Here is a 232,753-nt window from a genome sequence, read left to right as displayed (position 1 = left end):
TCGCGTCCCGACTTCTAGGTCACGCACCGCGTGGTTTGTATCAGATCACGTTTTGAATATCCAAAAACGAGCAATCCAATTTTGCACGTATCCGAGGTACGTACAGGTAAATAATTAATGGTGACTTTCTATGCGGAGCCTTCTGTACGGTAAGGACGTTGGAAATATGCGTACGTTCGGTCCGAATAATTGACTATCTCCAAGTTCCTGTTAGCTCTAACGTTCCGCATCGTTCTAATTTAATATCATGACACTAATTCCGATCCTCCGCGATCTATGTACACACGCTATGTATATTCCAATGGATATATAATACGGTGTCTATAAATCCTTCGGCAGTTCAGCTGTGCCATCGAATACGGAACCAGCTGCATTTGATGGGTTATATCGTATGCCGTTTCCAATTCTATTTACTGTACACAGTATACGGGGGGGGGGGGGCACACACCTACGGGACATCCGAGCCACTCGCGTGTGCGGGGTAGGTACATTCAGCAAGAAAATCTTGAAATATATACGCGAATTCCATCCGCAATTGACTGCTCCCATCAATACACCCTGCCGATAGTTTCTGCGATGTTGATGAAAAAGGAATATAAACGATCATTAACTAAGAAACGTAGTCCGGGATCGCTGCAGGTATACCGCTGCCGTATCGAATCCGTGGAACTGACGCGAAACGAGTGCTGATCCTGTAGGAATATACCGCGGCTTACGTACGTACACATTACTATTCCCAAGGGAAAATTAACAAAGGACGTGAAACGAGCAGTTGCACCGCATACGAGTGTACGATCGTTCGCAAAAGCACAGAAACGTCAGGCGCATTAAACGCTGTACGAGATGTTTCAGTCCGTTTCTAAATCATCATGTATGCCCACGTGCGTACGGGTTGTGAACATTTATTTCTTATGATATAGGTACGATTCATACCCGTACGATTGCATTCCGCTTTTCGATGTGGATTCCTTTATTCGGAGAAATCTGAATAAAAGCCACGCCCGAAATGGGTATATGTACATACATTTATGTACGTATACATGGAGCATTGTATGTGTGTACACTGTACGCACACTTATAAAGACTCCTTGCGGTAAATAGGTATAACCGGAAATTAAATTATTTCCTCCAAATTTCCCGCATTTACCATCCTCAGATCCCTCTCTCTCTATCTTATTTTATCTTCCTGTTAACAGATATTCACGTCGACGTTTAATCCGAGAACGTCTTGCCTCTTTTTAGGTACGTATCGTTTGTACGTAGGCTACCTATATACCTACGTAAATACGTGTACCTGTACGTATATATACTCACCCGATGGTAGAAAATAGCTTCGCCTACAGCAGCAGCTTTGACAAGGATATATTTTTTTTTTTTTCTCTCCACATCACATTCACCCCTGCTGCAGGACAATGAAAAGTATATAGGTATTCGAGAATTTTTATATACATATATATATATATATATATTTTCTTTCATTTCAAAGAGATTTTTCTTTCTGTCCGAAACAGAACCGGATCAACTTCGTCCTTACAATGAGATAGCCCACTTAAGTGAATTATTATTCCATCCCCCGTCCGATGGTAGAAGAGCAAAGAGGATAAATAAAGAGTAATATAATCAGACAAAAGATCGCAAGTATAAAAGTTAATTGAGAGTTTTTATACACTCGCTTGATCTTGACCTTCGTAATTTACCGAGACCTTGGAGATATTCCGTAACAATTGTGAACCACGTTACAAGCAAAAATATATGTTTAGAATAATTATACCGTGCTAATTCATTATACAAGCATCGTTATAAACGTATAGCGTAACGCGCTGCATTCGGGGTAGCATCAAGACCCGTGAAATTTATTGGTAGATTTATAGCAACAGTTTTTTCTCTCTCTCTTAATCATATTTTTTTCTATTTTCAAGTGTTTTCATTCATTAAAATGATATCACGAAATATTACGAGATCGTATCATAATTGTAAATTTTTTTAACCAATCTGAGGCTAGTGGTGACCGGTTTCAAATATTTTTTGTTTATTTAAAATTTTCTTTAAAAGAGTAGTAGTACGACACTTTTCCATAACAGCATATGGGAGGTGTGTTATATGTATAATGCGCATACAAAGGTAGAATGCGAATGTGCAGAAAAAGAGTAAAAGAGAAAAAGAAAAAGAGATAAAAAGTGATCTGAAGTAAGTGGAGAGCCATGTAACACCCTATACTTAGACACACCGACGAGACTGCAGAGATATGTGAAAGAATAACGTTGAGAAAAAAGTGAAATATATAAAAAATAATAAAAAAGAGAGTGTAAGATCGGCGCGGAGAGAAACGTAGGCGAATTGTGCGTGACACGAGTATCATATGCGACGATATTTTATCTTGTCCACTTACCATTCCCCGATTCACAATTCGCATCGTCATCATCATCCCTCTTTGCAGTGGACGGCGTTAAGCCAATGCGAGAGAACTGCGACCGCGGTACGTACGCAGCGAATGTTATTACACTGATTGTGAGACGAATGTGAAAAAATTCGCTACTTTTCTTCTAAGGTATGTCCATCAGCGCGTATAGAAAGTGGGCAAAGAAATGAAAAAAAAATCTAAAACAAAAAGCGTAAGAGCCAATCTTTTGTACGTACTTGAAAACTGGACCCGCAAAGGACTCCTCCTAGCAATTAACGAAGTCGAAAAAGTTCACCTCGGTCGAAACCATCGGCAAATGGTGTCTGATGGGAGATAAAGTTTCGTCAGGGTTCGTTCGAGCGTTCAACTATTTTATTCTCGTCTCGAAATGAACGCTACTTTTCGCTTTGCCCGCCGCGCGGGTCAAAGTGAAGTATCTTTTCTACCTTCTTGATCTTATTTCGTCAATACTAATTTTAATAATTATCGAAGAATATAAATTTTCTACATCTTTACGACTAATTAATTCTACGAAGGTATAATATATAGGCCTATAAATCAGAGGGGTACATAATTTTGGCACAATATATAATGCATGTACATAGTACATATGTATGTACACATTGTAGTAGAACCGAATCCAAGGTATATACTGGTTTTTTGATGTACCTATATAGCATACGTACATGTATAAAAGTGCTTACGGTATATATCTATGATATAGGGTGGTATTAAAATCTGAAAGCTGCATCAGACTGGGATTTGAAAAAGTGTCACGTGCCCGCTTAAGGTATAACGGAAATGTCTCGTGGTTTTTTTCCTCTCTTTTATTTTTTTCTTGCTTTTCGATCTGATTTGTTTGTTTTTTTTTTTTTTTTCTGTCGTTTTCTCCCGGTCAAAGAGGGTAACTTTAGCTACTCCGCATTCTCGACGCTGATCCGAATTACGATTTTAACCTACTAGTACCATATTGCTGGTACTTGGAAAATGTCTTCGACGTGCACAAACATTACTGTACACGCTGTTGGTGCACTGCGGGTTATCTGGTGATAAAAACTGATGAAAGGAAACAAGGAAATCAGAAAGAATATAAAAAGAGTCGACCGCAGATGGAATCAGTAGATTCTTTAGATTCTCAATCTAAATACGACGTGCGGCGAAATCTAGCTTCTCTCATTGTCTTAATTTCATGTGTCCCAATGTTTACATTATAGTATGTTTGGTTCTCTACGGTCAGGCGCCAGGCTTATGCTATAGCGCCACGCGTATTTACGGACCTCGATTTGACTCACCTCTATAGCGTAAGCCTGGCGCCTGACCGTAGAGAACTAAACATATTATGATGTAAACACTGGGACACTGGTACATGCACTGCGAAGAAAAATTAGCGGTCACCCTGTTTTAACCTCCGAAAAACGTCCAATTTCGAAGAGTCGTAACCGGTCGAAAAATTGGGGTAGGGGGTTGTAAAAAAAAGCATTTTGAAGCTTGAAGCTTCACCTATCAAATGTTTTCAATGAGGTGTGATTGCGTTGTTTTGTTCACTAGTTATACTCTTTTGATTCAACTCATGTGGAAAACGTGAAGTAAACTTTTGACTTTGAGAAGGTGCACCGGGTGCCTTAGTCGTCGGGTTTGAATTTTTTGGATGTTATTTTGAAGGTTGAAATGTCTCTTCAAGACACATTTTTCAAATTTTTTGTACGATTTTTTTTCCACGAGTTATGTAACTCTATAATTATTGTCCATAAATCTTCGATCGAAAACCCTGACCGACCCAGTTATTGTATCGAGGTTTATTGAAAACGATTTTGCAACTCAAACCTTCGACTATACGAAATTCCGTTGCAATATTCCCTCATCTGAATTTTCGAATAGGACAAGTAAAGGTGAAGCTTCAAGCTTAAAAATGCTTTTTTTTTACAACCCCCTACCCCAATTTTTCGACCAGTTACGACGCTTCGAAATTGGACGTTATTCGGAGTTGAAACAGGGTGACCTGCTAATTCAGAATTTTTCGTACCGTATAGCATATTTGGAACTGTAAAGATGTTGGGTGAATTAGTAATTAGATTCGATGATCCAGCTATTATAACGAAACGATGAAAGAAAAAATAAAAAGGAATAAGTAGGATATCTAATGTTAAATTTAAGATAGCTTGATGTTAATTGACTTCATTTATTTATTTTTTATTTATTAGGCAGCATTGGTGATTCGCTTTCACTGCGAGACCGCTGATACGTACGGTGGAGTACGCGAACCTATATTATAACCTTTCGCACTCGAGAGTAGAGGTAATATACGTACATTGGAAAAAAAAGATGATGATGATGATGATGATGATGACGAATAAAAATAAAATTAGTAGTAAAAAGAGAGTCGTGCCATTTCCAGGGTCCGTAGACCTCACACGTTTCGTATAGCATCGATACACCCATACGTTACACATGCATAAAAATAATCGAATCCAATCATCATAATTATTCTTGCAGTATAGATTATATTCTCCACCGACGTATCCGTGTGTCTACATTACACGTATACATTCGCCGAACACGTGTGCGAAAGTGAAAGAAAACAAAAGGAGACAAATTATTCGTCTATGATAATTGTGAGAGGAACGGACGATATTCCCGTTATATTATTCAACTAAATTGCAGTGAATAGTACGTAAAAAATGGCAAGATGACAACAATGCGGAATACAGGGTAAGTTCTTCCGAACTCCGAGATCGGGAGGAGCTTGTTTCAGCAGAAACGCGGTTGACCTCGACTCTACCCCCTCATTCGTTGAGCATGCTGTATCGGTGAGTCGACTTTCCTCATTCTTCCCATTTTCCTCGTGGGTAGCGCGTTGGCTGGGTAAGAAACCCGAATTCGAGGCTCCTCCCGTACCAGGAGTTTGGAATGAATCACCCTATACATTTCTAAATCAATATGTGCTATTTATTTATCACTTTCAAGAAGTAATTAGCGTACACACATAATGTTTAACACAGTACACTTTTATCATATCAATTGACAAGTTGTCTATCGCGTTCTAAGGAGATTGGCTCATTTCTAGATATCACGACGGAAATTATCAGGTTTCGATCATTTTTAAACCTCACGGGCTATACTTTCACCTAGTTGTAACAATTTCTCAGATATTGTTTGATGAGCAAAAAAAGAAAAAAAACTGAAAAACTTTTTTTTCCACTTCGATTGACATTTTAAAAATCACAGAATTTACATGTAAGAAATTATTAGAAACTTGATAAGCGAAAAAAATTTATTCGATTCACGGATCGACTGGATGACTAAAAATGCATCAACACATGACGTGAAAGTTTGCTTTTTTTTGCCTTCTTTTCTCGTCAACGTTGGTAGAGAAAAATTGGCTTAAATTGAACAGGCGTTGAAAATAATTTGACAAAACTGATCCAGATTTATATCATTTTGTCATCCACAGCATCCTAAAGAATATATCTGTAACCCATTCGATGAAATAACTTTTTTGTAAAATATGATTAAAATTTATAGTACGGGATATGCCTGCTGTAGATTTCGAGCGAATGAATCGTCGTACGTAAAATAAGAATCGCGGTTTGCTCTCACTTTCACGTATAGGTATGTACATACCTACTATACATACGTTATAAAAATACATATATGTACATACGTATGAAAATATAACAACCTACGTTTCTCCTGAACACGTCGTCGTCGTCGTCGTCGGTGTAATATAGTCGCGTCGATCCGAATTAGAAAGAAATAAAAATTCGATATTTCTCTCCGTCACTTTATTCATTCATTTATCCCGTTTTCATTTCACCGTCGTAAATCGCCGATGCAGTCGCTTATTTGACCTTATACTGCAGCGCTTGGTCTTGGCCGTAATAAAGACCGAACCGGTAGTCAGAAGTCGGAACGAAAGAATGGACCAGTTCAAGACTCAAGGTTTTCTCTGCGTCAAGCACGTCTGTATGTACCGCGTATTTACATATTTCCCTCCACGTATACAATAGCATGGAATACCATACAACGAACAATTGTCATTTTGTTTTTTATGTTAATAAAGCAAAAGCTCGAGTTTTTGGACCCGGGATGCAATTAACTTCCACACGTCCTGCAGCGCGGGATGAAACCAGGAAAATCTCACGATGCGAATTAAAGCTTTTGGAAATATAGGTTTGGGACGTTGTTCTTGATTTTCGCTGATAGAAGATTTTTGGCTACCAGAAGCAGAAGCGGAAATAAAAAGTGTCCCTCTTCCTCTACATATTCTCCCCTAATGTTGTCTCTTTTATTTCCTCGCTCTAATTACTGTAGCCCAATTCATAATTCCGTAATACTTACTATAACGTGAACTCGTTAGTAGGTGTATTACGTGTCATTACAGAAGCACTATAGAGGATAATATATAAGAAAACATAATCATGACAACGCAATTGCAGCGGCTGCATCAGCGGTATAAGTTAAAGATGGTCGTCTCCTCTGTGACTTCGTTGCATTTATACAGCCAACGTAGTTATTAAGTTACCACACAAAGCTCGTCGAGTCATCATGTAGTTACTCCACCGTGCAGCCAGTGCAGTAATATCGTGACTTGAAGTCCTGTGAGAAAACTTACTTCATGTTGCATGTATAAATATAATCTCGTTCAACCGGGGCAAGTTTTATTCTTTTTTTTTTTTGTTTTTTGGTTTTTTCCTTTTTTTCTAGGACATGCAGGGTCGCCAGTTTTGGTGCAACGTGTAAGTTCAGTTTTCAGCCGATCTTACCCTCGACTGAGAGATGAAAAATTATTCCTCGTTTTCAAAATCTGTTTTTCGCCGCACCGGACGTTCTTGATCGGGCGAAGATGTGCCTTCGGCCCCGCCAATAATCGGGGAAAAACGGTTGTGCTTCGGATTTGACGTGAATTATTTTTTTTTTTGTGCTACGTTTATTATCCGTGCATATTATCGTGGAAAAAAAAATTCACATAACGTATATATGTATAATATAAGAATATTAGATGTACGTTATTATGAAACTAATTATCCGTAACCTCTAATTAATCCGCTACTTGGCTATTCGAGGATTGTAATTTTACATTATACGCTCAAATTATCCCTCGGTGCACAATTATAGAAGAAGGAATGAAAAAAAAAACCGAAAAAAAAGTGAAAAGAAATTAAGTCACTTGTACCGTATATACATAGGTATATTATATTATGTGGTGTACAATTATACGATTTTCACGAAATGGAACACCATCATTTTTTTCTCATTCTTTTGAGGAAGAGATCATATTCGTTTTCTCTTTTTTTCTTCTATTAATAAGAAAAAGAAGAGAAGAAAAAAAAAGATAAACGAACGCACGACGCATAATCGCGAAGATACATCGGGGCTGCGTATAGGCATATAGGTACTCAATATATGTATAACTTAATATTCGCGGGGGTTCGTTGAACCCGCGTCGAAATTATCCCCACATAAATTATAACACATGTACGTATACGCGTATGTGTACGAGAGAGTTATACATATATGTACACGTACACGTACATGGGAGCCAAACGGTTGTAATGTGGGAATCGAAAGTGACTTTTTATTTCGGAGACGCGTCCCACGCAATATATTTCACATGTATATCATGCGTATATATAGGTATAAAGATTCTCTGTGTAGTACATGGTAAAACGTGGCGGCTTACCGCGAGTTGCACGTTATGGAAGAACCAACTCTTCGTCGTTCACTCCGCCCGGCGTGATGATGGAGAAATTGCCGGTCGAAAATTATACATAACGTAATACATACGTACGTATATAATATGCGTAAAAAGACACGTTTACATATATTCATATACATGTGAAAGTATATACACACAAACAGATTTGACGAGAGCGAGAGCGCTCGCGCGGGTCAGATAATTAGATAAACAATTAATTTCGGGGGTCAGATAGTCGACCGGACTATGTGGTTACGTAAGAAGAAATTCGAGTTTCCTATATTTGGAGGAATACAAAAAAAAAAAAAGATCGGCATGTTCATCTGCTTTTTTTTGTTAATTCGTCTGTCATTCGAATCGTCATTTTATTCTCTCTCCCGCATCCACTCGGATTTTACATCTAATCACTATTTTGCACATTTTCACATATCGCACCCGAATTAATTCCTCCAGATTAATGTACATTGCAGGACTTAACTATCGTAGTGGTATTGTATATACACAAAACTGCTGCATGCAACACACATATGTATTACATATATATATATACGAAGTACATACGTTTCATTCGTACACGGCCTATATGTGTGTACACGTATTGCTATGAACATGTAATGTATCTTGCTCTGATAATCACACGGCATTTTACACTACTCATCGTCATAAATACCAATAAAATTTTCTTCTTCACCTACGGAATTCACGCACGCCTCACCCATTAGATCAGATATAACATTTCTTCATTCATGGTGCCTCTCTCGGCAATTGTCGGATTGTCGAATTGGATAATAATGTTAAATATTTCTGGTCGCCCCCAAAAAAACGATTGCTTCGTTTTTTAAAAATGAAACTGTCATTTTATCTCGAAGATTTGAGAAAAAAACTTTCGTCAAACAAAAAATGTAAAACTTCTTCGAGTCACAACTGGTGAGTGTTTTTGTACGAAATGCCCCATATATTATGACACGTGTATATACGAGTCCCTAGTGCGGAATTATGTATAATACGTATACATACTTTTATACTCACAATTAGGTATGTCAGCGACCGTGACTAGTAGGCACGAAATTCATAGTTATCCCATGAAGCGGAATTCGATTATTTTCCTTCATTTGATTTCATTATTTCATCTTTTCATTAATTCAATCGTGTAAAAATCATAATTCCACATAACACTCACCTACGTTAGATACAGTCGCAACGCATTGAGCGATTTCGTGAACGCTGCAGGGTACGTCGTTTCGCTGTGGTCAGTTTTTTGTCACAAGACATGGGGGATGGTGTGGCAAAATGGGGTGGCAAAATTTTATCTATAACTAAATCAGGACGTGTTCGTTCTTCTCCAAAAATAAGATTCATGCGTCGAAATGCGAAGTTTTTTGATCTGTCACCCCTGAAAATCCCGCAAACTAGATGCACCCACGCAGGTATTCGGTAGCTGCTTGAATATCTGGGTGACCCTTCACAGTGGTCTGAGATAGATGCGATCGGCCTGAATCAAAAGATAGAAAAAAATGAAACCCAGAGTGAAAAAAACTGATTACAAAAAACGGTCAATAAAAAAGAGGAACTTTCCCCTCGTGTGAGCGATGAACTTTTATACCAAATATGAGGCTGTATGTATACCGAAATCGTAATACGAGTACGGATATACAAATCATGATGAAACGAATAATAAAAAACAACAACATTAAAAGGCAAATTTCTAAATCAGTATATATTTATTATATTATCTGACGATTTCAAAACCTTTCTTTTTGATTCTTTTTTCTATTTCATTCGATCAAACGGAGCGGCCGTGTAAATTTCCGTCCGTCTGCACGAGTTTTCTCCGCGGTATGTTCATATTGCAGTTGATTTCGGAGATCATAGCTATCCGATATTGGTAGAGTGAGAGGTTATTTTGTGCCGATATAATAACAAATTAAAACTTGATAACCTTGAGTCGTTTTGTTTAGTAGGTTTAACTTGTTTTTTTTTATAATTTTTTCTTCCAATAATTCATTAGTTTTATTCAACTTTTTTAATCTTTTTATTTTCTCTTAGCTTATCTTGTGTATCGGAATATTTGATAAAATTTTGTATATCAACTTTATGAATATTGCGAAACGTATACTGCACGTCTGTAGTTGTTTAAAATTTTGGAGATGCGAAATAAATATATTGTAAAAATACTTCTACACATATATACTATTTACAATTTACATATTCGCTATTCATATTTGATTATGTTGAATTATGCGGCAAAAAAAAAAAAAAAAAAATACGCGATACGCTGCGCCAGACCGACAACAAGATGAGCAGCAAATCTTTGTAATAATTCTGCAAGAACGTATCTAGCTTTGTGAATATGCATATGTGTGTAGCCTTAGGTACTACTTACTGAACTGAGGTATGTGTGAACAATAGTGCATGTATGTATTATAACTATGTACGTACGTACATACGTACAAAGATCTATCCAGAGGCGAATGATATTTAATACTTTCACTTGAACTCCTTGACCCGCACACAATCGCAAGTGAACGTGCGTGAGCCTCATACAAAAATTCACTATGTAAACGCACGTATTTATGTATTCATGTACGTATAGATGCACAAATTAGGAGTATTGTACAGCAAAAGGTCCTCTTACGTCTGTCAAGATTTTGGTTTTCAAAAATACAATTACTGACTATGAAACTTCTTCGTCAAAAACATGAAGATCTGACCGAAATTCAATTAAAATCATTCCGAAATAATTGTATATTTACAAACCCGTCCTAATCGACTTGGTTTTTTCTTCAAAATTTGATCACTAAATCACTAAGGAAGTGATCAAATTTTTTTTGGAAGAATATTCCAGGTGTATATATATTCGTATATTGCCTACGAGTGATGAAAAAAATCTCTCCTTTTCTTTTTCCTTTTTTTATGATTTTGATTATCGTGCGAGTTGTTTTGTTATCATCTCGCAGTATATATATGCTTTGCAATTAGACGAATGAGGTTGGAAACGTTTAACAGAATAATATTGCGTTTGCAGTTGCGGCCGGTGCGCGTTGTTATTTGTTCACTGATCCGCATACCTTTCCAGCCATGACAAAATAGAGAGTATAATACGGTAAGTCGTCGTTGTATCTTATTGCATTTACGGTTTGAAAAATGGATCAAGATCATCGTCACCTATCAGAAAAACTAAGAGAACCGAAGAAACTGCAACCATTCCAACTCTCCACGCGCATAACAATTGCAAATCTTGAAACACCGCAAATATTGCATTTTTTCTATTACCTATTCACTTATTATTTTTCGCATGAATATTTTATATCAGCTTGAACTCTATCGCTGCAACGGTTTGAATATTATAATGAGATAGCGTGAAGCTTCCCCCCTCCCCCTTCTCCTGAAAGTTGTTCTTAAAAATCTGCCGATGTATTTATTTTATTCATTTTCCTTCTACACACATACGCGTGTTACCTCCATCCTTTTCCTTCTCGCGAACGATCCTTGTGATATTAAAGAGCAGGGATCCTATGGAAGGAAGGTAAAAAGGTAAGAAGGTGTACGATACGAGAAGAGGATCGCGTGGTGGGACCAAACGAAGCTAGGTGGTCAACTCCCGGTTACTTTGAAAGGCAGTAATCAAGTAGCCTGCAACATGACGCGATCAGGACCACCCTTGGCCTCGTGCTCCTGCTGCTACCACCGCTCGTCAGAAAAAAATATAACTCAAAGTGCTCCGACTAACAAGTACAAATCGTCGAAGAAGTTTCTGAACCACGCTACAGTCGTTGCTTTTATCGTCATCTCGTTATCAAATTTACGTGAGTTTTTTCTTATTCCTTTTTTGAGTTTTCAACTCTTCACCGCTGAGAAATTGTTTCACACATCTGTACACCTCTGTGCGTTTCTAAACGTGACAAAATTTTCTTCCCACGTACACCATTTTTTCTTCCAATCAAATTTTCCTCTGCCATTTCTTCATTTTTTTTTCTCATAATTGGCATCTAGGCTTATTGGTAAAAAAAAATTCGAAAACTTCTTCAATCATATCATATTCATACGGAATATTAACTGTCGACTATACCTGTAATACATTATGAAATTGCGAAAACATGCATATGTATATGTTTGTAATATATTCGTAACAAATGATGATGTGAATCTTTTGTATACATACTGTGAATATGATATTTTATATATATAAATGTATATGTGTGTGTGTGTGCGTATTGTAGTTACTTACCTTATACACTCGACTCGTCGACAGCGACTACCTTTCACCTGAGCACGGTTTTCACTTACTATCTTCACTATGTATATAACATATCTATATAAATACACATCCGTGTCCATTATGTATATTTACATACGTATACATATAAGTTGCCAGCTGCTGCAGCAGCCGGGCGTTAAAATAAATAAGAAATTGTCCGGTCACTCTGTATATTATACGACATAAACGAAGGTGGCAAATGATTTGAACCCGCCATTATTTTCACTTCCATCTCAATCTTGTCATCATTTGTCGCTGAATCAGGTGGATGAGACGATTCTATAGTCAAATATGATGTACGGTTATTAATTTTTTTTTTTTTGTGTGACTTACACATCATACATAAAAATTTACATAGGAAATTGACTCGGAAAAAACGATAACTGATAGGGGACAAAAAAATTATCAACATTCCAATACCCATGCGTATCTTTTTCAATCGGGTTTTCTCGATTCAATGATATTATTCAAAAATTAGACTGCACGCTCTGAAAATTCAACGTGAAAAGTAGCTCGCGTTTTTGATAGGTAGATATATATATTTTTTATATTCTAAATAAAACTGATCATCTGCAACACGGGTATATATACGATATAGATATATATATACGTCTAGATCGCCGGGTGAAATGAACCGTAAAGGAAGTGAAATAAAATATCTAGAACATCATTTCTTTATACGTAGTACTTTGATACACTATAGCGGAACATGCAAGAGTGAAAACAGAAGTAGCTACATATATTTATACGATTGTGGTGGACATTCGATGGAATAATTTTTTTCATCTTTTCTTTAACGATCGAAATTATAATTATCACCTGCCAAGATTGACGGGAAAACTAGGTAGAATCCTTATTCTTTTTTATTTCGTATTGAATTTCTACTCTACTTATTCCAACCGCAAAATTATCAGCAATCGAACACGAGTCTTCTTCGTCTACGTGATTTTTAGTTTGATTCACGTATACCCGACGACCAAATCATGTATGTAACGAATATCGCCGCGGGTCGTGATGGTGGAGGAGAGTGGTAAAACTTGAGGAGAATGTAAATTAGAAATTTACGTTTGAATTTTTGACTATACATATGCGGTAGACGAAATATTTATGTTGTCAAAACGATCGAGCTGCTAAATATTATCAAAACCGAAAAGTATTCGGTTAATTCCGACTCTCACTCTCTTGATATGTCGTTTAGTTTTTGATATAAAAGTTTGTTTTTTTTCCCTCCCTTTTCCCCGAAAATTTCGAGTCCGTTATCTATTACTTCACGGAAAGGTCGATGGTCCGTGATCCCTGCGGGTATAAAATCAAAAAACACCGAGGCCGTGTTTTCTACGACAAGGATTTTGAAACGCTGGCGATGAATGACGTTTGATTTTTCTTGATTTGTTTGACTCTCTTTATTGCGATACGAGTAGAGTGACCAGGTAATTGAATATATATATATTTTTTGATCTTGAATCCCTGATCATTTCCTAAATACGAAATAGTCGATGAATGAATAAATAAAGTATACGTATTTCTGCGATTCCACTCAACCAAATTATATGTCATTGACACCGAGAGTATACCGGTATTCAAATTTTGTACAATCTTCCATATTTCGATTACCTATTTGAGTTTTCTTTTAATACAGAGCGAACAGATTTCTTGTAATTTTATAATCTCACAATCAATTCCGTTCGATTCTACTCACAATCAACGATTGAAAATATGAAAATTATAATTCGTTGGAATGTGATGTATTTCATAATGTTCGTTAATCTCAAATCAGACAAGATGAACCAAATAACATATATATTTATATGCTACAGATGATATGTATATCTCAATAATAATGCATAAAAAAAGAATCATTATTGTACCGTGAGTTTACTGGCCTGGTTATACAAGATGTGGATGTGATCTTAGGCATAAAAGAGTTTGGAAGTAGGCCACCATGTTGCAACAGCGATTAGTATGAGGAGTTAGCCTCTCAAAAATTCAAAGATGATTATAGAGGTACGCCGGTTCTAATGGCAGGCAGAGGACATTAAACTCCGTTGAGGTTTAATCCATTTTTGCTGTTCTGCAGTATTTGTCTTATTATTTTTATTATTCCAAATTCTTTCTTTTTTTCTTCACGCTTCAGCCGCTGAATTACTTTGGGTTCATGAATAGGTACACCTACTGTATACTCATAAAGGAGGGAGGATGGAAGGAGGGTATAATATTAAACTAACTCCTTGAAATTGCCGCGAATGATTTGCGCTTTTATAATATCGTTGCTTTTGCTTCTGATTTTATTTCATACCTCTGCCCAGTGGCAGAGAGCTGTTTACGTAGCATAAAACCGGCAAAAGCGATCTGCAACGCGCGCGGCTTAACAGCGTTTACCGGTCCAGAATTATAAAGGTTGTTCGACAGTTCGTCCTTATATACATACATTCATACATACATATATGTATGAATGTATATACGTTGTGTACATACCTTATATACCCAACTATATCTTGATATTCCATAGCACTCGTTATACAGACGTTGTTAAACCGCATTCCTTGCTGTCCGAACGAACGACCAACGAACGATTTTGCTCTCCTCGCGAGTCGATGTTTATTATCGACATTGCCTTTGAAAAATGAAACCAAAAAGAAGATCCGGAGAAACCGAACTGTATTTATGCAAACTTTAGATGAGACAGATAACTACGCCGTGATAAAAGTACACGGAATATATAAACTTCAGACTTGATCGTAAATTAGTTTGTTTTTTTTTTCAACTTTACGAGTAGCTGTCCCGTTTTTTCGTATCAACCGATAAAAAGATAATTTTTTATTACTGCAGGCCACGGCACTCTCGGCGAATTTTTTCAGATTTCTTATAAGTAGTTTTTTTTTGCTGTTTTCTTTTTTCATCAAAATCGAACGAGAGCGGAGAAAAAATGGCGATTATCCTGCAGTTGGCATAAAAATCCATATGTAATAATAAATGATATTTTCTCTTTTACCGTGTTATTATTTTTTTACAGAGCAACCATGCGAGGCAGCTTTCTACGGAAAATCGCTCGGGAAGCTTACGGAATATCATCACGGAGTTTCCGGTGAGGTGTTCGCTGTCGATGCAAGAACTCTTTACATCAAAGATCTCACATACGACGGTGAAGGGCCAGGTAAAGAGAGATCAAAGTTTTCGTTATTTGTTCGATTGTTCGAGTGGGTGATTCCGAATTGATTTCAGATACACAAAAAATGAATGAATGAATGAACAAAATTTCGCTTCCTTGTTCAGATCAAGTTACGAAAAATTCAATTTATACCTCACTGCCAAAATGACGACGTCTCAGGCACACGCTCGATTATTCGCAACCGAAAGTCCGCGTTAAATCATTTAAGCGAATATAAATCGTAATCGCACGTTGAAAAGTGCAAAACGCAGGAGTGAATTGTATATATGTGTGTGTGTATGGAAACGGTTGTCGTTACTACAGCAAAGATAGGTATAAACTTTAACTTTATCGGGGCACCCATAAATCTTCGAATGAACTTTTCGCGCACGGGTAGTGGGTATACCGCGTCTCGGTTGTATAGTGTAGAAAACTTTCTTTGGAAACGAAAAATACTTCCCATAGAAAATCGCCTGCGGCATCTACACGAGTATCTGCAGTTCACTCCCAGCTACATCGCGAATAAATAACGATAAACCCAAAGAGAATTTAATTTTTTTCACAGCTGACAGTTCTCGTTTTTTTTTTTATCCTTCCCGAAGGGATTTTTATTCTATTTCCATAGTTACGCATAACTTTATTTGAGTATATTTGCAATGTACACTGGCCGCCATATCACAAGAAAATTCAACACCTCTTTTTTTCAATTTTATCGTCCAGTTTTTTATCATTTATTTTTCTTCTTCTCTCACTTTATTACATCCCTGCTCTTTATATTTATAATTTTATTTCGTGGAAAATTGATATTAATAAGGGAGTCGATTCACACCGAAGGTTCTCGCTTCTAGACTTATATTTTACGACATTGATGCTTTTGGAGCGCGGTGTGGGAAGGGGGGAGGAAGGAAAATAATTAACTGGATCTCGTAATTGCTTTTTGAGCGCGGTATATGAAATTCCGTTCGACAACGGACAACTATATCAATTTGTCGAAAGGTAAAGTAAATGTTCTGTAACAGATTTCATTTATTTTATTTTGTTTAAATGGTTTAATTTACCTATTTTCACTTTCAAAATAAATTCAACAATGCTCTCGACGCTTCTCCGATGCCTCCTCAAAGGTATTTAGACGCTTAAAGTTGCAGGAAAATCTGAAAGATGAAAAGACTGTCAATTCCGTTCCGGTGAGCTTGTAAAGTATAAAGAGACAGTACAGAGACTCTTAATTGTAAGAGAAAAGGAACAAAAGCAGCCGGTATATACCTATATGTAGTTCATATTATGTACAGGTACCTATAAATAATATACCGTCCTTAAGCGAATTAAAAATATGAAAAGTAAAAAGTATTAAGAAATTGAATCCTTTTCTGCGATCGCGTCAAGGATACTTATGTACTTATAATTTATATACTTAGTCCTCGAAATACGAATCGAATGGAAATTAAAAAACAAAATCAACGCATTGGCGGAACACCTGTCCGATTCTTTTTTAATTAATGTATTTCTATTGTTTTATCTTTCTTATTACCTTTTTTGAGAATATCCGAAAGTAATGAGATCATGAATATTACCGTGAAAAAAGACCATAACAGTTATTATTATATTTAGCGAATCGAACAATCGTTTAATTTCGATATTTAATCGATGATTTATCTTTTTGCAGCCGCTTATTTCTACGCCGGGAATTCGAAAGCACCGATTATAAATGGATTCAGAGTACCGGACGAGAAAGGAAGGTGCGTTTTCTAAAATTTCTCACTCTAATTTTTACCATTTAGTTAATTACTTTCGTGCCCGCGATAAATACAAGATATATATCTGTGCTCGATGCTCATACGTATACGTATGCGCCTGTGGCAATTCGTTCTGAAAGGTGATTTGAAGATTTTTTTTTTTCTAAAAATCTTTCTATACTTTCAGAACTGGACTTCTAAGAAAATACAGAAAAGAGGATATTACTTTAACATTGCCGGAGGGAAAAACGCTCAACAATATAAGATGGTTCTCGCTCTGGTGCGACGATTTTTCTGTAAGATATTTTCATTATCCACCGCGGAGAAAATTTTTATACCGAGATTCGCAGAAATTTTAGCCAACCATTTGAATACAACCCTGAAACTTCCGTAAATTTCAGGTGAACTTCGGAGACGTTAAGATACCTCGTGGATTCGATTATCCAAGGCCTCAAAAACTGGGAACGCTAAGTGGCATTCACGGTGTCAGTTCGGAACCAATTGTTGTAGTCGACGCTCAAACCCTTCTCATCCCCGGTTTCAGTTACGACGGAGAAGCGCCTGGTGAGTTTTGAAATCTCCTGAGAAATCGTTGCGAAATAAATCAAGTCTCATTTTCGTTACCCCCATCTCAATTAGATGCCAAATTTTGGGCGGGTCCTGGTCCTAGTCCGACACCACAGGGTATAAAAATTCCCGATGAAAATGGAAAAACGGCACCCCTTCGCAGATACGTTCAAAAAACAATCGTTCTAACGTTACCTGGAGATCTGACGGTCCACCAGCTCGGACATTTCGGAGTCTGGTGCGAAGCTTTTACCGTTGATTTTGGCCACGTCAAAATTCCACAGAATTTGAACGTACCCCCTTCATTGAAAATGCTAGGAGTTTCACCACAGGTCAGTATTTAATCTGAATAATATTATCGTTACTTCTACTAATTTTAGTCACTTCGTGAACTTAGCGATAAATATTGTTCCGAATTGAAATAGAAAAAAAAAAACAAACGTCAGAGGCGAATTGAATTGCGAAAACGGTCACCGACAAGAATGCATACAAATCCTCTAACGAGGGCCGTTGGAATTGAAAGGAAAAAAAAACGCCTCGAATGAAACAGATTTGAATTATTTTGCGAATCGTCGATACAAGCTGCATTATTTTGATCCAGGTACTAAACAACGAATGTTTAGCTTTGGTATTGGGTTCTGATTGAGCGTGAGATCTCACACGATCGTAGTACACTGGTAATTTTTTTAACGTTGTATGAATTATATACCCCTGTCTCTGTCCTTGTGTTGCAGAATATGCGCGGAGGACAGGGACAGTTGGGACAATTAGGTAAAGAACGGTTTACTTTATCACCAGCATCAAATGTTGAGCATTCTTCATCTTCTTTATCTTCTCATGGTCAACAACAACAACATCAAGAACAGGATCTCCGCGTAACAACTTACAGGCCGATTATTCGTAGAAATGACCAAGTCCAAGTTATACAATCCGTCGATTACAGGATACCAAAAAGTTTAGAACAGCAAGAACCTATTCAGCAGGTCCCACAATTTCAACCGCAGATTTCAAATCATCAGGATTATTTTATTCGTAACGGGAATAGCCAACAATCGACCTACGATATTCAAAATTCTATTCCCCAACAACTCCAACAAATTGCTAACGTCAGAACAAGCTTCTCTACTCCTTTCAACAACCGTCAACAACTGCAACAACAACCTTATCCAAATCAATATTCTAACATTAATCGTCAACAACAATTGGAATATCCCCAACAATTGACTAATAACCATCACTTTTCGAATAACGGAGGTTACTTTGATCAAGCTTTGGCTGTTAGACAGCAACAAGAAGAGCAACAGCAACAGAATCAAGGGTCGTACGCAAGATTCTTGAGATACCCCGGAGATCAGAATCTGAATTCATACGTGCGTTATTAGGATTTGAGGTTGAGTTTTGACAGATATTGTGATCCGCAAATCGTATAATATAGAGAGGGTGCGATCGGAAGACTGCTGCGTGATTTCAATGGAATTGGTAGAGAATCTGAGGGATGAGATCGCGATTAACAGGGTAAAGATATGCGAAGGCTCGTGCTGTGTTAATTTTTGTTATGTGATATGAAAGTTATTTATTTAATGATAAGAGAAAGAGAAAAGTTCCAGCAAATTGGCGGATTACAAGCAAAACTGAACTATATAAATGAGATAGCTTTTCATTGAAAAATTGACGAGTGAATATTTTTTAAGTTACGATCCGTATGTATACACCTGCCTTATGATTCTATTAGAATTGTATCATCGATGTACGCACAATTCTAAGTTTTTTTTATACGTTTGTTTTTTGACAACAATTTCTAGCAATTTTTTGAAAATTTGTTTTACTTATACTTCCGAACTGTGATATATCGAACAGCTTTTCTCTCTATTATTAGTAATTTTTGTTTTTAATAACAAAAATGATAAAGAGGTTGATGTCTCTGATATGATTTTTTTCTCTTTTTTATACTTACATAATAATTATCCAAATCTAATCATTTTTAGTGGTAACTTCCGTGTGAAGTTTTATACAATTTTTTTATCATTGAGCCAGTGATTTTTGTACACATAATTTACACATATTTTTTATACTTTTTATACTTGAAAATATTGTACATCTATTCTCTAATAAATATGAATATTTTTTGAATATCTCATTTTATTTCCTTTATTTTAGTTTACAAATTTTCTACGGGAACAATCTACAATTTACAGCAATTCGTTATCACTCATATAATTCTAATACTCGTGTAATTTTCAGTCAAAATTGAACTGCGAAATCCTTCAAGATGACTTGGCCTTCGAAGTGAGATGGGCAGTAGCCGGAGACAGTGTTGTTTTTCAACTCGTTGCAAAACTCGGTGAGTGCATAAAAATTTGTGACCATTGAATTCTTTCAATTTGCCTTTCTTCATTGTATGCAAAAATAAGAAGGACTAAAATACGCTCCGACGATACAGTCGAATTGTCTCGCAGTGAGCGACTTCTTAATTTCACTTTTGTAATTATGACAACGCGCGAGGCGCCTTTTACGACATTCTCTGATGCCATTGAATGAATTGAGATTGCAAAATGTCAAGAGAAAGGCTGACTGCAGGGCCGCACCTTTATAACCCATACCGATCATCATTATATTTCTCGTCACGTAAAATGGTGAAATCGAATCGCGAATGTACAAAGCATATTATTACTCTCGTCGTCATTATTATCATCGTCATAATCCTCAGCCAAGAGTAATTCTTACCATTCGGTATGAAAACAAAACAAAACATCTAATCGCTAATTTCAATTTTTCAGACGACGGTCAGTACATGTCATTCGGTCTCTCACCCGACCCTAAAAAGACCGTAATGATCGGCGGTGACGTCGTCGTTGCTTGGGTCGACAAACAGACACTCCAAGGATACGCCGTCGACTACTTTTTGGATGCCAAATCTCAATGTTCAGGTCGAAGAGGCAGCTGCCCTGACGTACGCATACAGGTGAGAGGTGACCTTATTTCTCATTTCAATATCAAACAATCTGTAACCCTGGTTTTTTTCCACACTTTAAGGACGACACAAACTCCGTCAGCCTTTTAAACGCGGCTATGGTGAACGGCTACAGTATAGTGACCTACCAACGTCCTCTGAAGGCCTCAGATGAGCTGGACGTTTCCATAACAACGAACGGTAGCCAGGCGATAATATGGGCCATCGGACCTTTGAATGAAAGAAAAGAAGTCAGTTTTCACAGCGAATATCTAAAAAAAGATCAATTCATTGAATTCGGTCGACCGCCTCGCTGGAATTGCCCAATGCCAGATACTCTGGATAATGAAAAGGTCCTTGTGAACAAAGACAAGGACAGCACTTCTCAGGTAATTACCGTACCGTATCAGGCGCCGGTAAATAGAATGAACAATTGCCTATAGACTTCTAATCTCTTGACTCGCAATTTATTTAACATTTTTTTGTTTCCGTTTCCTCCAGCAAACCGCAATCACCACCCGAAGACCTTCTCATGGGCCCGCAACTCCCGCACCAGCATCGAAGAAAGGAGCTTGGGTGATCCCGCCTATTCAGTGCGATGAGCCTGAAGATGGTGTTTTTTATGCCCAGATGGGACCAACAGGTGGAAAACACGGATACTCGGCAATCACAGGTGAATACATCAAGGACACTTCTGTTGCCTATTTTCAATTAACTTGAAAATTGACGGACATTCTTTTATCCTCAGGACACGTCGGCTGGGGGGTTTCGTGGTACATAAACGGTCTTTTGATTCCTGAAATCAACGTGGTAAGAGGAAAAAAATACAGTTTCATTGTTGAGGCTGGCTCGGATTCCGAAGTACCGGCGAGGTACCATCCCTTCTACATTACGGACGATTCCGTCGGTGGATACCAGCATAAAACTCCAGAAGAAAAGGCGGTGAGTAATCGGCGACAGAATATATGTATAAGATGAACTGATATTAATGAAAATTTTGACGATTTTGTGCAATGCAGAACGTAACAATATACGCCGGAGTAGAACGAATACGTGGAAAAACAAAGTTGACGGGTGTAGGGAGGTTCTGTTACTGGACACCAGACCAGAATGTCGATTCCGACGACTTTTCATCGTTCGGAGCTTACCAGAGAACCTTGACGTTGAAATGTGACGCAGGCGAAGATCCTGGAGTCGTTCACTGGACTCCCGATAAAAATACACCTGACACTGTTTATTATCAGGTGATTGACAATGATGAAAAGTGAGAATAATTACTTGGGATTTTTAAATGATTGGATTTTGTTCATTGTTATTTACAGTGCTACACTCATCGTTATCTCGGCTGGAAGATCAACGTTCACGATGACTGTGACATCTCGCCCGAAGGAGCGGCCAGCGAAGTTCGTGAGGTTTACGCTAAGGCTCCCGAAGCATTGGATGAATTTTCTGACTTGGATTCAGAAAGTTCGGGAAGCGTCAGAGTGTCTAGCAAGGTAACACCAGGGCAAGAATTCTTCCAGGAGCATCGGGAATACACACGTAATCCCTCATTCATCGCTAACACCCTTCTGCCCGCATCTGGAAAACCAAATAATCATCATAATCATCATTATAATCTTCATCATCAGAGCAGCTCCCCGGCTAAAGCTTCAGCTTCTACCATAACGCAATTAATACGTTTTAACAACAACAATTCACCGTCATTTGAATCGTACGACGACCTCCGCGATTCCGAGACTAAAACCGTCATTATACATCCTCAATTCACGCAAAATTCGCATGGCAAAAATTCACCCCCCATCGGACGACTTCAGGGCCCATCGGGTAAACTGGTGAATAAAAAACCAAACCCTTCAACGCTTGTTGGCTACGAGGTAAGGGAACGCGAACAGGACACTCGACTTTCGAACAACCAAAAAATTATACCACTGGCGGCAACGTACGGTTTAAAATTTGCCTTCGCACATGGGGCGCCTGGACTTTTAGCTAGACCAAATTTGGCCAATCCAGACCCACAAATTTTATTAGTTCAGCGTAGACCGACACAGCAAACTCGAAGACCGATGCTACAGCAACTCCCTGGGAGAACTGGGCTGGTTTTCACCGGTATGCAAAATCAAAGACCTTCCAATGATCAATATCTACACGTTGTAGAAGGTAGAAAAAAAACGATTTACCGCGTTCCCTCGCCCCAGCAGCACGTACTTTCATCAATATCACCGTCATCGCCATCGTTGTTATCATCTACGCCAAGCAAAAGATACAACGTTCAATCATTGACAAAATTAACGAAAAACGATCTCAATCAGCTAAATACCATCGAGTCAAAGATGTCTCAGACCGACGTACAGCAGCAGACACCAAAACCAACTGTACCAACAGACCCGGCAAGAAATACAGGATTCAAGCCAGAGTCAGTAGTTGTCGAGGGTGGATTTAAACCAATCATCAGGATTACCGACGTTACAAAATTCGCGGAAGACAGACGGTTCGAGGGTGGATCATCGGAAATGGATGACGATATCCCTGAAAACGGTAAAGAGTATCGTCCATTGGATAGTTTCGAACCAATGTTCGTTCCTTCTCCTCCAGACCGAAACCAGAGCAAGAAGAGGAATCAAATGATGAGGAAAAAAGCTCAGTTATTAATAAACAAGCAAAGATTAAACGACGAATCGACGGACATGGAAACAGCAGCTGACCGATTAGAAGCTTATTACTTGCCAGCTGTACCTGCTGGCGCTGTGGAGAATCCTGCAGGATTGAAACCCACGAGACTCAACAAAGAAGTGAACGAAGGTCGGTTGGTTACAGCAGACGGTACTCAAGTTCAAGATCAAAATTTAGCTCGATCGATCCCTCGAGTTTCGTCAGAACGTTTAAGAAGCAGGATTTCATCCGATGCTTTGAGCAGAACGCCTCAGTTTGGACAATTCAGAGGTGAATTACCACCGCCCATTCCCGGAGATTTGAGAACCGACAATATACCGCAATTACAGCAACAAAATTTCAGAAAAATTTCCACAAGTTCATCGGGATCCTTGTACAAAGACAGAAACAATAATCATGCGGGATCCACAAGACTAACTGTTGTTCAAAGATCGAGAAGATCGGCGCATCACGTTCCTGGACACGATGATTCTAGTGACGGAATGAATAATACCGAGAGCGTTGTAACTCACGCGCAAGTTACTCCTACTATAAATCAAAAAAATAATCATGATATCCCGGGGGAGCATGATCACCATGATCATTCACAGCACGATCATTCGAAACATATACATCACAACGAAAATGGCGACACCGAATCGCCCAGTGCGGGGGAATTGATCATGGCAAATATCAAATGGATTATTCTTACCGTCATTTTATACTTTGTCATATAATCTATTAACTATTTCGGGTGGGGAAACGAACGCCTCCATTACTTCATCGTGTCAATAATAATCAGCAATCTGTTATCAATAGCCCGATAATTAAATATGGTTCTGATTAAAGTGCTTTAATATAGTAATAATATTCATGATGATGATTATAATAATGACATAATAATATTAATTATAACAGTAATAATATTTTAATTATAAACTTCACATTGTTTTAGGCGACACGGATGGGCGCGCGTTAACGTAGGAGCCTCTATTCTTACTAATCAATTATTAGATACATCGATCTTTACCGTTACTTCACCAATAAGTATTGCAATTGAGAACTTAATAATCATGTAATTCCATTAAAATCACCCACCGGGGTCGTTCTCACCTAAGTAGTTGAAAAAATGAAGAAATTATCACGACTTCGACCCCCAGACAGTTTTTTTCTTATTTTGTTCATTTATATACGCATGAAGATACATGTAATTACATAAATTTACATAAATGATTAGGGATTCATAATGAAATATAGATACATATACGATAGTATATTCATATTACTGATATCGATAAATTTGTATTATTAATTAGAAATTGTTAAGTTTGCAGAAATAGTTTGTAAATATATACCTAATTAATATAATAGAATTGCCGACTGTTTTAATAAATTTCAAGAAATGATCCTCATTATTAGGGTCTTCTCATTCTCTTCTTTTGAAGATTGTTGAGCCATCTGTATAAATTATAGACATAAGCAGAAACGTCGTCAAGCATACCCTTGTCTAAAACAACGCAATCGACGTTGGGTGGCGAGCCAGCATCATTGATATCAGGAGAACCTGAATCCTTGAGATCGGCATCGTCGTCAGCATCATCATCGTTATCCGGATCTCTTTCACATCCGGGAGGCAGACGAACGCCGTTGCGTTTTTGGTATGCAGTAAGCGTGCACGATTTTTTCCCATATTTCACCCTTTTTTTACCATCGGGTGACGCAGTTGCAGTAGCAGTAGCTTCGTCATCGTCTCCAGAATCATCGCGATAACGATTACGGTATCGTGACGAACTTCCTTCGGTTGTAGGTGTTTCTCCAACTTCATCGCGATAACGGTTACGGTATCTTGCAGAACTTCCTTCGGTTGTAGTTTCTCCAACTTCATCACGAGATGATGATCCACGACGTGATCCATAACGTCTTTTAGATTTTGCAGCACTTTGCGTCGTTGTAATTGAAAGTTCGGCATCGTCGTCGTCAACGTTTTGTCGAGACGAGGGGGTTGAACTTGGATCCGGAGCATCAGTGGCCGACGCTGTACGTCCTCGTCCTCTTTTAACGGCTCTTTTCACCGGAACACGATTAAGGTCGCTGGTAGCTGGAGTGCTGGTGGGTTCCTCTCTTTTAGTCCTTGAAGCGCTATTTTTTTTTGCTGACGAAGAACCTCTGGACTGCGAACCACCGGAAGTTGTAATTTTTTTTTTATTGCCATCGGAATTGTGATCGTCGCAAATAGATTTTTTCAACGACGCCGATCTACCCGGGGTAGTTTTACTGGACCTTTTCTTGACCACAGAAAGATCGGTCACGCGTTCAACGGCTGATCGGCGTTTTCTAATCAGGAGATTTTTTATATCTACATTTCTGAAGATCTCAGACAAGCTCAGAAGAACGTCGGATGTTGTAGAATTTATTTTTCTAACTTTTTTCAGATCTCTGAGAACCTCGCTGTTCGACATTGTCTCCAAATTATTTTTGTCGATATAATTTTTATTGTCATTATTAATGAATGAACTTATAGTTTGACGATTTATAAGATTCCTCAGAGCCGCGTTTGTCAAAACTTTTTTACCTTTATTACGGTGGAGACGTAATTGTAGTGCGGAAAACTCACTTTTGTCGATACAAAAAGCGGAATGTGCCAAATAAACGTCCCACTCGATTGTATGACGATAAATATCCTCCCAGTCTCGCGGTTCACATAACACTTGCAAGAAGCCATCGTATTCCGTATTTTTCAAAATCGCCGCTGACTTGATGCTATTCAAATATTTTGTTAGGTACGGTAGTTGCCCTAAAGAAGGTGACAGCAAAAAGATGTACTGGAGTCTAGAAAAATTAATAGAAGTCAAATTAGAAAGTGAATTGCTTTGAGGTTTTTAAAATTGCATGGAAAAATGAATCAAAAACCGTTGTACTTACGACCAGTCGCCGCAAACTGAAGGAACATTTGCATCGCAGATTATTGAAGTGAAAAACTGAGCAGCAGCCACTAAAAACAGGACTCTGCCCATGACGCTCATTTTGGCTTCGTTTTTGTCCCTCTTCGAAGATTGAAAGTGGACTACAATCTCCTATATATACCGTCTTATCGCCTGGTATCACATTATTCAATTGCTAATCAAGCAATAAAAATCAGAATTCCCAGTCTAAACATCTGTCAAATTATTTAAACGATTCGAATCGAACGCTTTGGAAATCTGAAGCTAACAATCACGATAATGAATTACATCCAAATGATTTTATTGTTTTTTTCTTTTTTTTTATTTATACCACCGCTTAATATCTCAGGCATAGAAGAAATTGTGAGCTGAAAAACATTTTCTTAATATTATTCATAATTGCATTATATAATATACGTTCAAATATTATATATGTATACATATATTTATAGCATCGGCAAAAGACATTTATTTATAGACAAAAAGGTAAAAGAGTAAAAGGAAACGAAGAGTAACGACAACAATTTTATAGGTATACATAGGTATGTATTACAAAAACCTTTTGGGCATTAAGAAGTAATTTACATGAATTCTTCCTTTTTCTTTTTTTTCCTTTTAGGGAGACGTGCAATTCATATAACTTGCGCGTAGTCTTTGTATCACCGATCCATCAGTACTTCATATACTATCAATCGATCGAACGACAGCAATCCTTCGTAGTATAATTGTCCTCGACATATTTAATATTCATATTTTGCGAATATGTAGGTACATCTATGATGTATGTATATATTGTGAATGTTCATTATGTACATGATGTAGGATAAATTGATGCGATATGCCCTCTTATAATAGGTACTGCACACCGATACCTATACTGTGCGACGTAGTCATGAACGTACCTTGATTAACATCTACAAACAGCTGTTTGTCATTTGAAAGATGATTTATGTACAATAATAATGTTTATCTGGGTTTAGGTATAATATCGACATTTGCAATCAATTATGGAATAATCACTTTATAATGAATTCAGATTTCACGTCGTGTGCACCTGATGCAAATAAATGCGGAAATCGCTGTACGTTTTCTGTTTTCTAACTATTTAAGTACTTTTTTTCATTATACTGTATTATGTAAGTTCAATAAAATTGTCCGAGTGTCATGTCATCGCACAATGATCTGAAGAATATCATTTCAGGATTCTTCAGTAACAAATTCGCGCTTTCTGTTTACTTTTTCTTTCAATTTATCAAAAAAAAAACGAATTTTTGTCTGTTTCTCCTGTCCAGAATTACTTTCTGTAAGATCCGCCTGCCCAATTACTTTTGTTATTTATGATTGAACTAAACTTGTAAATAAAAAATAATCATTTCCAGTTCAACATCTCGCAATTTAAATATTTATACACATGATTGAACTACCCATAGTATTATTTTATATTTTTACATATGTGTATACGGACAATAATGTTACTCTTTAACAATATGTTTTGGCTTGTTAGTTGATTCGTAACATGTTTCACTGGCTTCTTGTTTTTTGCTCATTTGATCGAGAATCTTACTATAAACGCATTGACGAAGATTGATTTGTTTTTTCATCCCACAAAATTTCAAGTTTAATACAGGTTTGTTTGGTTCGAAAATCTGCTTGAAATGGATACTTACGACACAAATTATCGAATAACTCGAGTCACATAATAATATACAACAAACAATACATATTATACAAATTAGACAATAAATTATTTACAAAATATTATTCAATATATTTTACAAAAAATTTTCGGCAATTTAATAACGAAGCAAACTAATATCATACGTGTATATTCACAGTGCTTGTGTACAAGTATATACAAGTGTATTTTTGTGTTTGTCTGTCATTATGTTTTTCTGTTAGCAAAATTAGACAACCAAATGTAACGAATCAAGTAAATCGAGTCGAATTCCGCGTAAAGTACAGGAGTCTGATTTTAAAAACTTAGAAACTACAAGATTTATTAATTCCATTTTTTTTAATTGTATACAGCCAAAAACAATCGCCAGAAACAATTTTCTAACGAGTGTATATTAACTAACTATCTATGTATATATTATAATTACATACGGCAAATTGCAACGTGAATATATTAGCAATGATTGTTGTACTTCAAAAACACTTAAAAAATCCTCTTTCTAAAAAACCCCTTATCTAGTCAGTTCAAGGATTGAATAAGCAACAAAAGTGACCAAAAATAATTATTTTTTCTTTTGCAAACAAACTAAAGTTTTGATTATCTGTTTTGATGTAGAAACTTGATAGCTATATCAGATCAAATTCTGAAACATACTGTTACGATCAAATTTTGATTCTCTTTTTATTACAAATAGAAAAAAAAAATGTACAATTCATTTATGTGAGTGAAAACAATAAATAAGGTTCTCAAGAATTGTATGGTTACAAGTAACTACAACAGTACCATAGAATACGAAACCAATGGTGGAGTTTGAAATTTATGGCTATCAGATTGTAACGAGCTAGGAAACTATGAAGGTGAATTTAATTTCATTGGAAAAAAGTTGAATCAAGTTTATTGACGGATTTGCAGGAAAAATAAAATTAAAAAAAAAATTATATATATCAAACTTCGTCTAATAATTGCTTTCTACAATTACATACGAAGAATGCCTAAATCGTAATGTCCAGATAAATTAATTAGTTAAACCACTGGTTGATGCCAGACGATTTTCCCACTTAAACAGCCCGACACAAGCAAACAATGTTTGGGAGAAAATTTGGTGCTAACAACGATGTCTGAATGACTGACGTTTGTCGCTAGCTCGTAAAGCTGTACCGCCTCATTGGCAGCAGGTACGCAGTTGGACAAGTCCTGACATTCACTTGAAAACGCAAGCAAACGTACACCGTAACCAAATGGAGAGCAGATCAACCTTCCATCAGAGGAGAAACACAGTTCCTTTATATAACCAGAGCCTACGTTTGGCTCCTCAATATAATGAGTTAGCCTAGGAGTGTTTTGGTGGATTTTGTGATTGCGAGGTATTGCATACATAGTTTGTAAGCCTTGCCTATTTTGACTCTGCACCCTTGCTCTGTCTCCAATTATAACAACTGTGTGAGAAGACCTAGGGATGTTTACGCTAACCCCATTGGTAGACCGGGGAAGCCAGTCCCTCCGTTCTCCTGAGGAATGAAATTCTCTCTCTCGTTCTCTCCTGAGCCTTGCTTCCCTAATAGCGACAAGAGCTTCCCATATATCTGTGCTACTTACGTGTAGCTGAACGCCGTCTATTACATTCCTTCGTCTGAAATCACTAAGCTGAGAATTTTGTCTAGGTAGTCTAAAATCTTCGAGGTTTTCCCGATTGTGTCCGTGATCGGTGATATTATTCGCACTGAAATTATTCCGCTGGGGGATTTCTCCTTCTTCATCATTATCTTCGCTTCCCTGAATGAGCCTATTTGCTCTAGCTTCATCCTCAGAGTTTGAGTTCAGTCTAGATTCTGAGGAATTTTCTGATGAGCTGACTTCAACCACTCCGAAATTAGTCCGCATTATGTTCCTCTCGAGCCTTGGGCTGCTACCACGAGTCTGGGACCTTGAGTTTCGCCTCGGAATCTCTTGCCAATTGTTAGTTCTCGATGGTCTAACAGGCTGTGCTGCATCCGTTGACACAAATGAATTAGTCATGATGTCTGTCACCTCCTGAACGATTCGGGCACGGCTGGCGCTATCTATTACAAAAGGAGAAGTCATTCCAGAACGTGATGGCTGTGGGTGTTGCTCCTCTTGAAAGTCTTCATCCGAAAGATCATTGAATTGCATCGACGAATCCTCGATGTCTTTTATCTGTTCCTCTGCTTCAGTTACGTCACGCTCTTGAATATCATGCACACAAGTCCACTGGAATAACACATACAAGTCTATAAAACTGACTTTTATCATTTTTATCTTCAATGTTAATATCAGCGACTAATTATTACCTCTGATTTTTCTCCACTACTGACATTTCTCGAGAGAGCGCACCAGCCCTGTGGATGTACTTGAAGACTCGAAATTACCTCGGCGTCATCACCTACAGGAAAATCAGTCAGGAACTCTAGCCGATTTTGAGTCCTGGAGTTTGCAAACAGGTGAGTGAAACTAGCTGCCACTGGTATCGTAGTTTGCGATAGTTGCATAAGCCGATACAAGTTTGGCTGTGGAAAAAAATTGGAAAAACTTAATCGAAATTCAGTAAATTTTCTTATCATGGTTTTTTTCTCGGTTAGTAGTATGTTTCAAACACTCCTCCTGTCAATGTATTTAGTATTTGTTTAACAAACATGCTCCAAAGTAATTAAGGACATGAGATCGGTGTTATCAGTTTTGATTACAGCTTAATCAGTAATATTTGCATTAAGTAGAAATTAAAAATGAGACAAAGTCATGGAGCTGATTCTGTTGTCTAAATGTATTTATAACCAAAGATTATTGAAGATTTGCAGGAAAGAGTTGTGAATAAGTGTGATTCTAAATTAATGGATGATAATATATCGATTACAATTTGTAAAATACCTTGAATCCTGCTAAGTCTTGCGACAATGTGCTAAGCTGCAGGTTGTGGATGATGATTAGATATCCAGAGGTTGTGCATATCAGCATTTTAGTGGCATCAGGGCTCAATCTAGTCCGCATTAGTCCATTGGTGTGAAATACTCGGTTATATAAAAAACTATTCTCTGTAAAACTGTCAACAGAAAAATCAATACATGTTTAAACAAGTGTTCCATTAGTCACCTAACAATCTCTCACTAAAGTGCCAATTAAAAAATATTCAAATTTTAAGGTCAGACCCCACTCCCACGAATGATGAATTCATTGTGTAATATTTTCTGTCTACCGGAGGATAATTTAATAAAATAATTATAAGAAAAAGTCAAGGTCATCACCATCCAAGTGTTCAGTGCTGCTACCTATATAGAGTTAAACTTTCATTGCCCATAAAAGGAATATAACTAAAAAAACTGTTTCTGTGCCCACATTAAACATTTTGTATTTACCTATTTATGTCCCATGTATAAATACTGCCATCAAATCCGCTTGTGAGTAATAGACCGTCGCTAGGACTATACTCGATGTTTTTGACCCAGTTTGAGTGACCTTGAAGAGTTCTGATGCGCTGTTTTAAATTTCTAGCATCCCAAAGTGCCACTGTGCTGTCATCCGAGCAAGTAGCAAACATCCGTTGGTCCAGAAACCTGAGACAATGGAACAGCAAAAAAGACATAAAAATCTATCAGAACTATTTGTAAGGTTGACTGTAATGAATCGAATTTAAGCTGTAAGGGCAAAAAAGGTACAAAGGGGAAATATAACATTGAATGCTCAATAGCAAACGAATCCTAAATTTGTGAGATAACCCAAAAGCGGTCTCAGTCTTCTCAAAGCTTAAACTCATTGCAGTACTTACCTTACACAATTGACGCAATCATTGTGAGCATTATCTATCGCATGTATGAGTTTTCTGCATAGTGGATCAAACATCAAAATACTCCGCTTTTCGCAGGCAGCAAGCAGTAGCGATCTGAAAATATGAAAACAGCAATTACTCCTCGATGTCCTAGCAGGGCACTTTAGCTGCTTGAAGACCAAATCTAAAACATTAGACATAATTGGGAAGGACATAGTTTTTGTCTCTTACCCATCAGGTGAGTATTCTAGATTAAAAACTCCTCCATGCATGGCACTCGCAAGATTTTCTCCGTGGTCCCATGAAGTGCATGGTTGTATAGCGGAGTAAAGTGTTTTGTAAAAGCGATCATTGTGGCCTAAAGGAAACTTGAATCCAATTTCTCGTTGTCTCAGCCATGAGCTGTTCGAAATTTGTTTAGTTCTTATTTTGGGCATTTTTAACTTAAGTCACTTTAGTTATCCGAATGTGAACCGAAGTTCAAGGCCTGAGCAAGGTTAGGTACAGCAACAGCTCAGATGTCACTTAAACAAATTTCAACGTTGTAATGTTATATTAATGCGAAATTATATTTTTCGCTGGGGGACCAGAAATTTTATGTAACATCGATGTTGATGGCCGTAAATTGCGCAAAATATCTCAACACCAGATAACAACTAATATACTACAAATTCGTGTGAACTTCTAGACTACTTTGCAAACTTAGGAAAATGTTGACCATATTTCCCGTATATATTTTCTCTGTGATTCTTCTCGCTCACTGCAGGAAATTATATAGCATACCGAAGTCGATCTATCTTCTGCGGTATTCGACTTATATCAAATCGCACTCGAGAGGATACATACTTGAAGTTTGAATCAAATGACCATCTAGATTCTAGAGCATGGAAGCACGGAGGAATGATGGAAGTATGAAATAATATTAATTGTAAGTCTACGAATAATATTTTATGCGTCCATGATCAAGAGAGAGCGCATCACTGGCTTATGCTCCATCTTTACGTTGTGTTCAACTCGGTCGGTTAAAGTGAGAACCCTGAGTAATATCGATATTATTAATAGATGATAATCGACATTGATGGAGGTTTGAATTTTGCGCTTGCTGGTGGTAAAAATCGTACTGACAATGAGTTCAAGGAACATTTTTCACAAAGAAAGTATCAGGGAACTTGTTGGTCCCAACACAGACGATAGCATGCCCAGCGTTTACGATGTCACCGCGAAAGAACCACAATGATTCTGATATTTTTCTTCTGGTTCATCAGCGGTTCTTTTTCATTCTGTGATATTTTTTAATACTCACAATCAGCATAGCTATTGAGCCATTCTCCATAAATTTGTATTGTATATGCGAGCTACATTGGCAACACACAGGCGCATAAGAATGCAGTACTGAACACTCTGAACTCTGTAATGCATAAATAAACATGAATAAATATCGCGATTCCAAATCACATTGAGAATAGAACAGAAAGCGAATGTATTCTGGTCGTACTTACGTTAAAAATTCACAGACGTTGTCAGATAAAAATTCTCATCCCGAATCGAAATATTAAGAAGGCGCGATAAAGAACAGTTTGAAACTTTCAACGAATCGTAACGAGTCGAGCCGGAGGTACCCGACCGCCAAACTACGAAATTCTGTGGAAGAAAGTTTTTTTTAAATGAATCAAATCTCATAACTCACCATTTCTTGCAGCATGAAATGCAAGGATCCGGTACAAATACTCCCAGATATCCATATGCACTAAGTATACACTTTAAAAGTGAGCAGAGATCCTGCAGCGAGTCTAACTGTAAAACACTATAAATTTGATGCATCACATCACCATTTTTAAGTTGTTTGATTAAGCCACATTATACATCCCGACGGGGTAGGATTCTCTGATTGATTATTCAGCTGATTATCACAAGCTTTAGAATCCCATATTATAAGGTGTAATTAAATTAGCAGCGAATTGCATGGAGACGACGTAGACGATTCGAAGGTTGGCGAGTAAATGGCGCCGCTGCACCAGCGCTCAAAATTACCTGTATAGCCAACTACGATTGTGTATGCAAACCGTTGATCATTGAAAGTAGTTATATTGTTGTCCCATTGCACTATTATACATACTAATTACTAATTGATGTGCTACTAATGTTAGTATAATACTATACAGTGAACCGAATCAATCGGGGTTGTTTCAGTAGAAGCATACTGAATCGAATTTATTTTAGTTATCCTGTCTACCCTACCGTAAGGTAGTGACATCTTTGGAAAAAAATAATTTTCATTATTCCTTTTTCAATCGGTAATCACAATATTGTTAGATTTCAAATGATTCAGATGGAAAGTGATTTTCCAGTATATTGCAAACCATTACAGTTCTTCTCATTTCTCACAGTGTAATTTTTTGAAACATGATTTTCGTAGAAGGCTTTATTTTTTGTGTTTTGGTGGATTGAAGCACAAGAAAAATTGGCCCTTGCCCAATGAATCGACTCCCAAATTACAGGTTGAATAGTTTTGCCGGGTAATCATTTGAAAAGCGGCAACATTTTTTAATTTTCATATTGGCCGGAGGATATCGCTAGTGCTGCCAAATCCTTCTGGAGGATAACCGAACATCCGAAGGGTGGCGGTACCATAGGGGTTTATTATTTCGTTGAGTATTAATCGTTTCTCGGTCTGTTCGTGTGAGCTACATTTCAAATGTTGAATCGTCGTCGCCCGATATTCCCAACCAACGTCGTGAGTTTGATCCAAAGTAGTTGACTAGTTGCAGGTTCCAAGAATAGCTTTGAGCAGCACCACTGCAGCACCGTGAACCACGAGTCTAGAGCCTCGGCGACGGGCGACCCGCGACCGCTCCCACCATCAGCTCCGCTCTGTTCACGGTGGGCATAAAGAATTTTCCCAAGTTTATCAATTCTGTATAATTGGTGTACAAGATCAAAAAGGTGTAACCCGATAACGAGGGAGTTATTGAAGAAGAAAGTATCAATACACAATAACCCGGATGGGGGTGAAAAAAACGATTTTTGATTGTGAAGTGAAGTGAACCGTGTGTATGCCTGTGCTAGTGATAGAAATTTCAACTTGTCAACAGTTTAATAAAATAGTAGAATAAATTAAATAAAATAATAATGTCCATAGAGACTCGATCAAGTTCGGCTCTTTTCAAGAGAGCCGAACAATTAAAACGTTGGGAAACATCGGAAACAAACCGTGAACCACCTCGGCCTAGGCAAATTGATCGGAAAATTAAATTTTCGGCCGAATGTGTCTATTTAGCGGCATGTGCAGCTGGCGACAAGGAAGATGTTGTGCGTTTATTGCAAAAAGGTGCAGACATCAACACCGGGAATGTTGACGGGTTGACAGCCCTACACCAGGTAATATCGGATCTCATTTCTTTTTTATGAATGATTATCGTTCCTTCAGAAGAATTAATTTTTGAGAACTTGTTATAATATGCTATTTAACTGTCGGAACTAGGCTGTATTTGATCATTGCAATTAGATTTTAGAAGTAGAACGAAGATCCTCGGTATATATATCCGTGTGCAGCAAGAATCAAGATGGCGGCCCATATTCCACTCCAGCTGTGGACTAAATTTTGTACAACGTTGTGATTAGTCAATGGATTCGATTTGATTCCACGGATATCTTCTCCTGGCCGATCGAATATTCTTCAAAAAAACGACTGTGGAATCAAAAAATTTCATCTTTAGAGATCGCTGCCTGCAGCAAAAATCCTCCGCTTCGCTCGCTCCTGTTTACATGTATGTCGTCGTCGTCGTGTCGTTGGCTCATTTAACATGTTGCTGTTTCTTTAGCAGAGTCAGACGTGATCGTAAATGCGTCAGCCTTCCTTATTAGTCTAAAACCATATCACATAATGTGTATACTAGCTGTAACGTAAATTTCACACGTGCTAGTGATGGGTATAATAATCATCATTTTCCTTTTGATTCAAAAATCACACTTTTCGAGATTTATAGTCATAAGCTCTAACGCAATCCCGCTAGGTATTTCGCGAAATGAGAGTACGCGCTAGTACATCGAGTTAGTCTGATTCTGGACACTGTAATAAGTGCACGACAATCACGCCACATTTTTTTCATGTATCTGACTTGAATTAAAGTATATATGATCTATTTCTTCGTTTACCTGATACATGCCTAATTCGATGTATGGTACACTCGGTGAGATAAAATCTGGCGTAAAGCATCATTACCGGATGTATAATTAAAATAGATCCAATGGTCTCAGGATTCGACTCCCTAAAATGGAACTTTAGTTACCATAACACAATTTGTCGTGTTTTTTTTTTAATTTCTTAATAATTTTTTTTTTCTCTGTCTAATTTTTTGTCCATAAAGTTATTTTTATCAGGATTCCAACTATTTCCAAAATCACCTCATCTTTATCAGCCCCGAAAACTGGTCATAAGTTTATATGTACTCTACAATATTCTTATCGAATAATCGCTATTAGGCTCGCTAATAGGTATACAAGCTTCCCACCTATTGATGAAAATTCGCTCACGCTAAAATCGCCGCGTCAAATACATCACGAACAAATAAAACTCCGAATTTTATTTCTTTCATAAATGATGGAAAAATAAAATTTGACAATAAAATGATAGCCCTGATAAGGAAGCCACTATGAGAGAACTGCAAGTTGCATTTGCAGACAGACTCGTGTTGACTGATAGAAGAAAGGCGAGGGATCACGTGGTTCTGATTACATGAAAGTGAAGTTGAAGACAGACAAGCTGCTTCTGGTCCTGCTGATGACGTTAATACTTTGAGAGTTTCTTCTCTAAAGACGCACTCGCCTTTTGTCTGGTCCAAAGTGAATGCCTAGAAGTCTGCACTTGTCACTGTCGTCGTGAAAAAGTACTACCCTTATATTCGATAATCACTCGTGCCACTTGAATGTAGACCGCACGATTTTTGACGGAAAGTTTTATATTTTCCAACTTCGGAGTTTTCAAATTAACTTCTAAATATTAATTTCAAGTTTGATCGTTATCTCTGAAAATTTTCCTACGAAAAAAACCTTCGTGAAGTCGGTTCCTCAATTTTCAAAGTGGATGTTCCAATGTCTAGAGTGACCCAGTTTTTATGAAATTGAATTCTGCAGAGTATGCGGATCGATAGTTTCCAAAAGTGCAATAATTTAAATACCAATATTGAGAGTAGGCATTTTGTAGTACGTTATGTTATAAATGTGCAGGCTGACGCATAGTTCGAAGGCACGTCAAACTGATAATGACTCAGCCCAAGAGTACGTTAGCCGTTATCTCTTCTCCAGTTTTCCCAGATCAGCTCAAAGGTTTTCCTGCGAAATTGCTCATTTTGGAGTGAGAAGATATAGCGTACACGAGTGAGAGGGAAACAGAGAAGAAATAAGAAGAAGAACTGAATATCCGTCGAATACTCTCTGCTACCACGCTAGAATTGTAAATGTTAAAAAAGAGCAGAAAAAAAAAGATAAGAAAAATCTACAACAAAACAGAACACCGTATTCTGAAACCTTAGAGATTTCCGTCATGCTGTACGGGTGCATACCGTGACGTAATCGTCGGCTTAGGCTGACTTTTTTTTTGCCACACAACAAAGTCATCTTGAAGTGGTTATTTCGTAATCGTAGCGTTATTCGCGTTTTTAGAGTGTAACAAATGCGATTTTCTCATCTTGAAATTGTTGCGGCAGAAACTCAATGTTAAAATTTTTTTCGTTTTCTTCATTCTTTTATCGCTGCAAAATTTTATGTAGCCAACCAATAACCACGCGTCAATTATATCGCTTCTTCTAACAATGCATTGCCGTGTCAAATGCAAAGTAATCAGCGTCTAGAAAAATTAAACACGCTCAAATTTTAAAACGTTCGTTCGATGCCGAAGTAGGCCTTGACCAATATCTCGACACTTTTCCCCCATTATGCCATGGACAATTTTTTGTCTTTCTTTTTTAACGTAGAAATCCACATAAAAAACGCATAAGTGCCGCTTTGGCCCCGCTTGAAGTGCCTTAAGATCGTCCGAATTCCACACTCTTCCTAACTTGGAATGTTTTTTCTTTGATCTACACAACCTGTGAGTCGTGATTGTAGTTTTGCCAATTGTTAAAATATTACAGAACGGAATGTCGCGTACGCCAAGACGCCACGCCACGTGCCGTGTTATGCACAATATACGCCCCTCCAAAGCTCTCGATTAACACCTATTTCTTGGCCCCAAGAACGATACACTTCAAAAGCTGGAATCTCAGTGAAAAATTCGCTCAAAATATCAAAATAGAGAATTTCAAAGTTTGAAGATTCCACTTTGAAATGATTTTGAAAAAATTATTCTCATTATCAGACATCCATAGGCGAACTTGTGAATTTCGAAACGTAGGCAAGCGGAATTGACCTAAGGAAGATCAATCCTATAGCTAAAAGTGCTCAGATGAAAACGCAAATCTTGTGAAAAAACTAAATTCTGATTGTTTTCCCCCACTATAACTCTTCACCCCAGTAAATACAATCTTCTCGTCAGATGATCGATGTTACAAAAAATATTATGCAACTGCTACCAATGATAGTAACTTGGTGTATTTGCAGCAGAAATCCAAGCGGGCGTTTCATGTGCGAACAAGTCTAAAGCTTTTCCTTTTACCAGCTTTTTCGTTGTTGAAATGTAATTTTTTTCGTACTTTATACCATGAAAGCTGCATCTATAATCCTACTACACATACCAGACCTGAGGAAAAGGTTAAAACGAGAATGAAACTCACTGCCGTCGAGATTTTCGTTTGGCAAGTTGACAGAAATGGCGGTAAAATACGTATACACAACGCACAGCGGCGGTCGAATCGTCCCGGTTGTATTTTGCAAGAATTTACCATGTGCTGATGTGCCGTACTTTTGTACTTAGTTAGCACACGAAGTATAGTTAGTTCAGGAGCAATATCACCCCTCTTTTATAAATTTGCAATAACAACAAAAAAAAATTGGGTAATCTTTTTTCTATACAGATTGACGGTTTATTTGAGACAGTGAAGTGTAGTATACCTACGTTAGGTGATTCTTAAGTTGTAATCTGGATTGTCTTATACTCGTCTACTTCATCTATTTCTTTTTTTTTGCTGTTGCAAACTCTTGCGAAGTTGCCAATTGGCATCATATCCTGGCGCTTGGACCGATACTAGAACCGAATCTATACCCAATAATCATGTGCCTTCGTATAGAAATTAGCTTTGCGTGATGGTAATTTCCGCATTTTAGATTCACCAATTAGATGATATCTTGCACGTATACGATCATTGACGTTCAAAGGTGTCATTAAAAAGAACTTGCAATTCCATTTCACGAAAAAATTATTATTAGTACAATGGCTCCCGCGCAATGAATGTCAAAGTCATTATACGTGTTTGCCTCTCCTTTTTTCTATGCGCATTCATTCGTGGTGACTTTTATTTTGCAAAAACTATGGGTAAAATTCCATTAATTTGATAAATTGTGCATAAATAATGGATGTAAAGAAAATAATGACAATAATAATGATGTATTCGTACGTAAAAACGTGACACAGAAAGTATATAGGTATGTATTTATATGCATGTGTAACATTTTAAACTTGCGCAACTCTGCGTACTACTGCTTCTGCTGCAGTGACGTCAAGCCTTCGATTTCAAATCGGTACGCGTTCGTTTGTTACGAAATCTAGTACGCTACAGAGAAAAAGTGTAAAAAAAAACTATATAAAAAATGACGCGCAAAATCGAAGCAACTACACATACGGTCCCTATTGAGATTTCGTCAGGTAGACGATATTGATGAATGTGATCTAGGCGTGCAAACGAAAAAATGATGAGAGAAAATCTGACTATGTGGCGTTTGTCAAAATTTAAACTATCGACATTTGCGTGTGCTTGTCAGCTCCACGAACTTCACTATATTCCTCGAGGGATGAAAAATTATTTATTCATCACACGGTATGATTCGGGGGAGTATCTCTTATCGGTGTGGATGAGAAAAAAATAGTTGACTTAATAAATAGAAAAATACTGGAAAGTTCACCTGCAGCATTCAATTATGTAGCGAGTGGAGAATAAAAGTATACATATAGTATAATAAATTCTACTACGCGAGGTTAGCTTGCGGTAAGTTTGTAGACCGGAACGAGTTGAACCAAGTTCGCTGGCTTCGAAGAAGCTGGTAATAATTGTCTTGAGCCGTGCAGGTACCCTGCAAGCCGTGAAAATTATCTTACACAGCTAGCTTAGTTTAACACCGTTGAAAAAACCCTTTAGGGCTTTCTATTTTTCACTGTCTCGAATTGTAGCAATGGCGAATGTTCAATATCGGATCAGAGCCGAAGAGTCAGAAGATAGCGAATAAAATGTACTCAATATAAACAATTTGAGTTCCTTGACTCAAATTCGAATTTGGTTAATATCACGAATAGTGAAACGCTCTCATAACTCATGCAAAGTTAAGTCCGGTATTAACGAGTTCGTTCGTTTGTGAAAAACTACCCCATCATGTATCATAGGGCAAATTAACGATTTGGTCATTTGTGATAAAGTGCAACACCCGAAATCACATTATAGACAGCACTTTAGGTTTCTGACTTCGCTCTTCAATTTTGTCGCGTTGTTTTAAGCAGAGAATTTTGGCTCGTTCATAAATAAGTTCGTATAGTCGAATGATGACCGTGGTGTTAAATATAGAAGTTTAGAATGTATATGAAACTTGGAAGCTTTGAACTATGGTCTGTACCGCGTCCCATATACATTTAAATCAAGAGTTATCCATAATAAACATGTCGATTGGAGACGTAGAAAAACAAAAGGGCTGCCAAAACTAATTCACTAATTTGAAAATGGTTTAGATCCCCCAAACCCTCGCCCATAAGTATCGCTGACTGAAGGTAGACCGCCAGCGACAAAATCAAATTTTTGCTGATTTCTCGATTTACCAACATGGCAAAATTGGTCTGTCGAGCTACCATAATTTGCTAGAGTAATAAGTCCTATAAGGCTAGGGCTGTCCTCCTAATCTTTGCAGTCACATATGCGTTTGAGGCCTTTAAATATAACGTGAAGTCTGTACCGTTTGGTTGATGTTAACCAAACTAAATCCGCTGAGATGGACATCAGGGCAATTTCTGACCGGCGTTCGTTCTAGACGAACGGATAGCAGCAATCCGAGTAGCTCAAAGCTATTTAAGAACGTATACGACATTTGACCAATAGGCCGAGCAATAGGCTAATACAATCTACATGATTTATACATAGACCAAGAGTGATTTGTATGTTTAAAGTACACAAATATGGTTTAAATTAATTTCGCGCTATTTTATACTGTATTATATAATGCAAATAAGCGACAAAAACTTTGATTCTTCTTGGGTTGATTTATTTGGGAGATAGACAAAGCTCGTGTATTTGATCGACGGCTTGCTGGGATACGAAAGTACAAGAGTCTCTTGAAGCTGGTTATTTTCCTATTCTTTGCCCAACAGTCAAGAAAAGAAGAGAATAGAGGAAACGTTAAGTACTCGAAATGAGGCACATAGCACGATGCGTGTGATAATTACGTGAAACACGCGTGGGAGCGTTGACATCACGCATTTAGAAACTAGGTAGAAAAGCAGCGGAGTTTAGTCGCGTAATAGAGACGCAGTACAGACTTATGCTAAGCCAGAAACACACGATTTATGATATACCTACTTACGTCACGAATTTTTTACATCTTATAGAAAATTCCATTGAAAAAATTTTTATCTTGCCGAAATTTGACGATTCATGTAATATATGTTGCGTGCATTCTCTGCAACGACCAGTCTGTTACAGCTGGCATTCCGATGCGGTGAAATTCGATTGTTCTCTTATCGATCGATAGATTAGCACAAGGTTCGTTATACCCTCCACATGTTGCGATACTTAATACAATGGCCATTAAAATTTCTGAGTAATCCAAATATTTACTAACAATGAGCAAACTTGAAACGTACGTCCACTGATGGAAATTGAATCAACCGTTGTACGTCTAGCGAATTTAATCTGACCCTATTTTCGACAATCTGGAATAGTTTTCCTCCAAATTATGCAAAACTCGCATTGAAGTTTATTAAGTTTCTTAAAGCAGAAATGAGTTGGGCAGATTGTCGATTAGGATGGAGAATATTTCCGATAACATGTTTACTATTCTAGGGAGCTAGGGCATTGGCTCAACTATAAACGAGTAGGTGTAGATAGGCATTCGTGTTTTTGCAAAAATAGAATTCAGGCGTAAATCACCCATCAGTCCCTATTAATAGTCTCTTCTTTTTCATACTATTTCTGTATCGAACACTGCAGATATTACAGGCATAGGAAAGACTAAAGCGGTCACTTCCGTAATCAGAATTTTCCACTGCTCGATTATAATAAAACTATTTATGGTTGACTTACTTTTGGTTTTGGGAGCCAGTCATATAACACTATATGTATGTACGTTCACATATAACTTGTAGTTACATGCATAGACTTGAAGAATAATCATGTTATATGCCCTGGCATTAGATTAGGTCTTTAATAGTCTGACAAATGTACTAACTTGGCGGAAAATCTCAATTATTTTCTCGATCTTTACATTTTTAATTTTTAAAATATTACGTTTTATCGTAGTAGGTATCTTGTCGGATGATATTACCAAAGGATGTAATCTCAGATGCAATGCTATGATAAGCATAGTATATCTGCAATTTGAAAATACTCGTTGACATGCCAAAATCTAGTGTCTTTGATTAGAGTCACAGAGCCCACCAGTCTCATATTTTACATATCTTGGCTCTTGTGTAATTTTTCATTAATTTCTGTTAATCTTGTTATTTCTGTTTGAAGTATTTCATGTTTTTCGAAGTATGTGCAAGAAGTGCGTAGACAAAGCTTGCAGATCCGATTCTATAGTCTCAGACCTCAAATATACTGAATATTGTTGCAGGCTTGCATAGGCGATGACTTGGATATGGTGGAATTTTTGGTGGAGCAGGGGGCGGATATCAATCGTGGAGATAATGAAGGCTGGACGCCTCTCCACGCTACAGCCTCCTGCGGATTCATATCAATTGCCAAGTATACCTTTTAACACTTAGCTGTGTTTTATTACCTATTCTCACATTATTGAGATGAAGATATGTGATAAACTGTCGACTCTTCATTAACAAAAATCAAACATGAATAACGACCAACCATCCCTTTCAGATACTTGATAGAACAAGGATGTAACCTTGGAGCTGTAAACAACGACGGCCAGTTGGCCCTTGATATCGCGGAAAGCGACGAAATGGAAGACATGCTTCAAAAATTCATCAATGAAGCTGGTACGTCTCGGAACAATATTCTCTACGTGTTCTTAGTTACCATGTTTAACTTCTCGTATTACGAGATTGCGTATTTATGAAGTATAATCGGTGAAAGATCTTGAGAAATAATTTTTTTAACTGCCATTTGATTTAACCACAGGCATAGATTGCAATCAAGCAAGGAGTGAAGAAGAAAGATTAATGATGAATGATGCGCGAGCTTGGCGTGGCGGTGCCCCAGGCAAAGATACTATACATCCTAGAACTGGGGCTACGGCCCTCCATGTTGCTGCTGCCAAAGGATATCTTAGAGTAATCAAGTAAGACCTTTGCTATTATTATATATTTCGGTTAGCCTTGTCGCAGCAGATCGCACAATGTTTATATTATGTTGAATTCGCAAAAACTCAATATGTTTGAATCTCTGGAGAGCTGCTGGTTCAGATTTTATTTCTTCCGTTTTAGCACCCTTCTACAAGCTTGCTGTGACGTAAATGCTCAAGATTTTGATGGTTGGACTCCTCTGCACGGAGCTGCGCACTGGGGTCAACTAGAAGCTTGTAAAATTCTTGTGGAAAATTACTGTGATATGGATATAAAAAATTATTCTGTGAGTGTAAATATCTGTTTTGTATTTTCGCTGCTACTTCCAACGGGTTGGTTTTGTTTCTTCTTGTATTTAGTAAGTAATGAACGAATCAGATTTTTTTAATCATAGTTTAATTGTCTGTTAAAGGGACAAACAGCGTTTGACGTTGCGGATCCAGACATTGTGAAGGAGTTGGAAGAATTGAGGATAAAACAACAAATACTATTGAAGGATCATCCACAGTTGATACAAAAAGCTTCTGTACCTTCAAAAAAACGGTATTCAGCAGCACTTAATCTATCTTGTCACTGTGTGAGAGTTGTTAAACTTATAAAATCAAGTTTTATCTATCTTTACATTGCACAAAATTTTTCAGTGTATCTACCAACAACGAAAATGTGGTAGCGGCACCCGAGGATTCAGACATCTTTGAAGAAGAAACTCCGAACAAGGTCAAGAAAGTTGAACTGGAAATTCAATCTGATAAAGAAGACTCAAGTTCTACTACAAACAGTGATGTTGGTCAGTTGATGTCTTTTTATTTTCACATACCGTCTACCCTCTCACATGTCTTAAATTTGGATGTCACCTACCCAATACTGCAGTTGAAAAGTGTCGCTTACCATTTTCGTTTAAACTGGTAAAAGAATCTAGACCCAGTTTCATACCGAATCATTTTTGGTCTATAGTTCAAAATTTGCTTTCAACTGAATTCAGTTCCCTAATAGTAATTGGGATTCCTTTTCAAAAATGCTGCGCGGAAAGAAGGTGAGGTCGAAACGGACATGGATGCGAGTGAGGGTGAGGGTGATGGTGATTCTGAGACTAGCTCTGACACCCACTCCTCAACCCATTCCGATCACTCTAACAGATCCGTCCAATCCAACCACTCTGCATGTTTGACAGATGACGGTGAGTCCATCAGTCACTGTGAAACCAATACGTTCTTAGCGGAAAACCGTTGTATTCTCAATCCTTAAAAATACGCGCATGCTGTATATACATCCTGGTTTTTTAAATTCTCCACCTTATATTTATTTGATTTTTTTTTTTACTTTATCAAAGTATCAAATAAAGCGCCTTGCATCATCCAAGGTTACGATAACTTTTGGTACAATTTTGTAGGCCATAATGATCATGTGAATAATTTATTAACTGCCCTCTTTACAATGATTCAAAAAAAAAAAATTGTTTCAATACCTGTCATTCTTATTTGCTGGCGCAAGTATTGCTTGCCTTTCATTACGATCTAATGTACCTCATCATTTCTATAAGCTGACTGTTCAATGCTTATTTACAAATGTTATTCTTTGATTGGGTTTCACAGAGACAGTATGTGTCGCATGAATGTGGTATAACCTACTCCTTTGATATTGTTGATCATTTTTTGCTGTTAATATTGTAAAGTCTGGACATGATTATAGAGAAAAAAAATAGAGCGAACAGGGATGAAACTGCATCACGGCTTCCGTCAACACCAGCGGAAACTAACCAAGTTCCTAATCAGGTGAGATTTTCTACAGTACTTTTCTATGAATTGTTCATGATTAATCATATTTCAACTGTGAATGATTGAATATCAAAAGGTTCGGAGTTATTGTACTTGGAATAAAATTTGTTTATTTAAAAAAAAATAGGCTCCAATAATGCCACCCAAACAACAGACTGAAAACAACGAAGATGGATCCATTCCATCCTGGCGACGTTCGGGTTCCTTCAGGAGTAGAAATACAGAAATTGAGTCTACAAACTCGATATCTACCAGTGAGTAATGATTAGCTTTTTATCAACTGGCAATGTCTCTTTATTTTTTGGCGAAATTTATTCATACTCTCGTCGACTTTGTTTATTTTTCTAATACCAATTGTCCTCGTTATTTACATCTGCAGGGATAGAAGACAAAGAGAAGTCATCTTCGAAGTCTCCAAGTTCGCCTAACAAAATCGCCCCAGAGTCAGAAGTGGTACTTAGAAGAACGCGAAGCTTTGAAGCTGATGAGAAGTAAGTGGCAGTTTTCTTAATCCTTTTCGATACTGATTTCGAATCTATTTTCATTAGACAAAGTTCTTTTCTTTGCTGATTTTTGACCTTGATTCCTAATATTTTTTTTTACATTCCACAACTGTACCGGCATGACAATCGCCGAGCTATAACTTGACTGTTTTCGAATTGTCAAATTAAGTATATTGATTGTAAACTATCTCAGAATTTTTCTCATGCTACCATTTTCCTAGCGTTTTTTTTTCTATTAATGTAACCTCGCATCATAGCTACACACCAATAATTAGTGACTATTCGTCTGTGAAGACTGAATTTATTAATTGTTTACCATATAACATCGCAGCTGATATTAACCAAAACACGGCACCAGCAGTAATAATTATTCTGAAATCGCAAAGTGGTGAATAATCTATCTATGTGATTAACAAAATACCTACCTGCCAAAATAAAAATTGGTGGACTTACGTTACTCCAGATCTCTAATTTTCGTGACTTGACTTCAGATTATTTTAAAGCCTATTTTGCATGTATCCGCAAGGAATATTACGTATTTTCATTTATTGAGGTCTGAAGTTATGAAAGTTACGCACCTCATTACGAGTCTGAAAACTATGCAGTGCTTTATGTACTATGAAATTCATATAGTATACTATAGGTGTGCATGGTGTGGTGCATGTTATGCAGGTTCTATGAGCGGTACAAGGCACTGCAAGCTCGCATCAAGGCATCCTCTTGCCCCACTCTCGATTGTTGCAATCCAGCTTCTCCTACTCACAGCAATACTGTGACAACTTGTTCTGCGTCCGTACGCAAAACTCAGAGGTATACATGCGCTTGATCCAATTTCGTTGTAGTTCTTTTTTCCATTTCTTTTTAATGTTACATTATTTAATGCGCCATCGATTCTTATCACCCTATCATAGCTGCGTAATCGTTTTGCCCTAACACTCCTGAATGGAAATATTAACAATCTGATATGAAATATTTCCTGTATGTTCGCTTTCCATATCACATTGCTTCATATTTAACAAAATATTGAAATTTTTTCACTGTTAGCAAAAATATACAGTGCTTTTGTATGAAAGGTCCTAACAGGAGAATCAGTGAGTTGGGGTGAGAACATTGTTGGCCGTTTAATTGTAAGTACCATGAACTGTTCTTCTCTACTTTCGGTCCAGGAACCTGAGCCTTCCTAGTTCTGTTATAAAGGTTCTTACCCTCTACATGTTATTCGAATGGCCAATAATGTTTTCACTTAACTCATTGATTCTCCTATGACAACTATCCACGCAAAAGCAAGTATAACAAGATATACAAAGCAAATATAGAATTTGTATTTATAAAAACTTTCGTTAAAACTTCGAGCTAATATATTCGACGTCATTAAGTTCGAAGGACAATTAATAGATAACGGTTGCCGAGTTTGCTTTAATTGATGTATATTTTTTTGTGTTTCTCCTATTCCAAAACATAGGAGAAGAGATGTTAAATTGAACTTGGAACTCACAAGGGATCTTGGAACAAGGGTTCAAACAGGGTCAATGACCTCCCCGACATCACCACCTAGCAAAGCTACAACACCTGTGTCTAACGCAACATTGGCTACGACTGTGACACCAACAACAAGTCCAGTTCCGGCGAACCAAATACGCAGGTGTGTATATTGTGTAATATTAAGTTGGGTAATGGATGTGAAAAATTAGCAATATTGCGATAGGACTTTGTCGACTCATCTTTGATGGATAATTTTGTCTACATAATTTATGTGGTTCTTATAGGATATTTATATAAGGGGGAGAATAATTTTCAAGTCTACAAATTAGTTTGCTGTATGCACATAAACAAATAATACGTTGATCTTCAATCTTGGGAAGAGAAATTGTTTTATGTAATCTTAACCGTTGCGTGATATGACCAAGTCTCCCAAATGGTGGTTTGTTTTGTATGATGTAACGTTGTTTGGTGTCACCTACTAGCAAGCAACAAGCGGACCGCACACCATCAAGTTTATCTTCTAATACGACAACAGCTACACCTGTAACCCCGACTACACCTGGTGGAAGCAAACTCAGTCCAGGAAATATCTTCAAAAATTTCTTCAAGTGCGTAGACAGTAACGACTTGGATCCAGAATTGAATATTTTCGACTATGTATCGTGATTGTGCTCATTATTTGTTTTGACTGAAATTCGCATGTTGTTTCAATGATTTTTATTACCCATTTCAGTTTTAATGAGTTTCCTTTAGATCAGCACATATCTAATTAAGCTTATTCTTCGTATTTTATGAATCATATTAACTATCGGACGCTGTTATGTATGATTTTGTATTTTGCATTGAAATATCCATGCCCAGAACAGGTTTTCAACTTATCGATTTCGTTGCAGTGTTTTTTTTTCTTTTCATTTTTCAGTGTATTGCAGTTGACGATTCTCAATTTTATTTAATAGCTTGATTGAAATTTTTCAGTGAATTTATTTTTTATTTGCTTATAAATTATGATCAAATTACTTACTAAAGATGTATTTTATTTCTGCGCAGATCGTTCGTGCCACCCGTTCGTGATGAGGAGAGTGAAACTCAAAGAAAAGCACACGCTAAGAGGGTTCGAGAGACAAGGCGTTCAACTCAGGGCGTGACGTTAGATGAAATCAAAAGTGCGGAGCAGCTAGTGAAAAAGAAGCAGCAGTTGAACAACGAGTCGTCATCACCTGTAACAGCACCCTCATCACAGGTAGAATTTCCTCCTCTTCACTTCACTAACAAATATTACAAAAACACAAGGAATTTTATCTCCCGCTATCAAACATCTCACTCTATTGAAACCATTCTCGATTCTTCGGAGGATGAGTTTCAGGATGCCTTTTCTGATTTAAACGATGAACATTCAGGTGTCAGAGAGTTGTTGGAGGACACTTATCCTCATGTCATAGAAAAAGTGGAATCTAGTAGAAGTCTTAGAGAATTGGATAATAAGTCAAATTGGGGTTTTCAAAATTCCAAGAAAATAAAAAGCAATGCGAAAAGACTGGTACAGGCTAAGATAGGGGAGCAAATTTTAGGAAACGGCAAACCTTGCGTGATAGTTAATCGGATGATAGGATTATTTATAGCTCTTGCTATACCTCATGTTGTCTTCCAAACGAATTAAAAATAAATGTGTCATATATGCAATATACACATAGGCTGTTAATAGGGAAATATTATAGAGATAAAAAGGTGCTGATAATATCATTCGTCTGAATGAACTGAATCTGAGTTGGATGTCTTTGATTCGTGATGAGTGTTTCACAAATCAATGATTAAATTACTTTTAACCATATTTTTTTTCTCTTAACTTGATATGCTTCCATTTTGAACCAAAACTACGTTCAAATCCCCACACAGCTTGAACTTTAACAGTATCATGTTGTGACTAATTCTATAAAATCGCGGTACCGGTTAGATAATGAATCCATTCATTTTTTATTTATGATAAGGAATTACACACTCTATCGGTTAGCTCTGTAAACGTGTGAAGTGTAACACTTCTAGTTGAAAAATAGAATACAATTGTTAGCAATTAAATGATTCCGCATCAGTATTACTTGCTTGTTGTTATCAGTTACAAGAAAATTCCGAATCAAAAATAGTAGAGATACAATTATACATGGTAATTCTAAGATTCCCCCAACGATAAATTTTTTTTGTATCACTATTGAACATTAACTAACAAATGATTCATGTATGAGAAAAAACGATAATGCAAAAGTTTATAAACAAAAACAGAAAATATAGAAAGAACTTGATATGTATGTAGTTTTTATTCTATTGCCATTTAACCTTGTAGAACTTTCCTTTTGTTTTAGTTGAAAAAAAAACTTTATCTGTGAACGTTCTTTCATACATATTTCCTGATGCTGTCCCAATTTGTTTTTGTTTTTTTTTCTTTATCGTATTTTTCGTTAACTATAGTTGATTAAATCTTTTGAAACAATTTCAAATTATATAAAATTTCGGTCACTATCTTGTCAAGTTATCAATGAAAAAAACAATGTAATGTAGAAGTTGACATCTTTCGAGGCATTTCCAAATTTGCTGCTTTCTTTGAAGTGTCGTGTAAACCGATTTGCGTAGAAAATATGTAAGATATCGGTGGATTCATAGAAAACAATATTTTTCTTCAAGAATATTGTCTTTTTTACACATTTTCCAAGACAAAACCAACTTCAGATTTCTCTCGTTCGACTTTTCATAATGATTTTATATTATTCGCGAGTAAATAATTATCCATATTCCGTCATCATAAATTTTATTTGATGCTGTTCGACTAATGACCTATACATTGCTTCTTTTTTTTTTAATAATTATGTATATTTGTTGTGGTTTATCTTGTGAGTAATGCACAAACTCCTAATTTTTCCTTGAATATAATCACCGGGGTATGAATATCTAATTTACCCAAAAGTCATACCCTGTCATTCTGACACAATTCTTTCAATTTAAAAGAATTAAATTTCATCTAATTTAAACCCAAGTAGAAATAATTTCTATTTGAGGGCCCTAAAAGGATATTTAGTTTGCATTCGAAAAGTTTCCTGCAACTACAGTTCCCGTTTAGAACTCTCAAATACCTTGAAACAAGCCATTAAATCAAAATCATCGTTCATAATTCACATATTTTTTTTAATAAACTCAGCCTGCAGCTTCTGTCAGCAACTCCACCTCAATCACAGCTACGATAACAACAGCTACTCCTACTACAGTGTCGGCAAACAAACCCTCCGAGGAAACTAATTTGCCTGAGAGACGGCCCTCTTGGAGGCTCAGGGTAGATAATGGAAGCAAGGTGTGTGATCCAGATATTAATTTTCATGTAGAATCTGTCGTACAACGACACCACACAAATTTGTGTTCATGGGTATTTCGCACTCTGGGATGGAACTATAACTGATATATATCATAAATTCGGCAAATTATTTGCATGTGAATGTTGCTCAAGATTAGAGCATACAGATGATAATGTCCAAGCCTGTAGTAAGGGTAATAACGTCAGGGAAAGAAAAAGTTTAGTTAGTAATTCCAATTACAAATAAATGTATTGTGAATATCGATAGAATTGAGATAGTCCAATGAAATTTCACAACATGAACACTTATTAGCAAGTTGTGATGTGCGGCAATAAAAGCTAAAAAATATATAGGTACTTCATGCCACAATGCTTAACGGGTTCCTCGCATCAGTAGTTTGAAGTTTCGTAGAATTTTCATATACATATCTAAACTTCTTCATTCTTCATATTTTGAGGATCGTTTTACATATCAATTTACATACATGATGATGATCCCATTTCATAGCAAATGATTGTATGTAAATTTGCAGAATCTATTCATTCCTTACCTTCGATAACTCTGTGGTTGTTTGTTTTTTTCTTTTTGTTTTGTTTTGTTTTTTTTTAAGTGAATAATTGATACTGATAATTGTTAGCAACTATAGGTTTAATCGTTTTCCTCCCTACTTCCACTTACTACGACTGTAGATCATCTACATATACATATTTCTAAGAACTCACGTCATATCAGCGACGTATTTCTAATCCATATTATAACACTATGTCTGCCCTGTTTTTTCAAAGGTTTTCAACATACATATTTTCTTCTTCCAACTACCCTGGAACATTTTATATTATGTCGTAGAACGTGTAAAAATTTGTATCACACTTACGTCATAAATTTAAGCTGATAATTATGTCAGTATAAAAAATATTCACGTATTTGTCGATTACAATCTTACATCTAAATTTCTATCAACCTATTGACGAGAATTTTGTTTTGCATTTTGATACAAGTACGAGCTAAGCAAAATTACGAATATACGATTAAACTTTTGATGATAAATGAATGTTCGTATACTGTAGATGTTTGCTAGAAACATTACCCAACAACAGGTTACTATTTATACTCTTATGTAGATTAGAATTTAGAAGACAAAAGAAATTACATTGCATTGATCGAAGTATAGGTACATAGTCTTATTGTAGTTTTAAAGATGCTCTTGTGGTTGTTAGAAACTGTCTGTTTTGGTAGTTATTTGTATGACAACAGATGTTATTACGTACACGTTTTTTAGGCCTCTGCATGATTTGGATTTTGGGACAGATTGTTATTACTAATATATTCTAGTTGATGTATGCTGTTGTCTTCGTCTGTTGCTTTTCTATTCCAACATTGAATTTCAATAAACGTCGACATCATTCTGTAATTTTTTTTTTCACCTACGTGCCTACTGCAAACATAATTATGGACGTTTTTGGTGAACCAAATTAAATTTATTGCATGGGATATGAATTGTACATAATGGCTAGCACATTGGCCTTATCAGAATTATCTGTTGTGAACACCTAACCAGCATCAAGTTGCTCACTGTCAAATTAGCCGGACACTCTCAAATGCGACACAGTATGTTAATTCCTACTATCATAAAATTATTATTATTCCTCTTTTCTTGAACATCTTGATGTAATATTTTCCACTATAATTTTTATTTATCGCATGACTTCTACTTTGTACTCTATGGAATATCTTTAGGAGTATATTAAATAAAATGGAATAAAATATTGAATGACTTTATTTGATCCATATTCGGAGGTGCAAGTTTTCAATTGCGGTGGGAGATCGGTTTTGCCTCAGTTACATTGGAATGAAATCCTCAGTTCCAGCTTGAAGATGCAAATAATAGAACAACCACTGATACTACAACTGCATATATCAGGAGGCCTTCTGGCGGAACTGGAGTTCCGAGACCAAGTTCAGCGCCCGTAGAAACTATTACAGCCAGTTCCGCCGATACTACAATCACCTTACCTTTAAGACGACCTCTCAAACCCCCAGAAGATAAAGGTTCGTGATTGACAAGTGATGATATTTCATCTCGATGCTCTGATATTAGTGGAACTTTAAAACAATTCATCATCTGTACTTAGCTCATTTTATTTCTGTTTTCACAGAACAAGACAAGGAAAACGACAGTAGAAATGCGCAAGCGACTCAAGCTGTGATTCAAAGAAGACGTAGGCCCAAGAGAAGATCCACAGGAGTTGTCCACGTGGATATGGATGTTAGTAATTTTTTTTCAAACCTCACAATCATTAGGTAACCCCCTCCTGTAATATTTGTTTTCGTTTCCGTATATAAACCAAAGCTTGATGAAATCGGTATTAATATCTGAGCATTGATGTTACTGTATTTAAGGTGAATGTTTATATTGGGTCATGTCCAAAGTAGTCCAGGAGATTTCTGTTGACTTCGTAAATCACTATTCTCATTTGACGTCAGAGTAAATATTCTATTTATAATAATCATGTGACCATTACAGATTTAGAATAGCACGAATTTCAGGATAATGTTAAGCCTGTAAGACCAACTTTCATTATTGCTAAATCAATAATCCTAAAATTCTTTGTTTTACTTTAGGAAATTGACCCAGATAGGCAGGACACATCTGCCAGCGGAGACTATGACGATTCCAAGGTTAACCATAATGAGGTGAGTATCTTTTCATAAGATCAACTTGAACTCAGTAGAGATACATAAACGTTTTCTATCTTCTATCTTTATACCTCCGTTGATAATAGGATTTTATACACAAAAATGTTGGGTCAGGATTTTAGTTAGACCATGAATTACATTTAAGAAAAAATCGGTTTGTTTGAAAAATGAAATGAATTAGAATATAGTCGAGTTCTTACTCAACTAGGCGACATTTGTCACAGCTGCTAATAGTGAACCACAGCGGGCCGCTAATGATAAGTTTGCTGTTGAAGCTTTCAAAGTATTGGCAGACACAAAGTCTCACTTTCGAGGTGGGACAAGTATATGGAACAGGCTAGTTAATGCCACAAAACCTCGGGATGTTCACACTCCGCTAGAAATTTGTGATATTTTTGGGCCACTTCTCAGCAGATTAACCCGATTCTTACATACTGTGTTAAAAATAGACTGGGAACTCTGCATTCAACTGAAACGGCGCATCAAGGATATCCTAAATCATTCAAATTGCTAGTTAATTGATAAGTGCTGACTGGTTGAAAACATTTTTTTTTTTTATTGCACTTTCGATTATTACTAGAAAAGAAAAATGAGTGAAGACGCAATTTTTGATTAGTTGATTTTATATAACACCTAAACAGCTGTGCGTGCACTTGACGTTTGTAGAAGGTCCCTAGTGAACGTCACTTTCCAGTAAAATATTTTGCAAGTATGGGAAATAAAAACATCTAAAAATATTGTCATGACGGCACGAGTAAACAAAGGAACTTTCACAGAGAGTGAGAAATTACAAAATCATGTTGCTAAAGATAGAGTTAAGCTCGGAATTAAGTTGAATCTACATAAAACAAGTTATATTTACATCGTATCGTTAGCACAATTCTGCCATGCTCAATGTTTTGCTATACTAATAATCCAGCTCTAGTTAGTAAATCGTTTGAGAACCCGATGGTTCATAAATGTTATCAAGCTTGAGTTCACATGAACAACCTATCGATTATTTTATTATTTCCTGGTAATCTGGTTTTTAGCATAAAAGTTTAAGCAAGCAAATATTGAACACTGATTCTATAAATAATCAGAGCTCTAAAGAACTCTAGACTGAGGATAAATCTTAGGACCTTGGAAGCAAAAATTGTGAACTGATTTCACTCCCCTTGACATCACAGCTATTTTTTCTACCGTATCCTTCAGTAGTAGAGAACCATGAATTGTCACACAATGGAATAGAAAAATAATGCTACGTTTTCATTTCCAAAATGCTTAATCCATTTGAAAATAACGTTAAATACTGGCTCACGTATTTTTAAAAAACATCCTTCCCACATTTTGTCTAGAAACAGTCTAAAAATAATCCCTCTGACATTTGAAGAGTCATGATCCTTTGACATTTGCTCCAAAACTGATGTTCATTGCCCCGTTAAGTGCATTGACACTGATCACACTGAATTCATTGGTTTTTATCGATGAATAGCTCCTGGAGCCAATTATTGTTACCTGAAAACCTGTTAAAAATGTTACCTCATCAACTAGTGGATCAATTTTTTGGGTTGATGGGTATTAGACTGTTATGGTCATAGCGACAATGTATACCTTATAGTACCCAGCTTTAGTTTGTGTGAGTTCTACGTATGCTCTATAAATAGATACAGGAGGCAACGCGATGTAGCGAACAGCTTGATGACTACTGTTGGCTGCTGCTTGCCGCCAGTCAAACATTTGCTGTCAGTAATAATTGTCTTCTCTCTGTCAATTGGTCAAGAGATATTTATTTATTATAAAGTGAGAAAGTAGTTTTTGTAATTACATCATACATCTATGGAACTCACAATATTTTCCTTAGTGCTAGAGGGTAGCATTGTCTAGTATTTAAGAAATTGAAAGATTAAGCAAACCACAAATAAAAAGTAAAATGTCTTCGTATAGAAAACGGACTCAATCGAAACCGACTACAGCTGCAGGCTTGCGAGCTCAAGCATCCGCTAATGGCAATTCGATTTTTGGAAATCGACCGACTAGTTTTACAGGCCTGTTTGGTGGAAACAACAACAGTTATTCCGCGTTGCTAGGGTTCAATTCATCCAATTGTTATAGTACGCCATCGTTTCTTAATAAAACTACAAAAAACAGTGTCCCCAGTTCTTTTCTAAAGAATTCATACTCAAACTCTACCAACAGTTTAAATTACACTAATCCATACACAACTTATGGCGGAACGACATCTGGATACGGTGGAGTAACTCTGCCCTCACACTCAACTGTTAATTCTCTGAATCTCGCTGCTCCTTTATCAACTTATAACTATTCCCAAGCTCGAACTCCTATTCACAGAGCTAGTAGCTTTAACCGAACAAAAGCTAGTCCAAGTTCAAACTTTGGCTCGAGGAGCTCAAGCCTGCAGAGCTTGGCTGCATCTGAAGGTTACATTGTGAGAGTTTAATGAATATCACCTTCATTCTATCAACACATTTTTCACCAATATATACTGATGTCGAGCTTTTCTTTTACAGAGTGGGAACGAACGCTCTGGACGTTCCAGCAGGCTTGGTTCGGTTTCATCGGTAACATCTGATACGCAAAATCCCCCTACCCGAACAAAACTTTCAGCTTCTGAGAATGGAGAGCTTGACTACAAGAAACTTTATGAAGAATCACAAGTTGAAAATGAAAGGCTCAAAGAAAAACTTCGCCAGTCTGATGAACAACTCAAAGAAGCCCAAAGCCTGTTGGACAAGGCACAAAATGTTCAAACTAAAAATTCTCTTTCGGAGGCCGAAAAGAGAGAGAGGAGGGCTATGGAAAGAAAACTTTCAGAAATGGAAGAGGAATTGAAGGTAAGATTCGTTATTTACTTGAGTCCTCTCTTCTACTATTCAATAAACCTTTATTGAGCTTTGACTAGAATAACAGTTGCTCAAATTTTTATATGCAATATTGATGCAAACTTTTTGGTTTTTGTTTTCTCCTTTTGTCGTATAATTATTTTGAAACTGGACTGGATTCAAATTATTTCTATTTTTATTCCCACAAGGAATTTTTCTATCGAGTATCTGTATCTCTCAAGTAAAACCATTCTGTGTTTACACATATGTACTCGGTATGAGACGATTCTGATCTTATTGTTAGGAATCGTTTAGTCTGGTCTAGGCGAAACGCTAGACACAAAAATCTCGTTTATAATGCTTCTACCATAATTAGTTAGAATGCACGTTGAGGTTTCCAATTCTGTTTTGTTTTTTTCTTATTTTTGTAACCGTGGTGGGTGAGTGCAACAGCAGAAATCCTATTTATTTGGACATTGAAATATAGTCTTCAATATTCCAGGCTTCGGCGCATTGCTTTTTTCTTTTTCATAGTTTGCCACCAGTTGGGCGCATCCTATGTCTTTATCTACTTTATATGCTTAATTTTCTTTTGCTTTGACAGTAAATAATTTTTGTCTATACATTCTTTTTTTCATCGTATTTAGATGCTGAATTTTGAAGAACGCTTTCATTTAATAAATAATCATGAAGATGTTTCATAATAATATGATGAAAATAATCACAACAAAGTTAAATTTATGTCTAATATATTTCATACATTATGGTTTGGTTCTATGGAGTTTGGAAAAACGGAGAATTTGGGCTAACCATTTCACTGTTTACAGCAATTACAAAAGCTCAAAGCTGAAAATGAGAGATTGAAAGCCGAAAATCGGGCACTTACCCGCGTCGTATCCAAACTCACCAATACTACTAAATAGGTAAAGGAAATAATGACAGCCTCTGCGTTTAACAATCTACACAAACATTTCATTTATTATGTTTATGAATAAATATTAATTAATTTCATTTAATTATCGTGATATGGTTCGCAAACGTCACAACTGAATACGGAAGTGCTGCACTTACTTACATTCGCTCAAGCTTCAAGAGACGGTTTACAAAATTCTATATCTAATTTTTCATTCACGACTTTTTGACTGGTGAGATCTTGTTACAGCTTCTTATCAATGTTGAGAAAAAAAAAATGTATTCAATTTTTGACCACATTTCGCTATCACAAGGATAATGAAATTAGGTGTCTTATCTAATTTCTTTCTAAAAACAGTTGGTTTTCTCATGTCAGTTCTTTTTATTCAAATATCACTTTTCGTTCTCACAACCCTAGTAAGTTTGTCCTGCAGAAATGATATTTAGTTCAGTAAAAATTTGTACTTGTTCAAAATCACTGTAGCAGCGCATGTTTAGAAGTATCATTATTATTTGTTACCAAAATTGAGATTTGAATTGCGCCTGCTTCCATTTATGTTTGTTTGTCACTTTTTTTCATTTTCTGAAATATACTTTCATATACTTCCATTACATTTTGTTTTGTACTGCTTGCTCTTTTGATTTCAATTCTTTATAATGCATGGGGTGCCAATTACACCGAACGGAAAATCTGCTGTGGATGTGTAGCAATAAGTATAACTTTGTTCAACATGCTTTGTACTTACAGTGTGAAATTTTTGTCCATCTCTATTATTGAAATTATCTGCCTCAAAGTTGCTACGAATTGTTTTAATTTCTAATTTTAATTATTCAATGATTCATTGCATTGATCAATATGACCAAACATAATTGAGATTATTTGATCTCTTGCAAGGGATTGGGCTTAGAAATTGGTATCATCGTGCAAAGACACTTTCAAATAATACTCAGGGAAAAATGTTTAAACTGAATGAAAGTATAAATTCACAGTAGTTTCTTTCATAGGATAGATTTGAAAGACCAGATTCAGATGTTTCTCAAGAGAAAGAATGAACTATTTCCTATCTGTCGTAGCTGCACATGTCACTTTGGTATTTCTGTTAGTGTTTGTCTGAAATTTGGTGATGGTTACACACTAGTTATTTTCAAATAGAGTTTATGAAACATCATAGACTTTTGTTGGGAAAGCGCCGCTCTGCGGACTTTATATGGTAATTTAATGACAATAGTTTTTTATCTCAAATTCACCATTGATTTCGGATACTTTATTAGCCTATTCTGATATTCATTCTGTAATGGTTTAAAAAAACGGCAGAAGGACGGTCCATGTGGTATTTGCATAGTTCCTATGTGCCTTATTGTCGAAAACATAATGTTTGCCTGATAACATTTATTTATTTTTTTAATATATTTTCAGATGATGGAGTATATGAAATGCGAAAATCAGAGGCTAAAAGACGAAAACGGTGCCTTGATTAGGGTGATCAGTAAGCTGTCCAAGTAATATTTTACATCAAAAAACAAACATAACTGTTCATTGTAATTTGTATTATTGTATTATTAATTATTATTTCAACTATACAGCATTATTGTGGTCTACTCTATCGTAATATATATGGATTGATATTTGTGTTAGTAATTTAATTTATTAGAACAGAATCAGTTACTCTTGTCGCTCTGCCTTACTAAAAATAGAAAGGAGAAATGAAAAAAAAATGAGGTAACTTTTCTGTTCCTCTGACTGTGAATATTTTAATTCGTTATCATTCTTTTTTTTGATAAACTACTCGACAAACAGTTTTACTAAAGATGACGCAGCGATTCTGAAAATTATTTTAGCTATCTGAAAATACAGCTGGTCGTGTTATAATGATATTTCTTCTAATATATCTTGTTCTAAATTAAATTTTTCTCTTTCGGATTCACTAACTTTTTTAAATATATATACGATACTTCTTGGCATACACACCGCTGATGTTCTTACAAAATCCTTGATAACAATCAAGGAAGCCAAACGTTTGATTATTGAAACATTTTTTAGGTGTAGCATCTACATCTTCACATACTGCCAATACGGTATTTCTATGATTATACAACCAACTTTCTGCCTGTGTGAGATACTAATATTGACAACAAAAGATTTTATATATGTATACAAAAGACGGCTTACTGGTCAAGCCAAATAACGAACATACATATGATTGTATATATTATCACTGACGAAATTCTAGATTTTGATTCAAGCTAAAAATTCATTAAACAGTTGGCAGAGAAAAACATTTTTATTACATAATTGTGGGAACAAAGCTTGTAAAGTAGTCTGAAAAGTTTATTGACGACAAAGCCTTCTTAACGTAAGAATTTGAAATGATCGCTCATTGTTTTAGAATTATTAAGACTCTGAAATAACTTTTGAACTATAAACATTCACAAGGATAAAGTTTTGCGTTCATAACAAAATGATTGAAATCTACTGCCGTTTTTTATTCACGAATCTACCGATCAGGTCACAGACATAATCTTGGTGGAACAAGATTTATTCAATTTCAAATGAAAAAATGAAATACACTGCTGTTCAAATATTTTTAGTGTCATTGTTATAAACAATTGTAAAAATGAAAACAAAAACCAAAATTATTAAACGAGTGTAGTTGTTTGTGATGAAATTTTGTTATGTAATAACATAAATAATGTAGTATAACTAATAAGGAAGACTAATAAAGTCGAATTACTCCGTTGTATTGTATTATAGTGATTACATACCTACTATGTGCTTATTGTACTATATTATCTTGTTTTAAAGTATTCAGGCTGAGGTGCGTCATGCATTCCTTGTAGATTCGAAGCAGCGAACCTCGAGCTTTTAACTGTATAGCTTTCATAAGAAAAAATAATGATATGGTCTACTCTACGCACTCATATTGCCTACGTACCTTTATGAAATTCTCATGATATATTTAAACATCGTATGAATTTTTTCACTCGCTAAGCGGATCGTTACTGTAATTACCTAATCAACTAAACCGACAAATGCTTTGTAAGCTACCGATGCTCACGTCACTTGTAGATATCGACGTTATTATCCCCCCTACCCTCTGAATATTTTTGTTTCTGACAAGCACAGTGATTAATAGTATTTAGTATAAAAATTTTAATGCCGATTTTATTGGTACATTTATTTATTTTATCGTGACCGGTCACTGACCTTAAATGTAAACTTTCATCATGATTTTGAGTTCAATCGGACAAGATAATATAAGTTAACGATGAGGCATTTGCTATGCAATGCACTATTGATATATTGAACAGTGGAAATCGTCAAAAAATGACTCAAAGTATTCTCATTTCATAACGCACTGATAACTGATTAGCCTACCATCTAGTTTAGGGTATGGATCGTTGTGCTTATTTAGAAACTGAATTAGGACAATTAAAAATTGCAATTCTATAGAGATACGTATGAATTATGTTTGCGATTTTCACCTGACTCTTGTAATTCTAGCACACATTAACATATCCCCGAAAAAGTGTTTGTGGATGAAAGTACTCTATAATTTGTTTCGTTTCATGACTACCAATAATAATTATTAAAATATATTATCATACAAATAACTATGTTTTGCAAGGGACATTTATTAATAGCTGCGCAGGGAGACTGATATTTCTAGTCTCCATTTTCATTGTACCACAAATATTTATTTCCTGATGAACGATTTCTTTTTTTTCCTACTTGTTCATTATGCAATCAAAATTTGGACGTGTGTTTTTCTATTACCGATGTTTTTAACGTGATACCACTCAAATATATTGCAAAAGAGAAATGTATGTTGTTTAATTATATTATATTGTAAACAACTCTGTCATTGACATCCTCGTAACCCTTATCATCATAATTTGGGTACGCTCAACATCCAATATCATAAATAACTCTAATACTTTTTTTTTCAGCATTCAAATAATTTATAATATTACAGGATAAAATATTCTGGAAAGGGAGCAATAAATCATCGTAGAACTCGGTTGTCTTCATATTACAAAGAACCATGTATTTACAGTTTGTTATTTTCATATATAATAAGGTTAAAACATATTGAGAAAATGACACTCATATTTGCAGACCCTAATCGTCCAATAGTTTGTATAGTATACGTTCAACAGCAGCCATATCAGCTCGACCTTGGGTCTGCTGAGCGACAGAGCCGATCAGGGATTTGAATACTTTCTTCTTTCCACTTTTATACTTCTTAACAACATCCGATTTTTCATGTAGAACATCTTTACATATTTGAATTAATTCATTTTCATCCGATATCCTGCCCAGTTTTTTATCTCTGACGATCTAGAATTTTGTGAAGCGCCAAAATTTAAAACAGAATTTTACTTATCGTTCGTTTTACTATTTACCTCGTATGGACTTAACAATGGATCTTTTATGCAAGATTCCAGTACTTGTTTGGCAATGATCAAATTGATTGATTTATTTTGCAGCATGTCAATTATTTCACCAAGATGCCGCTCGTTCAATTTGCTGAAACCCCAAACAGCCTTGATGAGCAACTCAAAACTCAACTAGGATCTGATAATTCCACATTAGATTAATTCAATGCCTTTACCAAGTTTCCAAATCCAGTAGCTCTTTATTAATCAGCGCAAGTAGGTGGTTGATCAATATGTTTGAAACCAACTTTGGGTCTCTCTTATTATTATCTCTGATAATGGCTCGAAATAAGTTCAGTAATTTACCCTCATTCTAAAAATAGGTGAATACAGATTGAGTACAAACCATTAGACAGTAAAAACCTTTATTGCCTACTTACCACGAGTATAGCAGCAGTCGTCAAGTCCAATCTGTATTCATTTTCAAGATGATCTCGCGTTTTTTGAGGAAGCTCGGGAAGACTGTCTCTCAGAAGTAAGACATCAACTAATCCGTACTTGTTTTCTTTTCCCTCATTTAAATGCACATACAGAGGAGGTAGATTTGGTTCTGGCATATAACGATAATCCTATCATGTGCATTTAAAATTAATGACTGAAACGATCCATTTTTCAACACACAAACGTCAATTACCTGTTTTTCTTCTTTGTCTCGCATTGGAACTGTTAGCTGATTTTCAGCATCCCAAGACCTCGTTTCATTGACTATAAAACCACCATTATCAATTACAGCGATTTGTCTGTCAATTTCATACTTCACAGCAGATGCGACTGACCGAATACTTCCGATATTTTTAACCTCTGTTCGAACACCTAATTGTTCTCCTGGCCGATTCACCGATATATTCGCATCAACCCGAAGAGCACCCTCTGCATCAGTGAATCAAAATTTCACAAAATTTGACACATTTACTCCTTAATGATAATCAGCTTGACTTACCCTCCATTTTGCAGGAGCATGTTCCCAATTTCTGAAAAATGAGCACAATTTCTTTGACTAACGCAGCAGCTTCCTCACCATCTGACAAATCTGGTTCAAATACCAATTCCATTAATGGTACACCAGCTCGGTTCAAATCTACCAAACTTCTGTCGTGGTTGCATAAGGAAAAACAACGGAATTATGGATTTTGTGACAAAATTTCAGATGATTTGATGGAGTAACTTAATTTTTAGCTACCTCCTATATGTTGGATCATGTAAACTTTTTCCACTATCTTGCTCAAGTTGCAGCTGTTTGATTCTAGAAACTTTTCTGTAAGGCTGTCGATGTATTGTAGACCCGATTACTTGAAAATTCAACATCCCATTGACGGCTAAAGCCTGACGTTGCTGAGTTATTTGATAGCCTGCCTGGGAGAAGTATTATTATGAAACCCTGGACAAAGTTTGATCAGTATGATACAAACTTACAGGTAAATCTGCATAGAAGTAATGTTTCCTATCGAATAACGACACTTCATTTATTTTGCAGGACAATGCTAGGGCTGTCAATATCCCTGCTTCTACGCATCTCCTATTCAATACCTGAAAATTGATTCCCATGAACTGGAATTGCCGATGATAACAGGGAAGCAGAATAAATTGTTTGGTTTCTCGTACCGGTAGCGTGCCAGGTGTTCCACAGTCAAAGAACGAAACATTCGAGTTTATTGGACTAGCATATTCAGTACTAGCCCCTGAAAATAACTTTGAATTGGACTGAATTTGAGCATGAATTTCCAGCCCGACAACACTGATCCATTTTTCACTGTAACATTCATTCAGATCATTGTTGTAAAATTCAATAAGAGAATGTCATATGCGATATAACTTCTTTATAATTACTCTTTTTTAGCCTTGACATTGGGCTTTGAAGCAAAACATCTATTTCTTCCAGGCCATCGTTTGATATGGTTGATCAATCTCTGACTCGTGTGATAATTCATTGCCTTGGAAAAACGTATTATCTTCTTGTGAATAAGTTCTGTATATTTCATCAATTCAAATTGGATCTCACTCTCAGCATCCCATGTATCTGCTTTTGAAGAGTATTATTTATTGATGTTTATTGGTTCTTGTTTACGTAAGAGCTTCCATTATTGACTCCTTCAATCGTGTGTCCGGCTTTGGCGCTGCACGTCCCTGGACAGATCATGAATTTTCCATCTTTTCACGCAAGCGCGCGGCCATATTGTTGATGTATCACGTGACCAGAGGGATCAGTGAGGTGAATGCGCCGGGTCAAAATCGCTAGGCATTTAATATAAAATTCACGCGTGTTGGGGTACAAAAAGTCGCATTAATAAATCCCATTCGGAATAATGGATCCACGGAAACTGACAGATTTGCTGCGCGCAACGATTGACCCAGCCCAGCAAAAGCAAGCTGAAGAACAACTTGCCCAGGTGAGAAATATCCGATAAAGTAATACACATCCCGGTGGACCGGACACGGCCTGGGCACGAAAACATGTGGCTTTACTCCTAACAACGTCGTCTTCCTCCGCTTTTTTTTCGCTTTCATTTATCCAAATAATAGGCGATTTCGTCATTTAGAATGTCAAATTTTCACCTCGATTCCTTATTCATTCATTTGCTTTGTCACTGCTAAAGTATCCGAAATGCCATGCGCGTTGGATAATATAATGCTACATTTCTAACGTTCCTTGCAAGAACCACATGCTCCGTTCATACACTATTATCTTGTCTACCATATCCCCGAAAATTGTCATTCGCCCTCTTTTAGTTCCTGTCGATATCAAAGTATGTATGTTAAGAAGTATTTGTTAACAATGAGCTTCAATTACAGATCCACAAAATCATTGGATTTGCTCCAAGTCTTCTTCAAGTGGTTATGACAGCTGAGGTTGATATGCCCGTTAGACAGGCTGGTACGTATATTTATTCAGTAGGCCGTTCCTGTGGCAAATGTTTAGAATATAGCGAGATCAGCTTTGTCGGCGATGGTTCTCTGACTTTATTTGTCTTTACTTCTCATTGTTTTTTAGTTATATTTAAATATAACTAATCAAATATAACTAAGTCGTCAGTTGATAGTCGAGTTATGAGTTGGAGATTTCACAGATCAACGTCTTTGTGTTTTCAAAAAAGGTTGAGATTTACTCGTGAATCAGTACAGAAAGTAAAAGGCTTGAAAATGTAGAAGTCCTCCGTCCTTTTAATCAACCATTCACGTTTCATATTATGGAGATTCATAATATCTGTATAACAGGAAATCTTGTTTTGTATTTGTGTGCATGTTTTTTTCTCATTAAAAAATTCAAATTACTGAGCTAGAATATTAATTATATTGATTTTATAGGTGTAATATATTTGAAAAATTTAATTACAACAAATTGGGCGGAACGAGAAGTTGAAGTTGGGGTACCTGTACCATTCAGTATACATGAACAAGATCGTGCAATGATTAGAGATGCGATTGTAGATGCTGTAGTCCATGCACCAGACCTTATAAGGTGAATAATTCAGTTTTTTAAGTACTTCCAACTGAGAAATTTTATTCATTAATATGGAACCGTGAAATATTATGAAACCGTTAAACATTATAAAAAATTTCACAGAGTTCAGCTAGCTGTATGTATAAGCAACATTGTGAAACATGATTTCCCTGGGCGATGGACACAAATAGTAGATAAAATCACCATATACCTTCAAAATCCAGATGCTGCGTGTTGGCCTGGCGTACTCCTTGCACTTTACCAACTTGTGAAAATTTTTGAGTAAGTTCCTTTATACATCACATAACTCCTATACATGTAACATCAATTTTAATTCATAAAAAAACACTCTCACTACTTGTCCTGTACAGATATAAGAAGGCAGAAGATAGAGGTCCACTTAATGAGGCAATGAACCTTTTATTCCCAATGATTTACCAACTGATATTACGTCTTTTACCTGATCCCTCTGAGCAATCAGTACTTTTACAAAAACAAATACTCAAAATATATTTTGCGCTTACGCAGGTGAGTCACGGTTTATCGCTTACTGAATTCTAAATTGTGCAACTTGACAAGGTGTCACGTGCCTGAATTTAATCTTGCAGTATTCGTTACCATTGGACCTTATTTCTAAAGAAGTATTTTCTCAATGGATGGACGTTGTTCGACAAGTGGCTGATAGGCCTGTTCCTCTAGAAGATGAGCATCTTGAATTATTTGACGACGAGCGTGCTGAGTTACCCTGGTGGAAATGTAAAAAGTGGGCGCTGCATATACTTCACAGGATGTTTGAAAGGTGCAAGAGAAATTGGGGTGAATTCAGCTTCCAAATAACTACGAGTTTAGTACTGACAGATATCATCTGTTCCCAGGTACGGCAGCCCAGGGAATGTAACCAAAGAATACCAGGAGTTCTCGGAATGGTACTTGCAGACTTTCAGTGGAGGAATCTTGGAGGTTTTGCTCAAAATTTTAGATCAATATCGAAGGAAGGTTTGGGTTTCACCCCGAGTTTTGCAACAGTCTATCAATTATATAAATCAAGGGTGAGGGTCTAGATTTCTTCTTAAATCCTGCAGCTTAAGTAGTGAATCATCAACGTTTTTCTTTTATACAGAGTGAGTCATGCATATTCATGGAAATTTTTGAAGCCGCACATGTTTGAAATAATCCACGATGTCCTGTTTCCAATTCTGTCACATTCTGCGGCTGACGAAGACCTTTGGAAAAACGATCCTTACGAATATATTAGAGTTAAATTTGGTAAGTAAAGTTGTCATGATCGAAAACCGTATAAATATAACTGATTTAACTAAAATTTACCCTTATCTGCAGATATATTTGAAGATTTCGTCTCACCGGTTACTGCTGCACAAACGTTATTACACTCAGCATGTAAAAAAAGGAAAAACATGTTGCCAAAGACTATGCAATTCATAATGGAGGTATTGACAAGCCCTAACGCAGACCCTAGACAAAAAAATGGAGCGCTTCACATGGTATGTCCATTTCAATATTCCTCATTTATTTGTTAATGCACGATATTTATCAATATTGGGTTCCAGGTTGGAGCTTTGGCTGATGTTCTGTTGAAAAAAAAAATATTCAAAGAAGAAATGGACAAAATGTTACTGCAGTATGTATTTCCAGAATTCTCGAGTCCCCATGGCCACATGAGAGCGAGGGTAAGATTGATATTATACGCGGGCGGGAATTTTGTTTTTTAGTCATTAAATTTTATAACAACCCATACAATTTTCATTCACAGGCTTGCTGGGTTTTGCACTATTTTTCCGAGATCAAATTTAAACAGGAGGCAATTTTGGTGGAAGCCATCAGGTTGACCACACACGCGCTTTTGCACGATCAAGACTTGCCCGTCAAAATGGAGGCTGCCATCGCGTTGCAGATGCTACTTTCGGCCCAAGACAAAGCACAGAAATATGTTGAACCTATGATTAAGCAGATAACTTTGGAACTCCTAACGATTATCAGGGAAACTGAAAATGACGACCTCACAAGCGTCATGCAAAAGATAGTTTACACTTACACAGAACAGCTAATGCCAATCGCTGTAGAGATTTGTCAACATTTGGTGCGTAGGAATGAGAGTTGAGTTTACTTGAAATCTGGCAGACTTCGTATTAATTCGAACAAATCATTCTAGGCCACCACATTCAGTCAGGTACTTGAAACCGACGAAGGTAGCGACGAAAAAGCTATAACGGCGATGGGTCTTCTAAACACAATAGAAACACTACTAACGGTTATGGAGAATCAACCCACCATAATGGCACAGGTCGAGCCAACTGTACTTCAAGTAGTTGCTCATATTTTCGGACAAAGTGTTATGGGTAAGTCAATAATTGTTTTGTCGTATTCTTTGGTCTGTGTATTGTAGCATATATAGCATCTGATTTTGGTTTATAGAATTTTACGAAGAAGCCTTGTCGTTGGTGTATGACTTGACTGGAAAGACAATCTCCGAAGATATGTGGAAAGTTCTGGAACTAATGTATCAGCTATTCCAGAAAGACGGCTTCGATTATTTCACAGATATGATGCCAGCTCTTCACAATTACATCACTGTCGACACGCCGGCCTTCCTTTCTAACGAAAATCACATCCTAGCTATGTTCAACATGTGCAAAGCCGTATGTACCAAAAAGCAATAATAATATTTATAAAAATAATTACTAGCTGATCCTTGCTTACGTTTTTCTGAAAGGTCCTCACTGGAGATGCAGGTGAAGATCCTGAATGCCATGCTGCAAAATTGTTAGAAGTCATTATTCTACAGTGCAAAGGTCATATCGACCAGGTACGTATAATTTGATTTCAAAGACAAATTGCTATACACATCACTGTACTGAGGAAAAAAAATAGAAGATAAATGTACAGCATTTTAAAACTGAATATTTTTATAGTGCATACCTTCACTAGTACAGTTGGTTTTGGAACGTTTAACAAGAGAAGTAAAAACTTCGGAGTTGCGCACAATGTGTCTTCAGGTAGTAATAGCTGCGCTTTATTATAACCCAGCACTATGCATTGATGTGATGGATAGGCTTCAAAGTAGCCTAGGACAGTCTGCAGAGCCAATAGCGTCGCATTTTATCAAGCAATGGATACATGATACAGATTGTTTCCTTGGGTATGTAGAATTTCCATTATACTTTGGATGACTAGATTAATGATCTATAGGCATATCAACTTATTTGATTATTGTTTTCGTTTTCATCAGACTCCATGACCGCAAGCTTTGTGTCCTCGGATTGTGCACTCTAATTAGTATGGGTCCTGCAAGACCTCCCGCGGTCAATGAGTGTGCCCAGCAAATTATTCCCTCGTTGATACTTTTATTCGATGGACTGAAAAGAGCCTATGCCGCCAAAGCTGCCGAGGGTGATGACGAAGATAACGACGATGAAGAAAGTGATATAGAAGAAGGTAAAACGTTTTTTCTCATAAATCATGCACAGAGAAGCCTTGAAGAGAAAGTAGTGAACAGTGAGAGGAGAACGAGGTCAATAAGTTGGGTTTGTATGTGAAATGCAATGTTCTTTTTTCAGAGGTGTTATCATCTGACGAGGATGAAATTGATGACAGTGGTCAGCAATACCTTGAAAATTTACAAGACAAAGTTAGTCGAGCCTCCGGTCAACATGGATTTAATGTTTCTGCCACGATACAAGATGGACATGGGGATCACAGATCTGATGATGACGAAGATGACGATTCTGACTTTGAGGCAAACGAGGAAACAGCTTTAGAAAGTTATACCACTCCTCTAGATTCTGACGACACAAATCAAGACGAATATGTTTTCTTCAAAGAAATTATGCAGAGTTAGTATCTTATCAAGAAAGCAAATCTTTCACTATCTTTGAATGCTTGTCAATCAGATAGTATTTTGAGGTAAAAATCAATAACAATTACAATGTGGTATTGATTACTTTAAGATATTGAAGCAGCGGATCAACCCTGGTATCTAGCGTTGACCTGTCAGTTGACATCTGAACAACAAAAAGCACTTCAAGAAATAATAGTTCTTGCTGATCAGCGAAAGGCAGCACTTGAAAGCAAACGAATTGAACAAAGCGGTGGTGAGTAAATTGAATAAAAGTATCGCTGACTAAAATTTTATAACGTTCTAAACGCCATTTGTTTATTACAGGTTATGCATTCCATCAGCAAACTGTACCGACCTCGTTCAATTTTGGAGGTACCCCATTAAGCCGATAAGAAATTTTAACACTTTTATTTTAGAGTAAGTAATGAGAAATGAGAACACAAAAACAAATGCAAAAAAAAATATTTCCTAAGTATTGAAATTGGACACCATCTATATGAAGCACGCGACTGTAAGCATGACCACTCTGAGGACATTATGCATTTCCTATTTACTATTTTTATGTAAAACCTAAATGTAATTTGTAAACAAGAGGCAATCAACTCTCGTACTAAATTTAATATTATTATTATTGTTATTATTTCTAATACCTTTAGTTTTATCAAAACTTTGATATTGCTATGTCGTATTGTTGTTGATAGACTATGAATTTTTTGCCACTGCTGTCTTGTTGTCACCATCATTAAATCTGATAAATGCGTTATTTAAACTCAAACCAAAATTTCGGCTGTTGATGAATTCTCCAGACTCGTAGGTTATTCTATCAACTATGATCACAAATTAACGTAAGAGTACGCTGTCTTGGTCAGCAATTTGTACAGAGATCATCGAGTTATTTCGATTTTTATAATATTGTAAGACTCTAAAGATAGAAACAAAATGAATTTTCACAGTGATTTATGGAATAAATCATCGTAATATCCAACAATTAAACAGTACTTACTGCGTTAGCGCAGTCAATAATAATTTGAAATATTTTTTGTTGTCCACAGTTGTTTCTCATTGTAGATCTCTACAATTAAAACGGAAAGTATACGTGGTACATCTCAGTACCACATGAAAATGATAACAGCTTGTTAGCAAAACAAATTTACTGTATGCATGCGCGATACGTTTGTCGGGAAAAAAATTAATTTTTGTTGAATTGTTGGTATAAATATACTTAGACAAAAAGCTTCTTGTTTACTACATAAATACCAAAAAAAAAAACAAAAAAATCAAGGGGAAAAATGAGTGAAAATATTTTTCTTATCGATGTTGATAATTATTTTTTTGTATTTAAATATTTACTAATTTTGTTTTCTTTTGATTATCGATGTGAATTGTAATTTTTGAAACGGCGTACCATCCAAATGCTCACATAGTTTTTTTTCCAACATTGCCACGACTATTTACCCTTCCCATCATCCGCCAGCATAACTGTTAAGAATAATGACATCAATTAACACAATTTAAAATTTTATTATAGACTTGTGGTTGTCCCCAACGTAAATTACAGTATAATTGATGAAAAAAAATATTAATTATAATAATATCAGAGCCCAATACGATAATGGCGTACAAAAATAAGGGGTGTTCTGTGCTGTGGTTAGCGAAATGGATCGATGTGATGTAAAAAAGTGCTATCATGATCACGCACCTATAGAAATAATCTTCGGGTGAATTTATAACTGTATGCGTTATTGCAGAGAATTTGTAAATAATCACGCTTCTGACAAGATGAAATATTCTTGTCCTTTTTCTTTATTCCTCTGGTTTATTCTCCTTCGATTCTATCTTAGAACTTAGGTCGATCAGTGAATACATTTTTATTTTTGATCGTTCATTATCGTCAGATGAATGAAGTGCGATTCAAACTAGTAAAATCTTTACCCGAACATTTAATGAGGCAGAATATTCATCAGAAGAATGTTGTCAGTTTCCAAGAGGTTGAAAGTATTAGATTTTATTATTGAAGACACAACAATCAGTCGAATTTTCCGAGTAAACTGATATGGTTTTTTTCCTTACTTCTTTTTTGGTATTGAGTTTCTGAAAAAAGTGCCTTGAAACGAGGAAGAAGACGGGGACCTAAATTAAAGAATACAGCAGCGTTAATTGCTGTAGGTCGGACTGAGGCCAGGACACTTCCCTAGTTTATAAGTTCAATAGGTACTACTATTACTACTACTATACTAAAATAAATGAAGAAAAAAAAATCATGCAATGGAAAAGTGAATTTGTTACTTTGCTTTTTCTATATACATAATATTGTCTAGAAGTTCATTTTCTATAATAGTGAGAGAGAAAAAAAACTTGCTGGTTTTTTTTTTTAAATAGTTTTCTATATAAATAGGTATTTAAATTATACATGGATTAAATAAATAATCATAGCGATGGTAAGCCGAACGATATGAAAGAACAAAAGAAAAAACTTATTAATTAGGTATACTGCAAAAAACATCTACATACATCTTTATATGTACATACATATACATATAAAATTACACATATTCACTGGAGTCCTTTACGTCTTATATAAGGAAACTAAAAAATGGCTATGTTGGTGCTTTAACATATTACAGGAGTTTTTATAACATCTTCTGTGTAACTAGATATTCGAAATGCAGCTGATAATAAATAACACTTGTCATTTATTCATCCAAAATTCCTCTGACAAGATGCAATTTGTTGAATTCCACATCAGCTATGACACTCTACATTGCCCCACAGGGACGCAGTTTCAAAGTTATAAGCAGCCGCAGATTATCTCTTGATCGATTGTTTTCCTTGATTTTCGTATGATAACGGCATGCATTTAAATTGTATAAAGTTTTTACTGTAAATATGTATCCGTCGTATAATAAAAAAATTACCCAAGTCTTTTAAATTTTTTTTTTAATTGGACGACTTTATAAATTTTTGCTAGCCATGATTAATTTGTTTTTTCTTTGGCTTCATACTATCATCTCCTGATGGTGTGGTCTCTGGTAATTAAATTCAAAGCAACATGAAAATTTTCCCAATTTTGCACTCCAGAACAGTAGCAATATTGGTTATTTTTTTTCATCTTCAATTTGAAATAATCTCTGGGAGTTTTCCAAGATCAACATTTACTGATGCACTGATTAACGGATGATCTCACGTAGTCATTTGTTCTACCGTTAAGTCCTTAGAGCGAAAAATTGAATGTCTAGGATAGAATAGATACGTCAACAGGTATTTTCACCATTTCCAAACATAGTTTAATCCAATTTATTACTTATACAATAGTTTACATCGTCAACTTTTTTGTGTTATATATATCTTTTGTATGAAGGCAGAGATTAAATTTGTTAGTAGATAAGTAAAAAAAATTTCACCTGCATCTAGGGAGGAAAAAACGGCTAAACTTTTGTGTTTCTCAAAGTGCGGGAACATGATTAGCGCACATTTCTACCTAGATTCGGAAGATGTATAATCGTCAATTCATTTTTTATTTTTACTTACTATTAATTTTTTTCTTCAAACAAACGCAACTCAATTAACGCGTGTAGTTACCAAACCACTCTATTAAATTCATCATAGAATTCCCTTAGCGTAATAAATTCACGAGGGGTACATAGAAATGGATAAATATCCTTCAGTAGCTCAGCTAGCCTTTGCTCCATAACACGTTACATTATTTCAAGTAGCGAATGAATTTTTAAATATCTATCAATATACTCCCATCACAGTCAACCAGCCAACATCAGCTTTTTAAAATGGAGCTCTGTGTAACTAAATGTGTTGCTTAGTCTTCAAGTACATGATATTAAAGGTACAGTTTGGAAATAACATTGTTTCAAACTCCAACAAACCCGATAGTGGACATTACTGTAAGATTTTGAAACAGCTCACAATCAGGCGAATAACTTTTTTAAGATGCATGAGTATGACCAGGTTCCAAATAAAGACAAAATGGATATGGAAAATAGAACAGAGGATTATTTTTCCAGCATAATTTGATTTAAAAAAATTATTGGACAGATTCAAGTGGGAGAATAATTTGCGATTTAGATGGAGATTATTGGAAACGATCCTTTTTTACATTGATAAATGAATGTTGGTGGTAAGGAAATTGAATACGACACAGAACAAAAATACTACACGTCGAGAAAAATCTTACACCGAATTCTGTCTATGAAATATTTCACATTTGCATTCATTGATATTTCATTCATCTTTCACCGATTCTGTGATTATTGAGGGTACTTATAGCACGATCTTGCACCTAATTTTTTTTAATTACAGTCAACGCTCTATGTTCTTGTCTCATATTTGTTAAAATAGGCAGCGTTCCTCTTGAGGGCTTTTTTTCCACAATGTATCAAGAACAATACACGGTCTAAGATCGGTAGTTTACACCATATTGCATCTACCCGCTCAAAAGTTCTGAAGTTGTTTGTTTCTTCCTCAATGAAAGATAAAACCACTATAAAGGAAATTTTTGGTTTCTTCTATATTTAGTGAACTATGCAATGTAATAATTTTAGTAAGTTTTATTTAGCCAAAAGCATAAAATACTTGATGGATTAAATGTTTGGAGGCTTGGCAAGACGTGAAGAACGTGAATATGTATAAAGCGGAGATACAGGTAACTGTTAGTGCACCGTGTAGCCCTCCGTTTCTCCAGTCTCTCGGTATTTCCCCTCTAATTGTGAGTCTTTGCAGGATTGTATACAGCGCTGGTTTTGAGGCGCTGTATCACTTGAGACACCGCTCAAAATAGAATGACCCTACGTATCCACCCCGCATTGCTTTTACTACGTTTTGTTCAAAAACCCTTCGATTATTTTGTAAAACCTCAGCCGCATCTTTGTTCAAAGGATCTTCAGGGTTCGGCTCCTAGGAGGGAATAAAAAAAACCAACCAATGCATAACAATGAGCTGATTGCATTGAATATACAATGTAACCTGCTCATTAATGATTATGCAGTAAATTGTTGCCAAGAAAAATTCTACTTGAGATTTCTAGATTGGTTTTACCATGACGCTATTCACTGGTTAAGCGAAGGGTTGAAGTTTTTAATATGAAGGATTATCAATACTCACCAAAAATAGGTACTGAAGTCCATAAACAATCGAGTTTATTGTAAGTACAGGTTTCCAATCTTCTCTAAGAATATTCAAGCAGACGTTACCTTCCAAGTCTATGTTTGGGTGATAAACTTGCGTTTCGCACTTTACTTTGGGTGGTTCATGTGGGTAATTTGGCCCAACTTTAAAACTAAATACAAATCTTCCGCCCCTGTAGAATCCCTGCAAAGAAAGTTTACAAAGTCAGACTACGGCAAAATATATCAGCTGCTTTTATTTTGTTGACCATAGAGAACTTTTACGCTGGATTTTGACAGGTAAAATTCGAGTAGCACTGATAGTCGTAGGTATTCTAATTGTAGCTGTAAAGACGAGAGCAGAGAAACGTAAGAGAAGAATAAGTCTTGCAGTACACACCTCATCTGGACAAATAATTAGTTTAAAAGTCAATAGGTCATCTGGATCTGGAAATTCTGTGCCGCATGTTTTGGGCAGGTTAAGCTCATTAATGTCTGTAAGAAGAAGAAATTGTGTGGAGTTAATCATGGAATTCTTTACATACCATCTTAACCTTATAAGAGCATAAAATAAAACCTTTCGTAATCCTTAACTGCGCTGCAGAGGCCTTTTTCTGGGTTCCAGCCTTGGGAGATTCGCCATCTTTTTTAGCTTGTTTCAATGAAAATAATTTAATCATGTTAGGTTCTAAATTAAACTGCTACCGTACAGCGAGGCATACAATCACTTTTACAGGTATATGATGCGAAGTACCACGATTTCAGATAACAAAATATTGGAAACCTACAAATTTTTTTGACAAGGGATTGATGTACTTGCTTTGCGACCGTATACTCTGACTAAAGTAACGTCCATTTCCCGCCGTCCACGATATTTAGACACTATAGATATTTACACGTCTCCTGTTTCAGGCCGCCTCACATTCGTCATTTTTTCAGCTTTGGTTGTAATTTATTCGGAATTTCACGATTAAAGGTACTCTTTCGAGCTTCCAAAGAATACAGACTTATTTTGAATTATCCGATCATCTAGAATAGTTCCGATAATCATTTTGATCGTACAGTCTGTCAGTTTCCTCAGTTCAAACCCACCGGCAATCCTCTTCAATCGCGATTGGCCAAACGAGAAAAAACTAATAATCAGACGTCGATTAACGACGTGATTTTAGGGGGAGCACCTCGAATGACGCGTGTGATGGGAAAGGTTGGAGAATCAGTGGTCGAAATATGCATTGGCGTTCAGAATTGAATTAGTGTGGATGTCGTATGAAATACAAACATGTGACGTATAGTTTTGGCACGTCAAATAACCGATCGAAATTTGTGTTAGGTAACAAACTCGCGTCTCAAAAAATTTCAAATTACATACCTTGTGTGTTGAGAATACCTGGACACGTTTGAAATTTGAGTGTTAAATTTAGCAGAGGTTAAGTTTTTGAGATTGAAGAATCAGGCTAAGAAAATTGATTACAATTTAGGAGTTGCCAACAGATATATAACTTTTGAATCAAGTTGCAAGTGGCAAGTGGCAGGCAGTCACATGTTTTGAATTAAGTTTTGAGAATTGAGTAGTTTGAGATTGCAGGAATCCTTGATCTTGGCTTAGCGTAGTACACTCTAGGAAAATGAGCTTATAGCTTTTGCTTTGTAACAAGAAAACCTATTGACATTATCAGAAATACATTTTATAGATTAAAGTGATGTGCTTAAGATTATATTGGCTGTTGGTGTCAGAGCCTGTGATGTATGATTTAATATTATTAGGAACCTAAAATTTTAACCAAATCAGATAGAGCAGTTGCTTTAGAATAGAAGCAAACATTTATTCATTTTACTTTATTACAATGTTTTACAAGGCATTGTTTAAACTTGGCGTTTGATAAGGTTTTAGAGCAGTATAAAACAGACTCAAGATTATCTTGGTTGGCTCTTTAATCTTGATACTCGCACAGCCCTCCAGTTTTATCTCAAACTCTTGTAAGTATTCACTTTGAACCATTATTCTAAATTTATCCAATTGCCATCGCTAATTTTGAGCATGGCAAATATAGCACATTGTCGCAAACTTTCAATAAACAGTGAGACATATTTATCCAATAATAGCCATGTATTTGCCGTCCTGTCATTGTCACTTTTTCTTTTCTGTTTTTTATTGTTTGACTTTTCTTTGTGTTCACAGCAAGCGACAACTCTTTTAATTCATTACGTCATCAGATCCTATAACTTATGAATGATTCTAAATATGACAATCCACTATCATTAAAGCTTTGATCGATCACATTCTTGCCTTTTGCATATATTTAGCTATGCGTCATCATGAAATGGTTATAGAATATTTCGTGAAGACTCAGGTCAATTAATTCAAACATAAGTTTTCTTTGCCTAGTTCAATCAATTGATGGTTAGTTGACTCTAATCTCAATAAACAACCCTGGCACAAAGAAAAAGACAGCCCAAACTCAGAGTGGAAAAATTCAAATACTCTGATCATAAAATTTGACATCCAGCGGTTTTTCTGTTTATCTTCGAACAATTTTTTAATTAGTACACAACTTTAATTTGATTTGCCGCTATCTTATGCTAACCACTTGGCACTTCATGTTTACATAGATAATCTTGTTAAATACCAGATAAAATAGAACCTTAGAAACGTATTATTCATTCTCCTTCCACCATATGCAAATATTCTGCTTATCGTACTCTTCTTTATAAACTAGATTGCGAAGTATTCGAGAATAATTTGCTTCATAATTTTCTAGGTATTTTTAACAGATATTGGAGTTCATTTTCCTCCTTTTTGTTTCAGTATCTGTTTGTGAGATTGTACTTAATTAAAAATGAAATTTGCTGAGCATTTATCGGCTCACATTACGCCTGAATGGCGTAAGCAATACATCAGTTATGAGGTAAAGTTTGAATCAATTCAAAAATTCTCTTCACATTTATGTTATGCAAATTTTTGTATTCTGTAATTTTTCTACAAATTCTGCATTCATCTTCTCAGGAAATGAAGGCCATGCTGTATACGGCAGTAGAAGAGGCTCCTTCCGTCGAAAGTGTTGAACAAGAAATCATTTCTCGACATTTTGCATCATTTGATGAGGTCTTCTTCACATTTTGTGATCATGAGTTGAAGAAAATCAATACATTCTACTCTGGTGAGCTACAATTATCTGATTAATATCTATTATTTTGGTTATCAGAGTTTCTATTTTGCCACTTCAAGTTGTTTTTTTTTTAATATTTCCTTACCCTAGATCAGATAATAATGATAAAATACGTGTTAAAGTTATTATAAATAATATAAGAATGACATTTTGTGTAGAGAAGCTGGCAGAGGCGACTCGAAAATATGCTGGTCTGCAAAGCGAACTGAAAATAGCTTCAGAAGCACAGACTGGTGGAGGAAAAAATCGTGGTCGAGCTGCTGCCAAGGCTCCTTTACCTACCCGGAAACTTAGGGAGCTAAAACTTGCATTCTCGGAATTCTATCTATCGCTTATTCTCCTACAGAATTATCAGAATCTGAATCATACCGGATTTCGGAAGATTCTTAAAAAGCATGACAAGGTACAGTTTATAGCCTCATTGACAATCAAAAATGAACTGTTCAATTTTGAAATATGAACTTATTTGCTCAGTTATTATCAGTTGATACTGGTTCCAAATGGCGAACAGAATTTGTCGAAACTTCCCACTTCCATACATCCAAGGATATCGACAAACTTATACAAGAAACAGAGGCAGCTGTCACCGCTGGTCTAGAAGGTGGTGATAGGCAACGGGCTATGAAACGACTCCGCGTCCCACCTCTCGGTGAACACCAGAGTCCATGGACAACATTCAAAGTAGGATTATTCTCTGGAAGTTTTGTTGTTCTGTTTGTAGCTGTTGTATTGTCAGGTAAGATATTTGAAATGTCACGCTGAAACTCATAGCATACCGTTTGGTAAAAGTATTCACGTGTTTCAGCAATATTTCATGATGGTGGTGACAACCTGAAAGTAGCATTTCGACTGTATCGAGGACCACTGCTCATAGTCCAGTTCTTGTTTCTTATTGGTGTTAACGTTTATGGGTGGAGATCATCAGGTGTGAACCATGTGTTGATATTTGAACTTGATCCGAGGAATCATCTGTCGGAGCAACATCTTATGGAGTTGGCCGCTGTGTTGGGAGTAGTCTGGACTCTTAGTTTGCTCAGTTTTTTGTACAGCGCAAGTTTGAGCATTCCTCCTTACGTAAATCCTCTCGCACTTGTAGGGATAAGTGTTATGTTCTTCCTCAATCCATTCAAGATGTTTAGACACGAGGCAAGATTTTGGCTACTAAGAATAATGGTGAGAGTTTGTCGAAATGATTTTTAATGCTCTTTGGATTGAGAAATCGAGCTTAAAGGAAATTTTGTACTATTTTCTAGTGGCGTATGATCATTGCACCATTCATGTTCGTCAACTTTGCCGATTTTTGGCTTGCTGATCAACTCAATAGCCTCGCAACCGTTTTATTGGACTTTCACTTCTTAGTATGTTTCTATGTAACTAATGGAAACTGGCTTGAGGCTGGTGATACCGATCGGTGTATGAGTGGATCATATATTGTTCGACCAATTGTCAACTGTCTTCCTGCTTGGTTTCGGTTTGCGCAATGTATTCGTCGATATCGAGACTCAAAGGAGGCCTTTCCGCATTTGGCCAATGCTGGAAAATATTCCACAACTTTTCTCGTTGTTATCACAACTACGTTACGAGGTTTGCATGAAGGTAAGATCCGAGACAATGACGTTCCATCGTTTCAGTTGTTGAACTTACACTGCCTTTACAGCAAGATGAGAGTTGTTGACGTTCATAGTTTGATAATTAGGATTTGACTTCCACACAGGTGATTATGATAATCATTGGGATAGCCCTTGGCTTTGGTTATGGGTAGCAGCGAGCCTGATAAATTCGATTTACTCTTACACATGGGATATTAAAATGGATTGGGGACTTCTTGACAGTAATGCCGGAGAAAACAGATTCTTGCGGGAAGAAGTTGTATATTCTTCTACGGTTAGTTAAAAAATTCTTTGTCCTTTGAAGTAATTAGTTGACACGAAAAAATTTGTTGTTTCAGGGATTCTATTATTTTGCTATAATTGAAGACTTTGTATTGAGGTTTGCTTGGGTTCCAAGTTATATTTTAACGGAATACAATTATGTATCAGGTGATCTCATGACCTCTATCACAGCTCCACTAGAAGTTTTCAGGTAAATATTTGCATAAGTGATGATTTAGATTGTAATCCTGTGAGTGAATACACCAGTTGATTCTCATTTCTTTAATTATTCGATATTACAGACGATTTATCTGGAACTTTTTTCGGCTTGAGAACGAGCATTTAAATAATTGTGGTAAGTTTCGTGCAGTTAGAGACATTTCCGTTGCACCTATAGAGAGTTCAGATCAAACGCATATCCTACGGATGATGGATGAAGAGAATGGAGTAATAAATAGAGGAAAACGTAAGGGTGTTGGCAAAAAGCAGAGCACTGTTAAAGAGGATAAACGTGCGTTGCTGAAAGAGGAAACTATCGATATTGACGTATCTAATGCTAGCTGAATTTAAATTTTCCATTAAAAATCCGCGTCGTATTACTTTAAACACTAAAGACAGTGTCACATACTTCCCTAATTTGTTGTGTTCAATTTTTTCCCCTTACAATCTAATTGGACATCATCGGTTAACGAAACGTTATCGTCGAGCGTGCAAAAGAAAGCGAAGTTGTCATATGAAACAATATGATCTATACATAGCATACATATCTGTACGCCAACATTCCACTATAGTTTTGTTGATATTTTGAGATAAGCTTTGTAAAGTGTGATTTATATTTTTGAATATTTACATGAGAACCTTATTCCAAGAATTTCTTAGTGTCTTACTTTAACTTGTACCCTCCAATACTTCATTTTAGCTTCATTGTTTTATCTTTTACCATCCCAATGATATTTCATGAAATTATGGGTTCTGAGATCTCGATTTCTGCCGTAACTGATACCGACCTAACGAAAAGACATTTTAATATCTCACCAATAATAGTTAGTAATGAAATCCACACAAATTGAGTAATCGTGTATGAAATAAAATCACACTAATAATGCTAATAATATTGAAAAAAAATGAAATAAATCATCACGGAAGTACAACTAAATTGTATGATCTAGATTCGTTCTAGATTATGAGATTTATCATCTCATCGTGTTAATATATTGTAATATGAATCCCTAAGATGTTTGTTCGAAAGATGATTGTAAGATTTTCCCCCATTGAAAGCAATTGGGTTGGATATTTTTGTAAACTATTATATAATAATTATATGAATAAGCAATTCGTGGTCATTGTCTAGTGAGGATCTATTGAATTTTTTATTATTATAATTACCATTGTTATTAATTGGTATTTACTTCTCGCGAGATCAGGTACCGGAATACATTGTTGTAAAATATACACATACCTACTATACATTACATACACATAATATCGTTGAAAATTATATCTTTTTCTACATAATTATTTTTTCCGTCGATATCATTATTCCTTTTGTATGAACTCCATTCCCTCGCATAGAATCGCATGAATTAACCGAATGCACAATTATTGATCAAAATTTATTTGCGAACTCTTGCGTTTCAATATCGTTATTAGATCGTAAAAGCGTTTGCGGCAAAGTTAGTTCACCATTATTCCGATCACAGCGCTAGTAGAGTGTGGTTGATAAGGGTAGGTTTGGGTGGGGTGGTGGGATAAGAAACCACCGGCCTATTTTAGGTCATTTGTTTCACGGGCTACGCATCCCGAAAATTTTGAAAAAATGGTTGACCTCGCACTCCTGCAGGATAACTCTAAATAATTTAAACAACGTGCCATGAATAAGAATTCAATTGAATTTATATTACAGTTATTCTTTCAGCACTTTATTCATTTTATTAATCATTATTTAATTCTTAGTATCATAACATTATCAGATGACCAAGGTATATTTTGTAATTATTTACATATTTCATATAATCTCGGGGTGTAATAATAGTGGAATTTAAAATATACTTATCATGCCTAAATTAATGTATATATGTATAATTATGCCAAATTTTCATATGGTATTACTATGGGTATAGCGCTATTCATTTAGTTTTTTTTCTTCATAAAATTAGTTCTCAATCAATCGTTCTTTCCATGCCCGTATATGTATGTATACTACGCTTTAGACAGATGATACTTGATAATAAATAAACAAAAAGCATCCACAAAAATATAACTGTAATTGAAAATGCTGCGAGTCATGTAGTTATTCACACCTGCTACCTATAATACGTATAACAATCATTAACGATACATTAGATAATTCATAATCATGTATTTAAATACTACATTATACATATATGTATATGATGATTCATGTTTACATATATCATTAGTGTATTCCGGGTGATATAGGATTATTTTATGTACAGTAACATAAAATATAATTCCATCTAACTAGCATCTCTATTATTATTATTATTATTATTATTATTATTATTATTGTTGTTGTTATTATTATTATTATTATTATTATTATTATTATTATTATTATTATTATTATTATTATTATTACTACTACTACTATTTAATAATAATATCATTATCACTGTCGTGGATGATCTTATTATTATTGTTGTTCTCATTATTTTGCGAATGTTGATTTAGGTATAGTAATAATATATTTCTCATTTCCGATTATAACAGGTGTAAAACCGCCAGGATGATAAGTATAAATATATACATACATATATGTATAACAGATACTAATGAAAGGGTTAATCAATCGATCAATCAGTTAATCAATCAATCAATTAATATCGACGATATACTTATTAGAAGATATGAACGTACATACAACTGGTTCTGTCGCTTCATTCGATTGGTTCAGTTTAAAACCCTTTTCAAATGTTATATTAGTAGTGTAATGAAGAGATTATAAAATTAAATGATGTGTACATACGTATGAAATATGAAAGTGAATGATAAAAATAATTAATGAATAACCATGAGAGATGAAAACAATTAATTAATAATCATGTTTATTGTCAATTGATTATTTGATTAATTGATTGGTCAAACATGCGAAGATTGTTTCTTTTTTTTCTGTCAATATATATTGATCGATCAAGATTTAGGATATGCAGATCATCATCGGAAATTGGCGGTGGAATTCACTATGATATCGATATTTTGATCTAATATCGGATTACAGCTTTGATCAAACTATAGATCCTTCCAGATCAATCGGTTAGTTTGTAGATCCAACTGGATCGACTGGATCCAACTGTTTTCAACTTCTAAATTTGATTCTAGATCTGGTCAGATATGAAAGTCTCATGATTATATGCATCTAATTGGATCCAATTTATACACCTAAAGAAATTACAAGATAGGCGTGATCAAGGTAATTGTGACAAATTTGAACGTGCAATGATTTTTCTTCAAGTTTTTTTTTCCGTACACCTAATAGGGATTTGACATTTTTTAAGTTATTATGATAATATTAAGGGTATACATTATTCTAAATGACCAAAAATTGAATTGACAGATTGGTGCCAACTTATCGTTAGTGCTTTTTATATTCCATCTTGCATTTGGCTTTCAATTGTTTTTCTAATAATGTTAATACTTCTGATTGTGTTTGAAAACACATACCGCCAATTAAATTTGAAAACCCTCGCTTTCAATGCGTAGGCTTTATAATATGCTTATCTATTTTTGTCTCTGATAAGTTTTCATAAAAATATCCTATAGTATATTCAATCAAGCATCAGTGAAAACAACGTGGAACTTTATACAATAAACGTGATTTATTGAAAATTCATGTAGAATGTGGCGTGAATTAGATAAACGTAATTTATTATAATACTTCGTATTCTTTCCATCATTTAAATAGAAATAACAGCACAATCATTGTATATATAGATAAGAATAATAGACACATACCTTAAATTCACGTCCCGACGACGATGAATAAGAAGAATAAGGACAAGTAGAAGAAGAAGAACAAGAAGATGGCGATCATTCAGTGGGAATTATAATATGCTAATATTATTTATATAATTTCTCACGGTCTATATGTATACGATTTAGTTTCATTTTTTTCTGTCTTCGTTTTCGTCGTTGGATTCAGAAAACCCGTTCGAATCATATAAAAAAAATGAATCTAAGTGGCTATAGTAATGTCCGATCTGACCCCTACTGGATATATTTTTGATGCAACAAAAGTAAGTATTATTATTGATTATTATTCTTGTTATGGTTATTCTTAGTATTATTATTATTGTTACTGTACACTTTTGAATCGTCCATTTATTTATTGTAATTTTCATACCCTACAGGTATCTATGTAATATTATAATACACGTATCAATTATTTTCACTTTATAGTTTTTCTTTTCTTTGTTGTCTTTTCTCAGTCACAGTGTCTTCATTATGATAAGCATAATTATAATTATTATTATTGTTGTTATTAACATTATTTTTATTATTTTTCTAGTTACTTCAGCGAAAGACATAGCGGACCTGAAGAGAAGGATCCGCAAGTTTCATTTTCGCATCGCGCGAATTCTTGGACATTGTTTGATTCTGGTTTTCACATGAAACTTTCAAAAAGCTAGAATAATTCGACATATAGTTGAAAATCACTTCTGCACTTTTGCTCAATGCACAGAGCCGTTTCATTGGCGATTTTGCGCAGAAGAAAAGCATTTTTGTGTTGGATGTTCATTTTTTCGTTTGATCAATTTTTTATAGAACGTTAACAATGTGATTACAGTATTTCGAAGATTAGGATATCTATTTTAAAGTAATGATAATTATGGATGTAAATGAAAACAACTCTCAAGTCGGCAATTCAACTTATTTTAAAAAAAATGCAGTGAGCGTGGCTTGTTGTCGTTCAGCGGTTAAAAATCTGATGAGCAATATTACTTTTACACCTAAATATTGTTGGTTAACTGTTGAAAATTTCAACGTTATAGGATTACAGTCAAGTTCAATGGAATGCCTGAAATCAAGGCGGATTATTAACACTCTGCTATACACCACTTTTATGAATTACATAAAGTTTATTCTTATTTTGTGCATAATTTAATAACGATTATTGAAACCGAGGTTCATAATTAGCTTCAACTTTGAAATAACGCATTTATATGTATGTATGATTTTTCCTGTTTTCTTTCGTTCCATTTCTTAAATATATTGCGGCAATACTGCAGTCACACCCTGTGTATAATATAATATTATCGTTATTCATATATATATCGGATTTATACATACTTGTAAATAATATCTATATGTATAACAAGCATATTGCATGCTACTGCAGGTTGATTTATTTATTTAAAGTTTCATAAGTTTTTCGGGTGCTGTATTAATTAATTAAAATTTTATTCTCTTAATTTTTATTCATTATTAACTATGTAATCTTATATTTCATATGTTTGCTTGTTATTATCTTTATTATTGAATCTTTTTTTCAATGACTTAGTAATAATATTAATACTCGCGATTCTGATTCTTGAAACCTATTATTATTATTATTATTATTATTATTATTATTATTATTATTATTATTACTTTTATTGTTATTAGTGTTATTATTAGTATTATTATCATTATTACTTTTATTATTATTATGCAATTATTATTCCTATGTAGTGTAATTAATAATAATTTAATAAACAATTTACATTTATAACACAATTGATATATATCTATATGTTCATATGTAATTATCTAATGTACAATGATATATCTATACATATATTTATATCTTGATTAATTTTTTTTTGAAATATACGTATAGGTATACTACATTGCAGATCATATATATATAAACGGTATTTTTGGTTTGTTTTTTTTTACTATACAACAATACGTGGATATATAATAATTATCAAAGATCACTATATGCAGAAAAAAATCAGTCCTATTCAAAAGCCCGCGGGTAATGTGAGTTCAGCAGTGTTGTTTTCTGTTCCTTCCTTTCAAGTATCATTGATGAAATCATTATTTAATAGTAACAACAATGACTAGGAAAATTCAAAATTTTGCTATAAATAATTATTGAACAACTCGTAAGCTTTTTTTTCTTTTCTTTTGAGCGCTTACATCGCTAGAAATAGAAAAGAAAAAAAAAGAGAAATGTCGAGCGAACATCTATAGCAGAACCTGCGTCTAGATTCTGTAATTTATTTTTATATTTTATTCATGATTTGTTATCTATAACATAGGAAAAATTGTTGACTAATAATTAATATCTTTACACGGGTTTTCTATATTTTAATGTAGGAGCATATTGTTATTAATAGTATTTGTATCATTAATGTTGTAATCATTATTTTCATTATCATTATTATTTAGTGGATATACCATTAGTATACATAATTGTTACGCCAATAAGATGATGCGATGACTCGGTGATAACATTTTTCTTTTTCGCCGTCGGTTTTAACTTCTTTCTACTTAATTCGTACGTTTTCAGCGTATTTCATAAATCGATTCGTTAAGTCACAGATACAAATTCACGCATTCATACATCTCTGACATAATTTCTTGTAGTTCTTGCGCCTAAAGTTCCCATTTTATCAGGGCAGAAGGAGCGAAGGGGAAAGGGGGAGGGGGTTTGCCCGGATCTAGGCGTAATTTTCAAAAGTTATAATTTCAATTTTTTTGTAACACAATCAGTCTTGGATCGCTGCATATTATATTTTTTTTTTGTCTCTATCGTTAAAGAAGATGGCGGCATATTTTAATTTATTTCACGATAATAATTTGAAAAATTAAGAACACCCTGTATCATCCGTTAATCTACAATAGTATTTAGATGTTCAGATATCATATGAAAGGGTAAGCGAAATGACAAAATTTCATTAGGATAACATTTTATTAGTGAATAAATAAAATTTTTGATCTGAAAAAAAATCATAGTTTATGATGTTGAGTATAAGGGATTTCATTTTCACAGTTTTAGTGGCCAGAATTTATCCGACGATATAAGGGAATCGATGACAAATTTCACGAGTTGACTGACTTTTTTTTCTCTCTGAATATGAAAAGACTGTAAAATCTGTCTCTCCAATTGCATATTCTACAGAAGATGGTATTTTTACTCGATCGAGGGTTTTAGCTTCGATATTCATAACAATTGCTAAATCATTTCAATTGGAATACCAGCTGACATTTGTTACTAACAGGTAGAAGTCAGTGAAATCGTGACATCAATGTACACACTATTGAAATATTCTTGGTGTATAAATTATAATAAATATCCTTGAAAATCCCCATGCATCCTTGCGGAAATCCAGTGAAAAATTGTTTGGAAATTTTTCATGGGCTTCAGAAATCAATTGAAATCAAAAAAAATATTGTTAAGTTAAGAAACATTTTTAAGTACAATCGAAAAATCATGACGATTACTGAATTAACTCTGGATTAAGATTCGATATAGAAGTGATAATGAAAAATTGAGAGAACAACATTGTAGCATGCCCATCATAAAAAAATAAGTGAGCCGAGTGCGTAGTCGCCATCTTCATTAATTTTGTCCAACCGTCGAACCTTTAAACATTCTTTACCTAATAATAAATTAACCGTAATAATAACATTCCCTCTTAGACGTACCATTCCTTAATATCTTTGAGTTCTTGTTTCCTGCCGTTTTTACTAGCCCCACCAGCGCCATTTTTAAGAGCACCATTAAACGCTTGTTCGGAACCAGCAGCTCCCAAAAGCGCGGCGTTTGGATCTTGGCAAAAGTTTTTGGTCTCGTCAACTTTGTAGCTAGTTTCCGGTCGGTTTTTGAACTTGAGGATTATCAGTATTATCAGTACAATCGCTATCAAAGCTCCGGCTATTATTCCGATAATGAGTGCAGCGTTTTCAGCCGCTTCTGAAGTTATCCTTTTGTTATTATTGTTGTTAGTAGTCGTCCTCGGGGGCGTAGAAATTGGCGGATATATCGGTGGCGGAGGCGGTGGTGGTGGCTCCATCATGTCAGTTGTTGTTGCCTCAGACGTTGTTCCCACTGTACTAGTCACTCTATGGGTCACGGTACTGCTACTGTAATCGATCAAATCAATATCATCCCGTCATGTTGGATCACAGTAAACAATATTGACAGCTGTCGTTAGTTTTTCAAAATTATTCATGTAATAACAACAATCAATATCCGAGATCTTCATTCAATATTCCAAGAATTCAAAAGTTCATTTGTTTTTTTTTTTTTTTATATGTTTGTACAGATACAAATTTTCCTAGCAGAATTTTCTGGGTGATCAAAACACCCCTGGCAACTTTCAGTGCCATTTTTGCATACAAAAAATATATACAATGAAATTAAAGCAGCGAAACGGCACATCGTTTCTTCCTAAAATCGAGCGATTGGAAGCATTAAATGGTAAAGCATGACGAAAGAAAAAAAAATATATGATCCAAATAAGCTCGTCGCGCTCACCTGTCATGGCTGGAGTCAGCGCCGGTTGAAGAAGCGTTGAATTGTGTCGTACCAGCGTGTTGCGTGGAAACCACAAAGACTCCTCCACGGGATGGCGTTGAAGCAGAACCTGGCAGCGTCTGCGTCGTCGAATGACTCGTTGAACTACCCCGTAATGTTGTGTACGAAACTGCGCTCGAATCTAAAAGTACAAAAGTATTTAATGGAACTGAGAATATCAAGCTTTCGATTGCCCTTTCAGCTTTCAAATTTTTTATCAATGTACTACCATGTATTACTCTCTTCTATACTGATGCATTAGCTGAAGAGTATACAATGATTTGCATGCACGATACCATGCGTTTGGTATAAATAGAAACGAACACATTTCATTTCATTTGTCAGATTTCAGTATGATCGATGTTATCGGTTCAGAGAAATCAGTAGTAGGGTAATTAGAACCGATAAATAATTCAAGCGTAATTATTCAGGTTTTGGAAGTACGCGGGTTAATCGTCGGAGACTCGGGGACAATATGCCCGTAGCACGTTGCGACTCTCCGACAGACGACGAAGAAAGGGAGGAGTGTAGATTGGATCAATACGAGTAATGTAGGACGAAAAAGAGGACGAAGAGGGCGACGAAGGGCACGCATTAGCGTCAAGCAATAATTAAGAAGGGTAAGTGGTCCGATTACGAGGAACATAAAAACTCAACTTACGAGACTGTATAGAGGTCATACCCTTCGTACAGCCCGTAGAAACGAAATAATATCGATTCGAACGAATGCTCAACCATGAAAAAACTTCTGCGACTCCCGAAAATTATCAAAAAACATAGATGGAAAAAAAAAAAAAGGAAAATCACGCCGTCATTGTGTGAAAATTAATTATCAGCACCTGTAGCTGCAGTGACGAATATTTCTTCTGTGGTCCCAGGGTCTCCAGATCCAACTTCACAGTCCTCCTCATCATCACAGGATGGTCTTTCTTGAATATTTTCTTTATAACCCTTGGGCTTGAAGGTAACCGGTGACCGGGTGGGTGCGACATACACCGGTGTTATCAAATCATCTGGAAAGTTTAAAATTCAATACCTTGTTTAAAATAGCTTCAGAGCGGCATACGATATTATACGTCTACGATGTATATGGATTGTTGTATGCGAGTATATATATATGTACATAACAATCGGAAAGAGTTATAATTAGGATTGTGTTACCCCCTTCAGAGATGACGTCAACAGAGTAAATTGATCCAACGAATATAATAATAAGTGTCTAGAATATAGCGTGCGCAGTTAATTAGAAACGCGTTATCCTAATATTAGAATAAGATAATTGATTATTAATCCGTATTCACCACCAGTACACAATCTAGATTTACAATAAAATACCACCTATAATTAGGTAGAATAAGAAACGGGGAAAAAAAAAATTCTGAAGAATCAAGAAACATTGAACCGACGTTGAAATTTTATCGTCTCACTGAAGTTATTGATTGATCGCAGGAATGATCAGAATCCAGTTTTTAGTCAGTTGGAGAAGATTTCGTATCAGGAGGTCATCTCAGTCGAGAAGGTGATCCGGTAGCTTTGAAATACGAAGAGAAGGAGAGGAGCGACGAGGGAAGTGGGAAGTAGGTGGGTAAATGACGATCGAAAGGACGAACGGTGTGGATACGAACGAATGATTAGTACAAAGCCCAAGGACAAACAAAGACTATCGAATCACTCTGAATTATCCCGACGATCCGAAATATGCAAATGAATTGAAGATACAACCAGGAAAGCAGGAACGATGCGGGGTGGCGCGAACGCTTCGACGAACGTGAACGCAAACGTTGGGCTGGGTTGAGTTTGGTTTTATTTCCTTCGGTTAGACCGTCCGAAGAAGTATTTAGAGATAAGTTTTTTCTTCACATTACGCGTGTGACTTTGTTTTTTTAATTTTCGTGTACTACACGTATGATTTTTTTTATATTAACAATTTCCGAATGATTTTTACCGGACTGGCTTCAATTAATTGAATTGAAACTGTAAGCCGTTATAAATGCTTAAATTCCCTATTTTCCGTTTAAGGAGTCGGATTGTTAAATGCAATGTAATATAAACCCATTTTTTTTTCAATCTTTTGTCATATTGATTGAAGAAATGTTTTGTATGATATTCCAATTTTTGAAAATTTACGACAGAAAGAGAAATGTTGGCTGTAAAACTCCGAACTAAAGATATTTCCAGGCAGATCATTCATTCAGATTTATGGTATTGATATTTACTTGGTACGGAATGATTTATTTCGGGTGACTGACAAATATCAAGAACAGAAATAACGTATGATCGAGTGCCATCGATGTCAGAAACAAAACGATTTGGAGGAAATTTAGAAAACGAAAATGGAAGGCAGGAAATAATAAAAAAATGAGAAATGAAGATGATTTCGCGAAAAAAAATGTGGTAAGAGCCACCTTGGTGGCAGTGCCTTACCAGTTTATATGTGTTCCATCCTTGTCTAGGGGAGTGCTAAACGTCTCTCCTTTCATACTACACAGTTGTACGTACATTGCGCTGGGCTTATATACTAACCAACAGCTAAAACCAGCGCTAGCGAGAAAGTTCACCCTCAACAATATTGCGAATAACTCAAAAACGATTGAATTTATAGAAAAAGTTATTTTGACAATATCGGAGGAGTGACTCGTGTCCATTTTTCAGAGTGGTCAAAAACGGTTTTTGACAAAAATTTTTATTAAACAAAAAAATTCTTATTTTAAAGTATTAAAAAATATCCGTATTCGTTTCTTCAATTTATATAATATCAGTCTCTTGATATACTTATTATCCGTTATTTAGATGGATAAATATCTAGTTGTAATGTTATTACAAAAAGAGACCAAACAGCAACAAGTCTCGAACGAAGTGAGAGTTCTTCGGTCGAAATTTTACTTACACTTACCGGAACCAGATACAATTATTGGTGAACATTCTTCGTCTTCGTCGTCACCGGCACATCCACTTCCGGCTCCAGAAAAAATAAGGTCATCAACCACTCCGGGCAAACCAGATGCCGGAGTCTGAAAAAAAATCATTTTAGTTTAGAACAACCGAATCTCAATTGCATATGTTTTTCAAACTAATCACCTGTTGCATCCTTTGCAACGGAGCTGCTCTATCCAGAAGACTTCCCACGGGGAGAAGTTGCACGTCACCTCTCGTGGAGGTTCTTGGATCCCTGGCGGCCGTCAAGTCAAGAATTCGAGCACCGTTTACGACCACTCCAGCTATGACACCGAGGAAAGGTCGTTCCACTCTACCCTTACTGCGATTCCAACGTCCTCCGATCTGGATCGTTGACTGGCTGTTGAAAACCATCAGCTGATGACCTATTGACAAAGTTAAACAGTTTGTTATTTTCGCTTCGATTACGGAATCCACGTAAGATACAGGGAATAGAAGTATGAATACAAAAATGTATAATGTGTTTAGAAATTCAATTCCATGTGACACCTTTATATAAATTGAAAAATATCAATTTTTTTACAATTCGAAGGTGAAATCAAAAAGATTCTTGAAATGGTTTCAACGGTTGGAAGAACATTAACAAAAAATCTCCGTCTTAATTAATGATTGTGGATGTTTTTTTTCTTCGTAAGATGCTCGTCTTCGACAAAAAGAGAGAGGGTTGTGCTTGGAAGGGTTCTGAATCTATCCACAAGTCTTTGTTTGACGGATGTTTCAGTTTGACCAGATATCAGGCTCGCATACGAGTGGATTGGTTGTCCGTTCCTACGCTCGAGTCGGTCTTCGTAGTTAACTGACCAACGGTCAGTGCTCCCCCATCTCTCAGAATGCAGCATAGGGAGATCCCATACGGTCTTGAGACTGTTAATTCAAGGGGCCCTTATTCTTGTCTCTGCCCTTCCGAGGGTCTGAGTTTCGTTGGTTTTGGGAACAGGCGATCATACAAGTCCCGAAGTCTCACGTAGACGAGCGTAATCTCTAGTTCGGACCTTAACTGAGACCTTAATTGATATGGCCCTTCGCGTTGCATATTGCAACATCGATAACGTCACGCCAAACTCATTGTCAATTGGTTCGGACTTATACGCGTGTCGTAACAAGTATACGTTTCGAAACAAGGTCGTTCACACGTTCGGCCGACTTGGGTTTATAAATAAATGGCATACGCGGAGGCTTCTTTCCGGCAGGAAGGTAAAAGAAAAAAAATATGCAAAAGTAAGAATTTTTTGTACAATATGTCTGTGGACAGAGTGCGAAAGCATTTCGGAATTGCTGGTGAGAAATTCTCAGCTTTGAAGTTCAACCAACTTTATTCATCATTCCATTCTTCGGTCGTTACACCTCATTCCAGATATGTAAATTAATCCGAAACATAAACCAGGACGCCATACCAGTCCCGGAGGTCATGCACGTCGGTCAAAGAAGATCGTGATTAGAAAAAATCGATAATACGGCTATTTTTCTACTAGGCAACTAGGATAGTGACGGCGGGTGGAGGATGGAACCACAATTCAATGGAACAAACCATTCCATTCCATTCCGTCTATCTGTTCTAGAGGATGATGCTGGCGGCGAGACCCAAGTCGAATTAGTACTAGGATAGTAACAGGTTTGGCAGGTTTTCCGTTCTCGCTTACGAAGAGTGTCTAATTTTAGGGACTGGATGGAAAAAATGGGCCTGGCCGGCTGCCTCATCAGGAAAGTAGAAGCCACAGGAGGACTTTTGGATATTGTATGGATGTCCGATGCTTGTTTGCCGCAACGGACGATTTTTTGTTTATTGTTATACTTTGGTATTGTCGGCAGGTGTCCTGTGGTCAGCGTAATCAAGAAGATTCGAAGTCATTGGAATTTTAATTACTCGGAATCGTCGAACAAACGACGTATGACCGACGCAGGTGAGAAACTGGTAAAAAAATTTTCGGCCGCTAAATAATACTCAACGACGAGTAAATAGCATAGAAATTGTCTTCTTTGAATAGCGGAGGCCATGGAGGACACAGGAAACCTGTTATGTCCGTCCATCGCGGTCTTTGAGCGCTTCCCTTCCTAACAGGATACCAGGAATTGTGAAGAGACGTGGCCGAATGCTTCGGTTACAACGACGTTATACCATAATAACCAGAAATCGTTCGACTTGAATCTACACCGTCGGTCTTTTTTCGAATTTATTTTTCACACTTGCCAAGACCTTGAAACACTTGAAGAAATTTGTTGGGATATCCGAAGAACTTACTGTTTAATCGATGAGTAAAAATTGCTGACAATGGTCTGAGCGACACTTGGCAGTTGAGCATAGTCAAACTAACAGAGTTTCATGAAATGCGAGTTGGTTAGTCGTCATTTTATAATTTGCCAAGTTCCCGGTCTACTTCGTCCAGGGACAAGGTCAGCGGCGCGTGTTTTCACATCTTTTACTGACGAGTTGGATCATTTTTGGTAACAGGATTTTATGATTCCATATCTGTTCTGACCGCTTCTTAAAGTCTCTTGTAAATTCGAGCGAGCCAACCACCGGAAGTAGAGATTAAAGGTGGCAGGGGGTTTACTCTGTAATTTATGCTACATTCCAATCTGAAGAAGTCCAATAAACTGTATCACTTTACTAGGAGAACATGACGACCATGGGTGTGGTCGGAACGGAAACAAGTTCACGCTCTTGAGAAACAGGCACCTGAACAAACGTAGGGGAGGATGTAGTCACTTGAGAATAACGCGACCATTTTCTTACGTATACGCTTCATCGTTGAATTAAAATAATATTCTGTAATTGCGCTGAGCGATAAATTCCACCGTTCCGTTGCTTGTTTTCTCGTCATCGATGATCTCGATGATACGTCGGGAATCCGCGTACATATTTACGACGTGTGGAATTCCGTTATAGCTACCCTATATATTCATCGAATTCAACGGAACCAAGCGAGTTTACTGATATCGTAAATTCAGCCCGAGATTTCTCCGAGAAGTGTCAGGTGACCGAAGATCACGAGGCAATTAGCTCTTACACGACATAATCTAAATTAATAAGTAACTTGCTAGGAGATTATGGCCTTGCAGGAGGCGCCGCTATGCCCGAAAGTAGGTTGAGGTTGCGGGACCGGCTATTGGGCGTCTGGACAAGTGGCGCATTTGGTTAGATACTAACAGGAAAACAGCGAGGTAGAAAGTAGCGGAGGATTGGGCAAGGAACTGCCTAATCTCATTGAACCGGTAAGCCTATCCCACGCCTAAGTACTGACCTATCACTACAGCGATCTTACGTCACGCCTGCTGACTCGCATTGGTAGTCGCAGCGGACCGAATTCCCGAAGGATTTTCCGTGTCAGACGATTCGAATTACGGAACGGAAGAAACGTTCTTTTCGCACGGAAGGAACGCTCAATCAAAAATGATGGTTTACAACTAGCGAAATATTGACGAGAAGAGAAAAGAAACTCAACTCGCCACTGAAATCAGATACGTCGTTTTCCTGGCGAGAGAAAAGGGCGAAGAGCGTGATTAACGGCATTTTTTTTCTTACTCGGTCGCTCAACGTGGTTCGTATAACGCGTCTGCGGCGTTTTCAGATCGAACGGTCGTACTGGAATATAAAAGCAGCTACTCCATAATATCGACCTTCGCAGCTGGTGAAGGTTGAGAATACCTTCTACTCTCGTGTTACCCTGGCAAGACTAAACACGTTTTCATCGGCAAAATGATTGATTGTCTTTAGGTCCAGCGCGGGCGCAGTTTGGTCACACTTGTATATCACAGAAGCTTTACTCGTCAGAACCAGTTGAATTGGATTATGAAAATTATTCACCGAATCGGAGTCGGATTGCATTGAACACTATGAATTACTGTATCAATTGTATATGGTGAGGACTGAATTTCGTACGTTTTTTTTTTTTTGTCACGAATCTCGCGTATGAAAAAAGACGGAAGGGTCCGAGTAGGTTTGCTTCACGTGACCGCTTCAATGTGTTCGACTCGAGAAATTCCAGACAACGATAACGACTAGGACCGTTGAACCCCACGGTAAATGATTCTCACGATCGGTTTGGGAATATTTCAGTTCGCGCGCTGTTCCGATGTGAAACAGAAGGTCCGCATTATTATAAAACGTTGGGTGTGGGAAACAGACGTGATTCCCAGGCACCGAATGTAATACTCTTACTTTTACGTTTGTATGTATCTTGTCGAAAATTCCGCTCCCAGTTTGTCGCTCAGAGAAAGAGAACGAAAATAAGAAGAATCGAAAAAATTACATCGAGCGAATATATATGTACGTATGCGATCATATATTTTTTGTCTGACCGTGATACGGACTATGAGGATCGGATATTTTCGATCATTCAAAAATTGACAACAGGGAATAAATAATAACTATAAGGTATCACAACTATATAGGTTGTTTAACGTCATGTTTACAGGCAACGCTATAAGGGAAGCATCCGGCGTGCGCGTTAAGCACGTTTTCTTGCTCGTATCTGGAGAACTTGTCTTTGCCTAGTTCATGAATGTGTAACTCTATATAGTGGTGAGAGATCTCTGATCTTGGCGCGTGTTTAGATCATCCGTTCGCTATTCATGGTCGCCTGATGCTTCTAAACACTCGGTTTAGTTGGGCCCTAACCTTTTTGACGTTTGCTATCTTCTGTTTTAGGGGATATTCGTTCTAATTCGTATTGCTACGATTACATTTAATCGCGTCACGTTATTTAGTCAGAAGAAAAAAAAAAAACCAACAAGATATACTAATAATCAGATAGACTCGTCAATGAGAGTTCCAAATATGATTATTTAATTTTCTCATATATCTGTTCTTGAGCTTGCGTATTTATTTATTTGAAGAAAATGCGACTAACGAGATTTTCAATATCGTTATCATTAAAATGAAATTTCGAATGACGTTAAAACGAGCTTGAATAAAAGTATGATCATCGCAACACACCAAAAGAAGCGTATACCATTGCAAATGACAAGACTAATAATTGGTTGAACGTGATTAGTCTACACATGCATTGAGTCAATTTATCCCGACGCAAAACGAGATTTTAACCCTGCGCCCGATTGTGAGAATAAAGTCCGGTCGGGTTAGGTGAGGTCGGGTTTATTCGTGAACCGTGTGATATACGTGGGTTGTATGGGATGAAAAAAAAAAAGTTTCTCACGAGGATGAAGCCTGTGAGATTTTTTTTCGGCTTCGAATGTGGGAGTTTGAAATTCATGAGAAAGCGGTTGAGGGGGTGTGCCCGTGACTGGTGACCCTGACGTAACCCCTGCAGGGTTAACGTAGAAGAGGCAGAGCGCTGTGTATCGCCTTGCGCATCTCAAGATTCTAAAACGTGGGAAGAGGCCGAAAATCTTTACGGGGTTCATCAGAAAGTAAAAAAAAGAAAGGATTCTTATTTTTGAGACGGTGCCGACGAAGGAACGAAAACCATTATCAAATCCCACGAATTATTTTGAAACGAAAAATTCAATTTTGTTTTATTTTTTTTTCATAATAGACCCAGCGCTGTAAATAATATCGAGTTTGGGGCAGGCTATTCCAAATTATAACAAAATTCTTCGCGTCTAGACTGCATCGGATTCTAAGTTTTGAATCTCTTAATAGGTGTGCGCAACGTGTTTCTCAGAATATTTTCTCACGCCGCACCGCCTGGTATGGGAGAAAAAAAAAAAAACAACCAACGATGGAGTAGGAAAAGACCGGATAGAAAAAATAACGAGATTGGGTCTCAGGAATGCGACAGTCACTCAGTGGATATGATGATGGGGTTCTTGAGGCGCACCAGACGGTACGCTGCAAGCGTGAGAAGCCCCAGAGCTTTGGGGCAGAATATGTCCTCTGAGATACCAGGGTTACATCGAACTGAAGGTGCTATTAGAAGTAGGGTGGGCAGGTTATTCGAAAAAAACTGCCCTTTACAAACGGTCGCAGAATGGTTCTCAATTTTATGTCATTCATAAAATACTAAGACCTTGAAATTACGAGTGCAGATTATCTTGTGACGCCAAATGATATATTGAACGAAGATTAGCTAGAAGCCTTTTTTTCATTTTTTATTATTTCAAGGCATGTGGCAATAATTATTGACCGTGTAAGATTAAGATTAAGACAATTCAAACTTCACTCGTCGAGTGGGATGGGCACCTGATATTTTTAATTCAATTGCCCAAAAATGAAGTAGAGTACATATTTCTCAAGTTTGTGAGTAAAAACTGACGCCGGACAACGATAACGACGCGTCTCATTGTCAGTTGAATTATCTCAATATATATACATAAGGTGCTCGCTGCGATGTATAATCACGTATAATCTCTACGTAATGATAATATAAAATACATATGATCCATAATAATATATATTTACCTGCTTATCGTATACAACTACGCAAGTGCGGTATATTAACGTGATGCAAGGACGCCGGCGTTTGCACTGCGGTACTTTATTATGTAGTATATACACATATGGTAAACGTAATTATAAGCCTACGATAAGATTAAACGAAGGTCGGTTAATCGCTCGTCTACCAACCTTTACAATCTTTACATAATTTCTATACGTTAATTCATGGTTACCATGTTGAATCGAGTATGAAATCCGCAGAAGTTATACGTATACGTAGTTGTATGTAACGTAAAAAACAGGTGTTAAAAATAAATTGACCTTCTTCATAAATGGGCGAGAAAAAAAAAACAAAAAAAAAAAACAGAATTTCAACTTTATACAGAATCGCAAATTTCAGTTGAAGTCGGGAAATCCGGTAGAGTAACATTCGAAAAGTTCGAAGGCGAGCGTACGTAACGAGTATAACATGAGTTGTATTGTATAAGTGAAACCGACGATACCATTGAACTTGGTATAGGTATACCGTAGTCTATAAGCGGTAGGATCCAATCCCGTGGGAACGAAAAACGCTCCTTGAATACGTCGTACACCGGATCGGAGGTAAAACTCCTCCTCGGGATCTCTGGACGCCTGCTACGAAACCAGATCAATTTTTGCCCCCTTAGAGAAATTCTCCCACGCCATTCGCGTACAATAATGTGTACGTATGTAGTTATTCGATGGTGTGCTTCGTTACGCGTGTAACGAAATTCAGGAATCTCATCTAATTTCCCGCAATATGGTTTTTGAGCTTCGTATTTCTCATCCGATAGCGTATTGGTGATGAAAAAATTTCTGCTATAATTTTCCGATCCGGTGTGAGAAACGGGGATTCATCTATATATAAGTAGTAAGAAAATTGTTTGAGATAACATCTAGAACCGGCGGCGTCAAATTTGTAAAAGAAAAAGTGAACGCATAAAATCGGGAGAAAAAAAAAAGAACCGGTAAATGGATAAAATAAAATTAAATGAAACGAGAAATTCCAAGAGTCTCCCCCGATTGATTTTTCGAGCGTGAAAAATATTCCCAAGGGGTTCCCACGGGATCTTATCTCGTTACGACGACGGTGGGCATCGGCAGCAACAGCCAGCGAGCCACGAACCGTGGGAGAGTCCTTTTGGGATAGGAGAGAAGAGTACTGATCGATTGGTCAGGACCTCATGCTGCCTTAAGAAGTCAGTCCGTGCTGCACCATAGAATTCAGTTTCGAGGATGAGGAGGAGCGGGAGGAGGAGGACGTCATTGATGCCAATAAACAATATCCCTAACCGCCAGCCCCCCCCCCCCCCCGCCCCCTTTTCCTCCCCCTCGCTAACAACATAACCATTAATCGTGGGACTCCTGGGACAATTTTTTCTCACGCGGCGGGGCAACGTGGACTTAATACATGTACGCGTGGTACGTATGACTATAGGACAGGCGGATGCGCGTGAGAACTGAACGACGGCGCGTGGGAAACCGGTGGAGGTACGTGGCGCTTCGAGTCACGGGAGAACATCGTTGATAAGGAGTTTCAAGGAATGCGCGAAGGTCTTCCGCTCCTTCTTATTCTTTTTTTGGTTCGTCGACACCGTAAGCATCCCCTCACCACCCACCCTGGATTCGATTCGATCCTCGTACCGCGAGCAGACTCGGAAATGAATTCAGACGTTTGTGAAATTGATGATTTCTTTATAGAGGGTGTAGAATTTTTATCGATCCTCAAGGCCGTTCTGTATGCATCCTGAGGGATGGAAGAGGTGCAACGGATTTACCGCACGTGGAGGAACCGGCGACAGTTGTTCGTAAATTTTTCGGAACTGCAGATACAAGTCTGCGTATAGCTGGCTATTGGCGGGAAGCCAACAACGTGAGAAACAATACGATCTCAGACGGTTTGACCTTCGACCTCCGACCCTGCCATACTGCGGGTTCTCTCCGAGAATGTATTTGTTTCCTGTTAACGAATTTCCGATAGGATAAAAGAGGAGTTGGTGGTGGAAAAAAATCGACACAAAAAATCGGGGGGAAGGTCGGTTAGGTGATCCATCCCAGCACCGTGAGCATCCGCTGAGAAAACTTTTTACATTAGTGTAAAGCGTTTACATCGGCCATCTTTGATTTGTTGTTCAAAGTTCAACTTGGTTCAAGAGTCTCGATCTCGCCGGGTGCCTAAACGTAGAATACGTTTCTTAACCGTGAGAAATCAAGCTCCGAGGGGCTTTCGTAGAGGATACAGAAAACAGAGGTTCATACACGCTGAGAAGGTCGTCCGAAAGCCTTCCTCAAGGGCTCGAGTAGCGATAGGGTTGCGATGAAATTCAAAACTCCTTAGGAGAGAAAAATAAAAATTGAGTTCACCCCAAACTTTGGACCTTGACATTGAGTTAATGTTGTCTCGGATAATCGGTTGAGAAACAACCGTGCAACGCATGCTTGAAAATTGATTTCTCTTCTCTTCAAACATTTGCAAGGTCGCACCGTTGCAATTCCATGGTTAAATTTCGTTATTGACCGTGAAATTGAACATCAGGACTTTAAGAAAATCAAGAGGTATGGCACCAAGTCTGCGAAAGAATTTCCAAAGCAAATGAATTTTGAAACCTTGAAATAAATTGAAATGTTCTGATCCGTTTGGTGACAGAAATTTAAATCCATTTCCCACTTTATACTTGAGACTCGTATTGAAAAGGAGATTCAGGTAAGTTAATCGTTTGGAAGTAGTTGCCCCATATTTTTAACAGGGTATTATACCAGAATGGGGTTATACATTACGGAAAACAACCTTATTGCGTTTATAAAGAAACTCCAAATCTATAAAACCGTTGACGGTGAAAGACGATCAACTCACAATCAGTGTATTACGTCTGAAACGGTAAGTTCAATGGGGTTTCCAAAAATATCTTCCACGCGCAGTTATCGTAGGATCAAACGAAGCGTTGAGGGTATTTTAAAAATCAATCAACTCCTGAGTTCATTATTCAAGTGCCCAGAGAGATTATGCACCAAAATGGTGGTCGAGTGAAGAGTACCCCTACTCTTCGAACTAGAATTCACCAATAAGCATTATCTCATTATCGTGTGACAAATAATTTTTATCTCACTTAATCGTAGGAAATGTCACGGCACAGATGTGCGACAAAAGCACGCCCGAAGCACGTTCGGAAACAAACTTTAGCGATCGACAGAAACGAACGGTATCTCATACTCGTTAACGGCCTAATTTTCACAAAGAGGTTTGGCCGCAGTTAGTCGTTGCCGAACCAGATTCGTAGCAGGGCAGTATGAGGACTCGATCAGAACAGTCGTTCAAGTGGTTCAAGGACGTTGGGATGACCCTTAGTTAGCCTAAAGTCCGTTGCAGATTGCTCTGCTTTGAATACGCAGCAAAAATAGAAAGAAAAAAAAGCAATCTATCTCGTTAGACGGTGATTCGATGAGAGCAAAAACTTATGTGACTACCGCGTCCGACATCACCGTAGGTAGAATACGACCAGAGTCAAGGTGGAACCTTTTGCTTTTCTGCGATAACAGGAATGATGCAGAATCCAATTCGAATTCGGGAGAATTCCGTGTACAGTTGATCTACGACGCGTTTTCTACAAACAATCATTCCAAATCTTCGATTATTTCTAACTCGCAAACGATTGATTGAATTTCGAAGGACGGAAGCCATGAATAATCGTGTATTAGTTTTTTTTTATCAGCGGTTTTGGTTTCATTGAACGGACGTTAATAGTTTTAGAACAATGTGCGACGTAAAAAGATGCCGCTATTCAGTTCTGTAGCGTGTGAAAGATCGAAACGTGGAAGAAACGGGAGAAAAAAGTGCTAGCCTATCGATTTTCATCCAGTTCGGGACATTCAAAGGTATTCCAACGGAAATTTGATGTCCCCAAAGTAGCAGGACGGCATGAGAACGAAGAGTGCGTTAGCCACGTGACAGTGATAATTCAAACCTAAAATATATAGTAATTTGTCAAAGATACACGTGTTTAACATTTTTATTGATAGTTGATTGCCTCTTTAATAGGCCATTAAAATTTGTTAAGAGGCGTGAAGAACGTTGTAAACACGAATTAGTTGAAGATTTTATACCAGGGATGTAGAACTTTGGTAGAAGCAGTCGCACGGGTAGCCGAAAAGGTTAGCGGGAACATACTTTGGAATGTAAAGGTTGGATACAAGTGGATATAACACGATTACATCGGACATCGACGCCAAGGAAAAAGGGTTCGTCGTTCTCCGTTCCGAAAATCATTCAAAAAAATATTTAAAAAAAGCCTTGTAATTTAAGGAAAAAAAGAACATTGACGCTCTTGTAAAAATAATCAAACCACCCGATCCGTGAAGCGTTGCTTCCATAAGAAATCGTAATCATTGTTAAACAAAATTGGTAAATAAACCAAGCAGAAGATAGAAAAACGCTGAGTCAAATAAAACCGCGCGACAAACGAAATAAAACGTTCGAACGATCGTGTGTTTTCTTTTCAATAATGACCTTGACTCTGATGTTTTGAAACTTGTTATGCGCGCATGGAATGCCGCAACTGTCGTACGTGTTCCAGCTTCCTTCGTCGACAGGAAAGAGCATTCGAAAGTATTTCAACGGAAATTTTCAGTCCCCAGGGTAACAGGGGACCATATCGGGACAGGAGTAGGAACGAACCCGTGAGAAGAATTGGCACACGCCAAAATTTTGAGAAATTCGTATCGTTCCTCCGTTGGTGGATTTATAAAAGCAGGTAGGCGTACATTATCCGATGATTGCGTTGATTTATTTACCTTCGCATTATATTGAGAGAGGAAATTAAATAAAAGTTGGAAATTATATAGGGAATGTTAATCTGACGGAAGGGAGTGCGAAAAAGTATCGTGAACACGAATTAATTGAAGTCGTTCTATCAGGATTTTAGAAACGAGTTGGAACGCGTTCGGAAATCGAATCGAACTTTTTACATCGTTGTCATGGAAACCGGGCAGACGACTCAGGCTGATTTATGAATCGCAATTCATTTTTGGTAAACCACGCGGGAACTTCGAATCATGCTCACGAAAAATACGTTGGTATTCGACTGATTGTGCAGTTGTGATAACGCATCAATTCGACACATCGATCGTCGCTGTATCTCGTACTTTGGATTTACACGCAGGGCAAATTATCGCACTACATATTAGTTATGTAAATCCTGTCATATACTTAAGACAACCCCAATAAAAACCTATGACGATGATCGTTAATTTTTACAATGAAACGCGTTCATTCATTTTTCGACGATTTTTCAGAACGCAGGTAAAAAAATACCTTGTATATTCCGATGAACGAAAATTCTCATATGTTCCGTAGAATAAAAATGACTCCGTATGTTAATACATAGTAGAACCAGGAGCTCAGAACTTTCAGCTACCACACACGATGTGAATTTCAAAAACACATATCTCCCAAGTCGAAGTTGTGATAAATAATCGCATCAATTTTCAGCAGAATGTACGTCGGAGCAAACGTCCAATATTATAGTCACATTACATCAGACTCCAACGGAGAAGGTTCTGCTATATTTTCATTTTAAAAACCGAGATGCGTTTTTACACTAGACGCAGCGCATGTATAGCGTAATTGAGCAGAAAAATATTTCTTCGCATTTTCATCCGTTCCTCTGTGAACTTCATCGGAAAAAAACGGATACAAAGTGAAAAGGTAGCAGTGTTTTATGACGAGTGAAGAACATCCTTAATTTCAAACAGAGAAATAGGAGATCATGAACACGTCGTTGTAACAAAAATCTGCAACCAATCGGTAAACATTTTCCTTCTCGTTTTCAGGAATTTTCATGAAAAGCCAAGTTTTCCGTGCACAGGAAATCAGGTAAGCGCAAGGAGTTCGTACGGCAAATACAAACCGACGATAATAACGATGATGACGATGATAATCATTATCGGCTGTAATTATGTCACGTGGAATAAGTTTTTCTATTTCCACTTCGTATCTACTGTGAAAAGATCCGTCGAACTGTTCTACGTGCGTCGATAACCGCGCAGCCCCGATTTTTCTTTATGTGAAAAAGTCCAAATTTTTGTATCCCGCGGAACTAGGAAGTGAAAACGCGTGAGGAAGTGACCGGAAATTCTAGCCTCAGTAATCCCGAGATCCAAGAGTTTGCGGAAAATTCGCGGGGAGAAAATCCCAGAAGCTTACCGGAAGAGACGCAGGAATCTACATGTATATCGTGATACGTTTACGAATATTGCGTACGTCGTCATTCGATTATAATCGAATGTGGGGATTTCAAATTTTCCTACAGGAAAACCTGAAGGTTATAATTGATGGCGATTATTGGATTTTAATTGCGGTGATTTAGGAATGCCTCCATCCCTCTTCGTTCTTTTGTACCGAAAGATTTTAGTTCCTCGAGCCGCATGCTACCCTCGTAATAAACTCGTTAATTTTGACCGTTGGGATAATATTTTCTCACGGTAGAAGGATCGTATACCCTTAAGCTGCAGCCACCAGCCACGGACTTTACGAGTTATTCGTGAGATTAAGTTCACGACAAACGAACTTTTTTTTTTCCTGTTTTCTTTCTTCAAATATGACGCGACACCCTCTGTTCGGTTTTAAATGTTAGCGGGAAGTTGAGAATTAACGAGTTCCTATTACAGGTGACGGTCGAACGTAATACCTTCGGGTCCAGAAATAACCGCGGGATAGGCGACGGCTTTGAATTCCCGCGACTGCGGCATATGGCGTCCCGGAATTTGGTGTACGGGTAGGTAGGTGCCTGCCTATGGGAACCGAGAAGGTGGTGCAGTCTGGAAGGGTATAAAAGTATTTTACCTTCCCATGGGAACCGAGATTCCAGAAATGACTTTTCCTTCCCAGGGACACCAAGGGATCAGGGAGCGCGAGGAGATGGCTGCAACAAGGGTTGAGAATTTCCAGACATCGCTCCCGATGATCGCTACTTTCGTAGGCTTTAGAACTCGAAAAACGCTCAGGTACCTCTCGACTTTTGTCCGTATACGGAATTTCATTGAGACCCAGCGGGTGTACGAAATTCGTTCGAAATCGAGAGGCGTGTACGTGGTATAATTCATTTCTTTCTATTTCTTTTTTCGCTCAATTTCGTCGGTATTTTCTAAACTCTGTCATATTCGTGAAGCTGCAATATTTTTAGGGACGTTATTATACGGTACATGTACCCCAAGGCGTTCTTGGAGGACGAGATTTGCAGGTATAAAACATTCTCGATCACCAAAACCATTTCAACGACTCAAAAAAATCTTCTGGAAAAAAAAAAACTGAAAAATACCCCTCCTACCAAGTTATAGTCCTCTAATGGTTATGGGAAAAAATCAAACTGGTGGAGTTCTCGTAAGTTTTTTGTTTTTTTTTTAAATTCTTTCTCTTCTGGCTTTGGTCCGCGATCGTTACAACCTGCAGTTCTGTATATACATGTTACGCGTTTAAATTGTCAATGATAATAATTTGTTCCCGACGGGCGCCGGATGGTTTCATTAGATACCTATATATGATATTCCTCGAAATTTTTTTTCATTTCGATTTTACTTTCGACTGTTTCGTGTTCTCCTGATCACCCTGGGAAGACGCCGTAGCTAATGGAATTCCGGTTCTCACGGTGATGGAGACTGTTTCTGATCCTTTTCAGACGAACTTCGTGCGATACGATCCCGTAGGTACCTTTTTCCTTTTTTCTTTTCTTTTTTTTTCTCTTTGCACCTACGTTGTAGTCATTTTACAGTTTATGTTCCTCTAATATTTGTGGGAGCGCGTTTAACCCGATGGAAACTCGATTCCCACGGGCTATGTTTGTAGGTGTAGGTATTACGACCGATACGGCCCCATGGGATTCCTCATTCCTCTTCCAATACACTTGAATAACACACTTCTCATGTACAATCCACACAAATGCCAGGCTCTTCTATGGTATACGATTCTAGGAATTTTCGGACTCCATGGATATCAGGAGGTAATTATTATTATTATATTTCTACCATTGGCTGTGGAAGTACTTGGCTTCTGATTCTTCGGTGGTATCGAATGCATCTACCTATACCTTATGACGTAACGAAGTTTCTAAATTTTATGTTTCTCTAATATTCGTGAGAATGTTACCCCTCTGTGCAGGGTAGGTAGAAATAATTTTGACCGTCTGATTCACGCTCTCACAGAACACTTGGCGAAGAATTTGAAAAATTTTCAAAGGTCTTATACCTGCACGAATATTCATCGTTGAAAAGGAAAAATGTATCGCGAGATGATGGTGTATGGCCTGTCACAATCGCTTGTCAAGTTTAGCAATAAAAAGCGGATTTCCCGACGAAATAGTGAATAGGTAAATACAAAACGACGAGTCGTAAAACTTCTAGTATATTTGGAAGTGAACGAAGAATGTGAAAAATAAAACGAAGGTCGCGGTCTTTTCTTACACGATGATTTGTTAACGTCCCGGACTCGCAGCGTGAGAAAATTCCACCGCCAACGGTCAAATTTGTGGTATCTCGTATTAGGGTTGCAGGGCTAAGAAGGAATCGTTAGGATCTATACGTGGTTGTAAAGGCTTATATGATCTTGATGAAAAAATGATCTCAGATAAAGGGCTACTAGCCGGATTTCGGAGTTGAGTCAAGGTTGTTCGTTATCTTCATCTTCGATTTATTTCTATCGCTTTCGATGCGATAACACGGGGATTCATTTTTTCTCACTCTCCGATTCGTCAAAATGGCGTTGATGGGGTCTGGTCACGAGAATGAAAAAAAAAAAGGAATGCCGTAAGTTTGTGTATTGAAGCCAAAATTCTCACGCTACCACACCGAAGGGAGAGGATTTCGTTCTCACGATCTTCAAAAAAAAAAGTCCGCCCGAAAGGTAATTCCATTTTTTCACATTTGGTGATAGTTTTTTTTTTTTGTAAGGACGAGAGACGAGCAATTTCCTTTAATTTTTTTTTCACATTCCTTGTACCCCGATCGCCTTCTGCTTTCAAATTCCCGAATATATTGCATATTCGACCTATCTTGTATTCATGTGGAGTAAAATGCATTGTGGGAAAGTTTCGGGTAGAGGAGAAACTATCTCATGAAGTTATTTGGATAGACCACGATTCTGTAACGCATCCGAGTGAGAAAATGAATTTTTTTTTCTCCCCCGTCGTAAGATTATTTGAATTCCGACCGTTATATTGGAACTTCGTGAGAACCTCGGTGTCCGACGGAGATTTTAGAATTCTAACGTACTAGGGTGGCATACCCCGTGAGGAAGCTGAGTAAAGTTGGGAATGTGGTGGAAAAAATTTTTCGAGAAAAGAGCGCGCGCGATTCGAGTTCAACGGAAATTCTCTCTCCTTTTCATGCCCGCTCCGAGAGGGCAGGCGTTGAGAAATTTCCAACAAGCGATTATCGATTTTCAACCCCGTTTAGATGAGGGAATTTGGTATTACGGTGTGACTTTTAAACTAGGAAAACAGGAGATTCGGGATCGGTGTAGCGGGAAAATTTACGTACGGGAATAATGGCGCTAAAAAATTGTGGTGGCCTTCCAAAGCTCCCCGAATGAAATTTGATCTCAGAGCGTGACCCGGGGAGCAGTAGAACAGGATGGGGAGCTGTAATCCTGAGATGTACCACCCCTACGCCGGTCAAGTGCGTTCCAAAAATGGCGGCGATCGAAAATTAAATAAAACATTTTCCCTGTGGGAATCGGAATACGGTAATTATCTCGCGCGATCCAATGATGATACTAAGTTTTGGCGTTTCGTATCTTTGACAAAAAGGTATCGTACGTAAAATTTGCAACAAGTTAAAAACCAATCGAATTGCGATGGAAAAAATTACTGTCAGAAAGTTTCATTTTATTTAAGAATATTCGTCATTTTGAACTATGAAATTCCGACATCGGACAAACGTTACGAAATAACTTCGTTAACACGGGCGCTTTGAGAACAAAATTTATTCAATTATCTCGTTCATATAACATACAAGGCTAAAGGGGTTAAATGCGCTGAATAGAAACCCCTAATTAGTGACTAGGGGAATATGCTTCTCCAAGAAGTGCCTCTACTTCTCTATAATAATAAGTCGTCATTGTAATTTGAGAGACTTTAATAAACTCCGCCTCTAGGTCTACCCTTCTTCCTCGAAATCTTCGCTCGTTTTGTCTACCTGCCATGGAGTATTTGCGGTTACAAATTGTTCGTCGCGATGAATAAACGTTTGAAAAGGTCCTCCGGCCACATGAATAGGAATATCCTATTTAGATATTAGGATAACAGGGTTGGAGACAAGGTGGTGGCGTCGTACGAAAAAAAAAAAATAGAAAATATCAATGATTACCATCATATAGCAACACCCCGCCGAGTGATATTAAAAATCGCGATTCGGACAACAATAACCTAAACCTCTTGAAAATCACCTCATCGTGTCAAGAACGATACGATTTCATTCGAAAGGGTTAAAATTCTTCGAAACATTGATCCCCATGAGTATCAGGCAGCCATACCGATCGAGAAAGCGCGAAACCGAACACTGGGGTAGGTCGTACCCCGGAGTTAATATAATCCAACCCAAACCCCGAAGGCGCTTTTTCGTATACTGCAGGCGAGAGCCGATGGCTACTTTGTTCCATCGTCAAATTTCACATGCAGGAATCCAATCCTTCGTTGTTTTCACAAATTTTCAAAATATCGAGATATCGTAGCCCACTTTCTAGTCGCGAGGTTTGGTCTTTACGGAAGATCTCAGGTCTGCGGTTGAACAATAATCTTCGAACATCCGCAATGTTCGCGTAATGCAATGTATCGAAATTCGCTGCACTCGTGTTACGATGTTATAACGCATAAACTAGACGAAATAAAAGCGTGGCGAAAGCACATCGCTAGGGATACGTCACCCTCCACATATGAGCTAGGGAAGCAGAAATACCGAGGAGTAGCGTGCTCTACGAGCTTCAAACATGGCGCGAGAACTGGGGTGAGTGTAAGAAGTACGTATATCCATGTGTTACGAAGATCAGTATATTATCGCGTGTCAAAATATCCGCCAAACTTGACAGTTTTGCTGTTTCGAATCTTTTTCAGACCGAATATCTCCAACGGATCAACATTCGATCTTTGGCGTTTGCGGAAGAATAACGTCCATTTTTAATATATCGAATCGTGTCTGTTCTCTAATTGCCGTTGAGTCAGCCCAAGTCGAACCCGAGTAAGACACACTTACGCGTTATCGATTTCCGAAATTTATTCATGTCCCCCAATGTGAAACTCTTAGGAAAATTCTCTCAACGGTACGACGTCTTGCGAGACAGGGGTTAAGTTGGTCAGGTGTTCTACTAGGGTAGCAAGTTACCACAGAGGTTGCATCGCGTACTCTGCAATTTTGACTACGAAAGCGTTGAATAACTTTACGCAATAAAAGCTTCTCCCGCATAGCCGTTACGCTGTAGAAAACCGTAATTCCACCGAAATTCAGCCGTACGAACTAAACGAAGAAAGGGTTGAGATTTGAACAAAACTTTGTGACTATAACCACCGGGGTAGCATAAAACTCGAGAGGGTGTTCGCCCCGGGATCGTTAGCGGGCTCCATTTTGGCTCGTTCATACGCCGCCGCGCATATGCTACGCTGCAGGAGTGTTAAAAAGTCGGACGTTAGCTTCGTAACAAGTTCCTCCTCGGCTGCTTTTAATTGCCTCAGTCGTCCCGGTCGTTGTTAACGTTCAAAAAATCATCGGACTAATTATCACTAGTTCGGAAGGGTTAAGCTCTGAGTAACTTTGAGCTACTTAGAAGCCCGGGGAATATGAAGTGCGAAGAACTAGCGGGGCAGCTTGCGGTTCGGTGACTAGAAAGAAAAAAAAAAAAAAAAAGAAAAAAAGGAAGAAATATAATCAACGTACTAACCCTTAGGGGGTTTAGGGACGGATCGGGAACGCCCTTCACACCCCAACGACTACGACTACGCCCTCCGACTAATATATTTTACTCGACTCGCCGCAGCGTTCCGAACGTTCTACGCATAATTTCATGAATTTAGTTATCAGGCTGATATGCCACCGTAGAGCTCTGTAGAGTCGAAGCTACAATCCGCAGCATGTAAACTATATACGTACGTATAAGCAAATTTATTCCAATTAAATCAAATTAGTTATTCACCCCTGCAACTGCCGCTTGCTGCCCGTGCTGAAACGCATGGTGTAGAGTTTTAAAAGACGCCATCGGCACGCGTGCGGTAGGTACACAGCAGCGGTGTGACGTGTACGATCATCTCTTGAGTTGGACTTTCTATTCGATGAAACGAGAAGCAAAATTCACTTTCGCAAGTAATTTTTTTGTTTAATCGTCTGGCGTCTCGACGGGTTTCTTATTAGTAGTTCGGAGTTCGGAGGGTCGCCATTTTGGCTTGTTTGCGTTACGGGGCGTACCTATAGTGAACCGTTACTAATTGGGTGGATTAGCGTCTTCAAGGGTATTAGGGAGGTAGCAAAATTTCGGAGGTTCCAAGGAAGTTCGAATTCGAGACTGGTGAGTAGACGAAAAACAGCTGCAGAGAATTCTGAAGGTTCCCCATCCGTGCAAAAAAGGGACGAAGAGTCAGAAACAAAGTATAAACCGTTACAATTAAGTTCGATGGAAATTTGATTTTACCGGTAAAGATTTCGCATATTTTTGACGGAATATATTTTGGAAAGGCCAGGTTATCAGGATGCAATAATGAGATTGCTGCATCTTTTTAGAATAATGTTTACCTGCACCGGAATGACCGGTTTAAAAATCGAATAATCGAGAATTCAAGCGGGTCTATAGAATTATTCCACTAGGAATATTGATATAGGTTTTAGAATCCGTGGAAGGAGATTCGAGGTATTCGTGGATACAAATAGCAAGAAACTGGAAGGTTGAAAAAAACCAATTATGTTTGACCTCAAGGACGGGGATCCAGGAGATCCCTAGAGCTAGTTTTCTTTTGACATTTTCGAAATCACCTCCTGCCAAGGGCTGCGTACGACGCGAAGGCTGAAAGTCTTTGTGAACGAGGGCGGAGCTGGGACCTTCTCGAGTTTTATGAGGGTGGGAAGCCCACTGGGGCAAAATAATCTTGACAATCCCTTACCAAACTTATCTTTTGAAAATCAGAAGTCAAGATATTAGGAGACTAGGAAGATGCGGTGGGCGAATTTTTCGAGTCAACTATACAGTCTATTGTTGGTCAGCAAAAACAGCGATATTCAAGGTCGGAATTCCAGGACTCCATGCGCAGCACAGAAGCGTTTTATCCATCACTTTTTGGACTTGGATAGAGTCGTTTATGTGCCGCTTGTGTCAACTGTGAGTTCGTTGAATGGAGACGAAAAAAATATGTCTTATGAATTTTCCACTTCGATTATTCTTCGTGTATCGCTGGAACAGGATTTGAGAACGAAGTGGAGTATGCGACGTTAAGAATTCGAAATTTCGAAGACGAATTGTCCTTGACGCCGAAAGTCTGATTCGTTTCGATGCTGCAGCTTGCGCTCTTTTTTTTTTCTGTCAAGTGAAACTCACCGAAGCGGAACACTGCTACTTTCAAGGTCAGGAAAGTAGGAAGACGTGGCGGGATACCGCCTTAAAAATGCCCGACCTTTTTCAGGACCTTCCAGAAGTATGACAAGGAGAAGGTGCGAGTCCTTAATTCCTTAAAAGTTCAAGCGAGATGGAACGAAAGTTCTATTCCAAGGATCTCGACGTAATAATTTACTGGAGCGACCCAGCTTGATTGCCGGAGAATTTATACATCCCTGGAGCAAAAAATCGCTTGAAAAATCAATTATCTCTGATTTTGTGAACAGGGAAACATAAAGTCTCAGGAGAGATACGTATAGCTATGGTATTTTTCCTTGAAATTGAATCCTTAAATTTAAGTGGCGATTTATCTTCTCCAGGCGTGTTACTGCATGCGGGTTATTCGACGACGCCTTCCACGCCCCACTTTTTTCGGTTCACACAGTTATATTCCCAGAGAACGTTCTTCATAGGCTTCAAAAGGGGCCCGAAACGACCAATGAGAGCTCTCGGCTGACCTCGAGCAGCAACCAGAAAGGCTATATAAGGGCCACATAGTTTGGCCGCGAAGGCAATCGAACGTTGTCCCTTCCGCAGTGTCAATGATCTTACAGTGTTTGGTTTTTTACATCGAAATGTGTTTTACTGTAAACGAGCTATCCGGAGTTGATCAATTGTTCAATTCTCTTATGGTTAAAAGAGACAAAAAAATCAATGTGTCACGGTTTTTGTCAACAACTTATTATGGAAGAAATTCAAAAGCGAGATAATTATTTTATAGAGAGATATTCTTCCGGTTTTCATAATTAATCTTGCAGTTGTGAAATTTGATAATTTCGAGAAAACAATTTTCGCAGTGTGAAAAGGTAAAACAGGTACATAATCCGTGTGAATTATTTCACCCAGATGCTGGAAATTTTGGGGTATTCGAATGGTGAACAATTTTAGTGTCTATTACCGCAGTCAATAGAATGTAATATCGAAATATGTGTATCAATAAAGTGAATGAAGTATAACTCGATCAATTATACGAAAATTTGTCGGAGCTCGGTAAATTTCAAATTCTAATTTCGCGCCCCAATTCGAATTTGCTTTACCCTCGCACGATTCCTGACCTACATTTGTCACCGACGGTGGGTAAAGCCGAATCGAAGAAGGGGTGGCTGTAACCTCCGGCATTTGTCGATTGTTTCTAGTTAATGGTGTACGTACCGCTGATCGCATACCTTTCGATAATTCTTATGCATTTGGCGACAATTATCTTGCGGAAAATTGAATTTCGACTCACCGGAGGGATGATTTGACTGCACATTGTAGTCGTCAACTTGTAGACTGCTGTTTGCACCAGTTCTCGATAATCTGACAACGTGATATTGATTGTCGTTTACTTTAACGCCAACATCACCGATCGGATGATCGTTCGTTCCCATATTGTAAACAGCGAACACGTTCCCTTCCACCTGAAAATTTAGATTCAATTTTATCAGGTCATCGGGAATAAAGGCGAAACGAAGTTGAAAAATACTTGTCAAGTTTAAATATTCGATCAGCTAAACTTCGGGAGGGTTGCTTTTGACATTAATCATAATCTAAGTCATGTCAAAGTACTTTCTTTCACGCGGAAAGGGAATTTGATTCTTCGGTGCAGAACTAAAAATTTCTCTCAAACAACGATCGTATTCAACTGCACACGGTGAAACATTCGGGCCGAAATACGAATGCTCGATCGAGTTTTATTCCAGTTTTCAAATGAAATTTGAATAATCGCTTCTGGAAATGTTGTGTAGAGACCATGAGGCATATTCAAACGGTAAAGTAGGTATTGGTCGATATCCGGAGGAAGTTCGTTAATTTGTATTCCAAGATGTACTCTAACGAGTGAGCAAATGTCACGATAACGATGACAACGAAAGCTAGAGTCAAAGCGATCGTACCGTTTTCAAGAGCCGTTGGTCAGTTTTCATTCTGACACCAGAAATTCGCTATTCAATTTCTACGATACCAATAATAATTATATGTTTGACCAGTTGTCCGATTGCAATTTGTCGGTAAAATTAATATTTGTATTTCAACTTTGACGATTGATTATTATCGCACATCATATTCTCTCAACGTGTATAATCAGCGCCAGCGGATATCGTAGTTCGTTCGTATATGTTTGCTGTGTATAAATTGACTTATTTAAATCAACACAATCGAATTTAGAACATAGCAACGAATAGTAATTACAATAAACCATATTATCGTTATATTCGCGATGGAGAAAGTGAAAATTTTCGTATGCACCGATCCGCAAATTACATCTGCGTTCGAATCGTTATGCAACGTATTACAATGTATTCATCTCGCAAATAACCGATTTCTGTACAGAATGTTGAAGCCGAACGCAGTAGCCATATGTATAATTCAAAGAACTCAGTTTTGCAACAGTCGATTCCAAACTAATCGAAAATGCATGACGCGTCGAACGAAAAATTTCATCTGAACTTACAAATTAGTATGAGAACATACGTGTGCGAATAAGTTTGTGTCGCAGATAATAATTGATGAGAAAATTCGGTTACATGATGGCGGATAATGACAAGAGCGTTATATTTGAATATTGGCCGCAGACGATGATCAGGATTTCATGAAATCGTTGGATGTGTTTACGAAAGCGTGGGGATCACGTTGTACGCTCTTCTGAAATACCATTAACAGTGGCAATTTATAATTAACAGGAATTCAGAACGTCGGGAATTATCGACGTGAGCCTTTCGGGAGTAGCGAATAGAATTCGGTAGAATGAGGAGCAGAAGCAAGCAAGAAATCAATTGTGTCAAGTGTTTCACTAGGATAACATGCACGTGTGGAGGTCGATCAATTGGAACGCGTTAATTACGTCATTAACAGTGTGCAGCGTTTCTCTGAATTGTAAAAGTAAGTTAAACCGGGAGATTGTGGGAGAAAGAAAAGCGAAAGAAAATTATTATCAACGAAAGTATGAAATTTTTTGTTATTCGAGGTAAAAGGATTGCAGGACAACGAAAGGTAGGAATACCGAAGCGGCTTGTGGTTTCGAATCGAAGAATTATCACGAGTTATAATTACACGTTGAGCCAGCCTAAGACCGCACGGTCGATAATTCAGCGGATAATTATTTCACTATTTTTATGTAAACTACCGAAGAATAACTTTGACAATGCACAAATAGGGTATGTACAGGTCACAGGACAGCATGAAAATCGAAGAACTTTGTTCAATTGTTGTTGTTGTGTACATACGACTGATAGTGGTACTAATCCATATGATAACGCGAAAGACGTCACGGGCTTTATCTTTTCAAGGTTGTAAGCTGTGTAAGCGCATTCGTACGATGTACACACTCGAAATTTCTACAATTGTTATTGGGCAGGGGAGATGACGTGTTAATTGTAACGGAAACGTAAAATAAATAAAGACTCGCGCGAAGCACCTGCGTCCAGGTCGGTCAAGGTCAATATATTCGACCAGAGAAGAGGTTTCCTGATCATTAATCACACGAATATCGAATGTTTGAAATACATTCCGGTTGAAATACAGAACGTGTGTGATATTGTAGATGTGTTCAAGTTCTGACCCACGGTTTTTGAATAGCCTACTTCTTATCTAAGGCATTTTCAAGTCTGAGCCATTTTTTTGTCTTTGTCTCGGTGCGGGTGTAGCCTTCGAAACTGAAGAAGGAAAATAAGAACTTTTTCTACCGGCGAAAACTAACAATTTCAATCTCGAGGTAGTCGTTGCTGGACGCCGATTCTATCCTCAATAAAACGGCGTCACTTATCCCGGTGGCAAATCCCAGCGCGACGGTGTCTCTCTTCATTTCCGGTCTTCGGTCTGCCGCGAACGTATACGTTATGAGGCCCCTCGCCGAGCCAAATTCATAGGCTGTTGCTTCTGCGGGTAAAAAAGTAACGCAGGAAACGATTAGATCAGATAAACGGAGAAACGAATGGTTACCACAGGCGTAATCATCTCATTGTCATACCGTCGCTGCATGTTGGCCCCGTAAAACTGGTCATGTCGCAATCGCAGGTGTAGCTGTTCCATTGTTGAACGCATAATCCGTGATTAGCGCAGACGTCGTGGGTGCATCGTTTTCCCGAATGTCCTGCGGACGTGTCGCATCCCGATTCGACCGAGGAGGAAGGGACGACTGCATCCGACAGGAGATCTGGACTTTCTCCGCTCAGGTCGAGAGAGGCTAAGCAACCCTCGAAACCGTGACGACTTAATATCTGTTTCGGTAGCTGGGCGTACTGCGATTTTTCAACGCCACCTGCGAATTTTCGGACAAATGTATCGTTGAGATTTTTGCGGAGGATTTCGGATTACCGTAGTCTGATGGATTTTCGAAAACAATTCGGAATTGCGTTATTTTTGAAGTGTTTGAATTTCAAGAAGCATTCGGATTAGGTTTGTGTATACGCGGAGTCTAGAGAGGATTCGCATGGGATTTTAGTTTGACAGGATTCCCGGCGGAAAATCTGAACTTAAGTCGTTTGAATTTCAGACCGAATTTGGATTTAGGTTGTTTGCATTCCGCGATGTATTCGTATTCGCTTCGCTTGCATTTCAGCAAAATTCTATTACGCATTGTTTGGCTCTCGCGGCATACCTACATTTTTGATGTTCGGATCATTTATGTAATTGAAATGAGAATAATTTTGATTTTGGTGGGGTTTCTCTGTAGAATGTAATTCGGGAATCGTAATGCACAGAAAAAAAACAAAACAAAAATCAAACACACGTCTGTAGCGGATAGACAAATAGGTAAATGTAATAGCAGTAAAAAAGTTATATTTGTTATTCCAAACGAAACGAATGATTTCGGGAACGTATTTGCTAAGTTCCTCGTTGAATGCGGAGCAGAGTTATCCACTTAGTTTTGGATCGGATTAAAATATATGTATATATACGACGTCCTGAGGTCGGATTAATTAATACCGAGGAGAACGCAAGTTCGTTGGTAAAGGAGGATGAAGCTATACCCTGTTCGATACCATATACCTATATAATTAACGAGTTTTTGGCTTTTAAATCCCGAAGGACACGAAGGCGAGTCTAAATTTCCGCGGGATGGTAATTTCAGCGGATTGATGGATAAATTATAGGTAGCAGCGAAATAAGATAAAGGAGAATTAGTGGGACGAGGGAATATTTGGCACGAAAACAATCCCGCCAATCCGATTTCCTTTTCGGGACTTGTCTCGGGGCGTCTCCTACAGGAATTACGGAGGCCTTTCTCTCTTGATCCCAAAGCAATATTTCCAACTGTCATTGGCCGCGAATTGGTTCGGGAAGAAGCGAGGGAGGGTCGGAGGACGAGGCAAGCGAATAAGGGGGAATTCCGCGAAGTAGCTCAGTAGGAGAAATATACGTAACGATGGATATCCTGCGGGAGGCTACGATAACCACTTCCCAAATCACGTATATAGGTATACGTATACTATGAGGGGATACTAACAATGTAAGGAAAAGAAAACGATTCACCTTCTTACGAGATCCGAGAGAATATAACAACAATAGAAAAGCAAAAAAAAAGGAATCCCAATATGAGATCGCACATTCCAACAACCAAATGGTTCTGAATCAGTCTACGAATTTTCATAAATTTCTACAACAATGCGAAGCTGTATAACGTAGCGCACGAAGATGTTTACGATTTCTTCACTCTCCTCGGATCCTCGGAAAAAGGATTCGTTCTACTGTCGGTCGATTCCTTCGAGTGCTTCGCATATGGATTAGGAAAAGATCAACGAATACTTAAGGATTGTGGAAGAGAGGGAATCTCGTATAGATTTCAAGGAATTCAAAACTTCTTCGGCAGTTCTGTAATTCTTCAGAAATCTCTCGAACGATTCGAAACGCTTCGAATCAAGAGCCTAGATTCCATCGTATCGAGTCGACGTTCTGTTTCTCATTGTTTGGTCAACAATGCTACTTGCTATTTTCCCACAATAGGAGATTTTTATTTCCTTGATCAGGTGTACATTCTCATTTATCACGTCCCAACTTTTACTGGGAAATCCTCACCAATGTAAAGGATCCCGTCCAAGTCCAAATTTTCGTTGCTTCCAGGGCTATTGACGATGGCAACGTGGTCGTCGACGGCTAAAGTATGTCTTCTGGGCGCTGGACGGCCGATGCTGACGGCGTGCCATTTTCCATCGTTAAGCCGAGACCTCGAGTTGTCCCGAATTCGTACCGGACCGTCCCCAAGGTCGAACACGTAATGTACGTGACCATTGACCAACTCGACGGCAATAAAGTCACGCTCACGACCCGCGTTGTAGAGCAGAAGACCGTTCGCCTCGCGGGTTTTGAACTGGAACGAGAAACAATCGCGTCGATTAGAGACATGATTTTTTTTCAGCGCCCGCTGAAAAATAACTGATTCGTGAAACGGACCAATGACCGGTTTCAACGGAAACAACCGTCTAACGAGTTTCGTGGCGTTTCCCATCTAAATACGTATAATGTATAGAGGTAGGTGTGTAATCTCAGTTCTGAATCTAGATCTGAATCGTTGAGTGACTCTGCTGTTGCAGAAGCAAAAGGAATACGCGCTACGTTCATATTCAAATAGAAGTCCCTTTATATTCAGCAGCTTATAGCGTCGTGTAGAACGTCTTCTATAATCTTAAAAGAAAAAGTATTTCATTTGTTTTATTCTATTCTATTCTTCGCTTCTCGCAGAGTCTTCCGTGAGACGCTCAGCTGCTTATTCCGCGATCTCCGTTACACTCAACCGCTCGGAATCCGTCATTGTTTAAATAATTTACTCGCTATAAAGATTATTTTAAGTTGAACAAAAGAAGGAAATTTTCATGCCGCTCAATATGACCATTCAGCTGAATAGGGACAGCCGAAGATTTGGCTGTGCAGTAAAGGTAGATATGGAAGGCTCTATATTATAATTCTCTTAGAATAAATTACTATCCCATCCCGCCGACGTTCATTATATTCCGCCGTTCGTGGTAGAAAATATTTTTAACCCCCCCCCCCCCCCCCCCCCCCCGAATCTCCCCGTTTCTGATGCAGACAGCTGAACGTAGTATATATATAACCCCGTGCAACGCGATGCGGCTGCACTTTTCCAGAGTTCAAAAACCCCGGAATTACACGAAGTATAGAGCTAAGCGTATACGGAGGTATCCTTAAGAAAAAGTCCGCACTTCGCGTGCAGATCGCGTCCAGATTTAATCCTGAGAATTATTTATGTGTGTATAACAATAGACGATCAATCTCGGTTGTGTCCGATGTCGTTACAAAAAAACTGAAAGAACGGTTCCACGATCGGAAAAAAATAAAACAAGAAAGAACATTATCTTGCGCAACCTGACACGTGAAGCATAATGTTATACATCGTGACCCGAAATCCGGCTTTTCCGTATTTTTCATTTGAGCTGATAGCCTTTACGTGCTCGAGTTTTAGTTTTCGTGGAGTGAGATTCGGAAACGAAAAATGTAATTTCGGGAAACTCTGTCAATTTATTTGAAATCATTGACGTATGATAGTCTACTGCAATTCCCGTGAAACATTATGCGGTACGAGATTTTAGAATCATTCGACAGAGTTTGGTATATTTTTTTTTTTCTAATCCGTCAAAATCCTAAAAAGTTTAGAATCGTGAAATCTAGTACCCAGGACACGCAAATTTATACGATTGTTCACCTTACAGTGAGATTTGAAAAAAAAAAAAAAATATGGTAATATAAGGTCAGAGTTTACCGAGTTCCTCCCCTTTCATCAAAGTGTTGATGGAATCCTATTTGAGGATGAAAGAAAAATCGTGATGAGTTGAGCAAAGTTTCTAGGTTTTACTATATCTATATACCTGTACCTACGCTAGATGGAAAACTTCCGATTTTTGCTGCAGCGTTAAAAATTATTCATTAGTAACAAATTAAATAGACGGAACGATTGAATGGAAACTGATTAAGCCGGGTGGGGGGTTTATAAACTGTGGTAAAGAAAAATAAGAAATAAAAACAATTTATTGGACTCCGCGACACATCGGAGGAGTTTTCAAGATATCAATATCAAAGTAATTTAGAATCAATTTCACCTGTAAATGTTTAAATAATATAGTAAAAACTTTATCCAATAGAGTTTTAATATAAAGTTCCGAATGATTCGTAAATACATTTCGAAAAACTGTTCGTTAATATGAAATGGAAAGAATCATACCTGCGTAATGGGGGATACGAAATTAGGTTTAATACTTCGCTTTCACTTTTTTATATTTCTCTCAATATACCTTCGTCACTCGCGACAGATGAGGATTTCGGTTGACGCGGCGTAACAAAAGAGATAAAAAAAAGAAAAAAAAAGGAAGAAAAAACGGTTTTACTACTCGCGCAATGAAGGTAGCCTACTTTTATAAAGTTTTTCGAAGAAAAATATGAAAACTTTTTATCCTCATTCTTTATTATAGCTCTCCAGAACCGTAAAGGTATTAAAGCTAAGTCACGTTTTTTTATTTCATTATAAATTTTTCGTTTTTTTTCTAGTTCTCAGAATTAATAAGGCAAAAAATGCCAACGGTTAGATTTTAGTTACGGCGCGTTTCGTTCCAAGTCATCGTCAAATTGTCAAAGTTTAAAAAAAAGTAAGATCGTCGGCACGTTTTCACGTCTGCTGTATCGAGGAATGCCTTCAACGGAAATTGAAAAAGTAGACGGAATTTCGAGAAATGAGGCTAGAACGCAAAACTACTGCTTTTTTTACTCACTTGAAAGTAGACGTTGGTTTCCACGTAGGCTTTGAGAACCGGGAGTCCGACGAATGTGTGTTTGGAAGTGAACGTGACGGGATGATGAACGGGGTGGTTTCTTTTCCCGAATTTCCCGGTGACCCTGATGATCGGAGTAACTCCTTGGTGAGATCCTTGATGAGATCCGGCACTCCGTGCTATTTCTAGATAAGGATAACCGTTGAACCAAACTTGTTGAAGTTGGCCAACGAAGTTCGGCGCGTCGTGTTCAGCGTGCAGGTAACCGCCGGCGTGTAGCGTTCGAAATTCAAGGATGCTTTGCTTCCCCAAAAGAGTTTCAGCTGTTGGAAAAACGAAAGATGGCTGTCAGGAGCGTCACTTGGATAATCGGCAGATCGATTGGAGAGCCTTCGAAAAAGACAATACGTATACACGTGCGCGGCGTGACCTATTTTTTAATTTTATACAGCCGAGGAACACGTAGGGATAGATTCGGTAAATTAAAATTTACCCTCAAATCTCGCGGGTTCTCGGAGGAAGAAAAAAAAAAAAGGGTTCGATATCACCATCGAACGTCTCTCTCGAAACGGTGAAACTTTTGTCGGAAGCATTTCATTATAGGTACACGACCTCATTTTTCCGTCCGATTTCGTTGTGTCATTGGAAATAGGACGTGCCGTAAAGTACAAGTTTTATGATCAATGATGTTTCTTTGATTTTTTAACCGATTTTCAATTCGAAGTACAGATTTGGAGATCCAAAATGGCATCGATGAATGTTCAAGTGGCGTAAGGAGATATGTGAGAAATGGCGTGTGTGGAATTTTCGATGTCGACAACGAGGTTTACCAATTTGGATTCGATTTTTCCAGTGCGGTATTTATTTCAACTCATCAGTCGATTGAAAGAAAAAAAATCGAATATGGGACACAAGCACTCATCATTCACAGTAAAAATCGGAGAGAGTCAATTATACAAACTTCAGATTTCAATGTATGGTACTCAGCTTGAAAAGCCGTATGTAATTTCGTTCAGATTTTGAAAAATTTACGGTACCGAAGAGGTCCTCAAATTCAGTGCCTGTAATTGCGTTCTATACTCACGCAACCCCTAGCTCTTTTTAGGGTACCGACTAGGAAGGGTGTTATATGCCCACGTGCGATCGTCAGTTGTTTGTTCTTTGTCAAGATTCGTTGGTCCGCGTAGGAATAACTCGTAATATTTGCTCGCAACTCCCTCTCGACGAATACGTTATTACACGGGATCGTGCAGAGGGACGTTCAAGGGCGGTTCGAGGAGTTTGCCACTCTGGTCGGTATAATATTTTCAACGGGTAGCGCGGTAAAGATATCAATAATTCTCACTGATAATGGAAACAATTGAACATGTTCGTCCATCAGAGTAAAATGCATCACGCATACAAACAAGCGATACGATTCCATCGCGTTTTCGGGACGTTGTACGGTCACCTCGTCTGATCGGATGATCAAAAACTGCTTCCGAAACTCTTGGGCACCACTTACGATAGTTTTGAGATTAAAGGTATGTAAATCGAATTTGGCTAGATGGAATTCGGAGTTCGGGGCGACGTGCTCTCTCGAAGCTTACGAGAAGCGTACGGAATTCCGGGCGTATACGTATACATACATATATATACACCTTCGACTTTGATGTTAATTTGCGGTTGAATTAAGCGCGGTTTGATTGCCTCGCGATTGAGCCTTCCTACGGACAGTTATCGAGGCTATATTCAAGGTCTGTTTCCCGCCATATCGTAGCCACAAAATTGCGATTCCCGCTAGACAACCCGAACATTAAGGTCTACCCACCCACCCACTCTCGACGGAGTTTGGGAAACTTGCGCGCCATGGATTTCCATCGGATATAGATATGACATTATACTCGCGTGTTACCAGCGAGAACTTCGACAATAAAAAAAAGGAGCGAACGTGTATACGTACGATCATTTCTACGTGTGATCGTATTCGCAGATCTATTCTTCGGAAATTTATCGTCAGCGCAAAAGCAACGAGGTACACCTATCCACTGTCAGAAGTATTTCTCTTGCAATTTCAAACTTTAAAATAACATTCATCGCTTCTAAATACGATAAGTCAAGCAACGTGATGTTCAACAACGCTGCGATGGTACGGGTGAATTTTAAGAGGCCTCCTCGCAAGTAGGAATGTTGTGCTTTGTAATTTATCGAGCAGCCGTCATTCACCCGAAAATTACTGACTACGAGTGGATGTGGCCGGTGAGGTGGAAGAGCCAGAGTATGCACGATTTGGTCGTACGTGCGCACACCCATGTATGCATGTAGGTATTCGTTCGATATCGCAGTTCGAAAATTGTTTTCTTTTTTTTTTTTTCTTCTTTTCTTTCAGTTTCAATCGTATGACTTCGTCGTGATTCGAACTATTGCAAAGAGAAAAGGCAGTCGGGTAACAAAGAACAGATTTGGCACGAGCCTAGGTTTCGCAATCTATATAGGGACGCGGAATGCTATCGATCGACGATTTCTTTGCGAATTTCGATGCAATCTTATCACGAGGAATTCTGGATAAAAAAAAAAATAAAATAAAATAAAAAAAACATTCAAAGTAATGTGCGTGAAATTTATTTGGGTAGTTTACTTTTACTACGGAAATTCAGGATCATGATCTTGAGGGATCGTCGCTTTGATATTAACCTTCGGATCCCATCGAGCGATGCGGAGGATGGTCGAGTAATTTAGGGTATCGCCGTCTAACTCAATACCGAAGGTATCGGTCGGTCGTTTATAGGGTGATTCGAGTCAGAAGAGAAAAAACCAGCCGAAGTTCGTACCGTTGGAAGAGGACGGGGTCGCGGGGTCTTCGATGACGATGTGCCGGGCGCCGTGTAATATGAGATGGGCAACGTCGATACGCGCTTGATTGGCGAACCGACCATCCTCCCGTATATATATGTACATCGATCATATTATCGTTATTGCGGAATCGAACGAGAAGTGGGATGCGAAGAGACCGAGGGGTGCGAACGTACCACGTACAGCTACAGGGGTCCGCCATAAACCACCGATATATGGGTAACACTCTGCATTATGATCTGCCCATGGTGGAAATAATTTTGTTAACGTAGGAAGTACGTGAATCCTGCAGGAAGGAAGAAGGGTGGATGGTTTGAACAATGAAAATTTTGCGGCGTCGCATCGACACCCATGCGGTATACCTTGAATTAATTTATCGATCGTCTCCTGAAAATCCTGCATCCGTCAGATAATTATTACGCGTCTCTGTAACGAACCTCGATGATGCTCGATTATACCGCGGCAAACCAATCGGATGAGCGATGCTCTCGATTGATGGGGATTAATCTTTCACGATATACGTATGGCAACGCTCTTCTGCCGCGTGTACAGACGTACGGATGTTGGAATTTCCGAAACTTGTCGTCTGCAAGTGCAGTGGCTGCGAAAGACTCCTCAACTTTTTTCAATTACGTATACGCAACCTGACCAGTTTGCAACGATTTGATGACTGAAAATTTTATAGGTATATGAGAGGACAAGGAGAACGGTAACAGATCAGAATTGGTACGTGCGAGTCACTCGACTGTGATTGATGAAAGCGTAAAGAAAAAAAACATAGTTAAATAAGAAGAGATTTTTTGAGAAAATTGACAGTTTTGTGCTCGTGTCAAAGTTCACGAGCTGAACGATGCGATGTTTGGCAAATGAACGACGTGGGGATGATTCTTCTTTTCGTGAACTTTTTTATTTCCATTAGCGGCGGGGAGTTCATCCTGCGGAACAGGTATGACCCTGCTGCAGGGCAGGGGTAAGGGAGGAGGAATGAAGGACTGGTATGTGGTGGCTGTGGGGTAGGTATATAGCTGATGGTATATATATATATATATAATGCAATTTATATGATAAATGGAGCTAAATCTAAAACCAATAAAGTGAGGTGGCGCTCCTGTAAACCTGCGGAATGAGGGTACCATTGTGCCGCGGTTATTTCTAGACTATAATATACGTGTCTATAGTAGTATAATATAGTAGTGAATAGGTATACGATGGTTATTGGTTGTTGGCTAGGTATTCAGAAAACAGAAATAAATAGATGAACTGAGCTATACAGTTTCGAATCCAAGGTATTATCAAATTGACAATGAGTATAAACTGTACAGCTATTAATACACATCGAGGCTTTTCAACTCGAAGTGTCTCGTACAACTTTAATCATTCTCCTTTTCAACATCCAACGCAGGTGATTTGAAACAATTTTTTTTAAAACTAAAATCTGACTGCATAGAGAACCGCACCGGTACCAGCTTTGTCGTACTTATTTTTAAATATTCGTCGAGACAGCGGCGCCCAAAATCAAAAAATATTCGCAACAATTGACGGCTGAGATTTTCTCACTCTGAAGTACTCTTTGTTGAAGAAAAAAATTCTCACCGGGGTAGGCATTCGCGTAGCAAGTTTATCTCTTACATTAACGAGCGAATACATTTTCTCCCCACCCCCCCTACGCTAGGTTTATATAGCATAGAGTAGACAAATGTACTTTCTTTGATATATCCTTAACGGTATGCGCTACACAATTCTGTTACATATCTTGAACGAGCTTGAATTCGAGAGTCATTCGAACAACGACCGAAGTCACGTCTTGGTACGTAAACTTCAAGGGTATAATACTTCACACCCCACACGTCAATAATCTATCGATTTTACGATTATTCGCCAGACGCTTCTCGTACTTTTTATTTTCTACCCACGTACGATATAAGCTGTAATACCTAATCTTCACTCAAATGTGTCTAAGCCAATAGCAATCATCATCAGTTCTAGCAATTTCGAGCAGACGATACGTTTTTTTTTTTTTCTACAATTCTTGAGTCGAGATTGTTTGTATTCAGTCGAGATACAAAAAGCAAAAAAAGACAAAAAATACAGAAAAAAAGAAGAACGTTCTTTACGGCACATGATGTATGAAGTGTTACAGATGATGTGTTGTAGGTCCGAATGGAAATAGCTAGACTTTGCCTTGGGGAACGGAATGGCTGTAGGCAATATCAATTTGCATCATATACCTATCGCCAGGTATACATGATACGATAGTATAAATCGTCCCCGGTGCGCTTTGAGCTGTAAAAAAGTAAAGGCGGGGGAGGGAGGGGGGGGGGGGGGAATCGACGGTAGCATAAATGGTAGAGGTGGGTTCATTCGAGTTGATGGAATCCGTATATTTGCATAAATGCAATTATTAGCGGTACCGATGGTGTACGGTGTAGTTCGACGGTTTTGTCGTATACACTTGCAGAATTAGCGGGGAAATTGAAACGATTCGAATGGTGCATTTTTTTTTTCACCTTTGGGACCGACGTGGAAAAAAAGTAGGGTCACCAGACGAATTGGAAATCCGACGAGACATCGGAGTTTTGAAAATGGAGTGGCAACCGGCTACTAGTTGGTACGTTCTTCGACTTGGGACCTGATTACTCTATCCCGTTGATATATGCCGCACACTCTAAGTTTTAAATGGAACCATTTGCATTCTGCGTACTGATTTCTCGAATTAAAGGTATGCATACTAATTACGTAACCGGTACCCAGCATTCAGTCCGGACTCGCGATGCCGACGCTAATACGAAAACTCGTTTCGGGCTGGAGAGAGAAAAAATGCGTCGAACTCGCGCACGCTTTACAGCTGCAAATTTTTCACCAAGTTTCAAGCAGTCTCACTCGATGAATGAAAATCGCTCGTACTCTTCAACGTATATGTTAAAAAATTCAGTAAAATTCAAACTGAACTTATTCATGATCAAAACGATCCGCGATTTTCTAGGATCTTTCAGACAAGACGTATATATCGTGATTTTAATTTGTTCTACGGGAATAGTCGGATCCTCGATTGAGTCTGGAACTCTCCGATTCTCGGTTGAAGTTGGATCGCCATGATTTTCATTGAAGATTGAATGTTCTTGTTTTTTTATTCGCGTGAGATTTCGGTGTTCTTATTTCGGAATGAGATACCACCGTCGTTACATCGTACGTTGGCTTTGGTAATTCCGGTTATTCGATACCGTTCGCAAAGTAGGTACAAACAAGGGCAAGAGATAATAGCCTAATATAATTCATCAGCTGGGGTCCTGGAGGAGTTGCAGTTTTATAATTCTAAACTTGGTGCATACTTTGCCCATTATGCGGCAAAGCGTATATAGGTATAAGTACCTATATACAGATATAGATACATAATACACAAAATGTAGTTAAGAACTTAAGAGGATTTCGAAAGTTGTGTGAAAAATTACGGACAGCCATACCATAACTATACCTATAGCGTATATTTGAGTAAAAATTTTTTAATTTAAACGAGGTATGCGAATCAAGGTATGGGACACCCTCAAGTCCGTTGGCCCCAATTTAAAGTTTGTTCAAAAATTTAGGATTTATTATATACCTAGTCGCGGTCGTAAGTTTTCATAAAGTTTAGTTTTCTCGTTCTAGCATCTGAAAAAAAAAAAAGTTACTCGCAACTATAGGGGGAGTCGAGGTGAGCGAGGGTCTCTCCCAGCCAGTTCACCCGGTTTCTCGTAAACTTGTTACGCAAAAAATATTCCTTTTTCATCCATTTTATTCAGTTTGAAAAATAATTCACCGAGGAACTGCCGCCACCCGGGGATCAAAACTTCTTAATCATCAACTTTCTAAAAGTCATCAGGAATTAGCCGATATACGACGCCATCTTATGCCATCGGTAACTTATCAGGCTCTTCGATATCGGAGATTATAACCGACGCGGTAATTTAGCGGGGCATCGCGCAGCGCTTCGTTAAACCTTACCGCCATCCTCACCCAATTTCGCCCTTCTGTTTTTTCACCAAAAACAGGTAAAAAACAAAAAAAATGTTTTCCTTTTAAATCAAGGAAGGAACGCCGGTAAGTGACCCGATACCTGACGCGATCGGTATTTGGGGCGCGGGGACCTTCGACTCATGAAATGTATTGCAGATAATCAGTACATTAGAAATAAATTATACAATTAGTGGATTATCCCGTTATTAATCGTAAACGATAATCGGCATCGTCAGCGATGTTAACAAACATTTTTTTTTTTTCAATTGTTTTTCAAGCCGTGATATAAAAGGAATCGCTCGCTTCCCGTTTCGAGGGTCGGAATCTTAATATAAGGCGTACGAAGAGAGGGCCTCTCTCCAATAAATATGCTAAACGTCTTTCCTCCGCAGAGGAAAGGTTTATAGGGTTGACAAGATGAATGCCGGATGGAATAGGGTATGGGTATTAGCGACGCGTTTTCAAATCAGAATAAGACGGGGAATGCGAATTCGAGATCGAATCGTATATATATATAATAGCGATCCCCGTGGGTACAGGGCGCTTTTTAACCTTTGGAGAGGTCGGGAGGGGGGGGGGGGAGGGTGTGTGCAGTCTCTAGAATAATCATCAAGATTTTACATCGGAGGACTTTTTCGTATACCGCGAGGCGTATGTCAAATTTTATTTATTTTTTTTTTTTTCATTCAAATTTGGCTCGACGCGTAATCCGTACTTCGAAATTCAGGACAGATAGCATTTTTTGCATTCAGTGGCTTCGAAAAACCATTTGGTTAATCCACGACTTCTGTAGGGAAAAAAAAATGAAAAAAATAAAAAGAAAAACCGGCTGATTTGTGAAGTAACCGGCGTGAGGTAAATGGAATTCATTCGTAGCACTTTTGCTGTCGATGTGAGCAACTGAACATGCGGTACGAAAAGAGAAATAAATGAAATGAAATGAAATTTTTCCGAAGAGAAGAGTAAACGCGGCGGGGGGGGGTATATGTCGTACGGTGAGACGTGCGCAAGTGGATCACGGGTGTGCACGAATTAGGCATAGATCGAACCGAAGCCCCGCGTGTTTGTGACCAACCATTAGCCAGCTCGGAATTGGGATAAGCGACAGACGAGGGAAACAGGGTGCAAAGTAGGGCAAATCGGCCGTCCGAACCAGATGCAAAACAGTTGATTGCTTCGAACGAGTTTTGGACGAGTCCTGCAGGCCGCACGATAGTTCGTGATGGGTTTGGATTGGTTTGTCAGTTGCGTTTTGTTCCCGAGACCGTTTTTACTTTTTCTTTTTTGCTTTCGCTTCATTGATTTATTCATTTTTTGTTTAACAATTTTATTTTACTTTTTTTTTTTTTTTGTTGGGTCAGCTTTTCTACCCTTTTCTCCTGATTCAATAAATTTCTGGCTGCGGATCCGAGTTGTGCAGCGGATTCTTTATTCTTTACACAATGTAATCGCAACTTCGTCGAACTGCCCTTCTACCTTGAGAGACCTTGAAAATTATTTGACGGAATGAAAAAACAATCGTACAAAATTGCAGTTCAGATTAATTCGTATCGTTTGCTTTTTTTTTTATTACTCACCGCGTACTGCAGGTTCGTCGTCTATTTGAAGTTTCAGAGAACTCGACCTCCGAGAAAATCTAAGCGTATGCCAAGTGTCGTCGTTGAGTCCTTGGCCCGCCGTTAGGATCTGGAAAAAAAAAAAAATCGACTAAATATTACGAAAATTATGTGAAGTTCAGGTTGGTACCGCGGTAACAAAGTTCGTTAGGCTTCCGATATCTTTTCGGAATTCACGGGGATTTCAGTTTAAGAAGCGTTTTGTTGGATTACGCGAGGGGGGTACCTCGAACACGAGACGCTCCGTTGCGAAATTCTCGAGGCATTTCTGGTGTGCGAATAGGAATTTTCGTGGCATTTTAGCCCGGGGGACGTCAGAGCATTTAATCGCGAGAGAAAATCACATCACGCTATCGCTCGATGGTAACGTATAGCTCTTTTATATCTCTGGGCTTCGAAATAAAATGTAAAAATTATGGGAGGGGAGGGAAAAAAGCGATGGAAACCGGCATTTCGAGTTCCGCGTACGGCGCATAAATGTGGGGTGATATTTTATTTACTTATCAGGTGATTCTAAGCCCCGCAGTCTTGTTATACACGTACGTATGGGTCCCGTGGAAGGGAAAGGCAAGCTATATCAGCAGCACCTAGTCGGAGGCACGGATGAAACGATGGAGATTAACGTTATGCAGGGTAGGATAGGAGAAAAAAAAAAAAAAAAAAAAGTGCCGTCGTTGGGCTCCGAGAGTCGCAGCGGGTGCGCCGAGCGCCGGAAACCGCGCGGAAAACTCTCGTCGAATGAAATGGAGATAAAAAGATTTCACTTCCAGTGGGAAATCGCGTTGAAAATCTATCAGATGGGCGGATATTACGGTCTCACGGTTCAATTTTTATAACTAGAGGAAGAAACCTCACCGTTATGACAATGAGATAAAGTTCCCTCTTTGAAATTCACGCCTCTCGAAGCAGTTGAAATAATTCCGGTCCTGTTTATTACAGCGAGGATTCCGAAGATGAGAAATTCGAGAACCTGAGTCAAAATCAAATTTCGAACAGTCTCGTCCAGAGATCTTTTCTCGTCTCGAAAATTTTCCGCGATTCTCGATCAATTTTTATTCACAGATTCGAAAAAACTTCAAACCGTGTGGACGCCAGCTATTATACCGCACTGCAGCGGCGAGCGGAGTAATTGACTCGTAAATAGATTATTTGATGACCACCCGGTGTCGCGCTTTTGGTATACGCTATAATCTCCTTATATCCAATAAATCTGCGATGCGGGGTCAATTCCCAAGCGAATTGGAGCACCCGCCTCATTAGTCCTAGTTGCATAATTTTGAAGCATTGCATGCCGGGCTTAGCAAAGTGAAATTAATTACGACCTGAAATTGATTAAGTTCAATCGACATGTTATTGCGCAACGATTTCTAATCGTACGATTATTTTTCGAATATCCAGCCGCCGGAAAATCGTTCGAATTCCTTGAGAATAACGGCCATCTATCGCGTACCGCGCCGTGCAGCCGTGGAGGTAGATCAAACATTTCGGTTGGAATTTATGGATGTTCTCACGTACGCAGTTGGAATATAAAAAAAAAGTGCGGAACATTGAGTCCGTTTAACAAATGGATCGCGACGTCAAAACTCTTCGGGAGCTAAAACGATGAATCTTTTTCCTCTCTTAATACCGCACGAAGGGATCACCCCGTATACCGTACCATATAAATAAGTATATCCTTGACGTGACGGAATGGCGGCGGTGACCCTTTCGCGAGTCGTAATTTACGATGGACGGACGTCAGCTGTCGCTTTCGAGAACTTGAAAATAATCGCGATTGTGTCAATAAAAATACAAACGACGTGCGAGTGTAAGATATAATCGTATGAAAGTAAAGGAGATTCGGAAGATCGAGATTTATGGTTTCATGTCGCGTGCATATTTTGCTCATAATTTCTGAGATTTGACTCGGCGATTCGATTCCTTGATTTCGAAATTTTTCAATCGAATTCCGAACAAGTTACGACTCGGTGAGCCGATTAATCCTACAGCGCTGTACGATTTTCTCGGCTCGAAATCTCGGTCCTCGCCCGAACCGCTAGGTACGACTTCGCGAATTGGAATTAACTTCCCTATAACTCGCACGATTCCGCTTACAGTATTGGAGGTAATCGATTTGCATTCATTTTATTCGCATACATCCAGAGTATTCGATGCAACGAATTCCGAGTCGGAATATTACGCCGGAGCGGGTCCAAGAGAAGAGACAAAAAAAAATATGGAAGTCGACGAATCGGAGGCATTTTTTTTTTTTTTTTGTTTTTTTTTTCAAGGCGGGGGAAAGCGAATTCTTCGCGAAATAAATGACGTCAGCGTATACAGCGTTGTTCTCCGTCGTCCGTAATATCTCCGTGTTTACCTACCGACAAGGGGTGAGTGGATAAGAGAACGAGGATAGGGTATTGCCTCCTGAAATATGCAGGCTCGTGTCTCCTGGCACTGGGTAATCCGTTTTCGGGTTCCGGGCACACACCGTCCCTTTAACGTGAACGGTGTGTGTCCGGGACGTCCCGGGAACGCCGGCCAACAACGACGACGACGACGACGACGATAACGAGTGAGTGACGGTGAACTGACCGGCGAAGGTGGTAAACGTAAACGCAACGAGGTGCCCCTCCTATCCCCCCCCGCGGTGTGCGATCACACGAATTAAACCGACCATAATTAATTATCCGGGCTACGAGGGTGGAGGGTGCGCGGGGTTCGAACAAAAGCGGGACGTGGAGGAGGGAAGGAATTAAGGTGGAAAACCGGAAAACAAAAATTGAATACCTACGGTGCGTATATTGCCTTATATTTCTGAACAGACGTACACGATGTGATTGGCTCCAACATCCGATCGAATCGATGGGACGTTTTTTTTTTCTATTTCAACACCCGTGCGACTCACCTTTTCACGGTCACCTATGTGAATGAGCATTTTCGCCTTGCCCTCCTCGAGGGAAAGCTGTAGTCGATCTGAACTATTTTCAAGGCTTGTCGCCAGTAGCAAACCGCGAGGTTGCGTCGTTTTGAAACGAACAACGACTTCTTCCGCCTGGGTTCTCGAATCCTCCGGCATCAGAGCGGTCATTTGTTGCGTACCGTTCAAGTGCAAGGTCGACGCATCTGCGAAACGAAGGAAAAAGAGGGAAACCAAATGAATTGCGAAAAAGTATGACGACGCAATTCGTGAGCTCTTCGGCCCCACGTGGACACTCACCTTTGCCGCAAGTTGGTCCCGTGAACGGCGTTCCCGTACAATCGCAGTGAAATCTGTTCCACCCTTCTAAGCAATGGCCGCCGTGCATGCACGGCTGTGAAGAGCAATGTGCGGATTGAACGTGGCAGGCAGGTCTGACAGCGCCTGAAAAAGAAGAAACAAGACGATTGGCTTGATCGAATCGACTTTTCAAGGACTATAATGTCGATATAGAAAAGCTCCATTGCTTCACACGAATCACGACCTAATTATAAAACCGTTGTCCAAGCCTCGTTCAGCCTATAGTCGAAAAAAAACCATGACACAAGCGACCTTTTTAAACTCGAATAACACTAAAAGATTTTGAAAAATATCTTGATCTGTACGTTCTCGAAGTTGTTCCGAAGCATCAATTTCATCGTGCTTTAGCGGAGTTCAAGTGACTGATAGATTAATTCGCGTGGATTGGTGTACGTATTCAATATTTATATCTGTATTTATATGTATATTCATACGTATACCCATGTAAATTAGATTTGGAGAGATCGTTACCGGAGCATGTCATCCGTCAAAGGCACGATTAAATGTTCGATCTACCATAGATATCTACGTGTACCTAATTTAATGGCGAATCAATGGAGGTTGTTCGTATGTACGTGTACAGTGTACTACGAAAGCCTATTCATCTATTCGATCGACACAAGGTTCGTTACCTCAATTATATTACACAGAAAGTAGAGAACCAGAAAGTCGTGACTAGAACATAATTTCGGTTAAGATCGGTTGCGTTTGTTCGAGTCCTCACTTCGAACGTGAATCGATTTTGAAAAAATATGGAAACGATGTTTGGCTTCTGCGAATATCTCCGCGGGTGAATTTAGCGAATTCAATCCGTTTGCGAAACTGTTGAAATTTTTTTTCTCGAAATGATTAATAAACATGTAATTCCTTCATCGACACAATCCTGTCAGGCATGAATAATAAAATCGTTTCGAGATTCCTCGACACATTCTGCTGCAAAAACTCGTTCCACCGATAGTCTGCACTCGCGACTAGGTATTTACAACTTTTATGTAAGAAATAACGGCGAGAATTCACGTTTATACGTGAAAGCCATCTGCCATTGACAGCTAACGATAAATCTATTTTCGCACTAGTTAAGCTCGTCTCTGGAACGGTCTGTCATTTTCAATCGTTGACCATCTTTTTTTTCTTGTTTTTTTTTTTAATATTGAACGCAAAACGAAATTGCTTTTACCATCATTCATTCACTTCTCCAAACGGTCGTTCGATCGATTGTAATTATCTGCTCCATATAAGACATAATTTTGATACTAGGTCCGTACAACGAACTGTCAGTAGCCGATAATATAGAGCGATATAATTTTTCGAAAATTGTTAAAAGGGTTCTCTTTGATTTTTTATTCAATCAATTTTTTTAATTAGTTGTTCCGTTTCTTTTCCTCGAATTCGCGAAGGTATCTCATTTACCGAAATGATGCGATTTCGAGTAAATAATTCGCAGGTGAAAGAAATGCGTATAAATGGAATATTGTGTAAATATTATTTTCGAAATGTTAACATTCAATTTATCGTTATGTTTAAACAAGTGTGATTATTCGCATCAACCAGACATTCTAAAGCTTGTAAACGTTCACTCTTTCCAAGAGCTGCGGTGTCCGAGTGGTTAAGGAGTCAGACTCGAAATCTGATGGGCTATGCCCGCACAGGTTCGAATCCTGTCCGCAGCGACCAAATTTTTTTTTCTCGAACTTTTGCTCTTTAAATTCACCGATTCTGTTGAGACATACGAATCCATTTTTTTTTACTTTTTCACGTAGTTACGTCACTCCAAAAATCATGACGAAAAACTTGGTCACAATGATGACGCAAACAGTGACTTTTGGGATACACTTTTATACGAGATATAGATTTTTTTTCGTGCATAATTGGGTACGTTGTAAAATAAAAATTTATTCATGTAACAATAAATGAAGATCTTCAACATTTTTTTTACTCATCGTTTCTAATCTGATCTAATTTTTCAAACGGGGCTAACGTTTAGTTCGGTTTCCTTCAGATCAGAACAGAAGATAGGTAAAAAAATTACCAGAATCTTGTTGTTGAGCGTATCCAGCGATATCGACGGGATTTCCATTGATCACAAGATCCCTCATGCAACCAACGTAGCCTTGTCTGAGAGCGCCGCTCCACAAAACCGGGGGTACCGTCAAAGGTGCGAAAGGCGCCCCGACGCCGCCAATGTACAGCAAACCGTCCAAATCCAGCTGCGTCGAATCACCTGAGGATTGAATAATTGAAAAAATTATGCACAACAAAATCGATAGAACAATCAATTTAGTTTTTGACGAACTTGGTTTTTTTTTTTTTGCTTATTTTTTCAAGTCACTTTTCTTTTTTTCATCGCGCCTACAAGTATAAAACATTCTGCGCTAGCTTTGTAACTTCTGTTACATATACCAAAAATGACGATCTACACAGCACTTCGTTATTATATTCGAACAGGGAGAGACAGCGGTGGCATTAACAAGAGAATATCGTCATCTAATTACGTATCGTACAATAATTGGTATTGCGGAAACTGTTGTACGTATATAGATGGATATAAACGTAGATATAGATGCAATTATTAATTGCGTGTACGGTGGCCGTTGATTATCACTGCTCACTTAATTCGCTACGTTTTCTGTACATATACAACGTATTAATTGCAGAATCCATGACAGTATAACACACATATACGTCTATACATATACATTTGTACAATTGCGCCGGTACCATCCCGCAGCCGCAAAGGCTAATTGTTACTAATGAAAACCAATTAATTAACAATTCAACGGGTAAGATAGGAGTCCGCTGACGAGTTTCAAATCACCGCTGCTTCCATCGAATTTCAATCATCTTTGAATAGTGCGATTCTATTTCATTTTATCTCATCGTTTCCCAGACTTCGAATAGGACTTCTGAATACTCGTTCGTCGGACTGCACGAACCACGTCGAGAAACAACTTTTTCAACCTCTCTGCATTCCAATTTTGATTTTGCCGTGGCCCACCAAATTGTTAAAAACCAAATATTCTGTAGTATGAACTTTTTTTCTCCGTATTCTATACTCGATGAAAACAGTTGTCTGTCAATAGCCCTTTGAAGAAGGAAATAATTAACAAAAAAAAAAAAGCGTTTCTGTGTGTTCGAAGAACGAAGAAGTTTCGTGCAGAAATAATTCATACTCAATCGACTTTGTCTCGCAACTTTTCAAAACGTTATCGAATGCGAGTAACGATAGAAAACCTGATCTAACTTTATTCTATTATTTATTATTATTGTAAATAAGATGGTACCCCGAGATCGTTATTTCAGTACTTGCAGTTACAATTACGTAATTTCTAAGAGAAAACTATTGCAGGGTGCTGAAAGATAAGATGTAAAATTCTAAAAAAAACGTGACTGCAGACGAGATGCATCATTGACGGATGATCTGACACGAGTAATCGTATACTTCACAAAACTATAGCAACTGAAACTCTCCGCATCAATGGAATAACGTAGTTCGAAACTTTGTACAATTATTTCAACCCCTGATAGAAAATAAACGGAAAAAATAACGACCCCGCTCTGTTCACCGCGTTAAATTGGACGTTTGCAGTGCCGCGACACTGACGCCTCTGTGTGCAATGACGATAAAAATTAATAGGATAAATAGATAATAAATAATAAAAAATAGAATAGAAAATTGTAGTAACAATAATACTATTGTCGCAAGAATACACTCGTATCTGACGATGTAAGGTTATAAAACAACAGGTATATTTTTCTTCTAATTGTCGGTTTGCATTTACAGAGTTTTACGAAAAACGGATACACCTTTTTAGGTTTCACTTCCGTTGTCATTTCCGAGCAAACTAAGTTCAGTTCGTGAAGTTGATGAGATGAAAATTTGAACAATAGCTTATAATTAAGAGGGGGAATTCTCATCGTGAACTTCATTTTGTACAACTTGAGATTTTCGGGATATTTACCCGCAAGAATCACTTTGTATGAATGGAACTTGAGTTAATATTTGAAAAAGGCAAAGCTTCAACGATTTCCTAATCTCTGAGACGTAAAAATAATAATAATACCTAATAACGATATCATTTATTATTATCATTCCCTCATTTGTGCAGAATAAATTTATACAAAGTATATTTTAGCGCGTCCATTCTTTTCCGTAGACCTGGATTCCTTTGTTTTCGGCATTCCTATAACGTGGATTTTTATTCTTACCACAATGGGAGAGAGGTAAAAAAATTGAAAAAAAAAGAAAAAAAAAACACGACCCAGAAGAAAATCGAAGGAACTGGGTAATGAATTGAAAATTCAACTGTACAAAGATTTTAGTAATTCATCATAAGGCAAAGCGATTCGTTAGGATCGAATTGCATGCAGTGTGTAAAGAAACAATTCCGTGTGCGAATACTAAGAATACGAGCTCAATATACACAGAGAAGAAAAGAGGGAAGAAGAATCTTTCTTGGTTCGCGAGAATTTAATTTCTGAAAAACTTGACCATTTTCGGTCATAATCCGAGAGTCGCGTGTCCTGAATTCGAAAGCATGGTCCAACGAGGAGGGGGTAAATCGGACGGAGCGAAATTCCTCGAAACTTGATAATCAGGTATATCCTGATTTCGGAATTTCGTCATCGTGTATTCGAATTCAGCGACCCCATATTATAATAAATGTGAAATCACCATGACAACGTTTATAACAACAAGAATGAGGCTACCTCCTGGGTGAATTATGCACGCGATTTTCTAGGTGGCGTTTCACGTTCGACAAGGTTGGATAAAGATTATACGACCACGAAATGAACATCTATACATATATGGGTATTTTGAGTTACATGAACACCTGAACAAATAGTTGATCTCACATGCTGAACATGCTGCATAAAAATACGTATTTGTATAGTATGTAAATATAAATATAAATGTGCACGGTGTGCATATGTGACGAATGCATTACAAGTGGTTGCATGATAACGGATCGAAGTCTAAAAATAACGTCGAATCAATATGCGTTATACGTAACAAGAAAATATGCGGAACTGGAAAATGGAATGGAATTTATAACGCGAATTATAACACCCCGGAACATTTAATAATTTTATCATCACGATGATCGCTAGGGAACTCTAGAATTTTTATTGAATATTCAATCAAGCTTTCATATCTCCCCTCCATCCCCTTCTCCGTCAATGGATTCATCGAAATACTACGGGTGAAATGATATTATGACGCTCTCATTTGCTCGTTCGGCACGACTGAGGACAACTGACGGCGACGGCGACGCGACGCTGGCATATTGGCAGTATTTGCATTTACGTCGTCGCCGGATTCCCGCTTCCCGAGTTGTGAAACATTGAAAAAAAGAAACTTTAAATTCGAACCGCTGGTACGGGGGTTATACATTTTATTCCGGTCATTATCGGCTGACGTTTCATTACGACTTGTCCATACATCCGGATCATGATCAAGGGGAGCCGAGTTTTTTTTGTTTTTGTTTCTCGAATTTTCTCTTATTTATAATATCAGAAATATCGAACCGCTGGAAATGAGAACTCGTCAAAGTTTCGCGATATCATTCGTCGCGAACGAGATATTGTAGGAGGCTGATTTTTATTCCGGGTATTTCATTGATTCGTGATAAAGGCTGCAGTAATAAAGACTTTCAAATGTCCAATTGATTTTCAATAATTTCTACAGATTCCTGAAGACGTTTATGTACTCCTCACCTTTCAGCTTCACTGGAAACCGTACAAATGATCTTCTATGCCATTTAAATAGTCACAAACAATTAAGGTTCAATTATTCACGTAATCAAGCATTTTAGCTAACAATTATCAATCAATTCGTGCTTTAGTTTTTGCAAGTTTTGCAGAGAAATGTTTCGAAAACGTCACCGGTGAACATTTATGCATGTCGAGGTCATCTTATCGATGATTCAGAGGTCGTTGGTGGCTGTTTTGAATGGATAGAAACATGTTCTTCTTCACCTTCACGTCGTAGACGGTTTTTTAAAAGATCAACTCGACGAATTTCGAACTGCAGAATTCTTTATTTCTCACAGCTTGGGAGTTTGAAAGCTTTTTACCAAGAGCCGATATTGTACTTGCCGATCACCTTAGATAATGAAGTGCGATAAATGGCAACGGATGATTGAATCAAAGTAGTTTGATCATTCCGTCTACAGGGTTGCACGAAATATTTAATGGATACTTGCAGTTTCTCCCCTTACCCGGTGTACGGAATTCGGCGGTAACCCCATCGACGGTTAATCGTCCATCACGTTCTACCCTACGCAATGCAACGTCATGCCATGTGCTGTCATCGACACGGCGTCGCGACGCTCTGACCTTGACAGGCCCACTGCCAAGGTCGGCGTGAAGGTAGAGGTGTCCACCTAGTATTTCGAAGGCGAATAGGTCCGTCTTGAAGAAAGAAAATAACAAAAAAAAAAAAAACAAATTGAAAATTAGTATCGGGATACCGAAAGTAATGATCTTTTGATTTTATAATTTGCAGTACACTTGTATACCATTGAAAGTTCGAAATTTGACTTTATCGTTCATCGTTCAATTCTCGTGACAAATTTTCATTCGATTTTCAGTTGAAACGAGATGAATAAATTTCTTGTTTCAGACGTTAAAAGTTATTTGATTTCAGTGAAACACCGCAGATTTGTGTTATATATAATTTATACGCGTCCTATATATCGTGTACGTGTGCGGGACGGAAATAATTACCCAGTACTGTTTTGTGCTGGGAGTTCCGTTTCCTACACGAGTCACCGAGCCAAACGGAAATTTATATATTTGTACGTACTCGAGGAAATTAATAATTATTTTACCGGGATTAACAGCGGTACAAGGTGGCTCATTAAAATAACTCCGACTGTACGATAATTATTACCTTTTATACAGGTGGTGAAACGTAAAAAACGGCGGTTAGGTAATTCAAAGTTGGAAAAATATGAACAAAAATCAAAGAAAGTTGTAACAGATGTGCGCTGTAGGTGAAATTTTTTCGATCGGGTTATTTTCCGTTCCGTCCATTCAATTATGTAGCATGTAAATTTTGAAAACGTACCCTGGTGTGACCACCGCTTTTACTGTACATGACTAAACCGTTGGGTTCATTTGTTCGAATTCTGAACGATATACTTCCAGATTTGGCAGCTTTCCACGGTGGGAGAACCTGTAACACAATAAAAAAAACGGGAAACATTTAAAAAATGAACGCTGCACCCGCTTACAAAGCACCATTTCAAAATCAATATTACACAGTCGTGTGTCCGATGGAAATCGATATGGCTTCCTGGAATGAAAACACTGAAAATCAAATGTAACGCAGCTCAATTTTTTCCCTTCTTATTTCCAAATTCCAGACTAGTTACACACGTCAGTTCGGACACAGGTATATTCACTGCCGGTGTCTGTGTGTGTAAATATCATATCGGATCCGACGAATTGCAATTCCAACCAAACCAGACTTTTCACAGTTGATTTTTGCATGTATTAAAGTTTAACCGTCGCTAGCGCCGGATATGGAAAGAATTTTATATTTCCTTAAATAAAATCCGCTTTCAAATATGCATTTCCTTTTCTAAAGTTGGCGGTGCGGGACGACGAGGTGCCGCTGCAACTATAAAAAGCTCGGAAGTTAAAAAATTGTAAAAAATCTCACAGAGTAGAGAAACGAGAATTTATAAGTCACAATTGTTCCAATTCGTCCTCCACCAGCTGTGTTATCTCACAGTTACTTCGTGGAATCCCAAGCCTGAAAAGCGCCGTGAGCGTTTCACATGAGCTTTTGCTGATTATCGTTCGTCGTTAAATAATCATCATTGTTTACGTTACGGATGACGAATCGACGGGTAAAAATTGGTGTCAATTTAAATCGAGCCTTTGATCTTCGCTCATCACGATCCGGTATATTCTCCGGGTACGCATAAGTGCGGAGCTTATGTATCATATACGTATGTATTTTTGACTGGAACAGGAAAATCCTGTAAACTCGGGGGGGAAACCTTTGAGGATTTATACGTACGCTTCCAGAATTATGAGAGAGAGATAGGAGGACTCCAAGACGGAGATGAAGATCGAGGGTGAAAATCCTCGCTCCTCGCTCCTCGCTCCTCGCCTCGCTCTCCCCTTTCCCCCGATTCATCACCGTTCGGTATCCCTCCTCGGTACCATGCTCTCATCCCTTAGTGGCGCGTCGAGTGGAGGGTAAGGGATCAATTAGAAAAGTTAAATTACTTTCCAAAAATAAATTATTTACTAATCCTAGAGATTCCTCGCTCAGATGCACACGTTGAGTATAGATGTTTATGTAGATCCGCGGTAGCAAATCGCGCCAAGCGTCCCGTAAGCCTTTCTTCCTCCTCTTTACTTTTATTTTTCCAATTTTTCTTCTCCCGGTCCTTCGATCCTTGGAAGTTTTTACTGATTTGTTTTTTTCTTTTTTTTTTCTTTTTTTTTTCATACGACCCCACTCGAGAAACCGGACGCGATAGCTCGGCTTTTCGATTTGGATTTCAGATTTTTCCCAAATTTTCCACCACCGACCTTGGCAGCCAGCCAAATTATTTTCATTCAAGTGCCGTCGAACGAAATGATGTGTTCAGAAATCGATGAAAAATAATACAAAACAGGGACTGGAAATAAGAAAAAGAGAAAATAAAACTCAATAAACAGAGAATTCAAATAAGGGTTTATATTTGATATTCTCGAAAAGCGCTACAATAGCAACGGGTTTGAGTCAGCTTGTTAAGATTCTCCGAAGGAGTCGTTAGACCGGAGAGTTCTTAAAAGGGATGAAAGATGCTGCTCGTGGTGTTCTCTGTAAGGTTTTTTTCTCCCTTTTTTTTTTTTTTTGTTCGATTTTTTTTATTTGTCGTCTCGTCCGTCTAGTATTACGTTCGACTGAAAACGCAGCGGAGCCGGTGAGGACGGATGAATGTGACTTTTACTCGCAGTAATTTGTACATTGCAAATTACTAGGCTTATCAAGTTTCTCAGGCTATAACTTCGATAGCTCGTACATACGTCTGTGAGCTTTTTGAGCTTGATTAGCTCGTTAAAAATACGAATTGAAAAACAAAATGGACGAATGCAATTCGAGACGAAAAATTCATGAGCGTGCCACGAAATCCGTGTATACCGTGATATTATCAGATTCGCGATTTTTAATATCAGCAGAGGATCGATGACCTCGAAAGCTTTTGAATGCCGACATATATGAAACGCTGTCGAATTTCCTTCCGAATATGCTATTTTGGCTATGGAACATCGTTGAAATATTTTCATAACTTCGGTTCAAAGAAATGTTTTAAAAGCATTTTTCCCGTTTCTCTTTGAACTTTGTTTTTTCATTTATTCGTCGATTTTTTTCTGTATCCGCGTACTAATCAAGATCCTATAGATCGTGGCGGTCTTCAAGTCAATTGAATTAGAAGGCTTAGGAGTATTAGTGGCATCCGCGGTATGTAAACCAAAGTACATATCGTGCATCCTATTTGTGAACTGTACATCTATTGATTTTAGTCAGACGTGTCAATGTCCTCCTCTCGCACCTCGTTCCACTCGGTAGTCGGCTGACTATGGGAAACCCGATTTCCGATTCGTGTTGCATTATTGTTATTCATTATACTGCCAGTTAAGCGAGAATTGACTGGAACCCTTGTTACTTCATGCTTGTCTACTTCCCTCTGACACTTTACTTCCTCGGATACAATAGACGCGGTCTACGCGTATTGCACGTCCAATTGAATCGCGAGGTTTTGCTATACGTTCGAAAACGAGTAGATTCAAACGGGTATTTCCCAACTGACAAAAGTCACGCTGCAGTGGCAATCGAATCCCGGTTGAAAAAAAAAAAAATGAAACTGTCAAATGTCATCCCAATTGTTTCGTTGCATGATCAAACGATTTATCGATTAATGGGCTTCGTCTCGTGTTACCGATGTTCTTTTTGCTCTTTTTCTCCGATAGTCGATGGAATTTCCAATTTTTTAATTATCGAGGATTTTAATTTTGCGAAATAAGGTCACGTCCGTTTCGAATATTCATACGTCAAAGGCAGAAGGAAAAAAATGAGATGCAGGAGATGAAACAGAACGCTGACCAAAAATATTCGAAAGAAACCCCGTTAGCCGTTCGGATTCGGATAAGCCTGGGATTTCGTAGGATGAGGTTCCACCTTATCTGAAGCTATACGCAGGGGGCGTGTATCGCCGTCTTTTCTCGCGTGAGTAAACCGATAGCCAGCCACTGGGGTAGGTCCGAGCAGCCAAAGATTTCGTATTTCGATTTCACAATTCTCTCAAGGCTCCGCGGTACAAATACCATTACGCATAGGTGTACCCGCGTTCATCCTATCTCATCTAGAACCCGTCAAGTGGTATAACAAAATCTCATCACGCCTCAATGTCACCCCGATTCTTCTACAGGCAAAACAGTTTCCATGGGTTTTTGGTAGATGGATCAACTTTTGGAAATACATATATTAGGTGCGAATTCTCGACGGTTTGTTCGACAAAGCATGAAGCGAAGATTTCCCGCAGACGAAGTGGAAATCATTGGCCAATTTCAAGGTCAAATCCAGGGTCTCGTTTCGTATAATATATCAGACTTTGAACGGTGATACCGGGAAATTTCAATTACTCGGCGAATCCTATTTTATAGATGTGTAGTGCCAGATGCGAATATACCAATGTCTGAGAAGTTTGATCGTGTTAAGGTGCGATACGATCCTCGGAACGAATCCCCAGTCGAATCTATTACTGTCCGCTTTTCTGACGTATAATATGTACACATTACCTATATCTACGTCCTACCAAGAAATTAATCTCGATTTTCCCAACCTTCTTCATTGAGGTTGATCAATTGCTTTCGATTGGCCAACTGCCAGAACTTGTGAGTAGGTGATATTGATTGACTTATACATTGCGACTCACTATACATTTTTTGATTGCTTCGGGATGCGACCTGTTACGTTATTGCTATTGCCTTATTTGTCATTTGTCAGTTTCGATCAATTTTTCTTTATTCCTCTTTGGGCGTGGAAAAAATCGTCTGAAGGTAAAAAATAATCGATATCAGCCGTGGCCACCCTTTCAGCAGACACCTGAGATTAGGTCACCGCTTCAATAAAGCACGAATATTCTCAACCCCCCATCAAAAAGCGGATGATTATCTTCGCTTCGGAATACAGTCGACGAACGAATTTAAGAAAACCTGTAATACCGTACAATCCGCCTGAAGTATTCTCCACTTTTTTTTACAGTTGTCAACGTTTTCAGCGATCTTGAAAACCTGTTTCAGGGTCTCCCAATGTTTCTCAAAATGACAGCTTCAACGGCCGATCACATTTGATTAACGGATCGTCAAATGTGTTGGCTGTCGCAATCGGTAAGCTATGAACAATATTGTGAAAAATCGAGAGCATAGAAATTGTACGATTTTGCAATGAACAGTCAAAGGATGGAACGATAAGGTGAATATCCAAAGGACGACGCCTCTCTGTTGGACGAGGTGGTTTGCGGTTCTTTCATTTTTTACCGATCGTGAGAAGCGGCCATTGGCAAAAATGTAACCTGTGGTGGCTGAAACTGGGATATTTCTCGACAACGCTGTGCGTTGTATTTCTCTGTCTCTCGATGTCTCCGTTTGTATTTACATGAATGAACTCCTCTAAATCGGCATGCAAAATTCTGATATCGTTCAGATTCAATTACGACAAGACTATATTCAAATAATAAATTACACAAAAAATCCAATAAGCTGAAATGTGTAATAATTGATTCAAAAATATTTCTTACCCAGAGTCCCACCTCTTGACAGCTGCGTTATAATTTTGGAACGTTTGTGATCGTGTCTGTTTTCATTCTCATTTATTACCATAATCTGAGACATTTCGAAAATAACGCCTGAATCGGAATGTCGCAATTAAATAAAAAAAAAAAAAAAACAATAAACCGTATGTATATGTAATATGTACACAATAAATGAAAAATAAACTTGAATCGAAAACTGGTGGCCTATAATAACCCTGACACATCTATTTCATGTTCACAGTTAGGTGTGTGTTACCTCGAACAAATTTAACGAATTACTTTTTTTTTTTCCTGGTCTTCGTAATGAGTTGTGATTCATATTAATCATGAGTTTATATTACAGCACATGATATTATGTAATAATTTTATATCCCTGAAAAATAATTTTATCCGTATTCGCAGTATAATTGCATGCAAACCAATTATTTTATGTGCTTCGTGAAAGACTTTATTATCATGCAGTCTCATTTGGTGCTGTTGCTAATTACTCAACTGAATGCGAATGATTCTTTGGCTTTTATTTATTCATTTTAATTAATTGTAAAAAAAAAAATATATATTTATTCTCTATTTTTTCAATGAGTAACAATAAACGCAATTCTGGTGTACGCTAAATTGATTCAGACTCCCAGAAAATTTTATTATTCGGTTGAGGCAAGTGATAGTTGAAGATAGAAAACGGTTGTCAAATCGCCAAAGAGTGCTTAGCCGATAGAGAATTGTAAATGTTAGGTAAATTTTGAGATTGATATATTTAGAGAAAAATTAATTTGTGTTCGAATGAAGCTTGCACTGCAGACTCAAGATATATTGTTTCGAGCAAAATATGCTTTACGGTGTAAGATAAATAATGAAATAAATATTGAAAAAATAGTAAAGCGTCATGATGATTCGTTATATATAAGTGATGACAGATAGATGATGATTATATCAAAGGTGATTAGATATCTCTGTCGAGTCTCGTGCAAATATTATGTGCAATTTATTAACTATATATTCAAAAAACGTACGTATAGTGTACACAGAATCGTAGTACAAGAGAAAGAAAATAAGAATAAATGAACAATTTAATAATTGCACCTGCGCGATCTTATGGAAAATTTTATCGGAGATTCGCGCGTGCGTAATTCAACCTTTGAATTTGGTACATTATACACACGCATAAATTGAATATAACGTATCGGTATATAGTACATCGTGAACCTACGACCTAACCATTCCCAAACACGGTGTCGGTGCTTTTATATGAAAATAATTTATATTCTCACATTTCATAGATATTTCGAAGGGATATATTGCCATGCCAACTCGGTAACGCCCTGCAAAGAGACGCTCGCCATCATTGATTTGATCGTGAAGTTTTTTTTTATCATTGATCAAGTTATTTTTCTTCAGGTTCTTCTTATGTTTCAGTGGTACGAAGGTTGTGCAGATTAAGAAGAAAACGTTTCTTAACGTCATCTGAATTGCATAATTTCCTTCTTTTTATTTTTGCCAAAAGCTAATCAAGTGCGGTAGATGGAAACAAGTCGCCGAATAAAGCGGAAACGATTAGAGACTGTGAGCTGGCGATGGCCACGTGAAAATCCCAGGAAATATATGTATGAAAATGCGGAGTAGACCGATTCGAAACAAATTGAATGAATTTAAAGAAATTGTGCGAGTTTTAAACTCTGTAGCTTGGATCGAGATTTTAGTATCTTTATTGAATGGAAAAAAAAATGATTCCCGCCAAGTACTGCCCTTAAAACTTCAAATATTTTAAAGATGGAACTTTATGGGAATTTCCCGGGCAAAAATCGCGTTATCTTGAAGTACATGTTCGATATATCTATCATAGCAGAGTAATTTCAGATTCACAGAAGATTTCGGCATTATGCGAATCTTGGAATTTCGGAAACTGAATTTTTTTTTCTATTCTAGAATCCAACTTTCCGAATCACGTAGCAGTAAAATAATCGTCTCGGGCCACGACACCTTTGATGATGTTGTACACCAGGATCTCGACCAGCTACAAAATCGAAAACTTGACGATTTAATTAAACCAATCAAATGTAATACGGTAATCGTGAAGTAAATTACGATAAAAAAAAAATACAAAAATGAATAATCAAAAAAACACAACAACGAAAAATTTTGAAAAAAGAAAATAGAACAGAAAAATAACGTCTTCTCTAATTGTAAGCTATAGGGTCGCGTGATTAGCCAATCAGGTGCGTGTCGTGAGCGATCGGGACAATTGTGCGCCACGGCCGGGCGGACCAGCTGAGCTTTCCTCGATATAAGGCTTAGACAGAGCTTACCAGGTGGGACTCTGGACTGGTGAAGGTGACCAGGGCTCCGTGTAACCGCCTGTTGATCACCGCCGAGGCCTTCTTCAAGGCAACGTCCAACGATTGGCACCCCAACAACCACAACCACACAGACAACATTTAGAGTCTTTTAGAAAATGTAATATGATTTACTTCATATCAGGTAAAAGTAATTAGGTAATTAGGCACATATTCATACTTATTAGGTGTTCAGTTTTTTCATGTTCTTGCTCTAAGATTTTTTCGCAGTGAAAATTTTATCAATTTTCGTTACGCGATCGCTCGAATAGGTCGCGAGTAACGTTGATCTGGTTTTTCGATCAAAAACTGTCTCTGCACTCCAAACGAAAAAGGACGAAATTTTTTCACTTCGAAAAGTGCGAAGAGCGTGTGGGTTTGATGTAATGTGATTGCTGAGTATAGGACATATGTTACATACATGATTAATTATTTGTGTGACGTATGAGTTGGGTGTACATTTTCAGGTAGCCATGATTTTGGGTTCGTACGATTTTTTCCCACTTCCGTCCCCTTCTGTCTAATATTCGCTGTAATTTTAATATTGTGAAGTTTTTTTAAAGATCTACAGTTTACGAAGAAATAAAATACTCCGAATGATTCTGAAAAATCAAAAATCCGATCAATCGTTACCTGCGGCACAGAAACCTTGAACTCATCTTACTTTTTAATGTCTCAAAATCACACTTTTTACCCTCAAATCATTGGACAGTAAAATAATCTATTTGTTTCTGATGACAAAACTCACCCCTCTGTACGTCGGGATGATTTAGAGTTTGGATAAAGAAGTGGAATTGTCTAAATTTCGTACGTTCACACCCCAAATGAGGACCACCCTATGATACACGTGAATAGTGGTGAATTTGTGTACGATTCTTTCATACAAATATACCAACTTACATTTCACATTGTTTAATATAAACCTGGTACTCACTATGATACTTTTTAGGTATAACTACTTAAATACACTTAACTACTTAAATTCGACTGCATACTCTATGTGATATTCGAAGGTCCAATACTACGAACTTACATTTAGAAAAGAGATTAGAGTCATTCGGTCGATCGATCATTGTTTGAAAATTCCTCATGTATTTTTAATCGATATTTCATTCTCTTTTACTAAACATGAATAGGTCGTAGCTAGGCATATTATATACAACGATCGATCGACGTGATTTCAGTTACAAACAAACCAGAAGAAAAATGAGAGAGAAGGAAAAAAAGTTATTAAAAATCAATGATATGAAGTAAAATTTGCGCAATCTTAAAATATAGGTAGCTCCTGCAATAATCGTTACTATATCTTACTATAATACAAATGCGGCGAAAGCTCATGTTAATTTTATGGCAAAAAAGAGAAGGAGAAACGCTGGAGTTCGAGTAAGAAATATAATACCGAATAGTAAAAAGGAATTCAGAAAAACCAAGCATCTACACACATATTATTCAAATATATATATATATAAATATTTATGTATGTACACTTGTAGAAAAATACATTCACGGTATGTGTGTATACATGTATATAGGCTTAAACTGAAAAGAGAAAAAATGTATCGGGGTAAGGTTTACATAATGTACATGTACATACTTGGGAAATGAATTTTCAATGGGGTATTCGTGTATCGATCCACACGGCGAAGAATCTAACAAATTTTCGAGTTCAAAAATCATTCCAAAAGCTCTACGTCGTAGTACGTTCTTAAATAAAGACGCACGATTTCCGGTTGCTCTACGATAGATTTAATTCGGCGATTCTTTCCAAAACTTTCAACTTTCAGGTACAAGAAAAGTCGGAAAATTATTTTATCAGTCCGGATAATGATCCCTTGAACACCGAAGCACAAATTGTTGAAATAAAAAAGAAAAATAGAATTCGCTCACAAGTCACAACCGTTCCCACCTCACAGCCCTCCTTTAAGCGAACCGTGGCCGACGGTGGAAGGAAAAATAATAGTTTGCATGTTTATTCGGATGAATCTACTTTTTTTTTTTTTTTTTTCTTTTTCAAATAATGCGACGTAATCCAGCTTGTCGGTTGCCGGCAGCTGCGTGGTACTATACTACGTTAGTTTATAGATTACAGTTACGTTATGGGTTACGCCGCGGTACAGCGAAGCTGCTTAGCGTTTTGCTTTGTTCGCAGTGAATTATGAAAACGCGAGAACCGTTCATTCGTGATTGTAAATTCTGGCAGGATGTTTACAGTGCAACGTTAATGCAGTTTTTATCAACCTGACTGCGTGTACAGCGCAGCGACAACGGCAACGGCAACGGCAATAATAGTTGGGAAATAAAACTGCGGCATGAATTATATCGATTAATAGAACAGCGCGCATCTATGCAGATATAACGTTAAACCGTGTCGTGCGGAGTACCGAGAATTTCTCTGTATTAGGAACGTCGTGGAAAAATCGCGGAGCTTGCGCGCCGACCGAAACCATTCAGCGAATTTTTAAACTTTAATTTATCTGCAGAGGAATTGCGATCGCATCGATACTCGGAATTTATTAGCCATTCCGTGGATGATAACCGTCGCAGTTTTTCTGTTTTTTTTTTTACTTTGTTTTTAAGAAATATCCCCAATAGTTTCGTATCCGCGAGAGCGTCGTCGTTTCGAAGGAAGTACGAATCGCGTTTTCGTAGTTGCCAGGTGAAGTAGGTATCGGGGGGGAGGGGGGGAAGTTGGGGAGTTGAAGAGTTCAGCTTTGCGAATATGAATTGCATACAAAGGACGGTAAGAACTTTCAGAGATAAGTCTGTTCTGTTTACTCGGAGATCGAAAAGTTGGAACTTTCGAGTCCCCATTGGACCGTACTTGAATATTCTTATATTATCTTTATCGGACGATTTAGTTTGAACTCGAAGCTCCTCTTCTTATATGCGCTTTTTGTTTTTCGAAAAATTTTATCCGACTTTCCAGCGACCGATTGCCGTTGATTTCACTTTTTCATTCGATCGCACAATCATGCACTTCGGTACGAAGATGTGAAATTTATTAAGAAAGAAATAACGTGTCCTACGCTAATTCGATTGAATTTCCCACATCTCGACATGCGCGTATACGAGATATATTCATTGATCACATCGGAATTCAATCTCTGCAATAAAATTATCAGTTTTGTCGGCAGAGTCATTCAACTGGAGAGTTATTCGAATCCATCTACGAAACCATTCGAAGTACATCGTATCAAGTAATTTCGAAAATTTTTCCTGTTCATTCTGAATTTGAATTCCACAATAAATGTTCCGTCATTTAATTTCCGTTGAAATCATAGGTTGGGTCGGACGAAACGGAATCAGGTAAGGTTGAGTTGCTCCTGAATTCATATTTGTATTCGCGATGCACCGTTGTCAGTTTCTGTGTATATATATATGTATAGGTATAACGCGTGTACAACGAGCCGACGTAAATTTTGATTAATGTTCAAAATATTTGCGTTGCTAATCTTCTAAAATTTCCGTGTTGAACCAGCGCGACGAACAGCTGTGTTGAAATATTATACAAGGTATCAAAATATATCTCCGCGTGCAAGTTTGTATTTCAGGTACATACATACGAAGGTATATACACAGTCGTGTACAAACAGATAACCGTAAATATAAATTAATAGTGTATATAATTATTATGAATTGACGTGGCTTTATAACGACCTTTGCTGCGCATTTACATATACACGTTATTCCAGAAACGAAATGCACGGGGCATATTTCTGAAACTTCAACTTTTGATCCCGTTTGAAGATCGGCCATTTATTTTCGCACACCCTGAGCCTGTGTTCCCGTACCCTGAATTTTTTCGAGCATTCAATTCCATTAGTTTTTCTTTCAATGCGGTAAACGTCGAAATCAAAAAAAAAAAGGATCTTCTCAACCTAGAATCATCCGACGTTTATTTTACCGCTCAACGTAATCGTCAGGAGAATCGGATTTTAATTAGAATGAACGCGTCGAGCAAAAGTAGCGCGTGTTAACCTTGAGGCATTTTTTTTCTCTTCGCGAAAGAAAAAGTATCTCTGCAACGACGCGTTCAACTTTAGCTTTTCATGCACACGCGTTTTTTACATTCCGTACGTAACGTACAGGCGATCAAAACGGTAAGTAAGAAAACGCACGAAACATGATTCAATTATGGCCATGTCCATGGCGGTGACAACCTGTGGGCTTGATTACTGGCAGCTGGCAGCCTGCCGGAAAACACACGAGGGCTCACTTTGAAATTCGAACAATTAACAACAATACGGACGGGTCTTGTTTGAAACCAAAGAAATTTTAATTGCGGAAATTCTCGAATCGCTCAAGGGTTTTCCGGGATTATATACACAGGTATATTCGTGGCGTCCTACGGGAAGTCGCATTGACAAGGAGCTTTTTGGACATCAAAGACCGTTAATTCGGTGACTCGCGTGAATTATCCCATGATAAACTCCGGATGAACTTTGAGGCTACTGGCTCCACGGTATATGGGGAATTCAATTTCTTTCTGCGTTCTTTATTTTTTTTTCTCTTGATTTCTTTTGCGATGTTTTTCGGTCTATCGTCGTGTCAAGGTTGGAATCCGATTTTAGAAACTCGATGAAACGTCAATTTTTTTTTACAAAATTGACAGATTGCATAAAATTCTGCCGTTATTTATAAAAAATTCCGCGTTTTTTCGTCACAGCTAGCGACACTCGTATATATACTTACATGTATAGGTATGCTCGTCTCTGGCAATTATGTGACACATTTTATGGGAAGGTATACGATGACTACGGTCATGTACGGTACGGTATATTACTAGAGCAATTGCGCGCTCGGACGTTTATGAAAATTGGAAAATATGGAGCACGATATTTCCCTACATGCATTGTTCCGGCTGCAACTGTGCAATACAAAAAGCCACGTGACACATATAACCGTGTCACTATAAATTTACTTCTAATTCCCGTTCATCCTTTACCCCATATCTAACTCCGTTCCAGGTATACCTGTAGCTGCATACAAACGCACGCATACCTCTTCATTATCTGCGATCGGATACGTCGACGAATACGTTCGGTAACAATGCAGCAAAATTCGTATTCGTTGACGTATGAAATATACAAGGAAATTAGCTAGAAAGTTGACACCATCGATTGGCCGCGTCTATTCGGTAGAACGGGAGATCGGATGTTGTCGGTGGTAGGAAATTGAAGAAACGGAAAAACGGTGTTGCAGTAGAATTTAGAATTTCACACGAGAGTAAGAATAGAAAACAAAATGAAAAACGCATGTATATACCGCATACCTGTATGTACACACATAGAGTAGGTAGTTACGTAACACTATAATCAACGTACTTACTTTCTTACACCGAGTTTTGTTTGGATCACATGACTCTTAAAATGGAGTTGAGCGTCGTCATTATTCCGTATGTATAATGTAATAAAATGAATGAAGGTCGTCGACATGCCATCTGACACGATGACCTACCGCCTAAAAGTGTCCTCAACGAATGACCATCGGAAGTAACGAAGGAAAAGAAAGAAAGGAAAGTAAAAAAAACTTGGTGAACTGAAAATAAAACAAAGGCCTCTCAAAATACTCACGAGATGAGAGTCTCTGGTGGTAAAAGTGACTGGGTCAGCTTTTGGGTCTTGGCAATGAAATTCTATTCTACCCCAAGCCGCCGCACCCGCAGCTCCACTTTTAGCAGCTTCGATCAATTCCATTCTGACGCCTTCGGCGGCGATCTCCACCTGAAAGAGAATCAGAAAAGTGACGAAGGTAGTTGGAGCACGATTACGTAAAATCCCGTGTCATTTAAAATTTGAACATCTTTGTTGCCCGATGTGAAGAAAAAAAAAAAAACATTTCGCGCGCTCCACCGACGCGATACACACAGTATGATTATATTTGGTATGTATAGAAAAAAAAAACAAACCCGTGCTGTATAAATTATATACAGGTATTCCGAAGGTATAACTAATTGACTGAATCGTAATTTTATCGGAAACCAATTTCCCACTAAAGAATGACTATTCCGTTCTGTTTTTCTTTATTTTTGTCAGCGCTCGCGTCGTTTGTTGGCGTACATCTTTCGCTCGTTCGTTCCCCCAGTCCTCGCCCTTTTTCTAAACTCGGTTGGCAATTTCCTTAAAAAGCAACAGCGAATCCAGCAGCAGGTTTAATTTATCGCGGAGATAATCACGTCACGTCTGCAATTCTGTACGGCTGGGAGGGTCGCGGGGAAAATACGGAGAATGGAAAGGGAAAAAGCTTTCGGTTTTCGAGTACAACGAGACCCGAGAAACGAACGAACGGATGAATCTCGACGACGACGACGACGACGACCCCGACTGTACTTAGGTATTATACAAAATGGAGACCGACTCAGGGATGAATTTCGATGATATAAAGCCCGCGAGGGATCAAAAGACAAAATACTTAGCAGTTCATAATTACTGCAATATCAGTTACTCGCACACTAATTAATGAAAGACGATCATTGTTATACCTATCGCGATAATAAACCTGCTTCGAAAATGTTTCATTCTACAATCGTGCAGCCGATAAACGGATGGAAAATTCTCCATGACTTGCTACGCTATATTCAATCAATATTTCGATAAATATTTCAGTAAATTTCGTTCACGTAATTAAATATCCTTTGAAACTAAGAAAAAAAAAAGATTGAACGAACGTTAAAATTTGACAGGCGAAATTTTTAGGTGAAGAAAAAAATGAATGAATAGAAATCGTTGAATACAATTGATCGCGAATTGCTCATATCATACATATGTCGTGAATCTAACCTTCCGTAGACATCCGACAAAATTGTTGATTCCTTTAGCCCCTTGAAGTGATCTTGCATCTGCACCCCCACCGACGAAAAGTCTGTCGCTAGCCAACCTCGTAAAAGCTCCAGCGGTGTGTCCGTGATCGGCAAAAACGGCGTCAACTACCGCCGATAACTGAAACGAGACAAAAAGTACACGATGTAAATTTACGAGATCACGGATTCGATGATTTTTTCGGTATGAAAGATTTTCGAAATTTTTTTATCCTTCAGTCACGCACCCTTCCCACACGGGACGGTGCGAAGGGCGGAAATTTTTATCGTTCGAACGATTGGAAGCCAATCAGAAAAAAAAAAAGAATAAGAATCATGGCAAACAAACATCGCGTCACCACCCTCGCTTTACTCCCGTGTAATATTTGTTTTCAATTTTTCAGTATATTTGGTGATTTGATTTGATTTCACAACGCCTGTGTACATTGAACTGAAAAAAGGTATAAGTATGGATCTAACGGAAATAAAAGAGACGGTAGACGCGCATGATTCTTCTTTTTAGTTTTTTGTTTCTCCTCTCTCATACCCTCCGAAGAAAGGGTGATGTGCTAGCGAAATCGTTCTTTCGCTTTGACGGTGCAGCTCGTACGGAGTCGAGTTAGGATAGCGATGAATGGCATCCAAAATGGCCGATACGAGGGGTGTATTTTCATCCATATAAATGTCGGTATCTCTTTAGGATTTTGATCAAAATTTCTCGTTCGTCAAGAGTATATGAGAGCGAAAAAAAATGAACTGAAAGTGAAGCAATGGAAAAAAAATAATGAACAAAATGCCAAAAGGAGTTTCGGAAATATACGATAACATTTGTTTGTTATGAGGGTTATACGTATATCTGCTCGAAGGTGCAGCGGTGGTAGCATTTTTTTCTTTTTGTTTTTTTTTTTTTTTCCAATTTTTTGTCCGATAATAGAACGATATAATGCTGGAGGGTATGTATGGAAAAGCGAGGATTTGGAAATGGGGAGTTTTGAATCGTTTACGTTGAATCGAAACGACCGAATCTCGATGAAATGTTTCACGTGAATATATTTGTGTACATCTGTAGCTGTACGCGTAGGACACTGTATACGATATATTGCTACTGCAGGTTATGTACAACAATGCATCTGCCTGTAAAACAATGAATGAGAATGCGCGGTCCTTTTGTTACAATGGTCAGTCCTCAAAAAGGACCATCGTATAACGAATTATAAAACGCGTAAATCAATATCGTTCATATAATAATGTGCGCTCATTAGATGGGCAGATTTTTATAGAAAGGTTTTATACACAGCTAAAATACACGAAATAAATAAAAATCAAATAACTACGTCGAGATAAAATAAGGAACAAAGAGCGCGTCGTCATCTGCACGAGTAAAAACTGATTGCTTGCGTTCCTCTTCCTTTTTTTTTTTTTCCCTTTTTCTTTCAAAGGGCAGAATATTATTTAGTTTTATCTCGCAAACGTTGTATATACGTATTGTGTATACACTATTATATAGAGGTATACCTATTTTGCATGGTGACAATGTGCTAATTTATTTTTATTTTTATTTTTACGCGTATTTTATTCCCCCGGGTTTTTTTCGTTTTATTTTATTTTCTCCTTTACCGTTTTATTTTTTTTTTGTCACTTTTATTCTCTTCGATAAAAACTTTACCCATCACACCCACAAGCTCGAATAGCTCCGAAGTAACGGTAAAGACTCACGATGGATTTCATTTTTATTTTTCTTTTACTTCATTTTATTTTTTTCACGTTTTATTTTCAGTCCTCGACGTCTCCCGGTGAGATGACTGACGCAACGATTAGTACTTTTATTTTTCAGCAATTTCAGATGTTGTGAGTCGTTCTTATTCGCAAATAAATTATACACCCACAGCCCTACCTACCATACCGTGCACGGACGATCAATTTAATTATACAATTTTTAGCAAACGGATGAATACGGCATCGTATAAAAAGTGATTGCCGTTAAGAGTACCGTATCCGGAATATAAATTGTGTTACTGATACACACCTTTTAATCGCGGGTTATTTGACCCCGATTAATTGTTTTTTCTCCCACGAAAAAGCTGCACACGTTCATCATTCAATTTGTGAAATCTCTTTTTTTCCTCCCCCTTCCTTTTTTCACGCAATCCGTTCTACTGCAGATAACGGACCGTAGATGCATAAAGCCTGTGGTATACCCACCTCGATATTCACTCGATGATCGATTGCCTGCAGCAGCCTATCTCCAGTGATTGTAGGCTACTTTTTTCTGTTTTTTCTTCCTCCTCTCCCCCGCAACCGGTTTACGCAAAACGGTGAAAATTTCACTGCTACGCTACACACATACCCTATGATTGCTCTGATGAATCGATCTATTATACATATATAAAGGCATACGTACGTATATATGGTTAACTTTCAGAATTGAATTTTCTGGCATTATACGTGCGATGTAGATTGGTGGGTCGCGTGTAGGTGTGAGAACCTATGATATTTCCACTACGTGGGCAGGTGTACACGCGATACATGTGGAACGCGCGGAGCGTGTATGATATATATATATATATATATATGTATAGCGCATGCCGCTGATACAACGACACGTTGAAATTTTATTGATTCGAGAATCACCTGGATTGCATGGCGAAGAATGTGAGACCATGGAGTTGAAGGTGAGAAAGTTTTGAACGAGCGTTTCAATTATACGATCAGCTGAATTGTTTACCGGGATCGGAGAATTTATGGAAAAGCTTCATGAAATTTTTCAGATTCCATATATTTAATCATGATTTCAATAGTTCCACGAGAACGGTGAGATTTTATGAGAATTGATGCTTGTTTTTCGTTAATCTTCTGATACTTCGTGAAAGTTGAATACGAGATTCTAAGAATTCCTCCCGATTATCAAAATATATTCCAGTTCTCCAGACTCATCGGGGATTTCGAAAAATTCGATGATTTCACAAAGGTTTCAATCATTTTCTGATTACCCATGAGATGCCAGTTTGTTGGAAAAATTTATATAACGCCATGTTCGAAAAATGACTCTAGTTTTAAAGCTCGCGAAACGGAATGCCCTGGAATTCAAGCTCATATACGTATAATCGGCTCGGCATAATACCTATAGGTACTTAATTTTTAACCTGATCGTGGACCAACTTACCTACGTCTGATTGGAAACGTGAAGCTGAGTTTGCATCAATTATAGCTGTAATATACGAGGTATTTAAAAAAAAAAAAAAAAATCCAAGTTTCAGTATCGGCACACACCAATGTACAGTTTGCGTTTTACGCGGCTTTGCCGCTCGCTAATTAGGCTGTTTGAAAGTTCATTCGGCAAACTATACGGAAAACTGGAGAGTAAGAAGAGAGAAATAGTAGAGGAGAGCTTATTGGAGTTAGTTTCGGCTGTTTGTGTTCGCGTTAATAGCAAAATTCAGGGCGGGAAACGGAGTACGAGGCACTCCTTGGTTTACAAGCTCCCTGAAAGTGCCAAATCTGGTCCAGCGTTCCGGCTAATCTTCTGCAAAACGTGGGAATTGCAAATTCGCGAGATTTAGTCAATCCCAACCCGTTTAGGGGATGCCGATGCGAAAATTCAACGAATACGTTGCGGATGGAAAAAGAAAAAGAAAGCGAAACGAGTTGTGTTATTTATTTTTGCTATTGTTATTGTTCTCATCAGAATTCGAAAAATGGAGCTTCTATTTCAATGTAATTGGAAACTGAAAAGACTCGCTGTACATCACATCCGTTACTATATGAGAAATTAAGCGAGTTTGGAAAAGGGTTTCAAAAAAGTCGATTACAGAATTCGCCGATGCTTGTTTTCAGCTTTTATTTCTGTTCCGGAATTGGTCGTTCTTTTAACCAACCCGTACGTTGAGGCTGGATAAAATTCTCGACAGTCTGTAGATTTTTTTCCCAAATTCCCCCACTCGATTCAAAAAAAATTTTTTCACGCGAAACGATCCGTTCAAATAATTGATGCAACTGATCTGTTCGAATTAAAAAATGTTTCTCGATATTCAAATACAGGTGGAGTAGCCCAGGTACGCAGGTAACGGTGAAAAAATTGCAGAATTCTAATAAAACGTGGTGAGAGGAGACGAATCCTATCGAAAAACGGTAGGTAAAATCAGCGTCTAACAGGGAAGAGAATACAAAGAAACGGAAGAAAAACATTCGGAAAATTTGCGGGATCGAGGAGGTATCGCAGCGAGGATACCGAAATTTGAACTTTCAAAAGCAACGGGAACTTTTTTCACCTCGCCCCATGTCATGTTCACTTTTAACTTTCGAGTAAAATATCTTTGCAGGTTTCATTCCTGAAATGTTATTTATGCCCACGCTGCTTTTAGATTCCTACATTCCGTTTGTTCTCCGCACACGCGCGTCTCATTCAAAGGGTCCTGTTCCTCTTCCTTTACCTTCTGCTCGGTCTTCTTCTTTTCACCTTTTAGTAGATTCGCTCTCGAAATCATCATCATATCAGATTCACAAAAGATCTTTTAGGAAAACGGAACAGTATTTCGAGAAACATAATCTGATGTACATATACTTCAACCTTGAGTTACTTGAATTTTGTTGGTTTATCCGCATTCGCGTGTATAGTATAATATATGTAAAACAAAAATGCGGGTCTTGCGCTTCAAACTCGAAACTCAACGCTCCCCGTATACTTTTTCGCTGTACAACATTCGTACACAGAATCCTTGTTTTTTTTTTCCTCCTTCATTTTACCCCCCGGTCAATAGTCGTTAGCTGGGAGATCTGCCGGTTTCGTTGTTCCTTTTCCAGTTCGCAAGTCTCGCTCATCCTTCCTCTTCGGTCCCGCGACGGCCTTCCTTCCTCGCTCCTGTATAAACTCTTAAGCCAACAATCGCCGAGCGAAATCCAAGTGGGATATCTTAAGTTTGCCGTTTTTCCGGGCTTTAATTATCCCCACCCGCACCTCTCCTCATTCTTTTTCCTCCGTTCTCTCTACGAAGCTGAGCATGGCGCGAAATGGCGTCCACCTTTCATCTCCTAGGCCATCGTTTTCCAACCTTCGTTTCAAACTCCCGCTGCTCCTTCATCCTTTTTCTGAATCAGGGAGGAGATGAGTTACAGCTCACCTCATACTCGGCTCCGCTCAAGTGCTATCTTTACTGTTTCTTCACGAACAAACAGCAACTACTACGATCACGGTAACTCCGAACCTTTTATCGCCCTCCCCTCCCTCTCCCTCTCCCTCCCCCCCCCCTCGCCGTCACCCCGTGGACCATTCCCGCCGCTCATTCGCTTCGCTAACTTTAACAATTTACTATTTGCTTTCACGTCATATAAATTAAACTTTCCTTTTTTCGGGCTTTTCTTCTATAGCGTTTCATTTTCATCGAGGAGAATGCGCGCAAAAGGCGGCCAAAATGGGCACGAAAACTGAAAATGGTAATTTCGTCAAAAGTTATACCTTTTTCTTTTTTTCCTCAATCTTACGTTTTTGCCAAGTTTTGCGTCGCACTGGTTTACTCATAGTTGGTTACCCGCCGAAGCAATTTTGATTTTTAATTCGTGCGACGACACACGTAAGTCGGGGTGTATCTGGTGCGATCCGGTGTTTACCGATCCTCGGAGCGGGATCATACTCTGCAGCGGATCCGGGCGTCTACCGAAGCGACGATCTGGCTTCATTTTCCAACTTGATCGGCGTAACCGAATCGCCGGAGGCGTCGAACCAATTATTCGTCCTTAATCATCAACTATGTACAACAGGCGACGACAGTTTCCAGTTCAATTTCTTCGCCGTTTCGCCGGATGTGACGGTTTTTGCGCAGAACGCCATACCGTTTCTTATTTGTAAAACACCGGTAATCCGCGCCAATTTCTCAAAGACAAAAGACGCCCGAGTACCTCGATCCTCAGCCATCCTCAAATAAATACAAAACATTCTCATTTGGCTTACAAGTAAGTCCGACGCGTCTCCTGATCGAGTCTCCCGATGAATTGTACCACATCCGTGTGGGACACACAAATCCTAACTTAAACAGCAAATAGAACAAAAGCGCGTGCGAACGAATAGATTCACCCCCGGAATATCCTCGCCCAGGGATCACCTCGGCAAGAACTGTTCACGAGTAAAAGAAATGTACGTGAACTAATTAAAGCAACGTTCGTTGCTGTTATTGACCGTGGAGGATTGAGAGAAAAAATACAGTTCGGATTCAAGGGACTATTCTCACTCGTGAAACTTGTCGAAAGCTGAAAACCAGAGGGGTTTACCTGACCTACCAAAAAATTGGGACGCTGCCTCGAGGGTGTACCCTTCAGAGTGAAAAGACTCGGAATGCGGAAACTATAAATAATGCCTAATTACACTCTATCCAAAAATGTTGTTCTATTTTCAAAGTTTTTTACCACTCTGCTCGATCTGCTTTAATATTTTATTTCACCTTTTTTTTTTCTTCTTCTTCTGCCGTCGAACGCGAAACATTTCAAGTTCCGTTTCTCTTCATAATGCGTAAGATGTCTTGTTACGCAATAATTGAATTGAAATTCGCCGAAATTCTGAATATCGCGTCTTCTCGAATGAAATCGTCATGTAAGAATTTCATGCGGTAGAATGCTTTTACGGTATTAAGATTAAAATTAAGAAAAGAAAAAAATGTATAATACACATCCGCATCGCTTGAGACGTAAATACGCGTACATCCGGTAAACGTATGGTATATCTGTATGTATACCGACGTTGCGCTCGTTTTATATTTCACCTCCGTATAATCTTGTAAATTTTGAGCGAATATTTTCCTCGGCGTTTGAAGACGACGCGGATGATAATGCGAGCACCGGAGCTCAGGTAGGTATACCCGTGTAAGCGTGTGCGCCGTGTAGATGATTCGTAGGTACCGTACGTGTTCGTATATATCGTTGCATAAAAATGTTATTTTCTGGCAAGCTCAGTCGCGAGATTAGTGGATCTCAAAAGATCTCTCTTGAGGCAAGTTGGGGTTCCGGTTGAAGTGCAGCAGCAACGTATGTATAATCCCCGGGAAAAAAAAGGTGAGGCTACACATGCAGGTAGTTCGTAGGGAGTTTGCGATGTAAAGGGGAAACGGTGTTCACCCGTCGTAACGTGAATACGTCGTAATTTTCAACCTCGAAACTCAAGACTCGCATTAGGTTGTACCCTTATATTCAACATGCGGGAAAACTCGTTATTGAGATTCAACTCATAATAACCGGTATTACGATTATAATGATGTTACTGTATATGGTGTGTACATGTATAATGCGCTTTTATATAATACGTCGGCGTTCGGAATATAATCATTATATAATATGAGTTGAAATTTTGTTCGCGTCGCAGCGCAGCCTTCTATGTAGGCAAAAATGAGCAATGAGAATACCGGGACTTCGAATGATTACGAGAATGCAAAGGTCCGGGAGATTCGAAGGATTTTTCATATTTCGGAAATTCCTTCAAAATTTGAATATTTTTCTTTCAGAGAAGAGAATAAGTTTTTACTTTGAACGATGAGTTTTTTCAAATTTTGGTCCACGATCAAATCGACCTCAATGCTAAAGTAGTGATGGTTGAGGGCCATGATAAGAGATAGTATACACTACAGTGAACATGAGATAGGTTTTTCGCTGCGAAGTTACGCTCATGAAATTTTCTTCTTTCTTTTGGTGATGCAGCTAGTTAACTGGAATAGAATAGCGCGAGATAAGCAAGCTGAGCTCTCAAGTTTTATAGATTAGCTAACCCAACCTAACTAGAACGGAGTTTGTCTTCATTGCGCATTATTTCTTGACTATGATAATTTTGTTTTTGCATCGCACCCTGCAGCATTTTCAAACTTCGAAACAAAAATCAGTTTCTACGGTTCGAACATCGTCGAAAATCGGTCAATTTATAACGAGACCAAATAGGATTTATGAAAAAAAGAAGAAAATTAAACGAGTAAAGAAAAAAAAAAAAAAAAAAAAACACGTAAGAGACTCCGCTAAACTTCCTTCGGCCGAAGCTAGGCAGAGGGTATTTTTCTTGCCACGATTCGAGCCCTCGTCTTATCTTTAAGTTTTGCCCCGAGCCTCAAGCCCGACTTTTCCCATCAGACAGTATAGCAGCAACAGCAGCGGCAGCAGAAGTAGCTCCTGAAGGATAGCGAGCGACAGGGTTATACTTATAGCGGGACAACCGTGCGGATCTTCTCCTCTAGTAGAAAGACGAAGGAGGGCTCCGGTGGAGAAAAATGACGATCATTTTTAACAAGATTCCTCCCATCTATCCGCTTATGTTCTTAAACTCCGCCGTTCTAGTTCCAGTTTCCGTGCCCGTCCCAAGCTTTCGTCGTTCCTCCGAGCTATACATATAACTTGTGAGTAAAGTTTAGAGGTTTGCCGCGGGTTTTTCTGACGTGTGTCTTTTTTAGGTCCCAAGGATTCCGCTAGATTTCTAATACCGGGATATCATCCTCGTTTCGGCCTCTTATAGTTCAGCTCTCTTCGCAGGCTCTCACATGTATCAAATCCATCTCAAAACGCTCGCGCAGAGAGCCTTTCCCATTACGCGGCCAACCACATAATCTTGAATTTTCAGAAGATCGCTTCCCACCGATTCCGCATTTTGACCGTCACGTTTTCGTTTTCTTCACTGAGCGATGAAAAAGAGACAAGCGGTCCACGTAATGGGACTTTATGACGCTAGAGCATCTGAATTAAAACTTGTTTATTTGACGGCATCCTGGGTGTCATTTTATCAATGGAGTTTAGTTTGTTTTTGATATAATTTCAGAATTTCAAATTCGAAGGGGGCGGATACAAAATAATCGAATTATCCGACCCGTGATTAGAGAATAGACCACGATCGCGAATGAAATAATTTTCAACTTTATTACCAGGTCGTTCATCGCCACGCGGTGTGCCGGAAGTTGAGGGTGTAAAAATATACGAGTAAGTTTAAATCGAGATTTGCCTCATTTGTTGAAGAATTATTATCCGCTGATTGCGGGTAAGTATACCTGTACAGGTATACGGGTAATCGACTTAAGATAGATTGTGTGTATATTCTTTCACCTTGATTTGGAAACTCAAGATTCTCAGTAGCGAATCACCGCCAAACACCCCGAGGATGCGCTCTGGTGTGCCTATAGACTTTCCATTATTTTTTCGAAAAAAAAATCCGCATTTCAAAACAAAAATCACGAACGTACCAGATATATCAAAATCATTCAATACTCACCCTGCAGAAGCTGGTGATCGATGAAATCTGCAACAGACAAAGAAAGGGACTCGTTACATACACCGATAAAAAGAATCATTGCCCAGAAATTATCTTGCTTAAAATTGTCCGTATAATCAAATTCAAATGCGGGTACATCGATACAATGTCCTACTCGATTTCCATCGAATTATTGCGTATGAATAATTGGCCCGTTTCCTCAGAAATAAGAAAAATTCAATAAACCATCGCAATGGCAGCTAGCTGAAATTATGTAAAAAAAAAAGGAAATCAGCGAACGCGTCAGCGGATTCATGAAGAAATTTTCGGCACCGTCCCTAATTTTGATGATGCAGAAAACGGCGTTTTTCACGTTCGTTATAATTCTCCGATATATCACATGTTTGATCAATGATGGTCAAGCTTGCAAAAAAGAAAAAAAAATGAAAAAAAGAGAAAAACCGGTGAAAAGTTGAAAAAACAAAAGTACATCGTTGGCAGTGTACATACGGTGTACGTGGTGGTGCAGATGCGTCTAATTAGATATCCGATTAATTATCCAGGGCATTTATTCGCCTAATTAAAATCCACCATCGTTGAGTATGTATATAAAAGTTAGCATGCGTATATAGGTACGCAGGTATATGGATTACACTTATTGCCATACATTTATGTGGGGTAATGCGCACTTCATCTGCTCGCAGAGCTCCATGTAGGCTGCACGTTAGTTATTCGATAGAAGGATCAAGTTCCTAATTGGTAATTAGTGCATTAATTATGCGTCATATTCAATGGCTGCAGCTATTCGAACGGCTCTATTCCTGAAATTTTACACTCGCAATGACGCATTTTTACGCGCGAACGATGTAACATGGTAAAATTTCCCAACGAATCGGACGTTGTCTTTTGTTAGACGTGAGCCAGCTTCGAAAGAATCCGTGAACCGGTTTCCGTACAATTGTGTCAGACGGACTTCTTCGTTACGTGTAAATTTTCGACTTCCTGTGACGAGGCGGAAATTTTATTTCAAAATACCAGCGTTATATAGGCGATTCGGTAGGTGGAGCGATCTCTCTCTCTCTCTCTCTCTCTCTCTCTCGGTGAACAGTGATCTATACGATTCGGGGAATAAATTCCTGCATGTATAATTTAAAATCAAATTTCAATATTCGCACCGTTATGATATTCCCCTCTTTTTATCTGTGTATACCCTTTCAAGGAATGGTCCTTTTGCGTCGGCATGAGTTACAGCAACCGTTTTCTGTTACACCGCGCCTTATTTCCCCTGCAACCGCCCTCTCCCCCCCCCCCCCCCCCCGTACCCCTAAAAACGTAGTATAACGATGAAAAATAAAACCAACCATTTATAAAAGTGTCAATTATAGGAGATTTACATCCATCGGGAGGGGCAAGGAGGCGCACGTATATCTGCGTATATACATATATATATATATATATATATATATATGTGTGTGTGTATGCCCAACCATTTTGCCGTATCTTACGAGGCATCCGACCCACCGATCTTTGCCCCGAGGAAAAGTTAGTGCCTTCGATATTCCGGAATTCTGAAGGGGGGTAAAATTTCAGTGTACGTACGGGGTAGGCCGAAAAAAAAACAACAAAAACCGGCCAATTTATCGAAGTAAGTAACACGTTGACGCGATTCGACGAGGAGAAAAAAAAAATAAATGAAAGGAAAATCGAAAGCATTCAAGCTTCCGTTCCGGTTGGGGTCTTATTCCGTAATGGCGCATCAAAGTTTTATTGAATTATTGTTGGGATTGTAAATTTCAGCGATGTTATTGGGCGGTTTAAGTAGACCGAGAGGGAATGGCCGATTATAGCGGTTGTAGAAGATTAAGCGAACCATTTCATTTAATTTTATTCTTACTTGTTTATTATTTGTTTATTTATTTTATTTTTTTTTTTTTACCTCTAAATCGAGTTCCGTGTAATGCGCTTACGAGAAAAGTAAGTATAACTAGCTCCACTGTATCCTCGAAACCCCCAAAAGCCGGAAATATAGGGTCGTTGAGAGTTTGAGACACTCGAGGTTCGTTAGTGACTCGAAAAATAAATAGCAGTAAATAGTAGGTGGGACCTGGCGATTTAACAAAATTTTCTTTTCTTCCTTCGTTCGTCTCTCGCTTCAGTACCGAAGTTTGTAAAAAAAACCCTACATCGACCGTTCTCTCGTCGGCGCTCGTTTTCATGGAAAATTCATTGAAATACGATCACTTGAATCCGTACGAGCAGCTATGACAACAACTCGCAGACCTACTATATTTCTCCAGAAATTTTATTTCAATTATCTTACTCGATTCTTTTCCCTCTACTTTTTCTTTTATATCACCCTCATCGGAATGTACGAGGAATCTCCAACGCGAAATACATTGACCACCTATGTAGCCAATTTTTTTTTTTTTTTCAACTCGTTTGAAATGTTATTTTGAATTCTGACTCATCCGAAGTACTTACTCAGTTAATGAGAAGCACGTATTCACCGCGATATGCGTTACAGTTAATGCATTTATATATTATATTATACGGTCGCGCCAAGATAACAACGTTCTGTTGCGTTGTCTGTTTAGCAGCAGCATTGTTTACTGCCGATGGTTATCCGTCTAATGGGCTTTGGATTTAATGCCTCCGTAAACCGGATAAAAACGGTCTCATAATTACGCGATATACTCGCGCCGATCGTCCGATGATCGTGAAGAAAAATCCGGACGATTTTCATTTCGATCACAAACAGATTACCAATCGGTGCGATTTCGGAGCCGATCGTGAATAACGTCGAGTTTCAATCGTCGTTTCAAAATCTTCCGTCTCAGCGTCGGAGGCTTCTAAATAAATTTATTTGTCTATCTTGAAATCCACGTGACGCCGGACTGTACGTGATCAAAGGTGGAGTGCATTGGGACTGCGCAAAGCAAGACAAAGCTTGACACAATTTCGTGACAGCGGCAGCTGCCGGTGCCGTTGCCGGGTGGTGTAAGGTGTAATACACGTCGGCCGGTGGTAGCTGCAGAGTTGAGAGGTTTATTTATTTTTAGCATTACTAGTGCTGCAGGTATAATATGTGACAATTGCAAGAAGTGCGGGACCGAGGAAAAAAAAATGGAAAAAAAAATCACGAAATACCTGTACCATAAATTGCTAAACCGCAAGTCGGAGAATACGGTAGTAAGAGTCTTGTCGCTAACAAGATTACTTTTTTCAATCCACACGTGACGTCGGCGACACATGATGTACGAGGAACGAAAATACAAAATCGTTATCTAACGGTTTTCGCGATTATGGGATCTAAATTTAAACTTGCCCTGTCGTCAATTGTCGCGAAAGTCTGAGTTGTTATTCGCGGCTCGCCATTTTGGAACATTGTTTCTCGAATTTCAAATAAAAGAAATGGAAAATTTCTTCGCAGTCAACGAATGCGAAGAATCGGAAGCGAGTCGATTATGTGACTCTGTTTTTTTCAGATCATTAGTCTGCCCGATAAAGAAAACAGCGGACATCAAATAAAGAAAAGATCTTACACAGGGCAGAATGAAACGAAAATACCCAGGGCATTTCCTTATTGGTTCCCGGGTAATTATCAGCTCTGTAAATATTTCTCCGCGGATGGGAGTCCTTCTGTAGGGATGTGTTGTGGTATTATCGGGTTGTCTTTCATCGTGTGGAGAGCCTGTTGGACCCTCACTGATTTCACCGTACCACTGCTGCTGCTGCTGCTGCTGCAACCGTATGTGATCTCAGCAAACGCAATCAGCGTTCGCAGGCAACTCGATCATGGCTACTGTTACAATAAGCTGCTGGATAATCAGAGGGCGCGAAAATACCCATGAAACGATCAAGGATCGCTCCAAATTACAGGGGGATATTTTGCTTAGCTCTTTCGCACGTAGAAACGAACGAAGGACGAAAGGAAGGAAGGAACGAACGAAAGAACGAACGAGCCGGCCAACGAGTCCAGCGACTGATTGAACGAGCGGATCGAACGACTCACCGGGATTTCGAGATAAAATTACAAATTGTTTTTTCAACCTCGGTGAAACAAAAACTTCGCCACGGAATTCCAGGGAATCAGTCGATCGGTTGGGAAGAATCGAATGCATCCGCGGTTCACGTGGAACGGTCTTGACCGCACCGACGTTGTTTTTTCATTTTTGATTTAAAAAAAAAAAAAAAGTGTGTACCGCGTGGCGAAAACAAACCTGTGAACTAACTTTTGGCAAGTTACGATTGGCTGTACGCCGCGATTCGATTAATCAAAAGGCTTGCGCGAAAGAAAGAAAAGTCGAACCGCCGCACAACTCGTTCGTGGAAGCAATTAACAGATTCGAGCTAAAGTTACGTTAGAAAAAAAGAAGAACTCGAGCTTACGAAAATCCTCGTAGCGTGTAAACCTAGGTACGTACAGACGCTACACAATGGAAGAAAAATCGGTACCGCCATAGATATGTTCAATATATCTATGGTACCGCGGTAAACTCGAAAAAGCGGTAAATCTGCGCGCCATTTTTACTCGCAATCCTTCGTGTTCTTCTGCCCGCCACTCCAGTGTTTCTGAGGCCATACACGAATGTCACGCTCCAGTTTCGTTCAAACTATGCGACTAACTTTCGAAACAAAGGATATACCGCCAGTTTTTTTTCGATATTCTCGGTGGTGCCCTTTCGGGGGTGCGCGGGTAACCAGTACGCCTGTGAAACGCGGAATAACTCGAATACAAGGCGTTTCAGGGGATGATGGTCTTTCGCAACGGGGATAGTAAGTTTCAAAAGAACCATCGATTCGCAGCACCAACCGTTAACCTTGACTGACGTCACAGTTTCGGTGAAATCGGAGCGTGACACTTGGGTAGCTTCGATGAGGGTACGTTGAAGAAAGAAAAAAAATAAAAATAAAAATAAAATAAAAATAAAACAAAGTAATGACAGAGGATGAAAACAGGCCACACGTGTTCTCGAATATCATTGATTCTGGAAACACGTAGAAAATCCTTGGCAGCGTATAACGAGACTCTAGGGGTAGCTTTGCCTGGTGGTTCAGCGGTTGGGTAGAAACCCGGTATATCGGGTTGAAAAGGAGATGGATCCATTCCGTAGAAGGTCACGTGCTACCGTCTCCCGAAGAGCAACCCTTTGATGTGTAACGCAGGGTAATTCGAATGTAGCAATTACTCGGTCGAGCCGTCGGTACAGGAGTCAGAATTCGGTCTACCCGTATCCACCCACTAGCCTTTGTCGACTTCGAACGCCTCGTTGTGTACCCGTTTATATAAAAGTACACGAGGTGTAATTGCTTCATACACAAGTGAACGGGAGCGGCCGTCGAGCTATCACAATTCGGATAAAGGTACATGTAATATGCCCGAGAATATCTCGACGACATTCTTCCGGGTTTCCACTTCTTTTTTTTTTTCTTCAATTCTTTCGCCAGCTTTTTTCCATCATCCGATGTCCCGAGCAATTACGTCTGCCGTATTGACTCGGGATCTTTGTTTTACTTTGAGTTTTCGCGAACGACTCGAACGTCGTTTCGCTCCCATAATTATCAACCGGTGCGCTGCGAGATTTTTCCAATTACAAGAAAGGGAAAAATTAGAAAGTAAGAAAAAAATTAGAGCGGAGGCAGCGTTGATTGGCGACCGGGAGACACGTGATATCGCCCGAAGGTTTCGGGCGTCTCTTGAGAAGTAGAAACGACTCCGGCTACCCCTGACACCCGGGGTCCTGTTGGAGCTCGGGACTTGGTATATTATCCGGCAATTTGGTTATAAAATATGGAGATTGGATTCTGGATGTTAGATAATGCAGTTCTAGCTATCTTGTAGTTTCCTAGTTTATGCTTTTGCTTTGCCCCGCTTCCGCTTCAAGAAGTTTTCGAGGTGCAGCGGTCTCCTGGAAGAGGAGACTCGCGGTGGTCGCTCCCGCAGTTATACATATACGTCTGTGCATAAGCAACGCCGCCGGAACGCCCCCTCCATAAATCTCATACTCGTACCTTAACGTGTACGTATACGACAGAAATATACATTCCATGCACGCGATCTATGCAGAATCTTATACAGGGATATATCACATATCGACAGATTCGGTAGGGAATTTTGGAGTTGGGAAGACCGACCCATTCCATTGTTCAAGTTCGCTCATGTAATATCGATATGTCGATATATAAGGATCTAATAACGGAGACTTCGCGTCTTGAATTATGTCCACAACTGATTTATATATCACGCCGTTGAACAAAATTTGAACTCTGTGAAAACTTGACTCAATAAAATGGCATAATTTTGCGGTAATTTTCTTGAAGAGTTTCTCGAAATTTCACGAGTTAGTTTCCAGGTATTTCTTCGTGACTAAGTTTGATTGCGTGAGATACATTTGATTTTTGATGACGTCATTTTCAATAAATATCGTTGCCTGTGATGGAAATTGTCTACATCGATGGAAAGAGAAATATTAGAAGAAAAAAAAAAAAAAAAAAACAGGACGAGTGAAGTTAATTAGAATAATTATAACAAACGTGATAATTACGACCGTCGTTTCAAGGGTTTGTCAACCTCCAACGTATTCGACTTTTCTTCCCTTCTTTCTTTCCTTTCCCTTTATTTTTCAATGCTCTCTGTTCATATAATTCCAGCTGCAAGTTTTCGTTGGAATTTCCTACAGATGTTGGGCCTGCGCCAGAAAATGATGAAGTAGAGATGAATCCGGTCGAAGAAGTTCCATGTACATAATATGCGAATACGTATGGCGCATTTTGTGTAAAATTTGCAACCGTTCCGATTCCGCATGTTATTCCTATTCAACGTCCCGTCGGACAATGACCGGAATTTTTTCCGGTCTGTAGAAATTTTTTTAGTATCCGCGCAGTAATTGATATAAAAGTTTTCATGGGAATTGGATATTACGTGGTTACGAGAGTCGTGGGATTTACGATGTTTGTAAATTAAATATTGAACGTAGTAAGAGTTAGCGACGAGGGTTGGTCGCGACGACGACGACGAGTTCTTGATTTTTAACGAATGCCACCTCCGCCGTCGTTTTCGCTGTTGCTGTTTAAGCTAATTTGCAAACTTTTCAGCGGCCCCACGCCGCACGCGGCGGCTGAAAAGCGGGACGAGGAGTCCTCAGTTTGTATCTTAAGCAGGGAACGAATGAAAGCGGAGATATTTAAACAGCGGGAGCTTCGAAACTCTCTCCGACCGTGCAGGTACGACGGACTCGGTAAATCTGGAAAGGTAAATTCGGAAAAGATGGAAATAAAATGACTGAAAATAAGAAAATAGACCAACGAATTTTATTCGTGAATAAATGAATCGACTACAACGATGCGTCGCGCACAACGGAGTTTAAAATATAATTTTCGTTCTCCCCATCATCTGTATGGTAACGCGGCAGACACGGAATGCAGATATTATTATAGTAAATGAATTGCATTAGACTTCAATAATTGAATGGGCAGCCGAGCTTCAGTTACGATATCGGAGTGTTCCAGGAATGTGTTCCTATATGTATCAGGTGGAAATGAAAGCGGAGCTGCAGAAGATTTCGAATTAATGATTATAACTGGAGGTACTTAGAACGCGGGTGAATGTGGAGGTACAGATGATAATTACTTGCAGGGGTTGTTAAAGAGAGGAACACGAAGAAGAAAAAAAAAAAAAAAAAAAAAAGCGAATGAATAAATAAAACAAGGTGGTGACGCAATTAACGAAGGAGCAACGGGGTATGTCGTTATCGCACATTCGCAAGTCGAATTCTTTAATTAGATCAATAAACATAGTTGGATTACTACGAATAATGAGGTGAAAACGAATCTAAGCCCGTCGGCTTGAGTCAATTTTTTTCAACTGATTCGAGCTAACGGAATTTCGGTATACCAATTTGTTGAATAAAAGGAGACAAGGAGCAAGCGAAACACCGAACTATCGATCGATCGTTGGCAAACAAAACAAGGTCGAGTGCGAGTCGAGGTGTGAAAATTCGAAAAGTGGACGATGGCAATCTTACCTCTTGGACTCGCCTGTGAACGACGATCCTGTGCCATTGGTTGTCGTCGAAACGCACCCCCGACGGTTTTATGTGAAGATCCAACCTTCCGTTAGCTAAAGTCATACCGACGGCCGCGCCGCCATCTTTCAAAGAAACCGTCAGATAGTCGCCTCCTTCACCTGAAAAATAGAAATTAATAGCGGGGCTTATTAATTATCCGATCTCCGCGGTCTCGGCGAAGTGTTTAAACGACGATTGTAGTTGTGGCTTTCAATTAAATATACATTAGGTTTTGATACGGTCGTCAGGGTGACCTCTATAGGTATACGAGCAACGCCGAATATCAGCTCAGGGTGGATATAATTTGGTGCAACCGGATTTCATGATTGCCAGGTTAATTACTCCCGAACATCCCGCGGCTGGGGGAGAGGGGGGGGGGAATATCGCCTAATTACGAGAGCGCCACAGGGGTGCAGTGTTAGAAATATACGCGTATATTTATCATAATAAATAGAGGCGCGTTCGCTGTCTATGGTGGTCCCTAATTGGGTCATATTTGAATTTTGGTGTTCCCACCGGTAACGATGTCTCCAAATATACAGTCTCAAAATGCAATTAAAGATCCGGTATCGTAACTCCAATCTCATTGTCGGACGAGTCTCGAAGCCTTGGAATTTTTTTATTCAATTAGCGCTCGATTCATTTATTATATTATCGTTGGTAAAAATCTGAGTGAAATGAAAAACCTTTACCGAATGCTCAGTTATCGCACGTTTTTTCGCATGTGAGACTTACAATAGATAATTACCATATTGTCTAACTACGAGAGAGAGAACAATCGAGCATGCAAAGATGTAATGTAAATCGCGTCGACGGTTCGAATCGTACAAGGTAAACGGTATCGTCAACTTTCGTCAAGTATCGTACATCTCCTTTTCCACAAGGTACAATTTCGAATTTCAGGGCTTCGTATACATATATACCTTCTAGGGTTGTGTACCGGATAGTTGCAGTTTGCAGTAAAGTCACGACCGGCAAAGTCTGTAGCGTGGTCGTAATTAGAGCTGTTTCTCCATCTCCCATACTTATATACACACACACACATATATAAATATACAGGTTCTCGCGAATCTCTAAAGTGCATACAGCATACTTCATACTGTTTCGCTTCTGCATGGTTCACCGCTCACCTTTCGCGCTATACTGGTGCCTTTATAAAGTATAGCTGCTGGACAATAACTGCTGCCACGAGGCTTTTACTAATTGCTGCGAGGTGCAGAGCGTATAGCTGGAGGCCATCAAGGGCCTAAAATATGCAAACGCTATTCGAGAACTAATTAGTCTGTTATATATATATATATATATGTATACGCGTACATGTGTATCAACGGGGCTCGGTAAGCGGCCGGAAGTAAAGAAGAGAATAGAGCGGAAGTCTTCGTCCCTCAGATGTCATTTTTATCGCACTAAATGTACCCGAAACGACGTCAAAATTATGATGACGTTCTACAAAACGAATTCAAAACATTTTTATTTATTCGGTCTGGGCCTAGGGCTCAACCGTTCCAAGATTTAGCGCGTCCTAAAAAGGAAAGCTCGGAAAGCTTCTCGAGTTCTAAAGTTCTCTGAAAACGCAGTGAAATATTTGTACACAAAAAGCCCCGTGAATTCCTCGAGATCCGTTTAGGTGGTTTACAATTTTTGTAAAATTTATTAAATCTTAAAAAAATTTTTGTTTTCTTAATTCTAATTGTAAAAAGACCTAAGTATTACACGCCGCCATATTTTCGTTATAAAAATCAAGCGGGTGCGATGTTCCGAGTAAGAAAAAAAAAAAAAAAAAGAATTGATTCAATACTTTCGGACGTATATTAGTATACTTTTCCTTCCGTCACTAGTGCTATTTCGGGGATTGAATGTTCTGCCGGCAGGTATTCGAGAAATCGTGAAAGCGGCATGATCAAAGCGTGCCCTCGGGACGTTAAACTTTAATAAAATTTTCTCCTCCGGATAGTCCGCCCCCGGTCGACACCGCGCCACACGATCGTCGAGGCAAAATAAATCACAACCCGCGAGAAATTTTCAGTTCCGTATTTTTTTTTTTTAAGTATAACGAAATCATCGATAGAATCGTAACTGAAATGACGAAACTCTTTCGAGTCATGCCTACTACGAGTCGCAGTCCCCATTTTACGAGACGCGGCGAAGATGATCCGAGTGCGGTGTACAGGTGTATAATTGTATTGTCTGCATTCGGTGCGCGTGTCAAAGTACGAAGAGAATCTAGCGAAAACAGCTTAGCTGCGGTACGAAATTACAAAGATAATCTTCACTCGCATTAGGGTACGGATATTCCCGTCGTCTTGCGAAGTGTACCGGGAGCATCAATTGCTCAAAGTACATACCCTCCTAAGGTTACACCCTTCTGTCATCGTGACTCAACTTCTAATCGAGCATCTCCTAGTTCATCGTCTGACTAAACCCCCGTGTAATTATGGACGAAGTGGGAAATTTCGCGAGCAAACTAATCGAAAAATTGCGTTAGGACGATCCATCCCGTCGGTGACTTCGAGTCCTGCGTGTAAGAGACCGGGATAGATAATTGTTGAGAATTTTTTTTCCAGAATTTAAGTCGAATGTAAATATAAATTGAGAGTTCCCGGTATGCTTTGACGGAGTTCATCGAGTTATTCTCAAACTCGATTCGCGACTAAATATGGCTTTTGAACATTTTCCACCATCAAATGATTTTGCTAATCTCATCAAACTCACCGGAGTAAAAGAGTAATCCGTTGGGTTGCCTGGTCTTGAAGAAGAGGCTGATGGATTCTTGTGTACTGAGAACCGGTTCGGTCTTGCTCAGATCAATGGTGAGGTACTCGGTACCTCTGAAAGTTGCTTCCGAGGGTGCCTTGTCTGTAACAACAATTACGAAATACAATTGTAAGTAAGTCACACAGTTAGAGTTCCTGCTAATTAATCATTTTACAGACAAAAGTTATACGGGGGTTCGAGTACAAATGCGATTACAAGTTTATAGTGACAAGCGTTGGCGATGGGGGGTGGGGGGTGGGTTACAACTTCCGAAAATTCAACAATGTCTTATTCATTGTCAACATTGTCTCATACTACGGCGGATTTATTTATCGAACCATCGACGGCGGAAGCCTTCCTTCCGCCCTATTACCGTACGGATCTCGGTTGTCAAGGTCAAGTTATTTGTTTTCTCTCGTCACTAATTTACCTTCATTCCGATTCTATACGGTCGAGTTTTTATCATCGTTCCCGCGCTCCTGCCGTTTCTGGGGCAAAAAAACAGACGACAAAAGTGCATCGACCGCTGACAAAAATAAAGGAATGATATGAGCAATCCCGAACTAGACGGTATAATGGCCTTGGCTCTGTGCCAAAACGAAGAAAGCGTTGATAACCGATGTGTGAAAGTCGTCGGACTCGTTCTCATTACTTCCGCAAACTACATCCGCCAAACAAAAATTCATATAAAGGCGGGGGAAATAAAAAAAAAAACAAATTCAACTTTTTTCTATCGATTTCAATCGATGCTTCTAGTTTCCGCTGAAACTATCCGATCGAAAAATGAAAATAATTAAGTTCGTCTGGTAGAGTGATAAAAATAACGCGGTAATAGTTTTCGACGTATCGTACCGCATGTAAGTACAGTGCCACATGACGTGTTACGTAAAGTCTTAGCGTTAGTGTTATCATGGAAGGTACTAAATCCCTAAAGAGACAAAGCACTCCTCCCCTCTCCCTCTCCCTCTACCGCTTCTTCATCTCTTCATCGCCCGCTTCTCTCGGCATCGGATTCACACGGTGAGCTTCTAAAGTGCGGCGTGTTAGGGAATTGGAGTAATAATTTAACCGTATTAATGGCCCAGTTATCTCCGAACGATATGCGTATGTGCATAGTGTACGTACGTACGTACGTACACGGGCGATTTCGTGTAACCGGAATCAGTTGGTTCGCAGATATTCCTGTACATTCTACATCGACGGTCTTCGGTGAGCTAAATTTATATCATATATTTAATTATAGACGATGCACGTTTTCTGAAAAGATAAAAACAAAAAAAAAAAAAAAATATGTGTCCACAACCTGGCAATTTTTACGATTGCGAGATCATAACTGGCGACCCTCATGCGATCTTTGAATGGCCTGCTCCAGATCCTTCGTTCGATCTTGCCTCCGGTAGTTCCTACTTCATGGAATGTTCCCGGTGGCTTTTATCACCTGTCTTTAATGTGGTCGCTGCATCGATGCATCGCGTGCGGCCGTAAAGCATCAAAGATGATGACGTGCGATGTGTGGCGGTAGCTGTATCGGCCATCGGGAAAGATGTGAAATTATTTCAATGGTCCGTTATGAAACATTCGTTTCTATACGGTGTACGTGTTATCGTATCGAGTTCAAACGTTTTCATCCGAGCAAAGTTGTACGGTGAAACCGGGTATACGCGTAGTGTGTTTGGCATCGAATTTAGCACGATTGTGTAACGCGTATACCTATACGACATTACCATGTGTTTCCTATAACCCTCGGCCCATTCATTAGGGGATCTACCCAGGCGGCTGTCATTGCCTTGCTTTTCATGTTCGGTCCCTTACGGTATACACAGGCGTCCGTTTCCCTCTCTCTATAATTATACGGTATGTCCAGCTATGCTTCCATTATATTCGATAACTGTGTACAGAATTGTAGCTCCTGACAGGATTTGCATATATCTGACAGAAGCGCCTCGCGTTAATATCTACCTTTCACTCACTCAAGCTCAGCTCTAAGCTCATCTCATCACCGCAACGGAAGCTTTCAAACCGGGAACACAGTCATCAATTCCTCTGTTATGAGGTTTATCTCACATATGCGAGTCATTAGTTTTCGTCAGGGGGGTGAAAGGCTCGGCAGACGATTCCTTGCTCGATTCGGAAAAGCTTTTTTGACCGCCGATGAACAAAGTTATCTATATCGACACGGCCGAATGATGCCGCTCGCCTATAATAGGATTTCGGCACATTGACGTCATATGCCGATAGCTGGCGTAAAACCGCACGGTGCTTTTTTCAAACTCGTATCATTTTTATGTTTTATAATCGCGATGACCGAGGTATGAATTTTTTTTACTCGATGTCCTCGCATAGAAATTTCGGTTGTTTGAAATTTCCATAAATTTTTCGGTCATCTTTCGAAATTTCCAAAGATGCGTACTTTCGATTCCCAAAAACATTTTACAATCGTGTGTTTCGGTTTCCTAGAAAAAAAAAAAACGCTTGGTTTTGAAAAAATAAGAGCGAATCGAAGACCGCCGCTATTTTTCAGTTCGGACCTCTATTAAGGTGGTAGGTATCGACTTCTCATTCGGTTGGTGGTGCAATCGGATGGTAAGAACTAGCCAAGAAGGCCATTTCCCGGTAGACTAGACGGTGAAATCGACTAAAAGCACCAGATACCGCGGTAGCTATATCACCTAGACACCTCCTTGCGGAAGTTGGAACGCAGATAGTCACCCTTTCTACTGCCGCCAGGAAGGGGAATTCTTCATGGTAGATAAGGGTTGCCCATCTATACTTATCTACCGTCGACATTATTGACGACGCAATAGCCTTCGAGTATTCTGACAGGTCTGTATGCATTAAAGTTTTCGTGCGTCGCCGTACGTTTAGAATAAACTTGACGATCATTATGAGAAGTTCGATCCATTGTGATGACTTCCGTAATGGCTACAGAAATTTTCGATCAACCTAACTCCGTTCCGGCTCAACGAATTCTAAACATCCTATCGCAATATTCTTCCTAATCGGTGACATATAAATATTTCCACGAATCATTGCAAAAGTAGTTACTTTGTGAGAATAGCTCTCAATAAAAGTCAGAATGGGAGGTGAAGGTAATGACGGTAAAATGATAACATGATGGTGTAGGTCAGGGATGGCGAACCAATGACACGCGACATAATATTTCGGGCACGACACTGATCAAAACGGTTTGCGTTCTAGTTAAAAATAACAAAGTTCGATCTAAACTATTACGAGTTTTGAGTTGTTAGTATTTAGTTTTGATATTTTTCTATAATAATCACTGGATTAAAATTATTTCACGGCACGTCGATCCCCATAAAGGTTCGCCATCCCTGGTGTGGGTATCAGACAGAAAAACAGAGGCGAACGCCAAAGAGAAAAAAATGGCGCTTTGATGGAAGAAAAAGCTCTAACACAAGCAATCGAAGAGATGAAAAAATAATTTAACTAAATGGCGTGCGCGATACGACCGCCAATCAACTGTCAATTTGCAAATGTCGCTGCGAGTTTTCGTTCGCGGTTTCCTACACCCGTTACGCGTTAGCTTTAAACGACTACAGTTTTCGAGTCGTGTACGGCATTAAAAATTTTCAACGATTTCCAAATAATAACAACAAATGGACGATTCACCGGTGGACACGTATTTGCTTCAGAGATGAACCAAGTTGAAAGTTTAAAAATGCCGATCGCGAGTATATGAACGAGCAGTATTTTTCACCCCCCCTCCCCCCCCGATGACCATGGATCGATAGATAAAAAATTAAACTCGACTGCGTTACGTGGGTCGAACCTTGAGATTGCGACAAGTCGGACGAAAATAAATTCGCATGTCCACGTCTCCGCAATTATGTGAGGAAAAATTAAATTCCGCTGATTATCCGAGTCCTTGAAGTGTAATTAGTTGATTAGAAGCGTGTGGAAAAAACGACGATATCGTAATCGATAGATTGGAAAATGACCAAAGTTGTTGTTAGTCCTGATACCATCTTCATTTTTTTGTTCAATACGGGTAAATATACGAAAACTTAGACTGTCGAACGTACGCTGCATTTTTCTGGAGTTCTAGATTCAAAGTTTGCAGGTAACGCCGTACTGGTACCGGACAGAAAAATTTACGTGGTTTGAAAAGGGAACTACGTATCACAAGCTCTTGAAAGACTCGGTTAGGATGTCACCGAATGGTGTATTTTATTGCGATGCAATTTTCTCTTTCTTAATTGTTCTTTGGCCGGAAAAAAGAGACGGAACGAAAAATTCACTCTCTACTCTCTTTTCTGGTCGTAGATAATTTTTCAATTTGCATTCATATCCCCCTTTCGCAATGTTTATATAATTTCAACTTTAATTATATATAACCTGACGAACGACGTTTTGTATTATATACTTCGGATGTCCACTCACGTTTATTGCACTGCGTTCGAGGAAATCGTTTGAACAAAAGAGCTTTTCATTTTCTCCATACGGAATTCACATTGCCGGGCTATGTTGGTCGTTATCTTTTTCAACGTTTTTTGCCCCTCTATGTAAACGATTTACATGTTGAAGCACGAAACGGGTCTCCCAATTCGCATCAAATCATGGATAGTCTCTCGCACGAGCATTGCATCTGCCTTGCAAATTTCCCTTGTAATTTGCACGCCAATTGGGAGACTAGATCAGCTGCAACGAGAACGACGACGACGCGGCAGGGCAGACTAAATGTAATAACTGATCGTGTATTTGCACCCACCAACGTATCAATTGCTCTTTGGACGATCCGAAATGTCACGTCGCCTGAAATGTTTGGATGCTAATCAGGCCTCTGTCAAAATTCGCAGCGTAACGAACAGTCCAGGTCATGGCATACTCAATGAGACTGCCAATTTTCATAGGGTTCACGTACGCGGGTGTATTCAAAATGTTCGGTTCCACGCGGAACGAAATCGCACCGGTCGAGGTAGCGACCGCGAAGAGTTTTCAGTTTTCCATTCCGCTCCGAGTTCATCGGTATCTTAAAAAGTTCACCGGGTGCGCCCGTTGCAGTTGTATTCATTCTATTCGGAGAAAAATGTTTTTTTTTTTTCACTTTATTCCCAACCTTATTTTAACCTCGAGTTTGAATTACGCCGGCAACTTAATTAGCGATCCATCCCTTCCTAGCGCGCCACTTTTCTCCCGTGTCCAAACCACGAGCAACATCTGTCCAAGCAACGGTACAAAATAACGGCTTATAATCTACGGTTTCACTCCCTTCTTCTCTTCCCGTGCCGCTTTTCTCACCAAAGGGAACGGGATGGCGGGCGGGTACGGGAACAGAGACGGGAATGGGAACGCCACTTTCACGAGCAGCCTGGCCGCATAAATCTCAGCGAACCACGAGCGCCAGGCGTTACAACATTCCCTGGATATCCAACCCCTGGCAAAGTGCCCCCGGTTCGCTTTTCAGGCTTTCACTCTGTATATCTATATCCAGAGCCGACGGCGAGATCCGCGAAACTCACCTGCAGGTCTACCCACTTCGACTTCACTGACGTTATAAACGTTATGCAGGCCGTTTCGCCGCTCGTTCGTTTCGCGCTAAGCTCTACGTAGTTACAATACGTGCCCAATTAACCGGGATCTTATGAAATATCCGGGGGATCGTTCGTTTTTTTCGCCCGAAAAATTTCGCGACGAGTACGTCGTACCCCCGCTATTCGGATTACCCGACGATCCGCATCCCGTACATCGGGGCGATAAAAAAATAAGAACGGGCGAGAAAATTTTCTAGTGGTTTTTTTCCCGTGGGGTCGGCCGAGGCTTTCCACTCGAGACACTCGTGTAAGAAAGGTCGCGACAAAGGTTGAGAGGATAGGCTGGCTATTTTCCTTCCGATGCGCGATATCGAAAAGTCGATCAACCATCGGGGCAACGAACCCCGCAGGGTAAATTGATGGAACGGTAAAAGTTCAACGGTCAGGTTAACCAATCTACGCGTTTTACTCGCCTGTAGAGTGACTGAGAAAATTTACAAAGTTAGCCATCTATTTCGTTCAATTTTTTCTGGTACTTCGCATTCGTCGTAAACTTTAAATTTGCTAGCTTATGAATCAAAGAAAAAAAAAAAAAAAAATTCAAATTCAAATAAGGGGAGGCGGAGCTAGTTTTGCAGTATTATATGATAATGCAATATAAATTAGTTTACGGGGGCCGTAAGGGGAGTTGATTTTTCAAACTCACTGTAATCCCATTCCCAGAATTCGTCGGTACCAGCTGTTGGTAGCACTGTGCTCCATGCCTCTGAACACACCATAAAAATAAAAAAAGTTATAAAATATAAACCAAACGATATAGTAAATCGAATAATTACTTATCATAATGCTTACTTATGGTTTTCGTGTGAGTCGATGTTTTGAAAAAAAATGACCTAAGCAGATTAGAAAAAATAAGATAATTCCTCGGTCTTTCAGTGTTCGATTTTTATCACCCCGAAAAACTTACATCGTTGTAAATGTAACGCCTATAATTACGCGTTGATCTATGCCAACTTGTAGGCAACATTCACATCGCCGAAGTTTTCAAGGCATCCGTAGTGCATTCATAATAAAAATTCATCACGTGCGTTAGGAATTTCGATGGGAATTTTCCGCATGGCGCTATAACAGCTGCCTTCTTCGGGGAATCGGGTATTGAATTTCCCACGCGAATTCCTGGATGCAGCGGTAGAACCAACATCAACGGTGGAAGCAGCCGAGAACTAGGTTGGCAATCAAATGCCTTTTGGGATTCCTTTAACCTTCGTACCTTCGTACCTCCAACGAGCTTCTATACATTGTATCGTAATAGTCGCCGTTCAACCAACGCGCTAAAAAAAATGTTTCCAAAAATTCACCCCCGTTGATTCATGCAACCGAATCGTCGAACGCTATACCTACAACGAACAACTCGACGAACGGGGCTACTCGGTTCAAGGAAAAAAAAATCTGATTCTATCGAAAAAAATTAGCAATCCACCATCTCAATTTTCGAAATGAATAGTTTGGATGTAACTACAGCTGTATACTGGTGGTTAATTACCCGTGTAATAAAGTATACGACACCGTAGCTTTTTTATATTGCATTAAAAATAACGACGATGACTTAAAAAACTGGAAATTCAAAACTCCGGACGATAAAATTCACGGAGAAGAAAAAAAAGCCGTAATTCTTTTCAATAAAATTCACGTCTCCCGCGACGGCGGCGTCGAGAACGCCTACTTATAATTTTCCCTGTCCCCCTCCACGGCGTAAGATCCTCCCTTCGAATTTCTCCCTCCGCGGGATGAGAGGATACCCACTTAGCGGGGTCGATCTATCACCGCCGAGACGACGACCGCAACGACGCGACGCCACCGAAGACGACCGTGTGTCAATCAAGTAGTGAACCGACCAAAGTACGGAATTTCGTAGCCGGCGTTCCTACCGAAACACAATTTTTTATTCCATACCCTATACGCCCACCGGGTGCACGACCTTTATGGAGCGACTCGGAGATTCGCAACCTCAAAGAAGAACCGAGTCGAATGGAAAGGAAGGGAAAAGCAGGTCGTCGGGCCTTGCAACTTCACTTTTAATATCCACCCGCAAAGGAATGAAGGCATTGACCGCTCGATACGCTGGTGTACGTACGTCTCTTGGAATTGAGACGAGTCGAAAATTTATCAGTCGAAAGTTTCGCCGACATTGTGGTTTACTCTCGGTCGAGACCGGATTTTAGGGGTTTTCTCGTTCGTGCGACGCGCACGTCACGGTCGAGTGGAATCGTGCCTTTTACGAATCGCTCTCCGGAATTCACGAAACCAAAACCAACTTCCGCGTTATCCAAAGCGTTGGTTACTCAGATACGCGATTGGTTGAGATAAATGTACATCTAGGTAAAATCCGGAACGCTTCAAAAACCAAATCACACGATGTTTGTAATTTTCCGCAATGCTCCTCTGTGAAAAAAACATGTCTTCCAAAAACCACGCGTATACTGTACGGCGAGGTAATGAGGTCGAAGCAAAGGTTTTCCCAATGAAAATGACGAAGGTAATCGGGCCAGGTGTTACATCAATGACTCGAGTCAACTCTCATTAGATTGATCTGGATATAGTTGGGGGTCGGGTAGGTTCAGGTTTGTGACGTTTTCCAGGGTTGGGTTTGTATCAAGTTGGATAAAGTCATCATGTAGGGTCAGGTCGGACTGGATGTTGAACCGGGTCGATAGATTGGACGAGTCGTATGAGGTATGAAATGGCAGAGGAGCTCACCTTTTTCGCAGTATACTCCCTCGTAGTCGCCGGTACGACATTCGCAGATTGGCCCACTGTCCGTCGAAATGCAAATACCGCCGTGTTGACAGGGATCGTGAACCTCGCACGCGTCCGTCGTGTTTGCCGGGCTGGTTGTCATGCTTCGCAAACTCTGAAATCAGAAATGAAATTACGCGTTGATTAGTTTTTTAAAATATAAATAAAATACGAGGTATTTTTTTGTTTTTTTTTTCTTACGAGAGACGGAGTGAGCGACCGGTGCGTCGAACTGTGTTAAATTTTTGAAAATAATATCTGGGTTGAGCTTGTAACATTTCGAGTCGGAATAGCTGCACCTTGTCGAGAAAAAGTATGCACCGCGGACCGACGACGAAAGGGTCGTCGTGACCGAGTGACCCAGTAGGAAAGTTTGTTTCACGGAGACTGTACCGTACAACGCGAAATTGGGTACTTTTATCTTTCCGACGTAACTTCTTCGAATCGTTGATTTTCTTTTTATTCTTCTTTCAATTTTTCGTATAAATTTACATATTCGCGTGCGTGCAATTCATTCGGCAGCTACACGCGGAATCAGCGGAAAGTAAGTCACAGCCGATCACCCGTGCGGGAATAATAAAGTTGAATAATTTAACGCGATTTCGTGCGGCGTTTTAGTAATATTTCATTATTATTTCGCATGAAATATTTCCTCCTCCTCTCTTCGCCTACCGCGCGCGGTGTACACATTTTCTCACACAGAGACCGAGACGGAATCCCACGCGCCCGCGAACAGGCTGCAGTGTGTTCGATAAGGAATTCCGCTCACACCTTGAGGGCCGTTCGCCAAAGTCACTCAGTATTCCCATCACGGCAAGACAATCAATAGCGACTGTCCGTGGAAATGTGTATTCACCTGCATACGTATATCTATACACACCGTACTACTCGGGTTACAGCTCTTACTGCACCAGATACTAGTGACGGATTCAAACGACGCGCAATAACTTTTTTCATATCCACCACTTTTTTTCCATTCATCTTTATTCCGCTCATTTTCTCGAGCGTGTCTCGTCGAATTATTTCGATTCGCTGGAGAATGGTCGTAAATCGTTCGATTCCAATTTCGAATGATTTCGAATCATCGTCAAGACGAGAGAAGAAAAACAAAAAAAGTCCTTCGAATTCGAAGCGATTCCTGGGCTAGCTTTTTTCCAGAGCTTTTCCCAACTGCGGGGATCGATTCGCTATTCGTGTTTCGGGAATGTCCTATAAATAGAAACTTCGCAGTGTCTCGAACGAGGAAACGAAAGTCTGAAATTTGTATGGAGGAGCTGGATCTTCCTACGTTTAAGCTGCGTATGATCCGGCAGATGTAGCGGGAGGCTCGCGGCAGCATCTGTGCCGGGGGGTTGTACGGGGGGTCCGAAAATCAAGGGGCTGTAGGTCGGTATTCGTGAGAGAAACTGCGTCGCCGAGGTTGAGCCTCATTTGACTCTCTAATATCGTCGGGATCTCCACAGCATACACGTATACCCAATGAGAGTGAATCACTTCCTTCGGGATACCTATATTATGGATATGTTCCTATACGTGTGTGTGTGTGTGTGTGTGTGCGCGCCGGAAAGTCTTCTGCCTCGTTTCTTGACTTCCCTCGTTTTTCTCAGTCCTCTCATGTACGTTCAAATGAAACTTTTCAAACGTGAAAACATTCGAGATCGGAGCGACTGTTTCCGATATTCTTCTCCTCCGGTTCGATAGCGTATACTCTATACACACGTATTATATTTGTATTGTATATATATATATATATATATATATATACGGTGCGTCGCGCAGTTTTCTTGTTTCCAAATAAAATACATTATTCATTTCACCGTGGGTATGTATGTATATTATCCTATATATATATATACCTATTCATATATGTACGCCTCGAAAGTCGAACTTGAAGAGTTTTAAATATTTATTCGACCCTAAGGAACTTTCCTATCGTCTGTAGAATAACGGTGAAATTTTTCAACCGTGTTATGCATTACCATGCAAACCACGTTGCTAGGTTTGGTTACCCAGCTGCAGCTGGACTCGGTCAACCAGCCATTCAAACTTCTTCTCAGTTTTCAAACAACAAAAGCTCGCCAACGAGCACACCAGGCCCTAGATATATCGAACTATATCTATGACCAGACTTGAATTTCAGATTACATCGTTCGGTCCAATATCTATATGGTTGCGCGAAGTTTCGTTCATATTTTGTTCTAAGACTTCCCACTTATCGTTGGTTGACTATCAGTAGTCATAGGTATTCGCATTACGAGTAACATCCCAACCATCTTTGGTTACTTTTTACCGTTTTTATTAGAATATAGGTAAGTAGGGTGACTTCATGCAATTTATAGATCAGAAAATTCGCAGGCTCATCTGTATGAATATTCAACTTTCCCCACTTTAAATTTTGCTACATATACACGTGATTCCAATTTAACGTCACATCCTCGCGATTGGAAAACTTATACATGGAAATTTTATTTCCAGTTTCCTTTGAAAGTCCGTCGTACAAATAATTAAGTAGAAATCAAAGTTCATGTGATATTGACGAGTCGAATTAAGTTGGGTTGAATGAGTTGAAAATGATGTTGGGTTTTTTCGATTAAACGAGTTGCACGTGGAGTAAAGTTGGATAAAATTCGTCGAGATGTTGCTTCTGTGTTGTACTTGAGTTGAAAAAGTTAAAAAGGTTTGGCGTTCGTCAAGTTGGAAAACGTATCGGGGCGAGAATCCGAGCTGATATATTCCTTCCAAATGGTTATAATCGAATTGACCTAAATTCGCGAAGATCAGATCTCTCAAATGATGTAGGGAAATTTTATCCTAGGTCAAAATCGCTTCGGTAGTCACACGACGCTGGGTATATCTACTCGAATGGGAATACCCCCTTCTTCTACTGCGTCTTTTCTGCCCTTTCCTCTTCCGTGTCGTACCTTTTATAAATCGAGGTATTCTCGACAGCTATGTATAAGGTGGTTTTCGCCGATATCTGAAATCGCTAGCACGCCATAACCTGAAATTTGGGTCACCTAGCACAGAGGATCCGATGGAGATTGGGTGTAAATATCAAATTCTCATACCGATGAGATCTATAAATATTTTTCATCTTTCATTGTGACCATTTTCACCGTTATGGCGTTACATTATTTATACTCGGCGATATCCGGAAAGGATATCGCCATGCGTCACAATGACCAAAATCTTGGAATAGAAAAAAGAAAAAGGACGCCTATTGATTCTGTAATTTTGAAAATGCCGACGCGAACGCCGATCGTTTCATTAAGTTGGTTTAACGTAGCCTTTGATATCGTGCGATTTAGTCTGCGCGTAATTTGGCTCGTGGAGTTGAAGTTTTGGATTCGGGATTGGAAGCCGTTGTACCTGATCTTCGTCGGACTGTAGATAACGCACGATCTCATGGTCATCGACTGGAACCAGGAGGCAGTCAATTATAAATCAACAATGGCGATTGGGTGATAACGGGAAACACCGAGAGCAATTTCCACCTCGATCAAAGGTGGATTAAAAGCAAAATTGAACTACGCTTCGGTAGAATCTATCTAACGAGCAGTCGCTGAGTTTAAAATATTGTATTTTTTCGAACCAATCTTACGAAAACGTTCGATCCTGTCGACATGGACATTCGATCGAAGTTGCGTTGCAATGTCATCGGTCTTTTTCCGTTTTTTGATCCACTTCGATCAGTAATCCTTCATTTCTGGGAGATCTAGCTGCTAAATTGAAGTTTAAGATTATATGATGTACGTATAAGAGATTAATTAACTCTTTTGAGCGATTTTAAAGAGCATAAAGTGACGGCGATTGTTCCATGAACGAAAACACAGATTCGGAGAGCTCAACGAGATACGAGACGTACACACCTAGTTGGGTATTCATAATGGAGAACGATATTTATACACAAAATTGAATGAAATTACCTCATAGACTACTTTACGATTCGGAGTCGTGTAATTAGAGGACATTTATCTTGACGTTGAAAACGAACCTGCTAATGACCTCATAATGGTGTTTTCAGACCGCTTTTCACCCGAGAAAAGGTCCGTCGTTCATCAGCATTGAAAATATACGAGGTCATCATCATTATCGTCATCATCATCATCATCATCATCATCATCTCGCAGTCTAGAAACTAATCCACAAATTCGTCGATTGTCTTTCAAGATCCGTCCAAATTTATGCACTCTGAGGGTTTTGACGAAACTCCATCAATTTCGAGACCCTTCAAGTAGTAACTAAAAACAAGCCTGATAAATATTATAAGTTTCGACCGATAATATCGATTTCACGATCGGGAGCTTTTTCGAGCAGGAACAGTAGAGCGAAAATAAAAGCGAAGGTCAAGTCCAATAGCGATCAGCTCGAAGGAGGTCAAGTTCTACGACTTTTGGCATTTTCCTCAGCGTCACGCGAGTCAGATTTTCAAGCGAACTGGAAAATGTGATTTCAGTTAATATTACTCCGGCGTACAATTATCGAAATCACCGTTAGAACACGATGTAATTGTCACTCGCGAAACGTGGAAGTCTCTCCCTACGTCCCATAAACGTCACGTTTCTAAGCCGTAGACTTGCCAGAGACTATAGTGCAGGTGGCCACAACTTCAATTACCGGAGATAGTTTACGACGGATACCCTTCTCAACCACAAGCCCAATTAAAGTCACGTCCTTCTACCCCGAAAATTCACATCTATAGCGAAACCAAGGAAGTCTTTATCGCGGCAACCTCTAGCTGACGTTGTTTCGTTTTCCGAATCGTTGTTACATGTGCGCGAAAACGGACGAAACGTCCGCGTCGTACCGGAGGGGGATCAAAAGTTGCCATTTTCATTCTACACATTCGTTCCGGTGCTTCCGGTTTTCGATAATTAAACGCAAGGGCGAAAGCAACGTTTTAATTAACAATGAAAGCTTGTATACGAGAAGTTCCATCCCTTCGAGTCCATCCAGTTCATCTTCCGTAGCTGGTTCTTCGCTCAGGTCTCCTAAAACCGTTTGCGCTTCCCCACTTTCGCGGTATATACATATATCTATCTATCTTCCCATTTTATTCCCTGGCATTGCTCCGCTGATGTTTTCTTTCTTTTCCTTCAGCTCCTCCATTCCTATAATCCCAAGCGCACCTCCCTTTTTCACACGTCCACAATTTTCGCAGCCAATTAGGAACCTCCTCCTTAATTAACGGAGTACCTTTCCCAACTCATCGTCATTATTATTATTATTAGTGTTACGTAGAATTGTTTCATGTGCCTCGTTAATTAGATCGGTTGAAAAACACGACGCGTTCTATGCGGGGCGTAGTGAGATTCAATTTCGTCAATTGATTTTGACGAAGTTCGCAAATATTACATCTTCGCCGTACCTCGAATTGTGCCGAAAAATCGACCCGTGCATTCGACGGAGGAGAACCTTGGAAGAAAGATTTCTTGGACAAAGTTTTCTAGCGATGAAAAAACTTTTACGCCCGGCTAAGTATGGCTTCCCAAAAATAGCGAATCATTACTTATAATACATAGATGTAGGGGATACCTATTAGTTTGTTTTTTTTTCATTCACGCACTGCCCTTGGTGCAGGTTGGGTGTATATCTCGACTCTGGCGAATGTATTATTAGCTCACCGCTGCGCTGCTCCACATTAGTCAGTTCTTTACGTACTATTATTTGTTTCTTACTTACAATTAGCGTTATTAGTTTTTACTGTCTCGAATGCTACGATATGCCCTCGAAAAAAAACCCCTTCTGGCGTTCCCAGCTGGCTTGTACCCATTACGATATTGTTTACGACTTACACCAGATCGTGTGATATAGCCACTTCAACATTCGTCTCATCGTTCAGAAAATTTTCTGCCGATGTTATACTTTGTATGTACCTACATTTTATAATTGCCAGTGTAATCAGTCCGTATAAGATTTCTCATTGTCAGAAACGGATCAAGGATAAATACCTATAGATAGATACCTTGGAAAGCTAGAAAGGTAAAATCAGTGGTGGTATTATTGTAATTTGCTGGGTGCGGAGGTTGTAGGGAAAAAAAGTAAAAAATTCAAGATGGCCGGATATCCTTCGGTGGTTGCTCAGCGCCGGTATGAGGGGTGGATAGAGGGGACGAGACCGCCTGAACGTTGTTGCATGAGACACGCTACTACCGTACGGATATACCATGCAACGTACGAAAGTCTCTTTTTAGACTATTAAAAGTCGTATTGCAAGTACACGTACAGCGTATTTAGATACGGATCGATTATTCGATATTAACGGCTGTTTATCTGTACGGATTTATAACGAAGCGTGCCGATCTCCCGTAATAATTACGTCGCCCAATTTGCGGAGTCCGTTACGTGGTTCGTAGCCCGCCGTCTACTGGCAAGTGATGAAGGGGTTATTAGGTAAATTGCATTTCTACGATATCATCGATTAGCCGGTACACCGGTGTATGATTTGTTCATTTAATGGACTGTGAAGAAGCAAACTATGACGTAACAATCTGCCGATGCGGTCGGAAATGGTGTGCGAGAATCTCATCGCGTCGCGAACTATTTATGAAATTATTCGGAATCGCTGAGTAAAAATCGTACACCGTTGGCAAAACGTTGAGCCAAAAAAAACCAAAAAAAAAAGCAACCGCATTGCGAGCTCGCCATTTTTTAGAGTGAAAAAATTGATTCGACATATTTTTCACCGATTAGCCAATTTAGTGTCAAAGCTTTCGGGCAAATGAAAACTCCACGGGCGAGTGCAGGTGGTTAGAGAGTGTTGTGCTACAGCAGCACATGGCATGTGGTTTTCATCGAATTAATATCGGCCAGGATTGTCGCACGTAAATACGTACACAGGAGATGCGAAGGGTAGATTGAATTGGGCACGAACAGCTAAGGCGGAATTGTGTTCGCAGTTATCCTTGGGGGACATCTGGACATGCCCTTCTACCTACCTATACCAAACCGCAAAGGAGACGAGAAGAAGCTTACCTCGGCAATGTCCTCGGCTAACTGGAGACACATGCCAACCAACAGAACCGACCCCTCAACATCCGACTTAATGGAACTCGCAGTCGCATTTCAGGAATTGGATTCCACGTGTCATGGGTAAACAAAGTCGAGTCTGCGAGTAGAATTGATATGACTTGAAGTTGCACGCCGACTCTATACCGACTATATTTCCGAATGCTCATTTTAATGAGCGGAGCTGAGACGATAAGCGGTGTGGAATGATCCCCACCCTTGCTAAACTAGACTACGCCGTTATCGGACGGCGTGGAGTCTATTCGTTAATTCGGCGGTGAGCGAAAGTTGGAACTTAATTAAATCCATTTGTTTAACGTTGCGACGCTAGCGATGGAACGGTCAGACGTCTGTCTGAACCGAACAGAAGAGCTCCGGAATTCGATCGAGCGAATTAATTACCAAAACTCAATTACGACTCATCTCTCGAAAATCATGGGTGAAGTTTTTGAAGACGAGATTTCAATGGTTCGCTGTTTCACGAGTAAACGTTGAAATTAGGAAATTAGAGAATTTTTCCCGATAAAAATATAGTCGAAGACGAAGAAACGTCTGCGGGCAGAATTTATCGTCGTTACGACAGGAAAAAGGAAACAAATGAAGAAATGAGAAAATGAAAAAATGAAAAAAAAAAAGTGTCCGCTGCACCGTCCAACGGTATAAAACGAGATTATTTTTCCGCGGCGTACCTCCTGCGCATTATAAACTCTATACAGCCTGTTGTATCTAGCTTACATTTCATCTTCATACAACGTTCGAGAAGAAAAGCTCTATAGACATACCTGTGGTGCAGAGGCTTTGCTATAAATAACACAAAACAAATACTGAAATGAAAACGTAAAACAAAATCACCATAGCGAATAGCCGTGACGTAAAAACAACGAAATCCCAAATAAAATATGGGTGGAATGTGCGGTACACTTTGTCAGGTGAACGACGACAAAAGGGGGTGTAAAGAGAACCGGTAAAAGGCTTGGATTTGAATGAAAAAGTTAAGATGAACCTCCTGCGTTATACCCGACACTCGCCAGCGAGAAGAGACTCACTTAAGAGTAAATTTTGTAGTTTTTTGTTCGCACGGACTATCGAAACTGTCGTACCATCGGGGTAGTCGTGGAAGGACGCGATATTTTTCCGCGCTCTACGTCGTGTATTGTTACAGGGAGTTTGATTATTATTTTCAACGTAAACGAAAAAAGTAATTCTCCCGGGCATCGAGAAGAGAATTTCATCGCAAGTAAATTAATCGAAGCTGTAGCGTTATTCCGATGAAACGAATTCATAAAGCTACGCGTACATACGTCGGAGAAATTTCCAGATGAGAAGAGACGAGAGAGAACGTGGGTAACCGATAATAAACGATCTAACCGGGTAAAGAAGAAACGAAAAAATGGTGGAAGGTTCGAACGGAATATATAAAAGTGCTCGGATTTAGCGAAACCATAAACGGGAAGAGGTGAGGGAGGGTCGGTAGGCGGGAAGGAGGCGAAAGTATAAACATGATATGCGATATCGTAAATATGGGATCTTTTTACGAGCAGCTGCTGGGCCAGCCATAGGCCGGGATGCTGCAGCAACGCGGTTGGGAGTAACGCGAGGCAAAAGGTAGTCGGGTAAGGTTGTCTTACGTTATGTTCTGTAAGGTTGGGTTATGCCGAGGTGAGATAGGGTTGAGACTGTTCGGAAGCTTGTTTGTGCAGGAGTTACAAATTCTGTATCGCGTAACGGTACATGCTAAAAAACAAAAAAAAAAAATTTTCAAGAAAACGCGGCCTTCGCTGGACGTTAATATTGTATTTGCTTCGGCTTTGGGATACAGCTTCTCGCGGCCTTGTACGCGTTTATAAAATATTGCAGCTAGGTGTTGGTACGGATACGTAATACTTTAAAGTTTCAAATACTTGCCCCCGTACCGTATAGAATCCGGAAATTTTCAGCATTGCCCGAAATCGGAAATCATTCTAATCGAACGATATAAGTTCTCGCAGAACAAATCAAAACGATTGAAGGTCATGTTTTTTTTTCACCTTCGAACTTCTTTAAAATGACGTAGATGAACGTGCATACCTACCTATATACACAGGATGCACGCGCATTTACCTATATACATAGCATGTACCAAGGTAGGTTGTGCGAACTAATTTTTTTTTCTTTCTATTTTTTTTTAGCTTTTCATGAGCGGGTATTATACGTGTATCTATCTAGCGTGGTACATACATGATATCAGGCTTTTCGCACAATAGATTCGTATACTAATTCCTAGTAGCAACCCCGCATTACAGCGTGCGCACAGTCCGTTCGCCTGGATAGGTATGTATGTACGTACGTATACACAGGGCTACTGTATTACAGCGCAAACTCTACACTGCACCGATAGAAAAAGAGAAGAGAAAAAATGAAAGGAAGAAAATATAGAGCAGGCAGTGGAGCACCGCTTTTTGTATCTTCCTATTTTTCTGCTTTTTGTTTTCACTCCTCCCATTTTCCAATATCAGTTCTACGCATTTAATATTAGTGTGTGCGGCAGTTATCCCGCGGTGGTCGTCGTGCAGCCGTTACGGGTTTTGCCAGCTCGCCCCGTTAGTACGATCCAATTACGAACGAGCGGCGAACAAACGTTTTCCGAAGAATTTTTTGCTATCTCCACATATGTTTTCACTCTTCTATTTTTCTTCTACACTTTCTGCACTTCTCTACTTACTTCTGTGAAATGACAAAAAAATTGTACACCGCCTCGAGGGTCGAAACGGGGGAAAAATCTAATAACGAATTATTTGCAAATGGGCGGTTCTGTAACTGGACAATTTATCTATCTGTCCGTTGATCGCTCGCGAGAAAACCGAAATTCGAGTGGAAGTAAACCGATAAGATGTTCTCTCGATATTCACGACGATTTAAACGGCAGGATGACAGTTGCTATGAAGCAATTCTTACGAATTATTTGAAATTATAGTTGACACAAATTGAAATTTCGTCAATCCGTTCCTATGGAGTCTCTTGTGATAGATAGATCCTAAAAAATTCTCTGATTCGTTTGATCTCCATCGATATCGTGTTGCTTATAACATTAGAAGCCCGTTATTATTATTTCCAGCAATAACGATTTCAATGATCCCTCGCTGTTCTGGGTTTCGGCCAAAATTTGGATAGAAATTCCACGGATATGTATGGTTGGGAATATACAATCAATATTTGAAGTTGCGTGACCCATTAAATCGGCCGCATACACACCACCTTCCGGAATCTCCGCTATGTGCATTCGACGTATAAATCCACATGTAGTGGAATCGCAGCTGTCAATTTCAGAAACTTCGAAGCTGCCACGTAGCTATTGACAGACACATACGGTACCCGCAACCGCATATATCCATGTCCATCGAGTTGGATAGAAATCAGTCGTTCTGACCGAACCGTACGCTATAGATTGGATAATCACTACCTATAGTTCAGTCGTGATTAGTTGAGCTAAAATTGGTCGTCCCGATCGAGGCGAATCGAGTAGGAATCATCAATCTTATTCATAGCGGTGAAGGTCGAGTAATCGATCCGCAATCAATATGAAAAAAATAGTTGCAAGGAAAATTTCCCTGAATACACGTAATACTATGTAGAGAGATCCACCTGGAACGGGAATGAATTACATCATGCGAACAAGCTGGCGGTGGAAGTTTGTAAAAATTTCAACGTCAAGTTCTACCTTGCATATATTACAATATTCGCTCGAAGTGATTTTCGAGTGAAAGGGGTATTTTCAAGCCTCGCCTGTCGCGGGTTTCATGCTGACTCGTTTCGTACCGCCGCCGCAGTAGACCGGGGAGCTAACCAACCGAATTGTTTTAATCTGTCTACGCAATTTAGAGACAATTAGTGAGTTTCTGGAGAAAATCCGCTGCCGGAAAGAGAAAGGTAGAGATAGATGGAATAATCCCATCCCGGCCAATCAACGGATTTGTTTGATTTGTTACACGCGCGGCATCGCCGCAAAATAAACTGCCGATAGACGGATCGAAATTGAAAGGATTTCGCTCGGTCTTTGCGGCAGCGATTAGTCGCGATCGTAATTATTTTTCACGTGTTTTTGAGGGATACAATGGTATGCGGGAAAACCGGTGCAAAGGTGGAAGCGTCGAGGAAAATTCGAAGGTCCGTTTCGAACGATTCCGCGAAGCGTGTAACTTTACTCGATCCGCATAGTAGTCGCCTAGCAGTCGGTATATCGAGTAATTAATATTCCATCTTGGTCCGGAGGATTGTCACGACTGGGAACTTAACCGATTTCATAACTCTCGTATAATAATTGTGCAGCGAAGTCAACTAGTTTCCGAAACACGGAACTTCCATAACATGTATATGTATTACACAAGAAGCATCTAGTTCTCCAGCATTTATAGAGAAAACGGATATTTGACTTTGAACCGCACGCAGTTGTTGTTCACCTCTCGGTAATGGCTCTTTCAAAAATTACGTCTCTCTCTCCGTCGGCGTAATAGATTTTCTCATAGAATACACTGTAACTCACTCGTACGAGCGCCGCACACAATCCAAAGAGACGCACCAGAATATTAAATCATAATGACTTAAGTTTTGCCCAGCTGCACGAACTTGTCGACGGATCGGATCACTTCGCTCTCTCTCTCTCTCTCTCTCTCTCTCTCTCTCTCTCTCTCTCTCTCTCTCTCTCTCTCTCTATCTTCCCTCGACTTCACTTCGAATTATTGTAAGGACGAGGGAAGAGACGATCGCTGCATAATATTGTAAATTCGCTTACACCGGCGAGAAAATTTATCGCGTGAAGTCATGAGCTGTGAATTACCGTGTAATAACGTGACCGGGACTCTGCGATGAGATTTTATGGTATTGTCAACTTCACCGAGCTTTGCCACCGGACTGGATAGTGTTTGGTAAATTCGATAATGATTATTTGGGCGCCTCGCACAACTCGTGTGAAGGAATAACCGTACTGTATATCAAGGGGTAGCAGTTTACAGGCGAGAAAAAAAAACCTCGAAGGATAAGAACCGTTCCAGACGCACTAATTGACTCGGAGATCAAAATAATTGCATGGCGTTCACAAGTACATGCGAGGAGGAACGTTTCGAATCCACAAAATATATTCGTACGACGTCCAAATCGACCGTAAGAATTGATGAACAGATTCGAAAGTTCAAGATATCTGTACATTGTACATACTTCACATACATGTGTCGATACCTCAAAAACATAAAGCTCCTTTTTGTTCCGTTTAATCTGAATAAGAAATTGAAACACGGGAAATCAAACGAAACTAAATTCAGACACGGCAACATCCCGGAGGTACAACAAGGGAGGAAAATCGTTCGCCTCACCAATTTTCCGCCCCTCCTTGTGACCCGCCCACCGTATTGTGGGAGTCACGCGTCGGTAGGGGAAAATTTAAATACACTATTATACATCATAATCTGCACGATGGTGAAACTCCTCAGCCTGTAGAACTTTGCTGACGAAACCCCCTCATCCAATTTTAACGGTAGTCTCAAGTACGTTAGGAGCTCCGCTGTATACCTACCTACTCCTCGCCGCACCTCTTTTCACAATTTCCTACTCCTCCTCACGGCATTTTGCTCCCTCCCCCTCCCCTCCCCTCCCCTCCCCACTCGCCAATCAGTAGGATCTTTGAGATTGATAGTCCGCGGCTTAGTTCGTGGCAATCAGACGACGACTACGAAGAAGCCCCTTGTCGAGGCATCTTCCCTAACCACTGGGATCGCATCTCCCCTTTTATCTCGCTACCTTTCTAAAATTCACTCTCTCTCTCTCTCTCTCGGTATCCACGGCACCGCGTTGTCCCGACTAATACTGGAAAGCTTACGGGGGAAAGAGAAATATGGGGTGTGAAACGAGTCTCCGACACCTCCTCGCGCTTTTCGACGACACATTTAAGTGGCGCAATAAGCGATTAACGAGTAACTAGACACCTTCCAGTTGTAAGACGTCCCTCGTAAGAGTGCCCAGCGTCGGGACGTCGGTGTTGCCGTAGCGACTCGTATTTTAATGAATTATGAAAGCGTGCAACGGTCTTTGTAGGTTGTATTTCTCATTTTTCTCACAGATTTATGGGCAATCTCTTCGTATATACATATAATATGCAGCGAAGGAGTAGCCGACTATACGATCGTTGTTGTATGAAAGAAATTCTTTGTAGTTGTATACCGGTGTGTAACTTGTGTCTGGCTAAAATGGCGAAAGTAGCGGCGCGTTGTGGCTAAAATTAAACCGACATTATACACCGTCCTGAGGGATGAGTGGAACTGGGGTAGGGAGGGAATGCGATACAATGGAAAACAAAATGCTATCGCGAATTCCGCAACCTACTCCATTGAAGCGCGTCTGAAAGACGCCGCGACTAGAGATGTAAGGTACGTTAGCTTATCAAACATTGCCAAAAGTGACTCTTCGTCACCCTTCCCTTTTTTTTCCCCCGTTATAGGTACACTTTTTTTTTCTTCTCCCCGCTTTATACCCTCGTGTTCGCGGGCTAAAGACTACCGTCATCACCGTCGTTCAATAGCCTGGTATTTATTTTGTTTTGTGTCCTCAAATACAAAGCTTTTATCCAGCGATGATTCTCGCATTCATTCCCGTCCGAGGGTCTTTCCATCTCACCTCCTCTTTTTGCAGACACCCTTTTCGTCATTTACTCCCGCCCTCGTCGCCGGCTGATCTTCGGCGCATACACCGTCACTCGAGAAAGACAAATTTCCAGCGATCCCGACCGGAAGTCGTTTTAGGATCAACGAATCCTGAAGGTACGTTTCATAACGAGCCCGCTTATTCAACGACACGATTCTCCGCCATTTTCCCCGTTCAGTTCGAGCGATCCCTTTTCCACGACGAAGGGACGAGAGAAAAAGGTAAACAAATTGGCAAACGTTTTCTTGCAGCTACGAACGGAATAAAATTGTCGTTAGATGGTCGTCGGTGGGGGTTTTCTTACCGCGCGTGGATACAACGTTAATTACATCCAACATTCGAGAGCGCGATAGGAGCTTTAAAAACCGTAGGGAAGTGATGTCGTTGAATGGGCGAGCATGAAGAGCATAAAAAGGAGTCGGTTCGGAGCAGCTTATCTTCGTCAAATGTCAAAATGTCTATCAATCATTCCTTCCGTCCACCGCGGGGTTGCGCGACATAAAGGGAAAAAAACCATGCGGAGGAAAAGAATGGATCGAGCAAAAAGTATCGAGCTACTGGTGTATTCGACAAAGCGACGCGGACTCGGTTCCCTAACGGAAATGTCATTTGAATCTATGGAAAAAAGAAAACGAAAAACATCGAAATCGACGAAAATTAAGCTCACTTTGTGCAATAGGTCAAGTGCGGCATTGACAGTTCCATATAGGTAGACCAGTCCGAAGGGGACGAGTTTTCAATATCTACTTCATGAGTTTCCGAAGTTAGTCGACCGGTAAAACGCCGTCGCCTTACCGGTAGCGGGTCGATTCCTTCCGTCCCTTTTTCCGTACCTTCTGCCCTGCGATATTATTTGGTCAGTTTTTTTTTCGCCCCGTCGCGTAACCGATAGGCCAACGCGCGTCCGCATCTACCCGATTTCCCTGGACCATAGCGCGATTAGCTCGGCGATGCAAATCTCCTGCTTGGGGCGACGGTGGTATATACGTCACGTTAGTCACGTGCACGATTTCCCTGTTTGTGACAGGTGAAAATTTCTCGCACCGCACGATTTTACTATAATATGCACACGCGACTGACGTTTCTCGAGTGATGTATTATTATAATCGCATGATATCGCTATTGAACGTCCGTCCGCTGCGTTAGACACCAGACGTTGGAGGTGAATATTCTTACGGACAAGAAAATTTCAGTGCCCGAGTAGCGCTGTATTCGAAAGGTGAAATAAAAAGAGAAGACTCCGATTCCAAAAGTTCAAGTTCGTCAAAGCTGGTTGTACGGTACGTCATCGCGAATGCGTCACAGGTGAGTTCGATTAAAACTTTGAAGAACCAAAGCGACACTCGTATTGCACTAGACAAAAAAAAAAAAAAAAAAAAAGGCAAATGCGTCCTGAAAGCTTCAGGTACATGTTTACGATTTGGCTCGTCGACTTTGAAGTTGAAATTCGAAATTTCGAACTCTTTTAACTTCATCCGGTAAGTTATTGGCTTTACGGTTTCGAAAAATCACCGTGCGGGTAGCATGAACAAGCGAGAAGGATATCGATGGATTGAATTTCTCCTGAAATACGTTCTTTCGTCTGAAAATTTTATGAAAACTCGAGCTATTTTTTCAACGTAAGATGTCAAAAACAAAATTTCCAAATCACGAAGTCGTTCAATTGCAAGTATAACTCAAATTTTTAGAAATAGAAATAGAAATTTCTTTCCGAACATTTATTGAATTTATCGCTGGACAGAAATATTTCCCGTATCCTTTCGCGAAAATTACTATCAAAATGAATAACAATTTTACAACTCGAGAACTTAGCTGATGCGCCATACAGAAGTATATATAGTTGCATATATATATATAAGTATACTTTTTCGAGTAATGATAACTTGGAGGGAACTTTTACCGTACGGAATAAGCCTCTATTATCTGTTATGGGAGGAAATTTCATAACTAGGGAACGACTCTTGTTGCGTTAACTGTGGGTATTTTAACTGAACTGCGAATGACTGCGACGTAAGCTTAAAATATGCGAAGGAAATTTGACTCTGAGGAGAAGAGGATAATTAACCGTCGGTTAAGTCCTTCAATTTATACGTACTCGAGAGCCTTGAGCGCATGGAAGAACTACGACAACTTGAGATAATATTAATAAACGTCCCGGCAGTCTGAAGACAAAATTTTTGTTACGTCAATTTATTTCCTCCGCTGGATGATATTCGTCTTTGTTAGCAGATATACCCTAGTTTCATTACCTTTCCTTTTCCTCTGACAAAAGACTTGGCAAACCATGCAAGTACAATAGGAAACTCTTGGAAATGAAATGGGAATGAAGATATATGTGAAGCAATTTATGAAATCGAAGTTTGCATCGATATTACTGAACTTAATTTTATCTTAATTTAACATTGTAAGTTGGACGTATCCTTAAAAGTCTTAAACCAAGTTGGGTGCAAACGTCAATTTGTTTGTAAGCGAATATTCTGGCGAAATTTGGATTAGAATCCATAACTCTGGCCTAAGTCGGCTCCGAATAAGTCTTCCGAGAGCTAATTGTAAGTAAGGTCCGAACTCGGTCATCTTATAACCTTGTTTATTCGGGATTATGGCCTAAATAATTCCCAACTACATTAGATTGGGTCATCAATGTGGTTGTAAGTTGGATCGAGATCGGCTCAAACTAAATCCGAACCGTGTGACGAACCCGGAAGGAAACGGGAGTCGAAATAGCGTAATTTCACAAAATCGGTACCAATGGACGACCGAATCTTTTTTTTTAGCGCTCGAAAAATCCTGGAACCAAATCGCTGGAGCCCTTCCGCCAGGACTGTTGAATGGCTAAACGAGGGGAGTGAAGTTAACGTTTCCGTGATTGAGGAGGGCTGGCTGCTTCTAACCTGAGATTCGTAGGTTAGATAACCAGCTGACGTTGTTCTATAAAGTAGAAAACTTAGAGTAGCTATCCTCCTGATTATGTTTTTATTGCGCAACGGGACTACTGATTTTCTTCAGTCCGGAAATTACTTCTATCTCGGAAGTTTTCCCCTCTCTTTCTCTTTCTTCCTCCCTCCTTTGATCCGCTAAAAGTGAACCCGTTTCGTATACATACCTATACCTCGCAAGCCCCAAGCTCCAGTTCCGTCCGCGCCTTTCCTGCACTCAACTTCGAAATAAAAGGAAAAGCTAATCGGGTTCAAAATAATGACAGATCGTATAATGCAACGGACGTTTTGTTCGAATTTTCAGCCACTTTAATTTTGCACGCTATTTTTAATCAGTCAATGAAGTTGCCAGCTTACAACAAACGACTTTGGTTAACGTCTGATTTTCTTGATAGCGTGTAACCAGTCGATTCAGATTTCGGACACGGCTTAATGAATAATTACCAAGCCCGAGTCATGAGACGTTTAGTTAATGGGGGTTTGGGGTGTCGCCGCATTACTCGCGATAACGGGTTGCTCGTTTGTTTCATAATTTCCATACTTCGTAAGGGTGTTCCGTGATTTAACGAGAGAGAGACTGTTCCCCGGTGAAACTCTAGCGAAGTTAGTAGTACCTACCCAACTTGAGATGAGTAAAGAGGAGCCGAGAGAAAGACCGTCCTATGAGAAAGAAGATTGCTTTTGTTTTCTGTCTTTTCACGAAAGGGTTGGTAATCATTTCAAACGTCATCGCAACTCCCTTGTTCCATTGTTCAAAACTGAACGACTGTTCAAACACGAACGATTACATAAACCAAGCTGACTAACGCTGCCACATTAATTCATTTTCGTATACTCGCTTCCAAAAAGGCTCGAATTTTGTACCAGGTTAAAAACAAGAGATGAAAATTGGTCCTGGAATCCCTAATCCTACACTTTTCTTTCTTCCTGTTTGTTCTGCTTTCGAAAAGCTGCAAGCTCTCCGTTCGTCGTGTTCAGTCAATCCGACGCTACCTACGAGCGGAAGTCGAGGAATTATCCTTCCGTGGTCGGAAACTGGAATCAGGTGAAGAGTCACTAGTCGTCAACCCCTGGAAGTACCTACCTACCTCTCTCGTACGATTCCTACGGAATCCCGTCTGCACCTCCGAACCGAATAGAAAGACCGATCGGGAAGCCTTCCAAAATTTGTTCTCACCATGTGGAGTATCTTCACATGTCTTGCCAATGTCACGTATTGCCATCGTTTTATTTCAGATTATTTTCATTTTTTTTTTTTTCAACTTGCAGCGCTCTATTCATATGTACAATAGTTATTGTTCTCCGGTATCACTGATCATAAAGGTTGGGAGTCACGAGCGGGTTGATTGGTCGCTTATTGTCAGTCCGGCCGGTACTCCTGGTCAGCAGGGTCGATCTGGACTACCAAACATTTGTTCATATATCCAGACTAACCGACTGACTGGCCTTCTTCTACTTTTACTAGGAGAAACCGGAGAAAAAGAGTAGGGTGGCTAGGAGGTATTCCTATGCGGGTCGCGCTCCCCGAATGATTACCGTCCATTTAACACCGGGGTACCGATGATTGCTCGGGGTTTCGGTCTCCTTTCTTTTTCCGACGGATAAATACCCTCTCCTTATTCTTTATTCAACGGTTACCCTGCAACTTTCTTCAATGCCAAGAAAAAATTTATCTCTCAACAGATTCAACCCATGCGCAACGGTAAAATCTGTTGATAAATTGCTATTGTCAAAAAATATTCGGGATTACTAATGTGACCTTTGGATCCCTTTCGACTGCAGCGCTTTCGAGATACCTAAGCCGGAGGATTTTAAAAATGAGCAGGTTACAAAACCGCGATGGCTAAGAAGGGTATCGGAGCTATAAAGAAATAAAAAAAACAAGTGAGCGTGAAGAATTCTATCGAAGCTAAGGGAGAAGAGATAAGGAAAAGATTATATGATGAGAAAGCTGGCGGACAGAGGGTGCGATAGGTGGATACCCCGAGGGTAACATGGCCGGAAGTCACATCGATCTTTGTATACGTCATCGATAGCTTACTTCCGGCTACATCAGCAAAGCTCTTTGCTTCGACGCTTCGTTGGTTCGGAAGTTTTCTATTTTCTACGGCATTTAAGGCGTCTTTCGGAACTAGCGGGCTCTGCATATTTTCACCGTCATCGCTAGTTACAACGTTATTATTCCATTGGCTACACATTGGACATCGTTTTACAGTGCATCGTTAAATAAATAGATAAATAAATAAAGCATGTCCACGTACTTTAATCCCATCTTACGGCGCCACGTGGAACTACCTAAACCTGTCGGTAATCTCTCTAGTGAAAGTTTTGTTTCATCCCTTAAGGGTTCAGACACGATCACGATACCACAAAACTTTTATGCCACAGGATCAATTTTTGTCAAACGATGTGAGAGGAAACAATTTTCAAAGGAGATGAATAACCCAGCTTCATACCCCCCCGCATTCTTGCTCGACAGCCACCCTCTAAAGAGTTTTCCTTCAAAGATTTTTAAGTTGTTTAATACGAATATTCAGATATGACGCCTCGCCATTTGCGCGATGAATATGTATCAACAAAAGTTGAATGATAAATTCCAACAATACGTATTCGCGATCTCGATGGAATAACTTTTAGATTTTGCTTCTTTTTTTTTTTCACGGATCTAATCACGAGTTCATATCTCACAAGAGGATTTCAATAACTACGAAAATCTTAAACACTATTCGTTCCGAAATTCATGTTGACGATAGCACTAAATCTCGATTGTTAGAGTTTACCGGCTGCAGTATGAGAAAGTTACTGACAGCCAAGAAATTTGTAGGATAAAAAAAAAAAAACTCCAGAAAAAAAAGCTCGTTTAAGGTGAGCCCACGAAGCGTACAGTAGATAAGCGGTTGTTGATAAGCTAAGAAAGATGACCTGCTTAAAAATCTTTTGATTCGAGAATCAGACGTGAGACGAAGCAGAACGATAGAGATAAGAAATTGATGGTGGGCTACGGCACCTCGGTGACTTCTTGTATTACATGTTGTACGATCTATACCTCCCCGTTTAATTTTCTTCCTAAGTAAGACCGGCGACGGTGTGATATCCTCTGAATATCGTGAGCCGGTGATTTTGACTTGGGGAAAAAAAAATGACTAGGCATTCCAGAACTCTTCGATGATTGGAAGATTCGTCGAGGTCAGACGATAAAAGATCGAATAATAGACCAAACTTCTGATTTTATAAAAAAAAACAAAGAGAAAAAACAAAACGGAACACCGCCCCCGGGTTTGTTTGTTTCAAGGTCATGCTGGAGGGATGGCATACTATCGTATCGTGCAGGTGTTACGATATCAGCCGCGACTGTACCATCCTGAGTTAAAACCACCCCCGCTACTTCTTCCCTATAGTTCTCCACCTCCCCTATTTCCCCTCTAGCATCCTCCGGCGGCCATATTGATCGAGTCTCCCTCCCTACTCCCTCTACGTCAACCTCCTCCCTGCGGCTGCCTCTTCGCAACGTTGCCACGTTTTTCGGTGTGCAGTCGTCTACTCTTCGTTTTTTTAGTGCACTCACATGTGAAACTTTTTGTAAGACATGCGGTAGTAAGTAATGTACTTTTCACGATGAAAAAATTTTGGTGTCCCGGACAGTTGAGCAAGAGGTGCAAGGCCAACGGATGTTTGTTCAGTGGAATTTTTCCCTTTGAATTTATTTAAAAAATCGTACTTTTATATAACCGTGACGTTTCCGGTCGCACTTCATCGATACCCTTCCAATTTAAATACCCCGGGCGTTTTTATTTCGAAGATACTTGATTCGGCAACATCGCCCCCTCGAATCGTTCCCTTCCCTGAAGTAGGTGAATATCACCGTTTGAAATTCCCGCCCTGGTCCTACGACGTCTCCGCTCGAATTCGACGTTGCCGTGTCTCTCTGAAAGTGCTACTTTGTGTGTGTATATATATAAATACTCGTATAGGTATGCGTATACCCCCGGCGATACGAACGACGACGACGACCATCGCCAGATCCTTTCCCCTCTTTTCTTATACTTTCCGCAGCACCTCCGCCTCTGCCGCACACTCCCTACAACCATTGGGTGGGAGGGGTGCCAACAACCCCCAAGATTTCGTTACCTTTTGCGATCTTCGCTTTCCCAATTGCGTTCCGCTTCAAAATCAATCTGGTTACTCCGAATTCCCTTTTCGCAAAAAAAGAAAAATGTACTTTACTTTACTACATCCGCATGCATTTTCACACGATTTGGCCTCGGCAATGGCGTATCGTCTTCGCATTCGTCACCCTATCTAATTTGTCCCATACCTGATGGGTGGGTACCGTCTTCGAAAACTTCCTGCACCGTTGAAATGGCGTCGGGTTCACTCCATTGCATTGAATAACGAGAACCCTCCATGGGAAGGACGAAAGCAAAATCCTGTCAGAGTATTTGTTTTGCGTTTTGATATAATTTTCAAGTCGCAGGGATTTAGCAGAGAATGGATGTTCTCCGATTATCGTGAAAGTCATCACGCGGATTATTCCGACCCTAAGTATTCCGATATCTTCTTTTCGTGTTCCAAGGAGGACGCTGATTGGTTTTTTCCCTTACACTCTTAAGGATCAGCTATTATGCCTACGCGGAGATGAGGAGTTGATCGACGTCGTCCTTATAGAAGTGATTACGATTCCGAAGGTCCTTTGATTTCGTCTTGAAACGGTCCGCGGAATATAAGGACGCTGGTACAAATCGACGATCATTACCTCAAGGTAGTTCGATTAGTTCCCGATTTGTCCAACGAAATGGTAGAAAATTTATCCACTCCAAGTCCTTCAAGAATTATATAGTATAATACTCAGAATCAAAATTGTGAAGCTTGGCGGTTTTTTTTTTTTTTTTCATTCTTTTCGCTTATGCTTCTTTCAACTTTTCGGTGGCCTCTAATAACTGGTTGACTATGATGTAATCGAGAAAACGATAATTCTCTCTCCAAGGGTCGGTGGCAGGCACGGTGTAGACGATGCGCTCACGGCAATCAGTCTTTTGTTTCTCAACCCCTCCGTGTAAAAGCACGCGCGTGGGCAACTTTGAAGTGCAGGCTCCAACCTATTCATCTATACGTATACCTACACCTGTTATAATGAAGGTATCCTTTTCTCTCGTTCGTTTATTCATTTCTTCGTTTGTTGAAAGCTTAACGCCTTTGTACTTCGAGTCACTTTAAATTCAACGATTGGCTTGTCTGATTAAATTGTTTACACAAGCACGGACTTTGCCATGGGTGGTTTCGTTGGTTTTTTCACTCGGGTCTTTTATGTTTTTTTTTTACTTTTTGCTTTTTGCTTTTCAACACTTACCGAATCGCTCTGGCCACCGAACCGGTTTATTTTCTCACTGGGGAGATTAATTCCGACGATGTCGGTCGCTCCGTCGGCGATTGACCGATTTCACTATTTTGCTAAGGCATAAGTCTCGTTTACCCCACGTTATCCCGATATTACTCCGCACTTGCATTATCGAAGGCTTCGAACACGTATAGTGTACTTAACGACGTGTTCCATTAGCTCTCTGAGAAAAGGATGAAAGACAAAAGAAGAAAGTGTATACGACAAGCCCTTCTTATGGGCCATTAGCTGAAATTGACGTAATTCCATCGTTCCCCTTCCATTCGTTGACATTGGAAAACGTCATATTCACCGGAGTGACGAATACAGTAGGTGGATTATCGTTGAGTACACCTTTCAACTTTTTTCCCTCCTCTTTATCATCGGAGTTCAGAACGATAATGATCCGTCTTATTCTCAGACAGCGTTGAAATATTTCAGCAAAAAATGGCGAAAGTTTAACATAAATTACGGCTCGGTATATATCGATTGGATCATTCACAAGTAGCAAGTATAGTTGGCCGATGGATCGTTGGATTCGAACTCTGAACGAAAAGCCAGACCAAATCTGATATTTGACGAATGTAAAACGATCGACTATAGGTAGAACAGTTGAAGAAATTCGACAGCGATTTGTTCGGATCGATTCAATGAGAAAAAAATTGTAACCCAATCTGAATCCGAGATTTTGAAAACCAAACTGCAATAGATGCTTTCACCCGATGTAACGGAATCGTATATCTTTTCTATCGCACGTCACTATTATTTGTTTCAAAATTTTCTCGCAGTGATCTCGATCGATTTGCATACGATTGAAGTATCGGTAAGGTTACAGGTTCGGAACTGTTGAAGTTTCAAGTTCGATCGAAAGTTGCGAGTCGAAGGAAGAAGGAAGCCCGGCACCGCAATTTCCATGTGCATCACACGGAAAGGTAGTATGATGAGGAATTCAAATGCGAAATGTAATGCAAAGTGGCATCATTGCGCCTGAATTGATCTCCATATATCTCGCTCCTTTGAAAGGCGAAGAAAATTTTCAGTTGAACAGAAAAGAGGGGGAAAAAAGAAAAAAGGTAAGAAAAATAGAAAAAAAAAACAGGCGTAGCGATCTATCCGTGCCTCTGTGACAGGCCAAGGTTATTTTTAAGTTATCTGCAAAACGGAATTACGGTGAAAATTCTTCATTTTTTTTTTTTTTTAAGGGAATATACCACGGTATACATATACCGTCAATGCGGCTTATTCCCTTCTGGCAACTCCGTCCTCTAAATTTCCAAGCTGTCAACCTGTCCGTCGGTTCTCCTTTTTCATTTTCATTTTCATTTTTTTTTCCCTCTTCTATTTTGTGCGCAATCTTTTCTCATATATAAGGTTTACGCGTGTCATCGAAGCACTCAAGCTCTTTTGGACACCCCAGAAAATTGCAAAACGCCACGTCCTCACTACGCCCTCGTGATTGGATCAACTTCGAGATGTGGTTCGGTAGAAGACGTAAATTGAGCAGGGAGAAATAACCGACGCATTGCACGTGGAACGGATGCCGATAATTAATTGTTAATCTCTCGAAGACAAAAAGGCGGTTAATGAATGCAGATTTCAAGGGATAATTGAACCGACACAGATCCCGCGTTGTTGGGAGACTAGATTGTTCGATCCTTTCAACACTAGAACCCGTTTGCCTTTGGCCTAAACTCTCTACTATCTCTCCATCTATTTTATCCAGATTCTATGGTAATAAGTACCGTACCTGAAACAGTGGTGAAAAAGGCTTGGAAATATAATTCATCTCCCTCATTCTTCGCTTCTCTTTCGTATTCATGCGAAAATCGAAGGGTTTCTGACGTGGGTGGGATATATCTTATTCAGTTCTTGAATCTTAAATTCTACAGTCATTTGACAGTATTCGAAAGCATACATCGAAACTGTCCGTTTGAAAATCTGAGAGGAAAACTGGCCCCGTTTTCTGTGTTCCTTGCCCGTTTTTTTCCCGATTATCACACGATATTCGCCTTCTGGAGTCCCTAACGAATTGAATTATTGATCGTAAACTAGAAGGCGGAGGAGCCGAGCTTGCATAATTGCAAAGTTGTAGGTGTAATATACGTCAATAAGCCCCTACCTAGTCTCGAGGACTTTCGCAGTAGCAGGCCACTTGTCTGCTGCATGAGTAAGGGGTAAACTTCGCAGGAAAATTGAATAGATTTCAATGAACATTCATGCCAAGATTTACCTTCTTCATTTTAAAAGCCCTTCGAGTTATATCGAACGTCAAACAATTTCCAGTTATGATTTCTTTTCATACTCCCACAAACGCGAACTATTTCATCGTTCGCATCGGTGGGATATCGCGTAAGCCCTTTCGATTGGGACCTTCGTCCGGTTTTTTTCCGTCTTCGAGATACCGTGTTTGTTTTTTACGTTTATTTTTGAACCTTCGCATGCACGGTGACTCTGCTGCTGCCTTTCATGGTCGAGGTTTCCACTTCGCTCGTCATGCGCGTGTACCGCGCAAAGCGAGTCTAGGTGTGTGACGTAGATGTAGGTTGCGCTGACCTTAAGATCGACCTGAATTCTAATCAACCTTCGAACTATGCAGTTGTGCGTTATTTAGTTTTCCGATGGCTCTCCGTTAGATAAGGGTATCGCACGTTATTAACCAACGACGCACGTCTCCACTGCGACCTCTCACCGACAATTTAATCAAATTATTGTCAAAATTCCAGCGCTTTTGCAAAAACGTCATCATATTTTCCCCTCAATCTCCTTCGTTTGGTCGTTCGGACATTTGACGTTTCGATGATTTTACCGATCAATTGGAAATTCCACAACTCTTTTTTCCACGTGTGGTCAATATTTCCCTCGCCTCGAACGACGACCCTTCGACCTACTACGTTTTCGCGGTTAACACGGTTGGACGGGACGCGACGAAACGAAGACAATACAATTTCCCGGGGCTAACCACAAGCACTCAAATTATGCCGATTAATCTCGCGTTGACGTAGACGCCTCCGACGCATCCGCTGAAACTCTCCTCCGATCATCTCGTAGCTTTCCTCTGATCTCTACCGTGCGGTTGTTACCTAGGCACTCGCGCGATGGTTTCTAGAGCCCGAAGGATCGCGCATTCCTCCACCATACGCGTTCGACTAACTCGCGATGAATTTCATCAATTTTTCGTTCTACCAGCCGCGACGTTTCTCCGACGACCTCGAAGAATCGGAGCCCGAGCGATGATCAATTCGAAATATAAAAATGACTTTTTCCAAATGAAAGCAGCGGGTGCGAAGTCCACAGTGGCGAAGGAGGGTTAAGCAGATAGAGAGCAGGTGTGTATTGATTTTTGCCACCGGTATAAGCTGTACCACCGCTGCGGCTCGAATGGCACTCGTTTCGCGTTTAGAGTTTCACGTCTCGCGTCGCCCGCTTCTTCTCTCTTCTTGCCTTTGACTTCAATCTCCTTTCGTTTCTCAACTTCCGCATATCCGACGTGCTTTCGTGCACGTCTCGCCTCCCCTATCTCCCGGTTGGCTCGGTATACAGTCGAAAGAGTTGAGCCTCGGCATAGTAGCACATGGAGCGTCTACCTTGAACTAAAATTCACCGCCAGTAGGTTTTAAGAAATAAATATCCCAGAGCAGCCGGCTCTACAATCTCCAAGAAAAAGTGCACCCGGCAAATCCCCAGGCTTCTTGGGATTACGAAATCTTCCTGGATGAAAAATAGTAAAAAAAAACTACACGCGTAACGTTACGTCGGTACATCCAGATACTAAATCTGATGGCAAAGGGCCTGCGGCTCGCCAGATATACGAAGACTATCTTCAATGGAAAAAGTAACCCATCGACGATTACCGATTGTGTTTTTGTCTTTTCGTTAATTTTCGCCAATTTCTTGGACAATCACTGGGCGAGAGTGGCGTACGTTACATCATCCCAACTTCCCCATCCTCGTGCCGAAAACCCCCACCCGATATAGTCGCGCGTGTAGAGACACTTCGCGTGTGTGCGTCGCACGTGTGTGTATAGCTACCCGGTACAACGAGCGAACGGGCTTTGGTGAGCGGCGAGTGTGAACGCACCGATTAACCCCATATCACTCCCGTATCACCGAACGCTCCGTTCAACTCCTGTCTAAACGTCCGTCAGAAAGCACGACGGGCGAAAGCACCTTTATTCCCTCGCTCTTCTTTCTACGCTATCATTTTAGCAGCTTGTAATTATTTTTATGCAGTTTCTCACGCGTAACGATGGAAAGTCGTCTCGCAGAAGTGATGCAGTCCGATCGTACTATCGGATGATATAGAATTCAATGGATTCTGAGCAGCGCAAATCTCTCGGTCATATATTTCGAATATAATTTTTCTCATTTTGTTCCCACCGGTGGGACGCGGACGGAGCGGCAGCTCGTTTCGCCGATAAAAGTGTACGGTTCATTATCCTTATACATATGGCCATATTAATTATCTATATCACGGTAACAGGTGGAGCGTCGAAACTTGGTATTCTGGCATGGTTCCAGATACTTTTCATTCCGTCTTCCGTGTTGTGCATTTAGCTGCCAAAAATATTGAACTGAATAAGGGTGAACGGGAATGTGAATTACGTACGGTATACGACCGGACCAAGATCGTGCGATCAAGCGTTACTTTTTCGCGATCGATGCGATTCACGCGGCGTTGCAACGGTGACGATCAATCTTCCATCGACGGCAGTCGAAGAGATCAGAGATCGAGTTCGAGAAAAGCTCGATACGAAACCACCCGTCATTCGACTCCAGAGGTCACATTATTTGAAAGTTTCAACGTACCGTGCAAAAATTCATTCATAAACCATTCGGTGGACGGGGCTAGAGAAGAATAGCGGGGGGAAAAAAAAAAAAATAATTCTCAGTCTTCGCGCGGTGCAACGTCGACGGGTCGATTTCTGGACTGCTGATATTCTATGGAACACGGTGCTTCTCCCGGCGAACGGAATCCCCATTATCCACGCTCGATCCACCTTGACCACAAAATCCCTCCACTCTGCATCCGAGTACGTTTCACGCCTAGTTTGACTCGAGTCCGCCGCCAGCGATCCTCTTCCAAATTCTTTACACCAGAGATTCAAGTTTCCGTAGATAGTATCGATCCGCCCCCCGGATTGGATGAGTCGAGAATATTCTTCTGGATCGAAAAAAAAAAACGACCCGATGATAATCAGCGATACGGAATGGGGGGTTGCCCGAGAATTGGAAAATTTGAAACGAAAATATTGGTATCAATGACAATAAACAATTCTCAGGGGATCAATACATCACACGGAAAAGCTTCGGGACGTCTGCATTGATTTTGTCGGTGTGTTCCATTCCAGTGTTCTGTCAAACCACCATCCAGGAAGTGGACCGCTCGTTTACACCGGCAACGGAAGTGGTGATGACCGGCATACCGAACCGTATCAATTGTTCGCAGAGGTCCTCTCGCAGCCACCGTGCTCCGCGTTATAACAATATCTACTCGCGACAAAATTTCAATTCCGCGAAATGAAAGCTTCAGATCATCGAATCCGCGTCGGTGTACAGCGACGGCTGAATAATGATGTTATCTCTGTTTTCCGAACAAAACAGAACGGATCCACCGTCATTGGATTATCGGAACGAAGCTGATCTCATGGCCGTTTGTCAGGTTCGATCGGATCTTACGATGGTGTAGTTATGGAAATATATGGAAATGATTGTTGGTCAATATTAGATTTCTCCCCGTTCTTTCTACTTCGTTCCTTTGTACGAATTCCTGAAGCGACTATATTTTGTTAACATCTGGTTTCTTGGAACAAAAAAAAAAAAAAAAAAAAATCCAACAAAAGTCAAGAGATCCTGCTGTAGTTTGTTAGAAAGATAGTTCCACTGCAACTTCACTTTGTAGTTTCATCGGAACAGATATTGATCACAAGCGGAGAAACAATTTCAATGGACTTATTGTTGGTGGAAATACGGCGTAATTATAAAAAGAATAGCGAAGACATTGTCCGTTATTCTTCTGTGGTAGCGGTAAAGTTGATTCTTTTTTTCGCCTCCTCTACCTGCATTGCAATAGATCTGTGATCGATAGTTTGTAAATTGATTTATAGTTGAGGCCATGAGAATTTTGCACTTCAATTACGAACTCGTGATGGAATTACCGTGAAATGCCTTTACTTGTAGTTACGAGGGCGAACGCGTCCCTTTGTTGTTGGCTAGATTATTAGACAAGCGCTTCTTTTTGTTTTTTTTTTTTTTTTTTTCTTCATTTTTGACCACTACACTTCGAACGAAACTACGGCATCTACAACATTTCTATGATAATGCGCACGTTCGCTCGCGAAGATAAAGAAGACTTTTCAAGAATGCGGAATGGCTCTGGCTCGTAGATAGCGGTCGAAGTGAACGGAAGATAGACGGTTAGACATTGAAAGAAGGCGCTGGTGGAGCGATTTCGCGTAACATTCACGTTTTCGCACAAATCCGAGGGGCACTTTTGAAGGCGTAGGCATTTTCGTGAAACGTAAAATTCGAGATTAACGGGAGGACGTATTTTCCGTAACCCTCATAGTTGCTTCGCCCCTTTTCAACCTTCGAAGGACATCGGAACGAATCCCTTCCGTTATTCTCTTCCAGAATTTTCGCAGGCCAAGGCCAATCGAGAAGTACTTGATCTTATCTTCGTGCAAAATTAGCACTTCGCGATGTCGAAGGTGATCGACCATTTTGGTTATCCACGCGCTGGAAATTTGAGGTGAAAGATCGGCGGGTCAAATTTTTATCTATTTTCTATAGTGACCGTGTCTATTCTTTCAGAAAAGTTGGAATAAGGTGACCGTTGGTAACTTAGCCGTACGTCCAGTTTCGTCAAAACTTAGTTAGTTAGTTGGTCACGTTCTGGTTAAAGAAACCTCCCGGTGTCTTCGATGTAAGTTAAACTTTACTCTTCTGAACTTCACTTACATTGTTCTCCGCATCGAGTCCCTGGGGGTAGTTTAGCACGGATTTCAGTTCCTGAATGATTTGGTAATCCGAGAAGTGTAAAGTAAAGTTGTATAAACAATGCCCAGCGTATGACTTTCGAGAGAACCCTCTTGACCGCGATTTAGAATCTAATCAATTTGGTTCACGGCTTAGAAGGTTTCTCTGTGACCCAATCACCCCGTTCTCTCGTTTCCGGGGAATTTTCGGCGTCCGGGTGACGTAATTAATTAATTGAATAAAAGCTCGAGTAGCCAGTCGATCGAAAGGTCTCCGTTACAAAATTGAATCAAGGAAGCGATTTTAATTGATTGTGAGAAGGACGTGAAACTTCTAGGCCAGATGGTACGCTCAGATTTGCAGAAAATACGTAAGAAAAAAGTAATCATGAATCGAACAATCGAATCTCCTCACGAAAATCCAAATACCTATATGCTCATTCCGAATTGTTGATGTTGGGTAAAAATTATGACGTTGACCTCGTTTATACATTGTCGTCTTGTTCGGATGATAATTTCTCCTTATTCCGTATCCACCCGGTACAGGTGATAAAACTCCGGTTTTTATTCAAAAATCGGATCTTTAGGAACGAGATATACGGGTAGGTAGGTAGGTAGGTAGGTAGGTAGGTAGGTAGGTAGGTAGGTAGGTAGGTAGGTAAGTCGGTAATCTCTTTTGGGAGACGAGAAGGAGGAGAAAGAGGAGTATCTGATACTGTTGGAAAGAAGAAGCGAGTCGCGTTTAAAACACAACGCCATTACCGGTAATCAGATGGAGTTCATCCAGGGGGAATAGCTGCCGGATCTTAGGAGAGTTTCGGGTAAACGGCATCTGAAGAGGGGGATCAAGGGAGTCGATGGAAAATTAGAAAAAATGAGGTTGGAGCCGAGGCAAAACAGAGGGTATTCGGACCCCTCTTGAAGATGAAAGCGTCTCCGTCAACCTCATCGATACATTTCCAGTTGAGCGGGAAAAATTCTAATTTGAAATTGATACGAAATTTCACACAAATAAAATATTCGCGGTTATGAATGCGGGGAAGGCAATAAAATTACCCTTGTCAGTGCATGGCTTCCTCGGTGACGCAACATAAAGTTCGGTATGTGGCCTACAGTTTGAATTTTCATTGCATGTGGATGCATTCTGCGGATGAAAAGAATTTTCTATTTCTTGAAAATTTTCATGCCAGAAAAATGTGAACTGAAATTTTATTGAACTACGAATTTTTGCCGGGCAATCGGGAATTTACTTTGAAATCATCATCTGCATGACTTACACATACCTATCGAATACATTCACCCTTCAAAGCTGTTCGTTGGCAAAAAAAGCTCCGGGAAAATGTCATAAAACGGTTGTTAGATCTAAAGGTTTGGAAATCTCTGCAGCAGCTAACGTGAGATAGAAATGGAAGTCACCATTCCGTGGAGTGAACGAGAAGGAAAACTAGAGAGAGAGAGAGAGAGAGAGAGAGAGAGAGAGAGAGAGAGAGAGAGAGAGAGAGAGAGAGAGAGAGAGAGAGAGAGAGATTGAGATTGAGAGAGGGAGAATGCGATAAAGACGGGGATGTTAACTGAACCCTGCAGCAGCTCTCTCAGCAGACCTTTTGGGCGATGTTCTATTGTTTTTGGGTAAGACCAGAGAACCGGAAAAGAGACGAAGAGGCGCTGAGAGGGGGTAGGAAGGAGGAGAAGGAGGGGAGCATAAAAGAAATGAGCGATGGAGTGAGAGAGACAAAGAGAGGGAGGAAACTTCGCAAACATAGTTTCTTACCCATAATCCTCTCCTATTCCAAGATGAAAATAGGTTCAGACTTCTATCTTTGCGCAGCCGCAAAAAGCTCAATTTCTCCGTTCCAACAGAGCAAGACTTGATATGATTCGTTGACCCGTTATAGAGTGAACTTTATGAATTCCGTGAATATTCATCCCTTTCCTCATCATCCCGGAATAACCCTTACCCTCCCTCTCCTTTGACCCATATGTACCTACATGTATCTACCTCAAATTAGAGCTTGAAATCGTTGGAGAGAAAAATAAAAGAACACAACGGAAGAATGTTAGAAGAGAAAAACTGATATCCGCGGAATTCATTTACTCGCTGGTTACTTATTCTCCTGTCATTAACATGACTTGGGGCAAACATTATGAACACGTGTATATCATCGTCAAACATAACGGAAAAAAACATTTTACAAATTATATGCTCAACTTGTAAATATTTTTCCGAGATTTTCCTGAATCTATGAGGCAAAATAAAAAAATGCGATACACACAGGCAAAAACCAAACAGTCGTTGAGATGGCGTACAGACCATTTCCGGTAGCAAGAAGCGAGTAATTATACCGTCGATATGATAATATAGCTTCCATATTGTATTCCATAGTGTGAGTCTGCAGGTGTTCGATGTTTTGTTCGAATTTGTGGTAATGTTATGTGTATCATAATGGGGTAGCTATTTGACACAACCAAAATCTCTACTAAATACACGTATACCATCTATATTCACCTGACAAGCTTAATTAAGATTAGGTGGAATAGCTTTCGAACTAAATTATATGCGCCCCACTTCGATTACTCGGAATTTCAGAGCCGGTTATGCGACTCAAACACTTTTTGTTTTTCCACTTGTACATACATACACATCATTGTCTGACTAGTGAAATTCCAAGGAGCTTTCGGTCGTTTATTGTTTATTCTGTTCCTAGACTTCAGTCACGCAAGTTTACCGTCCTTCACTCGATTCTTTCATACTGAAAACAAACTAATTTTTTGTCACACAATAATCATATAGGGGGGACAACAGAGTGTGCTTTTCTCTGTTCTAGGGAGCTTTGATCTTCCGACATGCCGTTACTAAATGAGAATTCGCACCATTGAAATCATGAAATGTCCCATGATATATAAATGCGTCGATTCACCCGTTCGCCCGGAGAACAATTTGTCGAGCTTCGTCGACACCGACGCTAACGCCCGATATCGCGACGCCCAGCGTCGCCCTAGCGCTCGGAAGTCGCTCGCAAATTCCTCCACTTCTTTCATCGACGTTCGCCCCGCATGCACTTCACTTCCGAGTACGTCAAAACATGTTTACCTTTGCTCTTTCACTCCACGCTACATTGTCTCTTAGGAACTATGAAATTTTACTGCAGCGATGCTGTAGCTTAGTCGCCAATTTTTTATGTACGTATACTTCGTTTTGATTTGATCACTTTTTTCAAAAAATTAGGAAACAGCCTCATGTATAGAGCAAAAATTATCAACCGCAAAGGGTCACTTTGCATCCTTCAAATCTAGTGTTGAATTTCTATGAAAATTTTCGCAAATCTCCCGAAACCCTTTGAACCCCGGGGCTCTCGAAATCCCTGCGTAACCAAAACTCATTGGAATCTTGACACTCTTTTTTTTTTCAATAATTTCATGAATACTCTGCATAACTTTGTTAGATTACATAAATTCAAAGTTATAATCACACAACCAAAAAAGTGCATACCTGAATAAGAATGAATATTAACGTCGAAGAGATAAAAAAAAAAAAGAAAACAGCGTCGGTAACCATTGAGCCAAGCATGCAATGGTACCGGCATGAATTTTTTAAAAGGAGCCAGTCAACACATGAACAAAAAAGATATCGAAATAAATACGACAAAAAATGACCCTGATACGCTTCGTCGACGCGACGGGTTTCGCAAAGGACAAGAGGAAGCCGTCCGATAGAACAGACCGAGAAAAAACATTGGAAAAAAAGTGGAAAAATGAAAAATTCAACGCCACATGAAAAGAAAAACGTTAAACAAGGAGTCAAAATAAGGCATGCCATATAGTGCAATATCGAAAGGAATAAAAAAAGAAGATAGAATAAAAAATAAAAGTGAAAGAAAATCAAAGAGAAGGATAACGAAAAGCGAAAGGGAGGGAAAAGGTTCAAAGCAAAAAATAGAGAAAAAAAAAAGAAAGCAAAAAAAGCGAATGATCTAACGGTGTAAGCGGACAATATGAACCCCCCATGCTGTGATCAAAGTGAAGTAGATAAAATATTGGCGTTTAACGGAGGGAAATATAAACTTGCCGGAAGTTTTAGCAACTATACAGGATATATTACAGGTATTGTCTAGAGGATTTCTCCCGGGTTGATTGAATTGATCGTCGGCAGGTACATAGATATCCGTCGAAACGGGGTGTGAAACGATTAAATTATATTATTTAAACCACCGCATCGTGCCGAAATTCGAAAATGCCGCCTCAATTTTGAATGGAAAATTTATTATTCAACACAATTACGTTATACATGTAGCACTCAATGTTTCACAGTTGCATATCGGTGTGAATTATAGAAATTCCGACGTTGACGACGACGGACTTTCGAACGAGGAGACGCCATAGTTACTCGAATTTTTCGAAAAACTCAAAATGTCTCGTGAACAAATATGAATTCGATGAAAAATCGATGATATCAGTTTGCATTTCGTCTGTCGGCCGTATTTTTTCCCACGTTCTGTTCGGTCGTAATCTTGGACAGCAGCTGCAGATGACGTACGCCATGAAGAATGCAAATTTTCATAGCGACTTATTATTTGCGAATTACAATTAACTGCAGCGATAAACTAGTCCAGCTCCGTGAAAAATATGAAACTTTTCATAGTTTTCGTTTGCACCGAAGGGACCTATTGAATTACTATTCTTTTTTTTTTTTTTGTTTTTCGTCTTTTTTTGTAAATGTAATGCTCGTTGACTTCTCCGCGAGAAGCCAAAGAGAGTTTCTTGCGATACCACCTCTTGAATTAATCGATTAATTGGATTCAATTTATCCAATTAGAGAAGAAGCTGCTTCGGAATACACGTCAATATATAACCACAATACCTATTTAGTGCTATGAATTTATCGTATTAAGATCTTTTTTTCAAATATTCAATGTATTACAGCTTTCAACTAAATGAATTCATTGTTTCAAACATCTATGTCGGAAACAATGAAATTTTAAATAGGAAAACTTACCCTCGGTGCTTTTCTCTTGTTGATATTCTCTGCACATGGAAAGCCCGTGCACTGTAAACCGACAAAGAAGAAAAAATATTATATTATATAAACATATGATATGAAAATATCAGCGCGCAGACGAAATAGTTATTTGAAAACTTTTCGTTTCTCGTTACATTTTCAAATAAATTGCACAGAGCAAAATGCAGCCCCTTCACCGGCTTAGGATATAATGTGATAAGTGTCGTAGAAGAGATTTGGAATTTTTTAGATTTTGACAAAGCTAAGTGATTAAAAAACAGAAAAAAGTAGAACAGAAAAAAAAAACCGCAGTCAACAGCTATTATCCGCCATCAGCCTATACGTCTATTTACCGAAAGAGTCGGTGAAAATTATTTCCTCGTTACATTCAATGAATACCCAATGATATATCGACGAATGTAAGTAGCGTAGAAATATTATACAGGAACATATGTATGTACAGAAAGCTTTGGCACATCTACATTATATCATACTGCGTGTAACTTTCGTCTGAATCGTTATATATTTGAATAAATTTCTCAGCACTTATTCACCGAGATTATCGCGTGAACAGTAATCGATGAACTATTTGCACGTGCGTAAAAAAGAGGGGTGTGCAGGGTAGAAAGTAAAATTCATGCCGCCCTACGTTTTACTCTAGTATTCCGATTTTTTTTTGCTCTCTTTTTTTTTTGTCAACGTATGAAAAATCGACTTGCGATATGTCAGACGAAACAGTTATTTTCACGCTGTAAATACAGGTATCGTGTACACGTGTAATGAAATAAAACGTAATTCAGGAAATCAGAATGAAATAAGAGAGGGTAAAACTGAGGTCATCGACATCCTCCTCAATTTGTTTTTTAACCATCCGCTATTTTATTAATTGCAAGTTTTTTCATCAGTTTTTTTTCAATGTTTCATGTAATTTGGTTTCCCGTGCATGTTTTTTTATTTTATCCCGTTTCAGGTAACACAGGTATAGGTACTGGAGTATATAATATCCACGTACATAGCTATATAGACGCGGGGCGCTTAGGCTTTCACCCTCATTTCACGACGTTACTTACTTTAATTAACAACCATGGCCCCGTTTCAAATCTTCTCGGCTGAAAAAGCGCTTCCCATTTTCCACTCGTTTTGGTTTATTTTGAGTAGATATAACCATTTCTATTTCGTCTATTTTCTTTCTTTCCGTACTTTGATATTTTCTATCATGACTGCACCTCCCTTACAGTTGGGGCTTTTTTTTTTTTTAATGAAGTAGTCGGGATTTCACCCGAATCGAATCGAGGTTTGAATAAATACATGTGAATTTTTGTAATTTTTTCGTATCGAATCAATGGAAATGAAAGCGAGAATTGCGTACCGATAGAATGTTATCTTTCGTCGATAATCGTCCATTGTCACTCGACAAATGGGAAGCGAAAAAATCAATAGAACTACCGAATCCACGCTATATCATCTTCGACAAAACTAAAGATGAATTTGCTTGACCCCCTTACTCGATTATTTCTAGTTGCGATAAAAAATATTCGTATAATTCATATTTTGCAGTTGCAGAAATAAAGTCTTCACTTTTTCCAACTGTAATTGAGAATATTGATCGGTTACGACGAGCGGGGTATGTATTTAGTTCGGCGGTGAATCAATCTCGGAAGGGTGTGTTACGGTGAAACGAACGGCGATCTATCCTGCCATCCAGGATACCTAGATATCTCCTATTCGCCCTTGGGTGAGGGTCATTAGACGCCATTGGTTGATCGGGTTTGAGGATTACTCGATCTCCCCAAATTTTCGATGGATCGGCCAACGAATCTGATTGAGAATATCTACCCAAATCTCTGTTCGCCCGATGCCGTGTACAGGGTGAGCCGTTTTCGTGCGAAATCGAAGACTCTCGTTTGCAGGAAAAATCGAAAAACCGATCACGGGGTGAGATCAAAAAAAGGATAAGGTGCGCAAAACTCCGTTGTAAAAACTTAATGTTTCCCGCATACTGTTCTACATTTTCTAACGTCTCGTTAGTCATACGACATAAACGATCGGCGCGTTTTTCCTCGACAAATCGGACACCCTGTACGTAGACGTGGAGTATATGCCGCCGATCCGGGATAAAACGTGGATTTTCGGTGTACCGTCAGTAGAAACATTTCGTCCAGTGCGCTTATTCTTCAACGAATCTAAGGGACAGCCTATCGACCTCATCCCCTCGAAAAGAAGTGATTATTATGAGTTGGCTCGTCGAGGTATACGTACATGTATATGGCACGATCGGTTGCGAGATACAGATAGACGTGTATGTATAGGTATACGTCTATACATAACTTACAATCACAAACGAGAAGCTGAAACTGGAACCCAATCGAAGAAATATCCAGAGCGCCACTTTGTAGAGGGCTTCTTGATGGGGGATCCGCGGGAAAAGAAGGGAAAAGAAGGGAAGAAAGATGAACAAGAAAGAGGAGAAAAAAAAAATTGAGAAAAAAAAAAGAAGGAAGGGGGTGAAAGTAGCGAGAACCCCCTCTCGCCATACTCCCTAAGATAACAAGCGGCGTTACCACACGTATATACTTTATGATGCTTCTGCCAACGAATCTTTCTCTCTCTCACTCTCTCTCTCTGTTTTTCTCTCTTTTATTTTTTATCCGCTCCAGCTTCGCCCCCAAGGATAACGACACCAATATTGATCTAAGCTCGCGTGACTTTCACGTGCACTTTCTTTTAGAACTTCTCCTACCCCTGCCTCGTTCCCCATTTTCTTCCTGACATGCCATCGAGTAAGTCGTTGCCGAAGACGCGCGTATTCGACCATCAGGGCGCGAGATGTTTAGATAATAAAAATGAAAGAAACGTACACACAGGCCGAAGGAAAAGAAAATTTACTCACTTACGATTGTCGTTAGCTTTCAAAACCATAGGTCCTCGTTACGAGTGATGTGGAGAATAAAAATAGGCTGAAAAATTGGATTTTTTTCTTCTTCAAATTTCCACTTATTTTTTCCCACAGAGTTGTTGATTCGTTCGGCGATTCTTATACCAATGGGTTTTTTTTTTTTTTTTTTGTATCAGGTCCGCCATTTGTCGAATATGTAGCATGTGTGTCGATACGAAATAAGTAAGTGATAGAAAATCAATAGTAACGAAAAAGTGTCTCTACACAATAGACGGACACCTGGAGAGTTGGGAGCTTCGGCTGTATCGTATCAACCGCCACAATGATCCGCGGCAAAAAAAAAAAAACGCTGAAAAAAAAGCAGAAGAAAAAGCACCGCAGAAATAAAGAGGAAAAAGAAATCGTTCTCGCTACTACTTTCGCTACAATGCGCATTCTGATAGTCGAAAATATCTCTAGATCTGTCCGAATCACTCGTGACTGCGAATACGAAAATGATCTGTATTATATTGGAAAATTCGATGACCCCCTAAAAAATCATCGAATGGCAAATACGAAATTATATCACAAAATGAGGAAGGAAAGAAAACTGGCTGAGGTCAAAATGGGATTAACGAATTTCTTTTAGATCACTCGAAATATAGCTATGACGAAGGAACGAAAGTGATTGCTTTCCTATTCATCGGATGAAGCGATCTTAATTTCGATTCGACGTATGACTTCTCTTGAAACATTCGTTAAGGAAGAATTTGGATGAATTTCTTTCCCTGGCGAGTCCCTCGGTCCCGTCCACCTTCGAATTCACCTTCAATTCCATCGGTCGATATCTCCTTCCTATCCCAAAATGATTCAATTTACATTTGCATCCACTCGACTTCTGGTACTCGAAGAGAATACCTGCTCCGCTACCGGATCAGACTCGAAAGAGAAAATGGGGGAGGAAAAAATTAAACGAGCGACAAAAAATCAATCGACCCCCTCTGGAAAAACACTTTCCATTGTAGGCACAAGGAAGAATTTGTCGGAACATTCGAAATTTGGAATTCTTACGTCCATTTTTTTTTTTTTTGCTTTTTTTACGGGTCTAACGAAACCACCGCGTATGGAAATTTGAGAGAACATTGTTTCCGAAAAAATATTTATTTATGTGTAGGGGGACAAGGAATTTTATAAATATCATTCTGAACCGTCGTTGGATATGAAAATATCTTCTTTTCAGATATGTATACGTACCTACCTATAGCTACACGTATTTTCCTTCTCATCACCCTCGAAATTCTTAAAAGTTCTTCTACCGGGGTCATAAATATTCCAAAACGTGTAGCGCGACCGACGATCCTTAGACACTTTAACTTCTTTACCGTACGCTTTAACACCTCCTTATACTTATACACACAGGACCTGGCATCAAGAATATGAAAATGTGAAACGCTGAAGACAAAAGGAAATAAATAGTTCGCTTGAAAAATTTTGAAAAGTGAAGAGGATCTGAGAAAACGGGCTGGAAGTTGTGACTGCGGTCTTTGGCCTTGAAAAAAGAATTAAATAAATTATCTACGAATCACATTAATAGCAACGACGATAAAAATTCTGGATTTCTAAGAATCAACTTCTGTCAGACAAATACATTCAATTATACAACGAAATTCTTAAAATTGTTATTCTAGCTGGTATATACAATAATACAGTCTTCATAGTCTTTGAATATTTCAACCACGCCCATCCGAAACACGCGAACACTAGCCAGTACATTACAGGTATAGCGCGGTTATTCGACAATACGAATCCAGTTTTACCTTAAAACAGAAACAAATTATGTATGCATGCTGCTGTGACGTCAAATGTTCGCATTCGTATCCTCGCTTATTATTCCAAGAATATATTATTCAGGAATTTCATTTTCTGTTTTCATTCCCGATATCAATGTCTTTCATTAACTCTCATGGAATTGAACGTGCATGTGGATTTCTCTGCGATCGGCACATAATCCCGATCTGCATTTTCTCCCAAGTATACGTACAGGTCGAGGATTTTGAATTGAAAAATTCTTCTAAATAAAAAAAAAATGGGCTCCGACTTCTTCATTCCAAAGGTCGGGACTCGAAGAGGTCGACTCGAGAATACGCAAAATTCAAAATTATATTCTCCATGAGAAATAAAATCTGGAAGAGAGACACACGCGGTAAACAGGGTTGTCGGCGAAAAAAAAAAGCGTCGGGTGATTCAATTGTTTTAGAAAAAAAAGGGTACCGCTAAAGCGAGACAATAAGGAAATGAAAGCCACTCGTTGACAATGAGTTTTACTACCATGTAGATGAATAGATAAATATAGCTAGATAGATACCCGGACTTGACCCGCCCGCGACCTCATTGATGTCAGATTGCGAATAATCATTAATCGAGGTACGGGCAACACTTCTACACAACCACCACGTGCAGCAGAAACCCAACGATTCGGACCTTTCGAACAGCGCAATTGGCGTTTAAGGTGGGAGTGGTGAAGGTTGCATTGTAAATGCTCAAAAAAAAAAAAAAAAAATGCCGAAGGGGGTTGCTCAGAAACTTTTCCATTCCGGAGAATCAGACGGGCGAAAGCTTGCGCAATTTTCTTGGGGTAATTCCGGTTGCGATTCTTGGAACACCCTTCGAAGGCAGAAAAGCGAATGAAATTATTTAAATAATTCAGTTGTTCGATATAGCATGTGAACTATCACGCAATTCTTACGGAGTACGTTCAAGTCGCAATTGACGATGTCGAGAAGCATCGTAAACCGTACGAAGTTCGACGTCAACGCCAACGTCAGCAACATGAGGTCACGGAAGGCGTTCGATAAACTCAATTCTATCCCGAACGAAAGCGTAGCTGCACGTAATATAATACGCGATTCTTCGATTCATGCATAGTGCTTTGTTTTGTTTTTTTGTTTTTTTTATTACTTCATCGGGACGTTTTCCTATTCCCGTACAAATGTACGCGGTCAATTTATTTATTCATTCTTCTTTTTTTCCGTTTTGTTTTCTTTCTATTTATCATCCACCCGAGGGTAATCCCTAACCCGGGGTGTTCAATCGATAGAAATATCGATCCTTTCCACTTGATTTTTGAAAATTAATCACCCATAAATATATCGCAAAATAACTGTGTACCGAGAATTATAAAAATGTAAAAATTACATGGTACGTATAACGAGTATTCCGTATTTTTTAAGTGTTTCGTCAATAAATTTTTTTTTTCAACCCTCCTCCTTCCCACCTACGCGCGCACACACCGCGTGAACGCACGCGTGTACACGTATAGAATTGAGCCGAAATAAAATATTGTGTCGTGTCAAAGCCGTCGTAAAATGAAATAAAGTCTCCATAGTCGTAGTCGAGCCCAGGAAGATAGATCCTCGGATAAGGTTTCCGAACTATAAACCGAGGCGGTACAATGCACGCTCACAGCTCTGGCTTTCCGAGTCGCGATGAAAACGCGCAATAATTCATCCCGCATGCCACCAGATATACATACGTATATTCGGCGCGATACACAAAAATAGAATTAATGAATAAATAATTGACGGTGAAAAAAAAACAAAAGCGGGGTGAAAATCCCCCGTCAAAAATGAAATCCCTTTGCGTCCCCGCGGCACCGCTGCCGTTTCGACTAATTTGTCCACTCGAATTAGTCCGGCTAGGTGCGCCGAACATTTTCAATGCCTCATTTCGGCGCATATTTCTTTATCGGATCTTCTCGTATGTATACAATCCGACCCGGTATTGCAACTGCATCAGAGTTGGCTACGTATACGTATAATACGTCGATACCAGTAAGCTCACAAAGTAGAGCGTGGGATCAAAGCGCGGTATATGCAGTTCCGCTTTGGAACAACAACGCAACGGCACGATGATATGTTACAAAGTGCAGTGTATCGAGAAACGAGCGGGTTAAATGCATCAGTTTCCGATATGCTTTAACCATTCGACGATTCGACGATATCCGCTCAATTATTGCGATCGGTCGAGACAACCGAGAGATTCAGAGGGATCTATCGAGCCGACAAAAATTATTCCGCTGCAAAGAGATGCTGTTCCCGCAAAAGTTTTCACTTTTTGTTTTGTTTTTTTTTTTTTTTTTTTTTTTTTTTTTTTTTTTTTTTTTGTTACGCACCAACGACGAGAGTAATTGGGATAATCGGTGCCCCGAATCGTCGTCGTTCGACGGTGGGTGGAGATGTACGATGGAAGTTCGATGCAAAAGTCTGGCATGAAATTTTTAATGGTTTCCGACATTCGTTACGCAGGTCCCGAAGTGAACTCTAGGTTCGCAGTTCCTGAAGGGTGAGCAGCCCGTGGGATATGAAGACCGGGATACAGTGTGGGGAGGTAACGGAGTGGCAATTACACCGGAAATGGAAACTCCGTCAAACCTTTAGCCTCTACCTTGCGGCTGCACCTTCTTCGCGTTATCCACCCCAACGGTACAATATGAGCTAATAACCTCCGAATGCTCCGACCATAATTCCAGCGGGATAACCAATCCCGCGTAAAACGAGAAAAAACAAAAAAAAAAAAAAACACCCCGTAGAGTCGGCAAAAATTCAATGTTCGGGATGGTGCTGATTTTGATTCGGCGATATGTCGATACGAAACTCAGGCGTTGTTTTATTCTTTTTTTCAAATTTCGAGAAAACTACAGTTAACGCAGGTAGCTGCAGATATTGTCTAGGCTCCCTGGAGATCAATGGCATTCGACGAATAAAATATGTACGTGGAGTTCTGGCCGTAGATTTGTAACCCGAAATTTATTCTCGCGATAAAGATGGCGTTAATATTAAATATCTCCTCGTAACATTTATCTGAAAGTTGGGTAAACGGACAAAATCAAGAAGTGTGGATATAATACAGGGTTATTACCAGGTCAAATACCCCACGACATCAATATTAATTAGCATCTCCAGTTTCTGAGTTATACCTCACTGTAGCTGATAAAGGTGAAACACGAAAGTACGTTGAACAAATGGGTTATTCGAAGGATTGAAAAAAGTATTAAAAATTTCAACGACGTCGATCACGTAGTCTGTAAATTAATACAAAAGTTGCCTACTTCATCGACAACTGTCGCGTAAATGAATCGCACGATCAAAGTGGTACGGTACGTAACAAATTATTTGAAAAAACTAGATTTTCCGCGGACGTCATAGGCATGCAACTGTGACGTTGACCGAGTGAATTTCGCCTCGAAATTTCTGCACGATGTAATATTTGGTCGTCACGTAAAAGTTCTCGTATAATATACGAGGGATGAGGAGGTAAAAAAAATTCAAATGAAATATTCGGAAAAATTGTCGAACAATTTCGAGTTCTGAAAATGCACTATTCCACACGTACGTTTCAATATCATTTTCCAAAAGTTTTTTAATTAAAGTACGAATGAATTTGTCGAGAATATATGCATCCAGAAAGTTTTCTGAAAATTTACCTTAAAATCTCCCCGTCCCTACTCCGTGAAAAAAAAAAAAAAGTAAAAAACAGAAATGAAAATGTCCATGACCACACCTGCGCGTGGAACGGTAATTTTCTAATCAACGAAACGATTTCAATTCCATTTTTATGGATATCAGATCGGATATGATAATACGGAGGTAGTACGAAGCTGTGCCAAGGTGTACATACATGTATATATCGGAAAACCACATCGTGTGGATAATGGTCGGATGAGATACGCGTAGCTTCATCTATTGCTGAAATAACGATACGAAGGTCACGGCGGGTCGTATAGGTATAGTGTACAGAAATAATTAGGCGCTCAGAAGGGGGGGACTGACACTCCGCACACCCTTCCCCGAAGAATTTCATGGTACCGGATTCCATTAAGGGGTGTTTTTTTTGTTTTTTTTTTTTTATTTTGTTAACGGCTTTTCATCTTACTTTACATTTTTTTTTCATTTATGAGTTAACGCCCCGAATAACGGAATAACCTCATTAACAAAGTCTTAATTATCAAATATGAGATATGTTAATTATCTAGAATATATCCCACACGATAGGCAACAAGATTATGTGATCTTGGTTAAATTTGTATTTTGATTGATTTTCACTGATTGTGGAAATGTTCGGCATTCAATCCTATTTACATGAGTTTTCACAGATCTTTTAGTCAGTCGAGTTAAAATTTTGAGAATCATGCAATTATACTTTTTTTCGAATTTCAATTTTCAATCGTCATTTCAGATAATCACAACTAATCATCAACAAATCTTCTCTCGAATCTGCTTCTTTTTACATGAAAACAGATTTTTTCTGATTTCTCAACAGCTTTTACGAAATATTTCCACAGACGTGTGAAAAAAAAGTAATGATTGTGGTCGTTTGAGCTCGCTGAAGATAGTAAAAATAAAGCTTAAAGCATAAGGTGTGTACCGATTAAACCGGACAGAAAAGAGTAGCTGGAAATGTTCTCGTTGACCCTTTTTCGGTATAGATGCCGGAGGAAAACGTTGAAACACAACTCCAACGAAACAGGGCAAAGATCTCTAATTCTCTTTTCTACCTTGAGTACTCCAGGCATTTGCAGCAGTGAAACCCATTTTCTCGAAGCTTTAGAACAAATAAGACCGAAAAGAAGATTGGTCTGGATGAATTTACCTCAAAAGATAAAAAGAAACGGAAAAAAACACCAAAGATTCCTTTTTTTTTTTTTTTTTTTCTAAATAACTCTTGTAAAACAATTCCTAACACGTCGCGTGCTTTCGAACAATTCTTTTGTTCTTTTGGCGTCCATTTTTCTTCTCTATTTTTCTTTAGTGATTAATTTTTTCTCAACAATGAGAGTTTTTTTCTTCATTAGGTTATCAGCGCGTTACGTATTTGAATAGATATTCGCGAATAATCTACCTAATCCCCAACATGAGATTATTAAATTTTCAATCCAGCGATGACATCCAGACGCATAAAAACGCCAAAAACGTATTCAACGTTCATTTAAACATACAATACCGTCTGTACGTCTACGGTACAATTTTCACGCAAATTGATGCCGCACGAATTTGATATACTTGTACGCGTATAATATTACATACGGCAATAACAAAATGCCAATACTTTTCAATCGTCACAGCTCAATCGATCTTATCACTATTTATTTTCGTTCGTTTACTAATTTTTTTGTTGCAACTGCGCGGTGTTTTTTTTTTCTCCCCATCGAAATTTTTCTCGAAGCCTTAAAAATCAGCGACGCTGTAATCGGCGATAAAATTTTCGAGGAATTATAATTCTATTTCGGCAGGTTCGCGGGGTATTTTAGTTGTTAGGTAACCCACGTTTTCAGATTCTTACGTAGCTTTTTCTTCTCCGACAATGAGTTTGGATTTCGGAAACTTTCCGACTGTAAAACAATTTGGGTTTCCAGAAATAGCCCCTTACAACTCGATTCTTTTCTGGTAATATGTCATGCGCGAAGCGATTGTTTGAACGCAAATGTCACAATTTCAAGCTTCAGAGGCTAAATTCAAGATGATTTCAGTACATGAAATAGTAGAAGTCGACGGAAATTGTAAGAATATTGAAAAAACAACTCTTTTAATGGAACGTAAAGGTAAGGGGTGAAAAAAAACCGATTCGCTTTCGTGGTTTTTTTTTTTTTTTTGTTTCTTGTGCTTCATATTTCAATAATAATTATTCATTGTGGCTTAATGAAAAGTTGCTTTAAAATGATAAACCATTTTCTTAATCCGTTGAAAATGAGTCTAATGATAAACGAGGGATGAACGGGACGTAAAAAATGATCCATGGATCTAGGATACGTTAATTTGAATAATTTGCCAAATTTGTAATTTTTTCGTACGTAGATAAAAGCGGCGAAATTCCGAACAATATTTTAAAATGGAACACCTGGTATAATATTTTACGGCGATTCACATTCATCCCTTATTTTTATTATTTTTTTTTTTTCATCTCACTCAATAAGAGGAAAAGAAAATTATTTTTGTTAGTGAATTTCAGTTTGTTTGCCACCGTCGTAGCTACACAAGCCACCTCCGTTCGCCCCCAAGGAATTCCGTTTGTTCTGCTATATTCCCTGGTAGTTTTTTCTTCATCCCCTCTCCTCTCCTTTTCCTATTTACCGCTTGCTTTTATCGGTATGATTCCGTCCTTCCCTGATAGAGAATAGAATGAATGCAGACAACATTAACGCGGTCTATATTTTAGATCACCTTCTGTCCACCTCACTATCAATCTTTTAATAAAAATTCGACTACGCCTCTTTGGGGGCGCCGAACGCGCAAGGAATAGCTTTTTTTCTAAATTGCATGTATAAAAAATTATACGCGGAGGTTATATTTTACCAAAAACTTTTCGCAAACCTTTTCGAAGAGGTATTTATAACTGGCGTTCCTTTGTTACCTTGTGATTAATCGAGGAATTGATATAATCTCGACCTGTTGCGGCGTCGAATTCGGAAGTTCGTAATTTTTGTGGTGAGGTGTGATGAAACGAAAACCGCGAAAGAGCAAAAACAAAAAGAGGGAGAAAAGAGAGAATTCTCTCCCGACTCTCGAGAGAAATTAGCTTAAACTTTTTTTTTCACCCCGTCACCCTAAATTGGTTCGAACAGCCGACCCCTTAATCACCCCCGAAGGATTTAGCTCCGCGGTAGCGGCGGTGACACTCAAACGCAACGAAGCTATAAATGGGAGTCTCTCGTGATTCCAGTCATACCTTAGAATACCAACGTACGTACGTACATGTGACGGTGCGAGCACTGCAGAGGAATCGTGAACGCGGCATTTCAAGGATAAACAATACCCGCCACCCGTAGTCTAGCGTATATGAAAAACGTTTTGGTATCAGCGGGTGCCCACATTGTTCAAAGTGTGTGGATTGCAATTAGTAGGTACGAGGAATTGAGGATCGGCGAGGAGTAGCATATCCGGTGAAAGACAGCGCCAAGGTATATGAATTAACTATTTTACAATTTACATCATAATACCGTACGTTGTACGTTCCAAAGAAAAATAGAAGGCGAAGAAAAGCTTCGGCTTTGAAGAAAGGTGGAGGGCACGCGAACCACTTTTCTACGAAGAAAAATTCGAATGAAAACAAACCAGGCTTTCATGTAACGTTGCAACTTTGATGGAAATTCCAACGCAACATGGCGAACGCGATTGATATTGAAGTAGAAGAAAAAAAAAAAAGTATGAATAAAAATAAACAAATTACGGAATATTATAGTTCTAATTTCATTGCAAACCATAAACCATATAAATGCGATACTCATTAAAAACTTCGTGTTCTGGATATTGCATCGAAGAGAAGAGAAAAAGAAGAGAGAGGAAAATACTGATGGCTTATCTTAGCGAAGGAGAAGAAATTGTTTCTCGTGAAACTGGAGTGTCTCTGAAGAAAATTGCTTTAGCTAGTATGACATCCAGTATGGTACAAGGGGAGCGAGCAATATTGTTTTTTACTTTTATGACACACTCTTTTATCTCGAGATTTTTCTTTTTTCAGCCGTACCGTGTAGAGTTTATCATTCGACCTTCGACAAGGTCAGAATCACTGCGGTTGTTCCGTTCGAAGAAAAGAAGAGAGTCGAAGAGATTCGGCTGCTCGAAATGGTTCGTGAGTGATCGGTAATAAAAAGGTAATCAGGAGATGATAACTCACCTTGGCGTCTCGACTTTTCATTTCCTGTCTTCTCGATGAAATTGTATCCCCATCAGCGTAGACAAGGTTTCTAATAACGCCGTTGAACCTCGGTTCAAAAATAACACTCGGCAGTGCTAACAATGTTAACTTGCTGTTATACCAACTGGGCATACCACCGATATATACATCTGAGTTTCCTATCAATTTACCAAATTGAAATTCTTTTCCACGCGATGTCGATGTCGCACTAATACCATCAACAATCAGTGTGGTATTCTCGTTATTACGATTAACCTGTACTTTGTGCCAATGACCATCTCCAAGGTCTCTACCAACGGTAACAATTTGCGCACCACCTCCAAGATTGTATCTCAACCTCAAAGCACTTTCTACTAATTTAATTTCAAAGAAATCGTAAGTACCACCGTCATCCGTGTACAGAAGTAGACCACTTCCTTGATCGGTTTTAAACTCGAATTCCAAAGTGCCGTTTAATCCGGCGTTCCATTTCCGGAATTGAGCGTAACTAGTAGACGTACCTTCCAGTACGAAGGACAATGCTTCGCCGAATATACTGGCGCATATCATACCGATCGCTAGTAAAAATCTTGTCATTGCCGAATTCATTTCACGTTTGAAATGCATCATCGGTATCGATACGGTGTATACCAAGTTTATACCGAAGGTACTCTCGGCTTTAACTAGGTCAACTTTTGCAGTATTCCTGGACTGTGCTCCCGTCGTATACGAACAGCATATATTGCCCCGTGTAACTTCACACCGACAATGAGTTTTTGGAGAGTCGAGGGAGGGATCAGGTCTGTAGATATAATACGTGAACCTGAGGGCTTCTTACGGCTATGTGAACGCCGACAGAACTGGCATCGTCTACGACCTAGAATGTACTGTCGGTCGACCGAAATAACAACACCGCATTACCGTCGACGGACGTTTTCTTCCACTTTTTTTTATCACACCAAAGCGCAATTTACGAACTTGCGAAGACAACGAAGCGCATAGTGCCTCGGTCGAGTCTTTCCGGTCCGTGATTCCAAATATTTATTTTTCAAGTCGTTCACGATTCGACTTTCGATTCGCGCAGATGAAGAATGCCCAAATCACACCATGCCAGAGTTTCGATTCGAAGTAAATATCACAACGTCACACCGCACTCGATTATCTTTTTTACGAACGTCGATCGGCACTGAAGATATTCAGTACCATCAATGACATTCTGTTATCGGGTCGAAAGACACTCCGGCACACTCTTTGCGGCGAATATTTATCGTTGAAATCAATTTCATCATTCAAACGAATGCCCTGGCGATCGTCAAGGATCAGGTGAGTCATGTACGAATTCATTAAAAAAAAAAAAAAAACGGTGATGAATTTCAGAGGACAACAAAAAAAAACAACACACACACACACACGCGCACGAAACACAGTAGATTTTCGAAAAGATAATTTTCAGGAGCGTTCAAAACCAGCTGCGCCGACGGTACCACCGTATCAGTCTTCGAGGCTTTATTTTGCCCGATTAGTCAAACCCTCATTCGGAGATGCGCCGGAAAGAGTTCCTCGGGGTCTGCAAGCTCCGGATTAGGCAGTTGGTTTCTTTTTCGTTTTTTCTTAATCGTACGATCGAGAACTGCAGTAGCGTGAGATACGTTACGCAAAGTTATCTTTCCGCCCGGTTGTTTCCCAATCGATCCGAAGCATGCCCTCCCTCATGGACATGATCGCGATAATTTTATAAAGCACCTTCGACAATTGACGATTTTGCGGACAACCGTGATATTAATCCGTTTTAACGCAGCGTATTATTTGTGAAATATTTGTCGATCGGGCGGATAACGTCGTGGCCTTAATGTTTAGGGTCGAACTTATGTGATATGTATGCGGCAGCATCCCTGTATTGAGTCCCTTACAAAAGGTAACTTCGCCGTCAACGGAAACCGCTGGGTACTGGCCTGGACTGCTGCCGCGTCGGGACGTCCAGACTACCGACGTCTCACCCCTAGAACCCGCAAAATACGCAAGCGCTGGAATTGGTCTATATAACCTACTCGCGAAGGGTGGTGTTGGCGCCAGCGCTGAACCACCTAAAGTACACTCCCGAGATTATATTGTAGACGTTACATTCTCGCCGCAAAAGAAATATCGAGAGAAATACAAGCGACAACGGAAAGTTTTTTTGCAAAACTATTCGAAAAATTGAACGTCACCGTCAAGGGGGTGCTACGATTCGTGGAAAACTAAATCAATCAATCGTTATAATCGTCGATGGCCAACGTTGCACGGAGTGCATTGGGCGGAAATGTTCAATTGGAAGGGGAAAAAATCATCCCTTAAAAACGGTGATTTCCGCGGTACTTTTCGTCGCCCGACAAACCACTTTATTATCGGTAGTGTGTACCATAAAGTACATTACGCGAACGAATTGTTCTTTTTTCTCATTGATATACTTGATCTTTACGCGTCACTTCCCATTGCATCATCGGAAAACTTCAGTCCGTCGTTTCAAATTCATTATTTTACATCTCGATTATTCGATTTTGATTTCGCATTAAGTCGGTGACCTCAAAGACTCGAAAACATGGAGACTCTGTTATTGAATAATTCTTTTCCAAGTTGATCCACCATTTTGAATCCCCTAGTCGGAATTTGCGAGTAAAAAAAATCTCAAAGATGCCCCATTGACTGGACACGGATTCATTGAATAATTTGATGTTCGAGTTGATGGAAAAATCGAAAGACGTCATTTCCAATTTTCAAACATCACATTTCATGGTTTTTGAACGAATGTTGCAACCCCTGAATCGGGCGTCTCTAGATATCGATATTCTTCTTCGAAGTTCAGACTCCCTTCACGAATGAGTTGCACAAAACCAAAACCAAAGTGAGAAGACCGATTCATCGATTGTCGATGTCAAAGAGCATTTTTCGACACCTTCGGTAACCTATGAAGTCGATCTGGTCGCGGTAAGTTCACTTTTCTCAGCGAACGGAATAATATTATTTTCGAGCGAGACCGAGGTTTGGAAGAAGAAAAAAAAAATTCGTCACCCCAAATATGCGTAGGTACATTAAATTTACAATTTTCACTTTTTTCCGCAAAGTAATGTAGCTTGTGCTGCATCGCCTGCAGGGATATGTCACTAAAAGCAAAATTGTTGCGTTCGCGGGGATTCGCAGGGTAAATTTACGGCCTGCTGCAGGAAAATGTACAACGTCTGCCAGTGTAACATTGCTGCAGTGCACACCGTGAAATGTACCATTCTTTACCAACGCGACGTGCCGCATTTTTTCACATAATTTTAACTATTATTTTTTCTTTTTTTCATTTTTCGTTTGTTTTTTGTTATTTTTACTTTTATTCGAACTCTTATGTTTATTTTTACTTTATCGTTGAATCATGTTTCCCGTGCAGAAAATGTTTAGATATCTAAATAATTGTCATGTGGAAGAATGTAAAACAGATTTTTTTTTCACATCGTTTTGTTAAACTGTCCATGTTCTACAGTCGCATGCAACTACGAGGTGCAAACCAAATCTATATGTGTAGTTGCAGGTGGTACAAAATAACGAGGCGAATTTTACGTGACAAGTCCGACGTCAGCAGATAGTGTCAGTGGCATGCGGGAGTCGCGGCTACACTTGTACACCTTGAACTGCATAATGATCTTTACACGGAAGTAGCGCGATTATTAAGGTCTTGAGATGTTAAAATTGGACATAAAAGTGCCGGTAAGGAACGAAGCAGATCGATATCAATATTTCAAAATGTAATCGATCCAAAAATTTTTCATTTTTCATTTCTTATGTTATTACCAATTCCAACTAGGTTTTTACGGCATATTTTTCACATTCCGAAAACCCGCGGTTACGCGTTTAGAGTAGCAAAATCTTCTTGCAGGTGTGATTTCTTTTGAACATTCGCGATTTGCAAGCGTTACCCGTATTAATATCGTAAATGCAACTCTGCAACATCGGAGCTCCAGAGTCACGGCGGTATTTTATGCACCGCCTGATCCCTGAGGATGATACACCACGAATTACGAACTCTGACTTTCAATTACCCACGACCTCGACGATTTTCCGATCACTTCAACAAACGAAACTAACTTCTCTCGTTAAGTCCGAGACTCGATACCCCCACATTTTCACTCAAAATCATGGTCGTTTCATTACTTTTTTTTTTTTTTTTTGAATAGAAAAAATATCGTGATTCGGTAACATTGAAAAATAAATAAATACCGATTTGGATGAACCGTTTAATTAACAGGTGTAACGTCTGGAAGTAATAACAATGATAAAAAACATTTTATCCATAAAATCCTGTTCACGTTGTTCCCGATGCAAAAGCTCTACGGTGTAACGAAGAAACCACGATGCGGCGGGGAGAAAAGTAAGGAATAAGGTATGGTCGGTACGAGAGAGATATTCCCAGGCGAGGAGGTTCTCCTTCTGCATTGCAGGTGACCCAAATCCAAATACAACCAACCCCTAGGTATACCTAGGATGCTGAAACTCCGACGTTGAACAACAAGGCAAGTGTCTCCTCTCTCAACACGACTGCAACGCTTCTCACTGCAGTTAAATATATATATATGTATATATGTATTTCACATTTCACTTGACACTCTCGCTAATTATTGCGGTGACAAAAAAATTCCTCATCGCGACGTAATAAGAGCGAATTTGTGAAAAATGAGATTTTAAAGTTTTTCTAGAATTCTGTACCTCGCATTTCGTATCTCCGTATGCATCCGCGAAATTTCGTAGCAAGACAAAAAAAAAAAGAAGTCATCTTCGGATCTCTCCTTCGATTCTGCCGGAACGACCAAATGTTACACGTGTATAATATTGCGCGATACCTGAAACACGTGAAATACGAATTGTAAAATATGAATTACAAAGTAGTATGGAATAAGATGAACACCGCGCCACAAAGAGAATCTTTGAGACACGAGCGGGTCGCGGATCCCTAAAGCAATACCCGAGGGGCGCGAAACGCGTAACAGTTATGCGTAAATATACACCCACGTAAAGTCATTCATTTTATAATTTCCGACTGAAAGTACGTAACACGAGATAAGATCTCATCCGGATAAGTAAAGCAAAAACGAACAAGTGTATCGTTACGTTATTACAAATATTTTCAAAAAGGTTCACCGGAGTCATTCGATATTCGAGCAAATGTTAAGACTTGTTCGACTGCGTCGAAGCATCGGAAATGAAATTTCGAAGACTAAAGGAAATTTTTGGGCGAGACCGAAAATTGGATATTCGATGTAAAAAATGGTGATGAGGATAAAATTTGTTGCCGATTTCTTATCGCCCGAATGATGTATAATAACGGATAATATATGGGTATACCTGATTATATCAATCGTAATTACGGTTCATAGAGTCTGCACTCAAGTTTAGTGGAAATTAATTTTTGAAAAATGGAAAAAAAGTTAACGCGCTACGTACCGTCTGCCAGGTGGTGACTGGATTTTTTTTCACGCCTGAGTTGGCGGGAATAAAGTTTTCATGCACATAGGACTAGGTATTATTCGTTATCGAACTATCGATCGGGAAAAGATGAGAAAAAAACACGCAGTCCTTCTGCGATAAGGAAGCGAATGACGAGTGAAATTCCTTTTGGTTTTTCATTTTGATCTTTTTCTTCTGTCGGATCCGAGTCCGCAGAATTTATAATCCAAATGAATTGATTGGGAAATTAAAATTGTTCGGGTTGATTATTAGTACCGATCAGGGAAGAAAGTCTGAGGCATATACCACTACGTTTGAAAAATTACGAATACGCGATATTATGAAAAAAGATAAGGATAATTCGTTTTTAATAATTATGATATACGCGGAACGTATAACCCTCTTTCGTTTCACGATGTGTACGGCGAAATTTATTTGAATTTTCAATGGCGCGTGGATGAGTTCTCAAAGTTTCACAATTGCTGACTCCGTTTACAGCAGAAGAAATGTCGGTTAAGTTTCTGAAAAAATGAATCATGAATTTTGATAAAACACTGGATTCGGAATTCGGGAATTTGAAATTTATCACCCCCCAAAAATGTACCGATGAAAATTAGGGGTGAAGGTGACCCGAAACGAAACGCTCTGTCGGAGACGTGGAGGCGCGGTCTTTTCTCGTATAGCTAAAATATTTGGGTACCCAGATCTTCGAATTATTAGATGGTCGTTCCCTCAGGTTTCCCGCTCCGCGCTTTTCCTTCGCTCAGATCCCAGCAATAAATCCGTTATATCATCCAATCCGCCACTTTCGACCCTCTGCCTGCTAT

At 39.1% G+C, this 232,753-nt stretch overlaps 9 protein-coding genes, 2 long non-coding RNA genes and 2 other non-coding genes across 33 annotated transcripts; 6 read left to right on the top strand and 7 right to left on the bottom strand.

Annotated features, from left to right (window-relative positions):
- The first annotated feature begins 11,612 nt into the window (after positions 1–11,612).
- LOC105689481 (protein Skeletor, isoforms B/C) lies at positions 11,613–24,816 on the top strand. Of its 2 annotated transcripts, XM_048650215.1 has the most exons (14): positions 11,613–11,902; positions 15,368–15,508; positions 17,166–17,238; positions 17,423–17,531; positions 17,637–17,799; positions 17,875–18,134; positions 20,044–20,143; positions 20,580–20,764; positions 20,836–21,141; positions 21,254–21,425; positions 21,501–21,694; positions 21,772–21,996; positions 22,075–22,248; positions 23,065–24,816. In XM_048650215.1, the coding sequence occupies exons 1-14, from the start codon at positions 11,737–11,739 to the stop codon at positions 24,139–24,141; spliced, it is 3,345 nt and encodes a 1,114-aa protein (XP_048506172.1). In that variant the 5' UTR covers positions 11,613–11,736; the 3' UTR covers positions 24,142–24,816. The 2 variants fall into 2 exon arrangements, with proteins under 2 accessions (XP_048506172.1, XP_048506173.1); XM_048650216.1 differs by lacking the exons at positions 20,044–20,143; positions 20,580–20,764; positions 20,836–21,141; ... (3 more) ...; positions 22,075–22,248; positions 23,065–24,816 and adding an exon at positions 18,537–19,932 and having other exon boundaries at positions 11,620–11,902.
- On the bottom strand, positions 24,553–26,487 carry LOC105689482. The gene is made up of 2 exons (XM_012406518.3): positions 26,327–26,487; positions 24,553–26,233 (listed from the first exon to the last, which is right to left on the bottom strand). The coding sequence occupies exons 1-2, from the start codon at positions 26,425–26,427 to the stop codon at positions 24,820–24,822; spliced, it is 1,515 nt and encodes a 504-aa protein (XP_012261941.2). The 5' UTR covers positions 26,428–26,487; the 3' UTR covers positions 24,553–24,819.
- Positions 26,488–26,858: 371 nt separating this feature from the next.
- On the bottom strand, positions 26,859–34,021 carry LOC105689496 (DDB1- and CUL4-associated factor 10). Of its 2 annotated transcripts, XM_012406538.3 has the most exons (7): positions 33,299–34,021; positions 32,031–33,207; positions 31,800–31,913; positions 31,390–31,587; positions 30,905–31,076; positions 30,331–30,546; positions 26,859–30,250 (listed from the first exon to the last, which is right to left on the bottom strand). In XM_012406538.3, exons 2-7 carry the CDS (start codon positions 32,234–32,236, stop codon positions 29,045–29,047), a joined length of 2,112 nt encoding a protein of 703 aa, XP_012261961.2. In that variant the 5' UTR covers positions 32,237–33,207; positions 33,299–34,021; the 3' UTR covers positions 26,859–29,044. The 2 variants fall into 2 exon arrangements, with proteins under 2 accessions (XP_012261961.2, XP_048506177.1); XM_048650220.1 differs by lacking the exon at positions 33,299–34,021 and having other exon boundaries at positions 32,031–33,225.
- Positions 34,022–34,425: 404 nt separating this feature from the next.
- LOC105689361 (protein phosphatase 1 regulatory subunit 12A) lies at positions 34,426–60,813 on the top strand. 8 transcript variants are annotated; one of them, XM_048650217.1, is made up of 22 exons: positions 34,433–35,177; positions 42,765–42,895; positions 43,025–43,143; positions 43,286–43,445; positions 43,591–43,735; positions 43,862–43,992; positions 44,091–44,236; positions 44,483–44,626; positions 45,139–45,221; positions 45,352–45,478; positions 45,604–45,715; positions 46,400–46,537; positions 47,190–47,369; positions 47,692–47,817; positions 48,257–48,449; positions 50,394–50,543; positions 52,407–52,593; positions 52,701–52,810; positions 53,167–53,238; positions 55,752–56,075; positions 56,891–56,986; positions 58,393–60,813. In XM_048650217.1, the coding sequence occupies exons 1-21, from the start codon at positions 34,929–34,931 to the stop codon at positions 56,984–56,986; spliced, it is 3,123 nt and encodes a 1,040-aa protein (XP_048506174.1). In that variant the 5' UTR covers positions 34,433–34,928; the 3' UTR covers positions 58,393–60,813. The 8 variants fall into 8 exon arrangements, with proteins under 8 accessions (XP_048506175.1, XP_012261747.2, XP_048506174.1 ...); XM_012406318.2 differs by having other exon boundaries at positions 44,480–44,626; XM_012406324.3 differs by lacking the exon at positions 50,394–50,543 and having other exon boundaries at positions 34,432–35,177; positions 44,480–44,626.
- On the top strand, positions 54,936–55,560 carry LOC125499923. Its single transcript, XR_007276965.1, has 3 exons — positions 54,936–55,023; positions 55,168–55,334; positions 55,420–55,560. It is a non-coding gene; the product is annotated as an uncharacterized LOC125499923 (long non-coding RNA).
- A 187-nt stretch (positions 60,814–61,000) lies between the features above and the next one.
- LOC105689362 (glutamyl-tRNA(Gln) amidotransferase subunit B, mitochondrial) lies at positions 61,001–63,533 on the bottom strand. 2 transcript variants are annotated; one of them, XM_012406326.3, is made up of 10 exons: positions 63,240–63,533; positions 63,015–63,162; positions 62,826–62,939; positions 62,593–62,765; positions 62,353–62,501; positions 62,047–62,282; positions 61,793–61,981; positions 61,589–61,725; positions 61,380–61,503; positions 61,001–61,314 (listed from the first exon to the last, which is right to left on the bottom strand). In XM_012406326.3, exons 1-10 carry the CDS (start codon positions 63,389–63,391, stop codon positions 61,096–61,098), a joined length of 1,641 nt encoding a protein of 546 aa, XP_012261749.2. In that variant the 5' UTR covers positions 63,392–63,533; the 3' UTR covers positions 61,001–61,095. The 2 variants fall into 2 exon arrangements, with proteins under 2 accessions (XP_012261749.2, XP_048506178.1); XM_048650221.1 differs by having other exon boundaries at positions 62,353–62,498.
- A 58-nt stretch (positions 63,534–63,591) lies between these two features.
- LOC105689360 (importin-7) lies at positions 63,592–71,629 on the top strand. Its single transcript, XM_012406316.3, has 19 exons — positions 63,592–63,799; positions 64,203–64,284; positions 64,716–64,869; positions 64,975–65,133; positions 65,223–65,379; positions 65,460–65,650; positions 65,727–65,900; positions 65,972–66,117; positions 66,190–66,353; positions 66,420–66,539; positions 66,623–66,949; positions 67,022–67,208; positions 67,285–67,508; positions 67,583–67,675; positions 67,782–68,008; positions 68,099–68,304; positions 68,427–68,702; positions 68,817–68,960; positions 69,032–71,629. The coding sequence occupies exons 1-19, from the start codon at positions 63,716–63,718 to the stop codon at positions 69,097–69,099; spliced, it is 3,183 nt and encodes a 1,060-aa protein (XP_012261739.1). The 5' UTR covers positions 63,592–63,715; the 3' UTR covers positions 69,100–71,629.
- A 339-nt stretch (positions 71,630–71,968) lies between these two features.
- Positions 71,969–74,675, bottom strand: LOC105689364 (NEDD8-conjugating enzyme Ubc12). Its single transcript, XM_012406328.3, has 4 exons — positions 74,399–74,675; positions 74,222–74,316; positions 73,820–74,026; positions 71,969–73,612 (listed from the first exon to the last, which is right to left on the bottom strand). The coding sequence occupies exons 1-4, from the start codon at positions 74,499–74,501 to the stop codon at positions 73,472–73,474; spliced, it is 546 nt and encodes a 181-aa protein (XP_012261751.1). The 5' UTR covers positions 74,502–74,675; the 3' UTR covers positions 71,969–73,471.
- Positions 74,676–74,837: 162 nt separating this feature from the next.
- On the top strand, positions 74,838–80,374 carry LOC105689485 (xenotropic and polytropic retrovirus receptor 1). 2 transcript variants are annotated; one of them, XM_012406521.3, is made up of 10 exons: positions 74,838–75,151; positions 76,628–76,727; positions 76,826–76,979; positions 77,147–77,391; positions 77,463–77,724; positions 77,794–78,161; positions 78,242–78,584; positions 78,703–78,872; positions 78,937–79,070; positions 79,162–80,374. In XM_012406521.3, the coding sequence occupies exons 2-10, from the start codon at positions 76,659–76,661 to the stop codon at positions 79,421–79,423; spliced, it is 2,007 nt and encodes a 668-aa protein (XP_012261944.1). In that variant the 5' UTR covers positions 74,838–75,151; positions 76,628–76,658; the 3' UTR covers positions 79,424–80,374. The 2 variants fall into 2 exon arrangements, with proteins under 2 accessions (XP_012261944.1, XP_012261943.1); XM_012406520.3 differs by having other exon boundaries at positions 74,839–75,798.
- A 376-nt stretch (positions 80,375–80,750) lies between these two features.
- LOC105689490 (neurexin-3) lies at positions 80,751–228,429 on the bottom strand. 10 transcript variants are annotated; one of them, XM_048650205.1, is made up of 26 exons: positions 226,464–228,429; positions 213,917–213,967; positions 179,924–180,077; positions 177,873–177,932; positions 171,633–171,776; positions 168,879–169,039; positions 160,876–160,902; positions 151,636–151,794; positions 150,430–150,579; positions 144,830–144,931; positions 137,777–137,884; positions 136,926–137,118; positions 132,737–132,928; positions 130,648–130,791; positions 130,336–130,553; positions 127,410–127,518; positions 119,008–119,330; positions 116,306–116,597; positions 114,258–114,548; positions 113,988–114,166; positions 111,540–111,711; positions 90,462–90,703; positions 90,271–90,394; positions 88,223–88,396; positions 87,345–87,525; positions 80,751–86,947 (listed from the first exon to the last, which is right to left on the bottom strand). In XM_048650205.1, the coding sequence occupies exons 1-26, from the start codon at positions 227,091–227,093 to the stop codon at positions 86,503–86,505; spliced, it is 5,025 nt and encodes a 1,674-aa protein (XP_048506162.1). In that variant the 5' UTR covers positions 227,094–228,429; the 3' UTR covers positions 80,751–86,502. The 10 variants fall into 10 exon arrangements, with proteins under 10 accessions (XP_048506162.1, XP_048506164.1, XP_048506166.1 ...); XM_048650207.1 differs by having other exon boundaries at positions 90,277–90,394; XM_048650209.1 differs by having other exon boundaries at positions 144,830–144,901.
- On the bottom strand, positions 89,766–89,870 carry LOC112694972. Its single transcript, XR_003150279.1, has one exon. It is a non-coding gene; the product is annotated as a U6atac minor spliceosomal RNA (small nuclear RNA).
- Trnas-cga lies at positions 132,296–132,377 on the top strand. Its single transcript has one exon. It is a non-coding gene; the product is annotated as a tRNA-Ser (tRNA).
- LOC125499924 lies at positions 171,822–175,337 on the bottom strand. The gene is made up of 3 exons (XR_007276966.1): positions 174,203–175,337; positions 172,978–174,127; positions 171,822–172,888 (listed from the first exon to the last, which is right to left on the bottom strand). It is a non-coding gene; the product is annotated as an uncharacterized LOC125499924 (long non-coding RNA).
- Positions 228,430–232,753: the final 4,324 nt, after the last annotated feature.

This window comes from Athalia rosae, chromosome 2 (assembly GCF_917208135.1).
Source record: "Athalia rosae chromosome 2, iyAthRosa1.1, whole genome shotgun sequence".
Lineage (NCBI taxonomy): Eukaryota > Metazoa > Arthropoda > Insecta > Hymenoptera > Athaliidae > Athalia > Athalia rosae.
This window is presented reverse-complemented; position numbering and strand designations above follow the sequence as displayed.

Bases quoted from the DNA above. Each gene is read 5' to 3' on its own strand.
- LOC105689481 (XM_048650215.1), top strand. From the start codon at position 11,737: ATGACGCGATCAGGACCACCCTTGGCCTCGTGCTCCTGCTGCTACCAC. The intron at 17,800-17,874 runs GTGAGTTTTGAA...CATCTCAATTAG, and splicing joins TTACGACGGAGAAGCGCCTG to ATGCCAAATTTTGGGCGGGT. The intron at 22,249-23,064 runs GTAACACCAGGG...GATCTCAATCAG, and splicing joins GCGTCAGAGTGTCTAGCAAG to CTAAATACCATCGAGTCAAA.
- LOC105689482 (XM_012406518.3), bottom strand. From the start codon at position 26,427: ATGAGCGTCATGGGCAGAGTCCTGTTTTTAGTGGCTGCTGCTCAGTTT. The intron at 26,234-26,326 runs GTAAGTACAACG...TAATTTTTCTAG, and splicing joins TCAGTTTGCGGCGACTGGTC to ACTCCAGTACATCTTTTTGC.
- LOC105689496 (XM_012406538.3), bottom strand. From the start codon at position 32,236: ATGCCCAAAATAAGAACTAAACAAATTTCGAACAGCTCATGGCTGAGA. The intron at 31,077-31,389 runs GTAAATACAAAA...TTCTGTTGACAG, and splicing joins TATACATGGGACATAAATAG to TTTTACAGAGAATAGTTTTT. The intron at 30,547-30,904 runs GTATTTTACAAA...TTTTTTCCACAG, and splicing joins AAGACTTAGCAGGATTCAAG to CCAAACTTGTATCGGCTTAT.
- LOC105689361 (XM_012406318.2), top strand. From the start codon at position 34,929: ATGTCCATAGAGACTCGATCAAGTTCGGCTCTTTTCAAGAGAGCCGAA. The intron at 47,370-47,691 runs GTGTGTATATTG...GTCACCTACTAG, and splicing joins CCGGCGAACCAAATACGCAG to CAAGCAACAAGCGGACCGCA. The intron at 56,076-56,890 runs GTAAGATTCGTT...CACTGTTTACAG, and splicing joins AAATGGAAGAGGAATTGAAG to CAATTACAAAAGCTCAAAGC.
- LOC105689362 (XM_012406326.3), bottom strand. From the start codon at position 63,391: ATGAAATATACAGAACTTATTCACAAGAAGATAATACGTTTTTCCAAG. The intron at 61,726-61,792 runs GTAAGTAGGCAA...ACCTATTTTTAG, and splicing joins CGACTGCTGCTATACTCGTG to AATGAGGGTAAATTACTGAA. The intron at 61,315-61,379 runs GTAAATAGTAAA...ACAAAATTCTAG, and splicing joins CATTGTTAAGTCCATACGAG to ATCGTCAGAGATAAAAAACT.
- LOC105689360 (XM_012406316.3), top strand. From the start codon at position 63,716: ATGGATCCACGGAAACTGACAGATTTGCTGCGCGCAACGATTGACCCA. The intron at 63,800-64,202 runs GTGAGAAATATC...CTTCAATTACAG, and splicing joins CTGAAGAACAACTTGCCCAG to ATCCACAAAATCATTGGATT. The intron at 68,009-68,098 runs GTATGTAGAATT...CGTTTTCATCAG, and splicing joins GATACAGATTGTTTCCTTGG to ACTCCATGACCGCAAGCTTT.
- LOC105689364 (XM_012406328.3), bottom strand. From the start codon at position 74,501: ATGATTAAATTATTTTCATTGAAACAAGCTAAAAAAGATGGCGAATCT. The intron at 74,317-74,398 runs GTTTTATTTTAT...TTCTTCTTACAG, and splicing joins GCAGTTAAGGATTACGAAAG to ACATTAATGAGCTTAACCTG. The intron at 73,613-73,819 runs GTGAGTATTGAT...ATTCCCTCCTAG, and splicing joins GACTTCAGTACCTATTTTTG to GAGCCGAACCCTGAAGATCC.
- LOC105689485 (XM_012406521.3), top strand. From the start codon at position 76,659: ATGAAATTTGCTGAGCATTTATCGGCTCACATTACGCCTGAATGGCGT. The intron at 76,728-76,825 runs GTAAAGTTTGAA...TCATCTTCTCAG, and splicing joins AGCAATACATCAGTTATGAG to GAAATGAAGGCCATGCTGTA. The intron at 77,725-77,793 runs GTAAGATATTTG...CACGTGTTTCAG, and splicing joins TGTAGCTGTTGTATTGTCAG to CAATATTTCATGATGGTGGT.
- LOC105689490 (XM_048650204.1), bottom strand. From the start codon at position 227,093: ATGATGCATTTCAAACGTGAAATGAATTCGGCAATGACAAGATTTTTA. The intron at 180,078-213,916 runs GTAAGTTTTCCT...TTCTGATTTCAG, and splicing joins ACAAGAGAAAAGCACCGAGG to AGTTTGCGAAGCATGACAAC. The intron at 144,932-150,429 runs GTGAGTATTTTG...TTGTGGTTGTTG, and splicing joins CCACCAGAGACTCTCATCTC to GGGTGCCAATCGTTGGACGT.